The 235,626-nt window shown below is 36.8% G+C and overlaps 12 protein-coding genes across 12 annotated transcripts; 7 read left to right on the top strand and 5 right to left on the bottom strand.

Annotated features, from left to right (window-relative positions):
* The first annotated feature begins 18,837 nt into the window (after positions 1–18,837).
* Positions 18,838–94,437, top strand: LOC576335 (zinc finger protein castor homolog 1). Its single transcript, XM_030987367.1, has 18 exons — positions 18,838–19,522; positions 26,500–26,553; positions 30,457–30,838; positions 57,250–58,697; positions 69,666–69,862; positions 70,350–70,733; positions 71,321–71,468; positions 71,906–72,644; positions 73,259–73,343; positions 75,138–75,302; positions 78,578–78,868; positions 79,342–80,151; positions 81,268–81,569; positions 83,067–83,189; positions 84,194–84,372; positions 84,888–85,078; positions 85,828–86,142; positions 87,144–94,437. Exons 4-18 carry the CDS (start codon positions 57,926–57,928, stop codon positions 88,338–88,340), a joined length of 5,898 nt encoding a protein of 1,965 aa, XP_030843227.1. The 5' UTR covers positions 18,838–19,522; positions 26,500–26,553; positions 30,457–30,838; positions 57,250–57,925; the 3' UTR covers positions 88,341–94,437.
* A 1,725-nt stretch (positions 94,438–96,162) lies between these two features.
* On the bottom strand, positions 96,163–101,917 carry LOC576129 (transmembrane protein 107). Its single transcript, XM_030986783.1, has 6 exons — positions 101,778–101,917; positions 100,514–100,628; positions 99,834–99,901; positions 99,014–99,114; positions 98,094–98,190; positions 96,163–97,112 (listed from the first exon to the last, which is right to left on the bottom strand). The coding sequence occupies exons 2-6, from the start codon at positions 100,595–100,597 to the stop codon at positions 97,046–97,048; spliced, it is 417 nt and encodes a 138-aa protein (XP_030842643.1). The 5' UTR covers positions 100,598–100,628; positions 101,778–101,917; the 3' UTR covers positions 96,163–97,045.
* A 36-nt stretch (positions 101,918–101,953) lies between these two features.
* On the top strand, positions 101,954–127,868 carry LOC589321 (coatomer subunit beta'). The gene is made up of 23 exons (XM_030986781.1): positions 101,954–102,063; positions 110,907–110,927; positions 111,555–111,671; positions 112,254–112,340; positions 112,805–112,931; positions 113,128–113,276; positions 114,089–114,235; positions 114,915–115,014; positions 115,727–115,869; positions 116,387–116,486; positions 116,895–116,994; positions 118,491–118,601; positions 119,093–119,181; positions 119,989–120,095; positions 120,693–120,836; positions 121,358–121,488; positions 122,441–122,648; positions 123,049–123,159; positions 123,680–123,894; positions 124,588–124,680; positions 125,173–125,350; positions 126,499–126,564; positions 127,535–127,868. The coding sequence occupies exons 1-23, from the start codon at positions 102,061–102,063 to the stop codon at positions 127,760–127,762; spliced, it is 2,775 nt and encodes a 924-aa protein (XP_030842641.1). The 5' UTR covers positions 101,954–102,060; the 3' UTR covers positions 127,763–127,868.
* On the bottom strand, positions 104,328–105,548 carry LOC588039 (putative nuclease HARBI1). The gene has a single exon (XM_030986782.1). The coding sequence runs from the start codon at positions 105,347–105,349 to the stop codon at positions 104,525–104,527; it is 825 nt and encodes a 274-aa protein (XP_030842642.1). The 5' UTR covers positions 105,350–105,548; the 3' UTR covers positions 104,328–104,524.
* On the top strand, positions 105,561–109,190 carry LOC105444652 (myb/SANT-like DNA-binding domain-containing protein 4). The gene is made up of 2 exons (XM_011679161.2): positions 105,561–108,781; positions 109,064–109,190. The coding sequence occupies exons 1-2, from the start codon at positions 108,197–108,199 to the stop codon at positions 109,169–109,171; spliced, it is 693 nt and encodes a 230-aa protein (XP_011677463.1). The 5' UTR covers positions 105,561–108,196; the 3' UTR covers positions 109,172–109,190.
* An 8,701-nt stretch (positions 127,869–136,569) lies between the features above and the next one.
* On the bottom strand, positions 136,570–139,876 carry LOC751846 (forkhead transcription factor L2). The gene is made up of 2 exons (XM_001200755.4): positions 139,531–139,876; positions 136,570–138,539 (listed from the first exon to the last, which is right to left on the bottom strand). The coding sequence occupies exon 2, from the start codon at positions 138,529–138,531 to the stop codon at positions 137,296–137,298; it is 1,236 nt and encodes a 411-aa protein (XP_001200755.1). The 5' UTR covers positions 138,532–138,539; positions 139,531–139,876; the 3' UTR covers positions 136,570–137,295.
* Positions 139,877–144,250: 4,374 nt separating this feature from the next.
* Positions 144,251–184,321, top strand: LOC594771 (activated CDC42 kinase 1). Its single transcript, XM_030986779.1, has 12 exons — positions 144,251–144,371; positions 146,760–147,052; positions 159,174–159,401; positions 160,556–160,708; positions 162,572–162,757; positions 167,534–167,625; positions 175,074–175,200; positions 176,923–177,069; positions 177,746–177,846; positions 178,944–179,138; positions 179,597–179,694; positions 180,378–184,321. The coding sequence occupies exons 2-12, from the start codon at positions 146,819–146,821 to the stop codon at positions 183,035–183,037; spliced, it is 4,221 nt and encodes a 1,406-aa protein (XP_030842639.1). The 5' UTR covers positions 144,251–144,371; positions 146,760–146,818; the 3' UTR covers positions 183,038–184,321.
* Positions 184,322–189,867: 5,546 nt separating this feature from the next.
* Positions 189,868–197,718, top strand: LOC593934 (beta-lactamase domain-containing protein 2). The gene is made up of 8 exons (XM_030986778.1): positions 189,868–190,072; positions 190,535–190,698; positions 191,238–191,374; positions 192,650–192,875; positions 193,505–193,698; positions 194,856–194,942; positions 195,475–195,639; positions 196,447–197,718. Exons 1-8 carry the CDS (start codon positions 189,936–189,938, stop codon positions 196,633–196,635), a joined length of 1,299 nt encoding a protein of 432 aa, XP_030842638.1. The 5' UTR covers positions 189,868–189,935; the 3' UTR covers positions 196,636–197,718.
* Positions 197,719–199,448: 1,730 nt separating this feature from the next.
* LOC115924657 (uncharacterized protein K02A2.6-like) lies at positions 199,449–201,383 on the top strand. Its single transcript, XM_030987365.1, has one exon. It carries the CDS (start codon positions 199,449–199,451, stop codon positions 201,381–201,383), a length of 1,935 nt encoding a protein of 644 aa, XP_030843225.1.
* A 37-nt stretch (positions 201,384–201,420) lies between these two features.
* On the top strand, positions 201,421–203,334 carry LOC115924656 (uncharacterized protein K02A2.6-like). Its single transcript, XM_030987364.1, has one exon. It carries the CDS (start codon positions 201,421–201,423, stop codon positions 203,332–203,334), a length of 1,914 nt encoding a protein of 637 aa, XP_030843224.1.
* Positions 203,335–222,006: 18,672 nt separating this feature from the next.
* On the bottom strand, positions 222,007–223,505 carry LOC100888956 (mu-type opioid receptor-like). The gene is made up of 2 exons (XM_003729779.2): positions 222,474–223,505; positions 222,007–222,045 (listed from the first exon to the last, which is right to left on the bottom strand). Exons 1-2 carry the CDS (start codon positions 223,503–223,505, stop codon positions 222,007–222,009), a joined length of 1,071 nt encoding a protein of 356 aa, XP_003729827.1.
* A 6,471-nt stretch (positions 223,506–229,976) lies between these two features.
* Positions 229,977–231,927, bottom strand: LOC100890718 (gastrin/cholecystokinin type B receptor-like). Its single transcript, XM_030986777.1, has one exon. It carries the CDS (start codon positions 231,863–231,865, stop codon positions 230,702–230,704), a length of 1,164 nt encoding a protein of 387 aa, XP_030842637.1. The 5' UTR covers positions 231,866–231,927; the 3' UTR covers positions 229,977–230,701.
* Positions 231,928–235,626: the final 3,699 nt, after the last annotated feature.

Genomic DNA, 235,626 nt, shown 5'->3' with positions numbered 1-235,626 from the left:
AGGAGAGAAAGAAAGAGAAGGGGGACGGGAGAGAAAGACGGAAAGAGATAGAGAGGGAGAGAAAGAGAGAGAGAGTTGAAGAGAGGAAGAGACAGACAAAGGGTACCTTATCATTACAGATGAGGGGAGATGGCAAGAAATATTCAGTAATGCAGAAAATTGAGATAAAAACTATCTATGAAAAAAACTATGAATGAGGGCAATTTGGGAATGTTCATTGATTCATCAAACACACCAGTCATCACAAAATCATGCATATTCAGCCAATGGTCCATAAAGATACATTCTCATGCCACTCATTGGTTTATTGAACAATCATTCATGACAAACTCTTGCATATTCAACAAAATGTTTGTATAATGTACTGATGCATGATTCTTCAAAATGTCAACGAACACAGTCAAAAACAAAAATTACTTATTGATCAAAAATAGGATTTTTGTTCAGTTGGGGCTGGCAGCTTTGCCAAGACTGAATATTTACAACTGCCTGGGACTTTGTTAACAATTCAGGTATGGAGGGGTTGGGGGAGGGGGAGGCTATAGGAAGTGTGAGGTCAGGGGCAAATGAATCTGCTTCTCATACTTTTCACGAAATATAAACTTATCAAGTCTAGAATTACATGTACTTGAGGTCCTTGACCTTGTCTGAATTATGAAATAGGTGACAGTAAATAAATACTAAATACATGTAGGGAGATTGAATTTGAGATTTTGTTTTCATGGAGTGAGATTGAGAGAGTTCTATCTGCCTGCATACATTTAGTCTCATTGCCTTAATAACTTGAGAACCACTTTAGATACGAACTTCACGCTTGTTACCAGAATGTATTATAGCCATGAGATGACTTTATTACATTTTAATTTAGTTTGGTAAATGTCACCGAAGTCTATATTACCCTGTCCTAAAATTCTAAATCTTATTCAAATATTATACTTCCAAATAATTGGAGCATTTCGTAAGTATTGAATGTCTTGAGGGTTTAATAATTTATAAGGAAATAATGGACAAGTATTTGTTTGCATATTGAATACAATATTTCCCGTATTAGTACCCCCATCTCCTTCCGGTAATATGCTGATGTAAGAGTAAGAGTACATTTACAGGCTAATTTTTTAGATTATTAGAAATTAAACTTCAATGTGGTGGCAGACAATGTACTTTCCTTCAATTTATGTGGGCATTTATTTGATGAATTTTGTCGATTATAGTATACTACTATGTACACAGACTTGTAAAATCGCACAATTTTTGTTAATGATTAACACTTATTTCTAATGTGTTCTGGAAACGGAAATCATTGTTTAAAGGTCACTCTCTATTGGAAACTCAATAAATCAAAACAATTTAATATAATTTAATTTAATTTTTCATGAAAACAAACTACATTATCTTTTGGTGTTCAAAGGTTTTAAATGTATCTCAGTGACACATGACCCATAAATAGAACACTTTAACATTTTCATCTGTGTTAATGTGGTGTGGACTTTTTGGAGATACAGTATGACAAGTTAACAGCACATACCTTTTAGGTATAATGTGAGTCCTTCAGTTAAAATGGCCCTTTCTTTAAAGCTTACATGGTATGTAAGATCATGTATTGACTACACCTGTGACTGTATTAAGACAGATTAGCTGCAGTACCACTTCTGAACTGCCATTTGAAAAGGAAGTGTAATTCGTGTTGCAAGCTATTACTGTTAATCTGTATTTAGTGAGGTAAATCATTGTGTAATGCTGATCAGCAACTCCCCCCCCCCCCCATGAATCTAAGTCCCCTTTTTGTTACATCAGCAATGCACCTTATTAACTTAAAGTACCTACTGCATGTACACATGGAGGTGTTTTCTTTTTGTTTTCAGCACTTGTTCTCTTATAATCCTGCTATCACTATACAAGACTGAAACAAAATTGCCTGCATTTTAGGCAAACTATGCTAAAACTCCACTTGCCCTTATGTGTGGTACATTGCATTCAGTCTTCTGATAAACAAGATAATATACAACATTTGTACTTGCCCTATTGAGCAAGAATACAATTCATATATTTTTGAAATGCACTTTTCCTTTTACTACATGTATTAATGACAAAACATTACACCATGTTATGCTTCTGTCTCTATTTTTAGTAACCAAATTTGTAGTTTTGGGAAGTTTTTCATTTGCCAGATCAGTGCAGAACATCTTTATGAAGCAAACTCATTTGTTCTAAATCAAATAGTCATTCTTAAAAAAATAATTGGTTTCTATCTATTTTTTGTTATAGAAAATATTTAAAGTGAAGTAATAGACTTTGAATATGAAAAGTATGGTATAACTTATTTGCACATGTGTATGTCTATCCAGTCATTGCAAGCAAGGTGTTGTCTAACTAGTACAGGAAGCATGATAAATTCACACAATTAATTAAAGTAGACTAAGAGAATAGTTCATAATGCTTTACAACCCGCCCCTTTTCAGTCCTGCACTAATTACCTGTACGATCTAATGTGATTTTTTGCAACAGGAGAAACCAACCACTCATGGTGTTTTCTAGGGTTTGCATCATAATTGCAATTAGCAGTTAAAATGTGCAAATGGTGTTACATAACAAGACTTGAGCCCACCAATGATTAAACTCAATGCAGGGAATTAATCATTACTGAAAAAGGGGGTAGAGAAATGCTTTCACTGTGTATTGGCTTTTTCTGACCTCGAGGGGCATTGTTGAGCGGTGGGCCAGCCAATGTTTTTCTATTCATTTCATCCTTTCTGTGTGTCTGACAGTGCCTTGTAGGCATTGTCGTTCCAAAGTCTTAAGGAGTTGCCATAGCAATGGAAATATTGATTTTCTTATTCTTGCTAGACGCAAAAAAAGAGAGGTTTTGTGGGGGAGTAAACAATGAATGAGCTAACAATAGAGTTCGAGGAGACACGATGTGTTGGTCCCTTCTTGTGTAATCACTTAGTAACAAAACCAGCAAACTCTCCTTTTGCGTAGTTTCAATTAGTCCCCAATCTACTTAATGACGGTTTTTCTTATCTCTTTTCCCCCATTTTTATATATTTGTTAGATAAACATTGGGTGATATGGCAACTCATGTCAACTCATAGAACATTCTCGTTGGATTATGTGCAATTCCTTCACATTTTTTTCTGTAATAAAGTGTATTGATGTATTGCACTGAAAAGTAAAAATGTTATAGAAAAGTGTGTGCGCTTGTATTGATCTTGTGGCTTTTGAATAGGACGTGTTGGTCGATACCACCATATTTTTTGGCAAGGGGGATCTTTTATTAGAGTGACAATAGTGAGGGTTAGGAGCTTAGTTACCATGGCATGTTGTTCAAACTTCAAAATGGCTTTTCACTGATAAGTTTTCTTTGTCCCCTTTCACATATATTGCCAGTAGTCACCAACATGTAAATATGTGATCAATATGAAATTATTATAGGTTATTATTTATAGGAGCTTGTTATTCATTAGAAATGAGATTTTCAATTTTGCCATTTTTATATCAATTTCGTTTTTTGTTTCTTCTTCTTCGGTCTAGTTCTGAAGTTTTTCATATTCTTTTTTGTTCTTCTTCAAAAGAAATTACTCAGAACTTCCATGAACCATTTTGTTAAACCGTTCCCCCTTTGCGAGGGGGGATGGGTAAAGGATACCTTCAGTTTTCCAGAGCTCATTTTCTAACTTTCCTGTTCAAAACGCTTTTTACTCTTTGTCTGTTTTTCTTTTTGAGCCTCTTATTTCTACCCTTTTACTCTAAAACTAAAAGGAATAGAAGAACATATTTTGTGTGTTTGTAGCATTGTAGGTGGATATTTATATCGCATGAAAACCAACACTTGAATCTCGTTTTCTGAAGTTCTCCTCGTGAAATGAAATATGATGTCCAATGATGAGATGGAATTGTTTCAATTACCTCTTCATTCTCAAGCACTTGAAAATGCTGTTTCAGTTACCTCTCAAAGAAGATCGTCTGCGCTCTCATTTTTCTTTCTCAAGTTTCTTCTCTTCATCCAAGCGTGTCTCTTTGTCCCCATTTTTCGGAATGTATGCAAGCTTATAAGGCAAGAGAGAAACTTGCTTAGTTAGGCCTTCAAAACATTGAAATACAGATTTATTGAAGAATACTTGGTGCAACTCTAGATGCTTGGTGCGAACGTACAAGTTACATGTACGGTACTTTCTTTACACTTATTTGCTAATTTTATCTAAATTTGTGTCTGTATTGCATTATTGAGTTGGGTGGAAATACATATGATCCCAAAATGTATGCTCAGTCCAAGAGAAAGAGAAAGTGGAAATAAGAAAGGAATTTATTAGAATTCATATGTGCCCACATTTGGGCACAGAATGCGAAGGGAGGTAAAGTGTTGAATTTGTTTTTTAGTATTTTTGTAGTGATTAAAAAAAAAAAAAGTATTTTAAACTAAATTTTAGAAAATGATAATCAAGGAACAGTTGACAGACTGATTGTTATCTCTTTGTTTTTTTTGCAATAGCACCACAACTCAGCATACATACATTGACATAAGGCAGCACCTTACCAATACATTTAAGTATCTTAAATGTTATGATAAAAAGTTATTAACATTTATTTAGTCAAAAACACCACTTTATAGATCAAACTTGAGCAACATAGGATATATATTTAAATTTCAAGGACAAAATCAAATTATTGGTAGATGTGGGGCATATTAACAAATGATACATTGGAGAAAAAACAGCTTAAAGAATATATTGGTATAGAAAAGAAAAAAAAAGTTGGAAGCATTTGAAAATAATAATAATGGGTAATACAAATGCAAATAAACTATTTATCATCATAATTCTGTCAATGAGAGTATGCCCTTTGGAAATGTGATTGCTTAGTTGTTTTTAATTTTTTTGCAATGGTACTTCAATGCACATGTCGTCAGAATAGGAATTGATTAAAAAACTTTTCATACAGTATGAATTAACTAAGAGGAAAGAAAATTGATTTGTCTCAGGAATGACAGTTTGTGCTCTGCACATAAAGGAAAATAATGAAGAAAAAATACCTGTTTTGTGTATTTGAATAGTAAAACACATTCCATGACCATTAAAGGCCCACTGCACTACTGGTAGCTACTTGCGCCCTCTATATAACAAACAATGCATAATCGGTGACCATTGGTCCCCCATGATCCTCTTTTTCTTATGTAAACTGAGAGCTGAGTTGATGAGATAACCACCTGTCCAGTGACCTTGCAGAGCGGTCTAATCCCTCCTGTAAACTACGGCAGATAAGCTTTAAGGTTCAGTTTATATGTTACCCATCTTTAAAAATAAAATCAAACGCAAGTATCCAAATGATATTTAATTATCTAAGATGTAATGTATTTCAACACTTTGGAGTGGGTGAAAACACAGTGTTAAATCAAACCTATTTATTATGATATTGCAAAATAATGATGCAAGTTGTAATTTGTACACAGATGTTCAAAATGTGTGTACCTCACCAAATTCTGAGTAGTTGGTATTAATTAGGTAATTTATTCGTCGGGACTAATTAGATACAGTAAAGTGCAAGTCACATCTCTGTAATGACCATGCACAAAACAAGTCACTCCTCAAATAACCCTTTTTTTAAACTCTCATTCCCTCTCCACAATGATTTCTCCTCCCCTTTCATCCGTTCTAACCTTTTTCCCGAAAAAAATTCCTCGGTTAAATTGGATTTTGAAGCAAGATGATGAAGCCCGGTTTAATGTCAAGGAGTCGAGTTGAGTGGGATTGCCTCTCGAGATTTGAGGTAGTCATTAGAGGGGCAACAAATTTAGTGGGTTCTGGAAGAATCTGCTAAAACATTCAGTTTTTTTGCTACGCTGAGCTAAGTCATGCAGCATTAATGCAGAATTTTCCTCCACAGGCCCGAGTCCCTGTTTTCCCCCTGCTTTTTTTGTGATTAATATTAAACCGATCAAGGTGTGGTGTGGTATTAATTTTGCAGCTCCCTAATCAGAAACGAAATTATCAAACGTGACTTGGACTCTTGCGTTGCAGGATTTTTTCCGCTGTTTTGCCTTCTTCTCGCAGTCTTCCCTCTTATTTGCCTCTCCGTTTCTCTCTCTTGGGGGCTTTATTCGGTGAGAGGAGAGAAAGTTAGGCACTCCGATACTGCATATCATCCGATTCATACGTGGTATTACTTCATTCGTCGCATGTTTTTCTACAGCCCAGGGCACCATCTCAGCCACCCGTATACGCTGTAGACAACAACACTTTATGATGAAAAACAAGGTGTGGGAGAAAGTTTTTGCACTCTAGTCTGAAGCCTGATTGCATTACTTTACTCGTCTTGACGCAGAACACGATGAAGAACAAGCGCCACCTCCCGAAAAGAAAAAAATAATAAGAGGAAGTACGAAAGGAGGAAGAAGTATCAAAAAATTTAAATTGAAAAGATGAGAGCTCGTCTTGAGGGGTAATAAAATCGGTCATAAAATTCACCAATATGTTAACTAACGGAAAGCGATACCGGGCCTCAAGGGAAAAGTAGTCATCTGATGTCCGTTGTGAAAACACTTCTCCGTTTCAATCGGCCCGTTTCGTTGCATCTCACCCACTTTTTTTTCTCTCTCATCCTTTTTCTTTTTTCCTGGTCTCTTTTCCTAAACCACACTAGGTTGAGTACCGGGATAAACAGGCCTCGGGTGCCGTAACTTGACGATGATACGAGATGCCAATTGGTATAACAAAAGAGAATTAGAAAATTGAATTGAACAAACCAGTTCAGGTATCTTTGGATCTCATCCTTCCCAGCCCAGGTTTTGCCTCCCCTCATATTTTTTTCCCCACCGACCGTCTTTCAAACGTGAGAAGTAAAAGCTCACAATTTTGAGTTGCAACATCCGATACTTTGCCAGAATTTCCTGCCGATATTCCTTACTAGGTTCATTAATCAAAGAACAAGCTTCCATGTTCTTAGATGATCCTCTCATCTCGTTTCTTGCGCACTTCACAGTTAAAGGCAAAGTACTCTTTTTACAACCGTCGTCTAAATTCTAAATTGAAGTATATCGTGTCTTATCGTGTTGCATCCTTGTGTCTCTGAAATTGAACCTACTCTAAGGGAAATGTGAAGTTTTGGTTACGAAAATGTTTTTCAAGAATATTTTTTTTGTCTTTTAAGTTCAATCTGAATATTGGATGATATAGATGAGGTTAATATAATTCTTGATATGTTTTAAAGGAGGTGGCTGCATTTCAGGATAACATAAGCTAATTAATACTCAGTGATTGGAGATGGTGCATAAATTGTTAGCAGGAAGGAGCTGATAACTGTTTTTTATAATTTATTTCATTTCCAGGAACATAAAGGAGTATAACAATAACAAAGAACACAAGAAAACGTATTACAATAATAAATACAATAAAAGGACAAAAGCCACCAACTGATGCCTGAGGATTACCCAAAGAAACTGAGTTTCTGTAGGAAGCTGTCCTCAACTGAATATAGTGTCTGTAAATTAATATTTAATTTATGCAAAAATCTAGATTATTTTCAACATTTTATCCTGCAGCACACCTCACTCTAAATTACACTTACACGGTATAATAACTGATCTGAATATTTCATGAGAACTTTACACTTACCGGTACATGTTCATGCACATGTAGCATATTAAGCATTACTAGGCATACCTGTATAGCAAAGACGACCAGAAAAGTCCCTTTACACTTTGTACATCTGTATTGTAAAATCACTGATTACTGCTTCTTATTCTACACATTTTTGTTTAAACCTACATGTAAATGTATACTTTAACACAATTCCAGCATGAACGGTTATGAGATAATTGTATTGCCTGTACATAGAGAAACAAGGTATACAAAGTTGACTACTAAAAAAATAATTTAATGATATTGTATGGTTTTTGACACCTGTAATTATACATGGCCTTTAACCATAGCCAATAACAGACCATACATTTCCTCATTACCCCCCCCCCCCCTCAATCAAGAAGACTTGGAAAGAAATCACCCAGCAAGCAAGCACTCATCATTCATTCAGGCTGTATTTCAGGAACTTGTTTATTAGTCGCACAATGCCACCGCATTGCTCCCGAATTCAAGCACTTCTTGCCCAAAATAAACACTCGATATGACGTCAAAGAGCGGGCTGGATTTGCATTGCAATTTACAGAAACAGATGAATTCCTGGCGTTTTTGGAGCCTGGAGAAGGGAAGTAATATTTCTCGTGCCATGTTTTGTGTCAAAACACAGTGTGTGGATGGGGACGTAACGCTTCCCCTCTTCAAACGCTCATGTGCAAGCTTCTTCAGCATTAAACATGAATTTATGAATTGACAAAAATTAATGATAACTTCCATTAACCCAGGGTTAACTGCGTGTTATTTATGAAATAAGAAGAGGTTCAATGTACACTGTAGAATTCTATATTTGTGATATATCATGCGCTCTTATCACTTATTGATTTTTGTACAAATATGCAAATTATTAATAGCAATTACAAGCGTGTGTATTTTCATTTTAAGGGTCTTAAGGGACATGTGAATAGTGACAAAAATGATCAACTAATCATCTGAATTCTCAGTTTTTACATAGCTGAATTCAACATACATTTAGTTAATATCCAGGTAGGCCAGAATTGTTGATAAATATGATATATTATGTTATATATTCAATAGCAAATTAACTCATTAATATTATAAAACTTTTATATGAGAATGAAGGCCATCTCAACATTTTTAAAAATTCAGACAAAATCAAGACATTACACAAAAGATTTTCTTTGCAGCTATATGATGAAGCATTAATTATCAAATCAAGAGTCTGTATATATTATAACATACATGTTCATTGTAGGTATTCTAGCTGTACTTGTACATGTAGGTCACCTACATGTAGAGCTTAATTACACTCGTGCATGTACTTGTGGTTCATATACATTTGTAGATCAGTCAGGTGAAAATTTATTTCATAAAATTTACGATTACGACTATCTACAGTACCATAGATCTAGAATGAGAATTTTGTTTTCATAATTACATGCATTATGAAGTATTTTGATCCAAAAATGTGGAAGTTATTTATTTAACACAGATGTACTTTATATGAATTCTGTACAATATTTGTCGTTGTAGCAGATCACATGAATTGATATATTACATTAACTCATTTTCTTTGTGATACAGAACCCCTAGATGTACATCTACTGTTTCTTCCTTTCTCCCTCCCCCTGCTCTACCCGGAGAATGCTGAATGATATATTGGAGGAGATATATTACAAATAAAATTCATTATTCCAAAACACCCAATATCGAGGGGAAAAAGAAACAAATCGCTCCCGCTCACATTGCCACGGTAACTTGGCATGGTAGAACGGTAATGAGAATGGACAACTTTCATATCATTCTGTTTTCATTATTTCCTCCCAATAGGAAAAAAAATCAATCTGTACTGAATTGCGGCTCCACGGAGTAATAATATTGCTCACTCATCCAATACTATTTTTTCTGCGTTGCAGGGATTTCACAAGATATATATTTGTACTTCAATAAAAATATGTTTATTATTACATGTTTATAGATTTGAAGTATAGGGTTTTTCCTGAATGCACTCATTTTTGTACATTTACAAATATTTTGATTGAACAGAATGGTAGAAGATAATTGCATGTTTTCTTCCAGATTAGGGAATTTTAGTTATTTGAATTGGAATGAAAATTGGTTTGTTTTGTCTTTAAAATATTTATTTATTTCTGATAGTGAGCATGTGAGTGTAGTTGGAATAAATTGAATGGGGTACATCTTTAGCAGAGACGTCACCAATTTTAACTTTAATTGAAATTATTTTTAAAAAATAAAACATGAAAAGAGTCTCATCTGAGTCTTAAACTGGAAAGATAGAACACATTTTAATTACCGTATGTAGATACAGCGTTTTTTCCTTCAAGACTGCCCCCGTTATCTTTTAATTCGAAATTTGCCAGTCATTATAAATAGATCATTATCTATAAATTACAAGATAATGACTTTTCAGCTCATGCCCCCTCCCTCCAATCAAGCATTCTGTGTGTGCATACTTCTTTTATCGAGAGATAGAAAGTAGAAATAAAGTACTCTCTGTGATTAATGACTTATCCTTGTAAATGCTAATTTCTCAACAAATTTGTCACCTTATTTGGTAACATGTACATGTATACAGACCTAAGAAGTAATTGGCCAGGCGTTATATATTTCTTCTCTTCAAATCTCATGTCTATTTTCATGAATTTATTAGAAAAGTCAAGGTCAAGTCGTCAAGAAAAGAAACTTGAAAGGTGTGAGACATTCCATAACCCCTGTCGTTCTAGGTTGTACCTGTGTGTCTAGAATCATGCATCTCAAAGTACCTACTATGCAGGGAGACTACGGTGTGTTTTTGAGGGAAAGAAGCGCTGCTTTACGACCATGTTTAATTGAGTATGAGCATAGCATCCAATTTCAGTGCATAGAAGCTTCGCTGGGAGGATTTGGGGATTAAAACGGCTCAACTGCATTTTTTTTCCCTCCTCACAATTTTTTCCTCCTTGCATTTTCATCCAAAGGTGTAAATGCGAAGTATCGCTGAAGTGTGATGCTGTAGTATGTGCTGTATCGTAGAAACCGGTGCAAAACTGTAAATATAGTTTTTAATGATATGGTTGTCAACCATTTTCTGTGAATTAATTGGCCTGCATCTGGGTTTGATTAAAGTTGTTATCTTGAATTCAACCATATATTTTAAGGGTTTTATGTACATTTAGGTTTTTTCTGTATCGAATGCTAGCTGTTTGCTGTTTTTTTTTTTTGGGGGGGGGGTGTTGTTGTAAGGATACCCTTTAGAGGTACTTTTTAACAACTTTTATTGGAAAATGAAGGAGTGAATAATAAATTATGCATAATGAAGTCTTAGGATGTATCACTATTCTGAAGTATTTCCTCTGTTTGTATTTCTTTGTTCTGCAGTGTATTTGTATTATACACTTTGGGAGGATCATGATAACATTGCGTGCAAATAGATATATAGACAAACATTTATTCATTTCAACTGGTTTCAACATCCCTAAATAATCACTCAGCTGTATATTTCGTCTTAACAGGAAAACTGGTTTTAAAAAATCCTTTATCCTATATTTATTGTCCTATCCTCCTTATGTCAATATAATGATGACTGGACGTCAGTATGCGCTGTGAAACCCTCCTGTCATTCTGTGGTACTTGAAAATGAAAGTGATAAAATGGCTATATGCCAAACTTCCTTAATTGCAAAATTACCATGATTAGTGCAAATGTTTGCATTGCAGTAGTTGTGATGTAGAAACAATCTCCTAAATTAAAAATGAAATAGGAAACTTGTTTTAAAATTATTATTATTACCGGGTATCATTTTTTTTTTTTTTTTTTTTTTTTTTTTGGGGGGGGGGGGGGGGGGGGGGGGGGAGATCCAATATGAATGTTAGTCATATCACAGCCCTTTTAGATTGATCTTAATTTACATCATCAGTTCATGATACAAGTATGACCTGGTACTGTAGGATTGTTGAATGTAAGAACAAACTTGAAAATAGTAATTACAAAAATAATTACATAAACTCAAGGTCTTCGGCTGCCTGTGTGTTCATCATATCATTTTGATATCAAACACCTTCCTCTGAAATGAGAAGTAAATTTGCAACGTTGCCTAGTAATATGAATGATTATTAATTATTTAACCTAAACTTTATAATTAATGTTGTGTATCACAGTTGATTCTACATGTAATTATACTATACTAAAAATACACATTATTTAAAGGTCATATTCAATCTATAAGGTAAGGGGTTTTCGTGGACCAGTGGGTCTGAGATTCAGCTATTAAAAAGGGAAAAGCAAGAAGAAGAAAAAGAAAAGAAAATATTTTCAAAAACTAGAGATTTATGAAGAGTATGAATTTACAAATAGTAAACAAATTTTTGTTGGAAAGGTGTATTTCTCATAAAGAATGAAACGCAGATAACACCAAAAAACAATAACATACATGTATTTAAGCTCAGCCCTCTCCTATTGGGGTCCATCCTATTTTTGTTTTTCTTTGCCTTGCATACATGAAAGCCCACACATGTGCTTGTATGTTCAATTATTTGAAAGCCCCATTGCCATTTATGGTCAAAATTCATCTGACCATCCACCCTCTCTTCAGATAGTACTTCAATATGAAGGGCTCAATACACAACCATGGGGTAAACAGGGTGGCCCAACAAAAACAACGGACAAGCATACCGTTACTTCCAGGAAGTAATGCGGGGTCAAATTCGCTGGTACCAACAGATGGACAATCTTTTAACACGAAAAATTATACCAATATTTTTAGTACAGGGGTGTTTGTTTTTATAGGGATCATTATTTTTGTGATGGAAGGTAGGAGTTGAAAGTTGTCCAGTATCAATTTTCCAAGATTTGCAAACATTGTTTTATTGTGCATATTGTCTTCGTTTAATTTACTATCTGTATTTAACAAGTCATTTATAACACCTGAAAATTGAAAAATGTGTGCAGATTGTTGTCAGCGTTAAAGCTTGTCCGAAGCTCAGGCATAATATCATTTCTGAAACTCCACAATACCTTTTTTTCTGCGAGTGGATGTGTTCAACATTGTGTCACAAAAATGAACCTAAAAAAAAATCAAATATTCAACCACTCTTTGCAAATTTGATATATATGCTCTTTTTTTGAAGAAAGAAATTCTTCATCTACTGGTACTGGTTTTTACCTAGCGTTATTGAAAGTACACTTTAAGTGTAGTCTGTTTTTTTTTTTTGCCACCCTGTATAATACATTACGGTAGATTACTGTGTGTCTCTTTGTGATAAGACCCAATTGAACTTTTTAGTTCTGCATTCTTGTTCCTTCTTGGTGGATATTGCAATGTTAATTTTGGTACTGATGAAAGAGTAGATTTCTAGAGAATGGAAGAAAATTTCACCAAATATTAGGGGATTAATTGGTTTAGATACAGTCAAAATGTTTTTTTTTTTTTTTTTTTAAATGGTAAATTTTGAATATTTCCTTTAAGAGAACTTTTGGAAATGAGTGGTAAAATTAAATATGTGATGGACAAAGAAAATAGATCTCAATGCAATTGAAAGCACATAAATTTCAAATTCATGAAATTTGACATCTTTCAACAATCAATAATTACTTTATGATAGCTTTCTTTCGCAAATGTATAGATACTGAAACAAGCGTGGTCATTGTTCATGTATAATTCATTTCCAAGCTTTTTCACATTTTATCTTTTAAAACTACTTACATGTATAATTCTCGGTTGGCCTGAATTGTCATAAATCACAGGCAAAACCCAAGAATAGCAAATTAAGGAGACCGAGGTTTTAAATTATTATGAAAATGAAACAAAGGAAATTGATTATGCTCTACTTTTGCTGATAAATGGCCTTTTTTAAAGTGGTTTCTATTGGAGTGCGCAAAATTGATTGTGTTTTTGTGTAATAATTCTGCCATTGTGCCATTGTTTTACCATGTAAGTTCCATTATTCTTGTTTCTCTTTTGAAAGCTTAATTTGATAACACTCACATAAAGAGTTTCCTGATTTTCAATCTTCCTTAGTTCAAAAGATCTTTCTTTGGCTATTAGGGACCAAAGTTTGAACTTTAACTTTGCTATTAAAATTTCTTTAAATGATACTTGGCAATATATTTGAGTTTGGTTTTTATTACAATTTTTTATGGGATTGAAATCTTCTGAAGTTAACCTTAATTGTATTCCAGTGATGATCTAAACTGTAGTCTGGCAGAGCAAACTATAACTAAAATTGCATTAAAATATGATCATTCTTTTGCCTATTTTTTCAAGTGACAACTCAGTATCTCCAAGTAACCTGTGTTTTTGACAGAGCAATATCCAAGTAGATAGTTTTGATTTGGTTTTTTACGGCATATTTGAGATATCAGCACATGTTTGTTGAATGATGAATATTGCAAGAGAGAATAATAAACATGGAGAAGAGACATACATAAACACATTTACCTACATGTACAGTAGAGCATGGACATTAAAGATAAACTTGAGTTCTGGTAAAAAAAGAAAATGAATTCTCACAGAATCTAACAAAACTTACACTGAATGTTCAAGATTACAAATAAACGTCATGTGCCAAACAATTTTGGAAGAAAATGTATACTGGCTGAGTAATGAGCATAGAAAGATAAGGAAATCAGGGTAGTACTAGCCCCGACACCATGTTTGTTGTCCCATATACATCTTTCTGTGTAAGTGATTGTTACTTTACCAAGACTCTGCCAAATTTATTATGATTTTGATGACTCCAGAACCTTGCATTACACACCATTACTTACTTGCTAATATGATAAACTTTTCTGATCCATTCCACACCTTTTCTTTCACAATATACAATCGTATTACCAGAACTCAAGTTTATCTTTAACTCCAATCATTTAAAAGAGTTAACGCCCTTTTTATTCCCAACAGACCATGTCATCATGTAATAATGGGCAACCAAAATTTACTTCAGGCAACTAGAATTAGCCAGGGTTCAGCTTTCCAAACAGTATCTTTAGGCCCGCCTTCATCAGCTCGAGATTGCCAAATATTGCAACATTTTAACTATTCCTCTCGCAAATAATCCAGTTAATTTGCGTCTTCATCAGCCCGAAGTTGAAAGTAGCAGGATATTTGGTCTAGATAATCATCCCAAGAAATCTTGGGCTAGTTTGCAAAATATTCCGAGCTAATTTCTCGAGCTCGAAGACGCAATTTTTAAGTTCAAGATTATTTCCCAAATCAGAAATAGCGGGTATTTGGCAATCTTGAGATGATGAAGACAGGCCTAATGTGTGGTTTTCCTTTAATAACTTCTACATCATATTTCTCTTGGGGATATATGCATCCTTCAGCCACAGCACAGAGATATCGTTCTATCTATCCAAGACGTTTTTCTATCCCTTCAATAATTTTGATGTTGATGACAAACAACGAAAGATATCCATGTAATATGAAGAAGTGCCTGTACTCCTGTATAAACAAAGTTAAGTGATGATAAGTCCGGATCGCGTGTTATTATCATAGGCATGTTTGCCTGCTTTCGGCTCCCTAGTAGACCCCCAATTCACCTTTATCCTCATCACAATTTCATCATCTGAATTTTTAAATAAAAATAATGTTTCCTCCCTGCCGTATGCAAACAGATGTTTCCAAAATAGCCCTTTTTTCGCCCCACTCTCTCTTTTCTTCTTCCTCCCTCTCACACACATATCTCTCCCTTGTCTCTCACATTTCAAATATAATTTCTGGTGCCGTGATGATAGACGTGTTCGATTTCGATCGAGTCATGATCCGAAGTTCCTGTACCTTGTCTCTGATTGATCCGTGCTGTTTTCGTTTGGAATCGCTTTTTTTCTTTTTCTCCTTCTCCCCAAGAATCGGTCAAGTTCTAAGCAAGGGCATGACACCCGTCATGTCACTATCATCGTCCAGGGGGGAAAGTGGGAAAAACCGCTCTTCTCTTCTTTTCCTTCATTTCTTCTCCAACAGACAGGAACCCGGCCATTACAAGGTGCTAAAGATTACCCAAGTTTGCCATTTAGTTAAATGCAGACCCGGTAATCAACGCCTGCGTTCCCCTCGTGGGTTTCGTATGTATAATCACATGAAGCATGTCGCACCAGGATTTCTGCTCAATTGCCATCCTTTCGGCCTAAAACGCGTTTTCCTGGCACGTTACAAAAACAACAGTATCGGGTTTGGCCTTTAGGCAAGACCCCTTCTCTTTTTAACACCGTCGACGCTCCATTTGGCAAGCCAAAATACCCTTAAACTTTCCTCTATTAGACTTGTAATCGTTTGGTTTCTATGGATAATGCAGCCGGGGCGCTCAAGCTTACTAGAGGTACACAAATGTAGATCAATAGATACAAGCATTGCAGCTGAATGTACAACCTTAGAACTTGATAGTGGTGTTGGATGGCAAATGAAGCTCCCATTAATTGTGTCGTGATATTAGATTTTGATGGGAATACATTTATCCGCTAGAGAAATGGAATGCGGTAAAAAATCTTTTGCTTTGCACAACCCAGGTGTGAACTACTAATCCAACAAGTCAAGAAGATCGTTTTTCATATAATTTTCCAATCTGATGCTGACTTAATTGATTGTCTATAAAAAATTATTGTGATGTTGGTTGCCATTTTTTTAAAAAGAGGTTACGAAAAGTTCATGAGTCAGGAAATAATGAATGGTGTGAGTGGAGGGGGGGGGGTAAAGTTAGATTGCGGAATCGTTACTCAGTTATTGAAAGGAAGGAATGGTAACAAGGGCTGAGAGAGAGAGGGGAAGAAAAAAAGATGGCAAGAGAAAGGGACAAAAGAAAGAAGAGAAAAGTACATTTTGTAGGTGGAGGAAGGAAAATTCAGTCATAGAGTGAGATCATTACAAAGTTTTTTGTTTTGTTTTGTGGGTAAACCAAGTAATGGATAAGGCTGTAGAAAAAGTCAAGCGGGAGGAAGAGATTGATCAAGAAAATGATGCAGCGATATAGGAAAAAGAGAGAGAAATAAAAAGAAATAGAGAAAGAGACAGAGAGGGAGAGAGACGGAGAGATGAGAGGTAATTGGAAGAATAACATACCAGTAAAAGCATAGTAAAAGGCTGACAAAGGAGAAAAGGGGTTGGGCGAAAGAGACATTGCTAAATGAGAATAGACAGGAAAAGAATAAATGGAAACGGGATTGGAAACAAGATGGATAAAATCAGAAGAAACTAGATAAAGAAAAAAATAAAGGGAAGAAGCAAGAAATTGAGAAAGACAGGAGAATATATAGGGAGAGACATGAAAATAAAAGGAAGGTGAAAAAGAAAAGAGAAAGGGGAACGATGGAGAAAAAAGGAAGGGACAGAGAAAAGATATACGGAAAGAAAGATGGAGCATATACGAAAAGAGAGAGAAAGAGGATGGGAAAAAAGAAACGTGCAAAAATAGAGTAGCTTCATACTAATATGCTAGCAGCAAAAAAACATCTTATATGTCATGAATTTATGGTTGCACGTCACTTCTCTCCAAACATCACATGATAAGCCCTTGAAATTTCATTGGACTGGCCTTTAACCAAAAAGATAAAATTATCCACAGGTTTTCTAATAATGTGAAGGACTCAGCATTTCTATCAGCAATGTACGAAAAAACCCATAGTTTCAATAGATATCGTAATCCGATCGGGACAAAAAAAAAAGAGGAAGTTGTTAATATGTTTGCCCTTGTTGTGTATCTGTCTGTGTGCACAGGGAGGACATAGGATATTTTCAAAATATGATTGAGTTATCTTAATTTGTTGAAAGTGATCCATTCCTTCTGTTTTGTATGGTTGGAAAATTTTTAATTTTCATGGGTTGTTTGATAGTGTAATGAATGCGATGTACTATAAACTTGCCCAATTGACAGTTACAACTCTTGCCCTTGTACTGAAGTCAGTCTTTCTTTAGGATGCCCCTTTTCTTCGCTTTTAAATAAATAATAAAATCCTGTGCCGTCTGAAATTCAGACAAAAAGGTTTTATTGTTATAATGACGAATACTCACTGGACATTTACTAGCCAATCTAGGAACTGCTCAGGAAATATTATTTCAAACAAGAAATCCCAGTCACGTAGATTCATCTAAAATGGGACGGCAACCTAGTTTACCGATTTCCTTCTGGATCTCCATGGGAACTCGCAAATAATTTTGTAATGGATCCCGTAATTTCTTTTCTTTCTCAAATCGTGCCCCGTCGCGAAGACACGCCCAGTGGGGAAACAACAAACAGAAGTATGTGAAAGTTGTAAATGTCTGTGATACTGATGCAAAGAGCTTTAATTAGTTTTGAGTGTATCTGTTTCAGTCTATTCATTTCACTATCAAGGAGTATGAAGATCACAATAGTTTGTTGAATCATAAATAAGCAATTATTACTACATATGAATAATGTCAATATGATATTTAGCTTAGAAGGGAGCAGCAAATGATAAAGGTGGATATTGATTTAGACTAACTTATTGTTTAGCTGTTCTACATTTGTATGTACACTTAAATAACTGTTGAATTTAATTTAAGTTTGAGTAAATATTAATGCAAACAAACAAATTATCAAATCAAAGATATGCAAAGCATATTCCCTGCTCTGAAATGTATTCTATTAAATAGGTATTGTATGAGATTACAAAAAAAAAAAAATTAATTAATTAATTAAAATTCATAATTTAACCAAAAAAAAAAAAAAAGCATGAATATTTTCTTCTTTTTATAGTGGCCCATGCCTCTACAATCTATGACAGGGAAAACTACTTTTTAATCTTTATGCATTAAAGTTCCATCAATTTCATGCAATATGGGATCAAATCCTGGTTGTTAAATAAAATTTGTGATGCAAAACTAATTCAATTCTTTCAAATGATGGAAGGAATTTATTGAATATTTTAACGCATATGGAATTCTATTCTGCAGTCTGAAGACTGAATTTAAGTGAAAATATTAATCCATTTCTTGTGAAGAAAATGATATGAGGATCAAAAATTTGCTAATTATGCATACCATTATGTTCTGTGAAGTATTTCTTTTAATATGAGTTACTGGAATCCTACATTTGCTGATGTACTTTTTAAAAAAATTATCAAAATTCTATGAATGATAATATAGTTTTACATAATAATTAGAACAGGAAGTCTTACAGGAACTTTGTGGGCTAATTACAGTACATCTGTCCTGTTTAAAAACAGTGTCTCATTCAAACGTGATCATTCTCTAAAAAAAGAAACCTCAAAATGAAAGTCAGAGTGGTTTACATGTACGTATATATGTAGGGGTAAGTAGCAGATTTGTTTTCTCCAAATCTGTCCTCCTCTTTCAACAGAAGCAGGAAGTGCCAAGTTTGCTTGAAAAAGACCAAAAATTACTGACATCCTGAGCGGGCTGCAGCCCAAAATCATGTATTATGTAACGTCTTCCTCCCAGCGAATTGTTTTGAGCTAAATTGGGGATAAATGTGTTTCCTGGGTAGCTGACCGAGGCGTAAGATCGAAGAGAGAATAATCACAAAAAGTGCACCGCCCTGCCTGCCTTGTTCATGTGCCAATGAGTGACCAGTAGTAATTGACCCTAATCCTCGTTCGGTCAGTTTTTGTCCAAACTTAGACCAGGTGTCGAGGTAAAGACAAGACGTGTTATCACCGAGATTGTACTTTTCTTCCTACAAGTTGGATGAGTAGAAATGAAGAGAAATTTTTATTTTGATTGATAGTGCTTGATTGAAAAGGATGATGGTGATTTTTTGAAGGTGTTATTTGAACTGAGAAAAGTTGATTGTCTACTATTAAGTGGTTGCCAGTGGGTTATTTAGAATACTGCCAACTGATTTTTGTCGGAGACATTGCTGTTGTACTTCAAAGGTCAGCAAAGGTCACACATGTGTACTTGTCTTGATTAGATTTGATCGAGGAATTAGCAATTACGAACTTTTGTGAAAGTCATCTTTTTATTGGTAAGTAGAGTACTCATTGGGATTTTTAATGTCTGCAGTGTGTAAATGTTTTGAATTTTGAACCAGTTTGAACATAACATTTACAGGAGATTATTTTTACATTTTTCTATAAAAAGTTGGGATTTATTTCCAAACGACAAATCTTGTGTTTTTCGATTTTCTTTTTCTGGAGCTTTATAAAAAATATTTAATACTCAACTATTTTCAATTAATTAAACCTATATGTATATTTCAACTTGTCTTCTATTCATTGCACCTTATCTATTCATTAAAAACACAGGAAAAGTAACAATGTTTGCATTTACACTTCAGGTGTTTATTTAAAGATTTATAGCTAATAACGTATGTTTAGGTTGATGATCTGAATTTTTATGTTATTTTATACAAAGTTGATTATTGGGCCTTTTGCTTTTAGTAATGTAGAACCTATAAAACTTGAATGCAAATGCAAAGATTAAAAACCAAATCATCTCTTGAAGTTAAACAATTAAATATCTAACATTTTACAAAAATGTATACACTGTACAGTGTACTTTTAATCCCTCTGGCATTATGTTGTTATAAGTAACACCTTAAAGGGTACACATTTATTCAACCAAATGCCTCTATGTTGTTTCTGAGATAAGTTTGATAGTCATCATTGTGCAGTGTATGTTTCCCCTGCTTTTGTTATAAAAGATAATCAAACAAATCATTGCTCTAGCTTTTATGCTATCACAATTTGAGATTATTTTCCCCTGCTGATAGGGATGTAGTTTCCTGGGTGGTCCCTGTACTTGTGACTTGTCACAATTTTTTTTTATAAATTGAAATTGAAATTGAAATTGAAATTGAATTGAATTGGCCAGGTACAAGTGTTCCATAAAATTTTATCCAGGTATTGTTTGAGAAAGTTGGCCTTCATATTTGATACCACCACATTTTTTTTCTAATTCAAGAATTAGTCATTCTTCTGAAGTTCTGAAGAGCTACATGTATACGTTCAAAATTCCTATGATGCCTAGGCCAGAATTGTCCCTATATTGTAGTTTTGTTTTGCTTTTGAAAACTGCTTTTGTATGATTAATCGTAAACGTCTCTCAGATTGAATCAAAAGTTCACACTTTTGTACCAAATGCTTGACAGGATCCTGTGCTGAGAGCTAGAAGGACGATCAGTACTAGCTCTTACACAAGGAGTAAATGTCCTTTTGATTCTCAGTCTCAAAAGACAATAATTATGCTTTAGAACAAAGAGTAGTATTTGGTATATAAAACTGTCAAGAATCTGATGGCTCAATTACTGTACATCAGTCCTGCAAATGACCCCCCCCCCTCCCCCCCCCCACACACACACACACACACACCACACACACCTTTTTAGTGGAAGGTTTCCATTTCTCATTTAGCAGAAATGAAGTCAACCATTTCTCAGAAATTGCTGAGTGGGAGGATGGGACGGGACAGCGAGTAACGGGGGGACCAAGATGAACATGAAATCAAAATGATCTTTTAAAAAAATCCAAATATTTCACACACAAATAAGAGTTACAAAATTCCATGCATGTACACTGTAGCCCCATGTATTAAATTGTCTGTAAAAGCAATAAAAAGCAATAGAGCAATTACATGTACATTGGTTTACTGTTGTAGATTAGTTACTGATAATTGAGAAATTAGGCAATTGGCAGACATTCAAACTGCACACATGTGTTGCCCTTGTGTGGTGTAAGTATGGACCTTTTTAATTATCATTTCAGATATGATACACCAATGAGAGCCAGAAGGCCGTTAACACTGTGTAAAAGCACATGAGCCATTAATATCTTTCTGGCTCTTAGCAGATGTTATGCCTTATCTATCTAACTTTTTTTCTTCAAATAAACTTTCTTTTGAAATTGGCTGTAAAACTTTTATTCAACAGCAAGTGGATAATACTGCTGAAATATATAAAGGAGAGAGCAAGCATGAGAACTGTTTTGATATCGATACAATTTAGAGAGAGGGGGAAGAGAAAGACAGAGAGAGAGAGAGAGAGAGAGAGAGAGAGAAAGAAAGAGAGAGAGAGAGCATATGAAAGGATTGTCATGGTGGTGAGGTATATTTCAATTTTTATTAATATTCAGACACTAGCATGTGTAATGTACATCAATTTTTAGGTTACAAGTTCTGCATTTTCCTTCCATTTACCCACTTAATCCAACATCATGGCATAAAACCTAAATACAAACATTTCTTTCACAAAAATTGATACAGACATGGGATTCAGAAAGGTATGAAATCTAAGACTAAGCCCCAAGGGTCAATGCTCTCTGGCCAAACACACGGTCCAGATTTTGTGCCAATCCAAGAAAATAATTATGATTAATCTAGACCTATTAATTGATATAATTACACATTTCCTTTTGTCTCAAGGGATCGCTAAGTCTTGTCGAATGTCGTGCGAAATATGTAGGCTGGAATATACGTATAAAAGGATTACCGTGTTACATAACTCGAAGGAATCATCAATTTTACACAATGAAGGACGCCCATTTCTGTTACTCATCAAACTTGTGATCTAATGTTTTGCGATGTATCACTGTTTTTATTTTGTTCAGGTGAAAAAGTACAGTTGCCCCGGAAGAGCTGTTTGCATTTATTTAGAAGGAAGTTGTAGTAGAAGTAGTAATAAGAGCTGGAGTAAAAGAAGCACCCAGATGTAAAGATCGCAAAGGAGGGGGGAGGATGGTGACCTGTATATTATGTAGAGTGGTCAATATTATACAGAAAAGAGAAAATTCACTCAAAGTAGTAGTAGAAGTAAGAAGAGGAGTAGAAGTAGTAGACATAGTAGCATTGTCAGTAGTAGTAGCAATATCAATAGTCTGGTCTAATTATATATGCCTCTTAGTCCCAGAGGACCTACAGCTTTAAGTCCTATTCAAATAGCAAATATGTCATTTCTCATTTAATTTTAAGACAAGATATTATAATCTGCTTTCTGTCCAGTCATTTTTCATCATCCCTGTAACCTTTATTGTCAGTACAATTCATCTGATAATACTTCCATCTTTTGTTAGAAACAAATCTTTTGTATCAATTGAACTATAGATCTCCTATTCTCTGTTTTTCACTTTTATCTCATGTAACTTGGCAACAGAGGAAAGAAACCAATTTTTAAAAGAATTTTAAAAATATCTCACAGAAAGCCTCAGATTGTCATATATGATTTCAGGTCATTTCAGCAAGGAAATCAATTTGAAATATTAGCTCGCATGTCCGATCAAGATTCGCGGATCGGGTTACACATTTTGGAGATATATCAGTCTTTCTCCTCAACTACAATAATATATGAAAACGGTCCCAGCTTAGTCTTCTGTTCATGCTTCTTTTTGGCTTGTCAATATTTTTATCTGATAAGATTTGAGACAAAGATAGCCTACATAACCCAGAAACATGTACCTTAACCCAATAACCCTGTAATATTGTTGCAATGATTATCATTATGGTGAGAATGTGATTATGTGGTCTATCTGTCTAATAGAGGAGAGACGCAGGAAGACTTACAGATACCACACAGGAAAATGAAAATAATTGGTTCTGGATATTACCCATAACCTGATACATCTTTCAGAGTTGTAAACCTCAATTTTCTAGATTCGTTGAACTTACTAAGATATGCTCTGCTTTTTTAAGCAATGAACTAACAAGAAATTGTAATTCTCTCTCATTTAATGGCTTTACAATTTTATTTGTATTTTTTAGATATGATTAGAAAAATGAAATTGATAGATTCATCTAAAGTTGAGTACATGTAGTTATGCATTTTGGTCAGATTTATTTATCTGTCGAAGGATGCAGAAGTTAATAGTCAAAGTATCATATTATTATTAGAAGGATAGTGGTGCTACACTTTTTAGGGTACTTACTGATAATCGCTATGTAATGATATTTCTTCTTCTGCTTCTTGTTCTTCTTCTAGTTCTTCTGCTTCTTTCTCCTTCTCCTCTTGTTCTTCTTCTTCTCCCTCCTCCTCTTTTTCTTCTTCTTCCCCTTTCTCCTCTTTTTCTTCTTCTTCTTCCTCTTCTTTTTCTTGTTCTTCTTCTTCCTCTTCTTTTTCTTCTTCTTCCTCTTCCTCTTCCTCTTCTTCCTCTTCTTCCTCTTCTTCCTTCTCCTCTTCTTCTTCTGCCTCCTCCTTTTCTTCTGGCTCCTCCTTTTCTTCTGCCTCCTCCTTTTCTTTTGCCTACTCCTTTTCATGTACCCAGCATGCATTGTGTCATGACTTTGACTTTGGTTACATATTGTTTTGCTATTTATTCTTTAAAAATTTGTTCCAAAAAATCATTTATTAGATGAGAGATCTCCAGCCTGGGTCATAAAAGGACAACATTGTAGTACTTGAAGGGGACATGTCAACTTCTAGATAGACCCCAATTCACGGAACTCTTCATAATCAATTACTTCCTTTTAGTGACTAAGTCTCGCCTAGGCTAGTGAGAGAAAGAGAGTACAAGAAAAGAAGGACAGATGACAGATAATTAGGGAGAATAAGAAATCTAAGTATGCTTAGGAGAGAAAACATAGCACAAAGACGCAGGAGAGAGAAGGGGCAGACAGAGAGAGAGAGAGAGAGAGAGAGAGAGAGAGAGAGTACAAGAAAAGAAGGAAAGATGACAGATAATTAGGGAGAATGAGTAAATCTAAGTATACCTAGGAGAGAAAACATAGCAAAAAGACACAGGAGAGAGAAAGGGAGAAGGGGGACAGAGAGAGAGAGAGAGAGAGAGAGAGAGAGAGAGAGGCAGATATAGATTTGACACTTACATGTACCTATTTTTACCTAAGAATTTACCAGAGCTCTTTTTAATTTTTGTAGTTCAGTGATATGACCATTAATAAGTTGCTAAGATGGGCAGGTGTTGAATGGGCAAGTGTCAAGTACACACAAACCTGCTTTTAGTGTCCACCTTGCACCTGAATAGAAAGACCACCAGTCTTTAAAGACCACATTTTCTGTTTCCCTTGAGTATTGTTATTCATTGAAATTTGTACTTAAGGAACCTGTACTTAAAGACCACCTGCACAGAAAGGCCACTTTTTTTTAGTCTCCCTTGAGTGGTCTTTCTATACAGGTTTTGCTGCATTTGTACCACCACAGGATATATCGAAGGCTGTCTTAAATTGTCTGCATTTTCATAGACACTACCAGATCCCTTAATTGCCAAGTTCCTTGTTCTTGGGGGAACTTGACCAAAAATCTACATTTGGGTGGGTCCTTCTTTTGTTCAAAGTAATTAATCATTAGAGTATGAGTGTCAGAGTGAGAATGATCCTTCTCCCTTCCTGCTGTCACCTTCAACCCCCCTCCCCCATTCATACTTTAAAAATACATGTTTTGTATAATGTCTTATTGTCTTGTAGTATATCGTTTATGTTTTCAAATTGTTCCACATGAACGTTCAAGTCACCTTGCTGTGTTCATGTCAAATACATATATTGATATATAAGAATATTACACAAAAATGCTCTTTTTTCCTTACCAAACAATTTTCTTTAATGATATTGCCTTGTAGATATTCCTGTTACAAGTGTTAAAGCTACTTTACGGTTGTCTTAAATATGTGCTTCTTATACCCATGTACAGTTTGTATGATTTTCCGTCAGTGTGAAAGACCCTTAAGCAACATGCGACCCCTTTAGCCTTGCTGTTGTACTCCTTCAGTACCCTGTATAATATTGGAGGTTAATTGAACAGGAAATTATGCTGAAGTAATTTGTATGTGCTATTGCCTTTTGTTTCTGAATATACATAAGAAACAGATGATTTTGTGTCACTATTTTTTTTTATAGTGTCCAAGTAGAAATAATTTTCTCTTTTTTTCCCTTTAAAAGGTGTTTCATTTGAACTGGCATATACTGGTTGTATGTACATGTATGTGTCTGACATGGAAACTATTTAATGTGCTACATAAGTATTTAGTACAACTACAAGCAGTAGGTGTACTATTAATAGTCAAAATACCATTGTGTACCAGGTGATGAACACGTATGTATACATGAATGTTCAAAATGACCTCCCCAACATAATTGGATGATTTAGGTGATGTACATACTTCAAAGATTATATGACCGACAAAGTCTAACTCAAAGAACAAAAAATTACAATTCTACAGACATTGAAAATCCATTTATCTGTGATGTTGCTCATATAGAGAGTAGCAAAGGTTGATTTATGTCAAACAATGATGATAAAATAGATATTTTGAGCAATTTAAGTGTGGAATAGCGCACTTTTCAATCAATATTACCATTATCAGTTTTTGCTCAAGTACATTGTAAATGCACTTTGCTCCATGTTGTATTTACCTACGGAAATAAAACTTGTGTATGAAAAGAAAAGAAAAACAGCCCAATCATCTTTTGGGTAAATTGAGATTTCTGTGGACTCAAGTTTTGTCTTATCTAAGCTTTTTGTGGATTATTTGCAATTTCACAATGTGTTTTGTTTCCCATGTTGCTATCGGTTTTGTAGAGTAAGAAATAAAAAAGATATGGGGTTGGGCTTTCTTTATTTTCTATCGAGTGAAATTTATGGTTCGTGTGCTGCTAAACTCTAATCTGAAGTGAATTCTGGACTATTAATTTGAGCATTAAATTGCTGTATGTTCAAAATAGGTTTTATTGATTTTTGTAAGTGAAGATAAAGGGGGTTAAGGCATGGCCCATGGCACTCAATCCACGCTGTCTGGCATTACTCAAATATTTGCAAGTATTGCAATTTTTTGGATAGTAAGACATCATTTCAGTCAAACGTTAAGCTTTCAGTACGTGAGGTTTTCTTTTCCTGAATTTTCATTTGAAGTGCAAGTCGGCAATAGCTTGAAGGTGGTGCTGTTTGCAATTCTTTACACTTTTTCTAAATGTTTGTTCATTTTAAATGTTTAAAGTTGTAGACTTCATTTGTAATGTTGTTTAATCTCTACTTTTTTCTTCTCTCTCTTAAATTGCATCCCACAGGAGAAGTCACACTCACTGAAGCCTGCTTCAAAGATGAAACTCTAAAACAAGAAGGTAGGATTGTCCTCTCTACTTTACAAAGGATCTGTCTTCAGCAGCTCAAGTTTGCCAAATAACCTGCTATTTTCAAAGTTGGGATATTTAATCCTGAAACCCGAAATTGCGTCTTCACCAGACCAATACGCTCATCACAAACTAGCTCATTTCAAATTTCCCAAATAGCGGGATATTTTGGAAACAAGACCAAGATTTCTCAGGATATTTTCTAGACCAAATATCCCACTAATTGCAACTGCGGGCTGATGAAAATGCAAATTAGCTGGATAATTTGTGATCAGGATGGTTAAAATAGCAGGTTAAAGCCTCAGTCACAAATGCCATTACGAACTGCTACGAACGCTGTACGAACGATTTTCAGACAATGGAAATTCGGGAAGACAATAGAAAAACAGAGAGATTCGTACAAAATTATCGTTCGTACGAACCTTTGTGACCGTAGCATAAGTGGCAAACTCGAGCTGATGAGGATAGGCCTAAATTAGAGAAGGTTGAGTTCTGAGAAAGGTCAAAAATAATCTGTGAGCTTTTCATTCTCCTTATGTATTATTTTGTAGAAGAATATCATAGAAATAATGTCCCCTGAAAAGGATGGATCTTCAAATGCTCTCATATTCAAAATATCACACAAATTAGCTGCAATGTTTGGACCAAACTTTCATGCCACACGTTTGTGTACTAGTCCCATGTACTTATTTCTGTGTACAGTGCATGTGAATATTAACAAGGCTGAGTCACTTTGTTATCATTTTGAAGATTCCAAAGCGTTGCAATGTAAATGAATTCTTAAGTGCTACATAACCAAACTTTTCCATAAGTTTCTTTCAAAATTCAGTCAACCCGCATGACCAGAACTCAACTTTATCTATAAATATGGATTTATGATGTGAAATCTGTATAATCATCTGCAACATTTTGAAAGACTTTGTCTGCCATCTTACAATGTATGTGCTTGTGATTGTGAAAGGAAAACGTCTATTATCCTGATAAATTTCATTTCTTCTTTGATGAATGAAAACATGAAAATTAACCATATACTCTATATTTAATGTTGTCTTGAAAACTGTGTCTTGATAGAAACCGAGAGTTCTTTTTACGGTGATTTGACCAGGGTATAAGCTTAAAGTGGGCTTCAATTTCTTCAAGCATAGACCTTGATCAGTTTCCTTTGGGTAGATAACTTGTAAAGGAGCATAAACCTTTGTTTAAAAGTAATTAAACCTGAGGCATGCATTAATGAAACAGCCATTTTGACTAACGCAACTCCCTGTATGTGGGACTAAAAAGTAAAGGAGAAAGTAAATGTTTGTCAAATGGAATGCAAACCGAATTAGGGCTGGAAAAATAGGGTATAATGATAGAATTGCACTTCTCTTTCTACGATTCAATTAAACAGCCTTCTCCGCAGGGGCAATGACGTAGATTGATTAAAACAAAGATTTTCCTGTGATTCGACATTGTTCCTTCAAGGCCAGGCCGAGTATTAATTTGGATAATCGAAGACAATTTGTACAAAAGTAATGGAATCAATTCAATATCAGCTCGCTCTAGACAAGATCTCGGTCTCTAATGCATGCCTGATTAGTAGAACAACTTCAATACTACACCTTCATTATAATGCAATTTTCCCATTATCATTAGAATGTGAAGTCCCAGAAAAAATTATGCCATGTGCTTTTTTTTCTTCTAAACAAAAAAACAATTGGAGCGAGAGCATTCCAGTGAGGGAGAACTGGTGGAAATACATGAAGGAGGGTTAAGGAGATTGGATCCATGTCGTGAATAATTGAATTTCCTGATGTACAAATTTGATACCTGCAAAGGTCGCAGGAAGAAGCAGGGAAAATGAAAGCGAGGTTAAGAGAAAAAAGACCTGGTGAATATGAAGAGAAACAAAAAGGAAACAAAAACCTTCGCAGGCGCGATCAGGTAGAAGAAGTAAAATCTGTTATTTTATTTCATCCGTCTGTAATGGAATAAAAACCAGCTTTTAGCAGACCTGCAGAAAATACTGAGGAGGAAGTATAGACAATTATTTCCATCCAGCATAATATTCCACCGACAATATTTTTCTCCCCTCGCATTCTCTCTCTCTCCCTCTCTATCCATCCCCTTGTTTTCCTCGCCCACAAACATGCAAGCGCAGAAATCTTTAAGATGTTGCAAATTTCATTAAATGCGCCTGCTAGTCCACAAATGGACTTTTTTCTGGGCTTAACGGGCCAGATATCTCCCGATTATTAGATTTGAATTTGTATTTTGTGCATTTTCTGCATGAGTATGTCGGTGTTTCGTGCACTTCTGCGGGTCACGGAGTAGACAAATACAACCATGGAGGGTGTATCGGGGCGCATCTAAAGACTGACTTTGACTAAGTGATTATTTAAATCTGCGGAGAAGAAATAATGAGGTTTACTCAGGATATATACCCTTTACTTTTCTTCTTCTCTTCTTTCTCTCTCTCTCTCTCTCTCTTATTATCCCTCTCTCTTATTATCCCCCTCTCTCTCTCTCTCTCTCTCTTTCTCTCTCTCTCTTTCTCTCTCTCTTATTATCACTCTCTCTTTTTCTTTATCTGTCTCTTCTATTGGTTACATGTGGGTGACAAAATATGGACTACAGTGTATATGATATGAAAGTTGAGTATACTCTATCACATTAAAGTGTTGGTTCCGACCTTCAAAATAGAAAACAAACTTTGAAGTATTTTGAAAATCAATGTATAAACTGAGCTGAGATCGGTAAAGGTTTACTTTTTTTTTCTTTTTTTAGAATAAGTGGGCATTTGTATCTTCCTTTTAATGAGAAATAAAAGCATGCTGTTTATGAAATTCTATTACGGTAGATTTTTTTAAAGCAAATTAGTACTTAGCCAATTGTTAGAGGGAATAGTAATGGAATGTAAAAAAGAAATGTTTACATCTAATATTTTTATGAAAAAGACTCTTTTCCTAGTTAGTTAATTGATAGTAGTTAAATAAATTAAATCAAAAAATAAATTGTAAAAGAAAATCTGAGAGGATTTTGAATTGAATATTTATTAAAGCAATATAATTATGAATCAGAAAATTGATAGAATATTGAATTAAATACTTTGGTGTATGTATGCAACAAAAGTAAAACAAACATTAGACAAAATATGAAATACGATATAACACAGTAATTATGGATGATTAATTTAAATTGAATTGACTAGCAGGTCTTCATTATACTCTGTTGAAAGAAAGATGAAGAGTTACCGCCCCATCCCTCCTCCACAATTCAGTGGGTATATAGAATTCCATAGCCATCCCATAATAGTCATTAATTTCTCTATGGCAACCCAAGCATTCCAATACAGCCAGCATTCCGTATAGGGCATCGGATAGCAGGAGTGATGACGGTAAAAGAAAAAAATCACTAATTTATGGAATCCACCACCCTTATCACCAATCAGCTGTTAGCCAACCCCTATGAAAAATAATCTGATTATTCAAATTAGACTGGGGAAAAAATTGTCCCACACACCATCTTTATAGTGTACCTTTCCTCCAACACACACTCTCACACACACCATTAACATTACACATGTTATACACACACTCAATTCCTGTCTATTGTGTCTTCTGGACCCATGTGCAATTTGTGTATAGGAATAAGTTGTGTATATAGATCTAATAGCTTAGCTCAGCCCCCTCATTTGCATATTTATCAAGTCACTTTTTATGATGAAATATCCCAGTTTGAAGTCCTTTTTTTCTGGATGGGAGGAAGATGATTTATTCTTTACCCCTCTCTAGTACCGGTATTAATAGTTGACTCAACCCCCATCCTCCCATCAGCTGATCGAGTGCGTTCGTTGGGCTTTGTTGCCAGTCCATACCTATACACTCTTGTAATGACTTGCACCCTTCAAAACAGAGACATACTTGAGTGACTGCAGCTCTGGCTCTCTTAGGATCTCCCCCGCCGCCACACGCACACGAGCTGGCTCCTCTCCCCGTGAATACATAGGAGTTCCCCCAGTCGACAGTGCACCCAGTCATACTCGCACACCGGTGCAGCAGGGGGAAAAAAGAGAAAGATTCGGGAGACACTCTGATCTTGTATTGTATTGTCCACACGTGTGTACATTTGACTTGTGAACTCTTGATGTTACGTGGGTTAGAGATCGACGGCGGTGCGCAGGCGATTGAAAACTAGGTGAATGGACTTAGTTCAGACTTTTGTGCAGTGCTGTTTGTGAATGTTTGGACTGGACCTTTTCACTTGATTTCATACATTGGTTTGCATCGAGGAAAAGGTAATTATACCCTTTTTCCTGTGGGCTTTTTTGTTTTGTTAATGCAGTGTTGTCTACTAGAAATTGCTGGTGTTTACATGCCTACTTATTTTGTTTTCATTAGTGTATTCACTTCATAAAAGTAATTTGACCAACAACAAAAAGAAAAAGAAAGAAAGTTGTAGAGAGAGACTTTTTAAATTGGACGTTGAGGCTTCTTTATCTCATATCTATAGAAACCTCCATAGTTCAACTGTAACTTTACTTTAGTCAGTGCTTCAAGAATTTATGTACATGTATACAACTCTATCAATTCATTTTCCCCCTTTTTTTACATTTCCTTGAAAATCTACAATTTTTTTGTTGTTGTAATGATGCCCCTTTTTAAAGTTGTGTGTGATTTTGATGGGAAATGTTGTACAAGTTCTTCTTACATTTATGCTGGAAATTTGCAATATTTCAGTCATGAATGAAGAATGTTTTTCTTCTTCTTGGAACACAGATGATTTTCCAGATAGATCTTCTGCTCATACTTGAAAAACACAATTTATTTATCTTGGAGTGATAAATTGTAGTCCAACTTTTACAACTTTCATCAGCACTGTTGTACAACTAAAAGCCAAGCTTACATTCTTCTAAATTGTAGAGTTGTGAAATACAGAAAAGTAATTTGCAGCCTTTATGTAATCTTGCTGATTAATGAAGATAAAACGCTTGCGTGTTGGGAGTTTGTTCTGAAGTGGACCTTGCTAATACACAATGAGGGTTGCCCATACTTTGTTACAAAATTGAGCATACATACCCTGTATTTTACTGAAAAATTGTGAATGACCAATTAAGTCTTATTAAAATAGTATACAATGCGCAGTTATACCAGCAAAACTTATCAGTTTTTGTCCTCATATTTTCCTCATTAGCCCCATTTAAAATACTGGATAAATGAATGACTCAGGATGTTGTAAAACCTAAATAAGGGCAGGTCTTTATTTGAGGGCTTTTTGTGGTTTAGTTATTGACAAGACAAGAAAAACAAATCTTTACAACAGGCTTGAGGAGGGAAAGGTTGTCTGCAAATATTTGCTCAAGGATTTTAGACCAGTCTATCCAATTTTGTTGTAGTTTGTTTGAGAATGTCTTGAGAGGAAGAAGATGAAGATAAAAAGCTTTGTTGGTTGAAGTTTTGATAGTTGTCTATCAACATTACTCATTGATTTCTCTTTACATATTGCTCAAACCTGATTAGATTGATAAAAGAAATTTATTTGAGACTCCATCAACGATGAAAAAGTACACCTGCAAATACAAACAAACTGTATTTTCTACATACTGTATGTCATAGAATGGGTCAATCAGAACAGATGCTGAACAGAGGTCGAAATAATCAATTAAATTGTTCGATTTGGTCAAAAGAACAAAATGTCTGTTGTTAGCATGACTGGTTTTTGACAGATGGAATTTAATCATCAAAATATTTGTTATGTTATCCAAGAAACTGGTTAATTAAATACTAGTATGTCTAACTCAAATCTTAGTCAAAATACAATGTAGTTTTCTCCTGTGTACAGATATCTTTTTTTAGTTTGACATTCCTTTGGTAGCTTTTTAAAAAAAGTGTTTTATAGTTTACAACAGTTTGGAATTATCTTTCCTGCATGTACATTTGATATATTCAGCATATAGATGTACATGTACATACATGTCAAAATGAAAGAAAATACAATTTTTATTAAGTACAATTTCAAAACAAGAATTACTTGTTATTGCATATTTAGCCTACAAGTTTGGTTATGTGCACATTATTGGTAAAACAATTGTAATCAGGGAATATTGTATCAAATCTGCAGGTCTCGAACATACTACATAGCAATAAATGAAGTAGCAATATATTTCAAAGCTATTCCAGACGTATATATGAAATATCAAATTACATCGTCTCCGATTGAAAAATGGCATTTCTTGGCCACATGAACTTTTGGTTGGCTGTGATTCCAAGATCACATAAATCTTGTTGTTTTCTTGCGCTTCGACCAGTCATGCCATGATCAAAAGACGACTTTATTGAATTTGTCTGATTCTGTTCGGGGCTGGCCATGGACAATAAACAATTTGTCTTTTAACAATTCACAATTTGGTTGGATGGGCATTTATCTTTGGAGCGGGCGAGCTGAAGATGTTGATGTAGGAGTTTGCTTGTCATACAAGAGTGGACAGGCCTTTAACTACGTTGATTGGAAGATGTCTTTTAGACAGGACACAATTTTACCCCAATCTATTTTGTATACTTTTCTGTAAAAGCTACTTGTTTGGGGTTTTAAAAAAAAGGTTTAAAAAAACAAACTTGCTTCTCCGTGTCTGTAGATGTCAGAAATGTGGGAAAATTGGAATGCTGACTTTTAACTTATACTGCCTGTCTTCTTTTCTTTTTTTATAGCAGTGATATTTAGTTTCATATAAACCATTCCCATATTACTTCAGTGATGGATGATAGCAGAGAGTAAATCTTAAAATCAATTGTTTATTTCCATTTCAGTTTCATGTCATTAATATATATTTTATAAATCTATTCAATTAGCCTTATGTTTATACCTCATACTTTTTACAATTATGTTGTGATATCCATCAACAATCTTTATTTTCATTCGACATAATCGCTATAGTATTTATATTATTATTGAAATTGACATTTTTTTCTTAGGATGGTGATTATGCACCATAAATATAGCAATACCAAAAAGAAAAATTACAAACATGTGGAAGATGGTAGAAAATATGATTACCATTGCCTTGGCACAGGACCATATTTGGATAGGCCTATATGCACAAGGTCAAGTAAGCAGAAGCAAATAGCCATGGAAATCGTCATATTGCTTAATATTTCATCACTCCCATTTGGAAAAGAGAGAGGAAGAGAGAAGGAGGGAGATGGAGACAAGGAGGGAGAGGGGAGGGAAGGAAAGAGAGGCGGGATAGGGGCAGGGAAGAAGGAGAGAGAGAAAGTGGAGGTAAGTGAAGGATAGGAGAGAGATAGAAAGGGGAAGAGGGTAAGGGAAAAGAAGGGGGTGGGGTTGAGAAGAGAGGTAGAGTAAAGGAAGAGATGGATATTGATATTAGTATTGGGATGGGCAGGGGGAAGATGAGGGGTATTAGATGACCAAGAATTGCCATATATAGTGGAGGATTATTCAAATATCAATGTGTGTTCTGTCATGCATGGACATTGCAATTACATATTGGTGACCATCAATTTCGGATGTTAGTCTTCTTTCATAGACCCTGTTCACAAAATATATTGTTTCTACGGGTGTGTCAGTTACGGCGTACCGGTATGTACATGTAAGAGTCACTCATTATTGGAGATCTACCAATATATGATGCTGATATACATGACATGAACTGACTTTTAAAATGTGCAGGACATGGCTTGATATTATGTGCTTATTTATAGTTTTTCATAAGAATCTTTTCTTTTCCTGTGGAGTAAATAAAAAAGAAATGTTTAGAAATACATTTCATGTAGAATGAAAAGGTTTTTGTCTGTACTTGTACTGATGACAGCAATACACCTTTTCGGCTGTTTGATAGTCTATAAAAATAAACCTCACATTTTTAGTCTGATCATTCTTTGGGGTTTTGCAGCCTCAGATGCAAGCAGAGAAAGACTGGGCACAAATTTGTGGAATGTGTTTATTGCAAAGAATACATCTGTAGATTAACCTGTAATGCCTTGCTAATGCTAACCTTATATGAGACAATTGGGTAAATTTTGATATTTAGGACTAGTGTTACACAAAATAGCAGAGAAAAATGTTACACTTTATAATAAAGAGTTAACTTAAATTCGAATTCATAGAGTTTGTGTCTTGATATGTTTTAACTCATGATGTGTATGGAATGAAACAGCTATTAGTTTCTATCTGGGCCCTACATTATGGATTGATTCAAATCAATCCCAATTCTTCATAAGACGAGGGCCCTGGTCTGGTGTTGAAGACTAATGAACATTTTAGGGTAACCCCCTGTTGCTCCAAGGGGCCTTGTCTACCAGGTCAGTGACCCCTACGGTATTGTATCCTCCAGTGGTGGGTGGGTGGGTGGGTGGTTTATCCCAATCCCTACATGGCTATCAGCTGCCAGATTATAGCCCCTATTTAAATTCTCTTCTCCAAGTAATGTCCAAGTATGGTCAAAATGGTAGTTTCATTGTAACTCTACTAGTTTTAGAACCTCTAAATTGTATTTGTACTTCCATAAACATTGTACATTGTAGATAATAGGTAGATAAAGCATTTTTAGGAGTTAATTTCACGAAAGTGAATAACGTTTTTGTTGCAAACATATACATGTAAGAATATCAGATTTCTTTTGTACTCAACTGATATACTAGAGTTACTTTTGCTTATTTCCCTGAATGTTGTGAAAATGTTTGCCAAGAACATTACCGGTATTCTAGATCTATAAAAACCTTTAAAAAAACACTATCCCGTGTCAGAAAAAGTTTATATTTATACTGGCAATTATCTTAATGGTATTTGATATTAGGTATAGTGTTTGTTTATTTGATTCAGAGTTTAGTTTGCAGCGATCATGTTTTACTTTTGTGTGCGGCCTACATGATATTGCAGAAATTATCCAATAATTTATTGTACATGAAGAGGGTTTGAATTGCATTTGCTTGGAAAAAAGTTCAAGTCACCTTCCATAAGTTCGTGGTTGATTTTTTTCGACTAAAGATCACTTTCTCCAATGACCATAAATAACCATTGAAATTACCAGTTTTGCTCACATCATCATCCAATTGAGTCAAATGAGCTAGCAAAACTTGTGTGAATTAAGTCCTAATTATCCTGGGCCTTCAAGGAAAGTAGAGAAATAAAGCGGGGAGAGAAAGCAGCGACGATATCGCAGATAAACACCAAGCTAGTAATAAGTTCTTCATTAGTATCCAGCGTGAGACATTGGAAATTTTGCGTGAATTCCTGAGAAAGTGGAGTAGACATGAGGTGGCAAGCGATGGACGTAAACACCCTGTGACTTACATGCTCCTTCTAATAATTCCAACAAGGGTGGATTTCCTCCTGAAAATTATGCGATAAATGGTCAATTTCCCCTCCCTTCCAATAAACACCTCATTCCCATCTAACCTAATTTACAGCTCGCGAAGTCTCACAATTAGTCACTAAATTCCACCATTTTGAGGGGTTTTTGTTCTCGCTTGATCCGAAGAGGAAGGGCGGACTGCTTTTTGCCCAAATTGGACATGGAGTTAGCGAGCTTGTCTCTGTTTTGGGAATCTGTAATTGGAAAACTGTGCAGGGAAAAATCATGTTTCCTGCCTGTTTTAACAGACCCAGGTTTTAAGGGAACACTTCCCTTTCGTGTAATCCACTAACCAGACATGCTCAGCTTTTTGATGGAATACAGATCATAAAATAATAATGAATGGAACATATTTCATGCTTTCTTCCTCTCTTGTCGTGATTTTAAGATTAAAAGCCCTGGTTATATATCCAACGCAGGAAATAGGATATCACTTTACAACATCATGAGTAATCTGGCAATAAAAAACATATTTTTCGCTATTTTTAATTAGAAAAACATTTAAAGAAAATAGGTCTCTATGCATTTACATGTGGTGTCTTTTTCCATATTCTAATTCAATCTGTTGATATAAGGGCCAAGTGTAACAAATTGTTTTTCTTCCTTGTTTTTTCTCATTGTAAGATTACATCTAGATTTCTGGATGGATATATATATATATATATACAGAGTACATCATCAAGCAATTTGGGCAATTGCATGGTCCCAAATTGCTATTACCTACAATTATTCACCAAAAGACTGCCTCGATTGCAATCAGTTTGCTTCTCTAATCTGAAGTGTACACATTTATGTCAATTTTCGCCAGTCATGAATTCATCAATTTAAAAAGCTAATAGAGGCTAGTCCAGAGAGAGACATGGTCATTCGTGAGTTTGCTTCAAATGGTCCAGTTTTGGACAGTTGTTTTTACTGGTACTATCAGGTTTAGTTTATTTTGCATGTGATGTCAGAAATTGTTCACTGCTTTATAAGGCGCCTTGATAAATACATACATCGACTTGTATATTTCAGCAAGACCAGTTATGTAATAGGCATGATGGCCATACAACCAGACCTTTTATGGTAAAGTGGAGTGCTCATAAAAAAATAATGTAGACTTTTTTTTTCTTTCTTTATTTCCTTCTATTTGGTTTTTACAAATATGTTTAAGGTTAAATTTGGTTCATGAAACTGTTTGGAATGTTTACATTCTGGAGTTATAACACTTGATCATAAATTGTGACATGATTTATGCATATTTGGCAGAAGTATAATGCAACATAGGCCAATCGTTATATACAGTATAATACCTAATAGAAGTTCCCCCTTGATTGATAAAATACTGCTGGTTAAAGGTAATAAATCACTGGAAAAAAAAACTTGAATCACCTGAATAAAGGCATGGAATTGTGTTCTTTCTAGCAGAGTTTTATGTGATAAGGTCAAGTTACAATAGGATAGACAAAATAAGAAAGTGAAACCGGCTATTTATATCTTTCCAACGATATTGGTTGTTCTTGCCTCGTTAGTATAAACTATGATACAATATTGATTTAAAACAAGAAAAGGAATGTTTAGGATGATTTATTTATACTTTGAGTTTCTTTGTGTCATTCATGATTTAATTCTTGCAAATTCATTCTCAAAGAGATAAGGCATTTCATATGAGAAATACTGGTTGTTTAGCAAGTGCTATCTCAGCAGTTTTCTGCTTTTATTTTGTAATTACATACATGTACTTTTTATGTAGTCAGGAAAGTGCTTTATATGGATCAGTATACTCTACAATCCTACTCTACATAAAGAACCACACGTAGCACTGATTAAATTTGCATAAGTACCCGTGACTACTCTCTATTGTTTTGCATGTGGAGATATTTTCATGAATCATGACAAATTTGTCGTTTCACAAACATTTCATTTTGCGGCATACCATATCATCAATATACAATGTAATGACGCTACATCAGTTTACATCTGATTTTGGATTTTTGGACACATTCCCCTAAATGTTAACAGTGTGAAACCTATATTACACATTTTTAGCCAACTTGATATACATTTTTAAGGTCCCTTTTCCTCCCCTTTTCTGATGTTACCATGCAGGCTCCTTCATGTAGCTACCAATATATGTTGTGATAAAACTATAGTTTTCATATAGAATTATTGATAATATAAAGCCTAGATTCCCAAGCCCCGTGGATGTACCATACCTTGAGATGGAACTCTGCCAGGGGCACTGGGGTGGATAATGGCTCTCTCTCCCATGGCTTGAGTAGTGATGCAGAGTGGTGTATTTCTTGTGTACAAATTTACCTATCTGGCTCTCAACTGAGGATACCATTCTTTCTATTGGAATATTTTGCATTTTATCTTATGGCTTTAACTCAGTTCTCTAATAGTCTAATACTAAACGCAGAAACTGTTTTGCAGTTGACATTTCTCAAAAATGTATCTTTCTCCACACAATGCTGTTCCCTTTGTATCTTTCTACCTGTATTTTTTCTCAATATATTATGAACCTCTGTTTCTGTTTCTCTTCAGCTATTCATCTATCTCTGTCTCTCTTCAGCTTTTCACTTTCAACTCTGATCAAATCTGATCAAATCTGATACCTTTCTTTTCTCAATAATGGATATCTTTCACTTTTTAATAAGGTTCCTTTCTGTTTTCTATTTGCATTTCTTTCTTTACATGTTTACATCTCATCTTTTCCATCATTTCTGTGTGATATTACAGCGTTGCTCTCTCCCTCTCTCTCTCCATCTCCCTCTCTCTCCCTCCCTCCTCTTCTCCCCACTCTTTTCTCTCCCTCTTTATCTCTCTTTTCATGTTTCTTCTATCTGTCTCTCCCTCTCTTTACTCTTATCATTTTCTTTTAAATGTCAATCTCTCTGTGTTTACTTTTCTGTATCTTATATTTCCTCTATCTTTTCAATTCTCCATTTTTCTCTCTCTCTCTCTCTCTCTCTCTTTCTATCTCTCTCTCTCTAACTTCTGTTTCTTCTGTCTTTCACTCTCTTTACTCTATCTTTTAACATCACTATCTCCACTCATTTACTTTCTAGTTTCGTACAATCCTCCTCATCTCTCTCTCTATCTCCATCTCTCCCCCTCTCCATCTCTCTCTCCACACTGCCACGGCGCCGCTGCTATACCTAGCAGAGTCTTAGGATGTTTCTAAAGTCGAGAGCACCCAAATATGGAGAGGGGTCGCGGAGAAGAATGCGATGGAAATAGAGTGTTGGAAGTTTGAGAGGAAAGTAGGTCAACTGGGGGCAAGAGGGTGTTTATTGTGGGTGAGTAGGGGTGAGTGATGAATAGAGACCGTTGGGTTAAAATACCCTGTTTATTGAACCTTTTCGCATGGCGCCGCTTTCCAGAGTTTTATTGAAATGCAGGAAAGAATCCACTCTCTTGGGGTGTTAGGGGTTATACAAAGTTGCCTTATGTTTCTAGAATTGTTCATTGAATATGTGTGAATAGAAAATATTAGTTGTAATGTGTGTTTTGAAAAAAAATGGGATTGAATGAAAGTTTATTTGGGAAGTTAAAATTCAAAAAGAGCAACAAATTAAAAAAAATACTGAAGCTTTTTGTCTTGCACTCATCAGAAAGTTTATTTACATTGCCAGATTTCTCCTTTTATTTTCTTGATGCCAAAAATAATTATGGAATACACATTTATGATGTATTCTTATGTACTTATGTACTTGTGTACTGTCCATTTCATTTCAATTCATTCCCTTTCTTTTCTTTTCTTTTTTATTGGAGAAAGATGAAAAAACCTTAAAATGAATGTTTTGTAATGAAAGTGGTAAATAAAGAGATAGAAAATGTTAATATACTTGCAGTCTCAGACACAGTGTCCTATCAATGCAATGATAACAAAATGGAGTTGTGTTGGTAATGTAAACATTTGTTTAGATTGATGACTCATTGCTAAATTAAATAAAATCAACTGAAACGAAAATATAAGATGGAAATACATCAAATATGGTTATCAATCAAATTCCAATGCATAGTTTTGACATGATGGTTAGTAGAGTATGTTTGATAGAAATTTGATGATATCTGTTGTTCAAGAAGTATTTACATTAATAATCGCAAATTATAAAGTTCTAGGAATCTGAGAACAAAATTTGTGACAAAATAGAAGCATGAGAATACCATTTATCAATAGAAAAAGCAAGCCGTACCATATTCAGGATAGAGAGAATTGTTGTTATCAAATTTAATTTTGAAAGTTGGAACATCCTTGAAATGATCTGTATAGATCAAATTTAGTTAGAATTTCATATAGGGAACTCTCATAATGCAATTATTTCATTTTCTCTCATCTGAAAATATCAACATAATTTGTATTATATGGTAGTGGACCAGGGAAATTAATATAGGAGGGACATTTAAGTTGTTTAAATGAGAGAGAGAGAGAGTGAGAGAGAGAGAGAGAGAGAGAGAGATGAAGGGGGAAAAGGGGAAGAAGCAGAAAGAGAAGGAAAGAAAGACAAAGAGGATAATTTCAATACAAAAGAAGTGGAAAAAAGACAAAAAGGACAGTGCCATAGAGAGGGGCTTATAAAAATAACAATTAACTTTAGCAGCAGTGTACATTAATTATTTCCAGCATCTGTTTCTTTCATTAGCTATTTCTAATTAAAACCCCATTTTATGAGTTATTTGCATATGAAATTTATCTCACTCAGAAAACCAGGCTTTTTAGCCATTTAGTCTGTAAGGTTCGTAGCACTAATTGGCCTCCCTCAATGAAGGCCATAATGCGTTAATTAAGAACGCTTTCTTTCTACTTTAAAATGATCACTAAAAAAAGAGAGAGAGAGAGAGAGGAGGAGGAAAAAAAAACCTTCCATGTTACATCACATCACTAAAGGCAATATTGATGAGGTATGGCAGATAAAAAATGGATGAGAATTGGTTGCCATGGTGATATTGATCTTGTCAATTATGATGGTGATGAAGCTGGGTATTTTTAGGAAATGTTTGTGGAAGAGATATATGCGTACATGCATATTGGGTTGAATGGGGAGATATTAATTATCACAGACGTTTGAGGCCTATATCGCTGTTGACCAGTGTAATAATTATTTTCAATTATTATCAATATGTTTCTCATTCCACCACACTCCTGAGGCATCTTCAGTATAGTTTTATGTAAACTACTGGAACACTCAAAATATCCCAAGAAGTCACAATTTGTCAGATGATCTGAGAATTTAAATACACTGAAATTAGCATTCAATTACATGAAAATTGTGTAAAGGAATAAAAATGTATATCCTGAAAAGCAGAGAGTATATGTACATGTATAAGCTTGTCAGTAGAGATATAGTAAAAAACTAAGTTTAAAGTAATGTTTTATATTAGAATTTGCAAATTTATGATAGGGAGAGGGGAAAGAAAGATTGGAAAGGTAAAGAATAAAGAGAATAACAACAAATAAATACAAAAGGACTAATAGCAAAGGGGAGAATGCATGCAGAGAGGGAGGGAGGAGGGGGGGGGGGGGGGGGAGGACAGAGAAAGAGCGGGTAGGGGGACTCAAACAAATAAAAGATTCTATACGCTAGAGTTTATTAAAACACAATTTGGGCCTTTCCTTTTTGCTCATTTCTATCAACTTTCCTAAATCATAATTACTTACTATTAAGTAACTTTACTATAATTGATAGAGTTACCTTTAAAAAAATTACACTCCATTGTAACGATAATCACTGGTATTACATCATGGCATGTTCGTTATTATTTCCAAGATTTGTATGCATACTGTACAACATGTATATTGTGTATAGCTCTTATCAGTTTAGTGCCCGGGAATACAAATAACTGAAATGCTCTCTCCGCCTAATATGGAAATCAAAAGAATGAGCATCTAAAAAATGTGAGGCATTTGAAGTGTGAAACAGGCTGGATGGAGGGATTCTGCCGGTATTCTCTTAGTCTGGATTAACAATGAATAAGCATTCATTATCATTTTTGTTGATAGGGTATAGGAATGATTGCCATGGAAAAAAAAACAGAAAATGCTCCTCTTATTTTCAGTTTGATGAATCATCAGTATGCATTTGAATCAGAAAATGAGGGATATATAACTGACATCACATTTTATTTTCTTAGAAATAAATCATTTTTGTGATTTGGTGCAGTGATACTTTAAAAAAAAAAATAATAATTGCAAGTCAGTGATGTGAGCAAAAATGAGGTGATTACATGAATGAAAATAGGTGTGAGGATCGAAATTGCAGCTTAACAAAACCAAATATTCTTGGAAAGGTTGAACTTATTGTAAGAGAGTGTGATGGTAAAAGAATTTTACTTTCAATTTGGTATGTGATTCATTGATGCAAAATTCAAAAAGTGCTTTCACTATAAAAGAGAAATTGAACTCTTTCATATACTGTCTATGATAGCATTAATCTGTTTACTTTTTTTTTGGGGGGGGGAAATAACACAAAACAAATATTTACACTAAATACTATGGTTTTGTTTTCAAATCCTCTTGAAAAGTTTCCCTATTCTCTTGAAAAGTTTCCCTATTTAGCTCCAATAGTAGAGATTTATAATTGAGCTTATTCACATATTGAATGAACCATGTGCACCAAAGTCACTGATCGCTTTTAAAATATCTTTTTTTTTTCAAGCACAAAAAAAGACGGTAACCATTTTTTTGTAGAAGAAAAAGGAAAGCATGATACATGGTGTATGATGTATCATGTTTATATTAAGGTGCAGTATTGAGTAGACATCTGATAATGTAATTAATTATCTCATTAAAGCAGAGAATAACAGGGTAATTAGTCCAAAATTGCATAATTTGGCAGCTGGATGATGGAATTTCCATGCGAACACTCAAATATTAATTGAATCCACTAGCTCCCTGACTCATTTGCAGTGTATAGGTCTTAGAATTGATGTTGGTTTTTTAATATCACCCTATTTCGGTAAGGTTATTATAAAGCGCTTGCTGAAGAAAATGATAAGACAATGCACGAGGAGTGTGTAGGCTTTGTAATTCTGTCGTGACCTTTGACCTTGTTCTTTAGACAATGTGCTGACATTTGTTCCTGGAACAATTGCAATAGGCTACATTAGGATTATGGTTAAGGTTAGAAATGTAGGACCATATTCTACTAACAAAATTAACCTGATTGATGGTGTGTTTAATTAAGCCTTATGCTTAACAGAGGCAGTAAGCCTTTAATAGGTCTAAGTCTTCCTTTTGTTAAATGGCATCCTACTTAATACAGTACAAGGTCTGTATTAGTACAATACAGACCTTTTTGTATGTTAATTTGCCTCCAGTGGATTCATAATTTAGGTACTTACATGTAGGTTGAATTATTATTATTTTTTTTTTTATGGAATATGTTTTATCTAGTTTTTCTGTAATATCATCTGTTTGTTGCCAGAAGTAATTAATGCCCTTCTGGCTCCAGTATCAGATACAAATTAGTGAATTGCAGACTTAGAGATCTATCAAGAGTTCTGCTCCTATAACTATAGCGTTCTTTTTTTTTTCTCTCTTTCTCACTCTCTCCTTACAAAACATATTAACACCACTTTTATATAATTTATCTCGTGACATTCAAAACAAAGAGATAACAGTTCCTTTCACTTAATTTTATTAATGGGTCCATTTAGTGGGATAAAGTATTAATTAGTTTCATGTTTCTGTTATTCAGTACACATTTAAAACTAATTATGTGGACCACTTATAAACTGAATTGATGAAAATGGTATCACATTATAATTGAATTCTATAAATATCCACGTCTTTCTCTGAAAAATTCATATTCCCACAATAAAGAATAGTGTCATTAAATGGGCACTTCAGAATACATTAGAATATGGTGTGCCATTTTCGCAAATGTAACAGTACATGAAAAATAAGCTGGCAATGCATACCAACTAGTATTTAAAAAAGCTTGTGTTGATAATTGCCAAAACAACAATTTATAAACAAATATATGTCGCTGTCATGCATGATAATGTCTGTATCATACACATCTAATGCAAAAATATGGGCTTGTTTTGTTTCCAGACTGTTTCATATCTATTGTCCTCAGAATTATTGTAGTAAGAGGCTCCCCTTGGATATAAATATTCCATAGTTATAAAGGTATTTATGTATATATTGGAAGGTCTTCGTTTAGACTAGTTAGTCCAAGCAAAGCGATAAACCCAACTGTGCATTGTGCACTGTACAAAAGGAATTTCATAAATTTGAGGAATCTTAACCCAAACAGAGGATGAGGTTTACCCTTGTGATTTGACCGGTCACCAATGCCTGCTCCTAAAATCTAATCAATAAATTTATAATTTAGTTCACTTTAGAAACGTTTCAGAGTTGCTACTTTTTTTCACCCTATCAACTTGGATAGAATGGAAGTGCTTGTTTTGTTTTATGCTGTCTGTATTCTTTAGTCTAAAATCCAACAGTAGAGTTTCTCTTTTAAGTAAAACTTTAGAAGCGTCCTCTTTTGCCTGAATTCCAGGCTGTGAGCTTCAAAAGATCAAAAGGATTTTATATTGTTTCTTTATCAAAGATATGAGTTAATTAATTCCACTTTGAATCTGTATTTGACACCAGACTCAGTTACCTCATTGTCATAGGAAAGAAGAACATGTTTGGCCTGGAAACTAGGCTGAGAGTATCAACATTTGAGAAGGAGACAATGATTTGTGCCAACGGCTTAAATTTTATTCAAATGCGTTCATATTTCTGAATATCGAAAGAAAGAAGTATTGAAAGTTCTGATTAAAAAGTTATTGAACTTTTGGAAAATCATGACAGTATAATTATAAGATTATATACATGCATGGATGGATTAATGAAAGTAATTGCTTCCTCCAAATTTCCAAAACGTAAAAAGAAATAGATAGATGTAAAAAAAGACATCATCAAGAAAGTGGGACTTTTGAAAAGTCATTAACAGCCTTGATTTTTTTTTAATTAAAAAATTGCTGTCACTTGAAATGATATAAAATTAGATTAAAAATGATTTTTTCCTTTTTTCTTTTTTTCTTTTTTTTTATTCATATGAGTTTAGTTACCACTGTTTGTTTGTTTATTGTATTTTTTTTTGGGGGGGGGGGGTGGAGGGGTGTTTGGACCTCAACAAACTTAATGTTGATGAGAACTTGATAGCATGTTCAGGACACAATTTTTTTTTTTTTTTTTTTTTTTAAACAAGACCACACCTTGCCACAGTTTCTCTACTGATTGTCTTTTTAGCATACCATTGCTTGGTATTAGGGCAGAAGGGTTACATCGAGAAAGAGCCAGGCAAGATGGTAATTATGCTCCGATCAGAGTACGGAATAGATTCCATGAATTCCACATTGGGGGTTCTTTCCCTGGCAATCTTGGTTGGCGACCGACCAGTGCAGAACACAGAAGCCCCAAGAACCGTAGCGTAGGCTTGCATAGTGCGAGCCAGAAATCGACTTTGAGAAGTTGTATCTTGGAGTTGGACTGAAATGTCATTTTAATCATCATTATGCCTTCACTACTTAGGAATGAGTGAAGAGGGGGAATCTGTTTCAAGTGAAACCGATTCCATCGTCCAGTGCACGTATCCCACTTTGTATTGTAAATGACCTCGTACAAATTTTAATAGTCCTAATAATTGTTTGAAGCTCTTGTTTTTACAAAGGCTTCCCACTGACCAATCAGGAGGAATCAGGAGGAATTATGATAATTTTTCAAAATTTAGCTTTTCACTTTAAATTAAATCATAGGAAAAAATGTAAGAGTTAGTCTAACCTTATGGGGTTATTTTCTCCTAGGCCCTGCTAATATCAAGCCCTGGATACACATGGCTATTTCATTTTTTTTTGGTATAAGTTTGTTTAATAAATTTTAAGTTTTGCTATGAATAATAAGGCATCATATATGAGTTATCAACATAAGAGTTTATACTTTTCACTATATTATTCTTAATATATTTTTAAAAGTATTATTCTCAGAAAAGTGAATCTTCACAAGATTAATCCTATTAAGCGGCTTTAGCATTGATATTGCTCTTTACTTTCAAACAGTAACATGAACTAGCATGTCTTAAGAAGGGTAACATAAGAAAGAGAGAAGGTGAGAGAGTGAGTGAGCTAAAGAGAGAAAGAGGAAAGAAAACGAGAGGGAAGCAAGAGAGAAGGGGACGAGGAAGAAAGTGGGAAAGCAAGTGGGAAAGCAAGAGGGAAGGGGAAGAGAAAGAAAGAGGGGAAGGGAGGAGAAAGAAACTAGCTTGAGAAACAAAACATCCAGCTGAGAAGCCCCAATTCAGCTGGCTTCTCGCCTGGAATTTGATCAGCCGAAGAGGGAGTCACTAATAACGTTTTGTACCTAGCCATTCCCAAATACGGGACTCCAAGAAATTGGTCTATCTGTACATTCCCTCGGCCGGGGCCCCTCACCAGAATTTTATACATTATTTATAGATACTCCACCAGTTCTAAAGGTTCATACGTATTATGACCACATTCCTCGAATGAGTACATTGTGCGTTTCATACACTCAGCACACTATCTATCGGCTGGCTATATATATTTATATCTGTTAAACATACATGCGTATAATCTATGGCTAGAGCAAATGACATCTGCACCAGTTTGCTAAATGAAATTAGTGCATGATGTATAGATTACAGGAGCAAGTTAACAGCTTAGTGAGACGATAGCTGTCTCTAACACGTAGATCACCGTGCCCACAGCTTTTCACACCGCTCATGGTTTTCATCAAATATCATTTTTTCTCTCTCTCTCATAGTATATTCTTGATTCAGAGCCCGAAATTGACTTTGAATATTTTATGATTATCCTGTCGTACGTCCATCATGTCTGTCCCTATCCCACACCAACTCGCATGCATAACCTTCATGCAATCACCAATATTGCTGCTTAATTCCAGTTAAATTGCTAATATTGGCAATAATCAGCCAGGAACATGCACGCCCTGGTGCAATGGCCGTCGGCATTAGCAGCAATTCGTTAGTCCACTAATCCCCTTTATCGTAAGGAATTCCATATGAGGGTCTTGTTTCGGGATTCCTGAAATACCGGTATGACCTTTCACAAACGTTCATTATCATAAACATATTTTTGCCATTACCATAGGTATGCAATGAATCTAACATGCAATTAATTTCTTCTCTACAGTGTCACTACTTGGTATACAACTGTATGCAGTTGCAGTTATTATTAAGTAGTGCACGTAGGGCATGGGGGTCAGGCTAGTGGAGAGTGTATTAATTGGTCGGTGCAAAATTCCATGTAGAAATTATATGCCTTGTGTCATCGCTTTGGGAATAGATTGCCGTATCACATTAGTGTAATAGAGTGATGCTGCAAAATGAAATATTGAGAATCGAAGCGAAACCAAACGATCCAAGGGAGAGGGCACATTTAAAAATGGATTAAATTCTTGTTTCATTATAGATATTGCATTTCATAAGCATTAAAAGAGGATTGACATTCTACACATGATATCATAGCTGCTCTTTCCGCTTGAATACCTGTTTTTATTTTGCCCTAGTTTAGGGTATTGTCGCTTAATGGCATGAATGTGTTTAGAATAATGTCATTAATATAACTGCCTCGGTAATGCATTTTGATGGTTCAGAGTGTCAAAGTACATATTGAGTTCCGAGTCACCTACTTTTGCATTCGGTTTGTGCTTATACATGTAACTATTTCAAATGAATGAAATTCTTCTGAACAATGAAAGTTTATCCCGATTAAAAAAATTAAAAAAAATTAAATTATATAGAGGTTAGAAAATGAATAAATATTAAGACAAGTTACCATCGTTCCATTATTTCCTATTTCATAGGGGGGGGGGGGTGCTGGATTTTTATTTTAGGGTACTGTATGTATCCGTATTCTCCCTGTTTAAGATGGGGGTTGCCTGGAATTGAAATGTGGGGCTCATGTGTACCCCCCTCTAATTTCAGCAATGTCACAGTCACATGAGCAAACCTATTTGGACTATATATTTCCTCAATTTGTAGTTTATAAATTTGATGTTTGATGTTTTGGTGCAAATGAAACTATTAGATTTTATTTTCACTGGAATCTTTTATATTTTGTTAAGCATTGTTAGAGCAAGTTCACTACTTTTAGTATCCTGTAAAGTTTCAATTGGTCTTCAGATATTTAAACTTATTACTGTAGTTTATTATTTTTGTTTTATTGTTGTGATGATAATGATAATTTTCTTTGGGAATTATCATTATTGTTCTTGTTGATGTCATTGCCATCATTGTTGTCATCTTCTTCATCATCATTATTATCTTGATCATCGTCATCTTCATCATCATTATTATCTTGATCATTGTCATCTTCATCATCATTATTATCTTGATCATCGTGATCTTCGTCATCATTATTATCTTGATCATCGTCATCTTCATCATCATTATTATCTTGATCATCGTCATCTTCATCATCATTATTATCTTGATCATCGTGATCTTCATCATCATTATTATCTTGATCATCGTGATCTTCATCATCATTATTATTTTGATCATCGTCATCATCTTGATCATCATCATCTTCATCATTCTTTTTTTATTTCTTAGATCCCATTCATACTTAAATTTCTTGATGAATTATTGGAATCTCAAGAGCAAGTGCAGTGTTTGCATTCTGATGATCTCAGCGGTTTGTGTCTTCCAAATGTTTAGTTCCCTGGGGTTATACTAAAAAAAAAGATGAATAGATGAATGTGATACTGATCTCAATGGCTTAGCATTTTTTCCTCCCGTGCAAGAAAATATCCGGGAGATATGGTTTGCATCAGTTTAATTAAATTGGGCTCAGGCTTATAGGTGAGAATAGAGCAGAGACTAAGGATGATAGAAAGATGACAGGTTTGAGAGGGAGAGGGGGATAGAGGAAAAGATGGAGAGAGAGAGAGAGAGAGAGAGAGAGAGAGAGAGAGGAAAAGAGAGAGAGAGAGAGAGAGAGAGAGGGGGGTAGAAAGAGGATGGAGGGAGGAAGGAAAGTAAGGATGAAGGGAGTGACAGAGAGAAAGGGGTGCAAGAGAAAGATATTGTCGAAAAGAGAAAGAAAATGAGTTAAAAGAGGATGGAGAGAAAGAAAGAGAGAGTTGAGAGAATGTGAAAAAGAATAAAATTGGATATTATTGACAGTTAAATTGGGTTAGAGAAATGGGTAGTCTTGATTATTTAAAATAGCAAAAATGGTCTATAATACTCCAAGATAATGGAAAATTATAGCATATAAGGTCATAAAGATATTCAAAATTGACTGCAAAATAGCTTTGATGTGAAACTGCGGATTTGTTATTGGGAGAGGGAGAGAAAATGGGTGCAGAAAGATTACGAAAGATTTTGGCATCTCTTCCGGAATGATGGAGACTGTGGTAGAAGGACAGGAAGAAGGAAGAAGGATTTTGTTCAAGAGAGGGAAAAGAACAACTGTTTAGTTTCATTATCAGTAATTAAAGTATGCTGACGTTTTCTCTTACAAGGAACTCTTGAATAAGAAGGCCAATAGAAATTAGCACATGAGATAATTACATTTTCTTTCCCCTTCGGAACTTTCTGGCCTGGAGACAGCAGGCCTAAATGATCAAATTTGGGATCAATCGGGCAGCCTTACATTTATAGCGTAATTGTGTTTTCTTAATACTGGGATGGCAGAATTAACAATTAGCCCCATCTCCTTTTCTGAGGCTTATTTATTCCTCCTGTTTTCTGGGGTTTAATTGAATTGTAGCAGAGCCGTAGGACCGGATCTATTCTTGATTAGAGGGGGTAAATCATCCTCACATGTATATGTATATAGTGGTGTTTTTTTAATTTGTCTTATGAGGGGTATTTTGAAAGTAACCGTCCTTTGTCTTAGTGGGTTTTTTGGAGTGGGTCTGCTTGCTACCTTAATCAGTTTATGTAACAGATTAGACTTCTCATTTCCTATTTCAAGTGGAAAGCCTCCCAATTTCTTTAGTCTTGTTTTAGATATTTTGCTCTTCTTATTTGATATTCGGGGCTACATTATGTCCATGTCCATTACTACATGTACCCTCTGCCTCTACTTGTTGTAAATGTTTGATTGTTGAGCCCGACGGCTTTTTAAGTCCTCTGCGACGGACTTGGTAACAAGAATCAATGCCTCACCAAAGGGCAAGGGCGCATTGACTTGGTTTCGAACCCGGGACCTCCCGGTTACGAGACCACTGCTCTACCAGTGAGCCATCACACCTCCAAACTTCTTTTATGGGCTTTTTCAAGTTTAGAAGACATAAGGAAATAAATCTTAAGAAGAAAAAATACAGTGGCTCTTTTGAGGGCCACAGGGGATATTTTGATATCACTTCAGGAAAATTGCCCAAAGCCTCCAGGTATTTTAGTGATGATGTATGGCAATTCCATGGCTTCTTTTGCTATTCAATGATATTCTACTAATCTATTTGTTATTGTTAGTATACCATGCATTTATTAAAATAATTTCATTGCCCTTATTTGTATGTGAATCCCCCAAGTTATTTTTTAAATGGTGGATAGAATCAGCATCAATTTAGATAATCCTAAATCATTCTAAAATCATTCCAAGTTTAACCTATTTTGAGACCTACATGTACACATGGACTCATTTTACATTTATAATCGCTTGCTGTAGCATAAAGAAAATGGATAGCTGAATTGAATTATGACAACTGGAAAATTTACACGTGTACATGGTATATTGGAAACACATCTATTATCTCTTATCCATTATCCATCCATCATGAAATCAATTACTTTATGCACTCTCTCGGTATTAACAGAGAGAGAGAGAGAGTGTGTGTAATTTTCTCTCTCATTTCCACGGTTAGCATTAAAATACTCTAAAATCAATACCAGTGCTGTATTTTGTACGTAATCTGCTGTGGTGAATACAAATTAATTCGCTTATTGGGGCGATATTCTAAAAGGAGGGCCATATGGCGCAAGAGAGGAGCACATAAATTAATGCATAGCCATAAAAGCCTCACCAGAAAATCAATAAACAAGTATTCAAGGAATGCAATGTCCATTGGCCAAACATTTCGCGAGTGTAGATGTATACGTTAGAAGAGGAAATTTACACATTACCCTAAATCCATATCTTTTTGCATGAAAGCCTGGGGGGAAAGTTTATGAAATCTACAAGTTTTGAAGTAGGTTGGGGTCCCTTATTATCTGTGAAGGGCAACAACTTTATGACATCAAATAGGCTTTATTTCTACAAATTGATAGTGTGATATTTTAAGCAGCTACTGGATATCTTTTTATTCATTGGAGTTGATTTTTGAAATATATTTCAAAAGCAATACTGGACAGGCTAACACAGAAATATGACATGTGTATTACAATTCAGAAAGAATATGAAATGCACTCTAATTTAAATCAACAATATTCAACTTTACAATGTGCAAAGTTCTGCATGTACTCATATCATTTTTCTTTTTGTATTAAAGCATTACATGTGTGTTATGAAAGTACCTTATTTTTAGAAATGACGTGATGATATGTGAACCGTGTTTACTTTATGAATTTCTCAGTGTATATATTTTTTCAAAGTCACGTTTAAGTAGCCATCTTTGATATAAGAGAGTCCTTCAGACAGTCCACCCCGATGGCGTGGTTTATGCTCAGTGTGTTTAGGTAGCCTTTGACGTTGCTTGTTCAAGTGTGTGTAGAAGTCTCATTACTCCTCTTCCATTTGTTTTCTTCATATTTCATACCGGTCCCGGCTTATTTACACGAAGATCCCGACACCACCAATCATCCCTCTCCGATTTCCACAAGCCGGGCGATTGTTATGGGTATCGCAGGCAATCTTTGGATACTTCCAAGGGGCACCGTCGAGGAGGCAGAATCTTGTCCCCTCGCTTTGCTGCAGTTACATTTTTTCTTTAAGAAGAATGTCAAGTATTTCTGATTCATGTAGGTTTCGGGAGGTTGCCTTACCAGACAGGGCCGTACATCAAACGCGAAAAACGTTTTGCGGCCGGTAGGAGAATTGCTTGGAGACATGTTTCTCTTTAGAGCTCGTGACTTAAAGTGATGAAAAAATATGAGTCCCATGCGAGGTATGCGCAGTGAAAGGAATATTGTTTTGAAAGCGACTAGATGATATGAAGGGTTCTTTGTATATTGTGTGTCGCAATTTCCAAGTATATACCCAGTTATCATATTGTGCGTGCTGTCATGATGTGTGTACTGTGTGTTTATTATGGTCTAATTGCAGTGGGATGATCTACATGTACGTGACGTAGAGTAGTCGTAAGTATCTGTTGACATTACAAATTTGTACCTTGTGCAATGTTATTTCAGGATTCTTTGGAGAAATTTGTTTGTAGATCAATAAAGGTTAATGCCATATATATTAAATGCACTCTGGCAATAATGAGAGTCTTGCAATCAATGGCATACAGGAATATTAACAAGATCATATTTCATGTGAAAAAACTTGAAATATAACAAGTACTGCTTTATAGAAACATTTCCTAAAGCTCTATAGAATTAATGAGAAATCTGAAAGTATGTTGTAGCATTTTAGTTTGAAAACCATGAATAACGTACATATATGAATGTTACCTGCATTTCAAGAAGTGGAGTTTCATTCTTTAAATAGTTCATCCCAAGTTCAGTCTGTTTCATAGTAAATTTACTTTTACACATTCAGCCTTTGGAAGATTTTGAGGAACGCACTTTTCTTCTAAAAAACTAATATTTGCGTAAGCTACGTGTACTTTTGGTTGTAACACCGGTGTATTAAAGTCATAGGTTCATGTAGGAACCCGCTCTGATGTCTTGTGCTAGTTACAAGTCTATTCCTCAAGGGGGTTGGCCCGCACTTGGCCACAATTTGTCAAGAAGTCAATTCGCATGAACTCGCGGAGTACCTCCCCAAACCATACATACCCAGGCACATGTCAGCACACTCTTTGATCCTCGACAATAGGTAGTGACCCAGGGTCATTCACCTTTGACCTACATACTTGTACTTCCTGTATGAAGCTGTCAGGATGTACTTCTGTGATGAAAGGTAGTCTGGTGCGCAGACCCTGTCGATTGCATGAATGAATGAATGAAGAGATGAATGTCATTGGATTGTTTTTGAATGGATATCTTCTGCTGAGAGCCAGCAGGGCATTTGATTTTGTACCATGGCCTCTGCATAGAGTTAACGCCCTTCAGACTCTAAACAGACGGTATAAAGTTAAAGAATGAGTTCTGACAATTGAGTATGAGATTTGAATTAAAAAAATACATTTTGGGAAAATTATTTATATTGGAAATAGTTTGATTGATTTTTACTTTTAAATCAAAGGATGTCAAACTTGCATTTTTAAATCAGGATTATGAAAACGTTGACTTTATCAGCTTGATATTTGACAGTATAATAAAATGACATGTCACACATCTTAATGAAAATAAAAGCTTAAAAGAATATTTTCCATCATTAACATTTTTTTTTATCTCATCAAATATTCTTAACAACTTTTTGTCACTTTTATCTACAATTGTAATCTCACTAAAAATAAGTATTTGGGAATGGATGACTTGTGTTTTTAAAATGACACTTCCTCTTTATAGACTTTATAGTGCAACCTCTGTAGCTTTTAATGCGTATAGGCCTACTAATATATGGTGATAAACTCTCGTCAGGTGCTTCAATATTTTGCACATCACAGGGTCATTATATTATATTCTAGGCATTACTCATTGATTTGTATTCATGATGTTCAGCTATAGAATTGAAAGTGAAGTGATTAACAGCCAGTTCACCTCAAACGTTTTTAAGCTGTCCCACTGAACTGTTGTCCTCCGAACTTCCAGAGTGAGAGCATTATTATCGGCGAAAGAGAGATAGCAATTTTTGATATACCATTTATGGTTACAGCCCTTGGAGAACGTGTGACTACCTTTATAATCTGCGATTGTGAGAATAGTCTGGATATTCAGACCTTATTGGTATATTTCATTCATTCTATAAATGATATGTTGTTTATATGTCAAGAAAACAAGTCAGAAAAATGTATTTATGTCACATGGATGCATTATCAACCAATTTATCCATTAGAGAGTAGTTTTCAGTGTAGAAATTCCTCTTATATTTATATCACATGGGATTTTGGGGATATTTGTAGAAACAGTGAGTTCTTTAAGCAATTATTCAATATTTTGTCCATTAATCAAGGTTTGTTTGAGCTTTTAACCATCTTTATTCACCGCCTTTCGTAGCTAAACTCACTTTCGACTCCTGTGTATGTTTTGGGCTGGTAGTCTTTGCCAAGACTGTTTCGCTTTGTCGCTCGAGTACCTTAAAACCCTCTCTCAGGTCTCAACAGTAGACTACCAATGTTGTGCGCTTGCATCCCTCTGTGTTTGTGTGTGAGGGATAAGTACGATGGTGTGTAGATGTATAGTACTCCCATCCTCTCACCCGGCCATTCTCTCTATTCAGTTCAGCTAGCATAGCCAGGAGGCATGTTAGATACATTGACGTCAATCTCTGATTTGGGCAAACTAGAGCTGAATTAGTAGCCAGCCTCCACCTCCTCTAGAATCTTATCAAGTGCTTCCGTCTTTTAAACACTTATGATTTCTTAGATTTTAACCATTTTCTCTGAGCGCGCATTGACCTTTCTGTCTGCTTTCGCAGTTGTTTGATTTTCATGTAATTTTTTTACTTCAAGTTAAAGCTTTCCTCTCCCTGCTTGCTTACAAACAGAAGGTGTGATATTTTACCTGGTACCTGAATTAACTACAGTACATGTACTTCAGCTAATTTGCTGCCAAATTATAATAATAAAATATGTGATATTGTATCGTTGATTAGTGTCCATGGTTAATTTCTAGAAAGTTCAAGTCTCCCAAATAATCAAGGTAAATTTAATTTTAAAAGTATAAATTGGTTTGATTTATATAATTGCTAATTTGATATGTAAACTAGATTTTTTTTTTTTTTAGAACTTGCACTTTCTATATAATTTGCATTTCTTATCCATTACAGCGGTGTCATCTCCAATTTGTATCTGCCATTCCTGTTTCTATCCGTCAGTGCACTATCGGCAGTGTCAGAATGGACATTCATTTAGATCTAGCAATCATCTTCATCATCGTTCAGAGTCACGTTTCTTTACCAGCGTTAAGAACGTAGCACTCTGTGATTTGTCTTGCTCGTCTGAACTCTTAACCTCCTCTTACACATTCCTTGCCTTATCCAACTAGCTCTTGGTCCTTCTTGATAAAGAGCCCATCGCAATATTGCAAATACTAGCGACTGGTGATGAGTTTGTCACTGTTGGTACATGTGGTAGTAGTAGTCTTAGCATACTCACTTCATACATTGCCATACGAAAGAAGGAGACTCACCAGTAGACCCAAAGTTCACAACTTTATTCTGGTATAAAAACAGATTCTTAGAGTTTTAACCAAAAAATGAAATCATGATAATTGTATAATGATGGTACATTGGTACACTTAAAAATGGATAATAATATTATTGATACTGAAAATAAAAATTATTTTGCTAATGACATATTAGTTGGTGAGGTTTTGATTTGCATTTCTGGAGATATAGGTGCCAATGATGAAGAAGAAATGATGATGGTGATGAATAATGATGATGATGATGATGATGATGATGATGATGATGATGATGATGATGATGATGATGATGATGATGATGAAGACGATGCTGGTAGTGATGGTGATGATGATATTTTGTTTTAAATATAACTGTTTTCTTAAAAGCATTTATACCAGTATACATCATTTATTTGTTCATTGTCCTAGGATATTCCTTTAGGCACCACACATTTGTGGTATCATATATCGTATTTAAGAAGAAGACAGTGATATAGAGATTGACATGGACCCTATTCGAAGTGACAGCGTGTGTGTCATCTCCTAGCTAGGCTCCTTGCATTAAACTCCCAATCTGGCTAAATCCAACGCATGGGACTTCTTGAGGCAAGTTCAGGGGTGTTCATTACACTACGGATTTACCACCAGTCCCAACTACCCCCCCCCCCCCAACCCACCCATCTCACCCCACCCCATCTCCACCTCGATCTCCTTGTCAGTTAGTCGTGTCTTGTCTGTTTTCACAAAGATGAATGTATCATATTGGGAAAATGTTGGAGGAAAATATGAATCGAAACATCTTGTTTGAAGGTAGAAACAATGCTTAGCCAGTCATTGGTGCAGGGATTTTAGAAGGCTTGGTGAATAATCTCTGTGGAATGCTCATGATGACAGACTTCTCTACTTCCGTGGGTTGTAGATTTCCTATATTTGGGTAAAAATTGTGGATGATATGTGAGTGAAAGAGAAAGAGAGAGAGAGAGACAGAGAGACAGACGGTTATTTGTGATGAAGTGTATTGAGGTAATTAAGGAAAGAGGAAGATAAAAAATGAATGAATGAGAAAGAGAAGGAACTGGAATATTTGTTTGTGAAGATTGAGAATGTGGAAAAGAGTGAGAAACATAAAGAGTTAGAAAATAGAACAAAAAGAAGAGAATGAGGTGGAAAAGGTGAGAAAGAGAGAGAGAGAGAGAAGGAGAGGGAAGGAGAGAGAGAGAGAGAGAGAGAGAGAGAGAGAGAGAGAGAGAGATGAGTTCAAGATAGTTTAAATGTTGGCTATGAAGTCAAAAGCAAGATTACAAAAATGTAACTGAAAACTACAATACCTATCTTATCTGTCATTGTTCTGATATTTAAGTACTTTGATGTTTTTAAATATCCAAACTGTTTTTGAAAATTTTGAGAAGAAAATGAACTTAAGCCCTTTGGAATCGAGGAGCGCTAGGAATCTTGTAGAGCAAATAATGTGATTTTCAACAGTTTTCCCATAACATTCTTCTTTATTTTGTCATTTAATCACAAGAATATTTCTTGTGAAGACAATGCAATTAAAGTAAGATTTTGTAGAAAGAGGATACCTCGATCAGATGGCTCTTCGAACTGGGAGGAGTTTAGTGATAACAAAGGATATATGTTGCTCAAGTGAATAGAAAATGATTGATAGATGAAGAATTCAACAGAAATTATCTGCTTGATTTTGATATGCGACTTTTGAGCTATATTCTTCATTTCAAGTTGTTAAGTTGTATAGATGTAACAGTTAGAAATGTTGTGATAGGAAGTCATTCTGTTATGTATATGAACATTGTTAATATGTTATATCATTTTATCGACTGTTGGATACATGTATGCCTGTAAATTTATGTTTCTGTATCATCACAAGATTTTATTCATATTGACAGTTTGATTCAGATGTATCGGAGAAATGTTTCCTTCAAATGGTTTTAATCTTTTTGCTTATTTCCACAGAAATATGAAGCAGTAACTAAGTGAGTGATCCATGAGTGACTCAGCCCAGTGCAGTCCTGTCTGCCTCTCACACCACCACCATGCTCAAGACCACGTTCAAGCTCGATGCCATCTGCGCCAAGCTGTCCAAGGGCCTGTCCGGGCTACCACCCCAGGAGGAGCCCTGCACAGGGGCCACCCTTCCAGGTAGCAACGGCTCGCCCAGGTACGCCCACCACCAGGATCAGGAAGCTTTCCAGCCGGACGTCGGCTCTGACCTCAAGACGTTTCACAATGGCGACGTTGCGCCCAACTGCAGCGCGCAGCTTCCGATGGTTCAAGCAACGGAAAACAATGGCTACATGACTGATGAACTGCCAGAATACAAGGGATTTATCGAAAGGAATGGCGGTGACGATAGCAGGTGCAGCTCCCCTAAAGTTCTCAGTGGTGCCAGCAAGAGAAAGTCGCGGCAGCGCTCAACAAGAGTAGCCACGCAGGAAGCGGATAGTCCCTCAGATGGGACGATGGCTCGGTAAACAGTTTTCAGGATTGCGATGAGAGTTTGGACAGTGGCGTGGTTGGCTCACACCAGGACGAGCCAGTCAATGGCCTAGACCAGTGGGAGGAGGAGCAAGAAGAGACAGCAGATAGTGAATTTAATACTCAGGAACATAACCATGATGAAAATATATCTATGCAAAATATCCCCTATACAAATGCAACTAATCACAAGGCAAATAATGGCAATAAAGTAGGACAAGATGACCCTTCTGCTTCTTCCAAAGAGACGGAGGTGGCTCCTTACAAGGTTGCGGGACACGAACTGCGCACCCGCAACAGCTGTAAGGTACCTATTTATGATGAATCTGGGCTTTCAGACGAGGACGTGGCGGGCGACAAGGCTTCCTACGATCCTCGAGCAATAATGGAGTATGCTGAACGCAGCTGGTGCAATGAAAATGGTACTGAAATTGAGGAAGGACTCGAAACCAACGGTGTGGTTTGTGACATGGAGGAGAGTGGTAGAGCAGCTCAGGGACCGGAAGGGAAACCGCGGCGACGGAGAGGCAGACCAAGCAAGACTGAGCCGGTGAAGATGGTTGAGGAGCGAGATGAGAGGATAGCTGAGACTCAAGAATTTGAGGAGATGAGGGAGACGTGTCCTCCGGAACAGGGAGACGCGGTGCAGGAGGAGGAGGAGGAGCAGGAGCAGGTGGAGTATGTGGAGGATTTGGAACCAGAGGAGCAAGGAGAACCATCTCAATCCTCTGCATCACCTTCATCACCGATGTCCACCAAGATGGGCAAGGATGGCCAGATTGATCCAGGTGCACCCTATGACATGGAAGGGCTGGAGGCGGTCAAGGCATACGCAACTGACACCATGAAGGAGTTCCTAGGCATGTACGGCTACATTGAGGAAGGGGCTCTTGCAAGGGATGAAGATCTACCAATCGAACACATTCGTAAGTCAAACATCTCATTAAAATATCGAGAAGTGATGATATTGATGGAGGTGATGATGAAATTGGTGATGATGATGGTGATGAGGATGGTGATGATGATGGTGATGGTGATGATGATTACGATGCCGACGGCGACGATGGTGGCGGTGATGATGATGGTGATCAGATGATGATGATGATAATGATGATATTGGTGATGATGATGATGATAAATATCAAAACTATGAATTTTTTTCAAAGATTCGAGTGATATAAACCAGATTAATTATCTCTGTGACCAAATTGGAAAATGTCCCAAGCGTTTTTTAATATTCACTCATACAATAAAAATAGTCATCAAACATAAAAACTTTAGTCTTCAAAAACTTATTTATCCTGTGAAGAAAAAAGGAAATGCAAATGATTGGAGAAGAATACTTTTTAGATCAAGCTGTTGGCTTCTTGCTAATCATGAACTCAAAAGCATGACAAAAATAATAATTCATCTTGGAAGAGCTCTGCCAAAATCACATTCCTCCTCCATGAAAATTTCAAAACTGTTTGTGCCATCGATAACATTTAATTGGCTTTTATATAGTTTGAGATATATAACCTAAAGATATCTCTACCAATCAAACCATCAACTTCAATGATAGAATCTGAGAAAGCAATAATATTAATTTCCTGGATCCTTCCTCCTGCCCGAAATCCCCCAACCTTGAGCGATAAAAGGTCTTCCAGATTCGTTTTCTAAAAAAATTTAATTAGAGATATTGCCCGTCTTTACTGTAAGGCATTGTCCCAAATAATATAAGTTGATTATCAAATTCAATAAAAAATTGAGATTTCATACCTAAGGGATAAATCTTTGGCAATCTGGCCAATATGAACCTCCTAAATGCCTGGATTTTAAGGAATATTGGCAATATCCTCCACTTGCGGAATATTTTTTTTTCTTCACGTGGCAAGCTTCTTTTTAATAAAAATTGTGTTGAGAGGTACTTGAGAAATGTGGTGATCAAGAATGCCTGGGAGAGTGAGATAGAAAAGGAGAGAAAAGAGGAAGCGCTGACAATATAGAAAGAAAAAAAAGCATAGTGATGATTTTTTTTTTTTAAGATGATATTATTAAAGTTAGGAATATGTTGTGGATGGAGAAGTTCAAGATATTTTTTTTTTTTGAAGTGGAGTGGGATAGGAGAAAGTTTGAATATGAACCCAAGTCCCCCCCCCCCCCCCCCCCCCCCCCCCCCCCCCCCCCCCCCCCCGGTTGGAATAGGATGGTACAATATGTCTTCTTCTGTTGAAGTACAGGCCACCATGTTATTGGTGTATCTAAAAGGATATGAGAGATATAAGAGAAAAAGGTGAATAGAGGGGGAGGGAGAAAGAAAGAGAGAAAAGAAGAGGAGAGGAGAGAAGAGAAGAGAAGAGAAAGAGAAAGAAAGAGAGAAAGCGGAGATAGGAGATGAGAGTGAGAGATATATGTACATGAAGGGAGAGGGAGAGAGAGAGAGAGAGAGAGAGAGGAGAAAGAGAGGGAGAGAAAGGAGAGATAGGAGAGATAAGACAAGAAATTAATATAGCCTTTTCCTTTTAACTACCAATAACCAATTGCTATCACACTGAGCATACAGAAATAAATAAAACAGAGTTATTGATATTTCCATGACATTTACTCAGATTCTGTTGCCATGGCAACTCCATCAGACCGAAAATGAAAAGCGATTTTTCTAATAATGATGGAATCTTCCGACACCAGTGGCTATTTCTTATTCAGGATGGTGAAATTAAACCCATCTTCATGGTCAGTGTTAAAATGAATTTGTATCAAGTCTGCCAACTTTTAATAAACCCCATCCAAGTGTATCTTTATAATTCAATTGCCTTTGAGCAATGAGATAGTCCGTCATTGAACTTCATATATTTGTGGAAAAGTCTTTTATATTGAGACTCTTAATAATTGTCTAATATAATTTTCTTTTTGTCATTACTAATTAATAATTTCTTTGGTTATGTTATGTTTCAGATATTTATCCATAGCTCTTTCCTCGTTTCATATTCTTAAAAGTTTTTGTACTTTTTCAATGAATTTTTCTTTTAACATATTCTATGCTGGGCCTATTTTGCCTTCTGATCTGTTAATGCTATAAAGCTCTTCCCCATTTCTGTGTTTTCTTTCAGAACAAATTTAAAACTACTGTACATGTATTGTAAAAGCTGTCAAAATACAGATATGCATGAACCTATTTTATTCCATATGATAAGTATTTGAACCTTCATAATAATGAACTTTGCATACACTACCTTTGAAGATATGTACCATAAATTTCCCAGGTTCCTTTTGAAAAACCACCATTATACTCTCAGATTTTTTTTCCTCAAAAAGAGACTTTATTGTTGAAATTCATTCTTAGTTGGTGCGGTTGGCATGGTTATTTAAAATTTAGATTTTTTTTTCTTCCTCAAAAAGATATTTTATTGTCGGAATTCATTCTTGTTTGGTGCGGTTGGCATGGTTATTTAAAATTTAGATTTTTTTCCCCCTTAAAAAGAGAGTTTATTGTTGGAATTCATTCTTGTTTTGTGCGGTTGGCATGGTTATTTAAAATTCATAGTATTTCAGCATCCATTAGTAATATGTACTTCACACAATAATATGCTGTAAAACTGCGTTTTAGAATGCTCTGGAGCTGAAAACCAATGATCCGACCTCAATTTTGATAATGGCTACGTGATTCACCTGTACTTCAGACTACAGTACATGTCTATATCACCTGCTTATCATTGTATAGAAATGGGTGTGTTTGAATTGTGTAGTAAAAGCTGAAAATCTAAAAGTAACCATTTGTATACATGTACAGTACATGTATGTAAATGATACAAGGGAAATACTGAAACCAGTCTAATACATTTCATATATTTATAGAATTTTTTCTTTTGCTGCTGATATTTTATACAGTTTTGTTAATAGCTAATTTCAAACCCTGTCCATACCTATTCTTTGAAAGCTACATATTGAGACAGCTGATGATGTTATTAAATTTTAACAGCCAAATATATGTGGGTCAGATAACCAATTACTTCACCTGAATGAAGAGAGGCAACTTTATGTAAAATGCCTTGCATGGGCTGGTAATTGAACCTAGCTCTTGCAGGCCACATGTATCTTTTCGATTGAAATTGGAAATAATAAAGTACTTTTCAGCCTCCCCCCCCCCCCTTATGACTTTGAATGATACCTTTTATGCTACTTTTTAGCACAGAACAGTGATAGAGTTATTATCAGGAAATAACTGAAGAAAATAGTAACACTGCATTACATTTTAAAAAGGAAATCTTCCAAAAGTATTTAAATTACATTGTACATGCTTCCTGCAAACAATTATGTACTTAAATGTTCATGTATGTATCAAAACAGAGAGAGGAAAATAGAGAGATAACAGGTACCTAATAGTAAAGGCCAAGGGATTTTGCTCATGTATAATATACTCTGCAGCCCTCGTTTTTATAGAAAAAGACAGTGTTGTACCCCCAAGATCTTTTGTCCGATAGCGTACCACCAACATGATTATCAGTCCCTTAATCATCCATTGTCATCCTACCCAAATGTTCTGAGTAAATACCCAGCCCCATTGTGCGCCGGTTTTCCATCCTCTGCGCCTTACTCAATACTCATAGTTTCATCCCCAACTCTGAAAGCAGAATAGCAAATAATCGTAAGCAGCAACATGCAGAATAAAACAAACTAAAGCGAGACGAACTACCCCCAAGTCAGCTTGTTTACACCCATTGCCTTGGCAACGGAAAGCTTTTATTCCCATCAAACAAGAGACCAGTTTCTACAGCCAGTTTTGGTTGCCATGGAGCAATTTGGTATTCGCTCAAATTCAATAGACTTCATTCAAACGGTTATTGGTGGATATCGTCAATATCGGCTAGTTGTTTTCAATTGTTGCCGTGGTTTCTGCCGAGTGCGTCGAGGGTTCAATACAAACTCCAGCTTTGGAGAGGGGAAAAGGAAATAAAGTGGTGTGGATTTGGACAGGTTTATATGAAAAGGGAGATTCTCTCCTTTGTTGCGCCTGTAAGGGCTCACTTGTAATTGGATGATATTGATAGCTTTTCATTAGGACCGCATGCACGTGAAGCCATGGCAACAGGAAAGCTTGTCTAGGCAAAATGATGAGCTGGAGTTTGATATGGTTTCCTGACTATTAACAAAAAACTGTACATGTAGGGGAAAAATAATGAACAAAAGACCATACATAAACAGGTGTACTAACAATATAAATTGCACTACATACATATTATACATAATCAGAAATGCACTGTACACATGCACAAGCATTTTAAATTTAATTATGTGCACATTTTTTGGGAAAGAGAATTTATAGAAAATATATTTATCTTTATCTCTGGAGAGCCTTGAAAATGAATGTCTTTGTAAAATGTATAATCAACCGTAGAAGGTTCTGCCTTATAAGGAAGACACCAATTTAAAATGCTGGGGAGGGGGCATCTTTATTAAAAAAAAATGACTTAATATCATCAGGTTGAATAGATTTTTTGTCTTAATTGTTCATTTTTTGAGGGGAAGTCAAAATGAAACTTTTATTTCAGAATTTTAGACCCTTTTCCCTCCTCCCCGTACACGATTTTCCTTGCTAGGAATAAGATGAAAGACATTCCGGCTCAGGTTTCTTTCATTAAGCCGAAATAATTTAGGTCAACATCCCGCAAATTGTGAAATCTTATCTTTGCATGGACTATGCCGAAATAACGGGCAAATCAGAAGACTGGGCGGCGTGTTGATACAGCGTGTAGAGGAGCCAGGCTTCTAATATCCTATTCCAATGGAGCTGCACAACTCGGGTTTAGGAAGGTAAAAGAGTCGTCCTCCGGCAACGTTTCCAAACGCGCACCTGAAGCCGGCTTCTCCTAATTCATGAGAGATGTTTCAGTAATGTAAAATGAACCTTTTTCATTAAGATGCCATGTCCCTTCTCTTTCCTCTCTGACATTTTATCGCGTTCGTACTCTTCTTTCAAGTTGCACTTTAGTTTCAGTTTGTCACTATCCGTTTGGCTTTTGACTATCAGTCCCTGCAGCATCGACGTGTGCATTCTCTACTTTGTAACTCTTCTTTATTACTTTTTGTTTTCGTTGGGGTTGCCCATTTCTTGTGTGGATTTTCTTACTGTAAACTTCTCGTGTTCATTCATATTAAAATGGATGATGTTGAACTTACCATTTTGCTTTTGTACCTAGAAAAAAAATTTCAAGGCATTATATGAGATTTCTCTCCCTCTTTCTCCTTTTTCTAATTCGTTAAAAGTAATTTTCTATTTTTTCTCTTCATTCTTGTTTTACCTATAATCGATTTCTTTTCACATTTTTCCTTAATTCAACTTTCCTCAATTTAGTATATACATGTATATTTTTTTAAATCTCTATATCTTTATCTTGATTTCTCTTCTTCATGTTACATGTACGGTGTACCTTTTTTCTTTGACTACACATTTTCATCTTTTATTTTCTTTTTCTTCTAGACATACCGGTATATACTTCCAACTTCTTTGCATTTTCTTGCACTTCTTAGTTGTTTTCCTCCAGATTTAGCTCATGTATTAAATACATTTTGATGGTATGAAAGTTTGATCGAGAGCGGTTAATATTGCATTCCTTGCTGTTGTTATATTCTATCTTTTTACCCCAATTCATCTCTGTCCGTCTTCTTTTTCTTCATCTTTTTTATTTATTTCTTTTTTGTAGAGGTGTCTTTGTCGAGTGGTTCTCTTCTCTTTTCTTTTCCTTGTTCATTCATTTTATTTTCTCCCTCACACCTTTTGGATGTGAGGAAAACTAAAAAAACATTCTAAGAAATTAATTGAAAAGGGCAATTTTTTTTCTGTCTTTCTCCCATCTTTCCTGCGCTTGTTCAATTATCCTTTTCCAAACTGCAACACACCACTCTCCTTTTTAAAAAAACCCTCATTTTAAAAAAAAACCTCATTTAAAAAAAAAACCTCATTTTGAGAGTAATAAAGACTTTCAAATTCCTTTTCATTCTTTACTTTGATTAATTCATTATTCCTTACTTTTATTTGCCTTTTCTATTTCTCTATCTTTCTCTTTTGTTGTTGTAATACTATTTTTTCTATTAATTTCTTTTCAGAATGCATGTTTCTTGGCTTAAATAATAGTAATAATCTGTGAGTGACCGTACTGACCCATCCCTGCTGACAGGTGTAGTGTCTCTTTAACTCATTTTGAGAGCATGAAAGTTTGATTTGAGAGGGGTTCTCGATTGCCATTCTCACCTGGCCTCTCTCCCTGACCTTTACCCACGGCCAGTACGGAGTAATACCCAACGCAAACAAGCCCAGCCAGCTAGTATCCCCCTGCTCTCACTATTAACACCAGCGCTAAAACCGGCGCTCGCCAAATTTGGAATTTGATACAAACCAATTCGATATTAGCACGGTGCAGGGAGATATAGATCAGGGGGAGGATTTTTTTTTTCAAGGGGGTCGGGGATGGAGAGGATTGTGTGTGGTTTCCAGTGTGGAAGTCATCGGATGATGGTTTATGCTCTAGTGAAGCTGGAGCCGTTCTGTGAAGTGGCGTGCAAATGCACCCTCCATGCATTAGAGGGCTGATGTGAAATGGGGTTTTGAGTTGCATTGATCCACGATAATTTGAAACATGACCAAGTTGAGTGTGAATGAATGGCAAATTCCATCAATGGGCTCTTAATGTGTGTGATCTGTCTTTGCCTTCCAAATAGGGTTGCATTTCACAATGGATGGATGCTATAACATCAGAGATAGTTGAGGGTTAACTTCAGAAATAGTATTGGAAAAAGAAAATGAATTAGAACGATTCATCCTCATGCTCAAATACCTACATGTACAATGAACTTGGAATACAAGTACCATGAAAATGTATCATCCCACCGATAGCCCGTGAATGCACAGCAGGCGGGGCAGTGTAAAGTGTACTTTCATCACTGATTAGCTAGAGCTCCAGTGAGGGTTTTTAAACTCCAACCCGCAAGAGAATTTGCTTTGGGGTTATTTTCCTGATAAATCAGTACTACATCGTCAACTGCGAACCCCCTGATTGAGCCCTAAATCTGATATTTTCCCCCCGAAAGAATGCCAGGCATTTAAGCTATTTCAGTCATTCCAGCCTGATAGCACCACGGAAATTGAAAGACGTAAAGCCTGGTTGTTGGCCATATTTCTGGTTAGAGTTGCCTAGTTTTTTGTATTGAGTAAAGAGTTATGGATATATTGGAGAAATGAGATGGAAAATCTGAGCTACCTAAAGAGAAACCTTTTCAGAAACTATTCTCCAATGCCTGGAATACTTCAAATTCCATCTCCATTTTATTTTTTATTTCTTCCTATGCTCTCTTGTGCCCTCACATTCCGGGGAGCACTTTATTTCAACAAGGCACAAATTGAGGGAGTAAATTTTGGCGAATGTCAGGCACGCACGCCAGAGAATTACAAGAGAATTTGTGACCATGTAAGTGTAAAGATCATTTGAAATACGCCTGGTCCTGGAAAAATCTATGCCGCCGCAATTCCCCCGTGGTGATCCAGTGACAAAAATAACGTGATTGAAATTATTGTGTATGCATGCTAGCGTAATTAAGTTGCAGCAGTTCAGAGTGTATACCCTCTACCCCGGATTGCACATATAGATTACACCGTGCCGAAAAAGTCACTAAATAGTCGCCTGCCCCTTCGGGGGGCCCCTTGATAATACCAGTTTGATGATATTAAAATTCCTCGCGGATTATAATTCTTTAAAAAATGCAATTTTAAGATGATTGCATTTTAAATGATCTCCGGGTTTCACGGGAAGTTGCTTTCCAAGTGCTCTTGAGATGGCAGCCAAATTCTGTGCATGCCTGAGAGCACTGAGCATTTATTGATGCTTAGCAAGAACGTCACAACACTAGCTCGCTCTCTATCGCGCCTTTTTTCGACTCATTATTGTACCTTTTTCTTGGCCTAGATATGGAATGCCTGAAGTACAAATTTGATTTTCAGATTATGCGGCTTTAGATGATGATTTTCAAGGGATGTTTGACTTGGTTTTTGAGAATACTTGATTAATCAGGGATATACAGACTTTTTTATCTTCCGGCATTGCTACATGTATTAGATTAAGCTTTTAGTATTTAACACACAAACAAGAAAAATTGAATTCTAATATGAATTCCATATGAAAAAAAGTTACATTCAATTTTTGTGTAAAACGTTATTGTTTTTAAAAAACAGATTTATATTACATGTACATATAGTATGCAGAAAGGACAATTGCAATATTGGGATAACTCTATTGTACATGTAAGTTAATCTTCTGCACAGGATAGTGCATTTACTATATTATATGTTCATTAAATATGCAAAAAAGAGGCAACTTTTATTTAATATTAACTGCCAAATAAGACACATACTGACCAAAAGTGCAGCATTTTTTTTTTCTCTCTCTCTCTCTTCCTCTATTTAGCTGCTGATTAATCACAATCCTGTATTAGCACCATACTTAAAAATAATAAGAAGAGAAAAATGATTTTGGCAAAACATGTTGTAGCTGAACAATTTTTTAATTTTTTGCAATGTTTTCCAGTAAAAAAAACATTTTAAAACTTGCTTTATGTCCCCAAATTCTCCCAAGTAGAATTATTCTTTCAAAATAAATATAGTGTTAACAGATACTATTAATGACAGAAAAATAAATTTTATCACTCTTAATATTCATTTGCTCTCCACTTTTCGTCAGTGTTCAATAATTGCATTTTTCATATTTGTATTATTCGAACTGTACAGAAAATATATGAATTGTACTTTCTACATGCATCTATATCTATACAAAATTACAATATATGTCTTCACAAGAAATTAACATGATCATGATAGATGTACATTTGTGAATGGGGTAGTTATCCCTCGCCAGACTGATGAGCATAGTCATGTAAATTCTTTTATTCAATTGATGACTATTTACTCCCCATGTTGACTTTGATGCATTACACTGTATATCCACCCTATAATTAATTGAAATCCCCCAAGTCCGCACATTCCATTTTCAGAGCCTCTTTTTTTTCCTGCCGTTTTTTTTTTCTTTCCTTCTTTTAATTTTTTTTACCTTGATGGGACAGTGCCTGTATAATGTAGTATGACGCTGTGTAAAATTTTATCAAAACAATAAATGTCTATTTTTCATTACATGTAGGATAAACAGCGCTCGGTCAACCTTTAAGATAATACAGGACTATTTTGCCACAGCCCTCTAATTGAATTTGCCCTCTTTTATTACCTCCTGCGTAATTACATTTGTAAAGTAAAACAATTGCGACTAAATTACGGGGCAAAATAAAAACATCCTACGACAAGCAATCAATTCCAATTGTACCCCTCTCAATTCAATAAGGGAAGCTAAACTACTTGTCTCTTTCAATGATCAGTAAATGGAGAGGGAGCAAGAAAAAAAAGGGAGAGAAAAAAAATATTAGCCGTTGAAGGTTTCGTAAATGTTTGTGTTTCTTCTCGATATGATAGTTCTCTGGATCGGTGCGGCTCAGGATGCAGCGTTGGCACTTACGACATTCCACCGCATCGTGCGTATACATGCACCGCAAACGAGACCATCCAATTTAATTCCCCCACATTGCAAAAATAAATCCAAATATTTAATATAGGCAGCCCGGAGCCAAATTTTGCCATTTTCATTTATCAAACCAAATTTTGCTCCTTCAATCTTGCAGGTTTGACAGCCCTATTCTTACGCCGAGCCTTTTAGGGTAATTAGATTATCGGGCTTAAGGACAGTGTCTTGGATAGATGGCTGTAGCCGTCCCCGGCATCATGTACATCCTAACTTTGACTTTCTAAGGGTATCCAGTTTCTCTTAGAGGAGGGAGCAAGATAATTAATTAGCTCCCCTCATCCTGGAGTGGAAGAATATAAAGATATAGGTCATTCATACACTGTAATGACTATATGTCTTTCTACTTGTATTTTCCATTTATAAATGCTTATTGCTGGTGTGAAACAGTGTAATAAGGATGTTCAGAACTTCAGATTTATGTCTTGCCTGTTTCCTGGACTAGGGTAGTTTTATGTAAACTGTTAGATCAAGCTGTCTTTGATGTAAAAGATGAATGGAAGCATTTGGAGAGACTGAATATATTTTTTTCTTCTTTTTTTCTTCAGTTTTGTGTTGTGTTGTTGTTGTTGTTGTTTTTTTTTTTTTTTTTTGTTTTTTTTTTTTTTTTTGGGGGGGGGGGGGTTGCTTGGTATAGCTTTAATATGATGAGAATATAAATGGTGATTACACATGTATAGAGTGTTTCGTTATGATTTTGAGGTTATTGATGGTGATGATGATACTAATGATGATGATGATGATGATGAACTTCTAAAAACTGTAAAATTGGACAAGATCAACTTGATAAAATGCTTCCAAGATAATGGTACCAAATTGGTTTAAGTAGGGAAGATTGAGAAATTGTGGACATTTATTATATATACATTTATAAGCAAATTAAATCTGATGTCTGTTTATGTATGAGGGTACATACAGTATGGACACATGAAGACAAAACATATATTTTAAAGTTTACCCCGGGCTTTGATAAAAAATTGATTAAATTTTGGAAAGGAAATCAATTTTTTCCCAGATGTTATACAAGTTACCCATCGGCCCAGCAGCACAAAACCAAAAGGAATTTAGTTTTAATAAAACCAGATATTTTTCTAATACCATTCTGCTACCCAGCAATTGATTTAACAAATGTCTTTCTATCACTTGCAGAGTACACCCTGTCTTATTTTAAATAAGTACTTTTAATCAAATTGTCTAGGTTTGACTATGCAATAGAATACACATACCTCATAAGCACATAACCAAACACATAATCAAACAAATAACCAAACTCTATATTTGATCACTTTCTATCATGAACAGGACACATCTTAGAGTTACAGAGACGCCATGCAGAGAAGAAGAGGGCTCTGGCCCGCCAGCACTACCAGCAGCAGACTCAGAGGATCGCCCCTCAGGCCGCAGACAGGACAGAAGCAGAGGATGAGAAGGTCCTGGGTTCAGACCCCAGGTCGTCAGCATTCATGAAGCTTTCATCAGAGGGTGGAACCGAACCTAAGGTAGACATTGGGTGATGGGACTCTGGATTATTACTACTCTGGAAACAACAACAGCATTGTGCTTTAGGGTTGGGTGTCGATACACTTGGAAAAAAGAAAATAATGTTACTTGCTGTAATTCTTCTTGCCAAAACATTATTTAGGAGGCCAAATGTACCCAAATAATCTTTTCTCTTACCCAATCAATAATATTTAGATATCTAAAATTATTTTAATAGGACTGTATTGGTTAAATACTTGTTTACCTAATAAGTCTCCCATTTGTACATTCAAATTAGCCTGGAAATGTTTCTTAGACAGCAATAAATGTGGCATAATATGTGGTGCCCACCCCTGTTTAGAAAAGATACATATGTTGTTAAAGTGGGCCTTTCTAACGTTCTCATTTAAATTGTCTAAATGGATTCTATTTATATATTTGTTGCTGATTGTTCACTCTTCAAACTTGGAATGCCTAAGCTATCAATTTCTCTCTTCTATTTAACAGGACCCGTCCATATTGAAGGAGTCAGATCATCAAAGGGTAGCGCCCAGTCATGCTGTCCTTCAGCAACTCGCAGCCCTCCATCAGCAGCTACGTGCCGAAGAATCCGCCCTGGCCAATAACAATGGCACCGCATCCAGCCACGACCTGTCCGATGCGCCCCATCAAGGTCAGGACCAACACCGTCACCACCACCGTCATCATCCACTGGGGAGGGGTGGTGATGACCGCGACCGCGCCCGTCAGGACAGCCCATCCTCCCAGCAGCATGCAGGGTTGAGAGAGCATATGGAGTCCCTGAGGGAAGCTGCTGCAGCAGAAGGAAACATGTCAGAGCTATGTGCCCCTCCATACCCAGGGGTCTTGGCCGCCCATCTAGAGGGCAAGGTATGCACCTGCCCCCTCTGCATCTCTGCCATCGTCTTGTGTCATTGATTTCAAATTCTCAGATAGGGAAATTTGTCAAAAATGCGCCCATCAAAATATTTAGCCAGGCAATATTTTTCTCTATTGCCTGCATTTGGTGGCATACATGTAGGTGGTCTAAAGCAAATTCTGTGCCAGCAGTTTGGATGCATCAAAGATCAAGAATACTAACATGCAGTATTTGATGAATTATAATATTTTTTCTATGGCAAAAAAAGGTTATGTTTCAATATATTGTAGAAATAATTACTTTTTTCTTTTCACATAGAATTAAAATGTGCAATCACAGCTCATGAATATACTCTGTTTGTCACCAATTTAGCAAGATGACGATGTCTTTAGAAAACATCATTATGATTCAACACCGACTGTATCCATCCCTTGCCAAATGGTTACCTTTCTGATTGCCATTTAATAAGAAATCTATAAATCAGTGGTGATATTTTGATAGATTATACTTTTCAATCCACTTCAATATGCCAGATAAACCCAGATAATAAAAGGATTATGGCTCATTTTTTTACTTTGTGGTTGTTTCTCCTGCAAAGATGACAAACTCAAGGATGGCGACAGGGAAAACCGTGAAGCAGTTGATAGAGGAACAGGAGTTTATGAGGAATCTCATGGAGTTAGGAGACCGACCTGAAGCCAAAAGGTTTTCCAAGTATGACTACTTCATCCAGAAACTAGAAGCAGGTAAAGGAATCACTTTATCTACACTTAACTCTCTTCACCCATGTGATGTTATTAATCCGTGAAAGCAAGGATGACAGTTTTGAGGCCTTTGCTCGACTTCTGGCACTACCACCCGTCTTTTTTTTCCAGGATTTCTCTGGCTTATGTTTATACATGGAATAACTTTTGTAGAAGCTCAAGACATTTTACCTTTATTGTCCGTTCAATGAAATGAATGGATTATCCTTTGGGTTAAAAGTTACATGTATGTGATGTTCTTCATAAAAGAGTTGGATAGGGTAATTTTGATTAATTCACATGTGTCACACCCCCCTGATAATCAGACTTTCAAAATATAGAAAAAGATGTTGGAACAGATTTAAGGAGCTGAAATATGATATGTGGTTGATCTTAGCAATAAACTGTACGTTCATGTCTGATTATTATTTTTTTAACAGGTGAAAGTATATCCAAAGATGTACCCAATCTGCGAGTGTCCAAGTACGACAGCTACATCCGCAAGTTAAAGGCAGGCCAGTCCATCAACAAGATCATTGGCCGCAAGGTGAGTGCTTCCCAGCGTATCAGGGACATCATCAGCCAACAGATCCAGTTGAAGCAGGGGGGAGGCAGTGGCCATGAGGGTGAAGCCGGCTCCAAGGAAGGGGTAGATGCAGAGGCCATAGAGGCCGCCATCCTTGAGAGTGAGGGGTTGGCACAGAGGGAGTTTGCGGCCGCTGCGTCTGCTGCTGCTGCTGCCGCCGCCGCCGCAGCTTCCGCATCCGACCCCCAGCTCCACCTGGATCCCCAACGGAGCTCCAACTACGAGTACTTCATGTCCAAGTTCAACAAGGGGGAGGTCGTACCCCGGTATTCTCTCGGAGACGGAGTTGCGTCGACGTCCTCCAACTCTAGCACATCGGCCATCAGTCCGCCTCCAGGTATGGACGACTCGTCCATCGATGACCCCAGGATGGAGAGACGGGATGACTTCGCTGGGATGGACGATTACAACGTGTCGTACGAACCCAGAGACAACATCCTCAAGAAGTGCCTCCTAGAGACTGGGAGGAGTGATCTGGATTCAGAGGAGGGCAGCGAGAAGGGAATCAAGTCAGGCACTCTGTCGACGTCGTCTAGTCCAGGACTGGAAGGTGGTGCTTTCAATCGATACATAGCCAGGTATGACATAGCCAGGTATGACAAGATCTTTATGGCATGATTAAAGTAGATCTAGAGGTAGAATAGAGTGAGTATTGGAGATTGAATACGTCAATGAAGATCCAACATCTGGGCCCTGTCTTACAAAGAGTTGATATCAATCACAACTTATCAATCACAACTATGTATATGTACGAGAGATAGGAGACTGCACACTTGTGATTGATTTGAGGACTTACTATTGATTTGGATCAATTGTAACTCTTTGTATGACGGGGGCCCTGACATACATCATAGAAATATAATTGTAAAGATATAAGTAGTAGTAAAATACATTTTTCTATATAATGGCAGTTGGTCTTCCTCTTTTGCCAGAAAGAGGAATGACACAGTAATGAAGTCATCTTTTACATTTGATAAAACAAGTTTATCATTTGCAGACTGGGTATCAGGCAGATAATAATTTTATGTTGATAAGACTTTGTATTTAAAAGCAAGAAAAAGCAAACTTAGTGTGTGGCCTAAAATCATTTTAGAAGCCAAACTTTACATCTCATGGTAACTTCAAAATTGAAAGAAATTTTCACTTCAGTGATGAAATATTTCTCTTTTCCCATCTCCCCCACCCCTCTCCTTTCGTCCCTGTGCAGGTTCGGTGCTTCTCAGGACTGCGGTCGCTGCTCCTACCAGTTCAAGGAACACTACCATTGCCTGGACAAAGATTGCAAGTTTGCTGTAAGTGTGGAGAACCCCCATTTAGTAGCTCTCATCTCCCCTTTCTATATCCCATACATTTATCAACTTTATGAGGACAGAATTTGGAAAAATTGTTAAGTACTCGCAAAAAAAAGAAACAAGACGTTTGTCATTGCGGAATAATTGTAGAATGCCTCATTTTGGTGTTCTATTCAAAGTGGTCCAAGAGAGAGAAGCGTTTAAGTGGTGACTTTTACTTTGCAAAAGCTGAATAATTGTCTCCTAGCAACCTTTCTGTCTCGGGACTTTGATGTTTTGATAGCTTATATTTCTAAAATATTTGCAGGATTACTAAGGAAATATGGCCTTGGTATGACCAAAGGGAATGTATTAACTTGCATTCTTTAGAAAGAAGAGGAAAAAATTGTCGAAATAAAATTGAAGTACTTCAAATTCTGTTCTCAACCCCCTCCCTCTCTCCTGTTCTTTAGGAATTGATTTGTGCTGCTTTCTAATCTAGCCTGACTGTTCTTTCATCCTAATTGACTGTGCTGTAGAAATCCTGCAATTATATGAATAAGATCAGGGGGTGTTTCACAAAGATCCTAAGTAGAACTTAACTCTAAGTTGGACTTAAATATTATGGAGAACCATTTGTAGCCTTGAAATAAAATATATTCAAAAGCAGAAATTCAAGTATTTTAGACTTTTTATAAATTCCACATCCAGAACATGAAATCTCCTTGATGATAGAAAATATGAATGATTTGAATTAACAATTAATGCCTTTCAAAATAACTTTTCAAAATATTTTCAAAGATGCTAATGGCTTTCCATAATTTTTAAGTCCAACTTAGTGTTAAGTTCTACTTAGGATCTTTGTGAAACACCCCCCGGATGTATAAAACCAAGTATACATCATGTATATCCACATTTAAGGATTCCTAATGGGTTGCCTAGTAGAGGGATTTGACAGTTTATACTCAGTCATGTATTTACAGTCTTGCATATGCCCTTCTTGCGTCTGATTACATGTATATCAGCTAATGGCACGCTAATACAATTATGTTTATTTTTAATTGGGTTAAATCAGGGAAAATAGCATATTAAGTTGGGCATTTATTCATGTATTGGGAAGAATCAATGTTAAATAGATGAACATATTCTGGGAGTCTGTCCTATACTTTTTTTTCTCCACTTGTAGTACTCTCTAATGACTGCTCTGACACATTAATATGTTCTCCTTCTGTTTTCAATAATAAATGTAATCTTCCAATACTAACAGGGTTTAATAATGGACACTTTTTAAATCACACTTTTTCTTATTAACATCCTATCTGAAAGGGACATAATACAATGTCTGTTTATTATATTTAGGCACTGGGAAAATTACTTTCTAATATCAGGAACAAAAAGTTTTAACATTTCTAAAGAAATTAAGCCTCTGTATGTATATCGCTTGGGGTCGATCTATACATTTTTTCCCCCTCAATATTATGAGTTCATACCAAAGACATCTATGTGAAGGATCTGTGCATATTCATAGGGGAATGTAAGATATCTTTGAGAGAAAGAAAGAGAGAGAGACAGAGAGGGAGGGGGAGAGAAAAGGACAGACAGACAGAGAGAGACAGAGGCAAGGACAGAGAGAGAGACAGAGACAGAGAGAAGGAGAGAGACAGAGAAGGAGGACTTTGTTCCCTCTTCCTATTTTTTTTCTTTTCTTGTTTGATACCTTGAAGTAGTCATTTCTATACAACTCAGGACAATATTGGTTAATTGATGAAGCAAACTTATTGTAGAGACTATTCCATACTCGTAATAATCCAACAGAGGTTCACACGCAAGGAGGACGTTATACGTCACTACAACTGGCACAAACGCCGAGACAACTCCCTCCAGCACGGGTTCATGCGCTTCAGCCCTTCGGACGATTGCCGGCCTTACTACCCCGGCTGTACTCTTAATATGAAGAACACACATTATCACTGTATGCAGGTAAACAAAACACAAAAAATGGCTTGCCGTCTTGCTGAAAACTGGTGGAGCGTACCTGTAGTGCCGTGTTTTTGTTTTTATTTGGTTTGATTTCTTTCTCTTTTATTTTGTTTTTGCTTGATTGACGATTGCTTGTCTCATGTCATCTCCTTCATTTTTGATGTCCATTGCAACACGATGCACAAACAGAATACACCTCATGGCATGCTAGTCTACAGAAATCGTGCAGTGAATCTTTTTGTTTTTTAGTTCCATTGCTGTAATGTTATGTTTTTGTTTTGATCAGTCAGTCATACCCTATAAAATGATTGTCTACGTTTGTATTTCTCTATTCTTTGGGGTTTTTGTTTGAAATAAAGTTTACTTGGTGGCATGTAGCTGGAGTCCATGTAGTGCAGTGATTTCATTCTGTGTCGTGAGTGGTGGTCGTATATGATGTGAACAAGTTGCATGCTGTTCTCTGGTGTAAATTTGTACAACCATTTTTGTTCCCTATAGTATTCCCTCCCAGTGGTTCTTGACCTTCTTTTTTATTCCTACCCCCCCCCCCCCCCCCCCTTTCCTCCAACCCTGGTAGAAAATTCAATCTCATTTTCAAGTTCTGATATTAAAACCTATCAAATTGAGAGATTTATGCTTTATTTTATTGGTAATATTTTTGTGGTTGCTCTTTTATTTGGAGATTTTTTCAGACCTCTTTATAGTCCAAAAATTGCCTTCAACCCTATCTTATTTCTATCTGACCCCCCCCCCCCCCCCCCCTCCTCCTCCCCAAAGTTTGCCCCTGGGCCCACGTCAGGTATTCTTGGCCACTCTCTTTACCTCTGAAACAATATTGGAGGGGGAAAAAAAACAAAAAAGAAATCTTACATGCTAGTTAGAAGGCCAAAATAGCTTTTTGTGAAACAATGCAATTACCAATATTACAGATTACATATACACGTATAAGGAATCTAAATGGACTTTTTTCATATCCATGTGTAAGCCTTTTGTGATTCCCTGAAAACCAGCTGTGACCCCTTTATAGTTAAGAACCACTGATCTACATGTACCTTGTAATCGAGCCGTATAGCCTTCTAGTAATATTAGACTGTCAACCAATTCACCTTGTGATTTAGATCCAACAGATTCCACATTTAGAGAGGAAGGAGGATATACATGTACATAGATTTAACACATCAGTATACAGAATCAATTTTAGTGTCATTATTGCATTATCTGTTGATCTAGAATGTTGTCAATTTAACTCATACACAGTGTAAGTAGTAACAGAAAAGATTAATAAAAATCTACTACTGTAACAGTTCATAATGCAGATACTAACTTACAGTACAACACTTTAAGAATGACATACACTGCAGCCTTTGAATTGGGAGGTTTAAAGTGACATGTAAGATTACAATTTTCACGTACAAATTATCAAAGTTTGTTGCAAGAAGTAAGTGATATTCATACAGGTTAATGGTACATGTAATGCAGTTTGTCTTCAGAATTTCAAGCACAAGATGATTTTAACTGATGCCAATTTGATGATTTGAAGCTGGTATATCCAGACCTGTTTGAAAATCATGTTCCTGTATGAGTTATATATGAGTGAGGTCGAGAATAAAACTTTTATGTCAGAACAAGTTTTGATTTCGCCCTGTTTTCAAACAAATTAATTTACTGCGCTTTTCATACCTTTAATATTTTTCCCTATTTTTGCTTGAGCTATACTGCTACATACATGCAAATTTTTACTTTCATTATAGTAACCTTTTTTCTTTTAAAGAAACAAACTTTATCTAACATTTTTTGTACAAATTTAAGGGACTGGGTCTCTTTTTATTTTCCAAATTTTGTATTCATCCTCTTTTATTTTCTATCGTAAAGTAGGTAATAATGCCAGTCAATTATGTAGATTTAGTGCTCAACTGGAATGCACACTTGCATCTGCATGTACATATACATATTGATATGCAACGTTTAGTACCGGTACTCAATTAAAATGCATGCTTCCCATTCAATATAACGGTATATGTACATAAATGCACGCTGCATGAAATATACATACCAAACATTTTACCATAAATGAAAATTGAACATTCTATTTGGGTCCAAAAGGATGCCAAAGTACCATTTCATCAATCAAGTCAAACAAAAGTAAATTGTTTACTATGCTTAGTATGCCTAAAGAGCACACATGTTATATCTATTTTGTTGAAACATGCTTGTTACAACGTCTATTGAATTGTGTATTGCACTTTTGTTATAAAGAAAGATGATCAAATTGGCAGTATTGAGAAATAGATGAATATATACTTGTAATAATGTCTCATTTTCTGAAGGCAATGTCATCTCTGAAATATATGTTTCCTCCGATTAACTGTATTACTTCATGTACAACCAATTTGTATTTCTGATTATTTAATGTGCAATGTATTTCACATTGTAAAAAAATTAGTACTCTCTATCCCGTGTTTGTATATTTGCTTCCAAAACTGTATAAAAATTAAAAAAACTTCTTTCATTTGTTTGGCTGGACAAACTCATATGCATGACTTCATGTAGATCTATGTTTACTTGTTTATTAGCTGCATGTACAATATTAATTTTCCTCTTTTTTTTTTCTTCAATAGCTTGCAGAAATGAATTCAGTAGCAAAAAAAAAAAAAAACTCTTCCATTTATACATGTACATGTGTATAGGCCTAATCTTGATTATAGCATGTTAGATTTAATTGTTACATGTACCTAATAGAATGGTATAGTTGTAATTTGCACATAGCTTAAACAAACATTCATTTTCACTCATGCGTACATGTATGATTTAATCAAAGATAGATGTGTGAATTTGACATAATGTACAATATAGAGGATTAAATATTGGGGAACCGTTTTATTCCGTGATTTAAAAAATTATATATATACTCTAAATGTCATATGCTAAAAAAAAAATTATGGTGAATAGAGTTTTATTATTTTGGAGACTACATTTTACAATAGGTACATCAGTTGATCAACGTGGTTTAACAAATTCTAAAGGTTTGTATCTACTTCATAAAGACAGTTGTACATTTTATATTCTTGCAAACACTTGATAAGAACAATTTCACACACGACACACATCATATATTCGGTACACCATGATATAGATTTTACTATTAAAAGCCTGAAGAGTTAATATTTAACTCTTTTTTTAAGTAAAGTTGGTTAATGTCCTTCTGGCTCTTAGCAGACCAATTGTGAATCTGACCATGAGTAACGCAAGGGTCAAACATCGTTATCTCTCTACAGAACGGGTGCCACAAGGTGTACACTAGCACCTCCGACGTCCTCACCCACGAGAACTTCCACAAGAAGAACTTCACGCTCCTCAGCGACGGCTTTCAGCGGTTCCGCGCCACCGAGGACTGCGGGCTTCCCATGTGCAGCTTCTACGGGCAGAAAACCACCCACTTCCATTGCCGACGTCCGGGATGCGACTTTGTCTTCAAGAACAAGTGCGACATTGAGAAGCACAAGACGTTTCACATGAAGGATGATATCTACAGGAAGGATGGCTTTAGGAAGTTCTCCAAACATGAGGTAAGCCGTGGCTTGATAGATTACTAAGCGGATGAATGGCATGCTCGGGGCTATGTTTTGTCAAATAAATAGGGTGAGGGTTATGCTTACTATTGGTTTTTAGATTAGGTTTGGTGATACATATAGGTTTGGTGTTTTGGTCCAGGGTTGAAGTTAAGAATTCAGGCAGTGTAGGGTGACCAAGAACTTTTATTCAGTTATGAAGGGTCTAAGGTACTTCAAGAAGGATTCTCTCTCTCTGTACGTGCCATGTCCTGAGATGTTGGCGACCATGGAATGCCACAACTCTCTATCCCGTATTCTATGAAGTAATTCATTCTCCCGGAGATCAATTACACTTTCAGAAATCCCACTCCTTAAGCTACTCATTAGCTACCTTCTCCTCCTCCCCTCGATTCTTCCAGTCAGTGCAAGATTTTCCAAGAAGGATTTGCATGAGAAATAACTTGTATTCTTGTTCTTCTTGCATACAGGCCTGCAAGTTTGACGGTTGTCGTTACTCCAATACTCTCAACCATTTCCACTGCATACGCAATGGCTGCAACTTCACCTTCACGGCCGCCAATCAGATGCACTCTCACAAGCGCAAGCACGAACGTCGCCATCGCATGATGGAGTACGAGACAGGTCGTCACTTCATGCGCTCCATCCGTCCGAAGATGAAGCTGCCTCTCCCTCGCGTCAACCCGACTTACCGCAGTCTCCACGGTGGCAACAGCTCTCAGATGGCCATGGGCGAGAAGACCCTCATCATGCCTCCTTGCCCCGCGATCATCTTCAAGTCCGACCCCGGCGCCGCATCCATAGCGGAGCGTGCAGCCCTCGCGGGTCAGTCTGCCGCACTGGGAGCCAGCCAGACATCACCTCTAGCCGGCCAGATGATGGCGCTACCCAACCACTCTGCGTCACGCCCTGACGTCCAAGCCATCCAGTCATCCGTCATCACCTCAGCCCCATCTGCCTCAGGAAACACCGGCTCCTCCCTGGAGTCATCATCATCATCAGGTCACGGTGCATTTGACCCGGTGCGGTCCTACCATCAGGACACCCACAGGGCCACGCCCGATTCCCTCTCTGCGACGTCGGTCATCACCAATACAATCGCTGCTGCTGCAACCACGGTAGAGGGACACCATTCTTCGGATGAGAGTGGAGACGAGAGACCAATGGATCTTCAGATGTATGACAAGTACCGCTATCAGCAGCAGGTAGCTGCAGAGCTTGACTCTAACGATGAGGATAGGCCCACAGACCTCAGCATGCCTGACAAATCATATTCACAGGTAAGTAGGAGCGTTCATTTAGTAGATTCAAAGATCTCTTAACATTGTGCTATAACATTTAAAAAATACAATTAATTGTATCTCTCCCCAAAATTAATCATATCTCCTTCAAATTAATTGTGTCACATTCAGTCAATTTTAAAGGTAAAGACCAGTATTGGAAACGCCCCAATTTCAAAAAATGAAATGGAAGCTCTCATTACCAATCATGTGAAAGAATATGTTTTGACTAATACATGATGATAAAAAATTTGCCGGGAAACCGCCGACTAATTCATATATTAGGTAAATTTGTTTCTCTCATGGTCTGTGAGAGATATAGGGTAGTCCCATATACATCTTTCTGTGTATAGTGCTTGTAACTTTACGAAGAATGGGCCAAATTTCTTATCATTTTGATGATTCCAGAACCTTGCAGATGCTAGATGCTAGATGATCAACCTTTTCCGATCGATTCCACAACGTTTCTTTCACAATGCAATCGCATGACCATTACTGGTCTTTACCTTTAAATTAAGTACAATAAATAATATCTTACAATTAATTTGATATTACAGATATATACAATACATGGTATGATAAAATGAAAATGAATTGAACATACCATGTTTCTGGGGTTGATTGTAAGTCAGTTTATACATGTGTTACAGGGCCCAGATTATAAATAACTGTCATTGCCCCTATCGTCTGTTCTGTTCAAGCCCTTGTACAATATAAAAAATGTAAACCATCAGAAATCTAGAGAAAGTTCTTGCTCTAAAACTAGTACTAAAAATGAATGTCTGCTAAATTCATTTATGTTTTAAGTAGATAAAAAACACTATGAATTAATTTATAACAAAAGGTTCAACTTCATAGCCAGTTGTGTTTGAACTCTCAGAAATGACTATCCAACTCATTAAACATTCTTTTGTATAGGTGGAGAGAATGGAAGATGATGATGAGGATGCTCTAAGACTAATATTAAAAATGCATGTCTGCTAAATTCATTTGTGTTTTAACAAGAAAAACACTATGAACGAATTCATAACGATAGGTTCAACTTCATAGCCAGTTTTGTTTGAACTCCCCGTCTCCGCAATGACTAACCAACTCATTAAACATTCTTGTGTGTAGGTGGAGAGAATGGAAGACGATGAAGAGGATGACGAGCTACCCTCCGGCTTTGCCAAGATAGCCGAGATGGACAACAACAAGAGCAAGGAGGGAGAGGACCTCAACGACTCCCTCAACCTTCCCATCGCCTCCTTCATCTCGCCCCCGTGCCAGATGGCAGAAATGGCGGGGGAGGGGGAGGAAGAGGGGGAGAGATTGGAGAGGGAGGAAGAGCCCCGGGTCAGCCCTATCACTATCAAGAAAGAGCCGAGAGATGGAGAGATGAGGCAGGACCAAGAGGCCTGGCAAAAGTACTTCAGAAGGTGAGTTGAGGGTGGTAAAAAATACACTTATAAAACTGAAAGTAAAGACTCCATTGACTGTCACCAGACTATAAAAACAATAGCTTGTACTCACTTGTATTAGGAATTTTGAAATCACACATTTGTTGCATTTATACTTTTAATTATGCCTCCGTTACGAAGTAGCCGGAGGCATTATGTTTTCGGGTTGTCCGTCCGTCCGTCCGTACGTCCGTACGTCCGTCCGTCCGTCCGTACGTCCCGTTCTCGTGATCGCGTTATCTGAAGAACCGATTGATGGATTCCTGCCAAACTTTGGTCATGTATGTTACTTGCAGAGCCGATGAACTGATTAGATTTTGGGGTCACGAGGTCAAAGGTCAAAGGTCACAGGGCTCATTATGTATGCAAAAACAGCTCGTGATCGCGTTATCTGAAGAACCGATAGATGGATTCCTGCCAAACTTTGGTCTTGTATGTATCTTGCAGAGCCGATGAACTGATTTGATTTTGGGGTCACAAGGTCAAAGGTCACAGGTCACAGGGCTCATTAGGTATGCAAAAAGAGCTCGTGATCGCATTATCTCAAGAACCGATCGATGGATTCCTGCCAAACTTTGGTCATGTATGTATCTTGCAGAGCCGATGAACTGAATAGATTTTGGGGTCACGAGGTCAAAGGTCAAAGGTCACAGGGCTCATTATGTATGCAAAAATAGCTTCTGATCGCATTCTCATTAGAACAGATTGATGGATTCCTGCCAAATTTCGATCATGTATGTATCTTGCAGAGCCAATGAACTGAGTAGATTCATGGGTCATGAGGTCAAAGGTCATGGGCTCATTATGTATCCAAAAATAACTTGTGAACGCATTCTCATTAGAACTGACAGATGGATTACTATTTAACTCAGGACATCTTGCAGAGCCAATGAACTGAGTAGATTTTAGGGTCATCAGGTCAAAGATCAAAGGGTCATATATGTATATGAGAAATTGCTTGTAATCACGATATTCTGAGAACCTCTTAATGGATTACAATTGAACTTGAATTTCAAAAATTTCTTCTGTTTTGGTTTGTAAAATTGCTCTATGACGGAGGCATCATTTTCGACTGCGCGCAGTCGAAGTTCCATCTAGTTTCTCTCAAGAATACATGTTTGGAAAAATTACTATTTTATGCATGTTTCAATCCTATTACCTTGGTTTTCTCATTTTCAGCACATTTTTTTGTTGTTGAAAAATATTGTAATTGGTAGTTTGATCATCTTGACATCATTTTAGTGTTGATATGGTCAACATGAAATTAAAATAATTGTTAAAAAACTATTTCATCATGTTTTAATCCAACTAAGATGCCAGTTTTCAGGCAATAGCCTGAATTCAGGCCCTGGTGAGTTATTTTCAGACCATAATTCAGGCTTTTTTGTGAACAAAGTAGCTCATTCTAGGTTATTTTCAGGCCCTCTGATCAATTCTAACTGGCATCCCTGTGTATTGTCACTACTTCCTATCTAGGTACACTGCCAATGACCACTGTCACTCTGCCTGTGAGCTGCTGTACAAGGGTCACTATCACTGTGTAGTGGAAGGATGCGGAGAGTACTTCAGGTCAAAAGAGGGCGTCAACAAGCATACAAGGTATGTAACAATGTAGCAATAAGTGTAGTAGTAAAAGTGACTATTATACAAATAATTCACAGCAGTGAGGGCATTAGTAAGAATTACCCAAACAAGGCGATAGCCGAGGGTGTTTGGACTGTGTGAAGGTATCGAGTGTGAGTAATTTTAATAATGCCCGAACAAAATGATGTGTACTATTTGTTTTATGATATTATGGTTTATTTGTTTTATAAAATGATGTTTTATAACATGATTTTACTAATGACCGGTCATTAGCATTTGATAATGACCGGTCATTATCAAAATTATGTGTTAGGCAAAATAAATGCCTGGTCACTATACGTTCTCAACCAATCATTTGATTAGGATCCACATCATCATCTTATAACTTCTTTAAAGGTACTATGTCCCTTTTGCAGCCAACCTCAAATGCTGTAGAACTTTGCAGGAATTATGAATATGTCATATATGTCCTATCTGTGAAATTTAAACATTAGCAGTGTCCTCATATTCAAATTATGCAAGGAAAACCGTTTACTTGCTAGACTTCACTGTCAGACACTATTGAGTGACTGACTGGCTTTTTTTCTTCTTTGGTAATAACATACATGAAAAGAGTTGTAAAGGGTACATGAGTATTTGTCTACATCAATAACCCACTTCTTGTGATGGCCAAGATTAAACTGATTGAATCTTTGCGCAGCATAAAACATATGACCATTCGGTACAATTGTCTGAAAATCAAGACTATTACTTTTGGGCTCTATAGCCCTAAAGTCGATTTGACAACTAATAGTCGTTATTTTCCCACTTGAGGACATTTTCAAGCCCCGCCTTTTTTAGGGAAGTTCTAAATTAGTATTATCTTTCAAATGCAGTTGGAATTTAACTTTTTCATTTTTTTGGCCTGCAAATGGGACATTTAATGGGTCCCTTTAATGAATGTTGAAAGGCAATGCATGTTCTGTTCAGTCATTTCATTTTAATAATCCCTCACATCACCGTGTTGCTTTCGACGACAGGTATCATCTGATGAGCGACGAGGCTGAAGAGCTTGACTTTCATTACTACCAGCATGGCCAGACGTGTGAGAATACCTTCAAGGGTTGTCCATTCAGCCCCCTGGCACACTACCACTGTATGTGGGTAAGTCACAGCTTCAGCTCTGTTCAACTCTGCTCAACTCTATTCAATGCAGTCGGTTAGTTCTTGGAGCAACTTTAGATTGCCCAACCACAGAAATTGACCAAACGTTTGTAGGTTAAAGATAAACTTGAGTTCTGGTTAAAAAAAGAAAATTCTCACAGAATCAAACAAAACTTACACTGAATTTTCCAGATTACAAATAAATATCATTTGCCAAACAATTTTGGTAGAAAATGTATACTTGCTGAGTAATGAGCATAGAAAGATAAGGAAATCAAGGTTAGTAGCCCCGACACCATTTGTGTAGTCCCATATGCATCTTTCTGTGTACAGAGCTTGTAACTTGACCAAGACTGGGCCAAATTTGTTATCATTTTGATGATTACAGCACCTTGCAGTACACACCAATACTCATATTGCTAGATGGTCAACCCCTGTTGATCGATTCCACAACGTTTCTTTCACAATGCAATTCCATGACCAGAACTCAACTTTATCTTTAACTAGCATTGGAAGAGATACAATTATTTTGAAAACACTCATCAATAATCTTCTTCTCCTCCTCTGCAGAGCTTGAAACCGGAAACTACTGTGGAGAGGTGGTCCATACAGGCAGCAGCTTGATGAAGCCTCACTACGAGAAGCATCATCAGAATCCAGAGCTTGAATCCATCCGACATAGCGACACCGATAAACCTGCATTCGTAGGTGCTCCCATCGACCAGACTCAACCCCCAAAAGTGGTACTCAAGGACCAAACAGTGAGTTTGGTCATGACATTTAAAGCCCATCTGTACTAGTTTACAGGAGGGATAAGACCACCCTGCATGGTCACTGACAGGTGGTTATCTCATCAAATCAGCTCTCAATTCACATAACAAAAAGAGGATCATGGGGGATCAACAGGCACCGCTTAAGCACTAAATTCTATATAGAGGGAGCAAGTAGCTACCAGTAGTGCAGTGAGGCTTTAAACTTACTATTGTTCAGTTGTTTCATGGTAAATTTAGTCATTAGATAACCTTTTCTGTCATTTTATTTCAAGTTCACCCAAAGGCTATTGTAATTATACACGTATAGTTTCTGTACACTCTTACACTGGTTCTGGGTTTGCAATGGCAGAGGTCTCGGAGACAGAGGAAACTATAGTGACAATGATTTTTGATGTTGTTGTTGATTTTCCATTAGCTCTATAGCAGAAATTATCTAGTAAACGGGATCCTTGCTCATGCCATAAATTGGCAACACTGCGATGCGCATCACGTATAATTTTTTTTGTGAACCTGGTAATAAATAGAAAACTGTGTTTAGGTTCAATATTTCATGTCCAAGCATCAGCTCCATACAGGGAAATATGTATGTGGTACAGTCAAACCTGTCTACAGCGACCGCCCAAGGGACACACAAAAAGTGGTCTTTGTAGACAGGGGGTCACTAAAGCAGGTTTGACTGTATTATGAAATTCTACTGCCTCTTTGAATGACGGCAATTGTTGTCTTTGATGTTGCAGATGAAGTGGTTCACCGCACCTCCCCCCGCCCAAGCCAACGACAACGGCTACTGCAAGGTGGACCCAGGGAAGTGCTCCAAGACAGAGTGTCCTCTGGTCGGGCAGAAGCACTTCCACTGCACCCGATCGGAGTGCAACTTCGCCACCGAGAGCCCCGACATGCTGCACGACCACAAGAGCAACGAGAAGCTCATCTTCGACAGCTTCCGCCAGTTCAGCCGCAAGTTGGACTGCCGGCGTCCAGGCTGCAAGTACAACCTGCTGCACAAGCACTACCATTGCATGCACCAGGGATGCCAGTTCTCTTTCCTGCAGGTGAGCATTGGCTTCTTTCTTTACTCCAGTCACGCAGACAAGACTGACACCTAGAGGGTGTTTCACAAAGATCCTAAATCAAACTTAACTCTGAGTAGGACTTACCTGGAACTTTGTCTTAGATCCTTTAAAAGAATCCTTGATTTTGCTCATGCTGCAATGATAATTATAAACCTTCAGGTCAGTCAGGAACCCCATGACTTTTACAAACCGATCGCCTGTCTGATTATCAAGATATGTATGATTGAAAATCAAAATCAAATTTTGCATTTGCCAAACGGTTTTCATAACACTACAGTCTATTGGGGAAAACGTGTATGGTAAAACGTGAAAACGGAAAATGTGAATGATTTGAAACAACATTTGATGCCTTTTAAAATAACTGTTAGAAAATATTTTTCATAGATGCTAACGGCTTTCCATAATTGTTAAGGCCAACTTAGAGATAAGTTCAACTTAGGATCTTTGTGAAACACCTCCCAGACCCACACTGGATAGAGTGAATTATTGTACTACCTTGAATGGCCAAGATGTTGTTGATTTCCTTTGTCAATTTAGAGTCATTTTGGAGTCGGTTGGGAGTCGGTTTGGCAGTATGACAGTCATATGACTTTAGACCTCTGTTCATAAATAGTTAAATGACGTAACATCACTAAAGTCGTTCCATATTGTTTTTCTTTGCTATGATTAATTTTGAATTCTGAAGAATATTTTCTTTTGAATTCTTCTATGACAATGATAGATACTTTAAAAAAGTGATATTTCATATAGAATTATTGAACTCTTATCATTTTTCTTATCATATTTCCAAGCTTAAAGATTAGTTATGTATATGTAATACCATACTGTCATTTTTGGTTGTGTTAACATGCAATTTGCTTTCTCTCTCTCTCTCTCTCTCCATCTCTCTCTCTCCATGTCTCTCTCTCTCTCTCTCCATCTCTCTCTCTCTCTTTCTCTCTCTCTCCATCTCTTTCTCTCTCTCTAATATAATGATACAGATTCAACAGATGGAGTCTCACGGCCGTAAGCACATGCGCCGCATCTATGGCAAGTTCTTCAACCGCCCCAACAACAACTCTCCAACAGGACCGCAGCAACTAGTTCTCCCTATTCTACCTCTCAACAACCACTCCCCACCTGGCAACATGAGCTCACCCCCAGGGGCCCTCGCCTCACCTCCTAGTCCCTACCACATGCACCCCACCATGGTGTCCCTGGCAAGCTCTAGCCCTTTGCACCAGCTTGCCACTTCCTCAAGTCCCATAGCCATGATGTCACACGCAATGCCCATCAACACGCCGGGGTCCCTCCAGAGCATGTTCCTGTCGCCACCCCCAGGCTCAATGCCATCTCTCCTAGCCGTTCCACATTCACTGTCAACACCCAACGGCCTCATCATGGGAGGGCCTTCCCCGAAGCCTTCACATCAGTTCCTCGTGCCCATTGCACCTCTGGATGCAGAAGACCCGGCTCCAAGCACGTCAAACCCGATGAACAATCCACCGACTGGACTTCAGGTGCTGCCCAACTTCCAGCTAGGTCGATGGAAGATTCGCCAGTCCTCTATCATCTCCCCTCCCAGGATTTCACCTCCCAATCCTCACAAGCGCCCTCTCACGTTGGTCGAAGAAGATCCTGGGGCGCCCTCTGGGTACAAACGCTACAAGAGAGGCCCCCTGGACTCTTCCATGCAGGAGAGGTTTGAACGCTTTGAGCGCAACGTCCATTGCGGTGAGAACAACTGCCAGTTCGCCATGAACACAACTCACTACCACTGCCGCCACACTGGATGCAACTACAAGTTTGCCGGCAAGACCATGATGTACAAGCACGCCCAGCACCATGACCGTGTTGACAGCATCATCCAGGATGACTTCCAGCGCTTCAAGGCCTCGGTCAGTTGCGACCGCAGCGATTGCGAGTACACGGCCAAAAACACTCACTTCCACTGCTTACGTTGCCCTTTCATTTGTACCGACAGCGGCAAGGTGCCTATCCATCGTAAGCAACACGCCAAAACGGAAGCGGTGTCTGCTGCCGGCTTCAAGCAGTTCACTTCATCTGAGACGTGCATCACTGCAGATTGCAAGTATTCTCAGAAGTACTCCCACTTCCACTGTCTTCGTCAAGGCTGCATGCAGGCTGTCATCGGCATGACGCAGATGGACTCACACAGTCGCAAACATCGTCTCTAAAAAAAAGAAAAATCTTCATACTTCCATCTCCCTGAGCGAGAGCTGCTGCTCCTTTTTGTTCTATTCAACAAGTGTATAAGAAAGCAATACTTTGATGAGGTAACTATGTTTCAGAGGATGAACCAGTTTCGTACTGAATTGACATATGTATCTCTAAAATATTTTGACGTAGAATGTGTTTTGTTGTGTTGGAAAAGGTTTGTGAGTTTTCTTGTCATGCAGTGCTTTGATTTTCCTTCAGGTTATTGTCTTTAGGGAGAGCGTTGGAGGAAATCTAATGTTCCTCAACTATTTACTTCTCTACAATACATTTGACGCCTGATACTCTGTATAGATTATCTCTTTAAGGTTGGCAACAAACTTAAGAGTGAAACCGATGAGTGATAGAGCACCGCTGTATTTTCCCCCGGCTTCCGAGTAAAATCTATTGAAATATCTATCTTCCCAGCACCTCGGATTTGCAATCTTTTATTTCACCCTATAGCAGCTGTTTTTATCAACATGTCAGGAGATATGTTGTAACCAGAAATTCCTACAGGGACGATGGTAAAAATTGATGTGACTGACTTTTGAAAGTCAACAAGGGATATACATGTACCAAAGAACCATTTAATTTATATTGTTAGAAAAAAATAAGTTTACATATTTTTCATATCATGCAGATTTACCAAGTACATACTTATTTTCACGATAGGTGAAATGCTACATAAATTCGATTCACCTTTCATGTGGGAAATCAATTATGACATCACTAAGCATACAGTCGCGTAGTTGTGGAATTACTTTCATAGCTCCTACGATGTATAATCATGCACTTTGACAAGACTTTTATTATGTTTGAAATTGTGACAATTTTTGCAGTATTTGTATTCATATTTGACCATTTGACAATTGTTTTAATCCATCCATTTACTGGCATCAGTGCAAGAGTATTACTATATATTACTGGAAAGGCAATGCACATGTATTATTATTATTATTATCATTATTTCATTTAAATTAAGTCAGTCCATCCTACTTTGAATTGAGTTTCACCGTACTATTAGTATTTATTTAAATAATTTATGTATGTGCAGATTTAGTCATTTATCTTAAAGTGAAATAGTGAAATATAACTGATGTTTGATTTATATTCTTGTGAAGCTGTTTTATAGAATTTATACTCTATATTAGGATACAGATACTATAACTTTGTGAGACTGTGAGATTGTGGTATTGAAGTATACTAGAGTGAATAGTGAATTGCTATAGATATAAATATTTATGACCTTTCCCGGGCTTCCTGTATAGCAAGTTATACACGTTCGTGTGAACATACATCATATATCAACAGATTTGTATTTATCGTAGTTAGATATAAATGGGGTTTACTAATGTGAATGTGTCTGTATATTTGAGACCATAGCTGTGAATTCCATTATGCTGAATAATGCAAATATTTCTTTGGATAAAAATTCTTATCAAACAACACTATAAAGTTATGCTATATATATATATATATATATATATATGAATTGATTGAAAAAATGAACATCACTTGTATCAGAGAACCGAATTCAGAAAGAAATGTAGATCAGGTCTTTAAATGGTTGTGGTTTTGGCAAGTGTTTTTTATTAAAGCTATTTCTGATGACCCCAAAGAGATGATATTTTAGGATTTTTCATTTTCTGTAGGTGACCCATTTAGAACATTAAATGGGACCACCATGGTGTATAAACAAAGGCCATTGACTCTCATATGAAAGGTCCTGGGTTCAAACCTTGGTCAGTGCTTACATCCTTGGACAAGGTGCTTTACCCACATTTGCCTCTCTGCACCCAGGTGTATTAAATGGCAATGCTGGGGTAGTAATAATTGCAGGCCCTCAAATAGAGCATTATTTATACTGAGGCCACCCTGGCTCTTTAAGACCAAATTATAAACCTCCCACAGTATCTTTGAAACATATGAAAGCATCTGCATAAATATCAACACAGAGTACTTGCATTAATCATGATTTGCTGTTCATAACCTTATACGGCTCAGTTCCTCTACAAAGGTATTATATACGATGAAGATATATATATATTCAAAGCTTATTGAACATAATGGAATTCACATTACTTTCTTCCAACCTATTTTTAGTGTATGCAATAACAAAATCTAACATGTTAGCTTCATCTTCTTTCAGAGGTTATCTATCTCCACAATCACATTATATATTAATATGCATGTAATTCTGAAGAGACGTTTTTCTAGTGCAAACAGTGACAACAGCAATACAACATGACAATTTGTCATACATCAGTCATGAAAATTCTGTATCAATTCTATTTTTAAGGGAAATGGAATGGAATTGGTAATTAAATGGAAAGTATACTACAGGGTTAAAAATGTTAGGCAATACCACCCTGGGAAATGAATATTAACAGTTTTACAAAAAAGGCTACAAAACCAATAACTGTATAATTACTTTCAGATGTATTGTCACATCTGTTTTCTTTGCAGAGTGTTTAACAATCAAAATCTTCCTTACCCTACTGGTGATATGTTTTACTCTTTTATAATAATGTGAAGTGTGAACACTTAAATAATTGCAATTTTCCCTTTGGAAAACACACATACATGAAATCTCTTGTAACAGATCTCGAGCTCAAGTTTCCTTTTTTGTCTATAAAAAAGTTTTAGTTCATCATAGTCCTTCCATAATTGAAATACTTTTGTCTCCTTTTTCTTCCATCTTCTCATTGTGTCTCCATATCTTTTTCAATAGAATGTTTTATATTATATCATTAAAATAAGTTAATATATTGTAGTTGAGTTACTATCAGGCAATAATATACTGGAATTTTGTTGAAAGGGGATTAGATAATTCAAGGGTTTTTGAGTAGCTGCATTTGAGAAGCATTTTCTTCTGATTTCATCAAATCTTCATTAAATTGAAGAAAAATTAAAGTCTTCTCTTTTCTGAAATTATCAGCACCGGCAATTTAAACGTTGCAAATATTGGCGAATCCTGTATTTACGTTAAACCTTTCAATTACCATTTGTTACACATCATCTTCCTTTGAACATATTTGAACTTGTTTACTTTCTCTGTGGCAATAAGAAACATAGATTTTTTATGTATTTTGTCTTTTAACTTGCGGATAAAACTGTCATTTGTGTAATGTGTAACTTTCTATTTTCTTCATAATGTATTTTAGAAATAAACTTCTATTAAGAAGTTTAACAGTCGTACCAAGTTACGTAGTGGAATAATGCAAAATGCAAATATATATAGACATTTTCCTTCAATATTGTCTTCATCTTATGTATTACAGTGACACCCATAGCTCTTCCTTTTTGCTCAATTTGGTTCAAACTTTGGTTTCATAGATTTTCTCCTTCTCACTTTTTCATGAAATACAACATTGCTTTATACTTATATTGAATTACCCAGTCAATATGGTTACATATATAATGGATACCCTATCAAATGTTTGCACTACGACTTATTCAGTTTTATGGAAAACCCTGGCAATGTAGTTTTATTAGAATACCCTATCAATCTTTTGCACCTGTAGTAAATTAGTTTTAATGGAACACCCTGTCAATGTAGTTATATTAGAATACCATATCCATGTTTTGCGCTTTAGTACATTGATGTTTCTCCGAACTATCCCAAATGGGGTTCATATCTTGTTAATCTTAGAGGCATCATTAGAGTTTAGCTAGCTGCTTCTTATTTTGTAGGCATACTTGAATGATGCTAATTTTAGTCTCCAACCTCTGTACGCGTACGTGAAGTATTTTTCAGGAATTTGTAGAAAGAATGTGTGTATGTGCTGTGATATATTGATATTCTAATAGGCATTTATATAATACACATCACAATTAAGAAAGCAATACCTACATATATATGATAAATGTCAATGTATATAAATTATATTTCGTGGAAAGAGTGAACATAGTAACATTTTTGGTGTGTGGATTCTTTTTTCATCATTTTTTCTCATGAAAATCAACTGTCTATAGAAGAAATACTTATACAAAGATTGCTATCTCGTTGTTCTGTAATATATACATGACTAAGTAAGGCTCTAGTTTGTATTTGATTCAGAGATTTCTTGATCAGGAGAAAATGTTATATTTGGAAATGACTTCAAGCTGTTATTTAGGTACAGCTTGTTTCTTGAAAAAATGAACATATATGACTTGTTTAAATGTATATTATTACTTGTGGCACTCTCGTGTAGTGCAGAATTACAGTTTGTGAAATAATTATAATGATGCAAAACAGTGTGTGACTAGATATAGAAGTACCTATTGGCGTGTATAGATAATATGCCTGTTTACGTTTCTTTTTCTTCTGGTTTTCGATGATATTCGTGCGCCGCGGACAGTTTGGACCTCTTGAATACTTCATTTGTTTAGGTTTAGCCAAAAGTGTGATGATAATTTGTTGTTTTTTGTGTTTGTGTGTGTGTGTTGTTATTTTCTGTTGATTTTGTTTTTTGGGTTGATGTGCAAAGGAATTCTGCATTCCAAGAGAGTAATTTTGTCAAAATTTCTCTGACTTTTTTTTTCAGTGGATATATGCAGTTACAGCAACTGAACGAAGACGATCTGGTTTTGGTATACTAAATTCTAATTTGCAAGCTCATCACAAATACAACTTTTAAACTCTTGTCTGAAGATATGAGTTTCTCTAAATGAGTAATTTGTTGAAAAATTGCATTATGGACCAGATAATATAGAACATAATTTTGGCATATATCAATCATATTGAAATTGGTTGAATTTTTTGCTTAAAATGCACAACTGGCCATCGTCATTGTGCATGACGCATTACTAAAAGCAAATACAGATTGCATGCAAAAACGGGCAATACTTACAACAATGTGATTGTACTATTATCAAAAAAGGAGACAACATAATGTATTCATTCATCTGACAGTATTATATGTTCTGCATTTATTTTGGCCATTTATTTTGATATGTTGAAGGAAAAAGAGAGAATTAATTCAATTTTCTATCATTCTGAATATGGGTTTCAATGTGCAAAAAGAAATGTTTATTGAGTTTTAATTTAGTACCTGTGTTGTAACAGTACTGTCTATTTTTACCTTTTTTTCGTTTGTTTTTGGAAGAGAGGGAGGAAAATCAAATACTTTGTATGATACACAGAAAATGCTGTATTGATGTTGGTTGATATTTGTAGATAAAGTATTTTATAAAGGAGATATGTATATTGTTTCACCAATTTTGACTAGTGTGTGCCAGTAAGTATGAGTAGTAAAGAATCAAAGTTGAATGGTAAAATGGCACCATGGATGTTTGGAAGAACTCCAGGAAATTTTTTAAATATGATGAAAGTGTTTTGTTTTTTAAAATCCTGAAGACACTCAATTGCTTTGTATATTGTTTGAATGGTGTTTGGCAGGAATTCTTGAAAACGGTGCAGTGCCATATTGTGGATTGTTTTATTGTTCATTTAATAATCGACTCAATTTTTTTTGCTGTGAAACGTGTGTAAAGACTTGTTGGAAGGGTACGTCCTCTAGACGGGGAAGTCCCTGCGATGACAGGACGTAGAGGTTTAATGTACGGTGTATTCATCGGTTTTGAAATAATAAGTGACATTTTGAAAATGTGATGTACTATAAACCAGCTTCAGGTATATGACCCCTTTATAGTATCTGACCTCTAATATCACCCATGTGACTTTGTCCTCTTTGAATCGACCTTTGACCCATGACGATTATACCACTGTTGTACCCTTTGTGATCAGGGGAATCCCCCCTCCCCCCCCCCCCCTTCCAAAAAAAAAGGATATCCTTCACATCATTTGTAGTTAATCACAATTTGAATTATAGATTTCAATCCCTCTTCCTCCCACTGTAGTATTTATTCTTTAGTTATTATCATGAATGATGAATATATGACGAACGGCTCTGCCAGTTCACCTAGTGCAAGTTTTTTCTCTCTCTATCTCACTGTTTTGTTCGGTGAGGTATATGTAGTTAGATGAGTAGATCTTTTTATCATTCGATTGGACAGTTGTTATGTCTTCCTTGCAGTGTTTCCCTTTTTTTTTTAATTTGATGGAGACAAATAAAAAAAGTTTGAAAAGAATCCATACAGCAGTCTATTGTGTTTCCTTATATTGTCATTTGTTTGTTTTATTTTTTAATTGTAGCTACAGTACATATCATCTGTCTCGGGCCGCAGGGTTGCTAACTCTGTGTATAAAATAGCAGGAGGTACATCTTTGTGGCTCCAAACAGACCATATGGATGGGAAGATTGCATTAATGCTCACCTCTGTAACTCTTTCATTTAAAAAATACATCATTAGAAATAAAGTTTGGGTCAGAAAGGCATTATCTCTATGTAAAAGAATGAACACACCATTTTTTGTTATGAAATCAATATTTAATTCATGTCTTTGTTAAGAGCCTAGTTTGAAATCATTTAATTCAACATTACAATAATCGTATTTCAACAGTCGGAATGCAAATTGCATATATGAAGTGTTACTAGGTATGGGGAAGCCACGATGTTTGTCCTACCTAGCAACAATTGATGTATGCAATTCACATTCTGACTATTGAAATACAAATATACATAACAAGTGAATGAAATTACTTTCAAAGAGACATCATTTTGAATACATTATGAAAATGGCCTAATAATAACATATTTCTCAGCGAACAAAATTATAGTGTGATAGGATGATGCCCCCCCCCCCAACCTCAATGAGGAAACAATGAAGTTTAAAGGTACACTGTACTATTCAAAATTCTCAGTAAGACAATATCATCACCAATAATGATTATTATCATTAGTATTATAATCACCAATAATAATCATTATCATTAATGACAGCAAGATACTCCTTTTAAAGACCGTCAACACTACTTAGTCTGGGCCAGAAGGGATTAGACCACACGGCGAGGTCACCGACAGCTCAGCTCTCAACTAACATAAGAAAAGAGGATCATGTGGGACCAACAGGCACCGATCAGGGAAGTTTTCTATATAGAGGTATATATAGCTACAAGTATAAGTAGCTACAAGTATAAGTAGCTACAAGTAGGACGGTGGGGCTTTAAAACTACAAACTTCAGAAAGTATCCACACAACATTTCCTTTTGGCAAACACTGAAATGTCTTAGATACACACACACACACACACACACACAAATAAACGATTCAGAAAAAGCAATTTTTGCATAATTTGGCTAATTTAATAGTACCTTGCAGTGATGTTTCATTATTTCAATATATACATTCAATTAAGACATGAAAATACATTGTAATTTTTGTAAGAATAAAATCAGTTCTTGCAGAACAAATACACTCCAGAACCACTATTCTCAAAGGGTACAATATTTTATGATGGATTATGTGCTTTACTGACAGTCAAGGAATAAAGCCCTATATACCACCAAGTGTTTTTGAGAAATTGTACAGCAACATTCAAAACTGAAATGTCAACTTTAAATGATTTGTTTCATTGTTAAATTGGGCATGAGATATCGTTTCATGGGAGCAACTTGTTGAAGATACCCGTTTCTGTTTCAAGATGAAATCAAAAGACATTCAGAGTCCAATAACATATGTCATTCAAATTTTTTGCCAGGATTTAGGGATTAAGGCACTTCATTACATGTTCTTCAGACTCATTCAATCACATTTTTCATTGGCAAGAGGATATACTTGCCAAAGCCTAAAGCCATGCTGGAGCTTTAGCTCATGCTGGCAAGTCTTCTAAAACCATATAAGTCCTTGATTACATTTCTGCATGCACATCACACAGAATTAAAAAAAAAAAAAAAAATGGGTTTCAAAACACATATTTTTCTGTATTAAAGGTTTTTAAATGTTTTAATCCATGAACACAACTATGCTTTACAATATATTGTAAACAAATTTCAATAACTTAATTCTTGGCTGAAAAAGCAAAAATGGTTTCATGAATGCAGTTCATGTGAAGTACCTAATGAATGGAGGATTTCAACAACAAACTCCTCCACAAGATGTCGGATGTACATGTAAGTAAGCAACCGGGGGACCGACGACGACGGACTTGGTAATAAAGAGTAATGCCTTACTAAAAGGCACTAGCGCATTGACTTGGTTTCAAACCAGGATCTCTAGGTTATGTGACCAATGCTCTACCACATAGCCATCGCGTCTATAGAACAGTCTCATCAATTAGATCAGAGTTACATGTTGATGCGAAGGAGGCCTCTTCATTTGCTTGCCATGATGTTATAACCTGGCTATCTCCGACCAAAGCCCTGCGATCAAACTCCTCAGACAAACTTAGGTCTTGAGATCTCTTCACCCATATGCCAGTTAAGGCAATTGATACAATGCTCCCATAGTGTGATGATGACCTTACTTTCCAGGAGCTTGCAAACATCATCACTTGACTTCCTCCAATTGAAACACAGCGGTTAAACTCCCAAGGAAAGCTTAGATAAAGAGATCTCTTTTCCAATGTGTCAGTTTTGGCAGTTGACACGATGATCTTGTTGTGGGATGATCACATGACAGCCGGGATCATGTGACATCATCACCTGACATTCTACAGTCTAGGCACAGTGATAAGAACCTCCATAAAAAGTTGTATCTAGAGACATCCTTTTTCATGTTTGTCAGTTTTGGCAGTTGATTCACTATAATATGTTGGGATTATCAGTTATCACCTGACTTTCTGAAGTCATGTGACATCATCACCTGACTTTCTTGAGGCCAAGCACAGCTATCAAAACTCCTATCTCAACAACAGCTGGAAAGGCACTGTCAAAGAAAGGGTGAGAAAAAAAGAAATTAAGAATCTTTCTAGATGTGATTTTAAAAAAAACATTTTAAAGACCATTCAAAACATAAAACAAAAACAAAGCAAATAAACTCAATTAGAGAATAATAACACTTTCCAAAAGCAGAGATACAGTCATGTATATCACAAAAAAGAGATGAGCGAACAATGAAAGTGACAAACAAAGATAGACACAAATGAGCATGGAAAGAATGTTTTTGCAACAATATGAAGAAGAAGCTTTTTCCCCAAAAACCTTTGAAGATCTATCAGTCATCCTACAACCTTTCAACACACATGTGTGCACTGCAATTCTCATTTTGGTACACCCTATTGGCCATAACACCACTTATGGGGCATTGCAAGAAAGTTGCAATCGATTGCAAATTAATCCCCCAAATCAAGCGTAAGTCTTGCGATTAATTGCAAATTTACAATTGATTGCAACTAAACTTGCTTGCAATGCCCCATTAGTAAGAGAGAGAGAGAGAGAGAGAGAAGGGGAGAATAAAAGCTAGATCTTAATTCAATTGTTAAAACTTCAATCCTGACAAAATCCTAGGAAATTTAGGAGACTAGTGGGGCCACGGGCGTTGTAAGAAAGTTGAGTTGCAATCGATTGCAAACTATATTAGTTGTAAGTTTTGCAACTTGCAATCAATCACAACTTTCTTGGAACGCCCCATAAGATTTCTTTAAAATCTTGACCTTTAAAGCATATCACCAGGGGCCCATTTCATAAAACTTTTTATCTATGACAGATGCAAAATTTCTATGACAAATTTGCTCTCAGCCAATCAGATGCCTTGATTTCAGTAGCTTATAACAGTAGCTTGTAACTTGTTATTGATATCAAGTTTGCTCACAGCCAATCAGATGCCATGATTTCAGTAGCTTATAACAGTAGCTTGTAACTTGTTATTGATAACAAGTTTTATGAAACAGGGTCCAGATCAACTCACCTGCAGAAGCCAAAGATGTACCAGAATATGTAGCATGGCCACTCCTCAAACAGATACAAGGACAGAGCAATGGCTGCACTCGCATGACAGGCAGTGGCTGAGGGTTGACGTGATGGTGCAGAGTTAAGGTCCTATCAATTCATTCTAGGAGTAATTGTGCAAATGCTTAGAAGCATTTATCATTTTCAATGAATTATAATAATAAAATGTTCATCAATTATTATTATTTTTTTTTGGGGGGGGGGGGGGGGGGAGGGGAGTATTTAGATGTTAAAAAATATGAGAGTGAAGGCATAAAACAAGGAAATATCTGTACTATATTTTCTGTTCAATATTTAACAGGTGCGACGAATAAAGCAAATTTTCAAGTAAACATGCAGAGCGAATGTGAAAACTAGTTTATGTGTTTTTATGAAGTAGTTCAGAAGTCTTCTCCTTTTATGATTCATTTTTCAAAAGCAGCTAGTTCACATATGAATTGCTAATTTTTAGAACACCGACCCTCTGGACTGTCAACTACCACCCAGAATAATAAATATCCCTAGAACAATGACATCCAGGATAATAACTCCCAGGACAATAAACCCCAAGAAAAATTATGTCAGTAAAACTTCCCCTCATACAATTTTCCCCAAGATAGTTATCTGAGTGTACATAGCTTCATCTTGAAAATGGGTAGCTGTCAAGCATTAATGGCTCAGACAAAAAAAAACAAGAACATAAAACATAAGAACCCTCATCATACCCTAAATAAATTTCAGGGCCCTGTTCATAAAACTTGTTGTCAACTACATTTGCCACAGTTCTACATCAAATTTCCCGTGGCCAATCAAACGCAATTATTTCAGCAGCTCGTGATAATTATTACAGACTGAAAGTTGTATGAAAAAAGGTCCAGCACTTTTTCTTAGAAAGGATACACAAGAGGCCCACTGGATGAATGAACATGGAGACCCCTGACATGAAGCCGATGATCTCAATGACCAGGAACAAAATACTCAGAGACAGACCTATGATCAATCTAGAAAAACAAAGAGAAAAATCAAGGACAAACAAATAAGTTACAGGTCTGAAAACTATTAAGCTTGTGTTCGGTCATGAAAAATTATTTTTTAAATAAAATATCTTTAAAGGAAAACATGAATTTCATTGTAAAGTATCCTTTTGGGTTTAATGGGAGCTCTTTCTGGCTTTGACAAGAGTAATTTGCTCACCGCTCCTGTTTTGTCTTGTTGTTGTTTTTTAACTGATCAAAACAATATGGATTTCGATGAAATTTGGTCTTATACCAATTTACCAATAAAAACTCTTGTTACTGTTGTTCTTATTCCACACAAAAATCAAACCCATTTGAAATTTTTAAAATTTAAATGAAGATAATATCTTCTATATATTTATTCTTTCATTCATTGGCATGTTTATACAGCTTGCTTACATATTTAAACAAGAAATATGAAATAGTAACTGGGACAATTCTTACATGTCATGTCTACCTATTGAAAACCAAACTATGAGGAACAAAATTCAAAAATTCACTAGAAAAGTACACAATACTCAAATAATTTGCTTAATTCAAAATATGACAAAATGTTGTAAAATTAAAAATTTCAAAACATGTATATTAGGGGTTAAATGCAGGTTCATTATCAAATATCTGACATGGGAAAAGAGAGTTATGGAAGAAAAAAAGGGTCATATATAAGAAACAATGATCTTTTGATATACATGTATTATACTTACGACACATCAGCTGAGTTGTACTCTGTGTCTGTATATGTTTCAGAAAGACAAGCTCGCACATTGGCATCCTATGAAGAAGAACAAAATCAACAAGAATCAAATAGGAAGGACAAGTAAATCCTCTGTAGGAAAAAAATAAAGCACTTCAAGTTCAACCAAGATGACCAAAGTAATTCATGTTAGTTTGTAAGCAAATTTAAACTGTTCTAGGCTAGCCTCAGTAGGCAAGCAATTCATCTCACACTATATTAATAGCTTCAATGTTATACAGTATAAAAGCCAGAAACTCTTATGAAATGATATTCGTAGCTCTCTGTTCATTCTAAAAATTTGATATCATGGAGTCCTGTCTATTTACACTTTTCTTCATTTTTCTGACAACCTCTTAATTTTTCTCAACTCAAAAATATGGGACTCAACTAAAAATTTACTATGGAACTCCATTAAAAAATGTACTGGTACTAAATACCATACATACTTTCTCTCTCTCGAATGCCAACGATTTATTAATCAACGCCATCCCACCTCGATAATCAGGACCAAGAATAGAGCAAATTCAGAAAATTTCAGGGATGTTGTTCAATGGAGGTTTTTTTCTTCCTTTGAATGATCCTCACCCCTCCCCCCCCCCCTAAGAAAATCCCTTCCTACATCTACGACAGCTCCGAAGTTTGACCTACCCTCGACCAGATGAGAGTGACAGTGATAACAAGGTGAGCTATGAGGCACAAGAAACGAGCTGGGATCAGGTTGGTCAATGCCATGATGAACTGCTCTCAATCTACCATGAACGATCTGAAAAATTAATTCGTAGAATGGAGACATCGGTAAAATATTGAGCTATAATGATTTTAAGTTTGCAATAATCTTGGAGCTGAGCAAAAAATGTCATATAAAGAGGTGGATGAATTTCTTCTTCTTTAACATCTTCTTCTTCTCCTTTTCTCCTTCTCCTCTGATTTGTCCATGTGTAGTCATGTGCATGTTTGAAATCAACTTGCCTATTTATATGGCACTTAGAAGGGAGGTCAGCCTGGCATGTTTCTTTCTTCCATGGTTTAATTAATTCAATTTCTTCTAGCAGAAAAAAATAAAAAACAAATAACTTGTTAAACTAGACCTTCAATCAATAGCCAATACCATAGTTTGTGAAGACAGTCTATGTTAATTGTTAAGATATTTTCTAGAACCAATTGGGCCTTAGATCCAACAGCAACATAAAAAATCTTAATCATGATGAATGTTGATGGGGGAGGGGGATGAGACACCCGAGTGTCCGGACGCTCAACAAAAACTAGACAGTAATAACCATCTGGTCATTCTTTAATAAAACTGACATTTGTCAACATTCCCATAGAGGCGGTCAGAGAAGCCAGATGCAATCTCAGCGGAACAACAGTTGATATCAGAGACGCTTTCGGTCTAAACAAAAACATGAAAAGTAAAGGTTTCACTTTTGCCTTTCCTTTTGATTTAAAAAAAAAATGTATGCATCAAGTAGCACTCAACATCATAAATATTGACCCCCTGTAAGAGTTGACTACATAAGAGTGAGTCAAGACTATAATGAAGGGTAAATTAATGAATGCACTTATCATGTTGATGGCAAAATCATCATGAATTGTTTTCATTTTCTGTGGATATGGACTGGTTGCACAATTAGCGGCTTAATACATAACACAATCATGGCCAGGATCAAATATAATATTCTTAATGCATGTTTAAACAGTTTTAAGTAACCCCATAACAATTAGATGAGTATAGTCTAGGTCTAGATCTAGGTTCTATCATTTTTTTACAACAATCAACAAATAGCAAACATGACTCAATGACAGTGCAATGCAATGAATGAATGTCAATCAATTGAAATTCCACTCCTATAATTCACGACGTCGACTCGACAGTATTCTCACATTCACAATCATATTCCAACGATTACATTACCAAAATGTCTGAGTCAACTTGAAGCTAATGTGGCTACTTTTGATTTCTCTCTCTTGGATGCAAAAACTGCAAAATTCAACTCTCAGAATTCATGAAACTAAGGACGCTAGATCGGCTCACATGATGTTTCAGCGGAACCGGAAGTAAATTCCGAGGACCAAAGTTCAGCGACAGAGAAGCGATGATGTTGGAACTTGAGTGTGTGGAACTTGTGTGTAGATCTAATACGTGTATTGCTTATGCCACGTTTGATAAAAATCGAAGCTAAACAGGACGAATAGAAATGGTAAGTCACAGTTCTCAAGTTAATTCTATCCGAGTTTATTTGTTAATTTACTTTAGATAACACTATAATCATGACTATGATAATCTTTGTATAAAATCAGTTCTCACAAAACATGAAGTAAATTAGAGTTGACTAGGCCTAGATCGAAGTTAATTCTGGAGATGTCCCGACGTACGTCCTGCCCTTTTCACAGGCACTGCGCTGCTGCTGCTGCGGCAGTGATACGTCCTGGCGAAGGGACTGGGGCGGCCGGTGGAGACGACAAACTGATTGGAAATTTGGAAGAGTGTGATAGTGAGAGACTTTGAATTGTAAAACTGTCATCATTGTTATTGTGATTCTAGTCTAGTCTGTTTTAGTCAGTCTGAGTGGTGTTCAATGGTCTTGTCTGATGAACTAGTCATTTCATAAGCGATTCCAATATCTTTTTTTATTTAACGAGGGCGCCTTACATTGCTATTTAAACTTGTCAAAAAAATCTGGCTTTGCTTTGTCAACTTGGTCAAATTGTATGGCCGGAATGCCCACGTCTATGTAGTGCTTGTCTGCATGATTTTGACTAAACAAAATATGCAACCAACACAAAATGTCTGTCTCTAAATAATGATAGTTTGATACAAATTCATTCAAAAATTATGAGGGACATTGCTTGTCATTGGATTTTTCAAAGATTTTTACATTTCATGAGAAACAGTTTCACGTAAATTATGGATAAAAAAGAGTAAATCATTAACCAAAACGGTATGTACATGATGTCTGTGACTGTCTTTTTAATGTTTCTGTTAAAAAGCTGTGATTAACTGTTAATTTTACATGTAGTTTGTTTGAACAAAAAGACTTGTTGAGCACAAGCGTAATTAGTAGTAGATCTAGATGTGTATCTACATGTACTCGTCTGTCCTTCGGTGTCATTACAATATGTATGTATAATGTTTTCTTCAAATAAATTCTATGACAGGTACTTACCTTCTATTTAACATGTACCAATTTGCATCGACATTTGGTTATTCCATTTTTATATGGTGATAATCAAAAGTTACCAGGGGGCCGTTTCTCGAAACCGTCATAACTACAAGATCAACGACATCTCGCCACTGTCACGCAACTTGTCAGCTAAGTGTTTCACGAAGCCGTCTTTGCCAAGATGAGCGACAACTTCCGCGACAATGAGTTGTCACTGCTCCGAACCCGTCATATCTTTTTTAATTGCTGTAAAGCGCCACCACAAGTCAGTTTGTCGCCGTTCTATGGGCCGCGAAATGTACGATTCAATAGTTCAATATCATTTTGAGAAAAACATATACAAGTTTGATACGTAATTCTCAATAAGGATGCTCCTTCTGTATAAAGCATGAATCACTTAGCATTGATCTACCACGAGGCTCATGCTATTCACTTGTCTGTCATTCTAGTTCCAATAATATTCGATAGGTGACCTCCTCATTGCCTTAGGGCCTTATTGGTCATATTTTATTGGCTATCTGTTTTTATTCATTTTGGGGAGGGGGGTGGAACCGAATTAGCCCTGTTCGTGTAGGCTAAATGGATGATAATATTTTTTAAATGATTCCTCTATATTTCAAAAACCTACAATGCAGATTTTGATCATACATGTTTAACTAATAACAAAAACAGGCCATCCTAATGTTTGCATTTCGATTGGCTGTGTAGTTTTTTTTTTTTTTTTCGATATGCTGCTTAATTTTACGACTTGCATGTTTATAAATAAAAACCGTTGAAAATGTCTAAATAAATTTATTTTGTTATCTTTAATTAGGTTTATTGTATTTCTATTATGTTGTCTATAAAGTTGAAACAAATTGTTCCTACGGCTTTTCATGAGGGATTGTGTGAAAATATGATTTATTATTGATAGAAAAAGTTTATATCTACTCAGATCTATCAAAAATAAATCATATCGTTATGGAGCGATGATTGTGCAGTAATTTCAAATAAAGACTAAACAAAACTTTGTTTCCGACCTTTATAGGCAAAAGAAAAAAATCAAGTGACATTCTTCGAAAAATATGTTCACTAATAATTTCTAATCCATCTCTCTCGCTCCCCCCCCTCTCTCTCTCTCTCTCTCTCTCTCTCCGTCAATTCTCCCCCTTACAATTAATATCTCTCATCTGTCACTATCTGTCTGTCTGTCTGTCTCTCTTTCTCTCTCCCCCTCTCTCTCTCACTCAAACACTCGATCTGTTACAATTTTCGTTCTATATGTAACTCTATGCCCATTCTCTCTCTCTCTCATCTTTCTATCTGTACTCGACGTACTTCACTATCCTGTTGAAGCTACCATGCACCCTCAAGAAAATGCGAAAGAAAATGCGAAGAATAATAATTTCTCTGAAATCCAAACATTTATTCACTTGTGCCTAGTCATGATATTCATAAATGCACAACATTTTCTTTGTTGATCATTACTATTATATAATGTGGGATTTCAAAGTTATAACTAATCGCGTCCACCATAGAGTTGCTCGATGAGGTTATTGCGGGTTCGTCTGCCATCGCCAGCAATCTCTGCATGAACGTCGTCATGATTGTTGTCGTCCAAGTGTGGCACAATAGGTTCGTCGTATGGCAGGTTGTTGGTCACACAGATATTGTGGAGCACAGCTACCGCCACAAAAATGTGGCACACACGCTCTGGCGAAAACTGAAGGCCACCCCCAGACACGTCTATACATCTGAAACGAGACTTCAGCACTCCGAAAGATCTCTCGATTACCGAACGACCTCTTTTGTGGCTTTGATTGTATCTCTCTTCTGGTCTTGTGGTCGGGTTAAGGAGAGGAGTTAGAAGAAACGGTCTGAGAGGGTACCCGCTATCACCTAGTAGGTGGCCTTGCACAGGTACATCTTCAAACCTTCTACAAATCCCCGAGTTCGCCCAGATGTAGGAGTCGTGGCTAGAACCCGGGAAGCGGGCAAGAACGTTTAAGAACTTCATTTGCGAATCACAAATGCACTGAATATTGATGGAATGGTAGCCCTTTCTATTGACGAAGAGATGTTCATCTATCGAAGGTGAGCGAATGCGGACATGAGTACAGTCAACGGCACCCAGTGTATTAGGAATGCCACACATGTCGGTAAAACCTCTCTTGACCTGAAGCAGGGAAGCCCTGTCACGTGGAAAGACGATGTAGTTGCTGGCCTCTCTGACTAGCACTCTTGAAATATCTCTCACTACTCTGCTCACTGAAGCTTTGCTTACGCCCTGGAGGTCTCCCGTCACTGCATAAAAACTCCCAGTTGCATAGAAACGCAGTGCCATTGGAACCTAGAATAAAAACAAAATTAACACTAATGATAATAATGATAATAGCTCACATTATTTTATAATGCGCCTAATACTTTGTTTCTAGGCGCGGAACATATTACTAACAGTAATATTAATAATAACGGTTCTATCTTGATCAGACGTTCCCCACCCCAGTCCTGTATTATCAATATATAATTATATATATTTTTTAAACATACAAACACAACAGACATACTTACTTGCAAAGCCACAGGTAATGCCATCGAACGTCGAGTCTGACGTTTGATGTCATCATCGAGCAGACCACAAAGTTCGAGGATCAGATGTCTTGGAAGTCTATATCTAGCGATGAGTTCTTGGTCATCGTATATATCTAGAGGACACGTTCGATCACGGAATATTCGTTGCCTTCGCATGTCATTGCGGCGTGCTTGCAGAATTGCAGCCATTTTCCTTAAGATAGGACTACTCTGAATATACAACCTTCAAATATATAGAGACAGTCAACGAATGAGCAGAAGGTTAAAAAACCTGCGATAGTCGTTATTTTATAGCCACCATTGCTGATTTAATATAAACGTGATATTTTTTTAATGTATGACTTTCATGACTTAATTAATTAATTCAACGCTCTGTCTGGAATATTTAGCACTCGTAAACATCCGCAAAGGGAGGAGCTAAAATCATTAATTCAAGCAAACTAAAGAATTCAAACTGGTAGTGAATGATTAAAAAGGGGCATGTTATGTTTAGGCTAAAAGAGGATGCAAGTTTCAAACAAAATAAAACTACGACTTTCTTAAATAAAATCAGGCTTGGAAGTATTTAATATGTCTGAGTATATGTGAGAGCAATTATTATACATACATCTATCTCATTATTGTGTTGATTGTAACATTATCATGAGTATATCGTTGCACGGACAACATACATTTTTAATTATTTTTCTATCATTGGTTGGAGAGGGGGCGGGGATATCATCCCCGGTGTCTTTCCCTCATTAACATTGCACGTCAACAGAATAATCACGACAAGAAAATACGTGCTTGTTAAATATTCAGGCACCGCCCACACTGCTATGCCTATGTGCACCCCCACCCCCACCAACAAAACACAAAATAAACCGAAACATGCAAGCCAGTCACATGCGGAGCAATATGGAAATACATCTCAAAGAAATGTATGTCATGCATTCCATGATAACCATTCAATAGGCACACAATTTAGATGAATACAGACAAAAGATAATATATCCAGTATACTTAAAGACCTACATTATTTTGGAATTCAAATTTACCTAGAAATAATTTCGGCGCAATGTACATGTACAGTAGCAATAGTTTTGACACTGAATAAAGTAGGATTGTGTTTCCTGATTTTCGTATCTCATTTTATTAAAACAAGACATTTGGCGGTTTTATTCATCTATTTCAAAAACAAATGTACTTTGCGCTGAGATTCGGGACACTATATAACTAAAAGTCCTTTTAAACTTCACTCTCTGTCATGGGTTTTCTCCTAATTTAAAAGATCAAAATGAGATTTCGCTGTTTATTAAATATTCAAAAATATATTTGTACATGTACATACTAAATTAATGGAGTAATTAATATTTTTATGAAAACTTTGGATGAACCAAAGTTAGTTTAAGGTTTAAAAAGAAGTGCACAAGCATAGTGTGGGCCTTTAATACCACTAGACCTATTTGATAATTATGGAAGTCACATTGAAACGCATGCGTCCTCTGTGGAATTCACTTCCAGACGGATACGTCGGGGAATTTAAATCTCACATGGTATGTCCGGTGTATAATAATAATAATAATAATGGTGGCCCGATTATTACCCTGTATAGTTATGTGCCACTAATGTATTAAAGCTACCCTACCTGGCACTGTACGGAAAGTCTCCTAATTCTTCATTTTCAGATCAGACGTTCATCCCTATCAATCAGTGATTGGTCGGTATAATATGCAAACTACAAAATTAATACACGCCCAATTTTATCACCTCATATGCTGTGTATTTGGAAAGTCTGTCGCCATAAGGAAGGTGGGGGCTCCCACCCCCACACACATACACACATGATAATAATGCAATATGAATGGGAAAAGGGTAACATATAAATCTTGTTCAGTTAGAACGTTTGATGTTCCGATATCTTATTGCTGTAATTGAACATCCCATTTTCTGTGACAATGTGATATGACGTTATGAGAATATGAAAAATGAATTATTGCCCCTCCCCCCTTTTTTCCCTTGCCATGTCTATATAGATATGCTATAGATTGGTGCAATTTTGACCTTCATGGCGTTGAAACGCATGCGTCCTCTCTGGAATTCACTTCCAGACGGATACGTCGGGGAATTAAATCTCACAAAGTATGTCCGGTGTATAATAATAAAAATAATAATAATAATGGTGGCTTCTTGTATAGCGCACATGTCCGTCACGTTGTGACGCTCCTGGCGCTGCCCCGCTTATTACCCTGTATAGGTATGTGCCACTAATGTATTAAATCTACCCTACCTGGCACTGTACGGAAAGTCTCCTAATTCTTCATTTTCAGATCAGACATTCATCCCTATCAATCAGTGATTGGTCGGTATCATATGCAAACTACAAAATTAATACATGCCCAAATTTCATCAATTTATAACTTCACTGGACTTGACAAAATATGCAGCAGAAATTCGACATAAGATTTGAAGCTGAACCACGCCCAAGTTCTGTCAATCAACATTCGATTGGTCGGGTGTAGGCCTAATCTATGTAAATGAAAATGAACGTACAGGGGGGGGGGGCGGTTGTATGCTATATATAAAGGGGCTTTAATTTTTTGTAATCACATGTTCCACCATGGCGAAGCGACGAGCCAACTTCAACGCGGATGAACTTCACCTCTTGGTAAACGAAGTAGAAGAAAACCATCAACTCCTGTTTGCGGGGTTTAAAGACTTGAGTTCCGCGAAGCTTAAAAAAACGAAATGGCATGAAATTGCAGTCAAGATCAACGGAATCGCAGGAGGGGAGAGGACAGGAGATGAAGTCCGGGCAAAATGGTCGAAATACCAATCAATGACTAAAAACAAATATAGTCAAATTCGTAAGCAGAGAACGAAGACGGGAGGGGGCCCTCCCCCCTTGGACACCCTCGACGACACCGAGAAAAGGGTTTTGGACATTATGGGTTCAACGGCAATCGAAGGCATTCAGGGAGGGGTAGACACGGACGACCATGGGCCAAGCTGTTCGACTGCGCAACCTCCAACAACAGACGAGTCACATGGCCCAAGCAGTTCAGCTTCCGTACCTCCGAAGGCAAGGCAAAAACAGCGCCGGCAGCCGCCAGCTGATAGTTACTCCGAAAAGTTGCTCAGCATAGAAGAGAAGAAACTGGAGCTTCTGCGTCAGCTTGTTGACATCCGGAAGCAAGCTTTAGAGGTAAACGCATTATGCCTGCATGTATTACAGTTTAAAAGATATATTGTGGACGTTTCTTAGGAATTTTGAAATTTAATTTAAATTTTCTTCTTCCGGTCTTGAAAACCATAATTATTCTAAGCAAACCAAATTACCCTTTTTAATTTAAAACATCAATTATTCTTATCGTTATCCTTTCTGGTAAACTAAGCTGACAATGTATTAATGCAAAATGAGAATAAACCTTAAATAATTATTTAATATGCCCACTTATTATTTTATCTTCCTATCTTCTATTTTCAGGTGGAGAAAGAACGGCTGGCCGAAGAGAAGGGAAAGCGGTTTCTTGAAGAAGAGAGATTGGCTATCGCTAAGGAAACTTTAGAATTGAAAAAACAAAAGAAAAAATAAATTTGAAAGTACAACATCATTTCATGCCTAAATGTTGCGTTACTTTTTTGGATGTGACGAATAGAGAGCGAGAAGAGCTCTTGAAAATGATATATGACTGAGAGTGGAGAGGGAGAGAGAGAGAGAGAGGGGGGGGGCGATCGCCAGGGGTAGGAGGTAGAAGTGAGAGAGTGAATGGTATGGCGAAGGAAAAAGATAATATAATGAGCAAAAGGGAAAGAAAGAGAGAGAGAGAGAGAGAGAGAATGCGATAAGATAGAAATAGTGTAATGTCAGATCAGAGAAACGTGGAGATAAAATGAAAATGTAAAAGAGTGATATTAAAAAATATACAGAGATTTTAAAAAGCTGAATGTAGACATTAAATCTTTTCAAATTATTTTCCATCTTCGTATTTCCTTCCACTGATCTAAATTAAATTGCAAAAATGATTAAAAAAATAAATTAAACAAATGGAGGAAAAAAAAAAATGAATAAAAATGTTACAGACCGTTGTCCATAGCCGATCCATAGTCTTCCAATAGGATACCATCATACCTTTGGGGCCTTTGTGCATTATTGTTTCCTTTGTAATAACTTGTTTCAAATTATATTTTCAATATCAAATCAATTATATAACGAGTATTTATGAGACTCTAGAATAAAAACTGGATGAGAAAAGGTATTTTGCCTAAAATTCCTCGTCACAATAAACAAAAAAGTACGTATTGATAAACTATCACATTACGGTATCCTTCAACTAAGTTTTGATTCGACTGTCGAAAAAAAAACACTCACCGGTTATTCTTAAATTTAAGAATCTTTACAGAAATATGCAAATCGTTTGATGATCTACATTTGATAATGACACTATTTATTATTTATTTTAGGAGAATTTATATGTATATATTTCTTTTTGAACAATCTTAGCCCCAAAACTTGTTTTTGGTTATTCTTGATAAATCAAATGGATCGTGACAAAGACTATGTTCTTGAGCTGCTAGTATCGCGATATATCGATATCATGTCTGTCATGGCTTTGTGAAACGGTTTATCCGCTTCATGACATCTCCGTAGGTCGCCGACAAAGATATGACTGTCATGGAGTTGGTTTCGAGAAACGGCCCCCAGCAGAACAGTCTCATCAACCAACCAGTTCATTGTTATGTTATTATTTTAATGTTCAATGTTTCACTTTTATTTTAATAAATAATACATTATATTTCTATAGCGCTTATTACAATGTTTCTAAGCGCTTTACAAAGTTGGCAATACTTAGATAATAATACATTCAATATCATATTTACAAACCATAATTAATATATATACTAATCAACCTACAATTAATTCAAAATACACAAGCACAGGTACATCTAGTCAATACATATAGATACAAAAGAATACAATTAATTTTAGGGCAAAACATTACAAATTCAAATTAAGGCAATTACATTACATCTACTGTGAATAACACATTTAAGCTACAGACTAACAGGGAGGATTAACAGGGAGAATTAAAAAGGAATGTCTTTATGTTACAAAAGACTCACAATACATATGTTGCAAGTATTAAGCACTGTAAGTTCATTTTTTAAATTCATATAAAGCTGATGGTAATCGGGAATGGTTATCATTTGTCTATATTGTTTCAATTTCTGCAATGTACATGTAGCATCTACAGTGTAATCCAGATACTGACATTGATTTGCATTTTTTATCTTGCTTTTTCCTTTCTCTTCTTTTTCTCAAAATATAGCCTCTCAGACTGGATATAAAGGTAAGAAGATTGGAGTGATTTGTGTTTTTCATTTAATTTGTAAGATGAACTGTACATGTCATGTAGTGATGTAGCTATTTCCCATTGCATTGACTTTATACTGAGAGAGTCGATTACAGTGTATATAAAGAATCTGTTTACATAGATCTACAGCACACATCTTATTTAAAATTGAAGAGTGTACTATTTATTGTATTGTTAAAGAGGAATTGAAATAAAACTTGATGTAAGAATTGATTTGAATGTAAAATGTGAACGTGAAGTGCACGTTTGTAAAGAAATGGCTTGTATGGTATTTCATTTTCAAGTGGTATGGTTTTCCATATTTTATACCCACTGCAGTCCCTGTAGAATCTTTGCTACTTACATGTACATCATGTGAAGAAATGAGATGAGAATAATCACACTTTTTTATGGAGTGGCAGACCTACATGTAAGGGGCACAACTGTTCTTTACCCCCCCCCCCCTTTCCCCAACCTTTCTTAACTCAATAATCATACACTAGATTTTCATTTAGAAAATGCCCCCATTGTGTAATTTTTCCCAAAAATATAACGCCCCCCCCCCCCCTTTACTAAAATCATGGATCTACTCCTAATCCTGTGTACCGTTTCTCTTCCCCTCAGCGAAAGCTTTCGGCGCGGTCTGACCGTGTGAAGAGCGTTGACCTGCATCCGTCTGAGCCGTGGATGCTAGTCAGTCTGTACAATGGCAACGTGCATGTATGGAATCATGAATCACAGGTAAGAAACAAATCATACTGATACACCAGTCATACCAACGAGATCGACTACTGATAGAGCAAAAATTTGCATCACACCAATGGCCAAACATCAGTCAGATTAGAGTCATTTTGGCAGTGTGACTTAGATATTATGTACATTAGATGATATGATCTAGTACTTTATTGCATTAGAATTTGAAAATGTGAAAATTTTTGTTGTATTAAATGCATAATGATGATATATTTAAAAATACATTTAAAATTGGTGATGATGATGATGATGAGTCTGTAAAATAGCATTGTGCAGGACTGGAACCTCTGGTAAGAATTTCATCTGGGTATAGGTACAAATTATGAGTACAAATTCTTCAATATTCTAGTGAAACGTGTGTTACTTTTTATGTATACTTTCAATTGGATGTCAGTGGACAATACATGTACATGTAGTCTGCAGACTCAGACTTTATTTGGCATTCTAACAAAATTCAACAAAGCCTTATGCTTGGCCGAACTCTGTCAGACTCTGGCTGAGCAGATTTTGAAATCACAAAAACATTTATTTGACTTGCCCTTTAACAATCATCATTTCTTCCTGATACAGACCCTTGTCAAGTCGTTTGAGGTGTGTGATCTACCCGTCAGAGCCGCCAGGTTTGTGGCTAGGAAGAACTGGGTCATCACAGGATCAGTAAGTCTATGTTCCGAAAGGAGCAATTGTAATCGCCATTGTCAAGAATCGTAATTAAATGATTTAGATAGCAAGTTTTGAAGAAGGTAACATCCAAATGTGGAACTTCTTCAGTCCTAATTTAGCTTGATTCCAGGTTTGTTGTTTTCCTTTTCATTTCTTGAATGGCAATAAGAATACCGGTACTGTAAAATCGATAGTACATTGCTGTCGTTGTTTAAAACAATATTCTGGTGTTTGCAGTATACTTTTGCAGTAATCAATAGCTTGTCGCAAACTAATGAAATGGCTTTTAGGTTTTGGTGTATTTCATATTATTTCAATTTTCTTTTTTTAAATATAAAAAAAGAATTTCTCATCTCTATGATCTGTAGCTTCTTTTTCTTTAATTTTTTTTTTTGTGGTATGTTTTAATTTTGGGGAGCAATGGCGCTGACTTTCATTTCTTTCTTTGTCACTTACAGGATGACATGCAGGTGAAAGTATTCAACTACAACACACTAGAGAGAGTTCATACGTTTGAGGCTCACTCTGATTACATCAGGAGTATAGCTGTACATCCCATTCAACCGTTCATTCTAACCAGCAGTGGTACGTTCGTGTTTATGATCCTTTTAAATATCAAAAGTTTAGAAATTTACAACTTGAAACTTGTTTGTAAAGATACTGGATAATTTAACAGTAGGAGACTTGTAAACGTGTTTCCGATAAAGATATCATATCAAACCGTTTGATCGAAGCCAGTACTTTATTTGCTAATTCTGGACATTATATTTCTGACTTGTAGACGACATGCTTATCAAGCTGTGGGACTGGGATCGTAAGTGGCAGTGCACACAGGTGTTTGAAGGACACACCCACTATGTAATGCAGATCATCTTCAACCCCAAGGACAACAACACATTCGCCAGCGCTTCACTCGACAGAACTGTCAAGGTTTGTAAATCAAGTTGCAAATAAAATATTGCTGGGGTGCCGTTTGCCACCTAAAACCCTGCCAATCAACCTAAAAGTCCAGCTCGTTACCGAGACTGCAACTAAAAAATTTACTGTTTCGTATTATTTCATGTCAAATTCAACTTTGAATCAATAAATCAAGTGTCAGTTGGGGGGGAAAAGCTTATGGGAGAGACCTGTAGAGATATGGAAAACAGGATCGATGTAGCCGCCAGCTGTTCCTAATTTGGAGGAACGATTCCCTTTCACGCCTTCAAACTAATGTTATGAACCTTAGCGTATAAAACCAAAGTCAAACTTAGGTTCTAATGTTGCCTTTCTCGATAATATTTCAATATTTCTTGTTTTGCGCAGGAAATTGTGTGTGTTGACTCGTATACTCCCAAGTCACTTTAACATTTATTGAGAGTACTGAAACTTGAAGTTTCTATTTACAGAAGTAGTAATAGAAGAAGATATTTATCGTAAAAGCATGGAACCCTCAACATTCCAGGCAAACTATTTTGGAGTGATTATTACCCTTTAAAAAACTTATCTCATAACTGCCAAAATATTATTAGAGGAATAATCCTTTTTTTTTTCTCTCTTTTTTTTCCTTTTTTTCCCCTTTTTTTCTTTGTCTTCAAAGTAATGTTATGTACCCTAGTTTCCTCACTTTCTTTTGGAGACTTCTAAATAAAAGTATGCAGAATCCTCTGTTCTCCTAATGAGCTTGGAAAGATTCCTTTTTCTTTGTTGTGAATGGTCGGCAGGGATGCAATTTCATGATATATAATCTTCTTTTCTATCAGGTATGGCAGCTTGGTTCCAGCACACCTAACTTCACATTGGAAGGCCACGAGAAGGGTGTGAACTGTGTAGACTACTACAACGGTGGTGACAAGCCGTACTTGGTCTCAGGGGCTGACGATAAACTGGTCAAGATCTGGGACTATCAGGTAAGGCAATGGACTATATCGATACAGATGTAGTAACTATAATAGTCCAGGGGCCCGTTTCACAAAGCCTTTTTTCAATGACATTGACAAAAATCAGTGACCAATCTGCTGATAACCAATCAGAAGCAAGGATTTCAGTAGCTTATAGCAGAAACAAGTTTTGTGAAATGCCCCCCCCCCCCCCCCCCCCCCCCGGTTTAAATGTGTAGATTTTGTGCGCCGATTTATGAAGTACCAACTGTCAACCTTCTTCATTACATAAAATAACCATTACTATGTAACTAAATGAACAAATAAAATCATGAAATCAAATTCCCACTGAATCCATTTCCCTTTTTCATTCTGTCACAGAAATAACAGTTATTTATACCGAATAAAGAGGTTAACACTTTGTGCTCCATAAATCAGTGGAGTCAATCAAATCAGGTTTAACTTTAATAGAGCTATTGAAGAGCTCTAGAACTCTCTAAAAGACTTCTGGTACCAAAACAAATAATACATAAATCTTCCTTGGATGAAATCTCATTTGTTATGTAGCAATAATAGAGAGTCCCTAAACAATTTTTGTTTTGTTTTTGCACCGGCTATGTAGTATAGTTGGATGTTATATTGACGCGATCAGATGATAGTCTGTAGAATCTCTATGTATAATTATTGCTGTTTCTTCTCTTCTTTATAGAACAAGACCTGTGTACAGACTCTTGAAGGTCATGCTCAGAATATTTCCTGTGTCAGCTACCATCCAGAGCTACCCATCATTATGACGGGGTCAGAAGACGGTAGGTCTCATTGAATGAAAGCTCAGTTTAATTCTGTTCAGTTCACTTAAATTCAATTCAATTCAATTCAGTTCACTAAACTTCAATTCAGTTTAGTTCAGTTAAGCTAAATTTGTATAGTTTCAAATCAGTTGAGCTCATTTCAAGTTGATACAAATTATTTCAGTTTAGTTCAAGTCAGGTTAGTTCATTTTATGTCAATATAATTCCATTCAGTTTAGTTTAGTTCAGTTCAATTCATTACAGTTCAGTTCAGTTCATGTATGTTCAGGTCAATTTAGTTCAGTTCAGTTTAGTTCAGTTCAGTTCATATCTTTTGTGATCCATAAATAATGAATGGAAATTAAATTTGTTTATATGCAAGTTATGTAATAAACAGAGTTGACTTGTAATTTGTATGATAAATCATCTACAAGAGCACACACATAGAGACATCATCCTAGTAGAATCAAGATATTTTTCAGTTTTTTTCAAGTACACAAGGATAGTAATGAGAGACCAGGGACCCATTTCACAAAGCCTTTTTTCAATGACAAATGACAAAAATCAATTACAAATCTGCAGATAACCAATCAGAAGCAAGGGTTTCAGTAGCTAATAACAAAAACTGTCATTTGTCACTGATGACAAGTTTTGTGAAACGCCCCCCTGATAGAGTATTGTCCATGATTTTATATGTTCTACTTTTGTGTTTTATCGATAAATCTTTCAGGCACTGTGAGGATCTGGCATGCCAACACCTACAGGCTGGAGACCACACTGAACTATGGTCTGGAGAGAGTTTGGACCATAGCAAACATGAAGGGATCTAACAATGTCGCTCTCGGATACGACGAGGGCAGCATCATCATCAAGGTAGGACAAAGGTCACTTATTCCTGTTGAGGGTTTCTTCTTAGCAATGTATAAGATATGTGATTAACTCTATATTTGTCCTGTGTATGAATGCTAGCTTCAGATGTGTTTATGCCATAGATTGAAGATACAGACTTGACAAGTGTCACATTGCAGAGGATTTGAAGCTGAAAAGTCTGAACCAAGTCTTATAGAGTTGCGATTGACTCAAATTGTCCTAACTCAAATTGGGTTTGATATCAATCACAACTCTCTTCAGAAGAGATTGGTGATTGACTTTCAAATTCATTGCGTTTTCAATCGATTTGAATCAATCACAGCTCTTTATGATAAAACAAGCCCCCAAAAATGTATAGTACGTAAATGATGACAAAAAACCTGTCGCAATCCTTGGCAGCTTCAAAATTACACTATTCATAGGGTGTTACAGTTTGTACATGTGAGGTTGCTCCACATTGAGTAATATAGTCTAGGAATATTTTCTACTATAATATCTGTTCCTTTTGTCATTTATACAGCTTGGGCGAGAAGAACCAGCGATGTCTATGGACTCCAGTGGAAAGATCATGTGGGCCAAACACTCTGAAATACAACAAGCCAACCTCAAAGCCATGACCGGTAAGTGGAAAAATTGAATCGACAAAACCAAATTAAATATACTGAACAGTACATATGTTTGAATCATATTGCAAAATATCTAATTTTGAATCGCGTAGTGTGTTAAATTTCACTTCAGCTAATTTCAGATTTCAACCCTTTAAAATTGCTTGTATTAAACAAGAAAATCTAACGTAGTAAATGAAGAATTAAAGTAATAGAAGACGTATTCCAGATTTGTAAGGTGTATAATATATATATACTGATGGAGTTTTGAGAATTGTCCCTGAACAAGTTGTGTTTATATCCATGTCTGAATTTTATAAGAATAGGGAAAAGGGGAGGGTCAGGAAAATAGACCTTGGCAAGTCAATTTCTACCCTTAATTATTTGAGTTTTGTATGATTTTTGTTTGTTTTGTTTGATTAGATTATGAGATAAAGGATGGTGAGAGGCTACCTCTAGGAATCAAAGACATGGGAAGCTGTGACGTCTACCCACAGACACTGGCACATAATCCCAATGGGAGGTAAGTTTATCATTTCTAACACATCTCTCATCTTTATATTTAAAACATGTTTTTACTACCATTAACAAAAACTCATACCTGTGTCATTTATTCAACGACATAAACCAGTTCGCTGGCTTATAAAAATGGTACAACTGATCGTAAGTCCTACAGTCAGTCAGAACTTACAAACTCCTGTCTCCTACGTATAAGGATGTGATGGAAACAATGTTGGGATTTATTTCAGCCCCTTGCAACTGTTTTCCAAGTGAAGCTGAAAGAGTGACCTCAGTAGACAAGTAGCCTTTCTCGACATGTTGTTTAGTACACACTTAAATTTTACACAGAGAGAAAGAGAAAGAAATACATTGTAAATGACCATTATTAAGATGTGACATTTATAGAAAGGTGGCCCCAAGACGGGTTTGATGTAACATTTTTATGCCTCCGTTACGAAGTAGCCGGAGGCATTATGTTTTCGGGTTGTCCGTCCGTCCGTACGTCCGTACGTCCGTACGTACGTCTGTACGTACGTACGTCCCGTTCTCGTGATCGCGTTATCTGAAGAACCGATTGATGGAATCCTGCCAAACTTTGGTCATGTATGTATCTTGCAGAGCCGATGAACTGATTAGATTTTGGGGTCACGAGGTCAAAGGTCAAAGGTCACAGGGCTCATTATGTATTCAAAAACAGCTCGTGATCGCGTTATCTGAAGAACCGATCGATGGATTCCTGCCAAACTTTGGTCATGTATGTATCTTGCAGAGCCAATGAACTGATTAGATTTTGGGGTCACGAGGTCAAAGGTCAAAGGTCACAGGGCTCATTATGTATGCAAAAACAGCTTGTGATCGCGTTATCTCAAGAACCGATTGATGGATCCCTGCCAAACTTAGGTCATGTATGTTACTTGCAGAGCTGGTGAACTGATTAGATTTTGGGGTCATGAGGTCAAGGTCAAAGGTCATGCAGTTCATTATGTATGCAAAAATAGCTTGTGATCGTATTATCATTAGAACAGATTGATGGATTCCTGCCAAAATTAGATCATTTATGGATCTTGCAGTGCCAATGAACTGAGTAGATTCTTGGTTCATAAGGTCAAAGGTCAAAGGTCAAAGGTCATGGGCTCATTATGTATGCAAAAATAGCTTGTGGACGCATTCTCATTAGAACTGACAGATGGATTACTATTTAACTCAGGACATCTTGCAGAGCCAATGAACTGAGTAGATTTTAGGGTCATGAAGTCAAAGATCATATATGTATATGAGAAATTGCATGTAATCACGATATTCTGAGAACCTGTTAATGGATTACAATTGAACTTGAATTTGAAAAATTTCTTCTGTTTTGGTTTGTAAAATTGCTCTATGACGGAGGCATCATTTTCGACTGCGCGCAGTCGAAGTTCCATCTAGTTTCTTTTCTTTCTTTCCCCCCTTTTTGATATGCATCATATGGATTTCTTGCAAACTTGTTATTGACACACTCCATCCCCTTTCCTCTTGCAGGTTTGTGGTTGTATGCGGAGATGGAGAATACATCATCTACACAGCTATGGCTCTCAGGAACAAGAGCTATGGATCTGCCCTAGAGTTCGTCTGGTCACATGACTCCTCTGAGTAAGTCTTTAATACCGTCTTGACCGATTATTGTTTTTGAAATCCTTAGAAATCATTTGCATATTAGCTGTACGTGTAAATGAAATGATCAATTCATGATTGATCCCAACATGTTCCTAGAAAGCATGGTAATGAAGAAAGCAAACACAAGAGTGAAAAATTGCTTTAAATAAGATTGAAATTGATAGTTTCCAGAAAACAGATGAATTAAACAACCATACATTTACAACTGGTATAAGAAAATGTATGGTCGTTACTTTTACTGAAAATCTTTTAGCTTGTACTTTCCATTATGTCAGCTTAAATATTTCGAGCCCTTTTACAAAATTGTTTTGTGTACTCCATGATAATGTTTCACTTTTTAGATACTCTACAACAAACTAAGAATAGTGTAGAATAGTGTTATTATTATTGTCATTTGATATCAAATGAAATTCACTTGTGAAGTGACTTCACTAACCCGATACCATTGTCTTCCATCTGGTGATTAGATATGCCATCAGAGAGAGCAGCACATCAGTCAAACTCTTCAAGAATTTCAAGGAGAAGAAATCCTTCAAACCAGACTTCGGAGCAGAAGGTAACAAATCATTTTATACTTCTTAATATATACCAAACCGTCTCTGTGGTTTAAAGTTTATTGCAGAGTTCTGGTAATGATGGATGTTTAGAGTTCCCACATATTTCTCGAAAACAAATATCCAACAACCTTTTCACCAAATATTCTAGATTACAAGCGATCCATATAAGCAAACTGTAAACCAAATATTCTAGACTGAAAAAGTAATATATGCCAAACAATATTGATTAAAAAATGTTTGGAAGAAAATAAGCAAAGATGCTTGGGTCATCAAACTAACAGTCCCAACAATGGCCCACATATTTCCTTGTGTTGGTGCTTTAAATATATTTCAGTGAGGTTTTGAAAGTTTGTCTATGTCTTCTAATACAAATCACCCATATACAATGTACTGCTTCATGAAAAAATTCTGAATAACCGTAAAGCAGGGATAAAAACTAATGGACACCCAGCACTCATTGGCCCCAAAGTCTAATTCAGGGCCCTGTCTTTATGACCAGTTGCCATTGATCCAAAACAATTGCAAGTCCTCCAATAAGTCGCAAGTTTGCAGTCTCTTATCTCTTATGTACTAATTGCAATTAATATCAACTCTTTATAAGACGGCCCTGGTCTCCCAAAATTCAAAATTGCAGTCCATTCCCAATGTTGGTACTGCAGTGCATGTAGTTTCTCATAAAACAGTGTTAACCTTTTGACTTCTGAATTCTTTCATTTCCATAGGCTTACTACAGGACCCAACCAGTTCCTGTACGCAATAGGTTAAGTGGTGATTATAACCAATCCTTTCCTTTTGTTTCCTCCCAGGTATCTTTGGCGGTTACATCCTCGGTGTCCGTTCAAGCAGCGGTCTTGCTTTCTACGACTGGGATTCCACCGAGCTTATTAGGAGAATAGAGATTACACCTAGACATGTAAGAAAACACGAAATTGTGTAAATTGATGTGATGATGATGATGATAATGATGATGGTGGTGGTGGTGGTGGTGATGATGATGATGATGATGATGATGATGATGATGATGATGATGATGATGTGGTCTTGCTTTCTATGACTGGGATTCTACCGAGCTTATTAGGAGAATAGAGATCACACCTAGACATGTAAGGAAACACAAAATTGTGTAAATTCATATTGATACAAATTTACATGATGATGATGATGTTACACGATTATGGTAGTAACAACTGTTGAAGTTGAAAGAATCTTGATTGCGTTTTGGGTCAAAATCTTTCTGCTGATCTGAAAACTATAATCATGGATACTTCTATTGTCAATTCTACCAAGTCTTTAGGTATGGGATAGAGAGATGAGATAATCTGGAAGCCAAGATATTAATTAACTATAAATTATAGGGAGCAAATTTCTAGATGATACTTGTTGCTTTTGATTATGATTTTGATGATGATGATGACAACGACGATGATTTTGATGATGACCATGATGATGCTAATGATGATGCTCATAGTCTCAAGGTTATGCATGCTTAATTCCATGTCACTCTTAACAGCTCTTCTGGTCAGAGAATGGTGAGCTGCTGTGCATAGCAACAGACGAGTCCTTTTTCATCCTGAGGTACAGCCCGGAGGCGGTCGACAAGGCACGGGAGACAAATGAGGGAGTGACAGAGGATGGTATTGAAGAGGCTTTTGAGGTATGTCACTGTGTTCAATGAAAAACAAATGTATCGATAATTATGCTTAAAACGATAGTGTTAATTTGATTCATGCACCGCCATTTGCTGATGAATAAAAATTACCCAATATTAATTCTCCAGCTTTAGCCAAATAGCCATATATTGTTTGCTTAGCTTTTAAAGCCCATCTGTTATAGTTTACAGGAGGTATTAGACCACGATGCAAGGTCACTGACAGGTGGTTATCTCATCAAATCAGCTCTCAATTAACATAAGAAAAAGGGCATCATGGGGGATCAACAGGTACTGTTTAGGCATTGTTGGCTGTATAGAGGGCGCAAATAGCTATAGGTAGTGTAGTGGGGCTTTAAAAAACAAAATTAGATAGTAAACATTCCAGGCCTGCAAATCCCTCAAAGTTATGTTTGTATTCTTGTTTGACAGGTCAACTAAGGCTTTGTAGTGCTGATGGAAATTGTAATTTTCTCTACATAAAATTATACAGAAATGTAGTACAACAAGATTTTGATGTCTTGCAGGTTGTTGGTGAGATTGAGGAGGTTGTGAAGACAGGCTGTTGGGTTGGTGATTGCTTCATCTATACCAACTCTGTGAACAGACTCAACTACTATGTGGGTGGAGAAATCGTCACTATCTCTCATCTTGACAGGTAGGTCATACTCTTTACTCTATTCTTGTTACCTGTTTTACCCGACTGCTAAGACATCATGTTTATGCTTGTCAGTAAGCAACGAGGGGGCCTACGGCTTTAAGTCCTCTACGATGGACTTGTAAATGGGGATTCATGCTTTTTCAAAGAGCACTAGCGCATCGACTTGGTTTCAAACTCAGAACTTTGTGGTTACGAGACCACTGCTCTACCATTGAGCCATCGCGCCTCCTGCATGTTTCATTTAGCAAAAAGTTTTATGACGGCAGAGGGTGTTCTGCCCTCTACGTTCTTCAAAAATTAACTGCAAATGAGAAAAGAAGTACTCCTTAATGATTTTTATGTGAATGGGTTGTAATGCTTGAAATATGTGAACACAATAGTTTACTTAAAGGGATCCTGTAACATTGTCTCAGATTTTGAAACAAAATCCTGGATTTAGCTCATGCTGCAATGAAAATTATAAACCTTTAGGTCAGTCAGGAACCCCATGACTTTTATAAGACGATCACCTGTCTGATTATCGAGATATTTACGATTGGAATTCGAAACCAAATTTTGCGTTTGCCTGACGGTTTTCATTACACTACAGTTTATTGGGGGAAACGAGTGTGGTAAAACTGGTCACTGAAAGATTTTTAATTTTTTGAGGCACTTCTTGATCATTTTGAAGCACAATTTTTTTTAGGGCTTCAATATAACACTGTATCACAGACACTGATAACACGTACGGTCGTGCATCTCAGATTTAACATTGTTAAACGATGCCTTTAATAGTAGCCTTCTTCACAAGGTCTGCTGTCACTACTTGGACATTTACTTCTCGTCCAGTCAACTATTCTGCTAGGTTGAAGTTGAAGTTGAAGGATCAATCGTTGCTAGAGCATATGTGTCATGCAACCTAATTGAAAATACATTCACTTCATCCATTTTGTCATTGTTGACTTTGCAGGACCATGTACCTGTTGGGATACATCGCCAAGGACAACCGTCTCTACCTCGGAGACAAGGAACTCAATGTAGTCAGCTTCTCCCTCCTGCTCTCTGTCCTGGAGTACCAGACCGCTGTCATGCGAAGGGACTTCAACACCGCGGACAAGGTCCTTCCCACGGTACCTAGGGAACATCGGACAAGGGTGGCTCACTTCCTAGAAAAACAGGTAAGTTTCAATTTTCCCTTAATTTGTTATTTTCTCCCTTATATTATCCCGCTTTCAGTTTAATGGCAAGATTGAGCCCTTTGATGGCGAAGTAATCCATTTCAGTTCATGTACATGTATGCTCCTATGTGAAAGACAATTCCATTGGAATCTTCATTTGGTTTATTTTCTGCATCTCTATAGGAAACAATATGGACAATTTGAAAAGATATATATCTATTATGAAATTAGATAAAATCTGTGCTCAGTTCCATTCATTCTTGTCTTTCTCATACATTAACCATGTATGTGTTGTGCAGTGATACTTCAATACTTCTTATGTACTTCTGATGATTTTCAATATTCAAATGTATGTATTTGTCTTTGTGCCTAATATTCATTGATGTTGTTATTCTGACAGGGCTTCAAGTCACAGGCCTTGGCCGTGTCATGTGATACAGAGCACAAGTTTGACCTTGCCCTTCAGCTTGGTGAGCTGAAGACGGCTTACAGTTTGGCTGTAGAGTCAGAGGTAGGTAGAGAATCAAAGATCTCTTAGTGATTAAATGAATAGAATTGAGATTGATTATTGGTGATGGTAATAGTAATGATGGTGATGGTGATGATGATGATGATGATGATGAAGATGATGATGATGATGATGATGATGATGATGATGATGATGATAATGGTGATGATGATAATGATGATGATGGTGATGATGATGATGATGGTGATGATAATGATGATGATGGTGATGCTGATGAAGATGATGATGATAGTTATGAGGATGATGCTGATGAAGATGATGGTGGTGGTGGTAAAGGGGATGGACGCTGATGAAGACAGCAACAATGGTAGTGATTTTAAGTTAGTAGTGATCATGACAAAGATTTTAATGATCAATTCAGAGATTGGGATGTCGATGAATATTGATGATTCAAAATCGTAATAATAATAGCATTTGGACTGTTTCAGGATCATATTGGCATTGCACATATGCATGTATGACCATGACAACCACATTTTCCTTTTTTCTACACACCCTATAGTCTGAACAGAAGTGGAAGCAGCTAGCTGAGCTTGCCACCACCAAGTCCGAGTTTGAACTAGCCCAGGAGTGTCTCCACAAGGCACAGGACTACGGAGGGCTTCTCCTCCTGGCCAGCTGCTCTGGTAACGCTACTATGGTGGAGAAGCTGGCATCCACGGCGGCGGAGAACGACAAGAACAATGTCGCTTTTGTTGGCTACTTCATCAGGGGAGAGTAAGTATATGGAATTATGTCTGTTGAGAGTATAATGTCTGTTGGAAGTATAATGTCTGTTGAGAGTATAATGTCTGTTGGGAGTATTTTTTCTGTTGAGAGTATTATGTCTGTTGAAAGTATGTAAAGTGAAACCTGTCTATAAAGACCACCCAAGGGAAACAAGAAAAATGGTCTTTATAGACAGGTGGTCTTTATGTATAGACTCCTTTAGTACATGTTTCAATGAGAAACCATTTTCAAGGGAGACAAAAATGTGGTCTTTGTAGACAGGTGGTCACTAAAGCAGGTTTGACTGTATTATGTAATAATGTGCATTGTGAGCCAGAAAGGCATCAAAATTGTGTAGAATTATGAGTTCATGCCATTTGGGCTTTCAGCGGGTAATATGCTTTACAATGACTAAAACACTTTATGATTTTTTGAAATTTTAGTTACGTTGTAGAGATGGCTCATGTTGAGGAGTAATTGACAAAAGTGTTAATTATCAATAAATTTGTTGCGTAGTGCATATTGCATCAATGACTTGATGCGTTTCAAAGCATTTTAGTAATTGATAGCCTGGCTCTAGCCAAGCTCCCATGGTAATGTCCTCAGTGGCCTCACTAAAAGACGAACCATGCTTTGTTTCTGGTCTTAAGAATCAAGTGTCTTTCTCATGTTAAAATTTTAACTTGTCTCTTTTAACTTAAGGATTGAGAAGTGTTTGGAGCTTCTTTGCCGGTCAGGACGTTACCCCGAAGCAGCTTTCTTTGCTAGAACATACCTTCCTAGCAAGATATCAGAGTAAGTAATAACCTTTACTAGTTTTTGATTCACTAGCACCTACTAATGTAATTTAAAGGTATAGACCAGTTTTGGAAACACCCCCCTCTCAAAAAAAGAAATGGAAGCTCTTATTACCAATCATGTAAAAGAATATGTTTTAACTAATAAGTGATGATACAAATGTTGTCGGGAAACCGCCTACTAATTGATATATTTGGTAAATTATTATATCTATCCGGACTGGATAGATATTGCATAGTCTCATATACATCTTTCTGTGTACAGTGCTTGTAACTTTACCAAGACTGGGCCAAATTTCTTATCATTTTGATGATTCCAGAACCTTGCAGTACACATCAATACTTATATGCTCAACCTTTCTGATCGATTCCACAACGTTTCTTTCACAATGCAACCGCATGACCAGAACTCAACTTTATATCTTTAATTGTAAATTCAATAATTCACTGCTGATCATTATCGTTGGTATTTCCTGTCCTGTCATCACAGGGTTGTCCAGGCATGGAAGGAGAGCCTCAAGAAGGTCAATGCCAAGGCTGCCGATGCCCTAGCAGACCCTACCCAGTATGAGAATCTATTCCAAGGACTCAAACAGACTGCACAGGCTGAACAGTTCCTCAAGTCACGTCGCACCACCATCCCTGCCAACAAATACCCTGCTGTACCTGTAAGTAGTCTTGCCTAGAATTCTGGCCAGCTCTCTGGCACCTTCTTTTTAAAAAGTTAAGACTGATCCAAGTTGATTGCAAGTCCTACAATCCTACAACTGCATATCGCTTAGTGTATTTACAGTGGAAACTCATTACAATTTATTTATTTATTTATTTATTTATTAGTCTTTTTTTAGTAGGGTGGCTCCATCAGTAGTTCAATACTGTTTTCCGTGGAGGCCCTACAACATAAATACAAAATTAACAAACATATTGAAAACAAACAATCCAAATCGAAACAAAGTGAATTAAGTTACAACATTTTCGAACAAAAGAAAAGAAACAAACACAACACAATGGACCAGTTCAATGATTTAAATTATTATAGCGCCAAAACAAAAGAGTAAATGAAGAATTTGATGGTTCATTTTTTTTTAAATTAGGTAAAGTATTCCAGAAAGCCGCACCATCAAATGAAAAACTTTGTTTCCCCATCTGGGTTTTTATTTTGGGTAAAATTAATCCTGCGTTTTGTGCACTGCGTGTTCTAATGTTATGTAAAGATTGGGTTTTTTGAAACATTTGTAAAATATAGACGGGAGTTTGATTTTGAAAATAATTTGAAATAATTCCACCTACTTTGAATGCTTACCCACTTGAGTTTATTTAAATTTTCTTGAGTTGGGGTTCTTACATTGGCCCCCAAGATTACTCTGGCCATTTTCTTGTGTTGTTTAATGATTACATCTCGGACACTTTGTGAACAATGAGCTGTGATATAATGAGATGCCTGGTATAACAAAGTTTGATATTTCCATGGTCCATGGCACAGCACTAGTGTCCATTGGCAAGACAATTGATCCTCAGTTGCCACTCTCCACCCAGGTTTATATGGGTACTGGTAGGCAGGAATTCCTTGAATGCTGTGAGCACCACAAATTGGAAGCATAGCCAGAGCTGGGGTAATAATGGAGCATATTGAGCACCTTACATGGCGCTATAAAGATACCTAATATTTCAATGTGTTTTATTGCAATGATGTTGTATAAGTTGGGATATTTCTAAGCATTTCAGATTATAAGACAGAAAGTGAAATAATCTGTAATTGTCCTTTGTATGGAAGAGAACAAGTGTGTCATCTATCGTTCCTCTCTTTCTTTAACAGAGTACTAGTGATCGGGATGTCATGGAGGAAATGGAACAAGCAATTGCCAGCGGAGCTTTCTCTGTGGTAAGTACTAATCAGTTGCGTCATTGCACAGACAACTAACATCCATCACATCAAATGTTCTTTATATCTTTTGCATGGTGGGGTTTATAAGTCAGGAAAAAACGGGTACACCATGTGTGTAGTCCTGGGGTATTCTTTCTTGGAGAGATGTGTTAGTTCCTAAAAGATCTGTTGTATAATTCTTTCTTGGTAAAGTGCTGTGAAGAACTTGTAGATCTTTTCGAAGAAAGAAATGGTCTTGACGTTTCGGACAGTGTGCTATGTCCGCCATCAGGAGAATGGCTCTCACTGATGCCATGAGGACGTAAGGACTACACACATGGTGTCACTGTTGAAGTTTTTTCCTGACTTATCCATCACATCCAAAAATCAAAGGCTTCTGAAGTTATTCTGTTTACGTGATCTAGTAGCCTTGTCAATGAAATATATTTTTGATTGTAACATTTGGGCTTTAACACAAAATCAATAAGTTCAAAATCTAATCTAAAAATAATTGGGATGTTTTTTCCATTGAAATGCTGGGAACAAAAATAGACAATAGGTTGTGTTCTCCTTTGTCACACATCAAAACAACGATTCTGCTAGTATGTTTTGTCAAACAATATTATTCTAGATAGATTCATGCACAGTTCAAATATTTTGAAATGACTTTTGAATTTGAGACATTTCTTTGAATATTAAGGTTTGAATGACTGCTCCTTTTAAATTCCCCGGTCACAATTATAACTGACAATAAACCAAACAAATAAAATACATTGGTCAGTTGGTTTTGAGTCGATATGGATCAGGTTTGGCATTGTTACTAAGGTATTACTGGTTCAATTCTGAATTTCATTATAGTTCTTTCTTGTTTTGCTGTGCGTAGATGGAAAGGTAATGGGTTTCTTAGCATTTTGTTTAGCATTTACCACAGATGCACAATCCTAAATGCAGAACCTTTTTTATTGATCTTTTTTTCTCCTATACGCAGGATCAGGACCCTACGCAGGAGCCTGAGTCTATGCAGGAACCTGAGGCAGCTGCTCCAGAGGAGACTCCTGCAGCCCCTTCAGGTGGAGCCACTGAGGAGTCGCCTCCAGCTGGAGAGCGTCCGAGGACGGACACCGACGATCTCGACTTTGACTTTGACAACTTAGACATCGATGACAATGTCGATACGTCTGGAGTGGACCTGGATGAGGATTTATTAGATGATTAGATACCATGAAACATTTCCATAGATGCCACAGCGGAACGATTGAATGCACCAATGCTTTGAATAGAGTACTAAGTAGGGTACTTTCGAAAGGGGGATTGAATTGTGAGATATAAAGAGCGTGACTGGTATTTATTCAAAGCATTTTGTGTATTCCAGCGAAGTTCCATGGTGGTTTTCCAGATATACGTCACATTATTGTTAAATTGTAAATATATAATAGCACTGTAGATGTTACTCGATGTCACTCAAATTATATTTAATGAGAATCTGTGTCACAGAAGATTTAGATAAATGTGGAATTATCTGCAAAATGAATTTATCATGGATTTATTTGCTTTTGATATTTTTTGTCATTCACTGATATAGTGAAGAGGAGATTATGAACTGCTTGAAACTGAAAGTATGAATTCTAATTCCAATAAAGTGTAGAATTAAAGTTAATGGTGTCAGATAAGCTCAGTATTTTTTCCCCCTTTTTGTTTTAACTAGAGCAAACCTAGACATTTTATTTTCAGCTATGTTTTAGCAGAGCCTCGATTACAAGAATGTCTTATTTCTAGCCTACTTCCATCAAAATCTAAGCAAACAAGCTAAGTAATTATCAATCATTCTTCATTAATTTTGGGCAGTGATAAATTCTATCGCTGCTGTGTGTTTATTATCATATTGGCATTTCTTTGGGGGTAGTGAAGCATAGTGTACAGACTGCTATGTCACAGGAAGCTTACACTGCTTTTTCAGATATTTTGTTTCTAATCAAAGAGAGATACTCTAGTCAACACTGTTTGTTGAAATAACCATGATAACATATGCTGACACCCAGAAGGGCCTTCGCTCATATCCTTTTGCATACAATTAATGCCCTTCTGGCTCTCAACAGACAATATAACATAGTAGGAATACTACCCAAGGAGTGGAGATGGTGCACATTGCACGTGAATGAATCCCATGACCAGGGTTATGATATCTGTAAAGCGCTTAGAGACGGTAGTCCGTAGTAAGCGCCATATAAATCCAGAATATTTATATCAAGTCATTGACATTTTGGATCTGTACTGAGGATGGAGTTTAAAAACATCTCAAGGACATATTCTAGCTTCTTTTAAAGGTTTATGGTTGTATAGCTGCCCTGTTCTGTGATGTATGCATAGTTTATTTTTCATTGTTTTCTCTGCTGATAACGTCCACCCTGTTCTGACAAACACCAGAAATAGACGTTTAGTAGGATCAAATTTGGGCTCATGTAAACATGACTAAATATTGATAATGAAGAAAAAAATGGCATCATTTCTTATGAGACTTCCATGAAGTGTCAACTCCTGTCTGTTTGAGAATCAAGCAATGTTTCATTGTAAATTTTTGCTTTCTCCTTTGTGTAATAGACTAAGAAAACTCTCTCTCTCTCTCTCTCTCTCTCTCTCTCTCTCTCTCTCTCCTGTGTGGTAACAGACCAAGATAAGGGGGAGAGTCCAGACCTAGATGTGATACTTGATAGTCTGCGGGTTAGGATCTTTCTTATCGCAAGCATTGTCATGGGAAACTGAAAACATTCAGAGCTCTTGTTTTGAAATCGGAACCAAAATATCTCCATGAACCCCCTTTGCCGAGCTCCGCTTTCTTCGCTTTTCTTTTCCATCACTCCTTCTTTCTTTCTGTTTTTCTTCCTTTTTTTTCTATAGATTTTGAATATTTATAAGGTTATTGTCCATCAGGGCCATCAAAACATAAAGCTCTTATGTGACAATTCATTATTTATCTAGAAATGTTCAAGTACATTATCTGTATCCTGCACTCCATATTATAGTAATCTAAGTATTGGTGTTTATTTTCCAATTTAAGTTCCTTTTTCTGTAAAGAGACACATTGATTTATGTTTTGATATTATCATGCATTTTAAATATTGATGATCTAATCTTTATGTTTGCGCTGTCCTGTATATACCTGAAAACATTTTACAGTAGAAATCTATAAGACATCCAAAGGAAAGGAAGATATAATGGATATCTTAATAAATGATTCTGTGCGTACGACAGTACAACAATAGATTTTGTCTTTCCTTTGAAAGTTTGACTTTGTTTTTGTGAGTGAGCGGAGTTTTAAATGAATCCCTTTTTTGTGTGAACTAGTTGCTTTTGAGGGAAAGCAAAAGCTCTGAGAAACGGTCAGTGAATGTCAGAAAACACCTAGACAAACAATAAGAAATATGAAGTTTTAGGAAATTATGATCACAAATAATAGATAACTATGAATTGACCATTTGATTGTATGCAATTCGGGATACCCTTTTGTTTGTATGGATAGATGGACTGATTTATAAACTGAATGACTAATTGATTGGTTGATTGATTGATTGGTTGATTGATGATTGTTTTGACTGATTGATCATTAACACAAAAGCTCTAAAAGCATGTGATAAAGCTCAGTTTCAAGTCATTAGTGACCAATCGCAATATTAATTCTGAATTTTTTCTGTATCATTCTTCAAAACATCTTGAAGGAGTTCCCTTTGAATTGATGTGTATGCCAGTGGTCTAAACGCCTTCAACTCAATTCAATTCAGTTTATTTTGCATCGTAAAAAACTACAAATCATAAATACAGAATACATAATAAGCCAGGACTTCTAAGAAGCAACTTTTGCATGTAAATGAGTCCCCTTCCTTCTGGAAGTTCTGGCAGTAAATGTAGTTCTTAATTGATTTACTCTGCAGTGTGACTCCTCTTAGGCCGTCTTTGTACGATGTAGGTCTGAGAATACTTATTCCGATGAGCATTGATGTTAACAATTTAAGAAATCGAGCAAATTTGTTTTATCTGGCATTCCTCATGTAAATGTAAAGTTAAAATGGAACGGTAATCCCTATTGTAAATCTGATGAATTATTTCTTTTTTTCAAAAGAAAAACTCTTTTTAGGCGATTAAAGAGAAATAATGATGATATCATTTTAGCCGGTCAGTTTATATATTGTATTGTTTGTTTGTTCATTCATCCAATGAAAAGGCAGATTATAATCCCTATGGCAATTTTTAAAGTGAAATACCATGAGTTATCTCTTTTTTAGTGGAGTTGCGGGGTTCCGGCAAATGAGAGTCACCGGCACTGTGACGGCACTCGTCTTTCTAGTTTGATGCATTATGAACTTAGAATGGTGCTGATTCGGGGGATGGAGCGGGAGGGGCTCTTCTTTTTCGCTATTATTATTATTATTATTTATTTGACCAATTATAAAGAGCACAGATTCAAAACAATGGCAAGAGACAAGTACATGATACGAATATGTAGTCGTTTCTTTTCTACCCCACCCCGCTCTCTTTTCTTTTTCACTTTTTGTCTTATGTCACCTTTCGATGGAGGGGCACGTTCTTCTCCTTCTAATTTTATCTTTCAAATCTTCTACAAGCACGTCCTTCTTATTTCACAGTGTGATTGGCAAGGAGAAAGATGAAAGAAAGGAATTCAACTACCCACAATAAGAAAAAAACTTTTGTTTTCAAAACAATGTTCGCTATGGAGGTGTAAAATTTAAACCCGCAGATAAGGGGCGCATACCTGGGGCTTCGGATATCGGAGAAATTTATCGGTTGTTTTTTAATAGTTAACTAACCTCATGCTACCTCCACGCGGCCTCTTGTGGTAATTCTTCTTTGAATATTTTGTATTATATCTTACCAGTTCACAAATCCCTATTTGTTTCAATAACTTTCAAATAATTTTGCTTATAAGTGCGGCCCCCTTTCTCCCGATCGAAAGACACAAGAAAAAGGAGGAAGAGAGAGAGAGAGAAAGAGAGAGAGAGAGATAAGAAACGGAGCGAGGAATTATTAAAGGCAACGTAAAATGAAGACAGTATACGAAACACGACCCACACCTTCCCCTTAGTCCTCTAAATGGCCCCTTAGATTCGAATTATATTCATCGAGTTAGATCTGTATCCCCCGCCCTGCCCCCATGGCACCAGTAACCCCCTCATCCTATACTTGATAACGCGAAGCTTGCCCGATGTCGCAACGACTGTTGGTTTATGAAAAGATCATTGCTCCGAACATACCCACTATTCCCGCTTCTTGCTTTAATGTCTGTAAATTCACTTCCGTCTCAAGGCAAGAAGTATTGTTTGGTAATTTGAGGGTAGGTCTTAAAGAGAAATCAAAAGTCTTATAAATTGCGTGGTAACGAAGTAAAACTATCACTGAGTAAATTATTTCCTAATAAATAAACTTGATAATCACGTTCATTTCATAATAAGGCACTTAAAAGACTTGAAAAGCAAACGCAAAGAGAACTGCATCTTTGAATAATAATTTAACTTTTCCTTGTAAACGAAGTCATTCCATTCAATCATCTTCGTTCATAATTTATGATCTGCTCTATTGCAACTTCTTTCTCCAACCACATATTAAGTTAGCTATAACTTCACTTTTTTTTAAAACCGTTTTGAAGATTACATCCCCAATACTAAGATGGTACAATGTACCTAAAAGAGAAAATATTGAAGATATATATATACAGGGGCGTACGCAGGATTTTTTCAAGGGGGGGGTTTTAAAATATTTTGCTCCCGAATATTTGAAAATCGCGCCGGCCGAAAAGTCGCTCAGTGGGGGGGGGGGGGGGGGGGGGGGGGGGGGGGGGGGGGTAAGCGGACACTTTTTTTTTTTTTTGGTCTCAAAATTTCAAAATTTGACATTTTTTTACGTATGGGGGGGGGGGTAAGGTCGCCTTATTTAGGTTAGCCGTGGGTATAATTTTTTTTTTTTTTTTTTTTTTTTTTTAAATAAAAAAAATTAAAAAAAAAAAAGCCAAAGGGGGTGTTTTAGGTTTTTTTAGGGGGGTTTACATACATTAAAATACCAAAGGGGGGGGTTTGAACCCCCAACACACCCCCCCCCCCCTGCGTACGCCCCTGTATATATATATTGAACAACGAAAGCGGTGAGAATAATCGGCGAAGTGTTTTCTTGCACATAAAAATCAAACGTAAAAGTCGCTGATGATCTTCAGTAACCACAAAAGCAGAGAGGTATAAGAGGAAAGCCACACGTAGGGAGACTGAAGTATTGTAGGGGGAAAAGATCAAAGAGAGAATACATGCATCAAGAGAGAGAGAGAGAGAGCAAAGATGGAAGGAGCAGATGAAGACCCCCCCCCCCTCCAAAAAAAAGGACCCCCAAAAGGCGGAAAATAATGAAGAAGAAACGATTAATAGATATGAAGAAGATGAATAGGAAGGAGGAGAAGAAGAAGAAGAAGAAGAAGAAGAAGAAGAAGAAGAAGAAGAAGAAGAAGAAGATGAAGAAGAAGAAGAAGAAGATGAAGAAGAAGATGAAGAAGAAGAAGAAGATGAAGAAGAAGAAGGAGAAGAAGAAGAAGAAGAAGAAGAAGAAGAAGAAGAAGAAGAAGAAGATGAAGAAGAAGAAGAAGAAGAAGAAGAAGAAGAAGAAGAAGAAGAAGATGAAGAAGAAGATGAAGAAGAAGAAGAAGATGAAAAAGAAGAAGGAGAAGAAGAAGTAGAAGAAGTAGAAGACAGGGGGAAAAGGAATAGAAGGAGATATAGGAGGAAAACAAAGAGGACAAGATGAAGACTTACAAAAAGAAGTAGAAGAAGAAGATTTTTTTTTAAGAAGAAGCAGGAGAAGGAGACGAAATAGAAGAAGCAGAAGAAGAAAAAGATAAAAGAAGAAGGAGGAGAAAGTGAAAAAATAGAAAAAGAATAAGGAGAAGAAAATTTAGATACAGGCGATGGTGATGATAAGGGAATAGAAGAGAAAAAGATGAAGAAAAAAACGACGGCGGGAAAGGAAAGAGGATGAGAAGATGAAGATGAAGTAAACAGATAAAGACCTATACCATACAAACGCTGAAGATGCCGAAGAACCTGATGAAGGGGGAGAGACAAACAGCCGACCCGTCTTCAGAGAAATATTTAATCACATTATTGTTTCCGGTATAATGTCGATGTTTCCATTAACGGTGTTGTTTTGTTTATCAACCTTAAGAGAAATATAAGCACACTATAACTGTCCGTCATTTTATCAGCGCTTCGGTCAAGCACATCCACATCTGGACAATACAAACTCTGTCATATTCAGGGTACACAATCCGTATTCTGTTCTCAGTATATGAACATATAGTCTACTCGCTCTAGCTGCAGAGTGTGATAATATAATTTTGACACTCAACAGAAAAAGGTAAATTGTAGGCGTAACATTATTTTTATACTTTAATTCATTTTAAAAGAATCAAACTTTTTCACTTACTAGTCAATGAATTGAGCAACTTGCAGCAAATTATATCCATCGTGTCGGTGAAGAAATTGTTGTACTTGGTTGTCTGGTTGTGACTTCTAATAAGTAATGAGTTATCTATGTTTTATTTCATTCGCATATTGTATTGATATCTGCATCATAATATAATGTACTGTGTGAAATCCATCTTTCTTGTTGTAAAGGTGAGGTATACAAATCAATCAATCAATCAGTCAGTCAGCCAATCAAACCAATCAATCAACTACAAATCATACAATTGTCTCTTATCAAAGTTATTGATTAAAATTGATAGCCATGCATGCATCTATTGTATTATTTGATTGGAATTCCAAACATTCCCTTAATATCAGTAATTATATCCATCTATCAATCTATCCAAACATAAATCAATCGGAAAAAAGAAACAAACAATGGTAGACAGCGTTGTTATTTGCAAAATTATTTTATTTCTTAGTTTAGATTAGAAAAGAAGTAGTAGAAGTGACAAAATACACAATATTCCAGATGTGGGCCAATTAGGTGATTCAATTTAAAGGCTTACGCCCCTATATTTCGTAGACCCACCACTCGGCCTAAAAAAACACAAACAAACTCCTTTTATTCATTTCAGTCGGCAAACAAGTGGAGCGCTTACCATCAAGGCATACATTAATGATTTGACATTGTCTTGGTATTTGCAACTCGTGTCAAATCTTGACAAAATACATTTGGAGTAAATTGTGTGGCTTATATTTTTAGTTCAAAATGTTGCTTATCATAATACTTTCTTCCTATATTTGTGTAAATGGATTGTTAAGAGCAAATCCAATCTGCTTTATAGAAAATCAGAGAAATATAGATTCAACAAAATCGGTATACAATAAGAACAACAAAAAAAATCGTAACCACAACAGGCTTACTTTAATATGCGAATCTAATTTCAAATAGGCGAATCAGTCATTGCAATGTCTACTGGCAGACAACTCTCTTATTTTTTTAAACACAGAAATATGATCACAATTTTTTTGTTCAAAATCTTTGACTGCAGAAAATCTAAAACTTATTAATTTTTCCTTTTTTTTCTTCTTCTTTTTCTTCTTTTTTTTTTGTTGGAGTAGTTTGTTTGTTTCTGGAGGACCCAAAACGAGCTATCCGCAATGTTTAGAGTTGCCCTGATATATGTTTTGAAGAATCATGGAATTAAAGAGATGATTAGTATAAAAAAGAGACAAAGAAAAGCAATGAATACAAGAAATACTGAAGTTTTCGTTTTGCACTTATCAAAGTAGGCCTAAGTCGCAAGAATGTTAAAGATCGAGTGCTGAAATCGTTCCTTTAGGTTCTGTTGACATTGTCCGATTTCGGCTTTGTGTTAATTCTTGCGATTTACTCTGTTAAGCGCAAGACGAAAACCTCCATTAAATCTGTACTCGTTGCTATTCGGCAATAAATGAATGAAACCGATTGTCTTTTACAACGAATGGAAGAATTGCCCCGTCCCCAAATTACATCAGCCAAATAGGTGTGAGATTTCGCACGCACATTTTAGATACGAGCTCTTTTTTCCAAACATCCGTACTAGATTTTTGAGTTTTTTTCAAAACCTTCTTTCTCTAATTTTATGTTTCCAAAAATATTTAACTTAAGATGTCCTATAATTTTGTGAAATATATTCGGTCTTAGATTTATATATTACAGATGACAAACCACCTGGTATATTAAAATTTAGTTTGCATGAATTTGCAAAGTATAGACAGAAAATAAAATTAACGACATGAAAATTAATGACAATAGAGCTAACAGAACACAAAATAATTTATGATATAAGCGTTAACGATTAAGACTTCCTCCAACTTTCGGCTAAATAATAATGGCAAATGTTTTACAATTACCTTTTAAAAGTAACTCATATACTTAAACGTATGCATCAACAACAACAACAACAACAGCAACACGTAAATAAGAAGAAAAAAACAAATCAAAATACAACTTAATGTAGGCCGGGTGGCAAAACAAAGAATTGAGAGGTAGAAAGGGTAAATGCAGGAAGAGTAGGAAAAGAAGAAGGAAAAGGGAAAACGAAGTGGAGAGAAAGAAGAAGAAAGAAAGGAGAGAAGAAAAAGAAGCAGAAGCAGAAGCAGAAGAAGAAGGAGGAGGAGGAGGAGGAGGAGGAGGAAGAAAAAGAAAAAGAAGAAGAAGAAGAAGAAGAAGAAGAAGAAGAAGAAGAAAGAGAAGAATGAGTATATAAAGAAAGAAATAAAACAAAAGTGAGAAATTTGGTTGATATTGTACGAGTACAACAAAATAGACATATAATAGTCTGCTAGTTCGATATAATGATGTAATGATTACTTGCAAGGAAGTGCTGAAAGGATATGGTATTTATATTTCTGTACCCCCCCCCCCCCCCCCCGCGCTATTAAAATTCATGCATAGGTGTTTGAAATAGTTCGTTTGACTTATTTTTCTCGTATAAAAACCAGTGTTCAGCAAAGTTTGTTTTACATATATATTCATGATTGAATACATTATATCAAATATAATATAAACTGTTGCCCATGAAGTTTAAATAATTTTTTCTTACCTCTTTCCATGAAATGATTGTGACAATATGCTTTATTCGTTATACTAGGTTAATATCTTCATAGAACATTATTGATCTATCTCTATGACTATATAGGTTGATCAATACAGTTCTGGGAAGATATATATAAGTTGTATCTATCATGAATAAACCATATTATCACAATCATTTCATGGAAAGAGGTAACATGATTGAATACATTATATACCAACAAAATGATATCATTATTAGTGAAGACGGCTTTATCGAATAAATATCGGTTGAATTAAATAAAAACATAATCGAGATGCTCTTGCTCTAAAATACGAACAACGGATGCTATAATGGAGAGTGCAGAAGCAAGGATTTTAGTGGGGATTTTGATTATAACGGGCAATTATGCATTTGGATAAATACTAATCTTAAAGCTCCAGATTATGTTTACCGTACATTAGAAGTTGTAACCCCCCCCCCCCCCCCCTTTTTTTTCTCCATTTGTTTCTTCTTCTTTTTTTTTATAAATTGTCCAAGGAGAATTTTTAAAGTTCCAGAATATATTTCAGTCTTTTTTTTTATAATAGTTTTATGATCAACCGTCTCGTTTGGCTGAATGATTATGATGATTTTTTATTATATTTTAAACAAGACCCCATATCGTTGTTTTTTCTTTCAAGTTTTATTAAAACGCGTGTGGTGATTATAATATATAAACTTAAGTTGAGGTATCAGACATGCCAAGTACCGCATCCAGCCCCAATGGCCACCAACCCGAGCTCGCCTTCTTCGTAGCCGGTGCTTGCGCTAGAGATCGCCGAGTTCTGCGACAACCCAACCGACGAAATATATCCCGTGTTAGGCGAAGGCGAGAGCGTGCACGGTGTAAACTGGGAGTACGAGCTCGGAGAGTACTGCGTAGTCAGCGATGATGGAATAAGGCCCCTGTGTGATGGCGTGGGTGACGAGCTCAGCTGGCACGGGCCGCTGGGGTACTGGGGTTGGAGTTGATGGGTGGATGGAACTGCGGGCGGCGGCGGAGGACACATGCCCCAGCTGCTGCCGTACTGGATGCATCGTGGGTAGGAAGGGTACCCGCCGTCGGCTGCCATGTAGGAGCGGTCGATGATGGCGATGGGGCGATGCGGTCGACGAAGCCGACGACGACGTCGATAGTTCCCTTTCTCGAACATGTCATCGTAGGCGGGATCGAGGGTCCAATAATTCCCTTTCTTCTCGCCTCCTCCCCCTTCTCGGGCTATCTTCAGGAAGCATTCGTTGAGGCTGAGGTTATGCCGGATCGAGTTCTGCCATCCTTTCTTGTTCTTCTCATAATAGGAAAACTTATTGATAATGTACTGATAAATCTGACTCAAAGTTAGCTTTCTCTCTGGCGAATCTTTGATTGCCATGGCAATGAGCGCAACGTAAGAAAATGGCGGCTTCTGTGATGGGTCGGGTTTATCGTCATTAATCGGTTTCTTCTCCCTGTCGTCTTTGGTTGTCTCGTCATCAGCAACATCGTCCGTTTGGACGCTGCGGCTACTCAGTCGCATTGGCGAGCTTACTTGTTCGGCTCTGGCAGCGACCGACAACATTGATGGCTCCGCAACGCCGTCGGAGCTGATAACGCGAGCCGAGGTCGTCGGCGCGCCGACTGGAATGCACTCGCTGTAATGCTGCAAGGTCATCGGGTACGCCTTGCCATCTTCCCTAGACGTACCGAAGCAACCAGCTTTATTCACCATCGCCTCGACGCTTAAGCTCCCCGGACAGCTTGGCGAGGAGGAGGAGGAGGTGGCCTGGTGGGTGACGAAAGCACCGGCGCGGTGCAGACCCACGGCGAGTGTCGGGTCGTTTTTGATGGAGTTCCCGTAGCATTCGACACCCGTGTTCGTCTGATTCGTGCTCGTAGGACCGACAGGTTGAAAGGCACCAGTAAGGCGATGGTAATAAACAGTGTCCATCGTAACCCCTAAACAAAACATAAAACAGCAATGGTCGTCGTGAGATACCAAATCACTAAAAACATTATTATCATATTTGCAAAGACATAGTGCAACCTATTTGATGGAAATAAAAATGTATACACCTAACACATTTGACAAAGCCAAGTTAAGGGTAGTTTGTCGAATTATAAGGGTTGATAAGAAACTACAGATTACTTGGTCATTGTTGTTATAATTATATAAATATATGCAACATTTTCGTTTGGGTTGCAAACTAAATCAAATGGGTAAAATATGATGATTTCATTTTCGAAAAGATTTTTTTGAGTATTACTGTTCTATACCTTTCAACTAATCACATAGTAGCCTATTTTTAATGGAAACCGAAAAGGCCAAACGAAAATACAATTTTAATTATGCCATGGATTTGTTATGATACTCGTATTCGTAATATTCTGTTATTTTGTGTCCCTTTTTCCCATAAAAACTAACACAAATCTTTCTTTCCGGCTCACTTTGAAAATGAAATGACCAAACATGCTGAAGCCAGGATTATAAGTTTGCTTCTTAAGTCTTAAAATGTGGGATTTCTTTCTTCAAACTCCCATAACTAAGTTTTTTTCTGTTACCCATTGAAGTTTCCTCGAATTCTCATTAACTAATTTTCTTAATGAACGAAATTCTTGTCCTTATCACTTAAGAATGTAACATTTTTATGAAATCTTATTCTTATTAGCTCCTGTCTAGTTTATAAACTTTCATTGTGAGTTAAAAGAAAATTATTGATCTATCTTAAGCTAGACAGCATCAAACTCGTATAAGACTATTCGATAAAAAGACATGCATACAACTGCAACATTCAACTATTGGATTTACAAACAAAATGATGGGTGGTGGTGAAACATGACGTATCAACAAAATCTCAATCAAAACACAATTCCAAATCTATTCAGGAAGAGACATGTCCTTATAAACTAATTAACAACAAAAATATATAAACATTTTGCTTTCACTCACCTTTGTTTTCAAAGAATTACGGAGTGTTTTCTCGATGTTTCCTAAATGCGGATGAAACGTTTATTCAGCGATGAAGGAGTGTTGTCAAAATAACAAAATACGACCAAGTCGAAAAAACAAATCTCATAAGCAGCAAACGCTGGAGATGCAGTTCCTTGTAAATGTAAAGAAATAATTGGAGATGTGCGGAGAAAAAAAGATGAGGCGCTATTACTGGTATTAGAGCTGGCTCGCTGGAAGACAAACCTGACAGAGTGAGCTCTGCGTTTTGGGCTGGGAAAGATAACTGGCGGTTCAAATCTGAAATATGAGTTTGCGTGGTAGAGTTGAGCGCCAGAGAGTCTGAGAAGCTGGAGCCTAGTCTACTTTTAAGAGACATGGGTGATATTGGGGAACGCCCGGTTGTCGAACTTTGACACCTATACCACGTGTCAGATTTCGGACGTGTTTCATTAATTCTGATACTTTGACCAAGTTTTAAAAAACCTCACTTTGATGACATCTTATCATTATTTAAGTTTTCAAACTAAACCCAAGTGAACATAATTCCAGTGAATTATGAACATGCCATTCAGTACTTTTCGGTCTCATCAGCGTCTTCGATTAGGCAACTAGATAATGTTGGCGCTCTACATTTTTCTTAATTGGAGGAAGATGATGATTTATGATGACTTGAAAGTTTTACTCCTCCCTTCCCATATCTACCATCCCATTGTCTTCTTCATTAAGGTTTCCACCTTAGTTTAATCAAAACGTGATGTATTTTCTGAAATGCTACAGGTTTTAGAATAAACGTCTCTTTCAAACTTCCATCAATTAATACAATACATGATTTCTATACCTCTACATTATTTTAACTTGTTAAATAGTTCCTCTTCGAGGTGTTCCTATATGGCAGTTTAAATCAAAATGTTCAAAATTATTTCGTGGCTCTCATGAATAAATAACACCAATGGTACCAATAAAGATGGACAAGATTCAAATCAAGCTTATACAAAATGTTTTCAATACCATTACATTTGAAGAAGAAAAGAATCTCCTTCCCGGGTTTATAGTTTGAGGTATACCCTGCTTCCGTTACGCCCCTTCATTATGTTAGTTAAAGGGGTTGAAACAGGTCAGATGCTTTTGACCAGTGACCCCATGTATTTACACTTTTCACCTTTGACCCAAACATAGAGTTCATGATGTGCAAACAAAAATTACGTCAGAATAAAAAATCGTCTTTATGATTGACAACTCGATCGGAGTCACATGCCTGTGACGAGATGTTCAAAGTGCGATAGAACGGGCGTCTATCAATCGTTCTTGCCAGAGAGATTAGAAATACAATGATTCTCTCTTCTGTTGCCGATTGATCTTCCTGTTTCTTCTTCGTTGGTTTTGAAAATCGGCGATGTGTGTAAAGATAAGGTTTGCGAAAGACAAAACAAAAAGAGAATTGTATCAGCCATTTTGGCGGTGCCATTCCCCCCCCCCTCCCCCTTTCCACATTTATTGAAAAGAACGCTATGTCACCAATGTATTTCCCTCCCTTGAAATTATTCCGATGTCCTCACGGTGAGACAATACTTCGGCGACACTTACTTTAGGCTTCATCTCGTCAAATATATCTTATAGGGTTAATTACGTGGTTGGAATTAAAGTTATGGCTTAGTTTCTATCAAGAAATGTTATGCATTCGGTCAATGATAAGATTTGTTGGTTTATTTGAAGTAAAAGATATTGAAAATCAAATTCTATGGAACAATAGTGATATAAAATGTAATAATCATAATTATGCTGATGTTAACATAATGGAATTATACTGGTATAGTGAGAGTAAAACATGTGATCAGAGACGGTAAATGGAAGGAACCAGGTGTTGTAAAAAAACTCGATGCATTTCTCTAAGGTGAGAGTTTCAGTTATTATTTGATGTGAAATATGCAAGCTTAAAAAATGTAAATAGTTGCGATTGATATCAGTCGCAAATAAGTTGCGATTAATCTCAATTAATTATAAGAGAGGGCCCTGACGCTACTAACGTTTTCCTTACCATGCACGGATGGTTACTTTGCTATCAATATTAGATATCATGGCAACATCACTCAATAACCAATCAAATCAAGGTTTTCATGGAAGTTACAGTCAAAATTCTAAGCTTTATACAACGAAAAGAAACCAAAACATCAACCCAAAAAACAAACTAAGTAACTAACCAAGTAACTAACTAACTATTAACTATACAACAGTCCAGTTAAGTGATAACACAGCCTGTACCATTCATTATGTGTGTTTGTTCATTATTTAATTAGTTAGTGAGTTAGTTGCTGGACCTAACTAACGAACGAACTAACTAATCTACTAACCAATTAATTAACTTACTAATTAATTAATTAATTAATTAACAAACAAAATGAATGATACATAGCTACTTATCACTTTGCTTGACTGACCAATTACCATGCAGTAAACATACATGAAATAAAAATATACCTCAACTAAAATTTTTTCTCTTTCCTTTGGTAATCTAATTCCTTGTCTGAATTTGCTCCAATATCATTAACAACTTGTAATTACAAAAAAAAGAATTCTCACACATCTTTTCAACCAACAATCGTCAAGAGTTAGATTTTAACGGGAGGCGTTGCCTTGATCCGACTTCCATGCAAACTTTCTTTGAGAAAATATGGAATTGTATTGCCAATCGACAAATCTACACCTTGGATAGTCTATCTACACAATTATCGTCTAGCTTTTTGAATAAGTTGAATGTTTTGCTGACGTAAAATTGAAGGCATTTTCTTGGGGGTGGGGGGGGGGGGGGGGGGGTGGGTCCATTGCGGTAAAAGGCGCATCCAGTAAGTGATTCACAAACGGGGGCAAAATATCCTGCGGTGGTGGATGCAACTGGAATATATTTGTAGGTCTACAACGAAATAGAGCAAATCTATGGCAGTGAGCTTTTTTTTTAAATCTGGTTTGTTTTGGTTGTGTGCTTTCTTGGGTTTTTGAAATTGTAGTGAATTTGTTGACTCCCTCCTTTTTATTTCTTTGTTTGTTTTCCATTACCAGAAAGTAGGGTGAACTTTAGTTATTACTATGCCTTTCCACGTAAGCGTTTGTGATTCTCATTGTTGAAAAGAAAGTTAGGGTATTTTAATCGTAGAATTAAAAAAGAATTTGGTGCAGTTTAGACCTATAAGACAGCAAATATTACAGATCACAGAGATTTGAAATGAGACTGCAAAAGTATGATTTTAAGAAAAAAGATAAATGATCGAGTAAGAATAAAGTGGGATATTGGGAGAAATACGTAAGATTGGAAGATTGTTTGTGGAATTGTAAAATATAATTTTAGAGAAATTTAGGGCTGTAGTATAGTTATTTTTATTTGGAGAGGATAAATGTCTCATTTACCAAAGGCAAGAACATGTATAAATAAGTAAATATGGAAATTTGGAACTTGACGATCGACAAGGAAGCTCATTGCATTTTGTCCTTTTCTGAAAGAGCGCCCTCATATTTCAATTCCTTCTCTCTCTCTTTCTCTCTCTATCTGTCTGTCTGTCTGTTTCGCTCTCTATCTCTCTCTCTCTCTCTCTCTCTCTCTCTCTCTTAATCGCGCGCCTTCTTTCCCCTCTCTCCCTTCTCACTCTCTCCTTCTATCCCTCGCCTCTCTCTATATACAATGTATACCAAGCTCCCTTTTCTTTTCTTTTCTTTTCTTTCCACTCTTTTCAACACTCAGCCTTTCTGTGTCGCTTTCGGCCTCGCCTCATCACCTTCCTCACTCTCTCTTCCTCTAAAAACAACAAATATACTCTGTGATAATAATAATCATATAATTTAATCATCAATACATACTAGGGTTTAAAATATACAAATGACACCCCACCGGGTGCTCGAATATGAATATATAGTTCATTATTTTAAAAGGAAAGTGACGGGAAGGGGGCGGGGCTATCATATGAAAATGGCACTTGTAGAAGCTTAAACTTAAGTTCGAAAATGTAATTTACTACTAAATTAATAAAAATTATGAAAGACATGCTCTATAATCAAAAGCATGTTCATCTTTTAAAGAAGCTTTATAAAGTGAAAAGTGATATTAGCCGACAGCTCTTCCAAATTATTATTATTTTTTAAGTTAAAAGAAAAAGAAAAGAAAGAGAAATATTTATTGAGATATGCTAAGACTATTCAAATTTGTCGATAGGATGTTTAGGGGGACCGATCGAGTCACCCCCCCCCCCCCCTAGTCTGCAAGCACAAACCCTGGTCAGTCGTAAAAGTGAGTCTGCACTATAAGACTACCATAGGCCATGTACTGTAGCTGCTCCTGACACAACCAGTAGGTAGCTGGGCTAGACTTCTCTCAAGGCACAATGATTTTTTGATTAAGTGTCAAATTAGGATCTGTGCCTGCAGACTACCCCCCCCCCCCCCCCACCACCCTTCTACTAAATCCTGCCTTCACACTGGTTGCATGCTCCCCCTCCCCACTAATTTTGGTACTATCTTGCCTGCAGTATCACACGTATTATACCCTTCAAATTAATATCTTATACATCAACATACAAATGGAGACGAGAAACAGTGTTTTGTTGTTGTTGCATGATGAACAGCCTACTGCGTTATGGCAATCAGTCAAATTTATATTATTACCAACTATCTTTTTCCCTTTTTCAGTAAAATTTTTAATTAAGGATACCATACTCCAGGAAATTAACCTGCTAGAGTTATTTGTGAATGAACTTTGTGAAAACCGAACCGGAACTGAGGAAAGCAAGCAAAAACTCATGTTATTTGCGACAGATCTTGAAAGCAGAAAGGAGATTTATCTTGTCAATGTCTGGGTAAGTTCTTTTATCATATCATTTCTAATTATCGTACAATCTAATTATAATGTATCTACAGTTCAGTTTCGTAATCTTAACTGTGTGCGTGAAACTTTTACCAATGAACGTCCGTGGGCGCAGGCCAAAACTCGCTTGACAGTGCAGTTTGCTCTCCCATTTCAGGATTTGTGAATTCTGTCCGTGAATTGAATGACACAATATACCGGCTGTGCAGCTGTGGTGTGGTAAAGTCGCAGAGTGCATGAGTGCAGAGTCGGGAATAACATACAGATGATTCACTCTCAACTTGGTCTAGCCTTAAAGTTAAAAGGGTAGACTAGTTGATAATAAGAAAAATGATATTGATAATGATATGATCTCTCTCTCTGTTGTTGTCCCTCCGCTTTTCTGAGATCAGCGAGTTTATCGCATTCAAAGATTACGCTGAGCACTGTAAATATGTTATAAAATCCTTAGTTGGAGGGTATGGAGTGCAGGCGATAGGCATGAATTTTGTAAAGACTGATAGTGAAGTGTCATCTTTAAAATAGAATCATTGACAGTGGAGGGAAGGTATGGATCATATGGCAAGAGAATAGCGCAAGTCGGATGGGAAGGGTACTGGGTGTTGAGCAGTGGTGTATTTGGTGCAGAGTTGAGGACATTATGCAGGAGTCTACCTCTAGGGTGTCTGAACGATTTTTCAATTTTCAATTTGGGATCGTTTTTCACCATTTTTGTTGGATATTGGAGTAAAAAATGTAATCAGAATAATACCTTTCAAATTTCAAGACTCACCGATGTTTCTATCAAAAGATACAGCCCCTCAAAAACTGTGCAATATTCATAGCATTTTGGTCAGAATGGACAGAAAAGTGGTTCACGCAGAGTTATAATTTCTGCTCAAAAGCTGCACAGCTAATGCACAGCACGATATGCAAAGCGTGGAGCAAGGGTATTTTCAAACTGTTGTAACAAATGATCCCTTGGGACTAGAGAAAAAATAAGTGCATGGATATATTCTTTACAGCTGGCCCAACTTATCCCTCGGGGGGGCAGTTCGTGAAATTGGTAAATCTCCGAGTTACCATGGAAACGATGTTTGAATCGCTGTTTTGAGCAAGATATATTTAGAATTCCGGGGGTGGCCCCCTATGGGGAATATGGAGAAAACCTGCTCTTTCATATGACACCACATTTATTGAGTTTCACCTTCAGGATCATTTGTTATAAAGGTTTGAATTTCAAATTTTTCATAAAATCATTGACCAATTTTGCTTGGTCGCGCAATGCATGTAGACCACATAGGGAAGTGTGCAATCTCTATGGGAAAGATTTTAGCACACAACATCGGGTGTGGATCAGACACCCTACTACCTCGGGAAGAACTTTGCGAATTGAGCGCTGTACAGTGAGTCAGTCTCATTGACATTGGCCGATCAGCTCGAGTGGCTTCCAATTTAAGTGAGAGAGGGCCTACTTAACTTAAGCACAACTTATGTTCAATGGCAATGTCAGTACGTAAGAATATGTCACACCACAGAGATTTTGACATATCATGCTTTAAACAGGTTACGCACATAACTGACGTACACGCACACACATATTAAAATAGAAAAATCAACGAACATCTCAGAATAAATTTCCAGTTTTTAACTTAAATAGATCTATGACGGAAATGAGAATTGTTCAAATGTTTTAAAAAAATAGTTAAGTAAGACATAGATCTAGGTCTAAGACTTAACCTTTTAAGGATGCTGAAAAATCATAACAAATACATGTAGACTCTAGATCTAGAGGGTTTGACTGAAATATCATAATTTTGGTATCCGTTAAAACAGAAAATCGCAAACCTCCTCTTCGCACCAATATCTTATAACATTGAGTGAATGGAGGCCAGCGATAGCCAATAAGAAGAACCCTTGTTTACTTTATTGTATTGATCACTAAACATAAACTGAAGCTCTCATACCTGTGTCCATCTCCTCCCCCTTTCTATTTTTTGTTCCCTCTCCTTTCTCTTTCTTTCTCTCTCTCTCTCTCTCTCTCTCTGGCTCTTTCTCTCTCTGGCACTTTCTCTTTCTGTTTCTCTTCTCTCTCTCTCTCTCTCTCTCTCTGGCTCTTTCTCTCTCTGGCACTTTCTCTTTCTGTTTCTCTTCTCTCTCTCTCTCTCTCTCTCTCTGGCTCTTTCTCTGGCACTTTCTCTTTCTCTTCTCTCTCTCTCTGTCTTTCTCTTCTCTCTCTCTCTCTCTCTTTTCCTCTCTCTCTCACTCACTCTCTCTCTCTCACTCTGTGTGGATCGTTGATGACGTGGGTAAGTCACATTGATGTTAAAAGTAAAAGCATCACTAAGTCCTAGAAGCACCCCGATACCAAATGTTGTATTACGTCTCATCCTGTATGCAGATTGAGATCCATGGCAACTGATTCATCATACTAAGAACTGCGGACATCAGTGTTCCACCATGGTGGAGGGGGAGGGAGCCCAGTGGTTGGAAGAGCTCCTGGAGGAGACTCAGCTCCAGAAGTTCCTGACGAAGATCCACGACGATCTCCAGGTGTCGCGTCTGGACCATTTCCAGTACGTGAGGACGGAGGACCTGGAGAAGATCGGGATGGGGAGACCAGCGGCCAGGAGGCTCCTGGAAGCTGTCAAGAGGAGGAGGAGAAGATCCGGATCCCAGAGTATTTTAGGCAGAGTAAGTCTGATCATTTGTTTTAAAGCTTATCTGTACTAGTTAGTTTATAGGAGGGATTAGACCACCCAGCAAGGTCACTGACAGGTGGCTATCTCATGGACTCAGCTCTGGGGGACCAACAGGCACCCATTAGTCATTGTTTTCAATATAGAGGGAGCAAGTAGCTACAAATAGTACAGTGTTGTGGCTTTAAGCCTTGCCCACACATGACGGAAATGAAAGCAGAACAAAATAACATGATATATAATAATGAAGTGAACTTCACATCACTCCGATTTAAAATGAGTTCACTGTACGTATATGCTTTTCTTAACTATTACAAAAGGCACGTGGTGAAATGACTATTGGTACGATACTCATATTCATGCTTATCTCTGATTGGTCATGTCCTTTCCGCCTTCACTGGTTAGTACTACTTTTCCGCAGCCTCAAACTATGATGACTTCTGGAGGGCGTTTCACATAACTTGTCATCAGTAACAAATGACAGTTTTTGTTATTTAAACTACTGAAATCCTTGCTTCTGATTGGTTGTCAACAGATTTTTCACTGATTTTTGTCATTTGTCATTGAAAAAAGGCTTTGTGAAACGGGTCCCTGATCTCACTGTTTAATTGAGGTGCTAATCCTGCTTTGTTTCTGGGGCCAAATAATCCCGTACTATCTTTGGTGCTGGACCTCTTTGGTAAAACCAATTAACTGAGTATGAAAACAAAGTGGGCTAAACTGTTCTTAAGGTAAAGCTAAGCAATATTAGGTTGAACAGCTGTTTTAGGTTGGCAGTCATTGACAGGAAACTGACAACTTGATCTACAGACTACAATGTATAGTCCATTGATTTTTGTACATGTACATGTATATCCATGGACAAACTATGGACACCATGGCATCATTGTAACATACTGTACAGTACATGTATGTCCATGATTCCAAGCATTTTGAATATCATTAAGGATCAGTAGGAATGAGAGGTTGTGTGCCACCTTTTTTCTTCTTTCATTTGGCCAGGTGTCTGCTCTTTGTATTACGGTACTTTTTCTTTCTGATGAGCCTTGTAATCTCTTATGTAATCTCTTACTACAGTGTATCAGTAATCGACAACTAGTCATTTTGTTGTTGTCTACATTCACAATCACATCATTTATATTTTATGTACGTGTTAGATGTGTGTAAATTACGCATTTATATTTTATTATATGTTCCACCATAACTTACATGTTTGGATCAATAAAACATGAAGTACACAAAAATAATGAGTCCATGTAAGTAACATTCTAATTCGCTGGAAACGTAAGTCTTTCCACACGCAAAGCCATAATTCTGAAGTCCAACAGACAGACTTTGTTGTTTGATAAATATTTTAATGGCATTTATCATTCAATTTTTCATATTTTTGCCATCCATTGTAAGCCTGGTTCATCCTTGACTAGTTCTTTGAAATTCCCGTTTACGCATGAATTACTTGAACCTGGGCAGCTATTTTGATGAAAGCTGAGCTGACCCAAAAGAAATGCTTTGTCACAGAGTAATACTTGCATGCCAAGTTGCCGACTCCCTTCAGCTAACCTTTAATTGTGCCCTTCACAAAGTAATGCTACCTGTGTACTGTTTCTCTAGGAAGAAAAATATTGATTGGACAAACATGTCTAGAAAGGGCAACGCTCTCCAGTGGTCACCCCCACCCCCTCCTAACCCCCCCCCTTCCTGTTTCTTCTCTGGGGCAATAATAGACAGGTTAGACTGTGTATGGTAGGATCACTGTACTAAGAACTAAGAAGTATTTAGAAGTGTCATAGTTGAGTGGTTTGAGCACTTGACTTGAAATGCAAAGATCGCGGGTTCGATCCCCAACAGGGCATGAATGTAAAATTTAGCAAGGCATTTATCTACATTTGCCACTCCATACCCAGGAGAGATATATACTGTAGGGACCTGATAGGATGACAACAGTCTTGTGTTGATAATTACGATACATATACATGTACATGTATGCCCTTATGGTGAGCATATGGTAGAAGTACCGTAAATCTCCGTGTATAAGATGCACTTTTTTGCCGCCGAAAAAAATTGAAAGTCGGGGGTGAGCCTTATACACAGGTACAGATTTTTTTTTTTTTAATTTTTTATAAAAATTTTTAGGTTTCGATTTATGGCGCTATGCCTGGCAATGTCTCCAGCTCAGTAATCGGTGTGTTGACTCACCACTCGGAAACTACAACAACACTAAAACTTTTCTGTCCTCTTGGTTTAAAAGTAATCTTTCTAATAGATCTCAATATGTAGTTTATAGTAATAATTCCTCAATTTTTTTTATATAACAAATGGTGTACCACAAGGTTCTATCCTAGGACCTAGGTACTCTATTGTTTTTAATTTACATTAATGATCATACACATTCTTCTAAAAACAACATTGTTACTATTATTTGTGACAAGTTTACAAGCACAAATCAGAGCCTTTAACTGCACCTCGATGTTAAATGAAGGTCCTTCCCCGCGTGGGTTTTCGGCAACAAAACAACATATACACAGGTGCGCCTTATACACAGGTGCGCCTTATACACAGAGATTTACGGTACTCCCCAGGGAGTGGAGATGGTGCATATTACATGTACAGGTGTATGTGTACAAATGAATAAGATGAAAGAGGTAATAATGTCTGTAAAGGTAATAATGTCTGTAAAGGGCATAGAGAATTAGAGATGGTACATTATTTCATATTTAACTAAGCGCTAGTATATCCAGATTATTATTACTGTTATTATTGTTGAGTAAAGGCTGTTGGCTCTCATGAGATGCCATGGATATGATTCTTTAGTAGTTGATTCCTACATCCTTGGATAAGGTATTTCACCCAGATTTGCCCCTCTCAACCCAGGGCCACGTCTCACAAAGAGTCGATATTAATTGCAACTTGTTTGCAATTAATATCGATCAATTGCAACTACACACATACACAATAGGAGACTGCAATACAAACTTGCGATTGATAAGGGGTCTTGTGAGTGATTTGGATCAATCACAACTCTTTGTAAAACGGGGCCCAGGTGTATTCAATGGCAATGCTTGGGGGTAATAAATAAAACTATAATTATATTACTTTGAGTTCAAGTCGTTGCTACATTTAAGGTATGAATGTGTTAGCAAAGCAAATAATACTAAGCTGGAAGAATTGTTGAATATACTTTAATTTTAGCCAATGTTATTTTTCATTCAATTATTGTGTAATTAATGTAAACATACAGTATGTATTGAAATTATGTTAACCTCACGTGAGAAAAAGAAAGAAAGAAAAAAATTATATATATTAGGGTTATTGTCAAGAGCTGTATTTAAAGGTAAAGACCAGTTATGGTCATGCGATTGCATTGTGAAAGAAACGTTGTGGAATCGATCAGAAAAGGTTGATCGTCTAGCACCTAGCATCTGCAAGGTTCTGGAATCATCAAAATGATAAGAAATTTGGCCCATTCTTTGTAAAGTTACAAGCACTATACACAGAAAGATGTATATGGGACTACCCTATATCTCTCACAGACCATGAGAGAAACAAATTTACCAAATATATGAATTAGTAGGCGGTTTCCTGGCAAATTTTGTATCATCATGTATTAGTTAAAACACATTCTTTCACATGATTGGTAATGAGAGCTTCCATTTCATTTTTTGAAATTGGGGCGTTTCCAATACTGGTCTTTACCTTTAATGCTGATGAGTGTTATTCCTAAGTATTAGCTTATTAGCTGAGTATTATTACATTCCCCACTGTCATAGGAATTTTTAATCAATCATTGCAATAATATGCTTTTTCCTCTGTACAAAGATTTTGAGGAACTTATGCAAGCCAATAATATTTGAGTTCAGCCAAGACCTACAGTACAGTACACTGTACATGCATAATGGATGTACAATGTATTGACCTTATTTAATTCAGGTGAAATGAGTGGAAATGAAGTCTAATGAAATGACCCGTGTCCATGGACATGTCTGTATATTGTACACTCCTGGGTCGTATTAACTTCCGTTGAAATACATGTGTAACATGTGTAGCTCTAGAGGAGAGAGAGAGAGAGAGAGAGAGAGAGAGGAAGAGCTTAATTTGGTATGCCCTTATTTTTGGAAAATGCAAACTGTACTGACCTGAATTGTAAATAGGTTTCATTTTGGGTAATACAACTATTATGTCAATTGTTATTAAAGTATTAGTTGAAATTTTCAGTTGACCACACCAAATGATCTACCAGAATTGATTTTTTTTTTTGTCTTTTTGTAAGGATTCAGGATGGTTTCAACTTAAGATTTGTTCATATCTTAAATGCTTGTAGCCTGAAGGGGCGTTAACTCTGTGTACATGTACACTGTACAGTGAAACCTGTACAGTACATGTATGTAAAGATCGCTCAAGTGAAACATGAAAAGTGGTCTTTATGTACAGGTTCCTTTAGTACATGTACAGGTTTCAATGAGAAACCACAGTCAAGGAAAATACAACATGTGGTCTTTGTAGACAGGTGGTAACTAAAGCCCCTGGTTTAGGGTTAAAGGTACATTGTTTTGTGTTTTATTGGTTAAAGCAGGGACTTGGAAGTCCCTGGTTACAGTTAATTGATTTACATGTAGAGTCAGGAATTGACCATGGGGCAATTGTTGCTGGAACATACTGTACTGTACCTTCTACAATAAAATATTACTATGATTCAAGGAGAATGAAATTCAACAAACATCAGCTGATACTCTTATAATTCAAATTGTCAGCCAGTCAATTATATCTTGAAATTACTCCTATTTGATCACATACATGCAAGGAAAATAATCTCTTCGAAGTTTACAGAAATTTTCCCTTCTTCATGTAGCCATAAGTCGGGTGTATGAAGGGTGTTGTACATGTACATGGTACAGTGCAGTACATGTAGCCTACAGTATACATTATGTAGCATTACATACCAAATAATATAATCAACCCATCCATTTTACATCCGTCTAATGTACTATATGTGAAGTACTAATAACAAGTTTACACTATAAAAATAGGTTCTAAAGTGTACATGAACATCCGAGTATTCCACATTTACTGTAATGGCTGCATAATGACCACTTGACCATTCCCAATCACTGTCGTATTACAAAGGAAACCATTTTGGATGAATGAAAGAAGTCTTCATGAAAGGCTAGTTGAAGAGCCATCTGGAGGGGTGCCAATTTGCAGTGGTGATTGATGTCGACGCTGGTGTCTAGTAGCTCAGGATATGAACTTTACAGTAGGCTGAGCACAGACGAATCGTGATCATTCTCAGAAGTGACGATCGTTCCATATAATAAATCCATGATCGTGTAAATGCCAAGAAATTGGAAAGCCGCAACTGACGCACATGCAAGAAACTCTGAAATTGCATCTTTGAGTTTTGTAACAATACCATATACTGTATTACACAAATTCATGGTTTTTATGCCTCCGTTACGAAGTAGCCGGAGGCATTATGTTTTCGGGTTGTCCGTCCGTCCGTACGTCCGTACGTACGTACGTACGTACGTCTGTACGTACGTACGTCCCGTTCTCGTGATCGCGTTATCTGAAGAACTGGTTGATGGATTCCTGCCAAACTTTGGTCATATATGTATCTTGTAGAGCCGATGAACTGATTAGATTTTGGGGTTACGAGGTCAAAGGTCAAAGGTCACAGGGCTCATTATGTATGCAAAACGAGCTCGTGATCGCGTTATCTGAAGAACTGGTTGATGGATTCCTGCCAAACTTTGGTCATGTATGTATCTTGTAGGGCCGATGAACTGATTAGATTTTGGGGTTACGAGGTCAAAGGTCAAAGGTCACAGGGCTCATTATGTATGCAAAACGAGCTCGTGATCGCGTTATCTGAAGAACTGGTTGATGGATTTCTGCCAAACTTTGGTCATGTATGTATCTTGTAGAGCCGATGAACTGATTAGATTTTGGGGTCACGAGGTCAAAGTTCAAAGGTCACAGGGCTCATTATGTATGCAAAACGAGCTCGTGATCGCGTTATCTGAAGAACCGATTGATGGATTGCTGCCAAACTTAGGTCATGTATGTTACTTGCAAAGCTGAAAAACTGAATAGATTTTGAGGTCACGAGGTCAAAGGTCACAGGGCTCATTATGTATGCAAAACGAGCTCGTGATCGCGTTATCTGAAGAACCGATTGATGGATTGCTGCCAAACTTAGGTCATGTATGTATCTTGTAGAGCCGATAAACTGATTAGATTTTGGGGTCACGAGGTCAAAGGTCAAAGGCCACAGGGCTCATTATGTATGCAAAACAAGCTTGTGATCGCGTTATCTGAAGAACCGATTGATGGATTGCTGCCAAACTTAGGTCATGTATGTTACTTGCAGAGCCGATGAACTGATTAGATGTAGGGGTCACAAGGTCAAAGGTCAAAGGCCACAGGGCACATTATGTATGCAAAAAGAGCTCGTGATCGCGTTATCTGAAGAACCGATTGATGGATTTCTGCCAACTTAGGTCATGTATGTTTCTTGCAGAGCCAATGAACTGAGTAGATTCTTGGTTCATAAGGTCAAAGGTCATGGGCTCATTATGTATGCAAAAATAGCTTGTAATCACAATATTCTGAGAACCTGTTAATGAATTACAATTGAACTTGAATTCGAAAAAATTTCTTCTGTTTTGGTTTGTAAAATTGCTCTATGACGGAGGCATCATTTTCGACTGCGCGCAGTTGAAGTTCCATCTAGTTTAAAGTATTGTTTTGTACAAAGAGGCTTAGTTAATAGAATAATTGTATTCCTCATGATTATTTTCTTTGAAAATAAATCCCATAAAGACGTGGATTGTAAAGCCACAACTGATGCACAAGAAATTCTAATATTGCATCTTTGAGTTTTGTAACCATACCACATATTACACAAATTCTTTTTTTTTTTAAAGTATTGTTTTGTACAAATAGAATAATTTTATTTCTAAATAAAGATTATTTTCTGTTGAGTTAATTAAATGGATTCCCATAAAGGTGTGGATTGTACATGTACAGTACATGTAGATCATTTTAAAGATAAACTTGAGTTCTGGTAAAAAAAGAAAATTAATTCTCACAGAATCTAACGAAACTTACATGTACACTGAATGTTCAAGATTACAAATAACTGTCATGTGCCAAACAATTTTTGAAAAAAATGTATACTGGCTGAGTAATGAGCATAGAAGGATAAGGAAATCAGGGTAGTACTGGCCCCGACACTGTGTGTGTTGTCCCATATACATCTTTCTGTGTAAGTGATTGTTACTTTACCAAGACTCTGCCAAATTTATGATGATATTGAAGACTCCAGAACCTTGCATTTACACTTCATTACTTACATGCTATATGATCAACTTTTCTGTTCCATTCCACACCTTTTCTTTCACAATTACCAGAACTCAAGTTTATCTTTAATCCTTTTGCGACAAACATTTCTCATTTCGTGGTTTGGCTCGATACCTTTGAATTCAGAGTCCTCGACCTGAATGATAAAATATGCCAGATGCATGAGTAGAAAGCAAAGGGCAGAAATTTCTGCACACATTGCATCCATTCCATTTTTGTTTCATGACTACATTTATATTGCATTTGCAGAGCTGCCAACCATTCCGTTTTTGCCGGAATTACTCCGTTTTTCCCTCCAAATTACGGCATTACGTTTTTTCTTCATAAAATATGTTTTTTAATTTTTTTAAATTTTGTTTATTTTTGTTTATTTTTTTATTTTTTTATTTTTTTAAAATTTTTTTTATTTTTTTTTTTTTTTTTTACATACCGCACGTCAAACAACTGCCCTAAAATGGTGATTTGATCACAAATTCAATAGAAAACTAAATTTATAACATACTTGAAAAGAAAAATATTCTCAAGAAGAATGAAATGCCGATAATACCAAAATAACCACACAAAAAATTCCTCCTTGTATGGAAAAAAACAGCATGATGAATGAACATTTCTGCATTGGAAGTGTGTCGCGCGTGGTTGTAACTTTCGTTTTTATGAATTCCTTTTTTTGGCTTGAAATTCCTTTTCTTTTGCCATCATGATTCCTTTTTTTGATCGCACAAGGTTGGCAGCTCTGCATTTGATGCTAGGATTTAAAAAAATGAAATTACTTTAAAATCCTTAAACTGGCAATGGCAACATGTTGATACATGTAGATTCAAAATCAATGCTTTTTTTTGGTCAACTTGGCAATGTTATCAAATTTTTGACATTCTTACCCAAGTTTGTTTTCATAGACATTAATTTACAGTGTATTTGAACAATATGGCAATTATTGTTGCCTATTAAAAATAACAATGTATGGGATCAATTTAGCCATATAAATGAATTCATCCTGCCCTGAGAGGGTTAAGTTGGGCTTCAGTTGTGGTAGAGTATTAGTAAATTGACAATCTTGATTTCCACTATCCACCTACATCCATTGTCAGAATTGTAGTAAAATTTGCAAAGAAGTACATTTTATGTCAGTGTTGACTGTGCCGTAACTAAATGTTAGTAGTGAAAACAGTACTTTACAAAGAATAAATATTATAATCACTTGATATCCTTTTATTATAGCGTAAAAATACATTTGAACTCAATTTTGTCTGATTTTGTAATGGCTAATAACAGGAAGTTAATTTTTGCAGTATCAAACAGAACTTGTAAACGTGTACATGAACATTTGCATTACAATTACACGGGTATGTATTTAATAGGGAACCAATCACCATCCATTGTTCAAGGTTTATAGCTTCTCCCTCCGTCTTTAAAGATAAAGACCAGTTATGGTCATGCGATCGCATTGTGAAAGAAACGTTGTGGAATCGATCAGAAAAGGTTGATCATCTACATGTAGCATATAATGTAGGTATTGGTGTGTACTGCAAGGTTCTGGAATCATCAAAATGATAAGAAATTTGGCCCAGTCTTGGTATAGTTACAAGCACTGTACACAGAAAGATGTGTATAGGACTATGCACATGTGTGTGACACGTGCATTATATCTATCAGGTCTAAATAGATATAATAATTTACCAAATATATCAATTAGTAGGCGGTTTCTTGGCAAAATTTGTATGATCACGTATTAGTCAAAACATATTCTTTCACATGATTGGTAATAAGAGCTTCCATTTCATTTTTTGAGAGGGGGGAGGGGCGTTTCCAAAACTGGTCTTTACCTTTAAAGAAAAAATGTGCGCTGCATTCGAGCTCCTGCGCTTAGATTGGCGCGGAGAAAATTGGACCGCTGCGGACCATTAGGTGGAAAGGACGAGGAGAGTGATGAAGGCTCGGCAGACAGCCCGCTTCTAATTGCCTACCGACCCTGCATTGGTGGCTTGATCAAACGGATTAATATTTCAGGCATCAATTTATGCTCTCTTGACACGATCACCACGGCGATGAAGGAGACAGAGGAGGGAGGAGACGTCGCATCCATGCATTGGTGATGTAGTACTGGACGATATCGTTTGGATACTTCATGGAACATGGTTGATCGGGTGAACGTGCTAATGTTATGCAGACTCTACTACATGTTTGGTATTGAGAGTAACCTGGATAGGATGACCTTGCTTAACTGAATTTATTTTTGAAAAATAATGTAAGTCCTCATTTTAAATGCTTTTCATGGCATTGATACCTACCACTTTTCCTGTTTGTGAATTTTCTGTTTTGTCTCTTGTGATAATTTACAAAATACCAACTGCTAATTTGATGCAGAATTTGTTTTGCATTGAGGTTACCTTACAATTACATTTAAAAGTCTTTACCCAAATATACAGTACTCATTGTTTTGTATTCAATGATTTTCTTTGCTTTTGCAGAATAAATGATAATAATAATAAATGTCCTCATATACATGTATTAATGACAGCCTATATACATGTATTAATAACAGCCTATAGATGTGGAAAATACGTGTAGGAACCAGGAGGACACGAATATAACAGCTGAATGTTAGAAATTGATATATACTGATATAATTATATAGTTTGAAGTCTATGACTGAATTGAAATTGGAAAGTATATTTTGTGTCAATTTTTATCAAATCAATTACTAAATAATGAAATTCGATGCTACAATTGTATTTGTCAATTACCAAAATATATACTTGGACATTAATTTTTTTAACAAAAACAAACAAATCAGTGATTTTAAATTCAATCGAGTTTATCATCAATTGTAAACTATGAATAAACTATAAATGTAAACTATGCAATGTACCTTTTATAGCAACTCAAATGTGTGATTATTTAGAAGTAAATGACCAAAATTTTACTACAAAATTCATGAGAACTCTTTAAATAATGATAAGTCAACTTTTATAACAAATGTGTGTATAATACGATACAGCTTATTCTCCGTGAGATGCAATCAAGAAATCTGTTGTAAATTCATTCTCTCCGTCTCTCTCCTTTGCTACATTGTATGTCTTTCTTCCTCCCTTTTCCCACCTCATCCTCCTTCTCCGCTAAACTTTACCATTACGTTCTACATTACATAAATAGTATTATATTTTTAGATTGAACGAACCCCATAATTAATTTTTCATATTATAACTGATACTTCTGACTGCTAATGATCTTAGAACAAGTATATATGTTTGTATGTATATGTTTACATGTTAGGCCCTGCCTGAGTAATATCAACGTCCTGGGCCACGATTTTCACGTCTTTATAATATGTCTATTCACTATGTGAAGGAAAGATTCCTTGTTATCTTATTTTGTATTGTTATATTGTTACATTGTATATGCTTTTCTATGGAAATAAATACTACTTTTCATACCATTCTTCCTCATTACTTTTTCTGTATTATTTAGTATCTTTTTAAATATAGAATTTTAAGGTACATCATTGTACAGTCAAACCTGCCTCAGCGACCACCTGTCTATAACAACTTCCTGTCCATAATGACCACTAATAATTCCCCCGCAGAAAATTCATGTAAATGTACTAACTAACCTGCCTAACGCGACAAGCGACTGCCTATTTTGACGCCACATGAAAGACGTAGATGTACACTGTAGTGTTGCCACAACAACGGCCACAGAGGTAGTGCTGTCAGCAGTCGATTGCTGGCTCTCAGCAGCGGTATTGGCTCACTATAATTTAGTACAGGGGATGTCCCCTCTTTGAAATAGACCGAAGCTTCGTCGACAAACAAACAGGAAACAGAATTTTTGTGAAAATGTCTGTACAAATGAGATGGAAAAGTAGCTCAAAAGAGATACATGTACAGTATGTCACAGAGTTGCCAATTTCTGTTTGATCAATTGGAACTTAAATAATTATAAACTTTCTTACTTTTTTAGATTACACTGATCTGTTCCACATATTCTGTTTTTAAAAGCCCCACTGTACTGCTTCTTGCGCCCTCTATATAACAAACAATGCCTAATTGGTGCCTGTTGGTCCCCCATGATCCCCTTTTTCTTATGTTAATTGAGAGCCGAGTTAGTGACCTTGCAGGGAGGTCTAATCCCCTGGCCAAACTAGTGCAGACAGGCTTTAAAACAAAATTATTCCAGGGTGGACTTAGCATTATTCAGATATGACACTGTAAACTGCAAGCAAAAGTAAAGGGTAAACAAATAGTAGAAATAATTTTCGGCATCATTTCATTGAGAAGTGAGAGAATAAAAAAAAAAACCACATCAAGCATTTTCTATTGTATGTACCCTGCATAATTCATTTGTAATAAATCAATTATATTTCTTTTGGCAGTTTTCATTGTTGATATCAGATTATAGCCTGCATCCTTGTGTGATAATTTGATACCAATGTTTTGAACATGGATCAATCAAAATATTCATTTTAGAGGGTTGTATGTATTTTTTGTTGCAGAGAAGCACGCATACATGTATATTTTACAAGATATTGGTGTGTGTTTGATTACGAATAATACATGTAGGAAAGAAATGGAAAATGTAATATTTTTGACTGAAAGTACAATGTAAATTCTTTTCATAACAGTTTTATTCGTGGAATTAAATGTACAATGTCTCTAATAATGATTTTTGTCGATTTGTTAGTAAGCTGTTAGTTGGATGTGATAATATAACTTCAATTTACGATGAATCTGTTTTTTCGTTTTTTTTTTCTTTTCCAGGTGCTGAATGTAGTCAAACCAGGCGACTCAGTGAACCGCTCTCGAGCTGCCAACTCAAGTCAGCCAGCCACGCAGCCGCTACCAAGCGGTGTGACGAGCACAAGACAGAACATGGAATCTCTGACATGTCTTATCAGCGAGTCTGAACTCACCCTCCATGAGAAGCTGGGCAATGGGTCCTTTGGCGTGGTCCGGAGGGGGGACTGGAAAACTCCCAGGGGGAAGAGAGTGAGTACACATATAGAGCACAGAAGCTGTGACATTGTCTGAATAAATCTGAATAACGTTTGTAATGTTATGAACCAGAGCAAATTTCCTATAGGAAATCTATTTATTCAGATGGTCATATCTCAGCCAATACTTAACTTATTCAATTGGTTTTTGACTTTTGGACATTATTTTTGATGCTCTTTTGGAAGATGAAGTTCAAATTGAGAAATTCTAAAGATATTTGTTTGATGACGTCACACTTCACAACTCTATACTGTAGAGTACGAAAGTGTAATGTCGTACGGGCCAAGTCCTCAAGGTTTCGAGTTCCAAACAATTTTGTGCTAAACAACCGTGTGGTGATCACACCAGCCCCAAACATTGAATTCGCCCTGCTCCAGCCTGTTGCTTCAATGATTTCACAGTGAACCTCATGTGCAGGCTCAGTTGCTTAGAAACAGTAACCGGGATGACGAGCGAGTATGACGTTAGCACTTCGGTACTCTATGAATTCCACATTGATGAAAGTGGTCACAGTGGTTATTCATTAACAGGTGATGGTGGTGGATCACACACTTTGCAAAACCCTATCTGGCATACATTCAGTACTTACCGGTAATGTGATAGTTAAAAGAATGGCACAAGAGCATCTCGTGTTCTATGACCAATGATTCAACGCACCAAACTACAGTTTACATGTATGCACCTTGTAATAATTTCTGTAAAGAGCTTACAGACGTTAATTCGTGTAAAGCACTATGTAAATCCAGGTTATTATTATCATTTCAAATGATATGCAAAACTACATATCAAGGGTTCAGTGACACAAAGACGTAACTCCATATTTTGCCAAAATGAGTATTTGATATCAAAATGCGGGCTTTCCAGGAAACACAAAGACTTAACTCCACCCAACACCCCATTGAAGTCAATGGCTAGTGAAACATAGACTCAATTCCTCGAGGCCCAAGTGCTCAGTGACACAAAAACCACTGTTTCTCAAATTGGAGTTACGTCTTTGTGTCACTGACCCCTCGATGTATAGTTCATTAATTGCCTACAGCCATATATATATATCTCTTGTTATTCTTTCTTGCATGATTCGTGCACATAATTGTATTCTTGAGTGATCATTTAAAATCAAATCTTCTTCCTTTTTTGTTGATTGTCAGGTGGAGGTAGCAGTGAAATGTTTGAGGAGTGAGATGGTCAATCAGCCCGGATTCTTTGAAGACTTTGTCAAGGAAGTCAACACCATGCATCTGTTAGATCATCCCCATCTCGTCCGACTCTATGGCGTGGTGCTCTCCTCCCCTCTCAAAATGGTCAGTCCTTCTTCTCTTTTTTAAAATATTTCCCCTTTCACAGACCCAGGCTCCTATCATAATAAAAATGATACAATACTTCACATTAGAGCCTATCTGCACTAGTTTGGCCAGGAGGGATTAGACCTCCCTGCATTGTCACTGGCAGGTGGTTATCACATCAAATCAGCTCTCAATTACCATAAGAAAAAGGGGACCACAGTTGACCAATGGTCACCGCTTAGGCATTATTTGCTATATAGAGGGTGCAAGTAGCTATAAGTAGTGCAGTGGGGCTTTGAGCAGTAAATATTGTGCTTGCAAACTCTGATATAGGTTCTTGAGAAAAGCATTGTTTTTAATGCAAGACCCACATTATCGCGTTCAGAAACCAAGGACTTGTGGAGAATATTACATATATGGATAATGATATGTATCATTTTAATGCAGATATATCATGAACTGCTATAGCGCTGCTATTATACTGGTACATACAGTATATTAAAGTGCAATTGGGGTTCTTGAAAGGAGTCTTAAAGTGACTCTTGAGAAGTAATATTTGAAGCTCATACTTTAAATATAGTATTACGACGTGAAACTACTGACTTAAGTGAAAAGAACAAAATATGTTGCTTGGTACACTTTAATGTAGGGTTGAGCCTACTTTTCCCTTACACCTTTGTGATCCCCATTAAACAGGATATCCTGACATTGTCTGAGCATTAAACATCATCTTACCTTGTATTGACCTCGAGACATGAAATGTCGGAAGATTATTCATCTTTCAACTCAAAGCAGTTCAGAGTTTTCTTAAAGGTATAGACCAGTTTTAGAAACACCCCCTTCTCAAAAAATGAAATGGAAGCTCTTATTACCAATCATGTGCAAGAATATGTTTTGACTAACACATGTACGTGAAGATACAAATTTTGCTGGGAAACCGCCTACTAATTGATATATTTGGTAAATTATCATATCGATCCGGCCTGGATAGATATCGCGAATGCACTTCAACATTGAACATTTGGGCATATATTTCTGTTTTTTGCAAATTTAGGTTGTTTATTGCCATCTAAACCTCTGAAGGCAATATTTAAACAATATTGAATGGATATATTGCACCCAAAACCCTTGAACCGCAATTTTATAACTACCGGGCTATATCTTTAATAGTTTCAAGTAGTTTCAATTTGATATCATCTCTTTTTCATACTTTGAAAAGTTTTTAGGGCAGAAGGAAAAACTTGCGAATCAAGTCTATGCTCTTTACAGACACTATACCCATGGAAATCTTTCCTGTTGTCAAATATTGACAAAGTCTACATTGCCTGCCAAAATAGTTGAACAAACCAACCAGTAAGCTGGAAGTGATCTGAAAAGGGAAATTAGGGCAGGGTGAAATGTTTAATAGCTTCCGTTTTGAAAGGAAAGATGGCAGGTCTGCGGTTAAAAGATAATTGGGCAATCGATTTGCTTTGTACACTTTTATGTTGGTAGATGAAAAATATGTACATTAATACTTATTTCCAAGGTACACTTCAACATTTGAAAATAATAATCAATCTTGTATCAATTTGTTTTGTATTGGTTTCTGTTGATTGGAAAAAAAAAAAGTGTTGTGCTCTTGCACATTGGGTACCCGCTAAACCCGGGTAGAGAGTGTCAAAAGTGGGAAAATGTGAATCAGTGTATTAAAATTACCATTACAAAGGATAGACTAAATAATCCAAAATATGACATAATAACAGGAATTTCATATTGATGATATTGAAACACAACACAAATATGTGAGAATTTATTTTTTAATCGAAGCTTTTCAAAGTAATGCGTACAATTTTTGGAAATATTACTATTTTGTTCTTTCGTTTGCTTTGTGTTTAATAGGTGACGGAATTGGCCCCGCTTGGTGCTTTGGTGGACAGGTTACGAGAGGACCCTTCTAAATTCCTCATCTCGACCCTGAGCGCCTTTGCATTACAGATCGCTTCAGGCATGAGCTTCCTAGAGTACAAACGATTCATACACAGAGATCTAGCGGCAAGGAATATACTGCTAGCTTCGATGCAAAAGGTAAGATCAAATTCTTTTTATTTCCTTTTTTTAATATATTTTTTATTAAAAAAAATATATATATTTAAAAATATTTATTTGTTTATTTATTTTGTATTAATTAATTAATTAATTTATTATTATTTTATTTTTTGGCTCGGCAGCAAAAATTAGACTGCTAGCTTCAACGTAAATGATATATGAAAGATTAAAATACTAAAAAAAATATGAGGGCCAAATGGTTTTTAGAATACAAGAGATACTGTACATACAGAGACTTTGCAGCAGTGCAAAAAGTAAGATCGAATTGATACAAAAATTGAGAGGCTTGAGCTTTTTAGACTTTTAAGTTTAAGAAATTCAAACATGGAGACTTTGCTGCTAGTAGGCTACTATAAGTGCTTCAATGCAAAAGGGTAAAGTCAAATTATGACAAACTATGATTGTATTATTGTAGAATTTAAGAGCTTGGAACCTACATGTATAGAAACTATCTTGCTAGGAATATACTGTTAGCTTCAATCTTAAGATCATAATGATAAAATTATGAATTCATGAGCTTTTTTCGGATTTAAGAGATTAGAACCTTTATAGACCTGATTGCTAGGAATATACTACTAGCTTCAGTGTAAAAGGTAATACCAAAATGATTATGGTAAAACATACATGTATGAAGGCACAAAATAATTCTGTTACAATGCAAGAGATTGTGCAGTAATGCAAAAAGTAAGATCAAAATGAATGAGAGAGATACTGCTATCTTCAATTAAAAATGATAACAAATATATAAGGCTTTTAGAATATGAAATATTCGTACACAGAGACCTGTCAGCAAGGAGCCAATATAGTCGCACCGTACAACTTTTATGGCATGAAGCTTTCAAGAATTGATTGCAGAATTATTCATGCTGTTGTCTGTTCACTTATCCCAAGTTATTGTGTATTTTAATACCAAGTAGTTTATTGCAAAGCGAAAGGGTGTGAAACTAACTATACTAGAAGATTGTGAGTAGTTGTGAAAAGCTATTGTGTATAAAAGATTTATTGTTTTTGCATCAGTCAATAAACGGAAAGCCACAATGTACTTAGTCTTTAATAATTAAAAGCGAACCTTGGAAAACAGTTGCTTGAGTGAAGTCAAGAAAAAGTGGCTTTCAATTCAAACACATTTCATTCAAGAGAAATGAGACATCTACAGATTTAAGCCTTGTGATTGTGATAGTATCTACAGTACATGTAGTACTGTTCTCTAGGTTTTATGCATGAATTATCGTAAATATTTCTTCTAGTATGAAGAGATATCTGCATCTGTGGGAAATTAATGAAGTTCTTCATGTATGTGTGTACTTTTTACACATCCTTATTCCTTACACATTTTAGTAAATGTTGCTTTTTTGTTTGAGAGTTCTGTAAAAAAAAATGGATAATAAGTCCACGTTTAATACTTTGAGTCTGTTTCTACTCTCACTTTAATGTGCGATTTTCTGTCAAGCTGGGTTTTCCCCTCGAATTACTCATCAAACAGCTACATCTACATCTACATGTACATGTACAGTATAATTCAATATTTGACTTGCATTTAAATGCAAAACCTACTGTATATGGCAAGATGCACCAAGACTATTAAGTACTGTACGTGTATTTCTCTGCACTATTTGCTTAAAGGGAAATTAAAGGGAAGTTCATACAGTGGGACTATCACAATGTTGGCTAATATACATGTATCTGTAGTAGTAAAGGACATATATATGATTGGAGTATATCCAATCAGTGTTTGTTAAGTCATTGAAAACACATTGTAGCTTCCCTGTTTATACTTGCATTCCCATGCCAACTTTAAAGGGAAACATCAAGCTTAAGTTCTGATGGCGATTTTTAAATCAGTTTACCAAACTAATGAATTGGTTGTATCAATAATCATACACTTTTTTAACAAATATTTTATCTAAATTGTTATTACAAGTTATGCATTTTATAATGCCCTGAGTACTGCAATGTACATTTGTAGGGTTTAGAGGGCATTAAATGCGCAAGAACAAATTTATTTGATCAACTGTTTAAATACAAAATGTCATGTAAAGGAAATTGGGTAAATATGATGTCATATAAAATACAAGTGTTTACTTGAAGATTTGTTTAACTTGTTTCCTCTAATATCTGAGATACAGGTACATATACCAGTATTTTGATTGTGACATGATATTGGATATTTATCAAAATGTCTATTCTACACTGTACACGTCTAAACAAAAAAGAGGTACAGTTACTCCATTATTACACGTACAATGCAGGAACTAACTTGAAAAACAAACAAACCCACAAACTTTTCTAAAGATGAAGTTCTAATAGATAATGACATCAAAAGTCAAAACTGAAAGTAGACAATTTTTGGTATTTATTTATTGTGATTCATCGACCACAAAGTCACACTGTTAAGAAAAGGATAACGTGTGGGCATCAAATAGAATCTAGTATAAAATCTATTTTGCATGTAGAGTACATATTTACGGTATGTGGCTTTCTTTGTGGTGATTGTTGACACAAATGCTTTTCTAATCCTGTTGAGAATTATAATTCTGGGCCAACATTTGGATATCCATGGATATCCACACAGAGTTCACCATTTTACGCATAGTTTACAAAATATACCTTTGGCATACACTGTACATAGTACACATGTAATACACTACACAATTTTGCTTTGTACTAGTGTAGATTTCAGCAGTATCCAATGCAGTATAATGTTTATGTGGAATTTAGAAAGTATGGGTCATGGAGGGGGGGGGGGTATTATAAAATTGAATAGTAAACAAAGACTTTTGAGTTTTGACCTCATTTATTTGTGAACTTGACAGTTGTTGGCTGTTACATGTACCTGCGTTTATCAAACAAGTTTGATAGTAAGTTTGAAAAGCAGATTTTGGAATAAAGAATACATTCTGTATATACTGTTTATCTACAGCCTGTTAAAGGGCAATTCAACCCTTGTAATAAATTCATCTGTATGAATGCAGAAAAATAAGATATAAACAGAATGGCGAAAGTTTGAATAAAATGCAACAGTAATGTAAAAGAAATTTATGAATGTATTTTGATATGAGATCACTACTGGGAAGTCTATGTGAATCTCATGTTGGTAGTCTGGTCTGTTGATTGTGACGTACCGGTAGTCACAGATAACTCTCCATTTTGTCATGTACAAAATATAATTAATTTCTGTTCTTCCCCAAGTGCCTTTTCCCTTGGGGCACTACTCAAAATATACACTGTACTATGGATAGCATAAAGGTTTTCTGAAACAAAAATTATACTTATGGCAGATTTTCATTAAGTGAAGCACAAATAATACAGAGATCATTTTAAATCTAGAATATAGCAACTTAAGAATAAATGCTTTAGAAATGATAAGAATCACTCGCGAATTAGGTGCTCAAATCAAGAGAGGAAGCATTTCGGTATTGTTCACTCACTACAGTACTTTATTTATCATTTCAACAACTACTCAAGAACTTGTAGAGCTGATAGTGTTTTGCTTCCTTCATTAGGTTACATCAGATCATGCCAGCTGCCAAGTATGAAGTACATACAGACATCCGGTCCATTTCCTTTATCAATTGAAAGTACCATATTTAGAACCCGGAACTACTGTACTAGAACCTAAGTAGAGAGTATTGATCAGTAGGCATGTTTAAAGGTAACAAAGAGATAAGACTAAGAATTGATTTTAGGAAACTGTATTAAAGTTACTAAACACTCTTGAGTTACATCAGATCATACCAAGCACGAAGTACATGCAGACATCCGATTCATTTCCTTTATCAATTTAAGTACCATATTTAGAACCCGGAACTACTAGAACCTAATTAGAAAGTTTCAAGAATAAGGCATGTTTAAAGGTACAATGTATCAAAGAGTTAAGAATAAGAATTGATAAGGAAACTGTATAAAAGTTACTAAACAATCTTGAGTTCTGGTTTTAAGACAAAAAATACTAGCAAAAGATTGCAATAATCTTATCACCAAATATTTATAAATAAATGGTATACATTTATGTTGGCTAAATAATTTTTAAAGAAAACATGTCATTAAATTGATTTTTAAGTGAAAAGACGAGTCATTCCATGAAATGTTAGGATAAAAGTGTAAGTCCATGCCTCGTACATTGTCTACCAACAGCATTGTTCCATGTATACATGTTTGTGTTGGTGATTTTTAGAGGATGCAGTAATTCATCACTTTTTTCTTTATGTTTGGGTAGCATAAACTTTGCTGTAAAATATAATTATCTAATGATAACAATTTACATGTACACTGAGTCTTTAAACAATTTTGTTTTTCTTGAACGAAATTTTACCGCAAGCTATCAAATTATATCTTAAAAAGGTATTAGGTAACTTTGCCTCTGATTCTAAAAAAAAATCCTGGATTTAGCTCATGCTGCAATCATAATTATAAACGTTTAGGTCAGAAATGAATCCCATGACTTTTACAAGCCAATTGCATATTAGATTATCAAGATATTTATGAATGGGATTCGAAATTTCAGAAACCGTTTTTCCCCAACGTTTTTGAACAGCTTTTATAACACTACAGTCTAGTGGGAAAAATGAGTATGGTAAAACCGGTCACTCAAAGATTTTTAATTTTTTTGAAGCACTTCATGATCATTTTAAAGTGCAATTTTTTTAGGGCTTCAATATTACACCATATCACAAACACTGATAGAACGTAGGGCCATGCATCTCATATTTAACATTGTTAAACGATGCCTTTAAATTTGTCCTTGTTATCTTTCAGGTGAAGATAGGTGACTTTGGACTAATGAGGGCTCTCCCATCGGCTACCAACTATTACATCATGACGGAACACAACCAAGTACCTTATGCATGGTAAGAGCATCTGTGAATTGCTGTTTGGTCTACAACCAGTTCGTCTACTACCCAATTGGTCTATTCCCATATGGTCTACACACAGCCTGTTTGCTATCTATATGGTTTAATAATCATGAAATCATAAGTAATGATGATCATCAAATGATTATTACACCTTATAGATATTAGATGAAATGCGCATTAGACGAACTGGGAATTACACCTACTGGAAATTAGACTAAATGAGCAATAGACCAAATGGGTAGTAGACTTATTGGAGATAAGACCAAATCGAAGTTAGACTAAATGACAACTATTTCAAATGGTCATTAGACCAAATGATAAGTAGACAAAATGATTATTAGACCATGTGGAACGAAGACAGGGTGTAGACCATATGGGAATAGACCAATTTGGTAGTAGACGAACCGTTTGTAGACCAATATGCTTATAAACCAGTGTCGTCATCAACCACCGAAAAAAAAGGATGCATTCAAGGTCAACTGTGACAAACCTACTTCCTTGAAGGCTCAATCAACTTTATTAATTCCCAAATCCGACAACAAAGCAAACGGAAGAAAGTTTCATTAGCTTTGTTCACACAAGAACATGGTAGTTTTATAATTCATAGTTTGCAAAAGCTTGAAGTTATAAACATTGTTCCAATAACAATGACAAGGGCAGACCTGCCAACCAGTACGATTTAGTCGTTTTTAGTACGATTTTTAGAAGCAAATACGACAGTACGATTTTCCTCAATAAAATATTATTTTCAAAAACAATTTTTTTTTTTTTTTTTTTCTTTTTTTTTCTTCAATTTTTAAAATATTTTTTTTATATATTTTTTCTCCTTTCTATTTTCTGTGTGTTTGTGTACCATTTTCAATGGCAAAATACCCATTCTATCCTGTAAAATATCCTACATGCATCTCACATCAGCAATTTTGGGATGTTCATTGGTTCATCGAACACAACAGTGGTGACGAAACCATGCATATTCAACCAATGATCCATAAACAAAATTATTCCTGTATGTAGGAACTGTAAGACGCATTGATCCGCGTAACAGTCCATGTTTATTTTTAAGAATACAACTTTTGTCAGTAAAATACAACTTATGGGATTTAAGAATACAGTTTTTGAACTCCAGAGGTTGGCAGGTCTGCAAGGGTACTCATGTGACCAAAATAATGAGTTTCCAAAGGTCTAAACTACAGTACATGTACGAGCTGGTGTAATCTCGAGGCACATTGCATTCGCATGGCCCATAACTTTGAGTGAGGACCTCCGCTGCTAGTAGTTATCACGCATAACGGTACCTTCAGATTGCTTGTGCTTTAAATACAAGTACGGTAACTACAAATGTGTCACTTGACTCACTTCAGAGTTAAAAATCATGACCTTAGGGCAATTCCACGGTAACGGAAGGACACTCAGACAAGATTTTTGAACTTCAGGTTCATACTAAAAGAACTGTTTTATTAGTATAAGATGTGAAACAGTACAGATATAATACCTATATAAGTGCCTTTAATTCTCCCCCAAAAAATTGTCATTATAGTTAAGTAGTTTAAGAATGTGCATATTAATTATCTCGGTAACGGAAGGACATAAAAATGGACATGGTTTTTCCAGTTAATTAGTGTTTATCCAAACTTTGTGAAGTTGATGAAGCTTTCCACTTGACTGAAACACATTTTGTTCCCCATAGTTTAATACATACTAATAAAACATTTCTTTTAGTATGAACCTGAAGTTGAAAAATCTTGTCTGAGTGTCCTTCCGTTACCGTGGAATTGCCCCTTAACTTAAAGTTAACAGACTGACTGTCATGTAAAAACCTCACTATTCTCTGGAGAAAAAAAATCCTTAACTGCTATCTGTCATTTTATGGGCCAGGGGTAAACTAAGTTTCATTGCCAAGCTTAGAATATGTAGTTTTAGGAAATTAACAATAAAACAAACAAATAAAACAGAATATCCATTATGTACATGTACAGGTGTATGGATGGTGTTGAGCTGATGGTTCAATAATTTTGTGAAAATCTTCAGCAATTCTTGAAATACGCTTATACCAAGTGCAAAGACTATAGTAAGTTTTCTGCATTGTATTTTTTATGCTCCACACGGTTTACAATTTGAACGTTAGAATTAAATTTAAATTACAATTTCATATACATGTACATGTAGTCCCATAAGAATGTGAAAAAGTTTAGCGTTTTAAATTAAATCTATAATCTATATAATTCGAACAAAAAAGTGCTTTGAAATCCAGTGCCTCCCACAATCCATATTGAGCGTGTGTTTTCCAACAAATACTATCCACCCACTTGCTTCAAATCACATGACCACTGTACATACATCAGGGAAATACATGAGCATATCCACGAGTATGGCTTTGCAATTTGCAGGAAGTTACAGCATAGAATAGTAAGGTTCACACGACATTCTGCTGACTTTAAGTTTAGGTTAGGGTTTTAAACCTCTAAGTTATCTTGTGGTTAGGGCCCTTGCGGATGCACTAGTGGGTATGAATCTTTTAGTTTTGATTCTCAGAGTTATAAACTGCGGGTGATCTTCAGGGTAATGGGATGACTACAAGCGAGGGGGGGGGGGCGGGGGGGGGGGGTGAGGGGCAATTAATTTTGCAGTTACGCCAGTTTATAAAGTTACTGCTTGCCCTGCTTGTAGTTCAACATTATGAAAAAGTAGTTGTTTCAATCCAGTATAAGCCCTTGCCGTTGTTTATAACTTTGCAGTTTCTCAAACTTGAAGTTTAAAGCCTGTCTGTACTAGTTTGGCCAGGGGGGGGTTTAGACCTCCCTGCAAGGTCACTGACAGATGCTTATCTCATCAAATCAGCTCTCAATTAACATAAGGGAAAGGGGATCATGGGGGACCAACGGTCACCGATTAGGTATTTTTTGCTATATAGAGGGCTCAAGTATAAGTAGTGCAGTGGGGCTTAAAACCGTGATGGTTTCATGTGAACATAGCTATTGTCAATCAGAGAGGTCATTAGAAGGGGAAAGTCACATTTTAGATTGGACTGGCAATCAGTCTGGCTTGCTGGCTTGATACGTCCTGCAGCTGTCGTCCCAATCCCATGATCACTCACCCACATCTTAGCCCTCTACCAACCCGTTACTTAAAGCCCCACTGCACTACTTATAGCTGCTAGCTCCCTCTATATACACTGTACATGTATAAAATGTAGCAAACAATGCCTAATCAGTGCCTTTTGGTCCCCCATGATCCCCTTTTCTTATCTTAATTGGGAGCTGATTTGATGAGTAACCACCTACAGTACTAGTGACCTTGCAGGGAGGTTTAATCCCCCTGACCATACTAGTACAGATGGGCTTTAAAGGGGAAGTCCGACCTTTGTAATATTAGTTCACTGGAATGAAAGCAGAAAAATCAGAGAAACGGAAGTTTGAAATAAATTGGACCAATAATAAGAAAGTTATCATTGTTAGGAATGTGAGATCACTATTCTGCTAATCTCAGATTGGCCATTTTGTCATTGGATTGTGATATAGTGATGGAAAAACTCTCCTGTTTGCCACGTACAAAAATATCCCTTACACAATGTATGTCGGTTTTTCTCAAGATCCAAAAATTCCAGATCACAAGATTGGTTTTCTCTGTATGGGTGAAATTTGAAGCCTTCATTTTGTACACAACAAATAAAGTGAATAAAACACTGCAAGTTGCATAACTGAAAAGAAAATTTTCTGTAATTTTGCTTATAATAAATGTTTTTACCACAAATTATGATTTTTTCACAAATTGTGATTTTTGGCCATCTACAGGTGTACAAGTTTTTAGATTTTTTGCCATGCAAGTTCCTGCAACACCTTTTAAATATATGTTGTCCTTCACATATTTTGGGTATTGGTTCGAGAATGAACTTTATATTTGAGCAAAGGTGCCACTGTTTTACCCATTTCACAAGGGAAATTATGAAAGAGTGCTCCACTGTCAAAAGTACATATCCATTGGGATAAATTGACCTGTAGTTTTGATGACCTGGTTCTGAATATTTCATGAAAGCTTTGAAACAGGAGGAAACCCTGCTACTGTATCCTTCCTGCTCTCAAAACCTGTAGTGGAGTTTTTATTTTCTACCTTGGAATACTGGTACAACAATTATGCATCTGTTTTATTAAGTACATTTACAAATTTATGCGACAACGAGCCTAATTCACGGAAAATTATTTGCTGGGAGGGACTGTTCTTGGCATACTTTAAAGCAAGGCTGGCAAACTAAAAAAGTGAATAAATACTGATTGAAATTATGTGTTGAAATAATGGTTTGTTAGTTTCTTTAAGTTAAAGAAGACAATTGTTTGAATTATGTATTTTCATTGATTTTGATTAAATCGCATTTTAAAATCAAGGTCTATTTTTTGAAAAAGCAATAAAAGATAAATTTGAACTCTGATTCATACATGTATGTATTATTATTGATATATTATCTTTTTTTGTTAGGCAAGCAAATGCTTCTCAGGCTTTAATACAGAACCTTTAAGCACAATACCGTTAAAGGTATCAAAATAGGGATATTTATTTAAGATGGAACAAATTGAACATACATTGTACCCTCCCCCCCCCCCCCCTCTGTCCTGTGAATGATGTGCAAATCATGTCCTTGTAGCATCTGTGATAACTGATTAATAACGAAAAGGTAATGCATCATTACTGAGTAAATAGGATCTTACATAGGGTATTTCAATTCACCGTTTTTAGCTTCACGATGCCCAACAGGTTATTATGTTCTAAAATAGATTCATGCACACGTCATCATGACACCACTATTGGGAAATATGACAGGGTGCAGCTTTATTTTTGCTCTCACATTTATAATCGCGATATCATTTTTAGAGAGCCCCTAACATTCATGTACACATGTATACCCTTGACTCATCTGTTAAAAAGGGGGAAACATTATTAAAAACAGGGAAGATTGCTTGTCTGCTTAAAAGGAAATTGCAATCAAATTGAAATAGACAAACATGATGTCATGCACTTTACAATCAGATAGCATGTTTGTTCAGGAAACTCAGACCTTATCAATATGATGTAAAGCCTAAATGTTGCTCATTGGAAACATGTGTGTGGACTTAAACATGTTTGTGTCATGCTATCTTAAATGTACATCTTTCAGAAAAGACCTGTTCAGAATAGTAAATTTATATGAAGAAACATATAAAGAAACGTTGTTTGAAGAATCATCTTATAGCGAAAGGGGCGTATGACTAGATGACAACAATGCATAAAGAAACTCGTTTTGCAGGGGTCAATTGACATGACAGCTGAGTGAGCTGACCAATCGTTATTGCATGCTTATGATAAGCGCCGCCTATTATATCTGATTTTCATATGATGTAACATTCACATTCAGACTAGACAGATCCTGATTCTGATATTGAATGTTCGTTTGAAACGATAAAACAGGCGTTCGCTGTATGACGTTTCATTATACACGTACCTGTACTACATGTATGTTCAGACTTGGAAAAGTTAAGTACTTTGATATCCTATAGCTATATACTGTAGCCTACAAAGGATTTTAGAAGTCTGAATGCTGGGATAATGTGCCTTCTCCATTTTGACATGAACAGAAAGCTTTCAATACCCTTCAAACTTCAAAGGGTATTTAAAGTCCTCTTTTCATGTCAAAATCACTCCTAGATGAAAGGAGCTAACTTGTATGCAGGCAGGGAGGGAGGGATTTGATGAGGAGCACATGAGACATCCCAAGTCCCAATAATGCTTGCTTCCCAGCCAACTGCCATTGGCAAGGGGCTATTTTAGACTTACACTTTCTCCACTAAAGGCTGGGAAGAATGAACAAGTCTTTAGTCACTGTTTTAACCAAAAGCTGGTATGACAAGTAGATATCACCTCTGACAAGATAATGCTAAAAGCCAAGGCTTCCATCTCCACTGTTGGCCAGTGTTTTTGACTGATTAGACTATTCTGAATGGTGGAGGGGAGGGGAGGGGAGGGGAGGTGGAACTTCCTGGAAAGGAAGGGTGGTGTGAAATTGCATGCTGTCAGATTGCATTTGCCAACAAGGTTGTAGCCAAAAAATTCAACAAACAAACATTTGATTTTTTTTTTAAAGTCTCTAGTGTACATTATGGATTTACTGACAAAGCATTGATAGTAATAAATTTGCCTTGAAAATAATTTAATGGGGGATTCAAATCCCTTTCCTATTTAGCAGTGTCCCATTGGTGGCGCACACAACTATAGGGCACAGATTGTTAAAGTTTGATTTAATGAAAAGAGACTTGACAAGCATAGTAGAATAACCTTGTAGTCAAGATAATGTTTGGCTATGCTATGTACCTTTTGTTGTTAAAATGAGATACACAAAGTTCCAATGGTACTTCTACATGTACATATAGCTCTGCCTTATACTGGCTGTATACAATGTATGAAGTTTGCAGATGCGGTTAAAGCCCCTCTAAAGTGTTGGGAGGGGAGGTTTTGGGTTGGTGGACGAATCATAAATCTAATCCTCCAGTGAATTGGAAGTTACATCAACGAAAACTTGATGGCAAAATTTCACTTAAATTGTATTATAATGTGAAAGAAAGCACATTTCTGCAAAGATTTTCAAAACAAATGTTTTTGAAGTCGAATATTGATGACAGAATACAACATCTAGGTTTGCTGCCTCAAATTACAGTATTCTTTTATCAATATTTGTCTTCAAATACATTTTTTTGGGGGAGGGGGATTAATATTTGCAGAAATGTGTCTTAAATGACAGCTTCTTTCACATTATGGTACAATTTTATTTAAGTGAAATTTTGCCATCAAATTTTTTGGTGAATTTGGAGCTCCAGACACTTTAGAGTGGCTTTAAGAGGGGTAACTTCCAATTCACTGGAGGATTAGATTCATGATTAGTCCACTAGCCCCATACCTCCCCACCCTGCCTCCCCACCCTGCATACAATAAGAAGAGGCTTTACATTTGTATTGCTAGTTAATATTCTTCTTCTTAAAGATAAAGTTGAGTTCTGGTCATGTGATTGCATTGTGAAAGAAAAGGTGTGGAATGGATCAGAAAAAGTTGATCATGTCGCATGTAAGTATTGGTGTGTATTGCAAGTTTCTGGAGTCATCAAAATCATAATAAATTTTGCCCAGTTTTGGCAAAGTAACAAGCACTGTACACAGAAAGATGTATATGGGACTACACAAATGGTGTCGGGGCTACCAACCTTGATTTCCTTATCTTTCTTTGCTCATTTCTCAGCCAGTATACATTTACTACCAAAATTGTTCGGCAAATTACATTTATTTGTAATCTTGAACATTCAGTGTAATTAGTTTTGATTGATTATGTGAGAATTAATTTTCTTTTTTTACCAGAACTCTTTATCTTTAATATTATAATCGTTATCAATTGGATTTGTTTTGTTTTCCATTTTTTTCTCTGACCAGGTGTGCTCCAGAAAGTTTGAAGACCAAGCAGTTCTCTCATGCGAGTGATATGTGGATGTTTGGTGTGACGCTATGGGAGATGTTTAGCTTTGGGGAAGAGCCTTGGCTGGGATACAATGGAGCTCAGGTAAAGAATACATTGTCACTATATTACTGCTACTGCCGCTACTGTGATGACTACCCCCATTACTACTACTACTACTACTACTACTACTACTTCTACTTCTACTTCTACTACTAATACTACTACTGCTACTGCTACTACTACTGCTGCTACTGCTGCTACTACTACTGCTACTAATACTACTACTGCTACTAATACTACTACTACTACTACTACTACTACTACCACTACTACTACTTCTACTTCTACTTCTACTTCTACTTCTACTACTGCTACTGCTACTGCTACTGCTGCTACTGCTGCTACTACTACTGCTACTAATACTACTACTGCTACTAATACTACTACTACTACTACTACTACTACTTCTACTTCTACTACTACTACTACTACTACTACTACTACTACTACTACTACTACTACTACTACTGCTACTACTACTACTACTACTACTACTACTACTACTACTACTTCTACTTCTACTTCTACTACTACTACTACATGTATTGATACTTAAGTGCTGCCGGTACTGCAACCACTGTTACTATAAACACAGATGATACTACTAAAATAAACTTTACTACATCCAACACAATTAATAACCACCACCACTACTATCATTGCTGCACTATCTCTACTACCACCAACACTGCTAGTGATGTCACTACTAATGCCACTACCACCACTACCACCACCATTACCACCACCACCACCACCACCAGGACAACTATTATTACCATCACCACTATCACCAAAGCTATTACTACCACCAGCACCACCAGTACCACCCACACCCCACTACTATTTCCAACCCTACCATTAAACACTTCTGCTAACACCACCGGAGAAGACTACCAGTAATAACAATCACCAACATTGCTACCATTATTACCACATCGCAACTAGGTCTTATACCACCACCACCACATCACCACCACCACCACATCCCCACCAGCACTACCACACCTATCATAACTTTTCTACCACTGCCACCATGTACAACCCCTGCTACCATTACAACTGCTGCTACTACCTCTACTTTTACATCTGATCTATAAACTGCTCCTAGTGCAACTGCTATTCATACTTCCTTCATCAGTGTTCTCATGAAATGAGCAACTGCTCATTCTCTTTTTACATAGCGGTTCAGGGCATGCAATGCCTGTAAGGATTCCCTCTCTGCCTAGACTTTACACTAGAGTGTAAGTGAACACACTCAATGACCAGTGGCTTATTTCATAAGGAGTCTACTTCTTCACCTACTTCTTCACATGTCAAACAGTTACAATGATGCACCTGGGGGGTGTTTCACAAAGACTATAAGATCAACTTCAAGTTGGACTTAACTATGGCAGGCCTTTCATGCCACTGTTTGCTCTCACCATTTACTGGCATTGGTCTCTCAATGGACATACAAATCATGGTCACAAATCTACAGAATTTACATTTTTTGACAGTTCATTATTGAAGGAAAAAAATGTTATCTGAAGATCATAACGGTGAGAGCAACCAGCAGCATGAATGGCCTGCCATAGTTAAGTCCAACTTAAAGTTCATCTTAGTCTTTGTGAAACACTCCCCAGTTGCCACTAAAGAAGCTCTGTAGTTGCTAACCCACTAACTACTGAATTCTTTCATTCCCCATAGGTTTAACACAGGGACCACCGGTTTCAGTAGGCAATGTGTTTAATATAGATTCTTCTATTCCAACCTTGTCAATATCAGATTCTTCAGAAGATTGGGAAGGAGGGCGAGCGATTACCCCGGCCTGATCACTGCCCACCAGGTATCTACAGTTTGATGGAGATCTGCTGGCAGGCCAACCCTGAAGACAGGCCCATGTTCTCATCGGTCAAAGACCAACTTGACAAGGTAAGTGAGAGACAGGGCCCTTGCTGGTTTATCAGTTGGTAAAAATACCAAGGGGGCGGGGGAGGAGGGGGAAAAAAAAAGCCAAGGTCAAATTCTTTCCATCAAGGGTACAGACAGAGGTAATAAATACATGTTTGTCAATGCATACTTTCAACCTTTCCTTTAGTTCTCCCAAGTCACCCCTAGAACATTTAACACTGAGTTGCTCATAGCAAGGATGGGGCCTTTAGAAAAAGAACAAAAATACCCATATTCGTCAATGCATATTGTCAACCTGCAATTTCTTTGTGGAATGGACTTTATGCCAGAGTAGTATACAAATAATACACAGCAGTGAGGACATTCGTAAGAATTACCCACACAAGGTACCTTCGGAACAGTCTAACATGCCCGAGGCGGTAGCCGACAGTCTTTGGACTATTTTGAAGGTACTGAGTGTGAGTAATTTTACTAATGCTCGGACAAATGATGTGTATTATTTGTTTTATCAGATTATGTTTTATTTGTTTTATAACATGATTTTACTAATGACTGGTTGTTAGAATTGGATAATGACTGGTCATTATCCAAATTACGTGTTAGACAAAATAAATGCTTGGTCATGTGTACGCTTTCAACCAATCATTTGATTTGAATCCACGTCATCTTATAATATCTTTTCACTGCTGCTTTGTAGATGAAGCCGTTGGAGATGAGAGTAACCAAAGACCTACAATTTGATGAACCCGACAAGCTAGAATGCGAGGAAGGACAGATCATCACAATCATCGATGGCAAGTAAGTCAATGTTTTAAATGTATAATATTTCCACACAATACACGTGACATTATATGAAAGAAATATGAAAAATTGAGCTTTTGAATCAATGGTTTATTCCAAATGTATCATGACGTTCTCATTTTTCTTAGAATCAGCAGGAAAAATTGCATTTCATCTCGTCAGATAGTCACAAGGTTTGAGCACCATGGCAGAATTTTCAGGAAACTTTGATTTTTGCCAGTGTGACTGCAAATTTCCTGACAATGTTCCATATTTGCCGGCGTAAAGGCCGCAGTATTTTTGGAAGAGAAAACATCAAAAAGTCGGGATGCGGCCATTACAGCGAAAGAGTAAAAAAAAAAAAAAACTCAAGTCAAAACCAGTACGAATTTGCACATATGGGACTATGAACGGTACAATAGCTATACCACTATGGTACAGGACATTTCCACACATCTTACCAACAATTTTATCTTGCATTGTTGACATGAATACGAAAATACATTGCTAAACCAACATTTGCCGATAGATCTTGACCTAAGTTCGTGCCAATGCATTGCAAAAGTAAAGGAAGGGACCATTTAACGGAGCTGCCGCGAAGCATCAATCTGAAGTCGCCATTTTGTTTTCCATTTCATGCAGTTTCGCATTACATCGTACATTGTGGTAGGGGGTATATATTGGGACACCAAATCTGCCCACAATCACTTTTTGAGCTAAACTTCCGGTAAATTATAAGAATATTGATGAATTTGGTATCAGTTTGTAAAAAAAAATAGTGTTTTACGAGAAAAATTTTCCTTTTTTTTTTTTCTTCTTTTTTTTCTTCCCTTTTTGAAATGTCAAAGTTGGGGTGCGGCCTATGCAGCGATAAGGCCTTATCGTCGGCAAATACGATAGTTGAACTTTCCATATATACTCCTATTGAATTGTGAGAAATTAAATTCCTGTAATTTTTACTCCTGTAATTTTTTGTCAGTGTGACTGCAAAAGGTAGGCGTATTCCTCGCAAGCTCCTGGCCCCCGTGCCAGGATGAATCACTTGCAATGAAATCTCTTCAGAGTTTGTGCATTTTGACCACACATACTACTATCCCTTTTTTAATAACACACAGGCCAGAGGAGAATTGGTGGCTTGGGCAGAACATCCACACCCACAAGATAGGACGTATCCCTCGCAAGCTCCTCGCCCCCATGTCTGGAGGGATCACCGGGGAGGACATCAGCAAACCTATCAAATACAGCTTCATACACACGGGCCACGGAGGGGTGGACGGCAACACGTGGGGACACCCGGACAAGATCGATGAGTGAGTGCATGATAGCTCTCATAGATCATTCACATATATTAAACAGGAAGTTCACCCTCTGTTATTAAGTTGGTTTCAATGGAAGCTTTATTAAAACCCACTTATATCAGGATGGACTTCCCCTTCAATTTTCATTCAGTTTATGGTTTTATTCCTGCAAAATAGCCACAAAGCTAGATTAACCTCTTCTGTGCTGTGGGCAGTAAATACATGTAACATCCAAACAATCTGGTTTCCATCAATGTAAACACTGTTCAATGTAAAAACTGAGAAACGTCTTTAACTTTACTTCCAGAAAGAGTTACTGTCATGTAAAATAATTTGTGTCCAACTATCCTTGGAAAGAAAAAAAAAGTCGTAATTTCACTCATGAAAGTTTCTCTTTTGCAATGACATGGATGTTGAATACTTGTGTCTTATGACTGTGTTCCCTTTGATCATGTTCACACTACCTGCAGGACGTACTTGATGCCTTTGAAATTCCTGGATGAATGGTCCAATGAGGATGATGTCTCCAGTTCTAGACCTTCCCTGATGCTATCAGATCGACTAAAAAGTGAGTCCTCTCTTTTCAACGTCATTCATCATTTTATCAACACATAGATTTGCCATTAGGGACTTTTAGATTTAGTGGATGAGAACGGCGTGAAAGACCACTGATCATGTGTGTCTATGGCAAGCCGTTTTAACATTTATTCCTATTTCTTGATATTAAGAAATGATTTTCTGTTGTAAAGCAATGATAATTCTTGATATCAAGAAACGATTTTATGTTTTTAAAGCAATGGCAATTCTTGATATCAAGAATTGAATTCTTGATATCAAGAAATATGAATAAATGTTAAAACGGCTTGCCATAGACACGCATGACCAGTGGACTATCACGCCGTTCTCGTCCACTCAATCTAAAAGTCCCTATTGACTGTTGTTTGTGGAGTGTGATAAAGGACAAATGAACAAAGAATAGTATTCATCATAGTTTGGTGTCTTGAGACTTTGAATGAAGGAAAGACTCAATAACAAATCGTCATTTATCATCTAAATTGTCTGTTTTTGTGTATTTATCTATTGGCAAATTCAACACGACAGTGAATGTCTTGATGGAAGATTAATGTGGCATTTTAAAAGGTTGTACCAATGTTGGATTATTTTTCTAAATTTTAAAAGTTGAAAGCCTTGACAGCGATAAAGTCAATAATGAAGGGATTAAAAGTAAATATTTTCATTCTACACACACAGGGAACAGCAAAGAGAACCAACTGAAGAAAGACGCTGACAATTCATCACGTTCGTCATCTCTGAAGCGACAGTTTCGGGGGAAATTGTCCAACCGGAACTCTGCTAATTTAGAGAGTGAAGACGAGGACACGCGTGTCAAGGCGGGGGGTTCTGTCTTCTACGTACAAGGAACAGCATCCGGGCAAGCAGAAGGAGAGATGGGGCAGTCACAAACGGGTATTCTGATTGACTTTGCTGAGAACTCATTTGCCAGCACGGACAGCAGCATCGATTCCGGTTCCTCGTTCGACACTCCGTACGTAATGGACAGGACGTTGAGTCCAGAGGTCAATTCAAAGGCACCTTCGTTGCCGAGGCTCAACGGTGGCTTACCTCTGTATGATGATGTACCCAATGAAGCAGGGGATGCAAGTACTGTAACTGCAGAAGTGTCGAAAAAGAGTCAACCTCCGGCTCGCTCGTATTATGGTAACCAACAGATTATTGCAGATGCAGCTGCATTGGAAGACACGCCAACAGCGAGTGCGGACTCAGCAACGTACGCATCGGTGAATAAGGTCAAGCCTCCAGGGACAAGTTCCACTAAGACTAGAGTCAGAGCCAACCCATTTGCATCCAATAACAAACAATCATATAATGATCAAGCTACTAATGGTGCAACTTCCAATAATCACACAGGTAGTGATATAGAGAGTGCTAAAGTGCCACATGCAACAAGACTTTATGACGATGTGCCAAATGAATCAAATTTATCCAGTGACACTTTATCCAAGAACGCCACTGCTAAAGGGGACTGGGTTAACTTCTACGATGATGTTCCCACAGAGAGTGATCTTGCAAAGTTAGAATCAAAGGCGGGACCCTTGCCATTAAGAACATACGATGAAGTCCCTGTGGATGAGCCGCTCCAACCAAGAAGAACTGCACCTGGGAATGTCCAGAGTGTTTCCACAAGACATGCAGGACCTGCAGCAACCGCCCAGCAGCAGCCACAAAGTAGTGCGTCTCCAGGTGTTGCATCAAGAATGTACAGCGAAGTTCCTGTAGAGGATGTAGCCCAACCGAGAACTGCACCTGCAAACTTGCATGCTTATTCTAGTGACCGTTATGCTCCTTTTTCCAGACCTGCACCAACCCTTCAACCACAGAAAAGTGTGCCTGGTGCTGCTTCAGGTGCTGCCTTGAGCTTCTCGACTCACCCAATGGTGCCTGTGAAGACACCCTTGTCATCCTCACCGAGTTTAGACTGCTTTGATCCTCTAAAACAGGCCTCTGTCAAAGTTGACCGAAATCCTGAGAAAGTGTCCGAGCAGAAAGCTTATACGGCAGCTTCTGCTCGCAAAAACCAAGCTAGCATTGTGATCCCACCTCCGAGATCAAAAAAGAGCACAGGCAGACGAACTAATAACTTGGTGAATCAAGATAATGAGCCCTGTAGCACTGCAAAGGAAATCGCTAGGAAAGTAGACGGTAGCAGTGCAGACAAGTATGCTGCCATCCAGAGTACATCATCTGTCAATCAGGCACACTACACTGTGCATGATAGAGCAAGGCTACTTGAGAACAAGCCACACATTGCACCGAAACCAGGGATGAAGAGTGAAACGCAAGATGACAACTTCATGACGATGTGCTTTCCCCGTAAGACACAAGGATCTGAAAATGGAGGTTCTCATTATTCGGCCACGACCTCATCTAATGACATTCCTTTTGGCTTAGGAAGGCGAGCGCACAACGCCCAGGATGGGAGCCGAAAAGTGGTACCTCCTCTTCCCCCTCGCCACGCACTTGGAGAAGACGTGCCGCCAGCTGTTGGACCTCACCAATCAAATCAACAGCCTCCAGGTGGATCGATGATACTGCCTATCATGAAAGATGGTGTTCAAGTCAGTCACACCCATTACTATCTTTTACCAGCAGCAGCAACGTCAACGGAACCTCTTAATGTATCACCAAGGTCTCTGATGAGCGCACCAGTGGCCAGGACAGAACCACTTGGCAACACAGCTCATGTGAGACCACAGCTGAGGCACCCAATGGAGATGGCAAACCCAGACTACTTCATGAAGGGAGCTGACTCTGGTGGACAGCGTGGTGCGCAGGACGGGAGCTACTTCAGTAAGAGTGGCCCAGGAGCTGGCGCCAAGAGCAAGGATCTTCTTCAAACCTTTGATCTCTCGAACTTGAAACCTATCCTACCGCAGGGTACCGCCTCCACATCCCAACCCTCGCACATGATGATGCCATCGACGATGCCATCCTATTACAGGTCGACTTCATCAAGTTCAGCTCCGCCGACACCATCCCACCAAGCTGCAGCATCTGCGACACCATCATCCGGTGTCTGTATCCATGGCAACAAGTTAGGAGGTAACCGACCCGTCTCCGACCTTGACCTCATGGCGTCCGAAACGCCCAACTCGGCGGCGGATAAGGTGAAGCAGGTCCAGAAGGAGGTACACGGGGTGACGTCCGATGAGTGCAGGAATGCCCTGATAGGTGTGCAATGGGACGTCACGAAGGCGGTCCGGGATCTCAAGACAGAACAACTCTTCCAGCTTGGTAGTGCTTCCAAAGAACATTGTGAGAACCTGTTGAAATCGCTTGAGTGGAACCTAGAACTGGCCAGCTCCATTCTGCTGGAGCAGTCTGCAAGGTGATCAGAGACTCCTTGATGCCATGAACAACTACTAACTAAATTATAATGAAACTATTGTAAATTTTAACGAAATCAATATTTTTTACCACTCTTAATGAAATTGAACATCAGTAATCAATATATACTTATATCTTTTTAAAAATGGGGCATCGAGAAGTGGAACGTTCTTGTAAAGAGTGTTCAATCCAAAGAAATGCCCTTCTGTTGATCATGCTGATGGTAACGAATTTATTCTTGATAATATAAGATTTAAGCAAGCAAGTAATGTTAATATGTCTTTCAGGAGGATAAATAATGTGATTCTTCCCTTTAACAGTTGATAAATGTTATCATTGTGAATAATACCAATATGATATTTAGTAGGAGGATGAAAGCGATCAGTTTTTTCTTTTGGGTTACAGGGTTGGGGGAGGCAGAGGGTTTATTTATTTTCAAACTTTTGATTGAATAGAGGACTTTGCTTCACTTTCCAATACTGATGGTGAGCAAAAATTCTGATCATGAAGTTCAAGGAATAATTTAAAATCTTCAGTTTTAGAGAATATGTTGTTATGAAGATATTCTGACCAGTTAATTATTGCAGCATAAGCAAGGCCAGATTTTATTTTGGATAGTTTCAAAGGAGTGAATAAAATCTTTATAAGGAATGTCACTCTTTTCTCATCATGGATAGTTTGTTTTTAAATGAAGAAACAAAACAGTTCGAGTGGTCAGTATTTGAAATGCAGCCTCACACCCTATCTCTTGATTCATGTTTTTTGCATGATTTTATTCTACCCACATGTGCTATATGTATGTTTTATTTGTTTTACAAGGTATTGGACCAATAGCATCATAGTCTCGATTGAAGCTATGAATTCTTTGATCGATGATATTAACCCTTTTCTTTTCCTCATGAATTGAATATGGCTTTTAAACATGACTACGCAAATGGCATAGTAAGAAAAAAAGTGCTGATGCTTGTAAAGATATGTACAGTAAAAGCTATATGTATATAACACTATATAGATATATTATGTTTGTGGAGCATTATTTTTTTATACCAGATCATTTTAGATGTACAAATCATTCAAAAACTATATAGTCATTTATCAATGTGACATTTCTTCTCTGTCGTTTCATTCCACTGTTTTACCGGTAGTTAAATATCTTTCTGAATGTGTTCAGAAAGTTTGGTGGTGGGACAGGCATGTGTTTTCAATATATTAATAGGGCAGTTTAAGTCGTTTTTAAGTTAATAATCGCAAGTTTTCTCCTAACCCTTTGAGCACTAAGTCTTATGCAATGTATCCAACGCTCAAAATACACGGGGGCGGTGGGCGATTCGCCCCCGTGAGCTCCACAATCGCCCCCGTCAGATGGTTCACGGGGGCGATTGCAAAATTAAAAATCGCCCCCGTGGAAAATTTAAAATAAAGATTATCTTTTCTGATATAACTTTAACACAATATTGTGTATCAATTTTCAAACCTTAAACCAATCAAATGGAACTAATTAGATGGCGCTTTCTCTCACATCTCTATGAGTATTACCGATACAAACAACAGAGCTCGCAGTGCAGCTGTAGTGCGGCCGTCAGCAGTGGCTATACTGCGCCGGTAGTGCCGGTGTGCACGCTGACGCCCAATATCTGCTGGAGCTGGAGACGATCGCGCAAGGACTGAACATGGAGAAGTTTTTCGTTGTGAAAAGTGTGAATCCTCTGAAATCTGGTTATTCTAAAAAATCAGCAAATAATGTAACTCGACCAGTAAATCAATATTGAGAAGAAGATCACCAAAGATGTTGCAGGGGCGGATCTAGGCGGTTTAGGGGGTTTAACCATCCCCCCCCCCCCTCCCTTGGGCTGCCGAGTGAAAATGTGATGTGCATAGAAAAATGCTATCATGTGTCATTGTGTCCAGACCTACACATAATTAGTAGATTTCAGTAGATGCCAGGAAAACATCACTTACGGGGGTTCAAAATAGCAACAACAAAAATCGCCTCGCCGCTACGCGGCTCGTGGACGATGTTCCACATCGTATTTGGGTTACCCCCCACCCCCCACCCTTAGCAAAAAGCTAGATCTGCCCCTGTGTTTTGGAAGGATATGGTAAAAACTAAAAGTAAAGAAAGAATGTATATAAGGTTGCTCCGAATAATGAGGAGGACATTATGTGCAGAGCGGGAAGAAATGGAGAGAATGTCATCACGGAGATAAAAGTCAATAACAGCTATATGTAACAAGTACATTTTTAAGAGGGAAAATGCCGACTTAAATAAATGATAATGATAAAATACCAAGGAATTTAGGAGTTTCATGGGTACCAATTCAATGACAATTTGTATTAAAAAAAGAGCCCCCGTCGGTACTAAAAGAGCCCCCGTGAGAGGGCTCACGGGGGCTCTTTTTTTTTTGGAAGAGCCCCCGTGGACAAAAAATTAATTTGAGCCTTGAATGTATCTCATATTTATATGTATTATGAGACAGTTGTTTAGTTGGGACTTGACACTAACAGGTGTCTGAACACATGGATGCCAAAATTCTAGGTCTCCCTCCGCCCCACCCCCCCCCCCCCAAAAAAAAAAAGTCATAATCTCTATATGGATATATGCTCCTAAACGAAATTCATTTAATTTTTATCTTGAATAATGATAATAATGATAATCTTGAAAATATATGAATGTCTGGTTACTGAAAAGAATCTTTTCATTCTAAAGCATAAAGCATCCCCAACAATTATTTTGCAGAACCAGGTATAAACTTAATCTGTTTCTAATCTACTCTGTTATGAAAGTTATATCTCTTCCCATACAGATTCGTTTTTATAAGAATATCCTCATAATATATCATCAACTGCACTTGACATTATCCAGAATTCTAGTTTTCAAAATAAATGATTTTTAATCAGAATTAGGCAGATATCCAAACGACCTGAACTTGTTAATTATACAATATTTCATCACTATTTATTTGGAAAATTTATGTGATCTATGTATTCTGTATAGATTATCAATATGACTGGTATTATTGTACATATGTACATGCTTATGCAAATACATATCTCAAAACATATTTACCAATGAGTAACTGTAATAGAAAGTAGAGCAAATAATATGAAACAGTGCTGGAATCATTTCCCTAAAATGTAGCCTGTGAAACTGTTGTTGTAAAGTTCATATATGCAAGTATTTATATATGTTGTACTCATGGTCATATTTTATTGTTATGCAATTATCTCTTTCACATTATCTGCATGTGCAAAATCATTCAAATGAGCAATGAACACTGTTTCCAATGCATATTTCTGTCTTCATATTTTGGAATTCATTATTTAGAATTCATCATTTGCTAGAAGGGTAGGCAAATGTGTACGTCCCAAATTCCTAATCTGTTGCCAAAGATGGGAGAATACGTAAATGATGCAATAATCGTTACTAGAGAAGTAATTTTAGAGGAATTCCATGAGATTGTCAGTCACTTTCAACATGTTTTTGCTTCCGGTATAGCTTTTTGACAGACCTTCCAACAGTGGAATAGTGCATGTTCATGTACCTTTTATTAAAGCACAACTTTTGACTGGCACATATGCACAAAATATTAAATGGAATTCCTAACAGACTACCTTATGTTTTGATATAGAGTACTGAAGCTGTGACATCATAAAAATACAATTTTGGAATTTCTCAATTTTTTCTTCATTTTCCGAAAGAGCATCAAAAATAATGTCCAAATGTCGAAAACCAATTGAATATGTTAAGCTTTGGCAGAGATATGACTATCTGAATACCGGTAAATAGATTTCCGATAGGAACTCAGTGTTACATTGCTCTGGCTCCAGAGCAATGTAACACTGAGTTCCTATAGGAAATCTATTTATTCAGATGGTCATATCTCAGCCAATACTTAACATACATGTACACGTATTCAATTGGTTTTTCGACATTTGGACATTATTTTTGATGCTCTTTCGGAAAATGAAGAAAAAATTGAAAAATTCCCAAAATAGATTTTTGATGACGTCACACTTCACCACTCTATTCTCTGGATATTTTTTGGCGATTAATCTTGTGGTATTAGCCTTGATAGGCAGATATCTTGTAATTTTATCATTCTGTGTGAATTTTGTTTGGGTCTATGAAATTTCATAGTCATCATTACTGTATTTCATAAATACTACCTTTAAATGCTCTTTTAGAGACGATTTGGTAGACCACCGCACTTTTTAAACAAAATGAATAGCAACTGCGTGCAACAACGGTCCTACGAATATTCACTGAGCTCTCTGTTATAATGTTGATGTATACATTTTTTAACGTAGCGATATACCACGACATATACCTGAACAAGTCTCATTATGTATTGTGTGTCTCCAAACTGTATGGGTCAAATATGGGGTCAATATACCAAGTCAAAGGTCATATAGAAATAGAGTATTCTTGTGTATGGTGAAAGAATTTGGTAATTGATATATAGTCACCTGTAAACAGTCTAACTCTTTGGGGAGCATGGGGGCACTGCCCCCAGTAAAACTGAACAGGGCATTCCTAAAGCCTCGGTCACAAATGCCATTACGAACTGCTAAGAATGCTGTACGAACGATTTTCAGACAATGGAAAAACGGAGATTTGTACGAAATTATCGTTCGTACGAACCTTTGTGACCGTAGCATTACACACAACTGAATACAAAATAAGAATGTGCCCCCCCCCCCAACTGTGCTCCAACTGGAATCAATATTACTTGTGCACCCCCCAGTATGCTTTAAAGAATAAGATAATTCTGGATCTGCCGATGTGAACAATGCTAAATTTCATAGACATTGCAATGACGGTCAATTAATGTTCATCTGAAAATGATTCTTTACATTATTTTCTTTAGGAGATGTGAACTTGTTGACTTCTTCTGTTACCTCATGATGAGATTCAGTTTTATTCTTCTTTCCATTATCCTCTTTTCTTGCCATTTTCATCCCTTCTCTCCATCCTCATCACTGAAGTAGACAAGAATTACAATTCTTTGTTCTTTCTCTTGTTTGGTCAACAAGCCCTCAATTATTGGAGGAGCTCGCGCCTTTGAATTTTTTATTAAACAGATAAATGGCGCCATGCAAACGCTGTGAATCATCATCATCATCATCATTTAACAACAAAAAATTATTTCTTCAGTTTGCCAGTGCAAAATCTAACACATCTCTACTCAATCCTTCTTTCCCCCTCAAAAGCTTTCCCCTTCCTTTCTTGCAATGAATATCTGTCTTTATTCTTCATTTTCCTCTTCCTCAAAGTTGTGACCGTAGCAATATATACTTGTATATTTTTGTATGCAATTACTGAATGCCTACATGTTTGCATTTTGGATGGTTAGAGTCATTTGTATGAGACATAGTGGCAAATGCAGACGTCATTCAAGTTTTTTTTTACTCGAAGTTACAACAAAACCAATGCTTGCAATGTTATTAACCCTTTTAAATTAAATATGTATAAGAACAACAAAAACTTGAGACTTATGTTTTCATGTTTGTTTTGTTTTGAAGTTCCAACTGTTTCTTGTCCTTGGGTTGAGTACCGTTTTGGGTTGAATACCCAGTTGGTACGTCTTTTCTTTTTTTCTTTTTTTTTAATTTCGCAAAAATAGACCGACTTTTAACCCCTTCTTTCTCACAAAAAGTATACAGTTTAGTGTTATTGTATTGATTTATTGATACAAAGTGAACGTATTACACAAAGTACATAAAGGACAGCATTATACTGTTTTATCCATCAAACTTAATTTCACACAACACTTTTTCAGTCAGAATGCTCAGACAAGAAAGGCAGAAGTTTCGGGGAGATAGTTCGAGTGTAATAGCACCAGTGCAGTGATAAAGATTGATTTGAAATACGAAGAGAGAGAGAGAGAGAGAGAGAGAGCTAAGGAGAAAAGGGGTTTTTGGAGTAAGAGTAAGTTTCGGGGAGATAGTTTGAGTGAAATAGCATCAGTGATAAAGATTGATGTGAAATACGAAGAGAGGGAAGGGAGAAAAGGGGTTTTGGAAGTAAGAGTAAGTTTCGGGGAGATAGTTTGAGTGAAATAGCATCAGTGATAAAGATTGATGTGAAATACGAAGAGAGAGAAAGGAGAAAAGGGGTTGTGGGAGTAAGAGAAAGTTTCGGGAAGATAGTTTGAGTGAAATAGCACCAGTGATAAAGATTGATGTGAAATACAAAGAGAGAGAAAGGAGAAAAGGGGTTGTGGGAGTAAGAGAAAGTTTCGGGGAGATAGTTTGAGTGAAATAGCCTCAGTGATAAAGATTGATGTGAAATATGAAGAGAGAGAAGGGAGAAAAGGGGTTGGGGGAGTAAGAGTAAGTTTCGGGAGATAGTTTGAGTAAAATAGCACCAGTGATAAAGATTGATGTGAAATATGAAGAGAGAGAGAGAGAGAGAGAAGGGAGAAAAGGGGTTGTGGGAGTAAGAGTAAGTTTCGGGGAGATAGTTTGAGGGAAATAGCATCAGTGAAGATTGGAGAAGAAAACAAGATCAATGCTAATTTCGATTAGAGGGAGGAAGGTCGTCGAATTGCAGGGGGACTGTGCATGCGCAACCAAGGCAGATAGATATTATTATGTTTGTAATTTTTTATTTTTTATTTATTTTCTACTAATTATCATCAACATTATCTTCATCATAATTATTTCCCCCACGTAAGAGAGATTTAGAAAAAAAATGTATCTGCGCCCCCCCCCCCCCCCCACACACACACAAAGAACCCTTGTTTGTTTTGATCCACTTATGATATTAGTAAGTAGTAGTAGTCTTGTCACAGTCGTACGAAAAGTAAATATCACGGGCTGGAAGCCAAGACTACGCGCGGGTATCAGCTGTGCTCGAATTTTGAAATGCACAACTGAGAAAGAAATGCTGCTTTGAACAAAATGTTTGAAAATTTAGCATTGATAGCCTCTACGGCTCTGATTGTGAGATATTTACCCAAATTCCGACAGTGGAATCTTCCCGTTCATGTTGGTGGATACGTCAAACCCGGCTTTGAAGAGGTCGAGGAAGTATTCAGGTGAGTGAGCCCAGTCCCACACACTCAAAAATATGATGTAAATTCGCCACCTACCAGACGCTCGTCCAATATTGAAATGTTAAAAGTGAATTGATTGATGAATGATTATGATTTAAAGCTGGATTTTTTTTTTTTTTTTTTTTTTTTTTTTTTTTTGGGGGGGGGGGGGGGGTTGTATAAATAGTAATGACGAGATCCGATATGATAAAGATACTGTTCATTGTATGGTCTAGAAATCATGATTTCTTTTTTTTCCCCCTTCTCTTCCATGGTTCATCAGAATTTCGCCAATTTTTTTTCAGGCTTCGGCATGAATAAATTCCTGAAGCATTTTTTGTTTTTGTTTTCTTCTTATTTTTGATGTTGTTGAGAGCCAGAAAGTTGTTCGTTCTATGAACACTCCTCTGACTCTCGGCAGACGACTATTCTTTATTTTCTTTTTTTTAATGTTCATTCTGCCAGGAGAAATTTTGAGAAAGGACCAGAAAAAAGAAAGAGTGGCTCTGGATTTGCAGTGTACCATAAAGGAGAGAAAGTAGTCAACATCTTTGGGGGTTACGCTGATGCAGATATCCTGCAATTATGGCGAGAAAATACCCTGTCACTTGTATATTCTACATCAAAAGGTAATGAATTACGTGTGCTGCATTAGGTGCTACTAGACTGAAAACCGGAAGAATTAAAGGAATATGAGAGATGAATAAGATTTGATAATGCCTTGTTGAATACTAGGTCATCAATACCTTTGTTGAACTTGTAACCCATTAAAAATGATGCTTTGAAAATAATAGCTGTAGGTAAAGAGGGAATTAAATAACCTTGCATCATATGTTATGTTGATATTGATTCAGACATTAGTGATAACATTAATCCCATTAACCATAGTATTCTGTAAAAACTTATGGATGTACACATCATGATTACATTAGATCAAGGGTAACTTTGTCAGCCCTTGTTGGTCATTGTCAAAAGTTAACATTGTCACCACCTACATGTATATACATTTTATCCCAAAAATATGTTACTTTTTGGGGGAGTTAAGTAGGCCTGTGGCTTTAATAATATTTTGTTATATGTAGTGATGGTTTTATTGTACTGTAGTAAAAGCTTTATAGTACCCTGTAGTAACATTTTGTATTAAATTCATCAATTTTTTTTTTGACAGTTGTAGGAGCTATTTGTATTGCTAAGCTGGTAGATGAAGGAGTGCTGGAGTACCAGAGACCTGTAGCTGACTACTGGCCTGAGTTTGGAGCAAATGGCAAGGATAGAATCACAGTACAGCAACTCATGGAACATAAGGTCTAGGCCAGTATTTCATACAGTTACTTTTAACTAATGGGCCTTAGATTCATGGTCAAACAAAGCTCTGGACCCTGCCTTATAAACGAATTGCGATTGATTACAAAAAATTGCAATTTATATCAATTGCATCTCTCTTCTAAAGAGATGGGAGATGCGACTGATATCAATTGTAAATTATTTGTAATCAATTGTAACTCTATTTAATTAAGATGAGGCCTAGAGCATCATTACATGAGACTTTCATAATTAAAAGCTCACAACTTCACTAACATCCCATGGAAATGTATGTTAATTATAATGCAGTTGTTTAAGTGGGATGTCTGCAAACTTACAGTATGCTTACAATTGTTTTGTGAGATGATGCCTTAGTTCCTTCTACCGTTGATGTTTTGTGAGATTTTATTGTTGCCACCCGGGCAACAAAGACATATTTTCACTGACTCCAAGTACAATTTCCCTGGCTGGAATACTTCTTTATGTTATAAACAACCATTTCAAATGTGCTATCGTTTAGTAGGTGCTCTGAAATATGCTCCATCAAAAGCTGCTCTGGACTTAATTTTTTCGTCAAAGAAATACTGGTAGGGCAATGTGAGGATTGCATTATTTGGGTGTTAGGATACATGTATGTTTGTAGAGTGGTTTGTCTAGGATTTAAATAAAAACTTTGATCAATGTAGGATATTGCCTGTTAACCCTATTTAGCCCGGGCTATTTTGAAACTGCATAGCCCAGGGGGGGGGGGGGGGGGGGCTTCTAAGGCCCCCCCCCCCTATGATTTCGGCCATGAATATTGATAATTTCTTTATGTATTTCTTTGTTTTTTTAACTTATGTATTTTATTGTTTTTGTTGTTTTATTTCATTTCCAACTATAATTCAACTATTTTGACCCCAAAATAAACACCTAAAATATAAACAAGACTAAATAACCAATGCTTTATCTCTTTATTTGAAAAATGAGATTTCCATATGTTTTGTACACAAATCACAAAAATGAGCGATTTTCAGGCTGACATGCAAAGACAAAAGGACACGTGACTTTGTAATGGTAGGTCCGATTTTCGAAAAATTTCTTTCAAAAGATGCCCAAGACTCGAAAGAAAAAAGTTCCAAAATTTCAGTGCAAGATTTTCTTGCGTTAAAAAATTATTGCGAAAAATGTCGAGTAGGGGGCTTCTAAAGCCCCCCCCCCCCCCCGGGCTAAATAGGGTTAAGCAATAGTCACCAGAGCATGTGTAGTTAAACACTTCACTTGGTCATTTCAACTCAGGCAGGTCTGCCGCTATTCCCGGAGCCGATCACATATGACTTGCTGCGAGACAAAGCCAAGCTGGGTGCCATGTTTGCAGCGGCTTCCCCCTGCTGGGAACCAGGCACAGCTCATGGTTACCACGCTGTCTCCATCGGCCCTCTTACAAGCGAGCTCCTCAGGAGAGTGGACCCCAAGGGAAGGACGCTTGGAAAGTTCTTTGATGAGGAGATTGCAAAACCCTTTGGTAAGTGTCATCGACATTAAGAACCCTATGCACTCTTTATAAAGTGAAGGGGGAGGGACCTTGATGTTGTGGTACACCAAGTCAGTTATATTGAGGGGAGAGGGATGATGGTTATAGTGAATACATTTGCTGTCCCCTCCATAGCACTGGTGATGCCAAATCATTCGTAATTTCAAGATGATGGTGAAGATGATAATGATGATGATTATTGTGATAACATTAACAAAAACCATGACAACAGCAAAACACAATGACAGCAACAATGATGGTAGTGATGGTAATACCAATGGCAGTGGCAATGGTAATGATAATTTGGTGCTTGTAATGGTAATGATGTTTGTACTAGTAATGGTGTTTTTACTTGTAATGATGTTTGTACTAGTAATGGTGTTTGTAATCATGGTAATGATGTTTGTACTAGTTATGGTGTTTGTAATGGTAATGATGTTTGTACTAGTAGTGTTGTTTGTATTGGCATAATGGTAATGATAATGGTAATGGTAATGATAATGGTCATGGGCATTGTAATAAAGATGGTAAAAACCAGTTGCATCCTCCTTTCCCGTATGTGTCACGAGACTCTCGGTATCAATACTGCTACAACATCTCATTCATCTTCCAACTTCTAGGTATAGATTTCTTCATCGGTCTTCCTCTGGAGCAGAACCACCGCACAGCCAAGCTGATCTGTGCAGATCCTGGTCCTGGTGTTTCATTCCGGTCCGTGAGAAACTCTTCCAAGAACAGGACCGCTATAGCAGGAAGCATGAAGGACATGACGTACGTCACAAAACTGGTCCAGAATAGTGGAGAATTGAAGGATGTGAGTAATAACCAGGGTCTAGTTTAACAAAGTCTTTTTTCATTTACAATTGACAAAAATCAGTGACAAATCTGCCGATAACCAATCAGAAGCAAGGATTTCACTAGCTTATATCAGAAACTATCATTTGTCACCTATTGACAAGTTTGTGAAATGAGGCCCAGGAGGAGCATACCTATGGTGGGGGTTATACCCATTCTAAAAGGTCCTGGTCGTCTTGTCACATTCTGGTCAATTAAGAACTCTACGAGCCCTATGTCAGGAATTGTGAGGGACTTGACATATGTTACAAAAAATGGTCTTCAATGGAGGGATATTTAAGGAATATGATTAACTGTCGGCATGGTTCTAGGCCCTGTTTCATAAAACTTCTTATCAATAACAAGTTACACTAACCATTATAAGCTACTGAAAATCGTGGCATTTGATTGGCTGTGAGCAAATTTGATATAGGTATTTAGCATTTGTTATTGATAACAACTTTTATGAAACAGGTTCCATGGGAAAGAGGAGGGAACCTTCCCTTTCTAAATGTTTCTGTCACAATTCTGTACATGAGTTGAAAAATAGTCGATCGTAGACTTTGTGAGAGGTCTGTAACCGTGAGGTGCTATTAGGACTTTTGCTCTCTTCCCTGTTGTTGTATACTTACGTTCATATTTTTATGATCATCACAGTCAAGAGATTGAAACACTAGACTGGCAATGTGAAGGTTGTGATTTCAAATTCCTATCACAGTACAATTGACTTTGGCAATACATTGATCTACTTTTGCAGTCGTAGACCCAGATTTAGTCTGCAAGCACAACAATCCATAGACTAGCGTAAGCCAGGATGTATTAGAATACAAGTAACAACTACGGTAAATCATTCATACCCTTACCAAATTTTCTCTAATTGTTTAAGCATGTGAAAATTTTGTCGGTCCCTATTATTTTCTTGAGAATGTGCCGTACTAGAACTAACATCTAAAAGTATTCAACAAAGGACCTAAATCAACAGGTCCACCCTTCATTCTTGAGTTACAAAAAAAACAAAACAAGTGCTATGAATAATTTAGTTATTCGCTGTATCTGGTTACTGTTGGATATAAGTTTTTCACAATGAGCCAATTGTATTTTTTATATTTTTTACTATTGTTGTTCTTTGCTTGGCAGTTCTTCAGGACACAAAACAACCCAGAGTATCGGGCTGTGGAAATCGCATCAGCGAATGGCTTTGGGACAGCCGAGGCTTTAGCCAAGGTACTTTAAGCAAGGGATATTAGCCTCTGAGTGTGTGTGGCTAGGCATGTGATAGTTTGTTCCCCCTGCCCTCTAGGTGCCTGCATTAAAAAAAAAGTTTAATTCCAATTGCTTGTTCACATTTTGCAACTTAAACAAAATATTAAAAAAGCACCCCTTTGATCTAGCACCCCTGGGCCTAAGATGTGGTCGAGCTTTGATAAGCAGAATTTTAAATTAAATATTAAATTCATCCCTTTTTTATGCCCAAATGGGAGAATGCCAGATGAAAAGGATTGCTTGAAACACTCTCCTAAGTCATGTATTATTAAAACCAGTTTGCAAGTTTGGACCAATTTTCTGATGCCATGTGTTCCTGCAGTAGCATACATGTATGTCCAAATTTAGCCATCTTTTCTTTTAATTCACCGAAAGCATTACCGTAGGCAATTTGTTATAATTTTAATGATTCCAAAACCTTATGCACAATATTGCTCTTTCCTACATTCACAGTGATGAAGATTATTGATTTTGTTTTGTTAATGATCAACAGTTGATGGGGATTCTAGCTGTAGGAGGAACAGACCCCGTCACTCAGAAGACCCTTCTCTCCAAGAAAAGAGTGGAGTCTTTCTTGGAGTCTGAACCAGAGACGATAGACAAGGTCATCCAGATCCCCATCTCATGGAAGTGCGGCATGGCAATAGACGATACAGAGGTAGGAGAATCAACCTTCTTATCGCCACAGAGGTGTAATGGTGTATTACAGGGCTTCTCAAAGTCCAGGGGAGTGTTTCACAAAACTTGTCATCAGTGACAAATGACAATTTGTGTTATAAGCTACTGAAATCCTTACTTCTGATTGGTTATCAGCAGATTGTCACTGATTTTTGTTATTTGTCATTGAGAAAAGGCTTTGTGAAACACCCCCCAGACCATGGTCCGTATCTGCACTGCCTGGGAGGCTCTGCTTTTGAAATTATGTTGTAACTATTCCCAGTGTCATTACTGAAAATTTGGGAATTAGATTGTGTCTGAAACAAAATTACATAATAATAATCTCCTTTCTCTCTCTTTCTCACTTACTGTAAATCTTTCTTTCCCTCTCTCACTTTCTCTTTCTATCTTTATCTCTCTCTCTCTCTCTCTCCTTCCCTCCCTTTTCTTTCTCTCTCTATCTCTCTTTCCATTTTCTCTTGATCTTGTCCTCTCTCTCTCTCTCTCTCTCTCTTTCTCTTTAATACACCTTCTCTTCCTTCCTCCCCATCTCTCTCTTCCCTTCTCTCTCTCTCTCCCTCTATCCCTTCCTCCTTTTCTTTCTTTCTCTCTATCTCTCTCTCCACTCTCTCTCGATCTTTTCCTCTTTCTCTCTCTCTCTCTCTCTCTCTACCTCTCTCTCTCTGTTCTCTCTTTCTCTTTAATACCCTTCTCTTCCTTCCTCTCTATCTGTCTCTTCCTTTCACTCTCTCTCTCTCACCCTCTCTCATCTCCCCTTTCACCTCCCTCCCACCATCCTCCCATCTAGGACGGGGGTAAGATATTTGGTCACCCTGGTGCCGGAGGGCAGGTGGCTTTCACCGATCTCGAGCATCGCCTTGGTTACGCCTTCACCAGCCGATACGCTGCCCCTTTTGGCTTCGGAGACGACCCACGATTTAAGAACTTGCAGAAAGCTATGTATAGATGTGTCAAGAAACTAGAAGTCATGAATTAAAATGTAGAGGTGTGGTCGTCTAGGGGAAAAGTCACCGGACTGTGAACAACAAGGTATGGGGTTCAAATCCCTGCCACATTACAATGTCCTTTAGCAGCACATAAATCTACATTTGCAACTCTCAACCCAGGGGAGGTAAATGGGTAACGAGCAGGAATTAATTCTTTATTGGCAGCCATGCTTAAGGCTGGGTTATAATGGCGGAGTGCAAGGAGTGTCAAGTCTGACTTAAGCACTCTACAAGAACCCACTATTTTGCTATAACCCTAGTATCAAAATAAATCTCATATTAAATTGATTCAATCTTTGAAAACAAATGGAATATGGGTAATTTTTATATTTTACAACCCACTCCTAGATCTTAATCATTTGATTTGTCAAACAAAGCCACGTGTGAGACTGTTTGAGACTATAACACATTTTTAAAATTAAAAGTGTTCATAAGTTTCAAGTACTATTCAGTAATTGTACAGTTTGGTGTAAAAATGCCAAAGTAAAAATGCCAGAGGTAGAAATGTCAACTGCTGTAGTTTACCACTTAACATTTGAACAATGCAATAGGGCTAAAGGAAAGAAAAAATTATTAAATGTATTTAAAAAGATGATTAATGTGTTTCACCATGTATAAAAGATGATCTATTTTTATATTGTGATATGAAAATTACTGTTTTCTTTCTGGATTTTGACTTGTTTGTGCAATAATGATCATGTTCATGATGTGCTTATTGAACTGGTATCCATGTAAATCTACCAAAGCTTTTTAAAATTTCTTACTAGTAAGATATCTTAGCATGTTGATGGAGGGTCGTGTATATTAATGCAAAACAAAAGTAAAGCTTTCACTTTTGCCTTTGGATTTAACAAGAAGTATGCATCACATAGCATTTATGAAATTTTGCATCCAATTTTCTTAAAATTGCTGTTTTAAATCAACTGTCCGGACACACAATTACTTGGTATAATTACCCCCAATCCTTACATTCTCACATTTTTTTTACTATGAAGGGCAGCAAAAATAAAAAAAGCCATATTCTACTATAAGTAATTATATGAACTGTACATTAAAACATGATGTAAAACAAATACAAATTGTTGATCCATTGTTTTCTTAAAGGTAAATTTCCTGAAAATGAGTCTTATTTTGTTCTATACCAAGCTCACCTATTTGTACCTTTTTTCAAAATCTTAAAATTTGTAATTTTTCAAAATGTAGTTTTGAGTGAGAAGCATTAGCCAGTTAATCATACAAATCTAAAACGAATGGAATAGCAAGCAATCAACCAAACAAACAAACAAAATTATTTGTGGCTTCCTTAATTCACCTACATGAATTGTTACCATAACTAATTTTTTAATTCTTATCATGATATAAAGCCACAACAAATTAGCAATGATTGTTACCATAACTAATTATTGTTACCATAACTAATTTTTTAATTCTTATTATGATATAAAGCCAAAACAAATAAGATGTTAACTTGATTCTGAAAGGCACACTTCCTTGCTATGACATTAAGCATGGAGAGAATAGAGCGTTGAAAAGATGAATCTTGTCTCCCCCTGCCCTCTCTATATTGAAAATATTTGAATTTCTGTTGAGTGCTAGTAAATGTTGAAGCAGTATGTTATTTTTCTCGTCTTTGAAATCTCGACATTTGATAATAATAACAATAATAATACATAAGATTTATAAGGGGCCAAATCAACTTGACAATCAAATACTCAAGGCGCAGCTTGTGCAAAAGATGAAGTACATGATATATATATATATACATAAGTGCAATAGGAAATCACAATTATGTAGTGGCATCGGTATAATAAGATGGATTCCAGTTCACTTGAGATGCTCTCATGTGTGAAGTCTTTTAATTGGGTTCCGACGGTGATGGAAAAGAAAGAGAAAAATCTAAAGACATGGGAAGTCGTGGAAATAGATCATGGATGAAGGCCGTGTGTAGATGTGGCAGCCTTCCAGTTTGAACCAACAATGAGCGTGATATTTGTACGCCACCTGGATGCCGCAGCCATATCAAAATGGTACTTATCTGATCGTAGGAAAAGACAAAAGACACAGTCATGGAAACTCATTTAATTTGGCTCTCAAATATCCGTGGAAACCCTGCATAAGTGTCTGATTTGATACACTTTTGGGGCATCTTAAGTTTTGTGACATGTTCTAATATTGTTAACTGTTATCATGCCACATTGTGCCAAGCCCCCCCCCCCCCCCCCCCCGTGCCAGGTTTATTTTGAGATAATCTGATTAACGCGATGGTCCAATGAATAGCGCATGCGAAACACACAGCACAGTCCAATGAGCATGAACAATAACTGCTATTACGAATGCGTGCAATCATGCACAAGGCAGGGACGCAATGGTTTGCTGGCATGTACAAAGCGCTATGACGGTAGCGTGCATGCAGCCTCATGGCAGGCTATGAGTTAAAGCGGCGCAGATATGTAGAGCAACATGTGTAGCACTTTATAAGTGCAAAAAAATAGAATGAAATACTAATTGTATTTTGGACTTATTATTGTTATCACATATTTCTGATTAGGTATTGTCATGATAATGAATATGTATCAGATTATGCAAATGTGACACCTGTGACCTCAGGAGGTCAGATCGCATGTGCGCGATGTATATGCGATACGCGTGACTGGATACCCAGTGCGGGGAATAAACACCAGACTATGGTTTATGGAATTCAACTACTTTGTTAGTTTGTTTGCACTTAATATGTGACATTGGCGACGAGGATTAATGTTTCTTGGATGTTGAATCTGTGGCTACGAGCTGGAAAAGTTTCAACATGGCATTCGCTGGAGCGGAATTGTTAGCGCTTCGAGGAGTTCCACACTTCGATCCGACGGGTGGTGCAAGTATTGTCAGCGGCAAGTGGAAAGCTTGGCTTGAAGAGTTCGAAGCCTACGCCGATAGTCGCGGCCTGTTTCTGGACGGATGTACGCCGGCCCAGGAGGCTCAACGGAGAGCATTGTTGCTGTACACTGCGGGTCCTGTGGTAAGGGAGACTTTCAAAACACTTCCCAATAAAGGAGAGAGGAATGAGTATCAAAAAGCCACAGATGCCCTAAATGCTCATTATGTTGTCAAACCTAATGCTACGTTTCAAAGACATTTGTTCAGGAAAACAAAGCAGGAAGATGGTGAAACGGTTGCCCAATTTGTTACCAAATTACGACAGGTTGCTATTGGATGCAATTTCGTAGCTGGGGATGTAGAAAACCAAATTCTTGACCAAGTAGTTCAGTACTGCAGAGCTGATAAAGTTCGCAGGAGAATGCTGGAGAAAGGAGGTGAGCTCAAGTTAAATGATGCATTGTCCATGGCTGCTGCTCTAGAAGCTGTTGAAGGTCAATTTAACTCCATGTCATTGAGAGAGAGAGAAAGGCCTAGAGCTGGTCAAGTGAATCAAGTATCATACGAGAATGACAGAAAAAAGAATTTGGAATGCTACCGATGTGGGAACAAAGGACATTTTGGGAAGGATGCATCATGTCCAGCCAAAGGAAAGATCTGTCGGAAATGTGGAGGCCAAAACCACTTTGCGACAATGTGCAAAAGTAAGGCCAAGAGCACAAGTGAGGCGAGAGGAAAAGTCAGAGATGGGAAGTCCAGAGAGGGAAAGAAGTATAAGAATAGAGTTCGCCAAGTGGAAGGTGAACCCGGAAATGATAGTGATGATGACAACAGCCGTGGCCGTGATCAGAGGTACTATCAATTTGCTGTGAATGGTGATCATGAGAAAGTCCCAATAATCATTGGAGGTGTCACAGTCCCAGTGATAGTAGATTCGGGAAGTGATTGCAATGTAATAGATCAGATATTGTGGGAGAAACTGAAGAAGGACAAAATCATCTGCAAATCTACTAAGAGTACCAAGAGGCTTTATCCGTACACATCACAGATACCATTAACAACTGTTGGATGTTTCACAGCCACCGTAGAAGTTGGCAAGATGAAGTCGACTGCAGAGTTTGTTGTCATCAAAGAAAAGGGAGAACCTTTACTGAGCAAACATACGTCTAGAGAGCTGGGAGTGCTCCAGGTGGGAATTGTACATGTAAATGCGGTACAGAGTTATGCAGGTTTAAAGCAGGAGTTTGAAGCAGTCTTCAAAGGAGTAGGGAAGTTGAAGGGTCGACAGGTGCAGTTAGCAGTGGATGAAACGGTGAAGCCAGTGGCCCAGCCTGTGCGAAGGACTCCATTTGGACTGAGAAAAAAGGTCGAGATGAAGATTGCGGAATTGATCGATCTCGACATCATTGAGCCAGTTGAACGCTCCACGCCATGGGTAAGCCCAGTTGTCATAGTTCCAAAGAGAAATGATGAAATAAGACTGTGTATCGATATGCGTAGAGTGAACGAAGCAATCATAAGAGAACGTCACCCCATTCCCACTATTGAGGAAGTCCTACAGGAGCTGTCGATTAGCAAGGTCTTTTCGAAAATAGACCTGAAGTGGGGGTACCACCAACTGGAGTTACATCCGGAGTCTAGAGAGGTGACAACCTTTGTCACTCATTGTGGGTTGTTCCGCTATAAGAGACTGTTGTTCGGAATCAATGCTGCTCCAGAGATTTATCAATATGAGATACACAGAGTGATAGCTGGGATAGAAGGAGCTGCGAACATATCAGATGACATCATTGTGCATGCATCGACCCAGAAAGAGCATGACAAGAGGTTGAAGCAGGTGCTTGGCAGACTGCGGGACGCAGGATGAACAACAACAAGCGTTTAAGGCGCTGAAGGAAAGCTTAATGAGTGCAGAGACCCTGGGCTACTATGATCTAAATGCACCGACAAAGGTCATAGCGGATGCCAGTCCAGTTGGCTTAGGAGCAGTGCTGGTGCAGGTGCATGCTGATGGCCCGAGGATAGTAGCATATGCCAGCCGCTCGTTAAGTAACGTTGAAAGGAGATACTCTCAGACGGAGAAAGAAGCCCTTGGACTTGTGTGGGCTTGTGAGAGATTCCATGCGTACCTGTATGGAATAGAGTTTGATCTAGTGACTGATCACAAACCGCTTGAAGTCATTTATTCACCGAGATCTAAGCCATGTGCGAGAATAGAGCGGTGGGTTCTGAGGCTTCAACAGTACAAGTACAGGGTAGTCCACATCGCAGGAAAGTCCAACATAGCAGATCCATTGTCAAGATTGCTGAAGGATGATCACCCGAGAGAAACTTCTGTGTTGGAAACAGAAGCAGAGAGCTTTGTGCGTTTTGTGGCAGTCCAGTCAACGCCAGGTGCGGTGACAACGAAGGAAGTCGAAAGAGAATCTGAACATGATCCTGAACTCGAAGTTATCAGAGAGTGTATTCACAGTGGACAATGGGATGATTGTCCATACAAAGCATACATTCCCATCAAGGATGAACTCTGTATAATTGGTCAGTGTGTGCTGAGAGGTAGCAGATTGGTGATTCCACAGGCACAGAGGCCAAAGATGGTGTCATTAGCTCACGAAGGACACCTGGGCATTGTTGGCACCAAACAGAATTTGAGAACCAAGGTATGGTGGCCAGGATGTGAGAAAGATGCAGAGAAATTCGTCAAGACTTGTCATGGTTGCCAAATCACAAGCAGGGGTAATCCACCAGAACCAATTCGAAGTACTATGTTGCCAACAGGACCTTGGGTGGATGTAGCTGTTGATTTCCTAGGACCACTTCCGACAGGAGAATCTATACTTGTGGTAGTTGATTATTATAGCAGATACTACGAGTATGCAATCATGAAATCAACCACTGCAGAGAAGACAGTCAAAGCCCTGGCTGAAATCTTTGGCAGACATGGGTTACCTGTGACGTTATACTCAGACAATGGACCCCAGTTCATCTCAGAAGTTTTCGCAGAGTACATGAACATTACAGGAATTCACCACCATCGGGTGACTCCTAAATGGCCCCAAGCCAACGGCGAGGTCGAAAGACAGAACCAGAGTATAGTGAAAAGGCTTCGAATTGCACAGGCAGAAGGCAAGGATTGGAAGGAGGCCTTGCTGACTTACGTCGCAGTCTACCGGGCTAGTACTCATTCGACAGCGGGAAAAAGCCCGGCAGAAGTGTTGTTCGGGAGAAAGATCCGAACTAAACTACCACAAATCCAGGACATTAGTGAGGATCAGGAACTCAGAGACAGGGACCTCCAAATGAAAAGTGGTGCAAAACACTATGCAGATCTGAAGAGGGGAGCCGTACATTCTGACATAGTGCCAGGAGATAAGGTGATAGTAAGACGTGATGAAAGGAGGAAACTAGACACGCCATACTTTAGCCAGCCATACACAGTGACAGCAAGAACAGGAAGTATGGTAACTGTGAAATCACCTGACGGAGTCCTGTATAATAGGAATGTATCAAGTGTAAAAAGATACATGTCCCGAGACACTCATAACGAAGCTGCCAATCCAGAGAGGACAGACGGCAATCCTGAGGCGGTGACCGGTATTCCTGAAGGGTCGGACGGTAATCCTGAGGCGGAGACCAGTACTCCTGAGGCGGTGACCAGAGATCCAGACTCAGAGGCAGCGAGCAACACATCAGGCGGTGACCAGAGACATCAAGATGGTGATACCCAAGCAGAGACAACAAACACCAACGTTCCTATGGCAGCTAGTAGACCACAACGCCAGAGAAGATTCCCTAAGCGATATGATGATTTTGTGTGATTCCAGATCAATATGGTGGGAATGAGCTCTTTGTAAAATAGCGACAGTGATATCGGAAACTACATGTGCCAAGGAGAAATGTTTGGAAATCATTGGTTGAAGCCAAGTTATGATTTAAAGGGTGTACGCCTTGCGCTGCCCATATTTGTGAAATCGACATGTTGGAGAAATCACCATGGAAACCAAGCGTACGAGGAAGTTGTGTTATGTGCTAAAATAATAAGTTCTGATACATATGTTTCAATATTACACATACATTAATCAATGTAAAAGGGTGTACGCCGAACGCTGCCCTTATTGTATGTGATAGGTGTTGCGAAAAACACAAGTTGAGTTGGAGCATCGATCAGTTTTCAAAAATGGATTCAATCATCGAAGAGAGTATTTCCAGAAACTTCAGCTTCAGCTAGTCGTATGAACGCTTGGAGATAACAGATGATTTACACGAACTCAAAACTAGAACTCAAATAGTATCCAGTGAACAGTTGAACTTTATTTGGACCACAGACCGGATGCATGAAAGATATTGCATGAAAGATATTATATTGCATGTTATGTTTTATGTTGTTCAACAAAGTTGTTTGGAAGATAAAACATTTGGGAAAAGTTTATCGACCAGATAAATTTGTTGTTTGTTAGAAGTTGTTCTTTGAAAAAAAAAAGGAAGAAACAAAAGCAAATGCATCAAAGCATGTTTATTTCAGTAATTCACATATGGCTGAAACACAAGAACAAAAGAAATATTACAAGAATTTTCAGTGAAACTATAGTATAAAAATAGACCAGGATAAAGTTTCATTCTGGCAAAGGAGGGATGTCATGATAATGAATATGTATCAGATTATGCAAATGTGACACCTGTGACCTCAGGAGGTCAGATCGCATGTGCGCGATGTATATGCGATACGCGTGACTGGATACCCAGTGCGGGGAATAAACACCAGACTATGGTTTATGGAATTCAACTACTTTGTTAGTTTGTTTGCACTTAATATGTGACAGGTATTGGTTATCTGTGGGTTGTTTGTTGATTTTATTTAGACATGGTAAACAAAAAGGCTGTTTTTCAGTATGTCCGTTTGCATGGTTTTACACAAATGAATTTTACAACAAAATTACCTTAAACCGGAAAAAATACAAAACAATCATATTTCAAAACATAAGGCATTACATATGAATGAATGATTAATTATATAGAGTTTTACATATAGAAGAAGAAAAGAGAGATATAGAGATATGACTAAGCTACTAGTCAAAATGAGAAATTGAATAAGGACGGGACAACAAAAGAGAAAGTCAAACAGAGAAAGGAATATGACATTTACAATACATAATGATATAGGGTAAAAAGCATGCAAACATTAATCACATTTTTTAAATGGCATATTGATGAGTTCTTTTGTAATATTCTTGTATTGCTGAAACGTCTTTAAATATAGCAGAAGAAAAGAGAGATAGAGATATAAATCTAGGCTACTTGTCAAAATAGGAAATTGAATAAGAAAGGGGCAACAAAAGAGAAAGTCATAAATAGAAAGAAATATGACATTTACAATAAATAATGATGTTGGGTAAAAAGGATTACAAACATTAAAAACATTTTTGAAATGGCATATTGATTGATGATTTCCTTCCATAATATTCTTGATCTGCTGAAACGACTTTTTGTTGTTGTTAATTCTTGCTCAACACGTGAAAGACATGGCAATTGATTAAATAATTCGGTACAGGCATATATGCTTCCCAAACGCATAAAATTTGATCTTGTTTGACCAATGTACAAGGTGTAGTCTGAAATTTTAAGACAATATACGTATTCTTCCAAATGAATCCTGAAGCATAACAAATGTGGTAAGAGTTTGTGCAATAATTAAAAAAATAAAGCATTCAGCTTGCACTTTTCAATGTAATTTAAGGCGATTAATATCCAAATATGTACATAAAAGCTGGGAGCACAATCTGGTATGAACTTTCAGAAAAATGCGTAAAGCCCGATTTATTATTTAGTAATTAGTAATTAATTAGTAATTAATAGTAATTGTATATGCTTGATTAAAACTATACCAATATTGTACCGTACAATGAAACAGCAATCAAAATGAGGTTGAAAAGGTGCTTTATACAACATGACGGCAATTTTCCATATTTCTACACGGTAACTATTTCTCTGAAAAATATTAGCTGTGATATATCCTTTTTTCGCTCGACGTATATTAGAAGTAACCTGTTTTTTTTTTAATTTTTGATCATAATCAATTGTTGTTTATCGACATGTATTCTAGCACACAATAGCACCGAATTATCTTTAAATTGCTTTTCTTACGTAAAAGGTATCGAATTTCGTCTATTCCTCACTACCGTCACTTCGTGAAAACAAGGACGGACATCTTAACCCCACGACCATTCCGGATTGTATCCATTCTCACAATATTGTATCCAGAAATGGAAACTTCAGAATCATGTATGCTATAATCCAATCTTGTTTCACTAAGAGTTAAAACATCAAGTCTGGAAGACAGTATCCCATCTATTTCGTCATGATTTTTTTTAACAATGATCATATATTTTAACCCCATTGTACGAATGTAAATTTTCATACACTTTAGGAACAGTATCATAAAATATTGAACAGGTTTATCTTCTTTTTTTTTAAATCTTTTTGAACCTTGGGTGCTTCACTTTTTAGGTCTATGATATTAAAAGGTAAATCACCGAACAAGCATTTATCACAAAGCCAATCGGTATTGAGTTAAGAACAATTTAAATGAATCCATCTATTACAATAAACACATAAAAACAGCATTTTGGTTATGGGTAACTGAGTTAGAGCACGCGTTATAATACACGGATATTTTTAACCATTGAAGTTCGACTGTAATGTAACACCGTACACGTGCACTGTCTGAAAAGAATTGAGTTTTTATAAGTCAGTGTACGACATAATGACTACTTTTTAGCCATCGTTAATGTCCTACGTGTATTTATTACCTCATTAATGTTTATGTTTGACGTAGGCTTTCGCATCCAGGTGTGTGTTGTTTTTCATTAAAAAGGATAAATCATATTTTTGCCGTCTGGTAACTTTTGTTTTGCTGCTGCTGATAATGTTTCAACTCACATGTATTTTCAGTTCAGGCGTTGCTGATGTTATTTTTGTCAGTCCAGATAAATTCATCTCTTTCAATTCCTCTTGTTTCTTCCACATGTACTATCAAAGATAAGTTGTGAGTATTTTATAAATTTGTGAGAATAGTGATAATTCTTGGTGTAAATATTGAGTGATTTTTTATTAAATTTTTTGTTATTTCATTTTTTATAAATAAATACATCATTAATTGAAAGTTATGTTCTGAAGCTTCTGTTTATTGTTGGATAAATATGTCCGTTATTGGGAGAAGTTTCTATCTCGATTAGCTAAATCAGTTCCAAATATAAATTCACCATACTTGTACAAAGGACAAAGAGTAAAGGGCCATTATGTGACTCTAATTCTTACTTGTGTGAGTGCTTCTGCAATTTAGTTTTCCAGTGATTTGTCCTTCTATGCTGTTTTCAATGGAGTTGTTAGGAAAACACTTCCTGAAGTGCTAAGCAATCAGAGATTGTTACATTTTCCATAAAAACATGTTTAGTTTCTGTAAGTGAAGTGGGGATTGTTCATATTTTTTCCCTTCAATTTAGGTGTTAATTCAGGTTTTTATTTTTGAAAAGGAGGGGGGGGGGCTTCTAAAACTAAAAAATATTGACAAGCAAAACAAAATACCCCTCCCCCCCCCCCCTTTAAAAAAAAGGTCAGATATGTATCAAAAATTGAAAAGGTATCATGCTATGTCACGTTTGTTATGAAATGGATGGCAGGGGCTAATTGCACCCTTTCCTCCAATTTGCTAGTGATTCAAGTGTTTTGTTTTTAGCTTGCCTTTTGCAACAAAAGCATAATTCTAGCGTGTCAACTTGTGTAATATTTAGCTAATGGCATTATCAGATCATTTCTTTTTTGCCAGATCGGCGAGGGGGAGATGATTTATACTTGCAGTAAACTATAGTCTCCATGTTTTTCTCTTTTTTATTTTGGCATTTGAAGTACATAAAAGAAGAACAAATGTTCCTAATTGTCCCATCCGTAAAGATAGAACTTGTCACCATGACAACCCTTTGTTCTATAATTGTCATTGGGAGAGAGAGAGAGAAAGAAAATGGAGGGAAAAGTGTGGTTGATTATGTCATTGCATCTGTTAGTTTATTTCAATATATTACTCATTTTGAGGTTGACATTTTTGATAAGTGTGTTTCAGATGTACATTGTCCATTGAATCTGATGTTTTCAAATAAACTGATTCCTATAAATGAAGATGTTGAATTGAGAAAAATTGAAAATAGGGTTGATGCTCCCGAAAAAGTGAAATACACTTCATTTAAGTGTTCTAAAGAGAAGGCATCTGAATTTAAGTTGAAACTTGATCAAAGTATTCCAGTACTGATGAATGCATTGGAAATGGTTGAGAAGTCATCGACACAAGGTAATATAGATAATTTTAGTACTGTATTGGCAAATTCATTTTTGAAGACGGCAAAGGAAGTCGGTATATGTGAGGATAAAGTCTGTAAGAAAATTCATTCTAGGAAACTTATCGTGGAGAAGAAACCATGGTTTGACACAGAGTGTCAGCATGCCAGATCAAGATATTTTAATCTAAAAAATAGAATTAAACGACAGTGCAAAGGTCTAACTTTGAGTGATAAAGAACAAAAAATGGCTGAAATTAATGCTGTTGCAAAAGATTATAGGAAATTGCTACGTAGAAAGGAAAAAGCGTACACTAGGCTCTTACACAGCAATCTTCATATACTTAAGAAGGATAGTCCTCAAGAGTATTGGAAAATTTTGGATGGACCGAAGCGTAGCTCTTGTCCAGCCAAGGTCTCTTTAGATGATTTTGTGCATCATTTTAGTAGTTTGAATAATGTGCAATGTGCAGCATCTGAAACACATTATGTGGATTTTGACCAGTCAATGGGCAATGATGAGCTGAATGCCCCTATCTCGGTTGATGAAGTTATAAAGCTTATCCAGAAACTAAAGAATAATAAGGCATGTGGTGTAGATTTGGTTAGAAATGAGTTTTTGAAAAATTGTTCAGCAGCTGTAATTGGTTGTATTACTGCTTTTTTTAATGTAATACTGGAGAGTGGTCTAGTACCAAAAGACTGGTGTCTAGGTAGTATAGTCCCTATTTTCAAAAATAGAGGAAAGGATACAGATCCAGATAACTATCGTGGGATAACACTTTTAAGCTGTTTGGGAAAATTGTTTACTTCCATCTTGAATTATAGGATAACAATTTATTTCGAAAATGAATGCAAGCTTGGAGAAGAACAGGCTGGCTTTCGTGCTGGCTATTCTACAACAGACCATATTTTTGTTTTGAAATCCCTGCTTGACATTTACTTGTCTAAACGGAAGAGAATTTACTGCGCTTTTATAGACTATAGAAAAGCTTTTGATATGGTTGATAGGGTTTCACTTTGGCACAAATTATTGAGGTCAGGGGTGGATGGTAAGGTGTTCACAGTTATTAAGAATATGTATTCTCAAGCAAAATCGTGCGTGATAGTAGATGGTCAAATGTCTGAGGCTTTTCAATGCGATGTTGGTGTTAGGCAGGGTGAAAACTTATCACCACTGCTCTTTGCAATATATCTTAATGATTTCGAGGATTTTCTCAGTAAACACTTTAAAGGTCTCAAATTTTTAGTTGAAAATGTATGTGCTGACATTTTAGATAAAGAAGTAAACAAAGATCTTTTCTTACAATTATACACATTGTTGTACGCAGATGACACCCTAATATTGGCTGACACAGCAGAGGAATTGCAAGTGGCTTTGAATGCCTTGTCTCAATATTGTAAAATTTGGAAGTTAAGTGTTAATGCTATGAAAACTAAAGTACTTATATTTTCAAGAGGCAAAGTACGTAAATTTCCAGTTTTCAGATTTGGAGAAGATGAAATTGATGTTGTGGATGATTTTGTATATCTTGGGGTTCAGGTTAATTATAATGGAAGTTTTAAAAAGGCTATTTCAAAACAGGTATCACAGGCCAGGAAAGCCCTCTTCTCTATGTCATTAAAGGTTCAAAGACTCAAACTGCCACTGGATATTCAATGTGAATTGTTTGACCAACTTGTATTACCAATACTCATTTATGGATGCGAAGTGTGGGGATATGAAGATCTGAGTCAAATTGAAATATTCCATAGAAAATTTCTCAGGTCAGCGTTATGTGTAAATACATTTACACCAGATTGTATGATATATGGAGAAACTGGGAGGGCATGGCTAGCTAACAGTATCAAACATCGAATGGTTAGTTTCTGGTTAAGAATAGTAAAAGGTTCTCCCTCTAAATATTCAGTCAAATTTTATTTTTTGCAAAGGTTAATTAGTCAGAATGTAGATATGTCTACTTCTTTCAAGTGGTTATCTTGTATTGAAAAAATATTGAACCATGCTGGTCTTGGTATTGTTTGGCTAAAGCAAGGGGAAGGATTTAGCAATAGTTGGATACTGAGCACTCTGAAGTTGAGATTAAACGATATTTCAAAACAAGATGTGATGGCAACAATTTGGACAAACAGTGTGTGCCTAAATTATAGGATCTTTAAAGAGGATTGTCTCTTTGAAAGGTATTTAGTTTTGCTGAGTAAAAAAGATAGAATAACACTGAGCCGTTTTAGATGTAGGTCACACCGTTTACCAATTAATAATAACAGATTCAAAGAAGCTGTTAATGAAATTAGTATTGAATGCCCATGTTGTGATATGCATGAGTCTGGTGATGAATTCCATTATGTTTTTGTATGCCCTTTTTTCAGAAAGGAAAGAGAGTTATATTTAGGTCGCAAAGTAATAGTTAAACGCCCTTGCACATTACACATGTTGAATTTATTTTCATGTTCCGGTATAGGACAGCTGAAGAAATTAGTACTCTTCTTAAGGATAATAATGTCATATTTTGCTCGTCTATATACATGTAAATCTGAACAATCCAATCATAATTATGTCGCCCATAAAAAGAAATGTTACAACCCGAAGTGGTAGGTTAATTAAGCAACCAACAATTCTTGATCTGTAGTACAGTCTTTCTTTAGGTCAAGTATAGTTTTGATGGTTTGTTTGTTCTTTTGTTCATTTTTTTTTTGTTTTTTTTTGTTAGTATACTTTTTGTTTTGTTTGTCTTATTACATTATATTCCATTATGTTTTTGTTTGTCCAATGGACGATTATGGCGTATTTTGTTAGTCTGCATATATCTTAACAATCCAATCACAACTCACTTACATGTACAAAAATGAAACTTATAATTTCTTTTTTGTTAAGACAATAATGTATTTAAACAAAAAAAAAATTGTAAAATTATTTTTTGTTTTTATCTTTCTTTTTCTTTGTGTTTGTATTTAGATTGTTCATGTGGTATTTTCCACTTTTCATGTATGCTTGCCATATTGTATAATATTGTATTTATGTTTAGCATAGGCTAGGTTTAGATCATTCCTATTTATCGTTATACTTTTATATTGTTGTTTTGTTGTACTCTGTATTCTTTGTATTATTAAGCCATGTTTGTATTCTTTATTATGTATCATTATCATGACATGTACATGTGTTGTACTCTCATACCCCAGAAGGGGGTCGAATGAGTCAATAAATTCTATTCTATTCTAAGAGATAGAGAGAGTGTGTGTGCGTGCGTGTGTGTGTATGTGTGTCAGAGAATTGATTTCCCAACGGAATAACACAATGGGGGTGGTGCAAATTTCAAGGCATAGATACAAGTTTCTATCGCTCAAGACGGCTTTTTTTAAGGTGTGAATAGGCCATTTTCTTAATGTTACCAAATTTATGCTTATGTGCCTCGATATGAATTACTTCATTCATCTGTTATGAATAATCTATTTCAATAGCCAGAAAGCAAATTGCATGCATTACGTGATGTTAGGAAGGGGAAGCGATAACGTTTGACCTACCTAGCAACAACTAATGTATACAATTTGGATTCTGAATATTGATATATATTTATTCGTAAAAGGTCAATGAAATGATTCGTATCGAAGCGCTTCGCGAAGCCATAATTATGCATAAACTGGGTTACATTAAGAAAATGGACTATTGCTCAAATTCAAGAGCGTCGGGGGCTATGCCCCCTGGACCCCCGGCAGGGGTCTAAAGCGGCCCCTAGACACCATCAAAGACAACCCTGTGTTCTTTAAAATCATCCTTAGGTGTGTGTGTGTGTGGGTGTGTGTGCGTGCGTGTGTGTTTGTGTGGGAGAGAGAGAGAGAGAGAGAGAAAGGGAAAGACAGAGAATTGATTTGCAACGAAATAAATACAGGAGCAGGGCAAATTCCAAGGAGTTTCTATCGTTCAAGATGGCTGTCTTAAAGGTTGTAAATTGCTTTAATTTGAGAGCGTCCTGGGGCTCCGCTCTCGTGATCCCCGGTAGGGCTCTGCCCCAGCAACCCACAAGGGCCTCAAAATCTGACCCCTGGGTGCAATCCGTATAAAGATACAAGTGGTTCCCAAGATAGCCCGTTGTTAATTGTATGAAATTGCTTAAATTCGAGGGCGTCCGGGGGGCCTACATCAAATCGGGCCTCTGGACCCCACCCAGAAGGGCTCTCGCCTTGTTGGCTTCGGCCGCCCTTTTGGACAATCCTGAATCCACCGCTGTATACAAAAATCATGATAGTTAGAAATGGACTAGAAAAAGAAATGTTGTGAAATATTCAAGAAATCGGGTATCAGAAACCAGAATTTTAGGGTATCGGGAGCAGGGTTAGCCCAATAGACCGACAGTCCACGATAACGACAGCCCACGAGACCAACAGCCTACGAGACCGACCGCCAAATAGACCGACAGACCATTAGACTGAAAGCGTACGAGACCGATAGTCCATTCGAAACACTCCTGGGCGGTGTTTCATCAACTAAAATCGAATCGATTTTTAGATCGATTTAAGGGCTTAGTGAAACACCCCCCTGGTCCTTAAGACGAGTTTTCACAGTTATCACAATCATGACCGACACGTCAGTCTCAAGGGCTTCTGACAACTCGTTGACGTTAAATTGTACATCATTTTTAGACCCCCCCCCCTCCTCTCTCTCTCTCTCTCTCTCTCTCTTTCTCTCTCTCTCTCTCTCTCTGCCGTTCGTGTGCTGTATGTTACTGGCCATTAAAAGCATTAACAATTACCGTTTGAAGAAAAACATGAAATAACAATGAGACGATGTTTTGTCTTCTAATTTGGGAGTTACATGTATATCCTCGTGCGAATATTTTTAGATTCTTCTAGATCATTTGACAACTAGACATCCTATCTCTCTCTCTCTCTCGCTCTTTCTACCTTTCTCTACTTCTCTTTCTCTCTCTCTCTCTCTCTCTCTCTCTATCTATCTATCTGCTGTTCGTGTGCTGTATGTTACTGGCCATTAAAAGCATTAACAATTACCGTTTGAAGAAAAACATCTTAGATAGGGGATGCTGCATCTGTGTTAATATCTTTAGATTCTCTAATTCACTTCTTTAAGCTAAAACCCCTTCTCTCTATCTCTGTCTCTCGTTCCCTTGCCTCCCCTCACTCCTTCCCTTTTGTCTCTCTTCTTCTTCTCCTTTTCTCTCTCTTTATCTGTAGTTCAATCTCACTATTGTGTGTGACTGGCCTTTAAAATTACCAATTAACAAATCATTGTGATCCAGATCATTCTGTAATGCTCGAAGAAATAGAAATGGAAAAGATTCCAGGATCTTATCAAATATCACCTTAAACACGGACGTAAAGAGGAGGCCTTAAAAAAATGAACCTTCACAAATGTTAATAGCCTTGTGCATCACCCGTTGCAATTTTCAAATATTACAATGATGTATACATAGAACAAATTAAAGTTTCTGTAGGATGTATAATAAATTATTTGGAGTTGTCCTTGTTTTTTGTTTTCATTTTAAAAGTCATCACGTTATTTCTTTTTTTCTTTGGCCGTAGTTTCGCAAAGGATTTATAATAGATTGTCCTTATTTTTTACTCAGTTTTTTTGAACTTTTTATAGTCATCACGATCGTTTCATTAATTTTGTTTTTGTTTTATTACTATGGTCATAATTTCGTTCACAACAAGTTTTATGGCGTGAGATATATAACTTTTATCTTCCTTTTTTCTACCCCAAAACAAATGAGATAAATTACGATTTATTAAGGTGATGTCTTCCTGTATCTGACAATGGCAAATGGGCGTCCCCAAAATTATCCGAAAATTTCGCTGAAAATTCCCCTTCTAAACAAATGATAACAATGAATAATAGGTTCTTTATTTCGAAAAATTTCCAGACATTATATTATTCAGATTTTTCTGAAGATCTCTAAAGGCGTTAAAAACCCCTCTAAAGTGTTGGGAGCCCCATAAATTTGATGGCAAAATTTCACCTAAATTGTATCATAATGTGAAAGAGGGTGTCATTTAAGGCACATTTCTGCAAGAATTTTCAAAACAAATGTGTTTGACGTCGAATACTGATGAAAGATTACAAAATTGAGGTTTACTGCGTACAAAAGAAGAAGGAAAAATACCAAACCCATTTTCTTTTATCATTTTTTGTCTTCAAACACATTTGGGGGGAATCTTTGCCAAAAGTGTGCCTTAAAATGACACCCTCTTTCACATTATGATACTAATTTTTGGCTATCAAATGTTTGGCGAATTTGGGGATCCCAACACTTTAGTGGGGTTTTAACATGGCATTAATTGATTTTGTGATAAAATAGCTAATGCGCTTGAGAATAAACAATTTGTTATTGGCACTTTCCTTGATCTTTCAAAAGCGTTTGATTGCATAGACCATGACATTCTTAAACACAAATTGAGGAAGAGCTCAGAAATTTTGGAGCAGTGGCAGGTCCTCAAGGAAATCGGGATAAGACTAAAGTAATGTAGATCAATACAGATTATGCGAATGGAGAATGTAGGGAAAGTACTGAACAACCAATAAAATATTTGGGAATATATATCGGGGAAAAATAAAAGGGAAAATGAATGTTTAATTTGGGATAAAAAAAAGTCGAAAAAATTAAAAATATATTGAAAAACTGGAAACAGAGAATATTAACGTTTTATGATAAAGTGGTTGTTATTAAAGCATTTATCGTTTCACAAATTGTTTATATGGCGACTGTAGTACCTGCTCCTAATTAGTAATTGTGTTATTAAATCATTGAATAAAAGTATATATGCTTTTCTTTGGACTTCAAAAAGAGAAAGAGTGAAAAGAAATGTCCGTTGAAATAAACAGTTAGATTGTGGTCTTGATATGGCAGACATGGAATCGAAAATTAATTCTTTGTATTTATCTTGGATAAGCAAATTATTGGATGAACAAATTGTAAAGTAAAGCACGTGATTACAAATGGTAGTTGAAAACACTCGATTCTGTTAAATAGTAAAGTTGGTATTCATCAAATATTATTTGAGTTCGAATACGCAAAATTGAAGAAATGTTTCCCATGCTATTGGTTAAATAAATTATACGTTCTAAAGAATGTTCAATTAAGTAGTAAACAAAACGATTTAAATGTAATCGAAGTAGCTACAGGAGATTTAGTTGATATATCTAGTTTCAAGACGAAACATTATTATTTATCCCTCCAGAAACAAAAACTTAAAAATCAAATTTTAAACTTTACTGGGAATATTACTTGAACTTACCTGTTTCTTTTAATTGGCAGAAAGTGTTAAATTCTAAATTTCAACAAATAGGTAATAATAGGATTAAGCAAGTTAATTTTAAAATATTGCATAATATATTTCCATCAAAACATAATTCATGCAGATGTCGTATAATGAAAATGACCAGTGTGATATATGTAAAAAAAACATAAACTACTTTTCATGTCTTGTTAAAATGTAACAAGGTTAGAATTTTTAGGAAAATTATTGAAAACTTCTATTATAATTACTTTCATGAACGAATGAAAAAGCATGAGTTATAGGTTATTTTATTTAAAAAAGGAAAAGTTGGGTTAAACTTCATGTTAATTTTAGGACAATACATAATATCCATAATGTATATTAAACTTCGGTGTGATGGTAAAGAGTACAATAGTAAAAGTCTTTTCATTAATTTCAAATTAAAACTACGATATTACATAGCAAATAAACAAAAAAAATTTTATTGACGAAACACAAAGAAATTTTTCAGGAAATGTTAAGGTTATAACTATTTATTAAATTACTTTTGTCTTTTCTATAAATGGTTTCATAAAGAAAAAAATGTATGTAAAATATAAGACAGAACAATAATTTGTGTCTTCCGAATTATAAATATAATGTCTATAGATGTACTATCAAATACTCAGGGCCGATCATGTGGAATAATCTCTCGAATACCTTAAAATGTACCAAAAGTCTTCCAGTTTTTTAAAACGAACATATAAAAATCATCTTTTAAATTTATGTTAATTTGCCTTCTCCCTTCCTCTCCTATTCATTTTATCCATCCGTTTTGTTTTGTTATTGTAGTTGCTGTTGTTGTATTGTAAGTTACTCATGTTTTTGTCAAATTTGACTTTCATGTATATACTTAAGGGATTGACCATAGACAGGCCTGTGGGCCTATTGTCGATCCCACCATATATGCTATGTTATATTTATGGACTTGTATTCTTGTTTGTCTTTTGATTGTTTGTATTTTTATCAGATTGTGGACATAAATTTGAATTGAATTGAACTTGAATTGAAAAGATGATCTTTAATTCTACCCAAACAACAATAAGGAAATGACATCTCTCAGAAAACCTTCAAGTTATTTAATTAAAAGCTGACGTGAGGGGGGAAACCATTCAAAATGGTTCAAACATTTCGAGACTATTGAGTAGTATGAGTGTATGCTTTCCTACACTACCTACTTATTATTTTGTTTTCCTTTTCCTTTGCACTCACATTCTTTAGCAAGTTTTGAGCATTGCATATTTTAGATTCTTTGGTTATAAGTACACCATTTTTTATTTGTTCTAACAGATCGGAAAAATCCTAATTTATTATCTATTTCTTAAGTTGTTCTCCTGTAGTGTAGAATGCCAAGCACCATTTCCATTTCAAAGGAATACAAATAGATATTATATAGGTTTTTAAAGGATTTTCAAGAGCTTTAATGTACATTGTCTACTTTTTATATTTTCAACTATAGTTACGCCATATTTGTGCTTTTTCAATAATGGTTTTTTGTACCCATATCACACCGGATGAAACCTAAATTATGATCAATGTTAAGCCGTTCTCTTGCAGTTGACATCCAAGCACTGTTTCCTTTTTTTTAATTTTTTAATGCAGATAAATATAACCAGTATAGGCTCATCTTAAGGTTTCTAAGAGCATTTATGTGCTTGCCTATTTCAGTTTCTTGGGATACAATTACGCCATTTTTTTTTTTTTGGGGGGGGGTTGGGGGGGGGGGTCTTTGTCCATTTTCCTACATCCAAGCACCGATTTCATTCCAAAAGATTACATATGAATATTATATAGGTTCTTTTTCTGATTTCCAAGAGCATTAATATGCATTGTCAATATCTTAGATTTGGGGCTATAATTACGCCATTTGTTTTTTACTTTGTTCAATTTCCTACATCCTAGCACTGTTTACATTTCAAAAGATTACATATAAATATTATATAGGTTCTTTTTATGATTTCTAAGAGCATTAATGTGCATTGTCAATACCTTAGACTCTTAACTATAATTACGCCATTTGTTTTTCTTTGTTCATTTTCCTACATCCAGGCACTGTTTACAGTTTACCACTTACAGACCGGATAAAACCCGAGTCGTAATTATGATCCATTATAATCTCTATCCTTTCTAGGCATTTTACATCGATTAAACAACTCTTAAAGATATATTAAATCAAGATAACATGATATAGGCAATATGCATAAAAGTAAAATGAGTTACAGAGAGCAAATTATACTAAAAGGTCAAAATTACATGAATTATACATATTGAAGTGCATGTGCTAAGAATTGTGGGTATATACTGTGGGTTGAAGAGTTAGGTCCTCGTACTTATTATTTCAAAATTAATTTTTCAAACAACAACAGAAAAATAATAACAGAGACAGTAATATCAAGCAATATAATTTCAAATTAATTCATAAAATATTGCCATCGAAAGACAATCTCTTTATATGGAAAATCGTACAGTCTAACGAATGTGAAATTTGTCGTGAAAAAGAAACTATTGAACATTTTATATTTCGTTGCAAGAAATTAAGAGTTTTCCGGAAAATTATCTCAAGAATTATATATTTCATTTTTAAAATAGAAATTGAAATTGATATGAAAATGTTATTGATTGGATATAAAAAAAAGATAACAAAAAATTTACTTTACTAAATTTTTTGATAAACTGGTTACTTAACTGGTTATATACAAAGACTACGTAAAGCATAACTTTGGGGAAGTACCAACCAATCCATAGAGGTTAATAAATAATTTCATTTCATCATTAAAATGTTATTTGAAATACAAAGAAAATATAAGATACTTCGATAATGAAGAAGTTAAGAAAGTATTAGAAATGTTAAAATGATCTTTTTAAGAAATTATGTTAATCTTGTATATAATTCATATGTTTCATTTTAGTTGTTTTGTTAATAATATATAATTATGTATTTTGAAATGAGACAATAAAGTCCCTCTGAAGAGGTAAAGAGAAGAACAACAAAAAAACAGAAAAATCTAGGAGGGCCGAAAACAAAAAGGATGAGGGGATTATAAACTAGGAGTTAATTCTATTTGACCTTAAACGCCGTGTAATACTTAAACTTTCAGACGTGGTAGCCTCAACAAAGTTGTACACCCTTTTTGAGGTGATGATTTTTATTTTTGTTTGTGTGTGTGTGCATCTGGGTAGAAAATAAATGAGCTTTTACAAGGAGTTTTGATTTTAACTACATTCATTTATTCACGCTGAAGCTTATTGAGCTAAGATGACTGCTTTTCAGAAAGTCCACGTAATTACTAACAAGAATCAGAAACATGAAGACACGTAGAAAACACTGACAAATATGATGCATAACACCTTGAATCGAATGATTCCTATAAACGCCCTTTGAGCGGGTTGTTTTGAAGAAAAGAAAATTATCAACAGCCTTTTCAATAAAGCCAACTATGGTATTACCGAAAGCCTCCAATCGTGAATACTCTTTCACCGATGGAAACAAAATTTCGGCATTAAATTGTAGAATTTTTAAAAATGTATTTGTTATCTGTTTCACAAGTAAAGCAATACTTTTGATATGTTTGTTAAAGTCAAGATTGTCATCAATTATAACTCCCAAACATTTATATGTATATACACATTCCAATTGGCAACCATTTAATTCAATCGACAGCATACTGTTATCTAATATCTAAGCTTTTGCTTTGATCCTATATCGTTTTGGTCTTTCAATATTCAAAATCAACTTATTTTTATTTAACCATGAATTCAGTTCACTAAGAGCTTTTGCCAATTTGAGTTCTAGCTTTTCCCCATACAGAAATAGTAATATCATCTGCATACATATAAACAATGCCATGATTTGAGATGGAACATAGCAGGTCATTGACAAGTAGAGTAAAAAGGAGCGGGGCCAGGATGGGCCCTTGTGGAGCTCCCATTGTTATTTTTTTTTTATAAATGTTGATTTTTCTTCCCCTAATGAGACAAATTGACGGCGATCTTTCAAGTACGATTCAAACCATTTGATTACATTCGGGGAGCAACCACATCGATGTAATCTTCTTAAGAGGAGAAAGTGATTGTCTGTATCGAATGCACGTCGAAGATCTATAAAAGCTACACCATTCAAAAACCCTTTGTCTACATTGTCTGACCACTGGTTAAGAATTCATAATAGGGCCGTTTCGCATGAGTGCTTCGGACGAAATCCAAATTGGTGTTAATAAAATAGATCATACTGAGACAAATATTCATAGATATTGAAATAAACTGCCCTTTTTAATTATTTTATATCAAATCGGCAGTATAAATACGGGTCTGTAGTTTTTTCTTCAAGTCTGATATTTCAACATCGTTTACATTCAAATTATATTTTTAGACTGTTTTTTTTTAGTAAGACGTCCATAACGCATTTGCATTTCCAGATTTATCGTTCAATGATGAAGTAATGCATGATTTTTTAAGTTTATTGAGTTCACGTGTGATAAGATTTCTGTATATTGTTTCCAAAAATCTGAGAGTTGTGTTGCTTTATCACGAAGGTAATCCCTCGTGTTCATCAATTCGATGCCTTCACCTGACACCAAAGGAGATGAATTATTTCTTAGATGTTTCTTTTGTAAGGTGCACACATATTTACAATTTCCATTATCAGATTGTACCATATATCACACGCACAGTTTACGTCCTTACGCTGAATCTATACTTTTTCAAAGTGCACTTGGGATAGTAAAGAATTGAATTCTGCAAACTCAAAACCCTTAAAATCTCTCCATTCTATGATATTTTCTTTATGAGCAATAACAGCATCGCCGTAAACAGTGAAAATCATATAATGATCCCTGAATTATTTTTTTAGCACTCCATTCAACGAGTGATTTTCTTCGTCAGTGGAATATATAAGATCAATAATAGTTTGCGACGTTGTCGTCACTCGTGGTGGAACATCAATCAGTTGATCAAAAAGAAAACCAGGCATCATCTCCTCGAGAGTTGGAGTCTATGTCGTTTGGACAGATATCACAGTTTAAGTCTCCAAGACCTAGTAATATAATTTCTACATCTGTATTGGTGACAGCTTGACTTAACATTCTGTTCAATAAATCGAAGTAATTTGACGACGAATTTGGATGTCTGTAGATAACTCGCATAAGAGTTAGTGTTTCCGAATGTTTTGGCGGTGATTGTACCCACATAGATTCAATATCGTCGCATGTAATATTATTGTTCATACTGGCTACTTACGTCATTTTTTACATAAAGTGCTACACCCCCTCCATGTCGGTTGCGGTCTTTGCGGAAAATATTGTAACTTTCAATGTCTAATTCAGAATGAGATACAGAATATGAAGGTATAGAAAGGATTTAGCTATTATATACTGGGATGTGAAAAAAGAAAGGTATTGGCGTCAACATTTTAATGTTGCAATAATTAGAGACACGGGAAAAGATTCGAACACGTAATTGTCAAGGGAGACCTCTGATGCATGAATAAGTGCGTCAGGTGTCTTCTCCTGCTCGTTTTGCATAATCATGTAAAAAATAACGTCTCAGCTGGCATTTGAACGGGATAATGAGAGTGATTTGGGAGGCACTTTAGCAAACAATTTTCGGGTACGAGGAATGGGTTAGAGACTACTTTGACTTATGGGGTATTGTTATTTCTTACAAAAAATGTAGCAGTTACTACATTTCGAGGGCATTATTCGTCTAAATAATAATGTAAATACTATTGGTGTTTTCTTTTTACTCTCAAAGTTCATTAAACAGACTCAGTCAACAGGCGAGCAATTGATCTGTTTACCTAGTCAACGACAATGTTTTTACCTCAAACTCTTATATAAATTGTCAATAATTTATTGTCAGCTAAATTAACATCCATTTCTTCCACTTTTATGACTTTTTTGTTGTTGAATGGTATACATTTAACTGATAAATACAAGCAAAGGTTATGAAAAGAATCTTTAATGAGACGATTTATTCCGCTAATTTAACTCCCCAACATGATATTTATGAATTTATACAATGTTGGTGATTTCATTCCAGTTTTACAAAATCAGATTTCATACCCAACGTATTATAACGATCGCTTTGTACAAACGAAATATTTATTTACAATTGACGCAACTTATAACGCTCATGGTGCCAGGTATAATTATGACTTTGATAAGTTTCAACAAAACACATGTAAACGAAAATTCGTCTACCTTTTCATGTTAAAAGCTACAACTAAATTATTAAATACGTTAGATAAGGAAACTTGTAATCATGATTTCAGTATTTTTTCGATTTCCTGGGGTTTGTACCAACGGTCAGTTTTTCATAATCCTTGAGCACTTGACAATTTCTTGCATGGGATTTATACAAGCTGTATGTTTTCTTTCCTCAGGTTCATGAATTATTCCTGAAATGTTCGTTAATCCGAAGGTTTAAAGCCCCACTGCACTACTTACAGCTAATTGCACCCTCTACAAAGCAAACAATGCCTAATCAGTGCCTGTTGGTCCCCCATGATCCCCTTTTCCTTATGTTAATTGAGAGCTGATTTGATGAGACCTGTCAGTGACCTTGCAGGGAGGTCTAATCTCCCTCGCCAAACTAGTGCAGACGGGCTTTAAGAATGGCCAACGGCAACACAAGACTTCTTTCCTAATTCAATAATATCCAACCTATCTTTGGTAGATCTGTTGTAGCATGTTTAGATACACATCAATTCATTCTGTTCTTTATATTTCCCTGTCTTTTCCTCTTCATAACATATCTTTTTTTTTTATCTCTTCCTTCATTAGTATTGCCCTTACACTATGGCTAAACCTTCCCCCTTTTTAAAATAGTTTTAATCCTTTCTATTTATTTATTCATTTATTTATTTAATTAATTTCTTATATTCATGCACGGTTACACATTTTAACCGATATTGATGTTTTCCAGATAATAAGCCCTATTCTGTAACAACAATTTTCAGTAACAATAACAATAATGAATGTTAATTCATAACAGTAATAAAACAAAAATATTTTCATACATAACGTAACAGACCGGCACTGTACACCCTATTAACACGGTATTTATTTATTTATTTATCTATTCGTTTCATGTAAACAGGTTAGCTCTCTCAGAATTAAAACTGTTTTCCTGGGAGGCCCTGTACAAACTATAGGTTACCAATACAGAGGAAATTGAACAAATTTGTACACATACATACATACGGTATTTATTTTAAACTGCACTCCTCAACCAATATAATTAGTGAATTTTCTTCGAAATGTCTTGATTTTCTCTGCACAGAGCCCTCGAAATCTTTTGTTGACTAAATTGTAAACGAAAGGATTGACTGCGTGATTAATAAGGAAAAGATATTCTAAGAATCTGACTGTGATGAGTATAGCAGGATGGGATTGGGAGAGTCCTTGGTACTGTGTCGTAGGAATGGCTTTGATGAGGATGTTCGGTAGCCAGGACGCGATGAAGACGACAGTAGACAGAATCAGCATCTTCGTTGTCTTATTCCTTATTCCATCAGCCATGGCACAAGCAACACCAGGGTTGCGGTTTTGTCGCTCCGTTTTCTCAGGGAGCGGCCGTAGGGTGCGTTCAGATTTGTACGAACTCTGGGACCATGCATGTGTCACAGGGACTGCTAAGTGGGGACCATGTGAACAATGCACGGACAACGATTCTGGAACCTTGTAGTCCTCGCTGGGTCTGTTGGTCGAGCTGCTCGCCACGGGGGCTTTATCAGATATGGTTTGAATATCATTTGGAGAAGGTGATTCGTGAATGGGTGCAGGATTGGGAGCAGGTGCCACACGGGCCCTGAAATGGGCCTGGCGCCGAATCATGATGCACATTTGCAGGTAGAGTATGATAAGTACAGCAGTGGACAGCAAAAAAGCAAAGACAATTATGCCGTAGATGCCTTCTATGAGCCACTGGTTGGCCGTTGGTGTGCAGAGAGACACCGAAGGCCCATAGCTGCGGATATCAAAAGCAAAAACGGGTGGCAGGCTACAGATAAAGGCACTCACGAAACATCCTACGCAGACCTTGCAGGATCGTGGTAAGTTGAGGATTGTCTTCAGAGGATAACAAACTGCGAAGTAGCGATCAAAGGCCACAGCGTTGGTGAGGAACATGGAGGTGAAAACACTGACGAAGCTGGTGAAGATATGGATTTTGCACAAGATGGTGGAGTGTTGGTTGTTGACGGTCAGCCAGTAATGGATACCGAACGGCATGAGACAGCAGGCAAGGAGGTCGGCGACGGCGAGAGCGATGACGAAAACGTGAATGCTCTTTTTGGGAGTGCGACTCGCCGTGACGAGAACAACGAGGAGGTTTCCCGGTATACCCACCGCCATCAACACGATGTAAAAAGCCACAAAAATGCCCCTGAGAGGCTCCATCTTGTGATAGTGATAGTGATAGTGGTGGTTATTTTACCTGACAGCTAAGAATGCAATAAATGCTTGTTAGTAAGCAACCAGAAGACCGACGGCTTAATGTCATCTCCGAGGGACCTGGTAATGAAGATTAATGCCTTACCAAAGCGCACTAGCGCATCACCTTGGTTTCGAACCCGGGTCACCGGATAACGAGACCACTGCTCTACCGACTGAGCTATCGCGCCAACAAGATCGAAATTACGACGTCGAGCTCACTCGCTGGTTGATACTACACTCGCAACCTCAACTACTGATAGATATTAGTATAGCACAAATCAAAGTATTCCTCTATCGACGAAGTATATGCGCAGCTTTATCTCATTATAGAAAACCACTCCACTTGTGAGACTCCAGACTTCATTTCATTATCTGCGTTGATATACCTGAATAGGCTCGTAACGATCACTCATTGTTACTACTTGAAAACAAATTGCAAGTCTGTGTTATTGAGGCTAGTCATGACGCAAATATTGTCAACTGAATGACACACGCCTTAAAACTAAAACAATAAAAACATTTATGTAAAAATTGTGCTGGATTGTCATGAACTCTTCGTTATCCTCATTTCCTTTGGTGGATGGGGGAGAAATTGTAGCCGGACCCCCCCCCCCCCTCCCCCCGTTTGGGGAAAAGGGGAGCGTTCATGTGTTTTTTCTCGCTATTTTCATATTTTCATTTTTGTTGTTGGGAGTGAATCAACATTCGTTAATATTTCTTCAAATTTCATAGAATAATGAGAATTTGTTTTGAATGGAACTAACATAGAATAATCAACAATACGAACTATGAACAGTGGCGGATTTATCATTTGTTGGATTTGGTATCCCCCGTCCCCCCCCCCCCCCCCCCCACCCTTCAGTCATGATATTTCTTTTCTCGCTATTTTCATATCTTCCTTTATTGTGTTGTGAGGGAATCAGCATTCGTTGTTATTTCGTTCTTGCAGTGGAGCTATAATGCGTGTTTACAAACGTATAAACCTGTCAGGTCGCATCGTTTGCTGTCATTATGATAATTGTCAATATATATATACTTCAGCTAGCAAGATTAATCACAATTTAAGACACGCGTTGTACTTCAAGGCCCGGCTGATTGGTTTTGCGCGATTTCTTGTCCAAAATACCACACGAATATAATTATGAATAGATAATCCGGAAATCAGTTGTCAGTGTCACTCCACATCGACGCTCTTTAAGAAAAGAAAACCCGATTTAACATTTAATTAAGGGCTCGTTCAGTCACGAGATAGCAAAATCGCGGCGGTTTTATTTTTTCCTAAATGATACTGAAGTGTAACACGCTTCACAATTTCGAATATCATAGCTCAGAGCTCAGTGAATATGCACAAGTCCTTTGTTGCACGCAGTTGCAATTCATTTACAAGATTTTTTTTTTTTAAACAACGGCCGCCTTTTTGTGGTGGTTTACCGCGCTATATCTGAACAAGACAAGATATTAAGAATTCATAGTAATCAATAACGACGCAAGCCCATTTACCTGAATATCAAAGGTTACGCAAGTTGAAATGACTTGATGCTCATAATACAGAGTGAGTCAGAAAAAAAAAATGTGTCACTTTTTAAAAGTTGTATTGTTTGAAGTATGAATATTTAATCATGGGTTTCATGATATGTCTAGATAGAGTTATCCTCCCAGTACATTTAGGTACCATTTTCATTTGAATTATTTACAAGACTGCCATATCTCGCTTGCGCCAAGTTGTTGGGTGAGGAATAAGACAGTGCATTGAACAAAGACAGTCAGACAGACATTCACACACACACACACACACACACACACACACACACCCACACACGTACGCACACACGCACACACACACCCACACGCACGCACACACGCACACACGCAAACACACACACAACGCACACGGGAACAATTGTTTCATTATTTCCTCTTTTCATTGACTTTTATCAAGATAGCTGAATGTTTAAGTGGCATTTCCCTGACAATCTTTCCCTTTACTACACATTCACTACCACCATCATATCATCATCATCATCATTGTCATCATCTTAATCTTCATCATCATCATCATCATCATCATAAAGTACACATGAATCCAATGTGCTATCTTTAATCAATACGTAGGTACATTAACAATCGTTGGCTATGTCTTTTGTTGTGGTTAACAATGACAATTTACAATCGATGGATTTGCCTGATTTGAAGGGGGAAAGGTGATAAAACACATGGGGTGAAATATGCGGGAGGGGAGGCTTTGAAGAAGAGAGATGGTTGGAGGGTGATGGAGAGTTTGGGAGAAGGAGGGGAAGGGAGAGTGGGTAGGGGAAGACTTGGGTGCTTGGACACAAGGAGAGGGATGGTGGAGAGAGAAAGAGAGCTTAAACAAAGCACAGAGGGTGGAAAGAGGAATGTAGAGAGAGAGAGAGAGAGAAGGAAAAGTACGGAAAAAGAGGAGTTGACACTTAAAAGGATGGAGAGAAAGAGGAATAAGAAAGTGATAAAACAATAAAACGAATAGGAGAGGGAAAATAGGGGAAGAAAGAGAGGAAGAGCTTAGCCTCCTAGGAGGGAATACGAAGTGGGAGAGAGTGGAGAGAGGAGAGGTGGTAGAACGGAAATGAAAGGAGAAGGGGAGAGAGAGAAGAGAGAGAGAGACATAGCAAAAACGCGAGAGAGAGAGAGAGAGAGAGAGAGATAGGGAGAGGGGGAAAGAGATTGAATGGGGAAGACAGATGGTTCGTATCGTGTGATTGGAGGCAAGAAGGGCGTTTGTCTACTTATCTCTGCTCCATACGATATACTCTACATACTAGATGAGGATACGAAGCATATCAATGCCACATTTATATATTTGTTTTAATATGTAGATAATAAATCCCCCGTTGTAAAAAATTCAAGCTTTTATCGGTGAATCTTAAACAATGACATTCTGATAAAATAGCATCCCCGAACCCAAGAAAAGGTCGAGACAGCAATAGAAAATACATGTAGTAGAAAGAAGGGTGAGAAAGACACAAAAAGTAAATTTACACTGAACCGTAGTATTTTAATTCATGTTACAATTCATGACACAATTCTAAACTGAATAAACATCAAATATACAGATATTCAGATACACAAGATACAAATAACTTTTAAAAGCATTGCAATTTGGATTTCTTTTTCATGTAAATCATTCTACACTAAAGCTATGGTCACAAATCAGAGCAGCGACCGACCGAACAGTAGCCTGCTCGGTCGCTGATGGAATTTTGGCATCGCCGAGCGATTAGGTCGGTGCCCGGGCGGCGACCGCCCAGGCACCGAGCGTATTTTGGGCGGCGAGTGAAAAGTGAGCCGGCGCCGCCCAAATTTTAACTCCGCGCTAAAACTTCAGCGGCGACCGAGCGATGCCCTAAAAACGCGCGGTGCCTGGGCGGCCGCCGCTCGGTGGCTGGGCAGCCGCCTGGCAGAATTGGTTAAAAACTCGCCGCTCGGCCGCCGAGCAGGCTACTTTTGGGTAATGTGACCATAGCATTACAACGTGTTTTATGTAAATTATAAATTGTATAAAATGAAAGTCATTAGTTCCTCATTGTGTTGATTTTGTGATCTAGATAATGCAACGGTTGAACACTTTTTTGGTAATGTACAATAGTACAACATTTTGGGAATCAGCTAGGAAAACAGCTGACTTTGTTTGATTTCTAGATGTTAACCGAAAAAACGGTAATTCTTGGTATATTGTGGAAGAATTAGAATTATATTCTTTTCAATAATATATTAATGATTGCAAAGAAAACAATTTACCTAAATAGATGAAAATTAGCTAAACCAAATATTTCTGACTTTATTTCTTTACTAATCAAATCGTACAAAATGGAAATATACATTGTTATACGTAATGATACCAAAACTGCCATTGACAGCAGGTGGCAGGGCAAGGCCTAGTGGATATCCATTGTCAGATAAGTGAAGAAAGATATTTGATATGTGATAAGCCAGGGGCGTACGCAGGATTTTTTCAAGGGGGGGTTTTAAAATATTTTGCTCCCGAAAATTTGAAAATCGCGCCGGCCGAAAAGTCGCTCAGTGGGGGGGGGGGGGGGGGGGGGGGGGGGGGGGGGGGGGGTAAGCGGACACTTTTTTTTTTTTTTTTGGTCTCAAAATTTCAAAATTTGACATTTTTTACGTATGGGGGGGGGTAAGGTCACCTTATTTAGGTTAGCCGTGGGGGGTTTAGGTTTTTTTAGGGGGGTTTACATACATTAAAATACCAAAGGGGGGTGTTTGAACCCCCATAACACCCCCCTGCGTACGCCCCTGTGATAAGCTGTATAATGCTCTTTGCATTATGTAATTAAATATTCATTTTCACTGGTATGTGAATCATTTGTCAAATATATAAATGTACCTTGAGGTGACTAAATACAAATTAATAAAGACAATTTCAATACAAAAGGAATCAAAGTGTAAGTATAAACATAAATGTAGGGGCAGACAATTTTTGTGACATCGATGTTTCCAAGGAACAATACTAACGTTAGTAACACCTGTTTTTTGTTTTAAAGCACAATTGATTGTCTGGGTATGCGAGAATATTATTTATTTATTTATTTCATATATGTAAAAAGGGTAGCCCAATCAGCGTATGCACTGTTTTTTGTCGAAGCCCTTTAAATACAAACTAGAAACATTCCAAAAAACTTGTGAATAAGACAAAATTGAACATTTCATTATACAACCAATAATAATTGCATACCATGTTACAAAATATTTAAATGCAAATTTGAATATAAATTTTACATTAATGTGAAGGGTAAGAGTAAGTGTGTGTGTGTCTGTGTGTGTGTGTCTAACGTCTTCCGACTTACAAATAAACATTTAAAACAAACTGAATTAATAAAAATTAAACATTTCAAATAACACTAACCGTAGCTGCACGCAAAACTATTCCCAAAATAAATACATGAAATATTAAAACCACACAAAATAACAAAATGAGTATTGAAGAAAAAAAAATTTAAATAAAGTACGAGATTTGTAACATTATGGGAAAAGGATTTTGTCCCCATTTCGTCCAATATAGTTTGCTCTCGACTGCCTTCAAATTTAGAATTTCCACTGGGAGATTATTCCAATGGGTTTTACCCAAATTGACAAACGATCGTTTATAGTATTCAGTTCTGCATTTATTTGATCTCATTTTTTGTTGATTGAAATTGTGTGTAGTCCGTACCGCCACATCATCGTGGAGAATAAATTTGTCTCCCAGAATATAGGGAGTTAGATGGCGAAAGAAGACCATGCAAAGTAACCATTTTGTATGCATTTGTTGCAGATTATGATGTATGCTGCCCGCTTGTGCAATTTATTCAGTATCTCATAATTATTCTGTGATCTATTTGACCAAACATTGCCACAGTACATTGCATGTGGAAAAACATAGCCCTAGTACAACATACTTAAGTAACGCTTATTGAATGTATTTTGAAAAATTCTGATAACACCTAAGTTCTGTTTCATCTTTAGCGCTACTCTGTCAACATGATTACAAAACGACAAGTAACTGTCCAAAACTACGCCAAGGCATTTATATTCAGATACAGATTTAACTTGTGCATGAGGGTCTAATATGAGCATGAAGTTTATTTTCATTAAGAGTTTAAATTTTCCGTCTTGATCCTAAGATCATTACCTGAGTTTTGTTTGTATTTAGTACGAAATTATTCTTCTGAGTCCAAGAATAAACTTCATGTAATCTTGACTTAACTTTGATTCAATTTCACGAACTGTGGACCCATGTAGGCCTACCGATAGGGTTGCATCGTCGGCAAAGAGAAAAAACGTCTCCACTAGTAACACTTGTCGATAAATTGTTTATGAAAATAGTAAATAGCAGCGGTCCAAGGACCGATCCTTGGGGTACACATGTGTGAATTCATTTGACAGAAGAATTTTCCAATTGATAGTAACATATCGCCTTCTTGCTCTCAAGTATGATGAAAACCAGTTTAGGCTATCGTTGAACAACCACTGCTTTATAGTTTCTGAAGCAAAATATTATGATTGACCGTATCGAATGCCTTTCTCGTGTAAAGAAATGCGACACCATTTATATTCCCTAGATCTACGTATTTAGCCAGAAGAATAGTGCAGTCTCACATGAGTGATTGGGGCGGAACGAAAATTGTCGATCGGTGATAATATTATGCTCTAATAAATATTCTTGCAGTGCAGTATGCACAACTCTCTCTAATATCTGAGATATATATGATTCGCATTTGGAATAATGATATCTGACTTAACTCTCATCTCTATATGAAACAGTATTTCTAGTTGGCAGATGATGCATTATAATCAATACATTTTCTAATGCCACTCATTGTTTTCACTCCATGCGTTTTCCTCCGGAGCAAATTTATAGAAACATTTCATGCTATAAAACTATATTCATTTGAAAAATTGTACAAATACATGTATTTTTTAATCTAATGTAAAAAATGAATTTGTTACAACACTGCGCTACTCTACATCATGTTACATTCAAATAAGATACGTCATCGCAGCTGCATCAAACTGTAGGGTTTCAATTCCAATCATGCTAGAAGATGAAATGTATGTCATCTTTTATTCAAATATTTATTCGTATTTATTCAAGAAAATACAAATAACATAATAATAAAGATGTTACATTAGACCAAGAACCACGATTTAAATTACATTGAATGCATCTGAAGCATCACATTCTAAAAGTGTGCACAATATTTATGCGCCAACGTGCACTTTAGAGATGATAAGGTTGTTCCATCGTCGTTGTTTTTGTCAGCGTATTTGGAGCATGTACACCATCCCCTGCCCACCAGAGAATCCCGCATCCACCACCACCGCAAATAAAATATTTTCATACATCGTTTTCAAATTATCGAGGGAGAGGAGGCTGTAGCTCCCCCCCCCCCACTCCACCCCCGCCGAAACGTACAACTATTAACACAGTATTTATTTACTCGTTTCATTTAAACAGGGTAGCTCTCTGAGTATTAAAACTGTTTCCCTGAGAGGCCCTGTACGGACTATAGGCTACCACTAAAGAGGAAATGAACAGACTTTAAATACACAAAATACATACAGTAAGGTATTACATCATGTTTAAATGTCCCAATGAATTTCCTTGCAAATTTAAATTGTATTCCTCAACCCATGTAATTAGTGAATTTTCTTCGAAGTGTGTTGATTTTCTCTGCACAGAGCCCTTGAAATCGTTTGTTGACTAAATTGTAAACGAAAGGATTGACTGCGTGATTAATGAGGAAGAGATATTCTAAACTTTTTGTTGTAATGAGTATAGCAGGATGGAACTGGGAGAGTCCTTGGTACTGTGTCGTAGAAATGGCTTTGATGAGGATGTTCGGTAGCCAGGACGCGATAAAGACGACAGTAGACAGAATCAGCATCTTCGTTGTCTTATTCCTTATGCCATCAGCCATGGCACAAGCAACACCAGCGTTGCGGTTTTGTCGCTCCGTTTTCTCAGGGAGAGGCCGTTCAGATTTGTGCGAACTCTGGGACCATGCATGTGTCACAGGGACTGCTAAGTGGGGACCATGTGAACAATGCACGGACGATGACTCTGGAACCTTGTAGTCCTCGATGGGTCTGTTGGTCGAGCTGCTCGCCACGGGGGCTTTATCAGATATGGTTTGAATATCATTTGGAGAAGGTGATTCGTGAATGGGTGCAGGATTGGGAGCAGGTGCCACACGGGCCCTGAAATGGGCCTGGCGCCGAATCATGATGCACATTTGCAGGTAGAGTATGATCAGTACAACAGTGGACAGCAAAAAAGCGAAGGCAATTATGCCGTAGATGCCTTTTATGAGCCACTGGTTGGCCGTTGGTGTGCAGTTAGACACCGAAGGCCCATAGCTGTGGATATCAAAAGCAAACACCGATGGCAGGCTACAGACAAAGGCATTCACGAAACATCCTACACAGACCTTGAAGGATCGTGGTAAGTTGAGGAATGTCTTCAGAGGATAACAAACTGCGAAGTAGCGATCAAAGGCCACAGCGGTGGTAAGGAACATGGAGGTGAAAACACTGACGAAGTTGGTGAAGATGTGTATTTTGCATAAGATGCTGGATTGTTGATTGTTGAAGGTCAGCCAGTAATGGATACTGAACGGCATGAGGCAGCAGGCAAGGAGGTCGGCGACGGCGAGAGCGATGACGAAAACGTGAACGCTCTTTTTTGGAGTGCGACTCGCCGTGACGAGAAAAACGAGGAGGTTTCCCGGTATACCCACCGCCATCAGCACCACGTGGAAAGCCACCAAGACGCCAACGTAAGGCTCCATCTCGTGTGCGAACAAGATCGAAATTAAGACGTCGAGCTATCTCTTAGGAAATCAGTCAAGTTTGTGACTCGTCATCCCATTATCTGCTTTAATACTCCCGAATGGCCTTGTAACGATCACTAACTTTTCTACTTTAAAAAAAATCGAAATGCGTGCATTTGAAACTAGTCATGACGTAACTTACGTAACTGGCTGCGCATGGGCATGCTATCCGAGAAGCCTGTTAAATGTACTGAACCGGGCTGGCCAGAAAATACACACGTAAAACGATCAACGAAGTATGTTAACAGCCTGTCTAGAATCTCCACAAATTGCGGAAAATTTAGCAGCGTATATTTATTTTTCTTTCTCCTTCTTTCTTCTGCTTTAAAAAAAAAAATTTTAAACTGAAACTTACATAAATTAATCGATAATAAAAATAAGGAAAGTGTTGTCTTCATCATTTGTTGAATTTAGTATCGATTTTCAGATTGGACAGCCTTTAAAGAAACCCAACAACACCAACAAAAAATAAATCATAGCAATCAAGAACGACGCAAACCCATTTCCGAGAATATCAAAGGTTAAGCAAGTTGTAATAATTCGATGCTCATATAGATGAACTTGAAGAAAAGTAAGAGGCCAAATATATATGAGAGCAGGGTGCATGAGAGCACATGGGGGGAAATAGGTAGGAGGGGGAAGCTCTGAAGAAGAGAGATGGTTGTAGGTATAGGCGCGCGCCGGAAGTGGGGGGGGGGGCAGGGGGCAGTTGCCCCCCCCCCCCGTAACCAAAAAAAATCAACAAAAAAAACGCCCCCCCCCCCCAAAAAAAAAAAAAAAAAAAAAAAAAAAAAAAGCAGTAAAGGAGTAAAGATGGTTTGTATTTTTAACCCAAAAGAACATAACAATAATAAAAACCTGAATTAAATCACATATAAAATTCTATTCAAAGAAAAGGAAAGTTAACAGGAAAAACATTGCGCATTCCACCTATATTTATCAATGGAGGTTTTTATAATAGCGATGCGCGCATATCGTGGACATATTGTGAGAGAATGGGAAAGCGTGTCTGTTTTTGTTATAGGGGTGAAAAGACGTGAGCCCCTGAACGCTGGCGTACTGATGGGGGGGGGGGGGGTTATTTCTTATTCGATACTAGTGATTTACAATTACAAATGTTGCTGAAATGACATGAATTTCAAGGTATTTTTTCTCAATTCTTTTGTAAGTCATAGCTTTTTATGCGTTTGTTGAAAAATTAGAAATTCCCAAAATTAAAGTCGGGTAAAAAATATGCTTATTTAGAAACATTATGTCAGGGTCTGCAGAACGGCTGGGCTTGGGGGCTCGAACCCCCTCAATTTTTGAAAAAGTATTTTACAGAGAAAAAGAAAAATGCACAAATGAGGTATCAAAATATGCTCATCTCACCGTAATTAAATGCCTAAAACCCCAAACCTTCCGGGGGCTCTGTCCCCTGGATGCTCATCTGACCGTAGTTAAATATTAAAACCTCTGAGCTTCCGGGGTCTTTGCCCCCTGGACCACATCAATGGTCTTAAAGAGGGCCCCTGGATGCTCATCTAACCGTAATTAAATACCTAAAACCCCTGAGCTTCGGGGGCTCTGCTCCCTGGACTCTCTGCCAATTAGTGACCTGCCAGTGTCACAAATAAGGTATCTAAATATGCTTATCTTACCGTAATTTAATGCCTTAAAACCCTGAGCTTCCGGGGGCTCAGTTCCTGGACCACACGCCAATTTACGCTCTACCTGATCGTTAATACTCCACTCTGAAAAACGTTCCGCGGGGCCTCCATGTAACGTGTAGGAGTGGTGGTGATGCAGATGTTTCTGCTGCCCCCCCCCCGGCCCCAAACGTTTTTGCTCAAGTGAGCCCCCTGGAATGTTTGCCCCCCCCCCCCCCCAATCCCAAACTGCTTCCGGCGCGCCTGGTTGTAGGGTGACGGAGAGTTGTGGAGAAGGAAGGAAAGGAAAGGAAGAGTACCGTGGGGAAGGCTCCGGGTCTTGGAGTCGGACAGAGGGAGAGGCATGGTGGCGAGGGAAAGAGAGCTTAAAGGGATAGTTATGTTCTGTTGAAGAAGGCTTCACAAAATAATTTTTTGTGAGATAGGCAAATTTGAAAGAACATAAAATTTACATTACAAAATCACCTTTGTTTGAACGAATTCGGTTCAGAAACGGTTGAAATATCCATAAATATAACGATTTCTAATATTTATGTATCACCACAAATATTCGATTATATGAATCGGCCGTTGCAAAAACAAAATAGCGCCTTTTACGTTGTATTTGAGCCAATGCCTACGTTTGCTTGTTTGTTGGCTTTTTCGTGGTGGTTATATTACGCACAACCAGCCGGCCCATATATTGTTATTATTAATTAATCAATTAATTAATTATATGTCACCGTCTGAGGTGATGCATTATAATTAATACGTATTTTGATGTCGCTCATTGTTTTCACGCCATGCGTCTTCCTCCAGAGCAAATGTCTACAAATATGTTAAGCTATACAACTATATTCATTTGAAAAATTGTTCACATGCCGCATTTTACTCTTTCCTACTTTTCATATTATCCTCTTGACCATTAGAAGTTTGCAACAAATACATGTATTTTTAATCTAAAGTAAAAATGAGTTTGTTACAACTCTGCGCTACTCTACTGCATGTTACAAAACTTCATCATATGTTTAAGCAAGGAAGGTTCTTAAAAATTAAATTGCATGCGCTCTTCTTGACTTATGCCATTCAAATAAGTTACGTCATCTTAGCTGCATCAGACTATAGGGTTTTAATTATAATCCTCCTAGAAAATAAAATGTATGTCATCTTTTAATCATTCCTTTAGTCAAAACTAAAATCTATATGAGCCTCTTCATATTATATTTTTAAAAAAAAATGTTTGCGCACTATTTCAGAAATATCAGGAAGCTGTAATCAGGGAGGTGAAAGAAAGGAGTGGTAAATCTTGTTATTTATTCAAACGCATTCGTGCAACTTTCTATTGGTTATCAAATGCCTTTTCCGTGCTCGAATAGCTCTACTGAAGACATAGCCAATTTAACCAGCGAAATCTACCAAGGAAAACGTGAGTTAGAGCGAATGTAAAGGCCGGTGTGATACGATTTTCCACGTGTCCGGTGCCAATTATCCCTAGATGAATCAAGGGAAATCTGTCCACAACACTCCGTTGGACAGTTATCACTGGCGCACCTCTAGGGATAAATGTCCAGGCACAGGAATTAGTGATTATATCATGTATATGGGCCCATAATCGAAAACGAAAAATGTGTAATTTACCTGAATTGGTAGAAATGTATGTGTATAGTATTATAGCGGTTATGTTAAACAAAAATATATGTGAGTTTGATTATTTTGTTGTAATAAAACCCCCTGATAAGGGTGAAAGAAAAAAATGCAATGTTTACGTTTCGCCCCAAAATATTGGAATTGTTTACCTGTCTATAACTTCTCTCTTTCTCTATATAGTAAACATTCAATTATATTTATGCTGGAAATATTGAATGCATCGTTCTCCATTGTATCTCTCTCTCTCTCTCTCTCTCTCTCTCTCTCTCTCTCTCGCTCTGTTTCCCTTCCCCTCCCTGGTCTGCCCCATCTGGGATAGAAGGTAGTTGCTCTGTATCACTATTAATATTCTAGTACATCTCTTTTTCACTCTCTACTCTTTCACCCTCTCCTTCTCTCGATCTGTCTTCCTCTCCCTCTCTTGCTCTATTGCCTCCCTCTCCT

The sequence above is a fragment of the Strongylocentrotus purpuratus genome, unplaced genomic scaffold, assembly GCF_000002235.5.
Source record: "Strongylocentrotus purpuratus isolate Spur 01 unplaced genomic scaffold, Spur_5.0 spur5_scaffold_16, whole genome shotgun sequence".
In the NCBI taxonomy this organism is placed as follows: Eukaryota; Metazoa; Echinodermata; class Echinoidea; order Camarodonta; family Strongylocentrotidae; genus Strongylocentrotus; species Strongylocentrotus purpuratus.
This window is presented reverse-complemented; position numbering and strand designations above follow the sequence as displayed.

Coding starts and splice junctions, on each gene's coding strand:
- LOC593934 (XM_030986778.1), top strand. CDS start 189,936: ATGTTTGAAAATTTAGCATTGATAGCCTCTACGGCTCTGATTGTGAGA. Junction 190,699..191,237: donor TGTATATTCTACATCAAAAG/GTAATGAATTAC, acceptor TTTTTTTGACAG/TTGTAGGAGCTATTTGTATT. Junction 191,375..192,649: donor AGCAACTCATGGAACATAAG/GTCTAGGCCAGT, acceptor ATTTCAACTCAG/GCAGGTCTGCCGCTATTCCC.
- LOC115924657 (XM_030987365.1), top strand. CDS start 199,449: ATGGCATTCGCTGGAGCGGAATTGTTAGCGCTTCGAGGAGTTCCACAC.
- LOC594771 (XM_030986779.1), top strand. CDS start 146,819: ATGGTGGAGGGGGAGGGAGCCCAGTGGTTGGAAGAGCTCCTGGAGGAG. Junction 159,402..160,555: donor AAACTCCCAGGGGGAAGAGA/GTGAGTACACAT, acceptor GTTGATTGTCAG/GTGGAGGTAGCAGTGAAATG. Junction 167,626..175,073: donor AACCAAGTACCTTATGCATG/GTAAGAGCATCT, acceptor TTCTCTGACCAG/GTGTGCTCCAGAAAGTTTGA.
- LOC115924656 (XM_030987364.1), top strand. CDS start 201,421: ATGAGTGCAGAGACCCTGGGCTACTATGATCTAAATGCACCGACAAAG.
- LOC105444652 (XM_011679161.2), top strand. CDS start 108,197: ATGGCGAAGCGACGAGCCAACTTCAACGCGGATGAACTTCACCTCTTG. Junction 108,782..109,063: donor TCCGGAAGCAAGCTTTAGAG/GTAAACGCATTA, acceptor TTCTATTTTCAG/GTGGAGAAAGAACGGCTGGC.
- LOC588039 (XM_030986782.1), bottom strand. CDS start 105,349: ATGGCACTGCGTTTCTATGCAACTGGGAGTTTTTATGCAGTGACGGGA.
- LOC100890718 (XM_030986777.1), bottom strand. CDS start 231,865: ATGGAGCCTTACGTTGGCGTCTTGGTGGCTTTCCACGTGGTGCTGATG.
- LOC576335 (XM_030987367.1), top strand. CDS start 57,926: ATGCAAAATATCCCCTATACAAATGCAACTAATCACAAGGCAAATAAT. Junction 73,344..75,137: donor ACAAAGATTGCAAGTTTGCT/GTAAGTGTGGAG, acceptor ATAATCCAACAG/AGGTTCACACGCAAGGAGGA. Junction 85,079..85,827: donor TGGTACTCAAGGACCAAACA/GTGAGTTTGGTC, acceptor TTGATGTTGCAG/ATGAAGTGGTTCACCGCACC.
- LOC589321 (XM_030986781.1), top strand. Junction 113,277..114,088: donor CACTCGACAGAACTGTCAAG/GTTTGTAAATCA, acceptor CTTTTCTATCAG/GTATGGCAGCTTGGTTCCAG. Junction 114,236..114,914: donor TCAAGATCTGGGACTATCAG/GTAAGGCAATGG, acceptor TCTTCTTTATAG/AACAAGACCTGTGTACAGAC.
- LOC576129 (XM_030986783.1), bottom strand. CDS start 100,597: ATGGCATTGACCAACCTGATCCCAGCTCGTTTCTTGTGCCTCATAGCT. Junction 99,115..99,833: donor TACAACTCAGCTGATGTGTC/GTAAGTATAATA, acceptor TTGTTTTTCTAG/ATTGATCATAGGTCTGTCTC. Junction 97,113..98,093: donor TACATCTTTGGCTTCTGCAG/GTGAGTTGATCT, acceptor TTTCTTTGACAG/TGCCTTTCCAGCTGTTGTTG.
- LOC751846 (XM_001200755.4), bottom strand. CDS start 138,531: ATGGACACTGTTTATTACCATCGCCTTACTGGTGCCTTTCAACCTGTC.
- LOC100888956 (XM_003729779.2), bottom strand. CDS start 223,505: ATGGAGCCTCTCAGGGGCATTTTTGTGGCTTTTTACATCGTGTTGATG. Junction 222,046..222,473: donor ATCCTGCTATACTCATCACA/GTCAGATTCTTA, acceptor TTGTTGTTACAG/AATAGGGCTTATTATCTGGA.